The sequence below is a fragment of the Pyrgilauda ruficollis genome, unplaced genomic scaffold (genome assembly GCF_017590135.1).
Source record: "Pyrgilauda ruficollis isolate IOZ18807 unplaced genomic scaffold, ASM1759013v1 scaffold91, whole genome shotgun sequence".
Taxonomy (NCBI): domain Eukaryota; kingdom Metazoa; phylum Chordata; class Aves; order Passeriformes; family Passeridae; genus Pyrgilauda; species Pyrgilauda ruficollis.
The window spans coordinates 653,302-897,094 of record NW_024531155.1 but is presented as its reverse complement, the minus strand read 5'-3'; the positions used below and the strand labels follow the sequence as shown (position 1 = coordinate 897,094).

At 38.0% G+C, this 243,793-nt stretch overlaps 1 protein-coding gene across 1 annotated transcript; it reads right to left on the bottom strand.

The window, feature by feature from the left end:
• Window positions 1-2,223: 2,223 nt before the first annotated feature.
• TTC29 (tetratricopeptide repeat domain 29) lies at window positions 2,224-124,919 on the bottom strand. Its single transcript, XM_041489252.1, has 11 exons — window positions 124,828-124,919; window positions 122,355-122,438; window positions 108,982-109,205; window positions 99,819-100,004; window positions 84,117-84,329; window positions 81,391-81,476; window positions 66,217-66,308; window positions 60,539-60,662; window positions 57,323-57,557; window positions 13,670-13,730; window positions 2,224-2,344 (listed from the first exon to the last, which is right to left on the bottom strand). Exons 1-11 carry the CDS (start codon window positions 124,917-124,919, stop codon window positions 2,224-2,226), a joined length of 1,518 nt encoding a protein of 505 aa, XP_041345186.1.
• Between the last annotated feature and the right edge of the window lie 118,874 nt (window positions 124,920-243,793).

The window sequence follows — 243,793 nt, the reverse complement described above, 5'->3', positions numbered from 1 at the left end:
CGGGGCCCTCCGCGCCCGCGCAGCCCCCGCGCCCCTTCCCGCCCCGGCCCGCTGAGGATGGGGGCGAGTCCTCGTTTTCCCTCCCCGAATGCTCTCTCGGGGGAAACCCCAGCAGTGCCCACTCCTGGGACAGCGCGGCTGGATTGTGATCCCGGCGCGGTGACCCGGGGTGGGGAGGATGGGGGGACAAGGTTCCCCTCCCTCCCTCCTTTACGGTTGTTATTTTGGCAGGTGAGACCCCCGAGCCCTCCCGGAGGAGGGAGCCCTGCGGCGCAGGAGGGGAACCTGTCCGGCGGCTGCGGCTCAGCGCGCCCCGCAAAGGTAAAGGAGGGGCTTGGGGGAAAGACGACACTTCGCAAGGCAGCGGGGCGGCGGGTGGGGGACAGAAAAAGAATCACATCCCACCAGCCAAAAAATCCCCCAGGAAAACCCGCGGTTTCCCCCGGACAGCCGGGACCCCCTCCCCAGGGCAGGGCAGATCCTGACCTGCTGACTCGGCTCCTCCGTGCCGGAGCCTCCCGGAGGCCGGGCAGGGCCGGGGGTGGGCGGGCAGGAGCCGCGGCCGCTGCGCGGGTAGGTCACGCCTTCCCTGGCCCGGGGCCGGGCCCTCAGCTGGCACTTGTTGACAAAACAAGAAAAAAAAAAAAAAATAAAAGCAAGAAATAGAAAGAAACCAACCAAAACCCTATCCCCAAACTGGCCACGACCCTCGAACGAAAACAGCGGAGAGAAAAAAGAGGCGCTCGCAGCGCGCTGGGCGGCAGCTGGGACACCCCTGGAGCGAGTGTGTGTGCGGGATTCGGCTCCGCAGATGGGCCCCCGGCCCTGCCCAGTTCTCCGTGGGGTCAGCGCTGCCCGGCCGGGTCGGTCTGGACCCCTGCGGGCGCTGGGCACTGTGTCCCGCAGCGGCACAGCCGCCCCCTGCCCGCTGCCAGCCCCAGCGGGACGAGCCTTCGGCCTCCTCCTCCTCCCCGGGAAAGCCGGGCGGCCCCGGGGCAGGCGGAGCTGTGCCGCCGTGCGCGGCTGGCGGAGCGGGCTCGGAGCCCCGCGGAGTTTGCGCGGGTGGCGCTGGGCCCGGGGGCTGCGAGCCCCTTCGGGCTGCGGCATCGCTCGGCGGCGCGGCGGGGCTGGGCTGGGCTCGCCTCCCCGTTTATACAGAACAGGGTCATTTACATAAAGTCCTTAAGGCAAATAACTGTTGGGGCTCTAATTTATATCTGATCGAAAATTAGCCGTCATTATGCGCTCCATTAGCAGCGTCTTTAATGTGCTTCTAAGCACCATTTGTCAAGCGGCTTGTTAATATCCTTCAAGTCTTTAAAGTTGAGAGCTCATTAAAGAGTGCGCTCTGTTATTGATGTAATTTAGATGAGTTTGGAGGAGCGAGTGCGCCGCGGACAACCTGGATGAGCGGGGAGAGGCTGGGGCAGCCCGGGGGGCCGGGGAGCAGCACCCCGGGCGCGGTGTCCCCTCACGGTCGCCCCTCACGGCGGCGCCGGGCCCGGGCCGGGCCCGCTCCGTGCCGGGGCCGCGGGAGCCTCTCCGGGCCGAGGCGGAGTAAACCCGGTTAATGGTGTGCAGACGTGACTCCGCCGCCTCTCCTCCACTCCATCGGAAGAGCATAAAGGCCAATAAATTACCTCCGCTGCTTATCTGAAAATCCATCTATCCTGTCGCCTTTTTTTCCCCCCTCCGCTGGAGGAGGTCGCGTTTGTGCAACACGCTGAAGCCACCCCTCGAGGGCGAGCTGTGGGGCAGCGCCCTCCGGCTCCCCCCGGGGGCTCCGGGGCCCGGCTCGGCCCCTCCCCGCCCCAAATCCTGCCGAAACCAGGTGCTTGTGGAGGCAACCCCGGCTGAGCTCCGTGTCCCCCCTCCCCCGGGCAGTGCGGGGGCTGGAGAGGAGGGTCCTCCTCCGCGCCGCCGTCCCCGGGCTTCCCCCGGGCAAAAGCAATAAAGCGGGTAATTAGAGTGCTAAAGACGGATGTAAATAACGGGGAGGAGGCGGCGGTGACAGGCGTGCGACGGGGCCGCTGCCCCCGGGCATGAGGAAAGGAGCCCCGCGGTGCCCGCCCCGAGGCTCTGTGAGGGCTGCGCGCTGCCCCAGCGGCCGGAGGGCACCGGCAATTCAGGAGGGACTCACCGCCCATCACAGTCTCCCTGGCCCCGGGACCCCCAGGGCAGAGGGGCTGCGGTGGGGGGGCTGCTGCAGGTATCAGCAGCCTTTCAAACCCCGCTGCAGCCCGGCAGCCCCAGCGCAGGGGCTCCTTTCACAGAGGCTTCTGTCAAAGGGGTGTCTCCTTCGCCCCACGGCCCCAGGTACACGCGGACACCCCAGGGATTTATCCTAGAAGTGTAAACAGCCACGTGTGTGATCCAGCCCTGCTCAGCTCTCAGGCAGTGAGCCCAGGGGTGCTCCCCATCAGAGCAGGGTGAGGGGCGCATCCAGCCCTCACATGACAGACGGCTGCTCCTGACCAGCTAGGCACATCTTCTGCACTTTGCATGCTCTAGCATGAGGTGTCCTAGTCCTAGAGTCTGGAGATGACATGTCCTAGAGCCACCACTTCTATATTGGTCCCCAGAACTCTCTGCACAGAGGAAGAGAAAAATACCCTCAAGGGAGTGAGGGAAAACACCGCTGTGGGTGGGCAGAAGCATGAGGCACAAGGAGCCACCAGGCAGCCCGAGGGTGATGTGATGAGTTGTCCTTGCAGATGTGCCCTTAGTGATTGTCACCAGGAGCATGCAGGAGCTGCAGCAGAGTGGCACATGGCCCTGAGCTGGCCTCTGTTGGCTGTGTCCATCTGCATGTGGCACCTGGGGACTGGGCACACGTGGGTGGCCTGCTGGATTTGAGGAAGGCTCGCTGCGTGATGGGAAGCCCTTTCTTACTCATCTTTTCACTCACTCGTAGATTTTCTCTTGCCTGTGGCACTACATTATTTTGGGGAGAAAACCATGAACTAGGTAGGATAAACTTTGAGAATGCACAATTTTAGGGAGGACAATTACAGGGAGATACCTTTATCTGTATTGAACAAAGCCATTCCAAACCAGGATGTCAAACACAGACTTTGCCCATGCCAGGTGGGGAGGGAAACCTATGGAAGAGTCTCATGGTATGACCATGCCAACATTTCATAGCAGCAGTGGCTGCAGCTTTTACAAAAGTAAAAAGCAGCTCAGTTTCTTGTGAAATTTTGTGGGCAGAACTTGTGGATGTGCAGCAGCAAATGAACCATGTCCTGTTCTCACCCTGGACACCCTTGTGGGGGGGTTCTGGCAGTAACACATGTGGCAATGCCCGCTGTGCCAAAGAAGGGTGTGATGAGCAGGGCTTGGGCAAACCTCGGCATAATAAAAGCTTCCACCCCACAGGTACACACAAGCATACAGACACAGCAGATGTTAGGTAAAACAAAGCAAAAAGTGTCACCTTTTGAAATAGTTTTTACATCCTGAGTTGCAAAATTTCTTTCCTGATTGCTCTTCTTTTTAGAAATACAGATTCTTTAAGAATAGAGTCTTAAAATGCAGCATCTTTTAAAATGACTGTGAATGGACACATCTGGTGCTTGATACTAACCCTCCCAAATTTCTACTACAAAAAGTGTCTCACCACCCTCTCAGTGAAGCCGAGGGCATGGGAACCTTGGAGGCCTCCCAGTTCAGCCCCGCTGGAGCCTGGGCCAGCAGCACAGGTCAGCAGCTCCGGGCTGTGCCTGCACCAGGGAACGAGGCAGGGCAGGGCACCAGGCTGGCCACAGACAGCTCTGCCTCGGCTGTGCTGGCTGGGGCCGATGAACACCCACCCAAGCAGTGCCTGGCCATGGGCTGGGGACAGGGTCTGCCCCAAGCAGGCTGTTCAGTGGTGCCCACACTGTTCTGGGGAGGCAGGGGAATAGAGGAAGGGAATCAGCTGTCACACAGTGCTGCTTGGCCCCGGGCTGGAGCACAGCTCCCAGCTGGTTCTGCAGACTGGCAGGGATGCAGCCACCAGAGACCACCCACCACTTACCCAAAGCTTTCTCTCTTCTGTAAAGCCTTTTTCTTCCCTGCTGGGAGGTCAGGCTGTGTTTGGCCTGGATATGAAGACCAGAGTTGCTTCCCCCAGCAAGCTGAGCTGCTTTGTCTCCCTGCCCCAGGCAGCAGCACTTCCATCTCGTGGAATAGTCTGGATTAGAGCCAGACAGCTGCTGGGCTCTTGCCCCCACGCAGGTTTGCCAGGCAATGGCACCAGGACTTTGTGAGGTTCTGACCTCTCCAAGGACCCTACTGCCTGTCCTTTGGATGATCCCAGAGCAGCCCTGCATCCCAGTGGCCCCACATGTCTGCTGATGAACAGGGATGGGTCAGGCATGGGATGGGGCCACAGGGCTGCTCTCCCAGGCAGTTCATGGGGATGGAGCATGAAGCAGCCTGGGAAGGTGGGTTTGCCTTCTTTTAGACAGCTGTTAAAATGTTTTCATTTAATCAGCCACAGCACGCACAGCTCAGTAAAACAGCTGGCACGCGGGCTGATGTGCGGGGATGTGTAATTTTGATTCCTACCTTTCTGTTTCAAAGCTGTGTCGTTTTCAGCACTTTGATCCAGAGACTAAACTTATTGTGGCATATTTATGTATATGACATTTTCGTTCGCTCCTTTATTTATTTATTTCTGCAAAACACAACACTGACAAGGTTTCTAGTACCGAGGCAGAGATGCTCTCTGAAGGAAAACACACAGACCAAAACTCCAGCATGTGCTCCAAGAGTCCTGTTTTATATATGTCACAGGCTCCAATGGCAGGAGCAGTGGCAAAGGGTGGAAGAGCTCATGCAGGAAAAGGAAAAACCAGCTCAGCTTGGGGGTGAGTGACAGTGTATTTAATGCTTCATTCCAATGGACTGTGTTTTAGTTTTATAAGGATGCATTTTTCTAGAGTTTTTCAAGTCTTTCAGGGTCATTATGGCAACTCAGTACTTTTACCCTTCCCTGATAGCAGTGTACTGATCCCCACAACATTCCCAGGAAGCAGGGATGTGCTGCTATCCAACCCTACAGCAGAGGAATACAGAGAAGTTCAGGATGGATGAGGAAATGGAAAGAGGTTTCCCAAGTCCTAAGAGGGCTCTTAGAACCAACCCTGCCCCATCTGAAAACACCTCCAAAAGGCTGAACCAATACCTCCCTTCAATATCTCACTCCCAGGACACTGGCAGTATGAGATACATCATGAAATACTCATTTCCCCTAGAAGCACAGCAGTTTTTTTAAAGCTCAGCCTCAGATGCACTGCAGTGGGGAGTGAAAGCTGATTTACCCTGAATTTGGGCCTTTATGTTGGGTTCTCTGGTGTCAAATAAGTCACAAACTCTGGCTGACATTAGAGGATGGAGCATCAATAAATCCTCTTGTGTGGGGATTTCAGTACATATGATTTTCTGCCTTTTCCCTTGTGTGGGACAGACATGGGGTCTGTCACCTCTGCTGCACAAAACCTGTGGGGATAGATCCACAGCTAAACCACTTCCCTGTCTGTTCCATTGGCCTGAAGTGGGCTTAAAACAATTTTAAAACTGGTTTGAGGCTTGGGGAGGTACAAACAGAGGCACAAACAGACAAGGACAGTCGTGTGGAGTGTGGTTCCCCCAGGAAGGGAAGGGGAAGCCAGGAAGCCAGGTCCCATCCATGACTGAGCCACCTGAGGAAGAGATGCTGCTCGTGTGGACATTTCAGCACTTGGGGCACCTCCTTCACCCTTTCCTGCCTCCCAGACAGCTTCTGTTCCAACAATCCTTATCCTCCCAGTGCAGCAGCAGCCTGAATGCAGCTCTGATGGCTGAGGCTGGCATTTTTTACGTGGGTCCTCCTGTCCATGGACACGTGAACACAAACAGCCCTGTTACCTACATGGAAGCAGGACAACTCATTTCTGTAGAAATATTTTGAACATTCTCAGCAACAGTTTCAGAAGGTCTTGGGCTTCACATTAAGAGAGCCCTGACATGTTAAAAATTTAACTGGGAAAACCCAGAAGGTTAAATTAAAAAAAAAATTAAATTACTCCTTGAAAAGCGACAGAGGAATTGCTGGGACTGTTAATTTCTCAACTTTGGAAAAGACTCTTTGACTCATACACCTCCAAACTGAATCCCTGGGCAGTGCTGACACCAACCCTCCCTTCACCCCTCCAAGATCACTTCCCTTCTTTGCCCTATGGATGTTTGTGAGCCAACTCTTCTTCTTTCCTTCTTGCCCAGAGGAAATCACCAGGTGGCTGGGCTGCTTCCTTGGGTTTTGTGTCAGATCTCAGTGAGATCTCAACCATGTGCATGTTTTAGGCATGACAATCTTCGAACTATCCCTGACTGAATAGAGAAAAATCAGAAGCTTTTCTCACATAATGGTACCTTATATCTGAAGGAGGAAAACCACCTGCAATTACAGGAGAAATATAACACTGAATGTGGTTCATTTTCAGTCCAGGCTTTCTAGGAAGATGTTGTTCCACCTTTCCTCTCACTACAAAATTGCCTGCCTTGCCTTGATCTGGGAAAGAACTGTGCTCAGATTACGGGCAAATACGATAAACCAACATCTCAGAACACGTGTAGTTCTTTATTTTGAGGTACCTGTAGGCACTTTTGGCTGGCATTTCATCAGATCTGTCTTCTTTCTACTGAGGCAGAATCACTCTGATACTGTAAAACAACATTGCTTGCTACCTTACACCCTAGGCAGTGAGCTGTAACTAAGATGCACACGTGCAACCTGGTATTTTTTTCTGCCAAACACCTCTGCAAAGCCAGCTGCACGACAGTGTCACATATATAAGTCATTGTATTGCCCTGCTGACACCCCCTGGTTAGAAGTACCCTGCTTTTCTGGAGCTGAAAATCCTCCTGGAGTACAAAATTGCCAGAAGAATAAAAATTGCAATTACAAACCTTAATATGCAGTATTGATGTGTTCATTTCAATATTACATTTCTGTGGCAAGTTTTTCCATCATGTGTTGTTCAGTCATGTTGGGACAATTCCTTAAATAATGTAGAGGCACTTCATCATGGAACAACATCTGAGGTGATTTACAGTTCCATCTTTTAGCAGCACACCTGTAAATTTCTATAAATAATGCTAAGCCCTATTAAAGAGACATCAGGGTGCTTCCAGACAGAGGGAATTAATGGGGAAGCAGTTGTGGATGATCCTGGATAAAAGCACTGCCAGTTGGGGTAGTTCCAGTACACAGGCCTGCACAGTCCACAGCCAGGCCTGAAGGGGAAGTTGTGGGAGGTCCAATCAAGTTGTGGAATGGCAGAGTTTGGAAGGCATTCAGCAACAGGCTGGTGTCCAGAGATCAGTGACATTCCAGGCTTAAGTACCTTTGTTTCTCTTGAGGCTGTAATGGAATTTTTACAGGCAAGATGTTTGCAGCAAAGCTTAATTTGAAAGAGCTCCTCATTTTTACTTCTTACTGTATCACGTCTTCATTCAGCAGCAAGGATAAAATGAAGGAAGGCTGTGAAGCATTGGAAATGTGGAGGCAGAGGAGACTTTGAATGAAGGTGAAGAAGGAAAAAAATGGGTCTAAGGAAAAGTGGGGAAGAAAGAGCAAATGGGGAAAGGATACAGTAGGCTCAAAAAGATCAGATTTACTGTCATTTGTATTTGTGTGTCAACTGAAAACCTTTTATCTGGGGGGTGAGATTGTGACTTAGTTCTGCTATAAATATCCACCTACCTGAAGAAAAATTTATTTCTTTTTAATGATGCAATGCTGTATGTGGAAAATGGTGAGAAAATAGGATCAAGCTCCTAACCAAGGACTGGCCATGGCAAACAAGACAAAATATGGAAAGTATTTACCCCAAATGAGTGATCATCATGCAAGGAGGCAAAAAAAAAAACAGCTAAAGATGGCAGGACCACATCAAACTATGAAATAAACCTTTTTAGCTCATAGTGCTGCTACCAACACCTGCGCTTCAATGGTGCTGAAGATGATTCCCAGGTAGAAATTCAAAAGGCCCCAGTAGAGAGATCAGGAAAGGAAAGATGACCCATAATTCAGGGCTGCCACATGCAGATTTTTACTTCAGCTTGCAATACTTGTGAAGACATTGATGCCTTTGCTTCAGAAGTCAAGAGCTGACCTGTCCTTCTATTACAGGAGAGCTGTCACAGGAAGGAGCTTTAGCACACACTTGGAATGCTCTTCAAAGGCTCAGAAATCAGAGGGAAAAGTATTAGAGCTTCCTCTTATCTTCCTTGAACAACAGCTCTGACCTGTGCCTGAGATTAGACTGAACCAAGCTCACTCTATTTCAGAGGTGCAATAGCCTCTTCCTGGCTCATGTAGTCACCACCACGACAGGCTCAGGAGTCTGGGTTTGGTTCCTCAGTCTTTTAGCTGATGAAGACCACTATATATTTCCAGCACCTTTTTCCTTTGAAAAAATAGTTAACTTCAGTCTCACAGTCCTGAAGATATTTCACTCTTGTCTGATATTAAGACATGTACAACAGGGACTGCAGAAATGAATCACAACATCTGATGGTGAGATTAAACCCAGCAGCTTTCAAGGGAAAGTGCATTGTCTCACTGATGGAAATACCCCAGCTCCCTACAGTGGGATGTGGGATCTGGGAGAAACAGAGAGGGTGACTGAGGCAAGCATACTTCTTGCAAATATATTAGTTTAGTTTTTTTAATATTTTACTTTCCTCACCTTTACAGCTTGTTTTTTTTTTATGTACTTTGTATAAACTATGAAGTTTTGTGGCACAGATAGTTTCAGAAAGTTATTTTCTAGGCAGGTTACACTATCCTGAATTTTGTAGTCAGGAAGAAGGAGATAAAAACCCTAGAGCATGACTGGTGTGAGTGACCCCACCCAGGGACACTGATTGAACATCACCTATTCCAAGGCGGTTTGGTGTGTGTGTGTAGAAGTGCAGTCTTGAGCAGGCGTTCATGTTTCTGCCAAAAGCAGTGCAGAGCCTGAATGTGTCAGTGATGTTGCCCTCCAAGAACAGAGGTTTGTAGAGGCAAAATAAAAGCAAAGCCCTAATTTATAAAAATATTCTAATATCACAGAGCTCCTCTGAGAGTATCAAGGCTCAGCAGATGTGAAAGCTCATTGCAATTCAGAATGTTAAAGGGGTTGTTGTGAGAGAGAAGCAACCAGGAGGTGGAAAGCAAGTAATCCTGAACTTCCCTTACCATAAATAAAATTTGGTTTAATCTGTATTGCAAGCAGCCATCAGTGTCAAGGAAACATTTTTTTCCTGGTACTTGTGTGGAAAGAGAGTGTCCAATTTCCTCAGCCAAGTGACACTGAGGAGCTGGGAGGCAGACAGCTCTTATGAAAGCAAACAGCAAAAAATAACAGTGACCACTGGGCTTCAGGGAGGGCTCTTTGATGTTTTTAAAGGCATTGCTATGGTTAAGTCCAGATTTAAGTCACTACAATTGTAAACTGTGAACCTGTGGCCAGATGGGACAATGTTTTCTGACAGTCCAGGAAGACCAGGAGCAGTGTTGCCAGGGATAGAACAGCTCAGTGCAGGAGGCAGTAGCCTTTCCAAGCTCATTTACCTCTGTGTATGGATAAGTATGTCCCAAATGAGGGGCTGGATGTGCCAGTTAGAAAAGCTACCTCCCAGAAACAAGGGCTACCTCTCATCTGTCTGTCTGGTATAGGTGATCTCAATCCTAGCTGGGTTTGGAGTCGAGTAGGAGTCAGGAGCTACTGCCACTCCCAGACACTCATCTTAGGATGCTCAAGCTCCCAGTCTCTGGCTCATCCATGTGCTACTGAAAATCTGCTGGGCACTGGTTTCCTGTCCCATGTCTCCCATGTTGGGAGACCAAGTTACAGAACTGGGCTGGAGAATGAGCAGCTACTGGGACTATTCGAGTTTTGTCCCCCCCCAGGATCCTCCCCAGCTCCTGGAGACTCCAGGCCGTGTCAAAAGAGGGCTTACACATGGAAATACCCATTAACATGTTTATCTTCAAAGACAGCACACACATTCTATCTACTTGTAAGCATTTGTGTGGCAAATATAGAGGTATTACGAAATTATGTTGTCAAACAAGACACAGGTTAAAAAAAAAAAAAAAAGTCCTCATTTTCTTCTTTGTAGGAGCTGTCTTCAGAAATACCTGCCTGAATCTCAGGATAAAGTCCTTGGTGCATGCCATTTCTGAGGGCTGAGTTCTTACCTTATGAGTAATAGCTGAATCTCATAGAACTACTCAAGATTTTAACCCATTTATTGCATTTTTACATGTATGTTATTGCTTCTTCCAGTTACAATCTACTTTTTCCTAGCAGGAAACTAAGATGTGGCTTTAGTAATACCTATCATCAATCTTATTTATTCCATCTATTTCCAGGTAATTATATATAGAGTATTTCTTAGTCTATATTCGGATGGCCTATTTAGAGATGAATGGATTCCTTCCAGAATGGCAATGACCTTTCTGTGACTCAAACATTAATTTTCTAAATGGCATCACAGGTGAAATACCTTATACATCATCATAATTAACAAGATACACCCTATTAATGCTCAGAAAACATGCTTTTCATAATTATAGACAGAATCCTTTCTGAGATACAACCTTCTTCTCTGCTACAAATTGTTAGTCAATACCACTGGATACATGCACAGCAAAACCTACTAAAGCCCTACTCAAAAAAGCAACCTTAATTGCCAACCTAACATATCCTAGACACCCACAAAATGTAGATTTTAGAGACATTACACTTCAGAACCATTCAGATATTCATCTGCTGTAATATGTTTGACAAGTCTCTGGTTTGAAATGGACTGGCATTACAGGCTAAATTGCTCTGCTTGCTTTCCTAAGTAAAGTCAACTCTGCCTGTGATTTCCGAGAGCAGAGAGAAAGTTGTAAACTGCAATCCGTACTCTCACGAGTCCTCCTTCCTGATTGCAAATGAAGGGTCAGGATATCAGGTGCTTTCTGGTAAAACTTGGAGGAAGGATTGTAAGGACAAAGAAGGAGTCAGGGTGGAGAATAACTGTGTTTCACAAGAGTTCCTTAAAGCAATTAAAGCACCTCTCATGGCAAGAGACAAAAGAAGCTCCATGACACCAATGTGAGCTCTGATCCCCACAGACCTTACAGGCAGGGCTGTGTCTGACGAGACATCAGCAAAGGGAAGTGATGTTGGGAGAGCACTGCTAATTCAGAGTGGTGACTTTTCTTCTGCAGCAGCACTGGGTGGGCACTTCAGCCAAGTGCAGTGAGCACTGTGCTTTCAGCTGGGGTGTGGGAGGTGCTCACCGGGGCTGCCGTGACCCATGCAGCTCTGACTGCTCCCAGCAGCGGAGAGCTTTATTCCAGGATCCTGTCCAAACAATGACGCAGGGAACAACATCCTGCCCAACCTCCTGGCCCCATTAATTTGAAGGGGGAAGTGCCTTCGTTTTGCCACTGAAAAGGTCTGCAAGGGGCTGAACAACACCTGCATTCTGCCAGAATGAGAGTTACTCATCGGACAAATTGTTCCAGGGATGGAAGACAGGTATATTTAGCACAATAAACACAATTTGCTCCCAAAGCTTACTGACTTTCAAGAACAGAACACACATTGCTGTAGGATGATGGATTTCCCCTTATTTTTATTAAAAGCTGCATGATGAAAAAGTGTTAAAAAGTATGGGAGAGTTAATGCTCTAGGGGATTAATTCATGACCATTTTTCACAAGTGTATCAGAGTTATCATGTAGTAACGAGTATAACTGGCAAAAAATAGTGAAAATAATGGATGCTGTTTAACATAACTACACAATAACTTTTGAGACACAAAACCAGAATGTTCAGTTCCTGCAGAAATGTACATGGGGTTAAAAGCCATTAGGAATTTAGAAACTTACCCTTGATAAATTGATAATTGTCTTTTCTAGAATCTTGGCATAGTTTATGTTATGTACTTTTTTTTTTTTTTTTTTTTTTTTTTTTTTTTTTACTATGAAGGTCAAATTCAATTATGTAATTTCTTTTGACAATATTTTGACAAAAAAATTCCAAATATCTAAAATTAGCTGTCATGCTATATTTACAAAGATTAGAAAAGCTTGGAGATTAACAGGATTTTAAGATATTATTTGAAAAATTGTGCTGATTTTAGAATGTTTTTCTTATTTCATATCAATACTACTAAAATATAGGGGGGAAAATTAAGGGGTAAACAATACATATGTTTATATTTAATTTGTAGTCCAGTTTCTCTTTCTGGTTTCCATAAAATGTTTACCTCATTTTAACACTCAGCAAAGAGATTTGTTGCCTTGTGTGTGCATAATTGCACGTGGGAATATTTCTATACAACTTTTCAGCCTTGCAAAAGCCTTCTAAATTAACATTATTATAATAAGGATGGTGTTCAGACAATAAAGACATATAAACAAAAGAATAAAATTATTGAGCTATTTGTATTTAAATTGCATGTATACAGCATTTTGGATCAAAAATAGTCTAATAAGAGCTGGTTAATGATACATTTTTACTATTCTTTAACAGGGAGAAACCCTGTTGTCACATGTCAACCAAATACTCGGATTACAATCCTGAGGAAAACTGTGACTTGAGTTATTACTATGGTAAAAGCTAATGCTTGCTCAAACACCATCATAAAACCTGATTATAGGTCTAATGGACCTCGCTACAAACTCTGAGTCTGGAAACCTCTATTTAAAGAAAGGAATGGTTGGCTATTGGGAGTGATAAAGCTTTCTTTGTTTAGCTTAAAAGAGGGGGTTTTCTAATATGTGAAATTATGAATCATCAATTTTCCTAAATAAAATTCAAAGGTTCCAAATCCTGGTTTTATGTGTATTTTGCAAAGTGATAACTTCCATCTTCTCTCCTCTAACTCTTCTTAATGCCAACAGCGATAGCAGCAGGCTCTGAGGACTCGGTGTTCTCTGAGGACTGTGAAGACCACAGATGTCAGTGGGTCATGTGGGGAACCCACTGTTAGGAGTTTCATCAGCTCAAAGTGGGACACAATTTTTTACACAGACTCCAAAATCAGTGCTTCAGATTATTTACCAGAAAGAACCTAAGCAGAATTTTAGTTTACCTAATGGTGTGAAGCACAGAGTCACAGAATGGGTCAGGTTGGGAGGGGACCACATCTGGTCCCACCTCCAGGCAGGGTTATCCCACAGCACATGGCACTGGATTGCATCCAGATGGATTTTAAACAAACCTGGTCGTGTTTTGAGTCCAACCTGTGATATAGGTTGGATCAAAATTGCAGGTTGCACCATAGTGTCCCACCCAGGCTGGATCTATTCTGTTTCAGCTACAGCTGGACCCCACCATTACAGACATGCTAAATCACTGGTAGCTCTATGAACAAGTTTTTCTGAGAGGGACCACAATCTGGGATTTACAGAAAACTCTCCAGACACATTTGGAGCCTGATCTTACAAGGCATTGAGCATCTTGGATTCCCATTCATGTTTAATATCTTAACAGGAGGATCTTGACACTTTGGAAGACATTAAGAAATGGGGGCACAAAGTAAAAACTTTATATTCTACTACTCTTTGTTATTTTTTAAAAAAAATTATTTAAATGACAGATACTTTTTTGATAAAAAAATTTTAATGACAAAACCTTTACTGAAATTCCTACTTTGTTACACCACTCTTCTTGTACTCATACTTCATCTTCTCTGTCAATAAGCAGGCATCCTCTAGAACAAAAAACAGCAAATAGAAAAATGCTAAAATGTCACAAGTTTATGTATATACATCGGTATCTACATGTTTTATATTTGGGGTTGGCATCTAATTAATCAGATTTGTTTCTGTCTCAAAGGCTTATTTCTGTAAATTAAAAGTAATTACACGATCAAAGGCAATTAAATTCTAAAACTGGGAATATGTGTAAAAAAACTGAGGGAAGTGTGAATTCATTCATTTATGAGCAGGAAAAATATAATTATTTAGACATAGTAATACAGAGATGATGTGTAATTGCCTGTCAAAATCAGGTTAAGTATTGATAGCAATGACATTTTGTAAAAATCAGCACATTGATATAAAGTCTGCAGATTAAGAGCAAATGCTGTACCAGGAAGATCTTGAACTGTCTTGGACAGAGGCTCACAGAGGCTTTGAGGCACTTGTTTCTTCACTAGGTTCTGTTATTAAAAAAAAAAAAAGTGCATGAGTGTTTTAGACTTGCAACACTTTTAATGTTAAAAGGCCTAAATGGTTCAATTGAAAAACATGACCTACTGAAAAAAGTCACAAGAAAAGGAAATCTAAAAAACACAGAGGTGAGTCACATAAGATATAATTCTAGAAACACAGAACTGACAGGGGTTTCTGGTCTCATTTCTTGCCCTCCTGTGCAGCAGTTCTCCAACAGGACAGGTCTGGGTGGGACCAGCTGGGGAGCCAACAAGGGAGATACATTTGGGAGAAGACGATGGCCAAGACAGCGCTGAAAGATGGCAGGCAGGAGGAACACCATGCAGGGGAGGAATTGAGCAGGGCAGGAAGCAAGAGAAGGCTGCGACTTCTCAGTGGGGTCTTCCTCATGGGATGTGATCAGGGAACAGGTGGCTCGGAGGCCATGGCTTGACTCTGCAGTTCTTGACAGCCACAGAGTCCATTTGCTCCAGTGATGCTGTCTCATTCCTTCCTCACTCCGTTTCCACACCAAACTCCCTCCTCCTGGCTGCACTTTCTGCTCTGTTCCCAGGGACTCTCCAGCAACACACTTCCCTCTGCCTTGTTCCACCTACAACATCCCTGGGGCATTGTTCCTTATTTTGGGAACCACTGATCTGCTTCGCCTCCTCAAATGAAGAAAGTGCACATTATATCTAGTCCACCCCTGACATCTATTCTCCAAGGCTTCTGATGAAGGCTGTTTTCCAACATCCCTAATCTCTCTGTTTCAGTGCTTCACAGCCTTATTGCTCTGTTTCTTGCCTAATACTTAAGATAAATATTTATTGCAAATTAAACTGATTTTTCTCTTGTTCTACCTTTTGCAGACACAAAGAGCAATGGAACAGCCCTCTTTCAGAATAACTCCTTAGAGCTTGAGAGACTATTTTCCTTTCTGTAATCTTCTCTTTTGGAGGCTAAGAAAACACAGTCTCTTCAATATTTGAAAGGAATCATGTTTTCTTAACTGGATCCTCCTCAATTTGTCACTACCTCTTTGTACTGTGATGCCTAAAACTGGACTTTAGCTTTCAGTCACAGCAATACCAATGGTGTTTGTTTGGCATCATAGTTTAACTCGTGGCAAAAATAAATAATCCAGTTCTGGTGAGAGTTAAAAATAATGTTCAAAGCAGTGTCTCCGCCAGTACAATGTCTGGAACAGATTAAAACTACTGTACCACTCATGACTCAATAAAATTTCTGTTTTGTCATTTCACGGGCTTTTATTAAGTATAGTTGCTAATTAGGACTTTATCCATAGTTGTATGCAAGTAAGAACAGGATAAGTAAATCTATGAAGAATATCTGAGAATTGGCATTCCCATATGGAATCTCATGTTGTATGAAGGCAATGTGTGTGTTAGTGGTTTATTAACAATGTAGTTATTCCAGGTGACACGTTCTGAAACCAGGCCTAAAGTAAATGAATGGGAATTCCTTTCCTAGCAGACCAAGTCTTAAATGAAAAAAATCTAATGAAACCTGCACAGCTCAGTTTGACTTGGAAACTCAGCCAGTGGCAAGCAGCCCTGAGCCCCAGATGGTCAGAAGTGCTCACTTCTCCAAGGGATCAGAACTGCGCTGTCCCACCCCAGCTTCACACCAATGCAGTGTTGCTGCTCTTTCCAGTGAATGCACTTTGGTGGAAAAGTGGTGTAAAGTGGGTGACTCAAGCCCAAAATGTGGCTGGGTACAGCAACATCTGTATTTCCAGGAAAAAACACAGAAAAGTGTGTCTCTGACAGCTGCAGACACTGACATGTGCAAGAGACAGGGGGGATGTGCACATGACAGATGGGGAGTTACAGCAGAAATTGCTCTTCTTGTGCACCTTTCAGCCTTTTGCCTTCACACTTGGGCACCAAGCTATTATTGGCTGATTAACAGCTCTGCCCTCCCAGCACATATTAAGCATATCAAGGATAACTGATGGAATACTGAGCCATAAATGTTTTCTTGGCATTTGTTTGGCCTATGCTATTTGGAAACAATAAAAGCATCTCATATTCATAATGATAATACATATATACCACCACAGATCACACCATCAAGCATTCTCCTTCCATCTTATTGTGCAAAATGTGGGGATAACATTAATATGTATTAATACAATGTAAATATAATTAATCATAATAGGATGTCCCTGACAGATTACCACTGCTGTTGATAAAATATAATTAAAATTGTCTGGTTGGATTTTCAGTGCAGCTAGAATTGGCATCTCTGTTCCTTCTGTTTCCGTGTGTGTATCTACAGAATGCTATACTTCTAAAAATCCCATTATTTCATGATGGTTTTGTAGAAAACAATGCAGGGCTGCAACTCCTTTACATTATATGATTAGTGAAAAGCCGTAAAAAAGAAAGAAGGCCGCACCCACAAAGACTGAAGCTACAACTAATTCCAGAATGGACAGGAATTTTAGGCTCCATTCTCTCAAAAGATTATAAAGAAAATGAAACAGACAACAGCTGAGACTGCATGCCCGTGTGATGGGAATCCATTAAAATCCAAAGTTTGCATTATTCAAAGACTGTTGGACTTTATTAAACAAGAATTCCACTGAAAGCTCCATAAAGTGATAAAGTCATAAGAGGATTATTGTTTCAGGTATATAGTTTCAGCTGAAACTAGTTTGAAAAAAAAAAAAAAAAGAAATTTTTTTGAGAAGATGACAAAAGTAACAGTGAGTGTAGCAAGCACGAGGTGACCCAGAAATAATTTTTTCACTGTGTTTTTCAAATAAAAAAATGAGGTAGGATCTACTGAAAGTGGGAGGTGGTGGGCTTGGATACAAAGCAAGGGCTTCTTTGTGCACTGCCATCTCATCACTGGAACTCCCTGCTGCAGGATGCTGAGGATGCAGTAGTTTCCTGTGGGCTCAAGAAGTGCCATGGAAAACAAATAGAAGGAAAGCCCACACGCTCTCCTACTCCTCCCTCCACTATAGCTCACCTGCTTAAGCAGAATCCTCCAACAAGATATGGTAACATGCTCTTATGTTCTCACATGGTTTCAAGTGCCTGTACACAAACAAGGCCCTATTTGCACCTCCTGCTGATGAGACTGAACTAGTGTACATACACAAAAGTTGTACTGTACGGCAACACAGCATTTTCATTACATCTATTTTCCTTTAACAGAATTACTTGCATGTATTCAGATCCACCACTAGCCAATACTGCATGTTTTTGTCACCAAAGGGAGAGAAAGCAAGACTATCTCGAGGTATTACCATGTCGGTGATACACAGCTGATGAGATAGAACCCATTATTGTATTTTAAAATTTACTTGCATTTTTAAAGGTCACACAGCTGCTTTGAGTTATATAGTCTGAAGAATGATGTAATGGTGTAGGAATAGAGATAGATCAGAAAATAATACGTCTGCAAACAACATGTTCATCCCATACTTGTAGATGATCTTCCGAAGTATTTTTCTGTCTTGATAAATGAAAACTGATGCAATGCCTTTTAGAAGCATGTTGGGCCTACCTGTTTAACCATGTATCCTGACTTGGTTAACTTGGAAGGGAGGCAGTTGTATTTGGAGGTTTTATTAATATAAAGATTAATGAATTTGTACAATTTGGGCATGCAAACCATTTCTATCAGGCATATTCCATTTAGAATAAGCAGTAAGCCTTATATAAGAGTTGTGTCAAAGTTTACTGAATAGGGCCCTTGGTAGCTAATGTAACATTTCTCCAACAAATCAAAGGTATTGTTCTATGCTCACATGAATATACAGTAGCCATTACCTTAAATTTAAAACTCACTGTGAGCAGCAAACACACTGTGGGGATATGAAGGCCATATTGTATCAGTGGAGTCTGCAGAGATTTTCTTCATATGGCTTTGCCTGGTTGAAATATAAGTTGCAGTTGAAAGCTAAAGGGATTACTTTTGAATAGTCATCACAAAGGTTGATTATATTCGTATATCATTTAGCTGGACCCTGCAGGCTATTATTCCATTAGCTGTGCTGGCCCTGCACTGTCAAAAAGTTGATCGCATAATGTAAAAAGGGTCCATGCTATGTTAAGGTATGTGGAGCAACTTGAAGCAGCAATCTTTTAGAGCAGTACAGCTCTGTACTTGAAGGTAGATTGCATTTAAAATAAATATCCTCAAAATGGAATAAGTACAATAAACCTACCTCTGTTTCCTATTTTTCCTTCTTCAAATAGGCTGTATATAATTTGAGTAAGTTAATTGCACCAGGTGAGATATTGGCTATGGAGTATTTTTTCATGCTCACAGCTAAAGAACTACACCTCAAAATAGCTGTGTCTTTACGTGAAACCGTCATGGAAACGACGTTTCTGGTGAAATAGGCTTGCTGATTATGCTTCCCTTGCACATGCAAACACACACACATTTTCTTCCAGTGCTTAATAAAATGGATCTTCAGATGGTTCCATTATGTGGATGCCTTAATATTATTTTATGCTAAAACATGGACAACGCATTAGATTGAAAGCATCTTACTGTTCCAGGAGGCAGAACAATCATGGACTATCCCTAGATAGCAAATGCTCCCATTGGGGAAACATTGCCAACAACACAGGCTAATGAATCACAGCAGTTATTAATCATGGGCATTTGGAAAAGCCACACATAGCAGAGATGGACTCTCAAGATGAGGAAGGTTAGAAGGTGGGACTGAGAAAAAGACAGAAGATCATCCAATTGCATTTTAGAATAAGTTTATGGATGAATATTTGCTTCAGCACAGTTGTGACCATGCTTGCCTCTGTCTTTCTAAGCAGGTAGAGAAAGAAACAATTAAACTGGCTCAGTTCTCTCAGCTTTCAGATCCTTGAAGGGCAATTTGGCAAAAATAAATAAATAAAGAACACACAAATACAAGACCCTTAGGGCTTATGGCCTAGTGGAAGTGAGACAGTGCTTCTTTTATTAGACAAAGTTGTTTAATTTAGATTGTAAAAGCAAGAGTTGGTTCTCTTTCAGCACACCATATACATTATTCAGGGCAATGAATGAGTCTTTATGAGTAGAAATGGGAATCTTTAATGAACTACAGCATGCACTTGAGCAGGTAGGTTTCTCTGAATAAAGACTTCACAGATGGGCAAGTTTATGAATGAGAAGCAGAATTTATTTTGTAAGCTTTTGAAGAGCCTACTCAGACTATGGCACTATAACGAAAGTGAAAGGTTTTTTTGGTTTGGGTGAGAAAATCTAACAGGAATATAAATTTTTCCCTAACTAATAACTTCCATTGTTTACTAACTCATATTCAACAGTTCTCAGACAATTTAATCTTCCTCTCTTACATAGTTTGGGCATGTTCCAGACATTTGTACAATGCAAATTTCTCTTGATCTTATCTTTTTCACTTCTGTGCATTGTTATGCATTCATCTGTGACATCTTTTGCTCAAACCATTTGTTGAATATCAATTTTAAATAACAGCTCTATCAGGCCAAATTGTTGATGGTAGATAGAAAACCAGGGATTTTTCTCAAGGCCAAAATATGACACTGTGTCTTTTGTGTATCTGGAAGTTAGAGATCACAAAAATTCTAGACAAATATTGGTGACACAGAAAAATCAGCTTTGGAAAACAATCATCAAGAAGATCACTTCAAACATGAAGAAACCTGAACAAAATTGCTGCCAGTTTTTAGCTTATAGTTTTGCCTTTACTGTCAACAAATTCTACATTAAATCCAAACTATTAGCCTAAAATTTCAGTACAGCATTTTGTCTCTGGCTCGATTTCATATTTGCCATTTAGTGTCTTGAAATATTCTCAGTCAAAGGCAAAGTTTTCCAGCAGCAGAAAGCAGCTGAGCGTCTGCCCAGCTGGTTAATCAAAGTTTCCACAGTGCAAAGTAGAATTCCCAAATGGCCTAGAGAAGGGTTTCTTTTCTTTCAGTCCCCATCCAGATGCAGAATGATCACAACTGCAACCTACTTGCTGTCTCCTAAAGACAAGAAAAGTCCTGGGGGGACCTGCTGAGAAAGCAAACTTCTGAGCAAAGGGTGTCTGCTTTCTCTTGTGGTAGAAGCCAAACTTGCTTTTGTCTACCCTGAGGAGCTGGTGAGAACAAGGAGTATAAAAACACTTCTGTTACCTCTATCTTTGCTTATCACTAAAGACTGAGCCTGAAATCTACTCAAAAATCCATATGAAAGGAAACCCTTACCTTGCTCACAGAAGAGACAGTTTATTGTCTCACAGAACACTTACCAGTATTTTTAGAGGCATTCCTATAGACTTTTACAGAAATGTGTCTATCTCAATGATATTGCATCAAAGTTTCAACCCACATCTTTAGAATTATGAATGAAATCTACTTTTTTTTTTTTTTTTTTTTTTTTTTTTTTTGCGAAGGGCAAAGAAGCAGTAAGCGGGCTGGTGTTTCTGACAACTTATTGATCACAACAGAAGCAGCATATTTGTTCCTAAATTGTGTGCAGAACTATCATGGCTACTTCACTTAAAAAAAATGTGAAGTCAGGTATATTGGGTGCTCAGTAAATAAATAAAGTACAGTAGCTGTGAAAACACAGATTTCAGGCACAGTGACAATTCTGATACCAATTCATAACAAAGCCACTACCCTGAAAAATTCTGTTTTCCACCAATTCACTACAGTCTCTACTGTAAATTTAAATACTCTGCTGGAGAATCTACTTTTTGCATTTACTGTGCAACTTTTGTATATGACTACACATAAAGCCTCATCCTTTTTCATTTACTCAGATATAGTGCATTTTGTCTGTTAAATATTTGGTATTAAAACACAATTAAAACCTGCAAGACAGCACAGCAGGACAGTTCATGTGCCTGCCTTTTGTGAACACCACCTTCTACCCACTGAGCAAAACACTGAGCAGAAGAGCTGCTCACTGGCAGCGTGTAATATTTATTTCTGAATATGCAGCTTGACGTGTCTTCAAAGGACCTGGCTGTCACAGAGTGGTTAGCACTCCTTTCTCTGAAATTCAGGTTCCTTAAAGGTGTCCCAGGGGAGGAAAGCTGGGAAACACAGATTACTTAAGCACGTCCTCTTGCTTAACTGTATGCCATCATCATACTGAGGTTCAAATACAGTATCAGACTGCTTAGACTGAAACTATCTCTGAATTTAGTTCTTTCTGCTTTACCTCTGTATTTTGATATAAGCGTCCTGTCTAATTTTGTTGAGAGTTTCTCATTCTGCAGCTCTCATTTCTTATGTTGAGAGTTTGGCTCTGCTGTTTTCTGGTCTCTAAAAGTTTGCCTGCCCTTCTATAATTACACTTGTAAGAGCACTTTTTCATGGCTGAGAGCATCTCCAGTGACGACTCTGCCTGGTGGCTTGCAAACTGTTTGTCATCTAAGGTCTCTATAATGCAGGTTTTTTTTGCCTGGGAAACTGTCTTCCAAGAACTTAGCCAAAGGTATCACCTGGGTACAGAAGCAGAAGCCAGTGAAGCAGAGAAATCCCAGCAATGCATCTGCTACAAGAAAAAAAAAAGGAATGCCATGGAGATTTTTTTCTCCTTACCTGACTTTAGCTTTACATCTTCTAAGGCACCCCAGGCATGAGTGCATTCTCTCTGCCTGAGGAGATGTAGGGAAGTGTCTGGAAGATAATGTTCTTTAAAAAGAAGGTATGGAATCCCTTATGGAAGTATCAATTTTCTTGTGACTAAGCTTGTCTGGGGAGAATATTGCTCCCCTCTAAGACTGAAGAAAAGTGCTCCTACTTATCTTTAAAAAATAACCAACAAAAATAACTGCTGGAAATGAAGGTCCTAGTTTATGCAGGGTCCTTGCAGTGACATGTGCTGACACTGGTGTGCTATAGGACATACCTCTCCCATGGGCACTTGGGAGAATCCTCTTTGTCTCAGCTTTTGTTGCTGATTTTACCAACAGGTTGAGAACACAGAATCAGAAATCAGACCTAATTCTCTTCGCCAGGCATTGGGAACAATACTTTTGCTGGCCACAGCAACACAGGGTGTTTAGTTTCTCCCTCCTAGTTTTTGAATTTATGGCCATGTTCTCCCACACAACGTGTGACAACTTGAAAGACCAAGACTTGTCTTTACAGCTAAGCAGAGAGCTCCAGCTTTCACGCCAGTCACTCGCTTCTTTTGATGAGAAATAGATTCACATGAAAAAAAGATTACACTGAAAAATGGAAATGGATTTTCTGTTTTATTAGCAGTAGCACAAGACTTGTGAGCTACTTTAGAAAGTTATAGAACTACAGAGACTTTTAAGAAAAAGCCAGCAGAAGCTAGAATTTAAAAATAAATGCTCTGGCTAGTCTGGGCCCAATTCTCAACTGATGCAGGCAATGCAGGTTCACTGAAGTTAGCATGGTTATGTCAGCTTTGCCAAATTGCTTCAAAACAGATTTTTTAGAAAACATTTGACTTCAGAAATTTTAAATTCACTTTGAATTATGCCATACCAGTCACACTGTTTTGCTCAAAAAGCAGAGATTAGAAGCATGCAGCAGGAAAGCAAAATGTCTTCATGAAGCAAAAAATGTCACCCTCCCATTCCACTCCTTGACCACAGTCATGAGAGTCACCAGCAGGTACTCCCAGTGTGGCAGACACTTAACAGAGCTGAGGGGAGGCAGGGACTTCTAGGTGCAAGGTAAGGGGAGCAGCAATGGGTGACCTGGCTTCTTTTGGATCTTTTCCACAACCACAATGCAAGGGGAGAAAAGGAAACAGGGTTATTTAGGTGTTGCTGCTCAGTTCTGTCCTTCACAAAGGCACCAGTGGAAGTGCAGGCAGACACCAGCTGCTGCTGGTTTGAAATGCTTTCCTAAGATGAGAGAAATCATGCAAAGAAATCATGCTGAGAAATAAAGAAGGGATTTTCCCCCAGGGCACAAGTCTGATAGGGATTCTAGCAGATTTTATTTTTCTTATAAACTGTTCCCACAATTAAGGAAATCTGATATGAGATTATCTTAGGGTTGAAAATACAATGATTTCCCCAAATTCACAAAGTGAATGGTGAACTTGAGATGATTTCAGGTGTCTGAATCTTTTACAGACCAGGGCACTTGACTGTGCACTTGACTGTGCCATCATGCCCCTCCATGGGAGGATGTGAGAGTCTCTTTGGAAGCTGGATAAATTCCAAGCACTAGGTAGAAGACTCTGGGTACCAGTAATTTGATAATTTAACATCAGTCTGTACTCAGAGGAATGTTTGGTGCTTTGACACCAGGTCTTCCTTATAAAAACAGTAACTGGCATAAAATCCATGCTGGGATCTGTATGTTCTGATCAAACCACAGTCTTACCGCACAACAAAGCTCACAAAGTGTAATAGACAAAATTCATTGCTATAAATTGGAATAAGACAGCCCCACTTGGAGGTCTCAAAGTCTCCAGGTCACAGGTGAGCCTGCCAGGCACGGCAGTGGGGCAATAGCCCTGGGAAGGTTTACTTGCCCCACTACAATTCTCCCTGGTGGAATGTTTGCTGTGGCTCTATTTAATTCTTAATCTCTGCATCTGTGTTTAATTCCTAGCTGCTTTAGAGACCTGTTGTAGCACAGCAGTTAAAAAAAAAATATTCACATGTACTGCCAGGCCTCCCCAAAGAGTACTAACTTGACACGTAGGCCATGACAGCTGGGCTTGGACTACTAAGAAATCTAATCCAGGGTTTCCATCATCTCAGTTGTTGCCTTTCTTTCATTACAGTTTGACTCAGCCCCTAATGGATTCAGCTTTATAAAATCAGAAAAAGAGGAAAAAGCAATTTATTCATGTTTCACTAGAGCTCGCAGAAGACGTGAATTTTCTCTAAAAATGCAAATTATTTTGTGCCACACAAGTGAGACTGGGCAGCTAAAGCTCTTAGAGGAAGGGCCTTTCCCAGGGCTAATGTTTTTATACCCAGTGATTGAATAAATTGATCCCTTTTTTATCACATCTCTTCTGCTCTCCTTTTTCTTCAGAGCAATGTAACCAAAGGTACCAAAGCACCCTTTTTGACTCTAAGAAAACTGATTATGCCTGTTAATTTAGTTTTTAATCCCAGCCATATCAAAATAAACACCATTGGCATGTGGAGCAGAAATCAATATCTCTTAAGCATCAAGTTAGTAAAAACAAGGATTTAGTAAGAATCCAAGATATAAAAGACTAATGTACCAACTAAGCCCTTATTTATGTAATGCATCGTTATACAAGCTCAATATAAACCTGAAGAAACTATTTCAGAAGAGCAGAAATGGTTTGCTTGTACTGCATCAAAAATGACCCCATAAGACCTCCTTTACTGAGCTAGCCCAGATATTTAATGTGAACATATGTTTTTAAAGGATTTCTTGTCTTATGTCCAGTCATTCTTGTTAATTCATGGGATAGCATACTGCAGATGTGCTTTTTTCTATGCTACATAAAGCAAAAATTGCATTTAACAAGTGCAAGGTTGGTCATAAAAAATAAATAAAAATAGACTCTTAAAAGCTGGGAAATCACAAAGTGAAGCTATCAGTCATTCTTATTGAGAAGGGTGAGGACAATGTGAAATAAAACTTGCACATCTATGAAGAGACATTCCTAATATGCCAGCACATGCCTGTTATTTCCCATTCTCTATAGGTTGCTTTCATTGGCCCAATATTTCTTCCTTTAGGGTAAGCTGCAGTGCACGTTTACTCTAGATTCCCTTTGTAGTCATTGACTTAAATTTTAATAGTAATTAAATTAAACACTTTGAACCTATGTGCAGGTTTGCTTACTTGAAAGAAGAGAGAAGTCAGTTTTTGTGTATTCTACTTCTGGGTAAGAACTTCAAACTGCATGTTTGTTTACCAGTAGTGTTATTCGTTAATATAATTGTTTAATATGCTAATAAAATAACTTTCAGATTAGTTTTCAACTACTAATCCAAATCTAAGTATTAATTTATGCACCTTGTCCAAATTTGTGCACCATATGCAAACTAATTAAACCATTGTGATGAGTATTTAGTTCTGTATGGTTTCACTCCTTCCTGAGTGCAGAGGCGAGACACAATACCACTTCAAAAAAAGGAATATTTTCTTCTACTTTTTCCTGACACTAAAGATCTCAATCTTGCATCCATTATTTGTACTTTTCTTTCAAGAGTTGGTATACTATGGCATTCAGAAAGAGGAATCATTCTGTGTTCTAGGACATTGTTAGTTTAGAGATCACCAAGTTCACCTATATCAAAAGTATAGACATCTCAAATACACATTTCTTTTATATATTTACATTCAAATTATTATTTGTAATGGCAAAGTAGCTTCACAATTAACAATTATGTGAAAAGGCAAATTTAGTATGAAATTTGTTTTCTGATTTTATAGGAACAACACGTCACAGATAGAAATAGTTACAACACAACTCCCCAAGAGCTTTTAAGTAATGCTTTAGCAAAACACAATATTTTTTTATAACTTCATTTGAAGTTTAATCTCACACACAAATGATTTACAGTTCAATGCAGACAACAGCTACTGGCATCTTAAAAGTAGTTTTAGTAGAGAAGTTTAAATTATGAAACAAGAGATTTATTTTGAAGAGTTCTGGATTTGTTAATGGACAACTAAATTTAGTAAGACAATGCTAATTCATAGTTTTGTATATAATATATTTGCTAAGGACATATCTATTCACCAAAAATAAGTGTAAACAAATGACCTAATACAAGCCAAAGTACTGGTTCAGGTCTGGATTAAATTCTGACTTTGTAAAATTTCCCAAGTTACTTCATTAACCACAGGGGGTACAATATCAATCAAAGTTTACATTTATACCTAAGTACTTTTATGTATTTTTTAAAATAAATGTAGGTCTTCACTATATATAGAAAGCAAACAGAAAAAACAGCAGTTTTCACACTGTGAAACAAAGGGTTAAAAGTTAAGCTGTTGAAAAAAGGAAATTACTTTTTTGTAATTTTTTTTTGCAGACATTTAAATAAATCATGACATCTTAATTCAAGCATACCTCATACACTTGTGAGAAAATATGACTTGGCAAAAATGTAATATACCAGCTTTGAAGCTAATTTTGAAAAGCTCACACAAGACACCACAGAGCACACATTGCATCTTCTGAAATTTCCAAAACAAGCCAGCAGGCTTAGAACCTTTCAGAACTCCTGTACAAAGTGAAGACCAGGCAAAAATGAACCACAAAGGATCACAAACGGAATTTTTTTTGTTTCTTTCAAATCCCTGTCCCTACTTTTTGGGCTATCAGGTAAAACTTTCAGAAGATACAACTCTTTCCTTCTGAATGCTGGAGCTTTCTACTGTTTCACCACATTTATGCATTCCAAACAATTTCTGTCTCTCCCTTTCTCTCAAGTACCCAAAGCTTCCAGGACACTTTCACTGAACTATTCCCTCCATTTGTTTCCCCAAAGAGGTTTGAATGTTCTTCCAATATCAAATGCTGTGGTATTTGCCTGATTCTGCAGACAAGTTAAAGCAATATCCTTGAATAAACCTCTTTTCCCACTCCCATTTCAATTAGGATGTTATCTCTAAATTCAAATAACAGTCTGCCGCTTTGCTTCCCCAGCTAGCTGATGTTGAGAGTGAGGGGCGGCAGTTTTCCCCCTGGAGCTCCTTGAATCCCAGTTGTCAGTTGTTTCGGCGCAGAATAAAACACAGGCAGCGCACAGGGGTCCCAGGGAAACTTTATTTGATGGTGTTTCTTCCCCTCTTTCTTCCTGGGCCCCAGCTAGGGGGCCAACAAAGACTTATATCTCAGGGGAAAGGCAGGAGCAGACACAACTTCCAACAAATCAGGAGAGTTGGGAGTAAAAACCCAGGCGGAGAATAACGGTAACGAACCAATAAACTTCCAAGGAAGAAAAACAGTCTTAGGAAATGGGTAAAATTTGGAGAAATAGAAACTAGAAACTAGCTGACGACATTTCTGGGAAAAGGGTGGAGACAAAAGAGAGACCAGCACCAAGGAAAACTACTAAATCACAAATCAAACCATAGACCCACTGATAAAACAAAAAGCATGATACAACATAACAGCACTTCACTATCAAATCAAACTTCATCTCTGATCATTTAAGAAGCGCTGTGAGGAGAGAAAAAGGAGTGAAGTCCCTATCAGAAAAGCATTGCAAGGAAAAGATAAAAGAAAATCCTGAAGACAGCAAAAATGTGAAAAGATGATGAAGGAAAAAAGAGTGGAAATAGTCATTAACAATACAGATTTTTTTCCCAAAAAAGTAATGAACAAGACAATGCAGGGAAAACCAGTAAGTGACAAAAAGTTTAGTGACCACATGATATTGTATTCTGACACTGATTACTGGGGAAGCTTCCTTGAACTTTGAAAATGCAAGAAGGTACAGGTGTCTCTACTATATAGCTCTCAATTAAAAGCATCAGGACCTCTGTAGGTTGACATGCCTGTCAGAAATTCCCCTGGATAGCCCAAGAGGTTGCAGCTGTTTTGCAATCACTCTGTGTCCTGCTCATTTGCCACTGACACAGAAAGCTGCTCTCTGCTGTAGCACATGAACATCAACTCGATCCCCTCACTGCACCTAGGAACAGCTGATGACGGCCTGGCTTTAAACTGCACTCCAATGTGAAATTTCATGGTGCCAAGATATCAGAGAGAATTTTTGAAAACACAACAGCTGGAAGTTTTCAGTGTATGGACATAAAAGTACAACTTAACCCAGCGGTTTAATTTATGATGACCACACAAAAACAACAGAGCACTGATATCAAGCATCACATCTCCACAGATTGCATTGTTCTCCTATTTCTATTTGTGTCCCTAAGAATGAAATAGTGGGGAGAAGCACAATTACATTTTTTTTTTCCCCCAGAAAAAAACACACAAAAGCTGAATGAGAACTCATGGAATAGAAGATAACAGCAGAAAGGTGAACTGTATTCTTGGGACAGTCGTCACTAAGGAAGACCTTCAGCAGAGATCAGCATTTTTATTTTCTAGGTAAGAGAGGAACAGTCTCAAACCAAAACATTGTCAGAGTAGGATTAGAACAAGCTGAGAAATCAATCAGGCAAGAAAGTAGTATTTGCTCAAGAGGTTTAAAGGACATGTACAAAGGTATTGCTTAAATCAGCCTCAGTAAAAGAGTGACATGAAGTGCTAAACAAGACATTAATTAAAACCAAGAATGTGCCATGGGAGGAGAGACCAGTAAAAATCTGACTTTCATACCAGGCAAATTAGCTACAACTCTAATAAAGGATATAATGATAGATAAGTAAATTAAAATGTTATAATGAATAAAAGAAATCAAGATCACTTCTGCAGAGGTCTCCTGAGGTTATTTTCTCTTGAGGAATACAAGAGATCTGGATGACTATTACCTGGTTGATTAGAATCCCAGAATGCTTCAGATATCTTCCCTGGATTAAATATAACTATTTAAAGGCAGAAAAGAAAGATAAAAGTGGATGGATTGATTTTCATTATGGAAAAACATCAGTAGTGAATTCAACAGGGATCTAAGGCAGAATTTGTTCTGTAAACATTCAAATAAACCAAACAATTCAAAACGTTGGTGAACAGCAAAGTGACAGAACCTACTGCTGACAAAAAAAATTGTACTGGGTGATCAAAATCAAATCTTTAAAGAACTTCAAAAAGAGTTTATGACTGGGCAATAAAGCATCAGATAAAATTCAGTGTTGATAAATGCAAATTGATGCATGTATGTAAAATGTCTTTTATGCACAAGGAGATTGGAAACTGCAGCTTGATAGAAAGATGACTGATAGCAGGATATAAAGAGATGTATCTATTTTCATGAGTGCCATGAAGAAAAAGAGTGAGAAATTATAACTTACTTTCTTACAGAGCAAAAGTTGAAACAACTGAAGCTGCAAAAAATGGGTTAAGGGCAGATCCAAGGAATCTGCATTTTAGCTGCCAAATTCAATGGGATGCCTTGGCTGCCAGTTATGTAACAGAAATGCACTGGATAAGCTCATGAACAAACACAGGAAAGCCTATTAAATATGATGGGATCTAGATTCAACTTCTTCAAGAAGTCCCTGACTTCTTGCTGAAGATATGGAGCGAATACCACGCAGAGGTCTTCCTTCCAAATTTCCTGGTTTTATATTTTCCCCTAATCTATTACCCACTGCTGGACAGACACCAGGCTAAAGAGGCCTTTGATTCAGCTTACTACAGTCTTTTTTTCCATATATCATGTGAGTATTAGAAAAGCATGATCTTTAATCATGCAGACTAGAGAAGGGTTAGCATAAAAAACCTACAGCGAAACTCTTCCAATTGTTCCATGTAGGAAACAAGACTTAAATGACCTCTGCTAAACACTACCAGGGGTTTTCATCACTCTCTCAATTTCATATTTTTGGTGACTAAAACTCATTCTATCAAACTTGACATTTTCTGAACATTAACAGCTATTTGACTTTCATTCAAAAGCTACTAACAAATGATGGTTTGTGAGTGCTGATCCCTCCAAGATATGATGACTATTTTTTCTCGAGAGAATAACACCAATTTGCCTGTGGTGCTAGCATAAAGGCACTCAGACTGTTTTTTTATGGTTTTAGCAACAATAGAACATATCAGCATTGTCATGGAAAGACTGGATGCTAAACTGTCACCTCCACTCTTTAACCAAGAGCTGGATCTTGTGCTGTATATACTGAAATTGGGAGCACACCAGTTCTTAAAAATCCCAAGGCAAGCACTGATATTACAAATAGGAGCACCGTTTCCTAGAGCGAGAGGAGTTTGCAGACTGGTCTTCAGCTTGCAGATCATCTGCAGCCGCCCTGTGGGAGGACAGTTTTTATAAATAAAATATTTGGGAACAGTGGTAGTTATAGCATTATTACAAAGTCAAAAAAAAGATATCAAAGGGCAGTGTTGCATGTGTTGAACAACAAGTCTGCAGGATTTTTTTTCCCTGAACAGCTCTATACTTCTGTACTGTGCACAGAAAACCAGCATTGTAAAGGTACTTTAAAACAAAATGCAAGACATATTTTTTAAAAACTGGTGGTATTACTTTTGTGTACACATGGAATTAATTTTATCTACACAACTACCTATGGTTGTTACCATTTTTACATATTTTGCTAACATGTCTTAAGGTTTTTTCAGGTAACACAGGAACTGCCTTGACTCCCCACTGATGTGGGAATAAGCCAAATTCCTATGTGTTTATTGCTGAGGTGGGAAGGCTTAGGCAGGTACAGGCTTTATGTTTTCTCTGCTTAGAAAAATAATAACTTTAGGATTTGGGTTGTAATATGGCAATGAAAAACCTTCTTCTGCTATTTGTCATATTGAACAGACTCAATTTACTGTAACTTGTGTTTGAATGAAAATGCTAAACAGTTATTGGTAACAGGTTTATAATACATTTATCATTTACATTGAAAAAAAAAGTAGGATAGATCAGAAACCTGCATAAATGTATGAAAAGAAGTTCATCAAAATACATCACTCAGCCTGAAGAAAATATCAGCAACACAGAGTATCTGGCAGACACAGAGGCAGGAATACAATGAGATACACAGTCTCAGTTCTTTGTAAACAGAACATCACACTGAGCTGATTGATGTGAAAGGCATAGGTGATCCCAGAGCATGATTTGGGGCTAAATATTACTACCAGACCTGCAGATCATTCAGTAAAAACTGGCAGGGGTTTTAATTCTTCAAAGTATTATTACTGCATCACTGTCCAGATTTTCAGTGGGACAAATACAAGTAGCTGGATTATCTTGCTGTTTCTTCCTACACAATATAATTTTCTTCAATCAGAGACTCTAAAATACAGTTGAGCCTCAATTTTGCATGACTGCCAAGCATACGCATGACAGTAAATTATGACAAAATTTTATGGCAATCCCTGAGATTTTTAGGATAAAACACCATGCAAGTAGGAGTTATTGAAAGACAATAGTTTTGTAGGAAGGTTTGAGCCACATTTCTCAAAGAATTTCTGGATTTCATTATGCTATTGGTACCAGTTTTTTTAAAAAAAAACCTCATTTTCTTCTGACATACTAATATGAAAGTGTTTGGTTTGGTTCCTAACAGTTATTGTCCACAACTGACCACAACAGCATTGGTCACAGAAGACTTGGACATTAATCTTTTAAAATTATGTAATTTTATTTATTAACAGGAAATGCCTACAAAGCTCACAAAAAAAGTCTCCCACTGTTTTTTGGATGAATGTGTGTGGGACAAGGCTATCCCTGTGGTTTCAGTGGTGCATTTCTGTAAAACAGAGTCACTGCTCTCTCTGTCCTTCTAGTAATCACAAATTCTTCAGAACTAACCTTTCCAAGCAAGCTTCCACTGCAGATTTTGTTTCCTGCATATATTTCAGAGCTGAAATAGGAGCCATACAGAACATTCCTAGATGATGACAATATCTGAGCTGAGAGTCAAAAACATCTTGTATTGCTTTGGGTAGGGTGTAGGAGTTGGAGAAGACCTTAGGTAGGCATCCTCCCTACAGAGTGTTTTTGTTGTTGTTTATTTTTTAGCAGACTTGTGCCTGTTTTTTTGTATTTCACTTATTCTATCTTTGGTGTAGTATAGTATACATAATTTAAATAACCAGGGAATCTCTCTGGGCTCAAAACCACCTGCTGGCTTATATTAGCTAATTAATGGTGATTTATCCAAGTTACTAATTTGAGTGGAGCTGATTGCCTTTAGGAATTTCGAGAACGTTGTAAGAATTTTGATTATAATTATGCTTATTTGATGGGCAGTCCACTTAAAAAAATATTTGCCTCCCAGCTGATTTTTAACTGTGCCAAATGAATGACTCTGTGTTGTTTTCTGACTCGAGATCATGTATTCAGGTAGTTTGTTTACTCTGATATTCAATTTCATCTTGGTCTGACTCCCTATGATTTTCTCTTTTCTATCAGGGTTTATTTGCCTAGCTTTGAAACAATGACTGCTTGAAAAATAGTCCTGATCTTGAACCTGTGGAGCTTAATCATTTTCACAAAAACTAATATAGCAGATTCATTTTAGCCAAACTTCTCTGTCATGGTGACCTGATTCCCAGGGCCTGAAAGTGTGAATTTAATGGTGGTACAATGTCTGAGGTAAGAATATAATAGAAACCTCTCAGCAGTGTATCTATTGGATCAGTGTAATTTCTTTTTTCTCTACTGGTCTCAATGTCTCTTAAGGCAATCTAGTCTGCAGACAGCAAAGGAGACCAGCCTTCTCTTTTATTGTGATCCCAATGCTACTTATACTAAACAAAGAATCAAGTCCCTCGATAAGGTAGGCAGTAGACATAAGCACATAATCCTAGAGGAAAATTTACTCTATTAAAAAACTTATTATTTTGCTGTGAATTCAAGAGGATGCTACTCGGAGGTCTATCCCGAAGAACGGAAGACAAAGTTATTACAGCTTAGCTGTATTGCTATTGCTTTTTAACATCAGGGATAAGGATATTTTTATCTTAATCATTTTCAGGTATTAAAAGTGAGAATTATACACTATATTCTCTGGTGGTAGATATGTTGCCTTCCAGTACACATTTGTAGATGGAAATTTAACAGAGCTAAAATACTTCCCAAACTGAACCAACTTTTCCAACGTAACTCAAGCATGATAGATTCTACTTCTAGTGGATTTACTGTCATGAAAGTATTCTTATTGTGCAAATTCTTTCCACAGAAACTTCTATGATAAAGGAAACTTAGGATATGACCCAGCATAGCTGTGCTCTCACAGGTTCTTCTTTATACAAAGCATTCTGTCAAAGTCTTGTCTGCTACTGAGGAGGTGGAGGAAATTGTAGACAAGTTTCCTAAAAGTCTCAATTAATTTTATATGAGAACGTATATGAAAAGCTATAATTTATGGAAATTGTCTTTAAAACTGGATTGCTCCATTTAAGCATTTAATTCCACATCTTTGACTGAAATCCAAGAAGTGCAAGATAATAAAGAATGGTCCTGATATAACACTGCTGTTCAGAATCAGAATCAACTGTACCTGAAGCATTTTGGTCAGACAATTTTTTAACATAGACTTTCAAAACTTCCAAAAATCACACACATTTCCTTCTCTCCCTAGGCTTCTTATAAATAAAGTGTATATTTCCATTGGGAGTTCTGGGTAATCAACATCTCAAACTGCTTTAAATATTTAGGTATGGTTTTCACTGTCTAATTATAAATAGCCAGTATTAAAGAGGTATGACCTTAGGTTTCAGTGATCTCTTTCCTGAAAGATTAAGAGAAGAATTAATTAACAGCTGTGCTTTTCTGTGATTATTGAAAAAAACAAGAGAAAAAGGTGCATCAGAGAGAAAAGGTGAGTCAAACATTTGCAAAGCAAATCAGTGGCATGGAGTGAAATAAGTTCCTATCTCATGGTGCACACCCTCAGTGCCTTATCTTCTCCAGACATTATTCTCCATGTGCTTTTCTGGTAGTCTGAGTCCTTCTTGTGGTGACAAATTTTGCTTACTATGAAAGTCAGACTTTTGTCCAATTTATGCTGCTCTTTATTGTTATGCTTTTCCTCCCTGAATAGTGTTCAATAAAATAAAGCAAAGACAGAGTAATTATTTCCCTGTTCACTCATAAAAATTACCTTACTGTTAAGTAAAATGGATTCAAAGGACAGAGGTGTTACAGTTCACTTCTGCACTTGAACTTGTTCAGCCAGATCACAGTAAAAGCTACAAGGCTTTTGTTGTCTTCCACAGCAAAATAAATACAGCTACTGTTGGTTTTTTCACACCAAAAGCACACCTCTTTTGGCAGTGAAGACAAAGCCAACTCTCCCTCCAGTTCCTCTACAGTCTTTGATCTCTTAATTCCCATTTCTCCTTCCCCTTGATGTTCTGGTCTCTCTGATCTCTGTTCATCACTACCATATATGTCCGTATAATCTCCCACTCATAATAACTCTAGGACAACCAGAACCTCATCCTTCATTTTTGGCAGATGTGCATTTCTCTTGAAATAAAAACCTAGGCAATCTTGCAGTTTCATTTGAGACCAGTTCATCAGTGATGTTTTGATTACCACTGCCCAAATTCAGTGAGCAAGTCAGTGAATCATGTCTATGAACACCAGATTTCAAGATTTTATATTAATGAAAAATATGTAAAAGAAAATCTAAGGGACTCTTTGTAATGTTATTTTATATTTAAAGTATTGTCTGATTTAGCTCACTCAATTGCTGGTCATGAACATTTGAGTTTTGCTCAATGTGTTGATAACATTATGCTCCATTTTAATTTCTGAGCAACACTTAGATGTGTTTACCTAATATGTGTCCAAGAAAAGAGACTAACCTTTCAGAAACTAAATGAAGTAGCTAAACTTGAAAAAAAACCCATGATATATAGTGTTTGCCATAACCACATACTAAAAAAACCAAATGGAAGTGTAAATTACATACAATACCCTCAAAATCTGCTGCATCTCACATTCTGAAAAGCAATTGATTGGAAGATACATGGCATTGTGATACCTAGCAAATGCATACCTACTATAATTCCCTATTTTTAAACAAGGAGTTCTCCCAGTTCCTCCACCACAGAAATGAATATGCTGACTAATCAAATTAAATACTGTTTACCTGAAGAGACACTATTGAATTAAATGATCTTCATATTACTTATCCCCTTCTTCACAACTGGTGAAAACAAATAGAGCTCAAATTCAAATCTCTGAGCAAGGGATGAACCAAACTTCCCCTCTGAAGAATGTACTTTGTTTAGGCTCTATTCACATGGAAAACATCTAGGACTGCTTGGTATTTTGAACACACTGTATTTTTCACAAATTAACTGTACAGCTTTGAACTTATTAATCATTATTTTAAAAAATACTTTCTTGCGAAAAAATGCCCTTTAATGCCCTTTACCTCGTAGGTACTGTCTTGTGCAATGTACTTATTAAAAAGAGCACATCCCTGTAGCCCAGAGGGCTGACAGCTCCCTCCAAAGCTGTACTGCTGCTCTGAGCTAACCTCCAGGGGCTACTCGAGAGTGATGCAGCCTTCATCCCCTCCTACAGAGTCTGAACAGATCATGCCTACAACAGCCTCAACCTCAGCTATCCTGAGAAATGCTATTCCTAAGGTGCTTACTGAACTCCCCTTCTCATAGAGAAGCAGTTTGGCTGAGCAGAGAAGGAAAAAAAAATCACCTATCATTTAAAAAAAATTTCAAACAATTTTATGAAAGAATAAGAGCATGGATTCAGTGCAACTGAGGGCTTTTTTCTCCTGCTCAGACACAGGTGACATTTGTTTCCATTATATCACTCATCTGTGACTTTTTATCTCACATGATGAAAATATAACAAAGAAATAAAACTGCCAAACTCTGAGCCTTATGACTGAGACAGGGAATGCTTGCAGACAGCACTGAAGAACAAAAAAGCACTGAACAAATCCAGTTCAAAAAGACTGATCATATCCTGAGGTACAGCTAGGGCTTTTTTGTTGTTGACTGTTAGAAGTGGCACAAAATCTTTAGAGATTTTTTTCCTCCAAAGATGATATTTCTCTAGTTTACTAGATACACTGTTTTGCTTTGCATGAACACCCTCTTTGACATTAAGTTCAGCCTTCAGGCTAGCGTCGCTTATCTCTCTTTCCAAAAATCCTCATATTTGATTGTCACATTTATTAAGTCAGACTCTGAAAAAACTTCCATCAACTGCAGCCCTTTTCTCTTTCTCATCTTCCTCCAAAATGTAAGCAAATAATTTAAATGCTTGTAGGAAACTGCAAAAATTATAGATATAGTTTAGCCATAAGGCATTGCATACAATTCATTTTTTTAAAATAGTTGTCTGAATTTCAAATCTATAAGTATTTTTAATTTCTAGAGGCCAAAAATGGAAAAATACTCAAATATTTAATATGTTACAATATACGCCCTATGAACCAATTTTCTATTTGCTTAGTTTCCCCTTGCAAAGCCCTTTCTTGGGTTACAGATTCCTTAATATTGAGTAGAGGAAGAAAACATTACAGACCCAATAGAATTTCTGTCAAATTCAAATTACTTGTTAGCTACCTATGGCTAACCTTGAGTTTACATGGAAACATATTTAAATTGAAAAAATAAAATTTCATTAACATCATACTATATCAGAGGACTTGGCAGCAAGAGAAGCAATCTTGTGAGCACACACAAAATGCTGAATGAGGAAATGGATCTCTTGGCTGAACCCAGGTATGGGGGAAACAGGCATTTCACTTGCAGCATGTGCTCATCTTTGAATGCTAATTACCAGGGGTTCTAAGACTCCAGCAATGGGAAGAGATGAAATGGTCCTGGGCTGGAAAGTGGAGGTGAAAAAGGCTGGTCTATTATTTTAGCCAGAGAGAGAAGAAACAGGCAATGGAAGGAGTGATGAGTCAAAACTGCGCAATACTTTGCTCCAATAAGTAGTTTTCACACTCAGTCTTCATACCCCTCCCTCACATTAAACCTGAATAGGAAACTGATTCCAGGCTTTCCAACAACCAGCAAAAATGAATATTGTTGCCATCAGAATCAATGGGATAGAAAAAATTGATGCTTTGGTAGTCTTGGAATGATCTCTGCAAAGGAGAAGAGCATGGATAAGAATAAATGAAAGAGCTGGAAAACTTCCAGAAAGGAAAATCTGGAAAACTTCCAGAAAGGAAAAGATGAGGGGATGAACTGAGTAGGTAAGGAATATCTTTCAATATCCTTAAGCCAAGGAGTATTTTGGAAAACTGTTTTACAAAAAATATCAACATATTAAAGCTGACTTCACAGATGGGCACACAGAAATGAAATTTATTACCCACTCTTTTTTAGCAAATGAGTCTTTATTGCCAAATAAAATGCAGTTTTTTGTTCACAGAAAATCATTCCTTTTTATCTTTTCTAGGCCATGAGATCCTGTCACGGGCATTTCACAGGCTTATCTCCTGAATTACAGCATCTGTCTGTATTCTGATATGAATGTCAAATACATATATACATCACTCTCATCATAATGACAATTTATAAACCACTGGAAAAAAAAGTTCCTACAATGTTGTAAAGAGGCTAATCAGAAGCATCCTGCAATTTTTCAGTCCACTACTTTTAGTTCAACCTATCATGGACAAAGAGAAAAATCATTAATTATTTTATGCCCCTCTTCAAGTTCTGCAAAGTTCAGACCTGCGATTTTGTTCTACCCTGAGTCTCTTCTATAGACACAGATGCTCAAATCTACCCTTAAATCAATATTTTCTTTTGGTCATGATTCTTAGCTCATTTTCATCCTTCCTGCACCTTCTCCAGTTGTTCTGCATATTCCATAAAGCATTAAACCCAGCACTGCTATGATACCAAGCTGAGGCCTTACTGGTGTTGAGTAGAGTGGAAGGATTACTTGAGGAGTCATCATTTTTTAATACTCCAGGAAGATGTCTGCACATTTCACAACAGCTTTCACACTGTTCATTCAGGTTCAGCTTGTGATTTACTGCTAGTCCTGATTTTTTCCCACCTCTACAGAACTGCTACTTGCTCCTTTTTTGTAATTCTGCCTTTGATTACTCCTGATTATCTATACTCACACAAACACACATATAAGGCTGAAATCATTACATGTGTTTCTCAATTTGCTAAGATCCTTTAGAATTGCACCACCATGAACAGAACGCTTTATGTTCCTTCCCTAGTTTGTGTTCTCTTCCAAGGTAAAGCATACTTATTATTCCAGTCTCCAGATAAGGAGTAGTACACACTCAGATCCTTGTAGAATAGCAAGCTAAACAGCTTTCCATTTCTAACAACAGGCACAGATAGCTTTTATTTGTCAGAGGTATTTTTAATAATCATTATTCACCCACTTGATAGTAGATTCATGCAGTTTAGGCTTCCTTTCGTGCTTATAAATGTTGCATATAACACTATATCAAAAGCTCCAGACAGATTATATCAGATATATTCTCCTTATTTTAACTTCTTTACCTGGCAGTCCTGTTGCTTGGTAATTATTTTGGCTTCACACAATTAGCATTAGCAAACCCATGTTGGCTGTTGCAGATTTCCTTTTTTTTTTTTCTTCCAGATATCTATTAAACATCTGGTTGTAGGTTCTGGTATTTTTCCAAGACTGGATCTTAATTTGTTCTATCCAAAATTCCATGATGACTCCTCCTTTTTCCCTCTCTAAAAACAGGCATCAGGTTTGCCTTTTTCCATTACTCTGGAACCTGACTTGAACTTCATCAGTTTTCAGAAATGGCTAATGACCTCGAGATTGTTCCAGCCAGTTCTTTAAGGGTTGTAGGATCAAGTTTCTGCAGCCCATCTGATTTGAAGATCTATCTCCTCTAAGTACTCTCTAGCCTACTTTCTCCTGTTCTGGCCTAGGATCTTGCTGATTTTTTTCTTGTTGCACACACAGACTCTGTTTGCCACATGATCCCAGCTGACCTTTTCAGTGAAGACTAAAGCCAAAAAAGCATTAAAGCACACTGGCCTCCCCTAGGTCATCTATTAAGAGTTTCTCCCCTCTGTCATAGAGCAGACTAATACTGTCCTTGATTTTCCAGTGGCTAATAACATGCTAATAGTTTGTTATCATTGATGGTCCTTGTTAACTGTATCTCTAGCACAGCTACTCTTATTTTATATTTTATCAGAACACGAATCTTTTCTCCTCTGCCACATATTCTACTTTCTCCATCCATGTCTTCATTCTGTGCAATTAAAAAATCCCAAACATTGTTATATTGGTATATAAAAGGAGATGTACTTCTTGAATGCACCAAAACACACGTCTGCCTGAAAAATGTCCTGATGTTATGAATTTTTCAGTATTAGCAGGAATAAAGGTGCTATATAAACAATGCTTTAACCATTTATTGATTGATGCTTTAACAACATCTGACTCTGCTAAAATCACAACCAGATATCTAGAAACTCATTGTTTTATTTAAACTCGATGTTGCACCACTGCCAATATCAGAGACTTGAGCTTAGGGATAAAAATTGGTGCTGACAAACAAATTCACTGGAAAGGAAATAATATCAAAATTAAACATATCTCAGCACTGGACTTTTGGCATGCTTCTTAGTACAGCTACTGAGAGGTGGGTATAACAGAAGCAGTTCCCCCAGGGTCTGGCAACAGTGAGGGCACCATCTGGGTTCTGTGGTCTCAGAAAGTGCAAGGGGAAGGGGAGGGAAAACTCAGGAAGGGGGATGAGAGGGAAATATTATGAAGGGAGATGACTGCCATGGCAAGTGAGAATAAGAGAGAGGGAGAGAACAAATGTTTTGCTTCCTTTGGGGGCGTAAGAACTCCTTGTATCTCTGTCTTTCAGATGTGAAATTTATTACTTAAATTCCATAAATTACTTTTTTTTTCTTCTCCAACTTGCATATGAAAGTAAACAACAAGCAAATGAGCACTAATTAAAGGTTAGCTTTTTAAATCTTATTTAAATCTTTAGACTGAGCTATTTCTAAAATAAGGGTCCACACCTGACCCTCACTGCAGTGAAACTATATGGGCAGGGATTACTCATGTGAGTAAGAATCGCAAATGTGTTTACTAATACACTTGCACAAAAAAAAGGGTCCATTTTTCTGCATATTTCATAAATGCAATTTGAAACAATGAAGAAAAGGCTTCAAAAGGGATCTTACTTCTGTTTATCTCAAGTTGGAAAGAAAACAAATTAATAATTTGCAAAGCAACAAGAATTCAACCTTGAAATGCCTCTGGTCATCAATTGTTGCAAGAAAGGAAAAACAAAATGCAAAAGAAACATGGGGATTACATTTAAAAACCAAGAAAAGAACAGCTTCTATACAGAAGAAATGTTTGCTTTATACTCTGCACAGATGCTGTACAAGCAAAATTCCCAGTATATTAATATAAACTGTCTGAAAAAAATTCGACCCGATTCCATAAGACCAGCAAAAACAAAACAAAGGGAAGCATGACGTTTATGGGTTTTTCCTCCAGCACAACCATGCAAGCTGAGCTGTGAAACTGTGATGGAAATATTAGAGCTGTTGTGCCTGAAAAAACGCAGTGATCATTTCATTCTTCCTGTCTTTTAATGCTCCAGGGTTTTGGAGACGAATAGGAGCAATAAGTTCACTTTGCAGAATTAATGCTGTAATTCTTTATCATAAGAGCAGAGCATTACCTCAATCTGATTTTTCTACAAAATGGTTCAAAGTCTATTTTTAATGATGGCCCTAATTTGTTAACACCTTTTAAATTATTAATCGCCTTTATATTCAAGTAGTTATTGCATGTCATAACAATGTATCTATGCAGGGAAATTTAATAGTATTTTCTGCATGTCAAGAAAAGGCTTGTTCTGCAAAATGCTATTAAAACTGATAATGAGCTAAATATTTGCCATAGCAAACACAGAAATTACTATATCAATCAACTTTGGGTTCTCTTATTCAATAAACAAAATTTAACCTATTAACTTTGCCTAATTTTAGGCAGGAAAAAGCTTGTTTTCAGGCATATCTTGCCCTTGACTTCATATCTTTATCATCTGATAACTACATTTTCCTGGCCAATTAAGCCATTGTTTTGAATCAAATGTAGCAATATGAGCCTTTTATTCTGTCTTGAATCCAACTGTATTACTGGATCCTGAATACTATTTTCTCCCAGCAAATTTAGACTACATTTTAAAGCTCACATATATCACAGGGAGATGATAAGCTATGCTCCTGAAGACACCTTTCACATTAAAAAAAAAAAAAAAGATTTATGAGGAAGTCAAAGGATAAAAATAAAATATTGCAAATCTCTTAACTCTTCACATCTCCCCAGATCTGTTTATGTGGCAGGATGCTTGTATTAATATTTTCAGAAAAAACCCTCCAAAAATACAAAAACCTGCACACAAGCATCACCGCTGACAGGCACGCCAAGGAGAGCATCCTCTTTCATGAGCATCTGAAGCATAAATCTGAATGCTGATTGAATATCTAACGCCCCATTCAGTGACAAAAAAGAGGCAGGTTCCATCTCTGGCGGGCACACACGAGCTGGAATGGTTTATTACATAAGCCGGGAGCCTCGCCTCGGCAGTGTGTGCTGCCGGGTGATGCTGCTGCTCATGCATAAGTGGCTGCACTCACCCGCTCGTTGCTTTTGTCACAGCAAATTGTTGTGTGATCAAGAGGGATCAAAGCGCACCCTCTAGAGGCTAAAGACAAGCCCCGGCCCCCGCACGGCACCCACGCTCCCCTGCCCGCATCCGGGGCTCTCTCACCACCTCTTGCAAACAAAATGACCACAGTCAGTAGTCAGAGGGTATTAAAAATATCAGCTTTGCCTTGGTGTCTTGATGTCAAATGCTAGAAGGGAAGGAGTGCTCTTTTGTGAGTGCACCCTGCATGGCATTGCTGTCCAGGACTGTAGAGGCATGGAAATTCATTGAAGAGTGACATTTTTTTTTTACTCCTGCCTACAGTAGAAGGGTCATGCTTTGCTCAGGCTGGACTCCATCATGAAGCTTATCACAACTTCAAGGAAATGTAGAGGAAGTGAAGTGCAGTCAAAAGACACATTCCCCCAGTTTCATGGAAAAGGGTACTAAATTCAATAATCAGAGTCACACAATGGTTTGGGTTGGAGGGGACCTTTAAAGGTCATCCAGTCCAATGAGCAGGGACTTCTCCAACCAGATCAAGTTGCTCAGAGGCCCATCCAGTCTGACCTTGGATGCTTCCAGGGATGGGGCATCCACTACCACTCTGGGCAACCTGTTCCAGAGTTTCACCACTTTTATTATAAAAACCTTCTCATTTATATCCAGTCTAAATCTATGCAATTTCTACTGAAAACCACTGCCACTCATCTCAGCAGGTCCTGCTGAACAGTTTGTCCCCACCTTTCTTAGAGGTTCCCTTCAAGTACTGAAAGACTGCAATGAGGCCTCCAGGAGCCTTCTCTTTTCCAGGCTGAACACATCCAGTTCTCTCAGCCCTTCTCCACAAGAAGTGCTCCAGCCCTCTGATCATGCTTGTGACCATCCTCTGGTCATCCCTCCAACAGGTCCACACCTTCCCTATGCTGAGGATCCCAGAGCTGAAAGCAATAATTAGTGGTCCTTACTGAAAGACAATTTCTTAGTATAGAATATTTCCAATTAAATGATGGAGAGCCATTGCTGAATGGAAATTAACTGTTCTGTAAATGCCATTTAAGTAAGACAAAGGTACTTGTAAAGCCTTATGCTTGTGGACCTTTTTCTTCAGCTTACAATGACATTATTGCTTTTTTTCTCATATTTCATATCCTGCTAAAGCAAGCACCTGTGTCAAAGAATACCAGTTTCATTTAATTGGGGGCAAGAACAGTATTAAGCTATTTTTCTGATATAAATTACTTCAAGAATTCACCTAAAAGCACCAAAATTCCTCTCAGAACAATACTGTTGTGTTAAATCTCTTACACTTTGCTCTCCAACACATAATTCTGTTCATTAAGAAACAATTTTCTATTAAATATCTTACTTTTCATAATGATTAATAAAAATTGTGATTTTCGAAAGGATACCATGGACTGGCTGTAACTAGATGTTGAATTGTTTCATGGTTTCCTCTGGTCATCAAGACAGACCAAATTTTTAGGTTAAAGTTTGCAGTTCCACATGCGTATAACTGCATTGTTGTAAACAAGACTGAGCTTGTGTCACGATTTTGTGTGTAAATGCAGTTAAATGATAACAGCAATTATCCCCCTAGTGAGCATAATAAAGCCGTGAAATTCTGAATTACCTTAAGGTTAAATTGAAAAGAATCTCCCATTTACAGAGAGATTGCTGTTGAAGGTTCAGAAACACTCTCAGTTTCCTTGTAGTGACATGCAATACATAAAAAATTACCATTAGTGGCTGCAGTTTCAGTTAAAACTGATTTAAGGAAGGCACTTTGTAGTATCAAGTATTTCTGCTTACAGCGCTGCTCATATGACAGGAAAACGAGGATAAAGAGTGACTTTGCAACAGGGAAGTGTTGCTCACTTCTGTCTCACACTGTGCCAATAGAGAGAAGCACACACTGGAGTTACACCATGCAGAGATGTGGTGTGTTATATATATTTCCTGCAGTCAGGATGTACAGAGTAGAGCACTCCACCAAAATCAGCCAGTGGAGACAACTCTGGAATAAGGAAAGATCTATGAAGAGCTAGGATTAATAAAACAAAAGAAAAATTGAATTTACTGGGGAGTGTGCCTGTGAATAATCACTTTTAAAGTTAAAACTATTATTTAAAATATTAAATAAAATATAAAGTTTCAGCTAACTCCTGCAGCAACCAAACTTATCAGCTGCAGACACATCAGAATCACAATTAACACAACACTGATGGAGGAAAACTTTTTTATCTGTTTCCAGGAAAACAAGGTAAGAGGTGCTGTAAGAGCACAATCCTTCAGTCTTCTAAGTAATGATTACTTCAAAAGCTCTTAAGCCCTTGCTTTATCCATGGAAACTGAGATTCTCAGGCACACAGGAAACCGCAGTGTAGTAAAATTAAATGCAACAGCCTCCTTAATATCTAGACCACAAAGTTCTGTGTACACAGTGTTCACAAGGTCAGGGGAAAAAAAGTTTTCTTCTTAACTGAGACTGTGTCAAACATGAGCAGATCTCCCACATGCATCCTCAGAGACAAATACTTGAAAATGTTTACAGATGGAAAGGCATTGGAGACTAAATGGTTACGAAAACCTGAACAAGTTTATGGAAATCAGTGATGGAGAACATATTTCATTTTAAGTCTGACAATTTTCTTCTTTTTTTTCCACTAAGAACACACGTCCCCAAACACAATATAACAACCACACCAGTGTGTGCCTCTGCAGTGCACAGGGTACGTGTAAGTAGGAGAGAGAAACATCCCTTTTCTCCAGAGAAGTTCCATTAATCAATCTGGAGATTTCAGAGCACAGTGAGACAACTGAAACTGGTAGAAGAAAATCAAACACACCTCTATTTCACATGGAGTGAAAGAATGTATGGAAGATCAGCTCACTGCCTGGCCATAACTATTTCCACAGGATACACTTTCTGTTCAGCTATGATGAAGTAATTTTTCTGAAGCACAGTCTCCTTGAGCAGAATGTTTGCTGGTTGCAATTTGAGTGGGTTTTATTGATCATTTGATCTAGTTGAAGATTGATGCTTTTTGTACTCTCTTCCCTTACTTATAACTTCTGCAAAAGACAAACACAGCCTCAGATTTTCTTTTCCATGAATGAATCCTAAGCAAACAAGAGCCTTGCCAGCTTCTAACTTAGGCTGAAGTGTCTCTGTAGGAAACTTTTACTAATGAAGGCAGCTTTTGTTAAACCTTAGGATAGAAAAAGGAGCAACATTTAGAAATGAATGTGAGTTGAGAAACTGGAGCAAGGGAGCTATAGCAGATAGTTTTAAAACAGATTCCAAGATGAGAAAAAAACCCAATCTCTTAATTAAATTGCTATGGAATAGGAAAAAAAAAGAATTAACGAAAAGGGAATAAAAGCATTTGACAAGAGCTCAAAAGGTGAGCTATCTGGCTTGTAAATATTTGGATTTTTCATTGCAGAAGACTGGCAAACAGGACTTCGTATAGCTTTATGACAATCCAAAGTTGTGAAGGCACACAGCAGTACTGTAATTTTATTTTTAGAGGATATGGATTGAAATAGTGAACTTGGAAACTAGAGAAAAATCAGTCTATGGTTTTGAAGTATCAAAACATCCAATCCAGAATGGACAAAGAGTCTGTTCAGTTCTCCTATTTGTGTTTATAGAAAAAAAAGTCCTCAATCACAAATAAGGATCTAAAGTATTTTATTTAAGATTAGTTGCATCTCTTGGAAGAGTTGAAGTATGAGTGGGTTAACTTCATAAAATGAATGGAGAAATCTCGCTGCTTTCCTGCTTCAGAAACTTGTGTAAGAAGAGTCCTGAATTATGTAAGAGACTTTGAATAACAAAGCTTCACAGCACTTAGGGAGATCATTTAAGAATATGTAGCAACCCTTCCCTCTGCACTGGTTTATTTCTTGGGCGTGAAGCCCTGGCTCTTCCTGCCCTTTTGGCGGGGATACCAACCTACTGTGCTCAGCTGAGTGATATGGACTAGTCCTACTGGGCATTTTAACTGGAAAATAAACAAAAAGGGAAACAGGACCCTTGTATCTGCTCTCTACCTCCTTCCATCAGTTGTGCTCATAAGGAAGAACTACATTCCATCATATATAATTTATACTTAGACTAAGTAATCCTCATAACCATCCTCTTCAGAAATCACTAGAGAATTTTATTCTAAACACCAGTATGTGCCAGATAATTCCTGTCTCTGATTTTACTGCAAATATGGAAGGGATGAATTTGAAGAACAGACACAGAGTTTCAATTACAGACAACTTTAGACAAGTGAAAAATTTCCTGGTTTATTCCCTTCTTTCTGCTTAATTTTATCCTTTAGAACAGATGCTTGTGGATGCCGTGGAAAATCAATTGCCAGATTTTTCTAAGAACAGACAAGACAAACTTCTCTTGGAAATTACAAAAATACTTTGTATCATTGCTGCTGTATGGGGGATGAAGAAGATGACTTCCTAAAGTCCTTTCCACTACTGTTTTTCTATGAGACTATGCTTATTGTCCTGGCTCATTAAATTCCACAATTTTGGAAAAGACTGGAGATGATGCTGCCAAGGTGATTTGGGCATATTCAAATTAACCCCACAGGCTTTGGCACCAAGAAACACAAAGATGGCCAACTGCTCTCTGCTTTTTCCCTTGCCTGCCTCTGATCCTTCTCACTGGCATCTGGCCAAAGTAAGACTGAACTTGTACACTTCTGTGTTGAAAGGAACCAAAGTCCCAGAATTTACAGAGACACATGTTAGAACCAGATTACTTTAAATAGCAGATGATACCTATATGGAAACTACATGTAGGTTTGATTGTCCTATCCAAGTATCTCTAAGTAAAGACAACCTCTGTCTCCATGTCTTATCATATTCAACTTCTATGTCTGAGGCACTTGCATCTTCACAAGTGGTGAAGATCCCAAATCTCTCCATGAGAAGACAATTATTTCCCCTTTCCAGACTTTATTGAGGACAAATCTCTTTTTAATGGTGCCATTAACATGCATCAAAAGAAGCCCAGGGAGTATACCCAAATAGCATGACTGAGAGGTGCTTTACAATACTGGGAAGCAAATTAGATGAGTTAACATCGATGATAATTTAACTAATAAGCTTGAAATATTACAATACAACTGGAAAGAAGCAATAAAGTAGCAGTTTGTGGTTACCTGGCTGCCGATTTCAAAAGATGCAAAACATTTGTTGTGTCAGCCTTACTGACTTCACTCAGCTTTCACTGTTCTTACTTGGATATAGACAGGCTGTTACATGGTGAGAGCCAGTAGATTTCATGTACATAAAGCCTGACTCGAGGGTTCAAGGCTCAGCTTGGCAAGATAACAGCACATTCCACAATTATGCAGGTAAGAAGCTCTTGAGCAAACAGCATCTGAAGAAATGCCATGCTGAAAATGCCACAGTAACACTATGACAATGAATAGCATCAATAGTGATGGCTGCCTCTTTCTGCAAATATCAGATGTCAGAGCACACAATTTATCTGCATCCAAAAAATGTTTTCAAACTTGCACTGTAAAGAATCTTAGCTCCTGAACTGATACTCAATTCTCTCTGGAATTGAAAGGGATGGAGAGGTGCCATGTCTTGTATTGGAACCTCCTTCTAGCAGTTCCAAAAGACTGACACTGATGTCTTCAGTCCAGCCAAGAAGGAGAGTGACCTGCTGTTTTGATTCTGTGGTAACATAACTGATATGAAGAAAGACTTACTCTGCAGTTTGCACAGTATTACTTTATGCTACAGATTGTGCATGGTATTATCAATTCCAGATGGCTCAGGGAACAAGGGATTTAATTTGAAAGAGACATGTTGCAAGAATCTAAATGCAGAACTTAAATACAAGGTTCTAACTATTGAAATGCAAGGCCTAGATCTACTGCACAAGGTACTATTGTGGACCAAATCGTAAAATTTAAGATGATGTCTAAAAATCATAGGGAGATCTAATGAAATGAAATTATAAAGTAGCCTGAGTAAATGTAGCCTACAAAACTAAAAATAAATACAAATCCAGCAGCTGTAAATATGAGATGTCTTGTTGCATGCACATAATGATATGTGTATCGATACATTTTGTAGGTATAACTGAAGAAGAGAGTTAAAAATGCCCTTAAAAATCTATACACCTGGGTGCAAACCCTCTAGATTTCTTATTCAAATGAGGAGAAAAAACCCCACTTTGAAAATAAACTCTTATTGTCACTTCAATACAAAATGGATCCATTGCTGACTTCATCCATTTGCCAATTGCTGACAGCTGTCAATACAGGGATTTGATTTCTTTATCCAAGCATCAAACATTACATTCATATCTTCAGAAAAAGATCTTGACTGTGAGCTGCAGTTTCACTGCCCCAACTCAATTACTGCATTCTTGAACTGCAATGTATTCATTTGTGGGCAGTGGGGCAGCCAGTGGGAGGGTATTGATTGGAGTATAATGTCATGTGTAGCAGCGAGAGTAAGATGAAAAGTGTTTTCTGCTTAATGGGTTGGTATTAAGTAGGTGGGAATAGCTTCTAATTAGCCAACAATTGCTGTGTTTCTCAGTTTCCCTCCCTTCCCTCCTCCTGTCGGTCACCAGCTGCCAATCTCTCTCTCCTTTTCCTTTTTTGTGTGGAGTTCATTGCTCACTGCAGTGAAAGCCTTTGTTTAAAAAAGAGGGCTCCCAGGGTCTCATCTGCCAGGGTACAGCTTGCTGCCTGCGATGAGTAGCAACTGTCAGTTTATTTTATCTCAACCTTTTCATCATCCTGCTGAAACTGGTCGAGTGAAACCACCTGAGAGACCTGAGGATTCAGTACCTACAAGTCATTAGCCAGGACTGCTCAGTCTCTCCCCACACAGCAAGTCAACTGAACACTGCTTAAAATATAGTCCACTTCTTTAACCCCATATTTTCCTACGACGTATTAGGACTCCTCCTGCATCTTCCACATTTTAGTTGCATGATCATTCCTTAAATATACTACAACTATGATTAGTGAGTAACATATTTTTCAGCATTTCCCAGCAAAAATATTATTTAGAAATATAAAATATAACGTACTAAAATTCAGTTATTAGAATAGCCTCAGTCAGAACCTTCTTCTTATTTAGGTTATGTTCTCCAGCATAAATATCCTACCTAGTAACTCCCCCAATAATTTGAACCTCTGCTTGTCTTGAAGTTTTTGATAATGCAGTTCAAAGGGGAAAAAGCTACTTATAGTTAAAGTTGTGCCACCCTCCTAAAACAGTAAGACTTCATAAAAAAGCAGTATTTGGTCCACAATTTTTAATAGATATGCAACATTCTCCTCTCTTGCCATACAGTTTCTCTCTCTGTAGGTACACATGAATATGTTCATGTACTCCAAATACACATCCATCTTCCAAATGGCAAATGGATTGCAGTACAATAATTAAAAACTTATCAAAGTATGTGAGAGAAAGAAATATTTTATTTTGAACTAAACAAAAATAAAATGTATCTAAATCAAATTCTGTCTCATTAGCCTGAGCTATCTGTTTTTGGTAACCACAGTTAACTTGTTGCAGTCATTACTGACACTTTTAATACAGCAACTGAGGTCTTATTTTTCCTTGTATGAAAAATGAGCCTTTTCAAGATCCATAAGAGATGACAAGAACAAAAATCCATTTATTCTTCAATATACAGTCGATTTCTTAATGTTTGAAATAGTCAATGTTTCATCTCAATTCTCTTCTTACTGCAGCCTAAGTGTGCATACTTGTATGAATATCAACAAAATGAAATTTAATTTTATTTAATATTATTCTCAGAACTGAGCTAAAGGTATCAGTGAGTACAAGCTCACTCTTGGAGAATTTCACATTTCAAGGCACTGTTTGGCAAATTGAAAGGTTCTGGAGTCACAGAACTTGGCTCTATAGCACTCTGAAGTGACATTTCCAGCAGGAGCCTGAAATGTGAGGTAAACAGAGGGCTGCAAGTGCTGCACCCAGGATAAGAAGTCAGTGGATACCATTCCTCTCCCCTCCTGGTTCCTAAAACTGGTTTTCCTTGACACCTAGGTATGGGCTGAAGTTCCTATTGGTCAAATTCCTTGCGTGCCCAACATGAGCTGAGCAAGATTACTCTAGAGCACAGGCATCCTCCAGTTTTCAGCTTGTTTTTTATCAGCAATGATGGAATCATTGGATGATAATCATTGGATGATGGATCAGCAGATGCCCAGTTGGGATGCACAGACCCAGTCAGGCAGCTCCACAACTCTGTTCATGTGACCTATATATACCAGACAGTGAAATCCACCTTCACAAGAAAGACAGGGCTTGAGTATTGGCTTTCATAGACATTGGCATTAGCAGATGAATAAACGTAAGGTTTACTTACTGAGGGGTGTTGGGCACTTGCAGTTCCCATTTCAAAAACTGCTGTGGAAGATTAATCCCTTAGGGGAGCTGACACCAGCCACATTATGTTTGACTAATAACCACAGCAGCTCAACATCCCCAAAATTAAAAATATGCCAGAATTGTAAGGAAAAGGAACTATATTAAACCACTGTAGCAAACATGGAAAAAATATGAAAAAAAGTTTGAACAAGAACCATTTCAAATCACCCTCTCCAAATCAATTACTCTATTGAATACTTATTAATGTCAATATTGTAGGATAGTAGCTCCATGTTCAAAATGATATACCTGTATGACACACCATGAAAAAACTGAGTAATTACTTGGCTCTATGGCAAGACCTGTATCAGGCCTTCCATGGGAATATTCTATATTATAGATAATATTGAATGCTTAACTGAGTGAGTAGGAACGAGTGGATGAGCCTGGAGGCATGGTCATCTACTTAAGCATGCATTTGGATCTTCAAGCTAATTAAACACCCAGTTGTGTACTTAAACTTCATCAGTTCATTCCCACAGGTGATTAAGATCTATTTAAAGGCCATTTTGATACTTCACAACTTTCTATTAACCAACTTGTCAAGATACTCAATAGGAAGTGTGATTCTTTCCACTCCATTCTCTGATCCCAATGTAATAAAAACACTGAGCATGAAGAGCAGTGTGGAAACAGTAGGAAAACAGTGAAAAACCTCTCAAAACTGTCCTATTGATTCTAATACAAGCACAAAAGATACACCTAAGAAGATGTAAGTTGAGATGCCAGCTAGTGGGTATAGAGGAACTGACTTACACTCTTTAAACATTGGCATAAACATATATAAAATTGGAATTCGGAGTGAAGGTGTAAGGCTAAAAAAGGAGAAAGAATAATTTTCAGTATAAAGGTGAAGAACAGGAAAGAAAACACAAGAGAGCAGACAAGGAATGAAGAGAAACAAAAAAATAATACATGTTTCAAAACCAGTTCAAAAAAATCACAAAATATCTCTGGTGATTACAGAAAAAAATAAAGAGATGTGGATTTTTTTGGTGAAAGAAACATGGTTTCATAAATACATAAAATTGTGGAAGTACAACACTTCACTTTTCAAAATAGATTGGCTTATTCTAAATGTAAATAATTTAAATTTTGACTATCTTCAGACCACAGAGTCTTAATAAAAACAGCAATTTGTTACTTATAATAGAAACACAAAAGAATGTATCTAGGCAGGGAAAAGGATCTCAGAAAAAAACTCTCAAGGATGCAGAAAAGAAAGCTAGCTTGGGAAACCCAGGAGAAGGAAGCTGTTTGATACAGTGCCTGTGACTCCTGAGATGACCTAAGGGCTCTGTTACAGAACATATGCACTGAACACAGTTTCTTTGTCTTGGCTTTGATTTTCTGTGTCCAAAGATTGTTGGGGAGCTTTGGGTAAGGATGGGTTTGCAGCAGAGAGCTGTTTTCATGTTGGCCTGAGGTCTAGACTGGTTGGCACTTTTGCAGACAGCACAATAAAAGATTCTTTACGAAGTCTAATGACAACAACCACCTCAATATTAAACAAACCCACAAAAATTTTATCTCTGGCTCTTCATGAGGATCCATTCTCCTTTCTGAGCATAAGCCCACTAGGTACACCTCTGCTCATGTATGCAGCAAAGGAAAGGAAAGGATGGGCACACGGAGAGGCCCTAGGGCCACTTCAGAAGTTTTCAAACTGGCTGTTCCTACTTTGGCCCTGCCACCATCAGGGCACTGCCAGAGCACAACTCCTGCCAGCTGTTTCGTTTTGTGACTCTTCATCAATGCTGCAGCCAAACAAAAAACTTCTAGATGCCTCAAATCAAAGATTTCTCCAGAAGTGGCCTAACAAAGCTGGGAAAGAGATTGAATTTCTTTTGCACCATTGTATAAAATTAAGCAGCACTGAACTTCTACCCTGAGAATTTTTGCTTTTCAAACTGGAAAGGAACTCCACTTATGTAGAAGTACTGACAGTGCAGTGCACAAAACTATGCTAGTTCAGTGCATAAAGCTACACTAAAGGGTCTGACAATATACTGCAGCTTGAACATCACTTCCAACTTTTTTTTTTTCCACAAGAAAGAACAATGCACCTTATTTAGGAAACCATTTTCTGCTGATCTAGGGAGCTTATCTGAGAAAACACAGCTGGATGCCAACAATATTTAGCACAGGATGTGTCTAAAAGAAATGTGTGGCAAGATTTAGATGGTTCCAAATGAAACATCAGATGGCAAAAAGCCTAGATAAGATCCAAATTCTCCTCTGGGTAAAATGTTTTTATATAACTATTGATGACAAGAACACGCACAATCATAGGGTGATAGTGAATTTCTTTAGCCTATAACACCATTTAGTCATAAAAAACTGCCAGCTCTCAGCAAAAACTATGAAGAAACTTCTAATGCATTAATCCATGGTTAAACATGAAAATGTTCCATGAACCCTCCTCTTAAGTATGGTACAGGCAACACACACACCTGACCTAGATCTGATCCTGTCTAGCAATTCCCAATTATTTACACTGGTATTTAAAAGAAATCACAGTAAAACCCCCGGGATATTACATTTGTACAAAGCATGAGAACACTGAATATCAGCACTCCCCTCTTTTCAGACAAACTTCAGCCATCAACAGAAAATAGAACAAGCTACTGCACTCCTGGCAAAACTGACACAGATGTTTATACCGTGTTCTCAGGCTTTTCACTGAGAATCTGGTGCATCCAGCCACTGACCACAATGTGCAGAAAAACCTCCCTGTCACCCTCAGCTCTTCTCTTCACACTTGATTCTTTCTGTAGTCCAAGAAGTAATTAATCTCACTTGCTAAAAATATCAGTGTATCTCTAAGCGCACTTAACACATACTTAAAAAACAAATCCCAGCTAATGATAAATAATATAACATATAAGAACCACTTAAGCTGATTTTCAGACACACACCTGTTCCAAGCCATAAACATCTATATACAAGCATGGTCTATTTCAACACTTAGTTAAGACTGCATTAAGACTTAGTTAAGAATGTTTTAAGAGTGTGTCTAGCATAAATATAAAAAAAATACTGATATTTTTAAAAACAAAAGGTGAGACAAGATAAAATTTAGAAAGCAATGAGTGCTAGGTGATGTGAATAAAGAAAAGGCAGCACAAGTTTACCAAATTTTAAAGAAAAAAAGACAGAATCACCTCTCGACTTTTTGCTTTCCTAATAATTTTCCTAAATGCATATATTAAATATTTTTTAGCCACTGTATTTTTCCAGAAGGGAGAAAATGATTCTGTTTGAGAAACCCCATAAAAAGGTACAGAAGGCATCCTGTGAATTTCAGTAGGGGACTGAAGCATTTGAACTCCTTTCAAAACGGGCTTGTTAAGAAGTGAGCCTTTGTGCCTCTGGCACAGGGACAGCCTTGGAGTCTGTACTTGGTCACACGCCTCCTCTGTACAATTTAAAGTCACAGTTCTTATTTGCCAGTGTGAACAATAATGTCTGCCATTATATACACACTATATATGATGAACAATAGTGTGCATAATTCCCTTCATGTTCAGCTGCATTTTCTGAGAAACCCCAAAATCTGTCTCTAAAATCCTTTCAGTTTCTCCCTATCTCCAAACAAGCACACAGTGCACAGACTGCTGAGAGGGAGGAGGTAACATCAGAAGTTTTCCTGCAATTAGTGTACTTTAGACAAAAGAGACAGTAAAAAAAAGCAGTTTATCACATTATGAAGCAGTCTGTTCTGCTGTTGGACATGATTACCAAAATGGCCCATAAATTACACAGCTCTGGTAAGTTACAGTAGAAAAATGTTAACTAAATTTGTCTAGCATAATCCTTGATCTCACATCTCACTTCTGACTCTCCCATCCTTTATGGATAATCCTTTTATTAACAAATGAAAAAGGTATACACACGTTCAATCTAAAATGCACCTGGTCAGATTGCTGTTTTCCAAAACATTAGAAATTTTGTGCTAGCCCCATCTCTTACAGAAAAAAACATCTTAAAGAGCTTTAAAAAATGTGAATCAGTAGGACAAAAATGTAATTTTTTACACAACACAAAAGGGCACAGTAACACTATGGAATGTACCATTCCTTACATCCATGGAGAAAGAATATCAAAGGACTACATATTTGGCAGTAAGAACAAAAGCTCATTGGATTGTATTTTCCAAGCTATAGGCTTAGATAGTACATGCATTTTAAATTATATTGAAGGTTGCTCAGGTGTGGAAAACTAGAAATATCATGCTGATCATGCTGAAGTTGATGGTACCAGATAATTCCATTGATCATGAGACTTCAGAATTGATAACAATATGCAGTATTTAAAGCTATCATTAAAAAAATCTCCAACAAAATAAAGACAGGAAATCTATAGTAAAATGTGTCAATTTTGCCAAGTTCTCCAAAGTCAAGGAATGTAAATCTAAATTTTTGTCAAAAGCACATACTATTTCTCAAGAAAACAGCTGAAAACTTTGTAGGATGAGGAAAACAATGCATTTTAAGTCTACTCTTGAAAGTGTTCAGATGATTTCAAGCATTCAAGGGCTCTTGCTGAGGCACAGCCCTGCCAGATGCAAAAACCTGGACTGAGAGTTGCCAGATTCACAGAAAACAATTTCTGGTCAGCATTTTATGTAATCAACATGCAAAATCTGATTCAAAAATTTCCTGCCTTCAGCGCCTTTAATTATTCTTCTTTCCTCTAGAAAGGCAGCAAGTCAGGTGATTATTTATTGAAAGACCTGTGAAATGTTTTCTCATCAGACCATGTTAGGCTGTAGGCTCCTTTTTAGGATTTTATGTGGAGTCACAATCCTTTTTACCTACTGATTCTGCTGATAATGTTTTTTATCCACTTTACTAAACATAAAAAGAACAATAAAACCATATTTGTTGTTGCAGTGGCATCTCACAATGATATAAATAACTCTCCTGTAAGTGAAGTCAGGTGACTGAGTCAAAGACAGCAGATAGAAACACATTCTCCTTTGCATTTTTAAACATTGTCTTCTGACAATCCCATCCCTTTTGTCCATGACAACTCTGGTCAAAACATCTATTTTATTAATAAATGTTGAGGTAAATTGAGTAATTAATGGTTCTTCCTGTCTGGTTATTGAAATGATTGATTTAGAAAATAAGTCTTGGTTGAAAGACATAAGGTAATATGGCAGTACTTGAATTTAAATGCAATTGTTCCCCCACTAGCTGAAGTATTTCTGTTGCCTACGAATACAGAAACTACTCTTATTTTTTTGACACAGAAAAATTTTTCAGTCAGAAGAGTTAGAAATAAAAACTTACTGCCTTTCTTCTCCCTTTTATAAAATTTCCCTGCTGATTAAGAACCACCATTGTATCTTGTCTTTCTCTGTTCTATCCTCAAAAAGACTGAGAAAAATCTAGTAGATTATCAACACTGAGCTGTTTGAAAGAGCTAGAAATACTGCTCTATTATCACAGCAGGAATTTCCTAAGTGACGAGTTCATCATAGGATGCACTGACATTCTCCTGGAAGGTAGAATAAAAGCTGTACCTGAAACTCAAAGCCAGCAAATCCTAATCTTGAACTGGTGCCAGGTCATGTTTTGCCAGACAAAGATATTAAAAATGTAATGCCAGTACTAACGAGAGATTTGGCACACGAAACATGAGAAATGTTACAGATTGTGCTGACAGTGTGACACTATGTTTTCCTGGATGTAATCTGGGTATCATGAGAGTAAGCTTGGAGCACTAATGAGAAGAATGATATTGAACTGAAAGAGCTGCTAAATATGCAGTAGCCACAGGGTTCCTGGAGTGAACTGGAACTGAAATGAAAACTGCAATACTGAAAGTAACAGAGGGTAAACTAGGCAGAAATACAGAAGGAAGAGAATCTCAGCAGGCAAAACTTGTTTGTGGTACCACGCTTGCCAGGACATAAAGGGCTTTTCTAATCATACTCTGTTTATCCCTGAAGTACTGTTAAAGAGGAGCAGGATTCTCGAGCTTAAAGGGGAACATATCAGTTCAGGATATAAATGAGTTTCACAACTGACTGGGAAAAGCCATATATAAAAGTTGAACACAAAACCCCTTTAGGTGCAAGAACTAAAATTCATATTGGAGATACAAAGCTCATTCTATGTCTTTGAGGTTCCTGTGTTTTGGGGTTTTTTGCTGTTGCCATTGTTGATTTTTGTTTGCCCCTATTTTTATCAGCTATAGTTAGTAGTCCTTATATATGAGATGTATATAAAATTACTTTATGAGTTATTTTTTTCTGACCATCTTTGTTGGAATCCTCGGCATTTGCACTACAGGTCTAGACAGGAGACATATACCCAAATAACTCTGACAGTCAACAAAATCTCTCAGTGTGCTAGATGTTCACTTACTGAGACACAAATCACAAATAGAGATACGTATAGCCATTGAAAAAAATTGTTACCATCACTAGAACTTTAAACAGAATGCTATCTGATTTATCTCTTCAGCCTCCAAATGTATGCCCTTGTTCCATAATTCTCAGTAGCTCCCAGTGTTGCCTCTGACATCCTGGATCCTCTTAAACTGCTAATATCTTCAATTACCACTTATTTTATACACAAAATTCACCACTGAAGTTATACTTAATTTTCCACTTCTGTGAGAGGGTGAGATACACAAGAAAGCAGCAGCCAGGCAGTTCTTTGTCTTTAGGAGGAGGATATTGAGGGAATAACAAAGTAACCCTGAAGCTCCATATTGCGACTGCCCCAGTTGTCATTTATTTCCACTGCAGTCCAGAGTCACACTCTTCACAGGAATGCAGAGCAGGAAGTTTTAAGGTAGAGTAGACACATACCTCTCCCCTGTCCTCAGTACAACACAGTTTACTACTATCAGTACCTGGAGATAATGCATAATTCAGTTTGTCTTGTATCAATGTATTGTACAAGGGAAAAAGAGCAAAGAAAATTTAACCCATGAAGAAAGAGGGCTACTCCACACAAAGTCCTCCTCTGGTCTTTCTGAGATAAGGAAACATAGTAAAGTAAGCAGACTTGCTTTTATTTTTTTCCCCTTTCTCTCTAATGTCAAGTACAAGGATACCAAAAATAAAGCAGCATGTTTTTCTGGATTCAGAACTATGTCAAGCAGAAATTACTTCTCACTTTTAGTAAGAGGGACCTTATTTTTGGATGCACTTGAAAAGTGTACTGCAAATGGAGATTATTATTATTATCTTTAAAGATTAAAACAATTATGTTTTGACTAAAACATGTAACCGTGATGTTCTGACAAACAGCACTGAAAAAATCTAAGTTACCATCCAGAGCAACTACTACTATCCACTTCTCCCAGTTATATTTTAACTTGTTTAATTCAGCCTCTAAAACAAGTGCATAAAGGAATAAAGCCCAACCTCTGTTCCGTACAAGGATTAAACCCGGGAAATAATTTAATAAAACTCTACAAGAAAAATGACTTAAGTGTTGAGGACAATGCAGCACTAATGTGTTTCATAAGCACTGCCTTACCGGCTGGAAGAGGGTCAGCGCACATGTCACTTCTGTTTTGCTTCCATGCCAGCAGGCACTGCAGGCTGAGGGGATCGGCTGCTGCTGCTACGTGGCTGTTGAACGGCACCATCAGCTGATGAGCCTTGGCGATGCCACAGTAACTCTCTGTTTCAGCCACCAAGGGCAAATTGTTCAAAGCTTTCGCTGCCTCAGAGGCCTGACTGAAATATTCCAGAGCTTCGTTATAGTTCCCCTGGTAAAGAAGAGAGAAAAAAAGAAAATAATGTTAAAAGCTACTTGTAGTCACCTGTATTTTATTTTGACATCAGAGCCTGCTCCTCTGCCACCTCAGAGATGGTGGCAGCCCGTGGAGTGACTCATGGCAGGCATTAAGGAAATCACTCTCCCTTGCAGTTTCCTAACCTCTAAAATCCAAATAACACTGCTCATATATTTGAATTGAACAGTTTTTTGGTTATTTCTGTAGCATTTTGAGCATACAAATCCAAGTATACCAATGTCAAGTATTAATACAGATTGCAGCCAGGCTGTTTAGGAACTATTGTTTCCCTGCATTCAACACATCTGCGTGAGAAAAGGTCCTAATTTATGGTAGTATTAAATCTTAAAAAATAAATCCTAAAAATGGAAAAAAAAGAGGATAATGAAATGACAGACTTAAAGCACAAAAAATAACAGAAATTTAAACTTACTCATTTATGGGGGAAGAAAGGGGTATACAAACCTCAGAGATATTCCTAATCACAAAAGAGAAAAAGTAGAAAAAATATCGTCCAACTGTTGCTGAATTGAAAACTCAAATAACTTACTCTATCCTACCATTGGCATGGAATTCTGCCGCTCTGATGGCAGAAACTTCCTGTCTGAAAACAGTTTCAGGCATTTTCATTTTGTTCTATCCTTTCACTCTCACCTTGATTTAATAAGATTGAAATTCTCTTTTGTATGGAGACTGGGAGCCGAGACTCCAACTGGTACCTGTTTCACTTGCTACCACTTTTTGGGATGAAAACTCCTATAACTGCTAAAATGTGCTTATGATTAAAAAAGGAAAAAAAGAGTAATAGCAATTCTGGTAGTCTTTCAGCTTTGTTTAATACTGCAGAAGAGCCGAATTAGACCTATGAGGACATGGCAATGAATAAAGAATGATAAGCTGTAATATAATAAAAAGCAGAAACACCTACTTACCATACTCATGAGAACTATAGCAGGTTAAGTGACACAATTAGTGAGAGGAATGTAGCAAATCAGACTAAGAAACTCAGAAAAAGTGAAATGAGAAATGACAGAGTTATCATGCAAACTTCAGAGTGTACATATTAAGTAACCAACCTGCTTATCGAACTGGGGGAAATGAGACCTACTACTCCTGCATAACACAAACCCAGGCATGTTGGGAAACAAGAAACATCTGAGTAAAACAATTGTGACTAGAAAGCAAACTGTGTGTACAGCATTAAAGAAAGACAGTGCTGGTGAAGGAATAGTGAGATGAGAGAACTGGAAAAATACAGCAACAGTATGGACAGAGCAAAGTGAATTTGGTCAAAGTGATTTGTGTTTGGAAGAACAGGAAGAGTTATATCCCAGGTTTACTAAAGGTCCCCATGGATAGATGTGGATATAAACAGAAATATCTTTAATTTGATGGACAATACTTCTGCAAATTCTATCACTGGGGGATGTATATAGTTGAATAAAAAGACCCTAATAATGACTTAACCTGGAGAATACTGGTGATGACAACTGACACCAGCAGGCAGTGATCCAAAAGAGGGAATGTTAATTCACACTCAGTTTTGGTAAACACTGCTGACCTTGCAGAAAAAAAATATATAGAAAACAGGGAATTGCAAATTTCAAGATTTTAAATATATGTTTAAACTAAATATTTTATATACATTTATACAATTAAGTTACTGCACTTGTGCCCTTCTACACCTCAAGGCAGAAAATTCTGAACTGAGAAAGAGAATTTGAAGAATAATCAGACAGAGATTAGTTATTAAAATACCAGTTCTATTTAATTGATTATTAGCAATGGTGGAAGAAGAAATGAAATACAGAAGTAGTTAAACAGAATTTATTTAATTATTTTTCAGATTTGGAGGAGAATAATTCAGCACAGTGCCATATGACCTTCTAAGTTTCAGACCATTTTACAGTTACTTCATCAAGTTGTCAAAGAACTTACAACTTAGCTTTCAATGGGAAATTCAGCATTTATATTAAGAACACATGTAAACAGAACACTCTCAGGCTAATTTAGAGATTATAGAGTAAAAAAATTTCTACTGCTTATGAAATAAAAACAGGACAAACAGGACAGCAATTTTGGTAGTGAGAATTCTCTGTAAGAGGAACCCAGGAAACAAAAAAAGGGGTATTTAGGGATAGTGTAAGTGAAAAGGCGAAAGTATTCTGTTCAATATATTACACACACAACTGATGACAAAAAAAATATGCAACAGAAGATAGAAAGGGTATTTCTATTTTTATTTTATTTGTAGTGGAAATGTTTCCTAAGTTCCATATTATCCAGCATACAGAACAAATTCTTTTTATTACTTATTGTATCCAAATAATTTTTTGTAGCAATTCAGATCTAAAAAAGGTGCTAAAGCATGAATCTTCCACTTTTGCAGCAATGTCTTTAACCCTTTTGATTTCAAAACCCAAGTGTCACTGCAGTGCAAGTGGAGGCAAGAGAAAGTCCTTCACTGCTAACAGACCTTTGACAAACTACTTGCTGCTAGAACCCATTTCATAAATTTGGCTGAGAGAATGTAGAGAAAAAATGTAGCTAAGACTGTAAACATCCCATTAATATGCAATGCAGTATACATTCATGTATAGTGCAATAAAATTTCATTTGCATTAACCAATGACTCTTTATGGGCATATATGGTGCCAATGGTGATCTGGATGCAGATTTTTCACAGCATGTAAAGTTTGTCCTGATCTGAATTTGGAGTTTTTTATTCATCTATTTTAGAACAAAACTCTCTGTGTTAAATTTGATGTGAAATTTTCACCTTTCTCAGAAAATTAAGGCACATTTCATTTAGTCACACAGTGACTTCTCCTTGGGTAACTTCTGCAATATGCAAAACCTGGATCAAATCCTCCTCTGTCATCTCATAGGCAAAACCAGATTTTACCAAGAAGTAAATCAAGTTGTTTGAGATCATTACTACAAACAGTACTTACTCTGTCATTGTGAACTTTTCCAAGTAGGACATTTGCATCCACCAGGCTTTGGCTTAGATTAGTGCTCTCAGCATCCTTCATAAACTCTCCCAAATACTTCACAGCCTCATTTGATTTTCCCTGACTGAAGCAAAGGACAGGGACAAAATGAAATATTTAGTCAGATGACTTCTTCAAATGCTGAAGATCTTCCCCCTTGTTCTGAAGCAACTTTATTTTGTGATGACTCATCCATGACTGGATTTTATTTCCAAATGGCCTCCAGCACTACCTGTGCTGAGCCCAGTGAGACTACCTCACACAGAATGTCTGAGGGCAAAACTGGATCCTTTCAGCAAAATAGAACAAAACTTTCAGAATATTGTGCCATATTTTAAGGTCATGAATAAAAACACAGGTGGATGATTTAACAGGGCTTTTGAATCCTCCGTTATTTTATTTTTTCTTTCTACTGAGCTGCAGATAATATTTTCAATTCAGCTGGACCTCACATCCTGACAAAATAGGGGAAGGAGGTATGAAGGTGTTTTTTTCAGTAAGGCTTTCTGTCATTCAGAGCTGCTCTAGAACCTGGTGGTGCAGCAGCAGCTCCATAAAAGTGCTGTATCTCAGTTCTGGGGTGACAGCCTTTCCCTGAACACAATACTGCCCTTTGGCTGCGAGGATCAAAGGTGGCCAAGGTCACACAGGCAAACCTATAAACTATGGATTGCGGGTGCCAGCCCCAAATCCCAGTGAGCTCAGAGCAACCTGAGGTCACAGCTGCATCTAACTTGAAAATTGGCTAACATACTTTGACAATAACATTTGCAGATTTCCTTTTTTCTTTATTATTTTTTTTTTTAATAAAGCCGGTCATATTAACAATATAAGACCTCAGCAGTGTGACTGCAAGATATAAGACAGACATCTGAGTTTCTTGTGAATAAGGCTTGGTGCCCTTTTTCCCTTTAAGGCTGGAGTGTTATTCCAGCTGACCTCAATATTAGCCATGAACTTGAGTCACTAATGTAGGAGTGTAGCATGTTAAATGTCAAGGCACCAAGCAAGACAGAAAATCCAGTCTTAATTAAGAAATTCACAAAAAAAAAGGAGTTTCTGTAAGTGATAAAGAATTGTGATTTATTTTCTCACCATCTTAAACTACCTTCAACTACTATATTCCTGCAGGAAATCATGGCCTGGCATTTATTTACAATACAGTTTTTATTATAAACTATATTAGGGATATGTACTTTCAAAATCTGGCAGAACTCTGAATTTCCCTCTTTTATGCTGTTGGAATAATTATAACAGCCTGCCATGAAACAGGAAACACAGCAAAGCTTAGCTGCAAATTTAAAATATTGCAGTGATTATCTGCATGTGACTAAGAGGGTGAGATTACTACAAAAGGATGCTAAATCACTGCAAACTAACATTCTTGAAATGCTCAAGTATATGCTACTGTAAAGCTTAGAGGTCAATTAGCAGACTTGGATTTACTAAACTTTTCCAAGTTAAGTATTTTATTATCATGAGAATACAAAATATATTGGACTGTAAACATTTGCCAAATGTCAAAAGGCATCTAAATTTTAGAATTAGAAACATATATTTTTTAACTTGGTTTTTTTTTTTTTTCCAAAGAAAAGAAAATCCAACATTTCCCTACAGAAATACAGCATATGATTTATATTAGTTAAAGGACAAGGTTAAAGTGTTAGACAAATATTAATTCCAGTTTTTCTAGTTTTCTATATGCAGTACACAGGTGCAACTTGAAGAGCATATTATATGGTATAATCATTAAATCCATTCAACCAGACCTTTGAGAGTTAAAAACATATATTCTGAAGAAAAGGACTCCTTGGTCCAAGGAATGAGAATGAAACAGTGCAGAATATTTGTGTATCAAGGTGATTCCAGTTTCCAATTGGGAAAACAGGACTGTTAACACCCACATCCCCTGACAACTGTCCAATTATGTATATCACACTTGGCCTACTGTTTGCAGTAGAAGTAATCAATAAAGGATGTGGTTGAGTGAACATAGATTTTGGTTGAACCAATGCATGAAAACTTAATCATTTACTCAGAGTGGAGAAATCAAATAGAGCAGAGATGAAACAGCCACTAAGGGGTTTGTTGATTGTACCACCAAGTTTGTGGGCTAGAGGCTGAAAGTAATAAAGCAAATGGAATCAGTGACAGGAGAAAATGTAAAAAGGTTTTCTTAATTTCATGAATTAATAGAAATGTTTTGATGTATTTTTGGCCATTTTTTACTTTTCACATCAAAACTTCTGCTCCACATATAGAAAACATGAAAACTACTAGGCCATATAACCTCTTTGAGGAAAACAGGAATCAATTTGATACATATCAGAAAGATATTTCTCACTGTTAGGACTTCACTTATGCCAGCTAGAAATCAGTTGGTACAGTTTAACAATTTTTCAAAGGAAGTACTTTCAGAAGCACTACAGCTTGAGATATTTAAAGTATGCTAGAAGGATTACTGAAATACTTTATCCTGCACAAGACCTGATAACATGATAAACAGGTCTTTCCTACTCAAAGGGCTAATATTTTATAGTTCCTTCAAAAATCTACATGTTATTTTATACAGCCATATACTTTCTATCTCCTTAGACATCACCTTCCTAAATGCATAAAATGCAATTTTCTAAAGATATAGTCATTCATGATCCCACAGAACAGTTATGATGACTTCAGCAGAAGAGATTACACATCCACAGCAACTCATTTTCCAGTTTCATGCTAAAATGCCCTATGAGATTTTTACCCCTATTAGACTTTTATGAAAATATGCACCTTTTATAGGATTGCTCATGTGATGGAATTGGATGTATAAATCATGTGTCCACAAGAAGTCATTACCATGGTGGACACTGGCAGAATAAGTCAAGAACATGATGCTATTATGTCAGATTCTTTCCCGTGGAAAATGACATGACTAAATGCACATGATAAAGATTTTCAGTTTCCCATAGTCTCTGGAAACATCTGCAGCAAAGATTTCACAAAATATTCCAAAGCCATAGAGAGGTTCTGAGCCATTCAGGAGGGCTGAGACACTTTCTCCAATCTGTCATGAGGAAATAAGTGCAAATTCTCACAGACATTATGGTTATAATGCATTAGTTTTGGGAGACAGTCATCTTCCTGTGAAGATGTTATCCATCAAATTTAAAATTATTTACACAAATCTAGCCTAGATCAGGTAACAATACAAGTAAAGGAAAATTGAACAAGCTGAATATGGGGATTCTGTCACCAGCAGTAATTATTGGTGCATTTAACCAAAGTGTTCTGTGTCCAGCTCTGGCATCCCCAGCACAGGAGGGATATGGACCTGTTGGAGTGGATGCAGAGGAGGCCACCAAGACGCTCAGAGGGCTGGAGCACCTCTCCTGTGAAGACAGGTGAGAGACCTGGGGTTGTGCAGCCCAGGGAAGTCACCAGGGAGACCTTACAGTATCTAATGTCAACTTATAATAAAGACAGAGACAAACTGTTGAGCAAATGTTGGGCCTGCTGCAACAGGACAAGGGGCAAGGGCTCTAAACTGAAGGAGGGTTGATTTAGATTAGATGTATGGAAGAAATGTTTTACAATGAGAGTGGCAAAACACTGGAACAGGCTGCCCAGAGAGGGGGTTGGTGCCCCATCCCTAGAAATATTCAAGGCAGCCAGGATGGGGCTTTGAACAACTTGATCTAGTTGAAGATGTCCCTACTCACTGCAGGGAATGGACTAGCTGACCTGTAAAGATCCTTTCCAATTTAAACTATTTTATGATTCTATCATTCTATGATTCATAGGTGCCCAGACTTTTCCACATGTAAATTTCGCAAACAACTGAAAGTTGCTGAGAACCATTTTAACATTTTACAGGGTTGAACAGTTAATGCCTATCACATACCCAAAGCTCTTCAGAGCAGGTATATATGTAAGGTGTTTAATTTGGTAAATGCTCTCATGGCATAACTACCAGATGGGTTTTATAAAAAGTAAAACAACAGCCATTTTCCAGAGAAAGGGTTTATGGTTGGGTCTTCACCAAGACTCATTCTACTCTCTAATCTATTCTTCAACAGATTAAATTCCTGATCCTACACATGAGATTGAACTACTCCTTCACCTAAGTTAATCAGAATATTCCTGTTCCAGGAGAATGCCTTAAATACTAAACTGAAGAGTCTTACTGCTCTTAGTATCTGCTTCCATTGCTCCTCATCTGTTTTCCTTCTTTTTAAAATTGCAACAACTGGATAGCACTGGGACTGTCCATTCCTGGGTAGCTAAAGAATGCTCCCAGAAGGTGTGGAATACAGATTTGATACAGAAGAAAATCACTAGCCACTCCGTGTTTAGGTCTGCTTTTAAGAAAAGAATTGCATTGGCATGACCTTTCAGATGAAGGGTTTAGCAAACTAACTTCATAAAGACCTCAAAATCTGAAACTTCTGAGTAAATAAATGCACATGCCTTCATTCCAGAATGCCTAAATCATAGAAAGGAAATTAACATACATGGTTTACCAGGGATGCTTTCTTGACTATCTTAATCCAGCCTCTACCCAGACTGCTGCTTTTTGAGAATATGAGGAGCTCATGAATGCTACTGAGAGCTCAGAAAACTGTGTACTCATTGCAAAGCCACTCATTGCAACAGCTGGTGATTTAGCTACTAAATCTTTCTTGTTTAGGCTTTAAGAGAGTTTTAAAACTGGGACCTGGTATTCTTCGTCTGTTCTGTGTCTTTTTGAATATCTTTTCTCCTGTCCTTATTTAGGATGCTCAAAATACATGTAGACATGAATTATGCATCAGAGAGCTGAAGAAGACTGTGGCTGTGGCTGATCCCTACATGCTTGGATAAGGCCAAGAGACAAGGGATCTGACTCAAAGAGGAGAATTTGTTCTGCACACTGAAATAAACCGAGTGACAAGTCCCTCTCCATAAACAATTGCCAAGCTCTATCATACATCATATACACTGAGGTCTTCAAACATAGGATAAGTCAAGAATAAGCTGCAACCTTCACTTTAATCTCTTTTTTCCCTATCTCATATGATAATTTCATTACATGACTTTATGTCAAAATTATTTGTATCTGAACTATTCACCCAGAGGAAGATTTTAATGCCAGATGCTGAAATAAAAATACTGAACACAAGCATTATATTTGCAACAAATTTGTACCTAGTTACACATGCACAAACCAGAAATGCCTCCACAGAAGAAGTGAGTGCAATAAATGGAAACTTACAGTTCAGAAAATATTACACTGAGACACCTACTGAAGCTTGCTACATTCTTCCAGATTTCCTTTCTTTCTCAACATGGAAAATAGGTCTGTATTTCTATTTTCCAGTAAGGTAAGGTCCTCCACAAACCAAAAAAACACCAAACCAAACACTTTAAAAGCCCTCAAAATGTGGAAGTAAAAGGACGTTATAGTTTACAGGCAAAGAAAAACTAGAACCATACACTTTAAAAAATGTGTAACAGTTTAAAATAACTTTCGATGAAAGGGTCACTTACTGCTAGAAGGGCACTGCTTAAAATTTAAGCAGTCAGTAATGGAAAGCGACAGACCTCTAACAATTGAAGTCTTTCACAGCTGAGTGAATCTGCACTGACAGTCAGACAAGGATGTGCTAACCTACCTTGCCAGGATCTTGGCTACAGCTGCATATGCTCTGCCCAGGCCAGCAGAATCACAAAGGGTTGTGAAGATTTCTACAGAGGTGTTCAAAACCTGTGAAACAGGAAGATAAAAACAGTAAATACCCCAATAGGAATTTCCACTTTTTCTTCCCCTACTAATCTCTCTGCCCACATAGAACACAAAATTAAAGCTTTCCCACTTCTACAACTGTTCTCTAATTAGCCAGGATGGGACTAAGGTTTTGATCATTATTTATAGTTGTTTGAAACTACTCAATAATTACAAATCAAAAGGATGTAACTTGCAATTATATCTCTGTATTTTGGCAATTTGCAGAAAACCAAAGAGGTACTCCCTGATTTGCAGCATAAATTTCCTTATCCATAATTTAAAAGTTTTTAAGAGCCTGTGCTTTTATGAGTTTCTGATAATCAACAACTTAAGATGGTGTCCTTTGCATCCATACTGTTTTAGAATGATATGCTGAAATACAACTCAGTATTATTTTTCTTTCTCTAATCTGTCACAACTTATCTTGGCACAATTCAGATGCCCCAAAACTGAATAAATTACGTTATACTGAATAAATTAGATTATACGTTTAATTTATGTTGGCTTAAAGTACTGTAGATAATGCTGCTATTTTTCTGATTAATTATTCACACATGAGAAGTTTGTTAACATTAGCTTGGAATCTACTCTATTATTATGAACCCTGACATAACTGAAGGCTTACAGCTGCTGCATAAAATCATATGATCTTAATTTAATTTAAAACTGACATCACCTGTATTGCAGAATTTCTCTTTTCATCCATTTTTTTTTTTTTCAATGGCGATGACAGGAGAGTGCATATAAAATTAAATCTTATTCTTTCATCCCTCCTCTTTGTTGCTTGACCCAATCTATTACACACATGAGAAAACAGGAAATCTCCAAAGACTCTCTATGGAAATCCTTTTTGCACATTTCCAAGAAAGGAGTAGTGAATGTCATTTACCAGTTCTGAAGGAGGATGGGAGATGCTCAGGGACATATGCCTATTTATACTGAGGTAAAAGATTGGGCATTTTCTACTCAGAGTGCATCCATGTCACTAGCAAAGTGCATGGTTCAGGAGAAGACAACCTGTGTGTGCTAATGCTGCGGGTGACACCATTTCTGCTGCTGTTTCCACCACTCAGATTTCCTAGTTCTTGAAAGAGTTTTACTCTTTCAAGAGTTTTGTAGCAGCATCCCTGGACATGGCTCTTATTCTTTAGCTACACAAGCTCTGCGTGCACCAAAAGTAGCATTTATTAATGTGCACTGCCCTATTTATCATCCCTCAAGTGCTTTCTTATCAGTAGTGTTCTAATGTTGCATTCTATCCTTGCAGGTCACAGCCAATTGAGTTATCAATGCATTAGGTGTGACAGAAAGAGTACAAAGGCACCTCAGTTAGGAAGTTGTCACATCAGCTCAGAAGCCTCCCTAAACTGAATACATACATGATGTTGTCAGTGCCTGCAGTACATCCTTCTAATAATCCAGGATGGTAGCAGAAACACACAGGTGTCTGAGAAATAATTCCTGGTATTGCATTTAACTCAGGGGACCTACAGCATTTCTTGTAATAATCGTGCCCATATTAGAAAACCTGCTATTAGAGTGTCAGGAGGTGTCACAAATGTTATGTGCTGGCCTGAAATAGTTCCTACTTTAAACTGGCCTCTACAATATTAAACTTGGATACAGGGCCTGCAGTCATTACTATCTGACACAGAAAGGTTACTTAGAAACCTAAGGCTTTGGTTACTGTACATTTTTTTTTCTATTAAAGACATCAAAAGGCCTGAAAAGTACAGATAAACCCAAGGAAAAATCATACAAAGCATAGCTGAAATAAAAAGTTGGTTCATTGCATTGCTGCAACAACTGCAAGAAAGAAGGAAGTAAATAAATAAAGCCCCTTATTCATATTGATGAAAAGTGCTCATTTTGGTCCCAGGTTACTACTGCTCTACACAAATCAGATATTTCATTCTAAATAATGAGGAAATAACATTAATTAAATCATCTCCATGAAAGGGAGGAAATCTTGATACCATAGAAAATGTACTCTTTATGTCTATATTTCAAATGACTCCTCCAGCTTCAGGTAAGACATGGGGACACAGAAAGGGACACAGGGGCTTGATGGAAAGGAGCTGTGCACCCCTGGATGCCACAACTGCCCAGTATCCATTTATATGAAAGAAGTGAAGAGGGCTCTTCTCTTCTGTGATGTACGTCCAACTTCAACACTCAGGCCAGAAACATTTCAGGCCAGAAACATTTCAGGATATAAAAATGAGGAACAGATAGAACAGATTAAAATGATGGTTAAACACGTAAGCATTACAGGATTTCACCCAGAGTCTCTTGAAATTAAATTAAATTAAATTAAAACAAGAAAATTATAAAGTTTCCATGCTGAAAAATCAAGTGGAATCAACACAGTGATGCCTGCCAGAATCTGTAAAAAGCCTAAAACCAACAAATAAGCATGAAAACTTTCCTGATTATTTTTATGAGATAGGAACAACCTATCCACTAATTGGCTTCCTGTGGATACCACACAGGAAAAGACATGCAAGTGGCAGACAGTATTGAGTGGGCAGGGCTCTGCCAGTCATCTATCAGTTCTCTGGGAAGTGGATAAATATTGAGAATACTGATTACCATTTGGATCTAATGGAATTTATATGAAATTAATGAAAAGTGTGCCTTTAGACAGAAGCATAGCTAGAAAACTGTATTTTTTATATATATATATGTACACACACACATATTGGCCATTCTGCACAGGGGAAAATGACATCCAAGAAGAGGTGGAATAATTAATAATTAATGCTGAAAACTCCTACACAAATGTGAAGTTCTACTGGATGGGAAAAATTCAGACAACAAAAGAAAAACCATCTGATTAAGGTAAGATGCTTCTGCTGCAGTATTCTATAGAAAATACTGCATTTGAAAACATCATATTGGTAATATCTTTTGTAATTATTCATTAATAAAATATATAACAATGTGTAAATAGATATTGAATGGAACTATATAAGAATCTATACTGGTAATGTATAATAAAAACTACTTTGGGTATTACACATATTTAGCCAAATTTCCTTCTCAAAAGTTAGACTAAGTTCCCAGAGATTTAGAGTTACTGAAGGAGTAAAATGTCTGTTTTTTCCTTTATATTTTCTTTTGTTTGGTTGGTTTTTTTAGAATTAGCCACGTACAAAGAATTCTGAGGAAGGAAGCTGTTACAATAGACTTGTCTTGATCATGCTAGACTCCATTATAAAATTATAAAATTTTTATATTGTTTCAAAGACGGTTTGATACTCCTAGTAATCTTTTCCTAGTGGGAAAAGATTATATATGAGGTTGTATATGAGGTTGAACAGCTTAGAATAATGTACATCTCTCTCTACCTCTATATAAAAATGCAGCCTAATATTAACAACATAACAATTACAAAAAACACACTGATTCTGGTCACAGATTATTTTTTGGATCAATGCGATAATGCACATTGACTATCTCAAACTTTTTACTTCTGCGGGTCTGTGGAAACACTAGTTTAAAAAACCCAAACAACATGAAAGTCAAAGTCTAATACAGAAATGAGCAGTGGGTTTCAATCACTTTTTCTCCTTTGTGCAGGATGTGGGAAGGTAGAAGTGGAAGGTGGACTTCAGCTTTGTCTTCCACATAACAGACCACAGGATAGCTCCCGTGGGAGCTTCCATTCACAAAATCAACTCTTTTTCAGTGTCTTTGTAAGTCTGTTGTGTCTACAATTACAGTGTAAAAATAAAGTCTTAAGCTCTGCTTAAATCCACAAAGTAGAGCCTATTTGTGGTATGGCTCTTACACTAATGCTCTAGCTAAATTTCATATTAACCTGCTTTTCCAAGAAAAATAGTAGTGAGCTCTCAGACCCAGATTTACTTCTCAGTTATCTCAACATTATGCCAGGCTGACCCTCCAGGGCTTATTCCATTAATATAAAATAGATTAAGGAGCTCCTCCCCCAAGAACCCCCTCCATCCAAAATCCCACCCTTTATTTTTTATTGTTGTCACATCTGTAATTCTTTTATATGAAACAAAAACATGCACACACACCCCATTAGCATACAGAGGACTCAGACAAAAGCACAGAGGCTGTGTTGAACACTGGTACATCTGGGGATAATGGACAAAAGAGAAAATATTGAAAGTATGAATTTATGTTGAATAAAGAACATCTATCCAACTCAACACAAGATTAATGCTACTACCAGCATTTCACTGTTTTGGTAAAATACATTTCTCTGACAAGCACGTCATGAGATAACATTGATTTATAATACTGTAACTTTAAAAAACACAAAAACATAAGTTCTGCTTTCAGCTTTAGATTAGATATTGTTGCCAAACTTTATTGGAAATACATTTATTTTGATTTCTGCAAATCTAGCTGTGTTTAGCCATTTCACAGCTGGTGAGCAGGAAAGATGCTTCTGCCTCATTTACAGATCTTGAACATGAATCAGACAATCAACTGGACCATTAGTCAAAGAGATCAGTAGCTAATGATTCCTGACAGGCACTGCAGTGGCAGGCCAAGGCCCAGCCTGGCTAGCGGCATCTGACAGTATTTTTCTGAAGCCAACAATAGGTGTTGGTAGACAGACAATGCAGTCAAGTGAGAGTACAGGACTCATACCACTTTGTACCTCTTAAATACTTTCAGGAAAAAACATACAGTTCTGATGGTTACTAAATAATCACATTGATATAGTCCAGTGAAAATAAGAGACAATAGAATTGTATGCATAGGCACTCTCCAGTTCAATGAACTCTGACCAGTAGCTGCCCCAGAAATGCATATTTAAAAAGGGCAAAAACGTGCAGTCTTTATTACCATAATTTGAGTGGTTACACACCTGTGGCCATGCCGAGTAAGATCAAAGAAGTTTCACAATACAAACCCAGATGTATTCTTATTTTTTGCCAAAACACAGCATGGGAGAGGTTGGACAGCAAAAGAAAAGGGTATTGTTCATGAAATGTATTGATCACAATGTGCAGAGCTCATTGATCCCAGGAATATTACACATCAGTAACTGAATGGCAGGCCACACTTTGTGCATTGCTAAATGTGCTCAGGCATAGTGAGCATCCAGGGTAGAAGCTGCATGTATTCCATCTGCATGCTCACAGCTCAGGGATACAGAAACTGGGTGCCACACCCAGGAAAGAGACAGCACTCCCTGATTTGACTGAACTGTTACTTCTCCCTCTTTACTCATAACTAAAATTCACCAACTCAGTCCTGTGATTTTTAACTCCCTGCCCTCAGCCATATACATTTACACAGGCTATAGTCTTGGATAATTTACTAGAAATCCACAAATGTTGTCAATCTCCTTACAGAGACAGGAAGAATTCAGCTGGAATTGGTCAAACTGGTCTGTTCCAGAACTCCTATTCCAGGGACTTGATTTGGATAATGCATAAGGACACATCTTGGAGCAAGGGGTAAGGGTCAGGGTCAGGAGAAGGAAGTAGAAGAAACCAGCCAGAAGTCTGTCCAAGCCAAATGTCAAAGGGGAACACCCTTGTTGAAGACTTTCCAGAGCTAGGACACGGCTACCACTGAGATACTGCTTGGCTCCACTCTCCCTGTGGGTAACTAATCCAGCACACACTCCTCCTCCCCTGATCTACTGGGCTATCAAGTGCAGTGTTTACCCTCATGCTCTACAAACACACAGCAATACATGCTTCAGGTTACTTGTGTGTGCATCTGCTTGAAGGATTAAGGGAGGATGGCAAACATTTCACTCCTTCCTTAACAGTCTATCAAGATCAGACCTAAGGCTCTTTGCCTGTATCAATTCTTGTCTGCTTCATATAATACTCAAGGCATGTACATTTTGCTTTGATTCTGAATGGATGATATGTAAATACAAGTAACTAATTGAAAAGGTTCCTTTCCCTAGAGTAATTTCAAACTTCTATTGGCTTCCACAAGGTCAGGAGTTCACCCTGTATGCTTCATTTTGCTGCACAGAAAGCTTAAAGAGATGAAATGTACAAATGATTGAATAAAGGTTAATTTTTGTTTCTGCCTTACTGTCCTTAATTCTGGACTTCTGTGTCACCAAGAATTATATTAATTCTGATTCTTTAAACAACAACTTTGCAGGAATGAAGTAATAATTTTCTTATTTCCTATACCTAATAAAAGGTTTTATTATTCATTCATATTTGAAAAATTTTCAAAATGTCATCCAGGTCCTTCAGAGCAAAAAACTATGCAAACATCAAATCCAAGTATTTTCATTTACTATTATTGTACAATTTGAAATTTCAACTGCAAAAGACATTGCCCTAGTAAAGGTTACTGCAATCTATATTTAGGACAGGAATGTAATGTTTTCCAAGCAAGCCATTGTTGACATATTTCTTCAAAATAAAGCATGGCTTAACAGTCTGGAGTGAAGAAGCTTCATCTGTTACCCTTTAACAGCAATATAAGAGGAAAAAACAGTTTATCTATCTTTTCCATCCTGACAGATGTGACAATAGCTGGAAACACTGTGCCTGCCAAGAGCTTTTATCAAGTATGTTATAACAACTAGTAATAAGTGTAAATAATAAATGGCTATGATCTTATGGGAAACGGTGGCAATACTAAACAATTTTTGGTGCTTGCTGATGGGAGTCTGCTAGTCCTGGAATTCCCTAGCTTCCCAGTAGAGTTTTGGCCTGACAATAAACAACAGTTTAATACTTTATCTAATCCCAGCCAGGAGGTAAGTTCAACAGCAAGCTTTTGCAGATGTTCACATCCAATAATCTATTCATAATTGATGAAACAGGGAGGTCAGATGTAATGGTTGCTACTATTCCAGCAACAAATAAATGGTTATTGACAAAACAAGGCAGTGTGGCACTGAGTGCTGAGCAGTGACAAGCATGAAACAGTGCTGAGACAGAAGTAGTGATGTGAATACAGCCCTTCATCTTGAGAATTCCTCTATGTGATGTGTGGCACCGAGGCCACTCTGACACATAAGCAGATGGAGGTGACTTGTAAAGGAAAAGTGAGATTCTGCGAGCACATAAAAGACAAAGGCAGAGCCGGGGAAAGAAACAAGGAGAAAGGGGTGGACAGGAATGGAAATTGTGGTAAGTGCAATAATGTGAATTGTTAAGAAATGTTTTTGTATAGCAGGACTGTGATCCAGATGTCTGGACTGCTTTTATAAGATTGTTGTGTCTACATGAATGTACCTGGCTGTCAGATCACTCACTGTAACCTGCTAAGCTATTAGTATCATAATATATATACCTGCATGCTTAAATGCCCATTACTTCTTCGACAAAGCACCTATAAATATTCTGCTTCATACTTACTAATATCTTGAACAGATATTTTTAACTACACAAAGTTTTCCTAGCTAAATGCAAGCAAGCAAGCAAACAGTTAAATTTGCACAACAATGCTAAAAACTGCAGAGATAAACTAGGAAAGTATAAAACCAATTTAAACTAGATAAAGTAGTGGGTACTTTTCTGCAAACCAATATAGAAGTTCAAGAAGGGATCTTATTCAGCTGAAAACCTTATATTCTTCAAATTTTAACCCATGTAATGCATTAAAAGGATTAATAGACTGTTCTTATTGACTGAATAAAACTTGAGTTATGTAGATGCAAATAGACACTTGAGATCTTTTGCATCCATTTCAGTGCTAAAAATATAGTATTTCTACAATGTTTACTATGTAATATACTAGTATGAAAAACAGCTGAATGAAATGGGGACCTTTACTGGTATATGCAGTCATAAAAGGATTTCAGACAGAAATATTTTAAATATTAATATTACTAAAATCATTTAAAGCACCAAGGAATGTGAAATCGATTTCTTTCAAAGTACAATTTATTTCACACTTTGCTACCAATTCTTTTGATCAGCTCTGAAATAATACATAAGCTGAAAGCAAAACAGCAAAACAAATTGCTTCTAGCAAGGAGGCATCAAACTCAGTTTTACACAAACATGCCTCAGTGTTTTAACTTCTCAGGTTATTTATCTATCAAATGATAAATTTTAAATTCCTCTAGATCTAATGCCTGAATCAAGACCTACTCTCCAATTTAGCTACTGATGGCTCTGATCAAGCAAAGTTGTTAAGCATTTGTTAATACCTGAATGTATGACTTGTACTCCCAAAGTCATTGAGAATAACTGAATTGAAATTTAAACATATATCTAATAAGTCAATTGCTGTAGCTTGAACTATACCAATTTGAGAAACCAATCTAATTTTAAAAGCCTTACTTTACTGAATTTTTTTTATAATCTGTTCATTAGAATTAACTATACAATGGAAAACAAAACCTCCCAGATTATGAATACATTTGCATTTAAGTACTGAAATTCCTGAATTTGTACAGTGTGGCTACAAATGTTTCTTTTCTCACAACACATTAACAGTCTGTAAGCAGATTATCCAACAAAGTTAGAAAATTTCTCTTGCAGTTCCTCAGCCATTTGCTACAGCCCTGGGTATAGAATGTACAGTTCCACTAATGGAAGTTCACTAATGGGCTGGCAGCTCCTAAGATCTTGTATGTTATTGTTATCAGATGACAAACTATGGACTTAGACATGCTGTAGCTACACCTTTCCCTCAATTATGTACAGCATTTAGATTCTGAGCTAGACCTAAGCTAGAAATCCAATGTGGGAATTAAATGAGGGGAAATTTTACATTGGCAGGTGCTTAAAAAAAAGAAAAAAAAAAAAAAGGAAAAACAGGGTAACAGGAAAAAAAGGAGCATATTTTATTAGCTACTCTAAAAAACATTTCAATAGATTCCAGAGAAAATGCCTAAATCGCATCCTCTAACTGACAGAAGACAGTTATCGGAGTTTCAGAAATCTCAGTCAGGACAAGCTAACTGTAACCTTCTTTCCCAGAAGCAGACCCAGTCTAGCTGTGTCCCCAGTCTGGCTGCCAGCCTGCCTGGGACAGCACAAGGAAGAGCCACCTGCACTGGGCATACCAGTGGAGAGCACGCAGAGGTTACTCCATCCCAGCAGCAACACCAAAAAGGTGAGACCTGAGCTGAGGCTCCATGACTGCCAAGTGCTCTGCCCAACATGCCTAGTGAAAACCAGATGTAAAGATATTCTTATTCCCTAGCAGAGCAGTTTAAGGAATTTTTATGGCTTTGTCCTCAATTTTTCAAGATATTAGAACTGAGCAGACTCCCAGTAAGGGCAGTTTGCTTCTCCTGAGTTCAAACATAACAGTTAGAACAATGTCTCAAAAAAAATTCAGAGTTATGAAAACAATTCTCTTGATCTTAGAATCTCTATTATGATGTAAATATACTTTAACTAGTGCTGCACTGCACTCCCCTCCAATTCTTTTCTATACTCATACAGAAAGTGTGTCTAAGTGCCTGCATGTGTGTGTAAGGCAATAATAAAATAATAAATAAATAATGATAAAATATTACAATTTATCATTTTAAAGTAGAGTCAAAATATTACCAAAAATAGGTTTTGGAGTTTGGGAAACCACATTTGATATGTTAAATAGCAGAACTTCTAAATGCAGGATGTTTAATACATATATTTTAAGTAAGGCTACATAATCTTATAAATATATATAAAGTTTCAGAAGTAGAAACAAACAAAACAAAACAATGTCATCCAGGCATAGCTCTATTTAAAACTGAGATTTTAAACTTTTTGTCACCAACTTGTATTCAGATTCTTGAGAACGCCAGTGGTCTGATAATTCTAACATTCTGAAAAAGTGCTATAGATTTATGTAATGGATTGAGCACTCAAACTTCCAACTCACTGCAGTATTGTTACTCTTTTGGGGTGTACTAATGAATAAATTGAAAACTGCAATGGATGAGATGGAAATCCAGCCATTCATGGTGTTTTGGTAGCTGTTCTTATGGGACATGAGACCCTTGAAGAGTAGGGTCAATATCAACAAGTTGCTAGAACATTCATTGTTGCTGTGGGAAAACATGGAATTGTGATTTTTCTTATCATCAGGTAATAGATTTTTAATGTATTTAATATTTTTTGTTTCTTCTGCTCTATATTTTTTGTGTAACTAGATTACTGCAATTCTGCAGCAGGACTGCATTTATGAGTGTTTTCTTACAGAGGATGTTCTTGTGGCACATTTATCTGGACAAAAATCCACACAACTGAAGGGAGTTTTTGTGCTGCCATTAACCAAGCAAAATTCAATCTGAACCATAGGCTCAAAAGGAAAACATGACACCATGTTTCAAGGCAAGTGTACTGGACACCATAACACCAAGGTGCAAAACTGTGTGGTGTGCAGAGAAGTATTGAAGGAAAGTAGCATTGCTGCTTTTCATAATTAGAAACCTTTTCTTCACAGGTTTTCAAGAAACTGGTTAAGATAGGAAAAAAATCTTATTTACCTTAAATCAACAAAAGAACTCCTTCCTTCACTAAGAGACTGTTAGCTTTCCAAATAAAAAGTTAGAACTGTCCTTCACTTTAAGAATTAAGTGCTAAATTAACAACAACGATTTAGTTGAATGATCAGACATTCATCTCTTTCCTGAAGTTCTAGGTCTTCTTTAATACTGTCAACACAAATAATTTTTAATTTCTTAATTCCCTCAGCATTTGAGTCAGTATATTTCGTCAGGACAAAGCTCCCTCCCAATATCAATTCTCTCACATAATTTTGTTTGTATTATCTTCACCAGCAGTGGGACCCTTCAGGAACATGAAATTTAACCAGTTTCAAAATTGGGCCACTCCTTTCTCTGTACATAATCTATTAGTCTCAAGATCAATCAGAAGTGCCTACCTTCTAAGAAGGCTCAAAGTTTTTGGGTTTTATTCCTCAGATAAGAAAACCACTAAATTCCTATATGAATACAGTTTTTAAAACAGTTTAAAAATCACTTCAATGAAAGTGGAGCCTCTAGGAATGATGAGACTTCTTCTTAAACTGGTATGCTAACATGCTTTTCCAAGCATGTGATGCCATTTGCTAAGCTGAAAACGTTACACTTCATTATTAATGGCTAAAGATCACTTAGACATGAATAAAGGACAATATGTCTGATTTAAAAGAAGGAAGTTTGAAATAATTTCCATTGAGCAGTATCTTTGGATGTGTATTGTAAGTCCGCATTTGAGAGAGTTTTTTTTTTTAGGTAACAATAATGAAAGCTGAAACCCAAATTCAGTGGTCTATTCAGACACCACTGACTTAAAGTTCAGCCTTCTAACTTCACATGCTCATTCTTCTCAACAACCTTACTCAATGTTTGAGAGAAAAGAGAATAATATTCACTCTACTTTTTGGAGTTCTTTTACTTGCTAAGATCCTCCTTGATTTACCAAATCCATCCATCCATCCATATGGGCATAATCCATATAATGAGATATAACAGTTGTAATCAGATAAAATGGACAGTACAAACCAAATTCAGAATATCTGCACCCCTCTCATATTCTCTCCAGCTGCACCACAGGACACAAAACTCCCAGTTGTTTTGACACAGACTTTTTCTGAAATTAAGTTTATGGCCATTAATCACCTCTGATTCCTGTAACAGGGTCATTTTGAATGGGAAGATGTCTATGCAAGTTCATAAATTTTCTTGATAATTTTATGCCTGTGGCTTGTGTATTGTAATTCTGACAATTCATGCAGACAGCATTATGTCATAAATTACCACATTTAGCTTGGCATGAGTCTCAGTACTCATGAACATTGCCTCTATTATTTAAACGTATAACATATCTGAGGCACGGGATTCAATATCCAAAATAAAGGAACACTTAGAAAAAAACCCTAACACTTGGATGAGGAACGAGGACTGGATTTTTCCTAATGATTTGGCATGCAACTTTAATTGAAAGAGAAAAAAATCCATGATACCCTACACTTCGAAGAATTCTTGAAAGCCCAGTCTAAGAAAAAAATCTCACATGAAGCATTAGATTATAATACCTTATGCAATATTTCTAGTGACACAGAAATATTTCACTTAATATTCTGCTTATATAATGAGTCTGAGGAAAAAACAAGTAAACAGCAACTTTTACTTTAAAATTAGCCCAGATGGAGAAGTCTCCATGACAAAATCTATAATGTTTAAGATGAGATCTATATAATGTGAACTATTAATATTTTGTTGTAAACCCATTAGGCTTGATTATAAAATCAGAAACCAGATGATATGAAAAATATTATGAACATACCCCACTGTTATTGAACGTAATTAGTTTTCAGGTTTTTAAACTAGCACACATTTATATTTTTACATCTGAGTAGCTCCACTGAAATCAATCATATATATCAAATCAAATTAAACTTATTATACAGATTATAAACCAAATCAAATCATGTTAAACACCAAGTCCCTAGCAAATAAAAACCTTCTCTAACAAAATCAGCCCATTTGATACAAAGGGACTGCATTTTTTTATAGAATAGGCTGCAGCTTAATCATTTCAGTCTTTAATTACTGCATCAGATAATGACTATTTTGAACATATGCTTCTCTGCCCTGCTAGAAGACACGAATGAGAGAGAAACAAGTTCATATGCATGATCCTGCGTGTGCATGTTGGGGGAGGGAGGCTAAAGAGCAAAAGGAACCAAGTGGCAACAATTGGAGGAAATGATGCCTGTAACAGCTGCTCCTTTCAGATTCCCCTAGAAGGAGACTGCCTGAGGTGGACCACGGCACAAAGGGATAAAGAAGATGAAAACTGATGCAAAGCAGGGAAATAACTGCTGAGACCCCTGAGTCTACATCCGAATAGTCCCAAGCTGTGTGGCAAGACCTCTTTAGCATGCTACAGAAGCTGGTGATGAACTACATATTACCATGAGGCAAACTGGCTCCTAGCAGTATTGTCTGCATGTTATGTGTAATGATAACCAGTGGGCCCCTGGGAACAGGAAGCAATGATTTCATCTCCGTAAGCATCTGAGCTCCCCTTGGATACAGAGACCATTAAACTGAGAACAGAAGGGGAAATTTCAGGCAATGATTTCCAACTGGAGAATGAAGACAACTTCTGCTCAACAGTACTATCAAGCACGGATACTTTACTGCTGTCTGTATTGATCACCGCAAAGGACAAAAGGAGCTAAAACTGTACCCCTTTTTCTTCATCCCAGAGAACACAGTGCATTTTTTGAACAAAAGTGCTTTACAAGTTTTTCATGTAATATTATTGGCAATGCCATTATATTAGAAAATGCCACTGTATTATTACCACTGAAAATATTAGTATTTCCATTACTGTTAAAATAATATTTTATACTTTCAACATAATGTATAACTTGTTTTTGTACTAGAGAGACCATAATGTCCTTGCACATTGCTTTCCTTAACTGTCAGGTGTTTTTGTAGGATTGAAAACATTAGGTACTACCTATTGGTTACATATTTAAAATGAGTATCAGTACATTAAAAAATTCATGGTTTCAGAAGTTTGCTTAAAAAAAAATCTGCATGCAACAAAAAGAAATGCAACTTCCAAATGATTTCTGTAACTTTTTGAGACATGTGAGAACAACGAAGAGAAGGGAATAGCCACAAAACGTAGTCAAAATTGATTCTGAGGAAACAATGCCAGGACAACTAACACTTTTGACATTTTCAAGGGTAGTTTGATCCTTTGTATTTTCTGCAGAGATTAAGATCTTCGTTTAGCACATTTGTTTATCTTGCTAGTCTTCAGAATTCCCAAAGTATATTATGTGAAATTAAAAGTTAAATTAATTTTCTGAGAGTCTGAGAAAAGTTGCTCAAGTAAGAATGCCAGCATGCTTGTCAGGCAAAAAACAATTGCAGGTAAACTGAAGTACAAAATATTCTTGTCTAATCTATCACACTGCCTTCTTGTAAAAGATCAAATACCATATTCTCATTGCTGTTGCAAATATTAGATACAATTTTGTAAAATTATTTGTAGCTTTTTAGTTTTGAAGTATTTTTACATTCAGCTGCAGGTTTAACTGCAATTCACTGAGAACAGGCTCCCCCTTTCCAGCATTCAACTGATTTATGCAGAAGATAGGACTTTCAGCATTGAAGAATAATGCATAAAGGTGGTCAATAACTTCTAAAAAAATCATAACAGAAATGAAATCAGACAGAAATCTAGAACACATCCTACACTGCAAGAGCCAAGCAAGTAATATTGATATACATGGTGAATTCATTCTGGGACTTCTACTGGTCTACTTCTGAGAAAAACAAATGAAACAAAAACCATCACAACAAATATCCACAATGAATGACCTCTATAAAACAAGTTCATTAATAGAATAGTGAGTCATTCTGCAGTTACAAGAACAAACAGAAAGAGAAATTATTCACCTGATTAATTTCAATAATTATGAACAAAATATTCAAATTTATTTTCCACATTTCTAAGAGGATCATGGAGGACTGTGACTGATGACTGGCACAAAAGAATCAAGTTTCTGCTTACCTTTCCTCTCACCCCGACCTATGAGGAAGCAAGGAAACCCTCCTTCTAGATTAGAATTCCACATGCAAAGCTCTCACTGTCTTAGAATTATTAAGGCTCAAGGGAAACATCAGAAGAGGAGTTTGAAATCAAGTATCCACACCAGGAATTACATCAGCATTACAGCTTTTCAAGAGCAATTAATATTTCTTCTAAATTACTGAAGTTCTAACAATCTCAGTATGTGAACTGATATATTTTTCATTGTTTCTCACAAATACTCTGTACCAAACTAATTTGCAAAACTGGTGTTTTAAAAACCTAACAAAAGAGACTGTTTGATATTCACACATATACAAGAAAAGGAAGGCTAGTCACATATAACCTGAACTGTCAATTTATGTTCAATTTCTACAGATCCAAGCATGAAAACCTGAACTCAATCAGTTCTGGAATTTACTGGAACCACAAATGCTAGAGCCACATGGGTCCCTGCCTACAGAACTAGATAAAGTTACAAGGTCCATGAGCCAAGTCTCTCCAAGTTTTTTCCACTCTGCAAATGCTAAACATGCTGAGGAGAGAGAGGAGGACATTGAGAAAGCTAAAGCAAAGAATAAACTTACTGCTAATGCTGTCTCATGTTCTCCAGAAAGATGATACGCTAGACTTAAGCAATAGGCTGCTTCTCCGTGCATCTTTATATCACCTCCTAAAGGAAGGGTAAAAGGCAGAGTTACCAGCATGATCTGCACAAAATGACATCGGTGCAGAAAGCTCTTGCAGGTTCTTAAACAAGACACAGATGTTAAAATGCTGTAGTAAATTTTTCCCTTTCCTTACCCCAACATGTGTCTCTTTCTGAAAACATACAGTAGTAATTAATAATAAAGGTTATGGAGATCACCAAGGAAGTTCAGCAAAGTCAGAGAAAATATGTTCCAGTAATAAAGTACAATCAAATTAACATGTGTAAGGTTCTCTGGCATTAATTGTTTAATCATGGTCCTAGTGTCTTCACATTAGAAAATTATACTAGTCTCTCTATATATACTCCATATAAAATAAAAGTGGGTACAAATAGGTAATAAACCTTAATGTAAAAACACAAAATGTATCTCAATCCACATATTTTGCTAATGTGAATCTTGGTGAAACACCAAGAGAGAACCACCAGTTGATCATTCTCATCTTTCTTATTCTCCTGTTTGTTTTACTAGCTACTGTAGGGTAAAAGAGCTAAAAAAAAAAAAAAAAAAAAAAAAAAGTTAACTTATACTTGCAAGCAGTACTTATAGAAAATCCTGGACAGGCTGTTGCTAAGGTGCATCCCACCTTTCCATGCTGGGCTTTATTTCACTGATACCAGTCTAACAAACACTGCTTGCTGGTTCTTTTGCATGGCTCCTTCAAGAGAAAATCATCTATTTGATACAAAAATAAATATAAGCTAATTATGTAGTTCTTAAATTATCACACTATATCCAAAAATTTCGCTCCAGAACATGAGTAGCCATAAAAAAAAACCCTGTTGATGAAATGATATTAAAAAAAGCCAAAAATCCAATTTCTCTGTTGCTCAATAACCATCTGCTCCAACACAATAAATAGTGAAAAATCAACCTGAAGAATAAATGCATATCAAAGTATTTTGTAAAATGCATAAATAAATACAGTTACAATGAAAAGGGAGATTATCTGCTTACAGTTTTAGCCTTTTCTGTCCAAACACACAGAAGCCTACACCTAGTTCTGAAACTCTCTGAATGACAACAATTACTGAGGACACAGCAGTGCTCTATCTATAGCATTTAATATGTTACTTACAATGATTAAAAGCCTGTAAATCAAAAACCTGATGGTCTTTTCCAATATTCAATATCCCTTAAATGGCATAATAAGAGAAAAGGATACAGAAATACAATTTCACAGAAGAATAGTAGTTAAAAGTTGCTAGGGACATAAAGAACTTTCTTCCTTGCTTAGGAGGATTTGACAGTCCGAAGCAGGTAATACCTGATCCTAATTCCTAAAGTGCATAAACACAGATGATGGTCCAGAAGGACAGGAATGGACATTGCAGATAACATCCAGTAGCCAGTGTGGCTCTGGAATGAGGACTGGAGAACTCCTCAGAAAGAAGTTCCTAAAACTTAAATTTAAAGAGAACAACAGCTCACATATTGCACATGTGCTACATATATTGCATATGTGCTACATGCCTCAGGAAGCTGTGAAAGTGATTGGTTTGAAATTTGAAAAAAGGGAACCAGAACACGTGCCTGGTCAAAAAAAGTTTTGGAAAGATGTAAGATCCATTTTGTCAATCACCTAATATCCAGCAGTTTTCACTAGCATTAAGAAGACATTCATATGTAATTCCATAGCAGTCCTTCTAGTTACTGTACCTAATAGTAAGAGGAGTGTAACTGTAGCAGTAATTTAAGCATATATTATAGAAAATACAAGTAGAAAACACTACAAGCTTGTATTATGACCTATACAGTCACAGTGTTATTTGCCGCAGAACTTATTTTTAAATTTGGAAAGTATTTTCATTTTTTCAGTTCATCTATTCCAACTACTAGTCAAAGACTGGGTCACAGATTATATGTTTGGCATACATTATTAAATTAAAAAAACTAATGGATCTGCTGATAAATATTGAATTAATATGTATTTAAACAAAAACCTTCTTCATTGTGAGGGTGTTTGAACAGTGGTAAATCTTTCCAGAGTAGTTATGGAGGCTCTACTTGTGGAAATACTAAAACCTTACTGGATGTAATCCTGAGCAGCCTGCATATCTATCTATGCATATGATTTCCAGAGGTTTCTCTTCCTACCTCTATTGTTCTGTGATTCTGTAATTTTTTTACTTTATGTTTAAAAGCATTTATGTATATTAAGATAGAAAATTTTGTTTGCTTACGATAAAAACCTGTCTTTTCAAGTATAAAGTAACTACGTAGCATGAAAAGCTTTTCCAGCAGATAATATCAGTCAAAAACTGCCAAATCAACAGTGACTAGCCAATCAAAATCAGTGACCTCAGCTTCCATCAGTGACTTCACTTTCTGATGATGGGTTCAGTGTTTTATATTATAGTTCCCATAAGGTTGTCAGGTTTTTTTTTGGAGATAAAGCTTTGAGGAACCTAAAAGTTTCTTTGTAGTTAGCAAGAAGGCATTTCTGCTTCACAGAGATCTACAAGAGTACAGATAGTGTTTGTCTTTGAGTTTCATAGGAAACAATCACCCATTCAAATCCTTGACAATTTCTACTTTACTCTTGGGAAAATCATGACCTGCACATTGAATCAAGGAATGGGAAAGCACTGTTTTCCACCTACCTTCTTTTGCCATCTTTAAAGCTTTTATTAGCATTTTGATGGCCTCTTGGTGTTGTCTATTTTCCAGCATTTTGTCTGCTAGCAATGTATAAATTCTCCAGAGATGCTGACATGCCAGTGAAGTGTAAGTGCAGCCTGTCTCATCCTTCCATGATGTGCCCTCTGTTAGCTCATAAAATGTTTCAAAATGCTCCGCAGCTTTCGTGACATGACCTGGAAAACATCATTCATAATTAAAATCAGTGCAATCATCAAAAATTGTCAAAGTTTGTAGTCTATAATAATTTTATCATTATAAGTAAGTTGCAGTCAAAGATTCCACAGATTTTTCATGACTCTTCAATACATAACCCACAGATCACTGGAAAATACGATCAAATTTCACAGTACCCAGTAAGGCTCTAATTTAAATTTATCACATTTTTAATTAGCTTTGCTTTGTAAATTCCCAATGTTGAAGGGGTGTGATTCCATGGATGCAATGTCAGGATCTTCTAGAAAATAAATTTATTCTAGATTCATAAAGCCTTTGTGGTTCTCATACATCAAAATTGCATCTATGCATAAATAATCACAACTGAAACCATTCCTCAAGTTTCTTTTTCCATAATGAAAACCTGTGGTGAAAGATTTGAAGTGTGGGGGATAAAGGTATCAGAACTGTGGGGAAAAACTAAAAAACTTCATTCAAACAAATTAATCAATGAAAAAAAGAATTTATCATGCAAAGTAATTTATTCAACAGTTATTGCAAGGCCAACTGGTGATTTTATCTAGTAGATTTACTGCAAGAGCATTAACCATTGATACATCAATTATTGAGCCTGAAGTAATATACTCCAAGGTCTTCAAATGTAAGTTACTCAAACATTTTTAAGACAAAGGAAAGTTTGAAGATAGAATTCAATTAATTTTCACATTCAAGTAGTTTTCCTCTACCTTCAGCTGGATTTACCTCTGTGCATAAAATTCTGTCCAGATTTCCATACCTGCTGGACAATGAAAATTCAAAGCTCTTGGAAAGAACAGAAAAGCTTTTTCTCATACATAATGGGTATTGCTGGGAATCAGGTAAGATAAGACTATTTACAGTAAAAATAATTCTAAAGAAAGCATTCCGGTCACAATATCTTGTTTAGCAAATACTATTCTGTAGTAGGGAGAACTGTGAATGCGACCCTGCCTTCATAAGTTTGTGTGTGATGGAGCAATCTTGTCCCATAGATCATCAATATATTAACTGTATTTCTATTAACAGCTGAAAAAACCCCATAAAATACATTCATTTATATGTTTGTAGCTTTCACCTCTTCTGAGATGTGATTCACAAGGAACTATTACTGTTTTGCTGTCTTTTTTTACAGTGCTGAATTTAAACTGCAAAAAGAAACCAGGAAGGAGAAAAGTTGTTTCCCAGTCATAGGAAAGGAAAGGAAAAAAGCTTGGAGAAGAATCTTCTTTAAGCATTCCTTGAGAAAATGAGGTTATCTCCCCAGGCCTCCAGCCAACCTAGAGGCAGCAGAACAGCTATGACAGATATCTCTTATTAACTCAATTTAGATTTGTCTTTTGCATATGTTACCCCTTTATAACCATGCTTTCAACTTTGCAATATAAAACATAAGTCATCTTTATTAGAATTAAATTTATTTTCATATTAAGTTCCTCTGATGATTAAAACGAGTTCAACTAAAACTGACAAGCAGAAACTCCTCTTTCAAAAATGCAATAAATTAAATGAGTGTCATAGACAAATAATTTTATGGTTCTACAGACTAAAATTCACGTAAGAATCCCACAGGAGACAACAGGTGCTGAAGAGTGCAGTGCCAGGTGAAAGGGGAGTCAGCAGGCTTTATTCAGTTCCATTCTACCTAGGGACAGGTATTGGAGAGATGGCCCAAAACACTGGGAAAACAGGAAAAATTCTATATATTCTTTCCAAAATATCACACGCTTGACATCAGACTGCACAAATAGAAAGGCAAAGGGAAATTATCATAACTAGTACAAGCTGTTAACAGACTCCCTGACAGTAGATGTAACAGAAAATAGACATGTAGATTTGCTAAAGCCAGATGAAAACCCCTGTCCATTCTCAAGAGGCTTCCAATCTAAGTTTATGTCTATCCAGTTCAGCTAACTTCTTAGGGAACAGAATTCCAGCTATCCAAGTCGCTAAAGACAGATTTAGATATTGAAGAAGCTCATGTTGGGTTTGTGACAAATGATTGAAAGTTGACTTAAAATGTAATGTTAATAGGTAGAGCCAGCATTTTGTTCACTTAGTTTCCCATAAGCACATACACTCTTCCTTGGAATTCTCCCCGAAGTTCATTAATAAATGGATTGTTCTTCTGAAAGGGTATTATCATACATTTGAGTTACTGGGATAAAATACATGTATAATAGATTCTTTACTAGAATTTGATCCATGTGTAACTCAAAAACTTTCAGTAAGAATGGGAAGCAGCAAACAAATGAGTGGTATTACCATGAAGCTGAACAGTATCTGAGTTTCTCTGGACACTGTAACATGATAACTTAACAGGACACATTGTTTAGGTAAATAAAACTTGCAATTTTAAGGACTATTGTTCAGGTTGTTAGAACCATCAGGTGTGGTGATTCTTACCCAAGTTCCCTTCTTGCAGTATCTCCTTGAGAAAAGTTGAGAAAGTTTCTACCAGACTAAAAATGGAACTCATACATTCCATACCCCCCTAGTTTTCAGGAGCTGACCTAACCCTAAGAGCCTTGACCCCACACTCCTTATGCCAGATCTCAGTGAAACCTCTTTGGAAACAATCCATCTACATCAAGCTTCAAAATGATAAAGTAATATGATTTTTTTTTTGTAATATTCAAATGGATCTATATTACATCTGGCTTCACTGAATTACCAAGAAAGATTACACAGTAAAATGTAAAACAATCTGTTCACAGAAATACTAAAAAGAAAGTGATGCACAGAAAGCCAAAATACCTGCTCATTTCCTAAACAAGGAAGAGATGGAATTCCTGACATGAAAGCCCTTACATGGCTAGGAATTTGCTTACTGAAGTTTCATTCAAATAAAAAGAGCTATTTGGAGATTTCTCAAATTCATGGAAGGTAAAACATTTAAGACTTTGGAACTTATTCTTCCATGAAAATAAACTGAAATCTTTTGTTGCTGGCAAATGACACATCAGCTTATTTATTTAATCCATAATGCTTCTGTGAAACTCAAATGTTGTGGGAAAATCATATTTTCAGGGGGCTGGTGAGTTTACTCCCTGTCATGCGTCAGTTCAGCTGGAACTGATCAGGCCAGTGCATTCTAATTTTTAAACACTGAACTGCTGCAAGTGTTGGCTACAGACACCATGCGAAAATCTTGAAAAAACATTAAAAGAAAGCAATTAGCCAATTGCAGAACATTTCTGAGAATAAGAGCATTTTTATCTCACTTAGGCAGTGAAAAGGCAGAGTTTTAAATTACTTATATTATGAACTGAAAAAAACCAAAGACCAAAAAAAGAAAAATGAAAAGAAAAAACAATGGAGTAAGAAAATCACTTGAAACAGCTTGCAGAAATGTATTTTCATAGGTCCAGGAATTCAAAGAGAAAAACAAGAAGGTGTTTCTAAGAAATCCATGTTTGAAAAATCTATTTGCAGAATGTTACACAAAGCAGTAAAGCTATTTTCAGTTGGCAACATTAATAGGAATTGCATATTTATTTTCACACTGCCATGCAGAATTGATCTCAGTGGATACCAAATGGACTTGTAGAATCTCTGATGTCTCTCTTCTCTTCTTATAAAAGGAATCAAAAACCAGAAAGGTAACTCTTACTACATATGTACTACCACTACCAAAATTTTACACTTCAATAATTTTTTATAGTTTAATGTAACTCAGGGCATAACAAAGGAAGTCCCATCAGCAACAGCTTAATCTTAAATATGGGAGGCTAACATTGTCACAACATAATTTTGGGAGTAGAAAATCAGTTTTAAATAGTCATATATTAATATAAGAAATTCTGACAGATTTGTGCTACAGTTTTCACTGAATTGCTTCAAATTAAAAAATTAAACCTATTCATTCAAGCAAAATAATTCAATGCAATTTTGTAAATATAGAAATGTTTTAGGTCATCTAAAAGTTAATTTATAATTCTCCTTCTTAAAATCCAATTCAAAAATACAGATTTCTTATAACAAAATAGATACCAAACCAAAAGGGGTATATATGGAGACTACTATTTTGCCTTTTTTTTAAGTAGAAAGATTGACTAGATATTAACACAAATGGGTTTAAATGTGAAGCTGCCATAAAAGCAGGCACATAAATGTAATTCTCCCAGCCGCTATTTTGATGCACATTTTTGATTCCATGAATATTTTATGAAATGGCCCAAACTAAAGCCATATAACATTCCTGCATTACTGATGCTTGCGCCCGTAAGCTACAAACATTAGAGGCATGATTGAGTGCATTAAAATGAACTCATTCAGCAGTGCATTGATTACTTGAAGAAGGAAAAAAAAAGTTACTCCCACTTAAGAAAACAGCACACAAACCTGAAGTTTTCAATACTGAAATTAGAGACTCAAATTTGAATAATGTGGTATTTAACAAATAAAGGCAGTGCAAAAATATCTAGAATTCTATGCATACATTCCTGATTTTAATTAGGTGCGCTGTTAATTAGGTCCACAGATTGCTTCCAGTAGTGTACAGGTAATTTAAAATGTCACAATCTGCAAAATGCAGTGACTGACCTGCTCAAGCTCCATGCCTCAGCAATACTGAGAGCACCTAATGATTTCCTTTTCTATCAGCTCGCGTATTTGCCAATGAAAATAACGCCACAGAAACAACTACACAAGAAAAGTGACAGGTCTGCTAGGTAACCTGCCCCAGCAGCACCACTAGAAGCAGGAAGCACATTTAATTCTAAATTGCAAACAGTTGTTGAGGGCTTCAGAAAATATTCCACTGTAGATTAAAACAACTTAAAGGTAAAATAAACTTCGAGTATAAAGTAGCATATTTTAATCTAGAGCATCTTCTGCCATCAGTTATTTCACTATACAATGAGAACAAAAAATCTAGTTGAAGTGTCAGTTAATGGTAAGGAAAACCAAAAATGCTATTGCCTTTCAAAAGATAAATTCTTAGATTTCAGTCTAACTGCTTGAACTACTTGTATTTAGCTCAGTTTCTATGTTCAATTATGACAGCACTACTCCTGCTGAAATACTTAAGTCTGCCACAGAGATTGTTATAAAAGTGTTTAACAGAGGTGGGTTCACAAGAAACATAAAACAAGGCTCTCATTCAGCAAACACCTCTCATTCACTTGAACCACCTTGGACTCCTGAGGTGAAAAGAAATACAAAGAAGCCACTTGGACAGCTCCTACATTCAATAACCTGAATTCATGTGCCAGCTGAAAAAACAAACTGCAGAAAGGATTTAAGATAAAATTTTGTGGTTTCATAACTCTCCAAGATCCATCTCAAACAAAACCAATCATCAGACAACAATCAAAGTGGGTATTTTTAAGATAATGGGTAAAAACTTATATGAATTTGCTTTAGAGAAGCTGATTTTTAAAATTTTTTAAAGAAAGATTCCACCATGAGCTTTAGCAAAATGACGTAGGCAGTTCATAAGAATATTGCAATGAACATGCTGGCTCATTGGGGCGTATTCTGACCATTCCTCCAGTTTGACAATACACCAGTAGATCTTACCTGGAGTCCAAGTTGCCCAAGGCCAGCTGAAGCCATGCCTGAGAAGTAGAGCACTTGAGGACACAAAGGAGAGAGGAAAAGAGAAAAGGAAAGCTGAGCTTCACACAACCTGAGATGTAGCATTGGTGGACTGACTGCAGTGCAAAAGGACAGTTTTTTATCTTTCCTTCTCTGGGTGAAGGACTGCCAGGCTAGTCTTAGGTACTGCACCTTAGAGGATGATGCATTATTTCTGTTTACATTACTTAAACAAATGTGTGTTGTCTGAAAAGAAAATCATAACTGTAGTAATCCAGTGAGCATTAGAGCATATGTAGTCTTGTCCTCTGAGGACCCATATTACTTGCCTTAAAACTCAAGCACTCAAAATACACCTACACAAACCTAGAGGGCAGTGTAGACTGTAGAACCCGCAGCAGGACAATTCACAGATTCTGTATCACACCACCAGCACACTGGGATATCAAACCTGTTCTAAAAAGGGCTTATTTAAGGGTTCTCCCAGAGACACCTCACAAGGTTAAAAAAATGCTGGCTTTTCTGGCTGCCTGGCTGCTCTCTAATCCTTTCCCCTTCTGCTGCCAGCACTCCTGAGCTGCAAACAGGAGGGTTTTCCCCCAGGCAGCTGAAATGACAGCTGCTTTGGGAATGGTGCACTGCGGACCAGCAAGGGGAAAGGAAAAGACAACCAAACAGGTCCCACATGAAAATTCCACTAACTTGTCAGTCTTACATTCACATTCAAATGAACCAACATGCAAAATTCTGGTTTACAATTAAAATTCCTTTATCTTTTTAGGTTAACACATTTTATGAAAGCAGCATTTGTCACATGCCACCTTCTGACTTTTTTGATTATATATAAATAAACACTTTTTGATATATATCCATTTTAATCTGGAGGACAACATTTCAAACAATGTTGAACATGAGCTGAATGATCACACACCCATTTTAGAGACAACGGAATTCTTGCATCACAATATTATTCAAGCCTTCTTTCACACTTGCAGAGCATCAAAGTGCTTTCAATATGCAAAGGCTACCCAAGATGCAAAACGCATTCAGGAAGCTCACACTGCAAGACTCCAGGCTCTGGATAAGAGCAGGCCCACACTCAGTGGGATGCTCCCATTTCAGGTTTCACAAATATTTCAGTGTCTATGGGTGGATATCTAAATGCAAAAAGGGAAGAGAACAGAAAACTCAGGGATGAATGGCACATACTCTGCAATTCTGTTTTTCAGGGCTTAGGAGGCTTTTAAGTTCAACAGAAATAATGAAAACAAGTTATATTAATTTGCAACCTCAAAGATTAATATGATCATTATCTTTTAAATAGAGAGAGTGACACTGAAGCAGATTAGTTTCACTAAATTAATTTTTTTGCTAAGTTGTGTTAAATGCTTGCCTTGGTTTAAATACTTTTTTTTTTTGTCAGTGTTTACATTTTATTCAGATTCCACCCAGTTCCCTTTACTTTCCATAGCTTCCAATAACAAATTTATTAACAGATGCAGTGCTCCAGCACTGGAGCTATTCTGTGATGCAGATGATTTACTTCAGAAGTGCAGTTGGATTAATGACCTGCTAAGATCCCAGGCAACCTGGAGGATTCTCTGAAGAGCAAGATATATTTTTATTAACAGCTTCGTGTTTGCTTTACCTATTGCTTCTCCAGATTATTGGTAATGGCTGAGGACATGCAACCCTAACAGTTCTCAGTGACACTGGAAAGGCACCTCTGGAAACAGCCTCCTTTGTCAATTACTGAAAGGAAACACTGCCTCCAGGAAAGTTTATGATGACAACTGCTGGTCCAGCTACAGTATTCCAAGACCACTCAAAGCTTTGAAGCAAAGGAAAAAAAATCTCTGTGAGAGGGCAGCTTCATCTCAGTACTAGTCATTAAGCAGTAAATAATTAAAATACCCTGGAAAAGACAGGTAAAATACAAGCAGCAATGTCAGTAATAGACATGAAAGAGAAGAGAGGGGAAAAGAATTTAAAAAAGCAAAGAAATAATTCATTTGAAGTTTTAATAAAGTTTCATTTGCAGTCTTGTTTAAAGATATATCAGACTTTAGGGATGTAACCTAATTACATTTTTATTCTAAGTTCTATTCAAATGTCTTGGACTTTGAATCTTTAACACAGATCAAACACAGTATAATTTACTCATGGCTATCAATACTTTAAAAAGATCTCTTCATTAAATGTCATCATCTTATGAACATGCACATAAAGCAAACAGAACAATATTGGACACCAAAAACATTTAGAATGTGATTCATACAGAAGTACCTATATAAACAGTTCACCTGAGCGTAACACATTATATTCAAGCACACATCAAATATTTTCTAAAATATTCCTGATACATCTTTCATTGTTCAAGTAAACAGCCATAGCTTTTTTACAGTAGTTTTATGACTTGAAAATGAACTTTACAATCACTGAATACCTAGGAATGGAAACTAATTTATGATATTTTTTTCATATGTCAAAACTTTTAATGACAATGCAAATGACAGAATTTAGAATCAGCACCTGTGCACTGCTGTGAATATTTTGAAGAGCTTATTGGAAAGCAAGAATACAGACTGGTGCCCAGGTGTTATAGAAGAACTAAAAGATTCTCCATTTGAAGAGTTAGGCCAGGAAAGTGGGAGTGACCACGAAAGGATTAAAGAAACTTACTTTTTCTTAGTGTAAAGAACATTGTTACTTCCCTGTGCTTAATAATAAACCTTGATTTAAATCAAGTGAAGTAAAATAATGTAGAAAGTATTACATTTTCACAGGATTTCTTTTCAGAAGTAGGATCACTACAGAATTTTTCCTGAGTTCTCTTATTCAAAATACCCTCATTACCAACCAAAACCTTTTAAAAATAAGAACAAAAAAAAATTTTATGAAGAATATTTTTATGAACTTAACAGGCCCCTTTTTCTTTCATGTTGCATGTTCTGAAGCTTTTTTCAGACTTTAAGACTGCTTATTTGAGCTGAAAATATTCCTAATCTCTACAACAGCAATTCAAGACAGTACTTGTTAGTTCAATACCAGTAACAGCCCTGTAATAATAAGATGTCATTTGCTGGGGAACTACTTTGCACACTTGCAGGAGGATGAGCTCAATTATTTAATAAACCTGATCAATCTGTTCTCCCAAGAATCTAGAAGGATTTATGGCTGCTTCTGACTGACAGAGAAAAGCAGAATATCCAAAGAGTAACTCCTAGCAATTTGCTGTGTAAATATTTTAAATTATGCTCTACAATTAAGTTTTTCCCAGCCAACTTATATATTCAATTCTTAAGCAATCAGAAAACAATATAAACACTTAGTGAGACAGAGTAAATGCAGAATAACAAAGGAGAATTAGCTTCAGCTGATATGGTGAAAATCAGTGACTGGAAGTACCTTAAATGGTCAAACTACAGAATTTCATGTCCCATTCTTTCTGCCTTTAAAGTTGCATGATGTGGAGACTCTTTATAACTTAAAATCTAGGAACAGGTTTATGTAGTTAACGACAAAGGATTTGGAAACAAGCGAGTATGTTCCTAGGTCTAAACTATTCCTACATGCCTTTTCCTGAATAAGCGGTTTGGAAAAAAAAAATATAGTCACAACTAGGAATAAATCTGAGAAGTTTATAGTTTGGGACATGCAACCTGGGGCAAGGAGGGAGGAATACCATGACAAACCAACTATATTTTGTTACTACTGGATTTGGTCTGTTATATAAATAGGTATGTTCTCTCCAGACAATGAACACTTTCAGGGTAGTCTCCACAGGGAACAAATCTATATGATCATCCTGTTGTTTAACTACTTTTGGAGTGAGTTTCAACCAAATTTGGTAAGACGTTAATAGGACATTGAGCTCCCACCATGTTTTTAGAAAATTAGTATCTTGAGGATAGACATTGATCCAAACTCCAGATAGACAAAAAGGCAGACAGAACTTGCCACACATGTTGAGACAGAAGAATTCTGCTTGGCCAGGGAGCAGCATGTTCTCATCCAGCTTTAGTTTATCACAGCACACACCAAACCTCACCTAGTACAAGTGCTGTAGAAGCACAGAGGAAAGGGAACTGTACAAATGCAGAACAAACCTGTCTGAAAGGATAGATAATCTCTAAATCTCTAGAACTATGACTCTCTTTTAGGCCACTGTCACGTTTTAACTAGCACACAAGCTTCCTATAAAAAAATTACATAGGAATATATATCTTTGAATATTTTTCCTCTTTTTGGTCCACACAATGACAAATGTAATTATAAAAAGGAGAAAGATAATCAGCGTTATGTTTTATCAAAAATCACAAAGGTAACTGGGTACCAAGACAAGTTGCTTACTGAACAGAATCTCCAACACAGACAAAAGGATAAATGATCATCTAAAAGATAGATTTTCTGAATTGCTTTTGTTCCTGAATGAAGAGATTGGATTCATTTTAGGTTGCCTTCTTGCAGTGTCTAACCTGGGCTTGTGGATACAATGGTAAAGAGATCTCAGCTACTGGCCGTACACCGTATGGGGGAAACATAACACAGTTAAACAGACAGGCTGGATCGTTCAAACACAGCAATTCTGTTATCAATGACAGCTCTGCACTCCACATGTAGTGAGGAAGAATTTAATCTCTCTTCACAAATGCTGTCCCCCTGGTTTGTTTTATTTACCAGCTGTTTGCAATTATGCAATCAGATTGTAAAGCAGAACGTTTCTAGACTACACTATGGAGGATTTGCTATTTAAGGGGGCTTGGCAGACTTGCAGCACAGATAACAACATAAAGCTCTATTAATGTAGAAGGTGTATGTGGGACACCTATCCCACAGATAAATTTCATTCTGGCTATACTTAGGAATCTCTTAAAAAGAAACTATATTTTTATGTAATTAAAATTAAGTTGCAAATTGTGCACACACAAAAGCATATGAAATTTCACAAGCAATTTTAACTTTTGCCTTTTTAAACCTTTTTAGTACTTCATTTTGCAATATTAACATTCTCTTTTTTATATCTGAATATAAATTATTTCTGCCTGAAGGCAAACCAATTGGGGAAATTCTGCTTAAATGTGCATATTTCCTCTGCATAGATACTCATGAATTTATGCTGAGTTTCAACTCAATTATTTATACATTACAGTTTTCAATTAAAATGCATTTGTCATAAACAATTCAAAATACAAAATCAACAATTTCTTAGTAAGAATGGATTCTTAGCAAGAATTTCTTGACTAAGAACAAGAAAATAAACAGTTTAGACATTTTATGTTCCAAAACCAAAGAACGCCATGAACCATCTTTGTTGTTCAGCAAATATATCCAGTAATTAATAGCTAAGCTTCATAACTCAAAGCTATCCTCTGCAACTTGTTTCAGGTGAAACCTGCTTTAGCAGGGCAATTGGACTAGGTGATCTTCAGAGGTTCCTTCCAATCCAGCCATTCTGTGAAATGCCCCTTAAACAATCAGAACCTTTCCATCAATTTCTGCAATTCCTTAATTAAAACTTGCATTTCAACAAAATGGCAAAGTGACAGGGAAAATCCTACACCTCAGTTTTAATCGAGATTGTTAAAATCTGCAAGAATCCTGTGGTGGTTTCTTTCCTAACAAATTAATTAAACTTCTAAGTCCCTCCTGTTCAGTAGGTCTTTCAACCAGAAAAGTTTCTATCAAAAAATTTCTATCAACACATGAAATAGACCATATTTTATCCATGATCACAGATAAAACAATTACACCGTTTCAAATAAATCAGGTGCAACTAATTAATATTTTTGGGCTAGGTGCAAAGTGATCAGAAGTGATAACTCTGCCATAACATTGCTCTGTTTGAAAATCAATCAGATCTTAACATTGTTTATAATCAAGGCAGAGCTGGATTAGGACTGAGCACTTATAAACTCTTCATTAATTTGCAGGATATGGCAGATTTTTGAAATGTTGAAGCTATTTTAGAAAGGACTAAAGGAATTCCTTATTGAGGAAGGCTCTCGTAAGGCTTGCAATCTAAAAAACACACGGACAAAACTGAGCTTCTGGTTTAGGTGTATGTTGTGGGAATCAGCTCTGAGATTCCCAACATTGCTTTGCTCTTGCTCCCTTTCTCTCACTAGTTCTGACTGGCTTTAATCTTTTCAGCCTGTAAAGACTTCAGATGAAGTATTACCTCCACTTTTGTTGATCCTTATGTGCTAGCAGAATATAAATCTGATGACTAATTCAAAGCCACCACTGCCTTGAGAATAATGGCATCATTTCCACACATCTTACAGCTCTCATAGCAGGGGAGATCCAGGTTCTGGAGTGGCACTGACACACATTCGTAATTAATTGTGAAAGTTTTATTCATTGGACTCTACTGTGATACTTATATGTTTTCTCAAGCAGTTATTTAAATGTATCCAGAAATGTTCCCAAAGCACTGCAACTGACAGGCACCCTAATTTCAGATGCTTGGTTGAGCTATGCATTTAAATAATATAGAAATTTATCTGGTTTTGTTGTAACATATTTGAAGCAAAGAGCTCCTACAAGTACAAACTCCTGGTTTTCCCTCATTCTGCTCTTTTTATTGATATAAGTTATTTTAAACTTTGGGATGCATATATTTAAGGTGCATATCACTTCATGTATGATAGGTAGCAAGCATTTAGCACAAAACAGAAAGCACTCAAATATTGCAATGACATAAGCACCTGTACAAAACAATACTAGACATTGTGTTTTTCAGTGGACTCCAACTGTTTCTTCTGCAAGATACAACAGTGTAAACCTCAGGTTCACAATTAACTTCAGCAGAAAGCACAGTAATATCATAATATCATAATAATAATGATTATAACCTTACTCTCTGATATGCTGATATAATGACTGATATTACTTTTGAAAATGCATTGAAAGTACAGGAAGAAAAGTTTGGGTTTTTTTTAAACTTACATTTCTTAAGAGATTCTATCACAAAGCCTGTGCTTACTTGGTCAACAAGTAATTCTGGATTCAACATGAGAACAATGTGTTAGGTCATTGCATTTTCAGTGTCTGGAAAGTAACATCAGCACATTAAAGAGCTATGTGAAAAAATAAGTAATAAATGAGTAAATAAAGTAAAATGATGAGTAACAAAAAGCAATAAAGTGACTTATTATCAGCCCTCTGAGGAAAGACAAACAAGGGGGATAGCACAGCTAATTGAATAGCATCAAAATCTGAACACCCCTCCAATAATCAGTGAATGCTTCAGACCTTATTCTACAGGCAGAGTATTTTAGGGAAGCACTTAAAAATCTCATTCTGTGAAGAAATGCCATTAAAATCATGTTTGCTCCAAGCAGAACATTGCATTTGTTTCTGTAGCAGGCTACTCACTTCTTATTGCTTTCTTTCCCTTACTAGCAGCTACTAATGACCTGCATCCAAATATCATGACTGAAGTCTACACCACCAACACCACAAATATTTAGCTTTGAAGATTAATGAACATCAGGTTATATCCAGCCTCTAGGACAGGGACCAGGCTGAAAGTCAAAGAACTTTAAATTTGATTACACAAAAATTACCCAGAAAATTTATTGATTTTCTTCCAAGGCAAACAGCAATCTTTACAAGTCCATGTTTAACTTTATACTCCCAAGCAATCAGTCCTAAGCATATACAGACAGCTTCCTTTCCCAAGTAATGAAAAATACACTATTGGATAGGAGAACTGAAAATAACTGGGATCAGATGTTTTCATTTATTCCTGTAGATACACCCCCAGAGAAGAGGGAATCTGACTAATTTGGTTCACAAATTAATTATCCAATTATAAATAACTGAACAAAAAAAAAAAAAAGCAGAATTAAAATTTTACTTATAACATCATTAAAACTGATGGAATATTATAGAATGCCAACCCAATATGTCCTCTCACACTTTTTCTCCAATCAGAACTTGCCCTTGAATCAATTTTTCACCCTTGAAAATACAAAGTGCATGGAATACATCTGCTGTCTTTTTTCTCAGTGGTCCCTCAAAGCAAATTCTATGCTTACTTTCTCAGCTTCTTTGTTTTTTTTTTACCTCTCTCTCTCTGGAAATAAAATACTTTCAACAGACAGAGCCCACGATTCAGTGGAGTTTTACCCTGGGCACTGAAAATCCACTTTGCTTTATCTCTCATTAATAAGGTTAATAAGAAGCTTCTCTTCTAAAAGTTTCTAATATTTTTCAGTAGGAAAATAAAATTTCTGCTTCTCTGATCATCTCAGGCTATTTCATAACTTTACTTATGTGCCTTTATAATGGGCCTGGAGATATTTAAGTATTCAACAACTTTTGCTTAAGACATCATAAAGTAGAAAATGTTAATTTTTTTTTTTTTTTGGGCAGTGCTTGGGTAACAGCAGTGAGTCACACTCAGTAAGAGCCTTTGAAGTTACAAGTAGACATGAATGTTTGCTTGTCTGCACCTTCTTAAAATTTTATTTTTAGTAACTAAAGGACCAAGTAAAAAGGTTGCAAAAAAAAAAATTAAAATCCAGCAAATTTTTAGTAATGTTATTCTACTGAGTAAGAGATAGATAACCGACCTAAGCATTTTTCATTCAAAATGAAAATGACTTGGTTGTGACTGGCTGGGCTTTAAGCAACTGCTATTTTATCAACTGGGAACCTGGATGATACCATGTGTAGGAAAAGTAATCCTTCCATTTTACTGATTATTGGTACATGCTCAAATTTTAAAATTGAATCCAGGTCTGGCTGCTGCAGGCAAGAAAGATAAAGCAACAGCTCACAGGAAAACAGTATGAATGACCATCAGTCTAGAAAGATGTGAGGAAATATAAAAAAAGGTGCCATGTGTCAGCTGTAAGAGAGCAAGAGGAAAAATAGGACAACACCCTTTCAATTAAAAAAAAAAAAAAAAAAAAAAAAAGGGTCTGCAGACTTTTTGTTTTATGTCCAGGCTTTTGCTGGGAAATGGGACCATCTTTCAAAGCACACCCATTCCACCAGACATTTAATGGAATTCGACTATTTCCACAAAATATTTTAATTTCTGTCAATTTTTTTTTTAAGAGAAGCCACTTTATATGAGAAACCAGCCACAAGTTGAGTTCAGAGTTGGAATTGTTTCAACCCACAGTGAAATTTAGAAACAAAACCATAGCAGCTACACAAATCACATATTTTAAGCAATAGTTAAGCATGCAGCAGCAGTACACTTACAAATTAGAACTGGAAAACAGGCTTTATTCAATTACTTGGGGCTTACTTATTGCTTGCCCTCCCACACCATGAAAGGATTTTAGGCAGAGGAAAATGCCTTTTTTATACTCAGACTGCTATCCACACACAAACCCCTCTGCCATGAAAGGTAATATCTGCTCTTACATACAGAAACAAGGTTCACCTTGATATAAGAAAGCAATATTGTTTACAGTGAGAACAACTGCTCACTGCAACAGGCTCCCCAGGGATGTGGTAGAGTCCCCATCACTGGAGGTTTTTAAGATGCGATTGACAGGGTGCTAAAAGAATCTCATTTAGGCTCCCTTTCCCAAGAAAAGTGGGATCAGATGATCTGTCAAGGTCCCTCAGAGCATGGGCTGCTCTATGATTCTGGTCACTTCTATTAATATCTTTTGATTTCAGAGACTCACAGTTTAAGGATGTAGATGGAGAAAGGGAGCTGGTGGTGAGGCCTAAGTCTGAAGCAAACACCAATGTGACAGTCAGGAACAAAGAGGGTGTCACTTATGGTCAAGAGAACCAGAAAGTCATTTAAAAAAGAACAAAAATACAGGATGTTTATCTAAGTGTAAACTGGAAGCAGGATTAAACATTACAGAACTACATGTCCCCAGCTCTTTTATTTCAGCCTAGTTTGTGTAACTAGAGATGCCATCCAAAGCAGCTTTGTGATGTCAGTGCCTTACCTTCTTCCTCTTCGATGATGCCCATATTTACATATGCTTGTGCCTTTCTCTTCCCACCATCAATTTCTACTAATTGAGCAGTGTTATAGCTTTGCACGTAAAAGTAGTTACTTAACCATTTGTCCTCAGGGTCATTGAAAAAGCAGGCCAAGCTAAGCTGGTTATCATACACCTTCTCATAGTGCCCTTTAAAAACAAAAAACAAAATAAAAACATTATATTATTATCAGTGTTCAGAAATTTTGCATGTTATAGCAATAATCACAATGAAAATTAAGAGCTATTTCTATTTCCACCATTCAAATACCATCAAGTTCTGCTGTGCGTTCACTCAGAGAAATTGAAGAGGGAAATTATAACCTTACAAATTAGGCACAATTGGAAACATATTTTTGTTCTCCTTTCTGTGTGCAAAACCAGAATTCAGTTCAATAAAACACACAGAACCTGGATAAAATGCTGGCTAGTCAAAAGAGAAGTCAGAGTGAGACCGGAGAAACATTTGTCTGAGCCTCTGGGCCCTGAAAAGGCATAAGAGCTTTCCAAACCTTGTACCTGTGTTGATGGAGATTAAGAACCAAAAAAGAACACTCTGCAAACACAATCCATTAGTTAATATAATTTTACATGTTCAAAGTATGACTTACAAGAGAGGCTTTGAGTTTCCATGTATATTCCCATGTTTAGTACCTTAGCACTCTTAGAAATTAAAGACAAACTGAAATTACACCCATTTCCTTAGGAATCCCCCACCCAGTTCACCAGGAATTTTCTCAGAACAAATGTGGAAAGCAGTGGATTCTAAGTCACAGATTTTCTCCACAGCCTCAAGTTTGGATTCTACTCTTTATCATCTCAGACAGCTGAATGAACACATATTATCCCTAAAATTTACAAAAAACTTGCAAGTCCTAAATCTGAGTAGCAATACAAAATTATCTACAATTTAAAGTTACAGAATAACAACTTATTTCCCTTGGAAAAGCACCTTTAAAAAACACCCTACAAGATATCAGCCTTGAATTATTCCAAAACTTTACTAATTTGGAGAAGAAACCTAAAACTTTCCTGACAAATCTTATCATACTGTTCCACCCTAAAGTGAATTTGAAAGATCTATTTCTTATATGGTGCTGAAAAATCTATGAAATAATAAAGTAGAGCATGAACCTATATGTTTCATGGCTAATATAAATTAATTTCCTGTGCAAACTCTACTCCTGTCAGATGTGAAATTGAATAATTAGCTAAAATTCCATTGCAGTTTTGGTGGGCTACTTCATGTGTTTGTGGCTGTTAAATGAATATGAGCCAAACAGCCAGCTCTACAATGAATATCTTGATAAAGTTCTTCAGTGTGTTGCACAACACAGTAAAGACTTTATTCTTTTGAGAAAAAGGGTTACCCACCTAATCATCTCTGTATTCTTCAAGATGTTCATCTACTACTTGTTTCTCCTCCTTTTTTTCTCCAGCTTGGTAATTTCAAAGAACATTGTCTGAATTCTTCCTGCTTAAAGTTTTTTTGAAATCAAGCTGAAACCTTTACCCCACTCTTGAACACTCTTTTTTATCTTTTGATTTAAAAATTCATTTCTCTAATGGTAAATAATACTTTTTTACTCCTTGTGTTTTTAAATTTATTTATTATTTTGCTTTCTTACCTATTTTCTCAGAATTTTGCCTTCCATGAAGTTGCAACCTCAGATTTCTATCTTTCTAATAATTCCCATTAAAATATATAAAATTATGATTTTGAAGCAATGTGTATTATATAAATTTCTATTTCTAGTATTTTAAAAGAGATTGTGAATCACTCCCTTCCAAGAAATGAGTGATTCACAATCTCTTTAAAATCACCAAAAAAGAAATAGCTCAAAAATTACATTTAGATTATCATCTCATCATTTGCATCTAAGGTTTTAAACCAAAACATCAGCTTAAATTTTGAAATTCATCTTTGAGAGGAATAATTATCAACATACAGACTTCAAGTATTCCTAATCCGAATATTCTTCATGGCTGTCAGTTTTCATGCCTTTTGTTTCTCCTCAGGACTGAAAAAGCACCTCTTGGGTGCCTCTTTTTCAGAATATCCTGGAGTCTGCATTGTATAAAACATATTTATACATTAGAAATTAAGACTATTTTGGTACAATAGCCTCATAAAAATCTCTTCAAATGATTCTGGAATGGAAATAACAAAACTGGGTTTGGCTTAATATACGTATATTTACCTGTGTACACGCACACACACACATACATATACATGCCTGTATTTGTATATGTTTATAACATATATTTATACATCTATGCAACATCATTATCTATCACACACACATATTATACTAAATCCACTGCAGTGTACCAGCTACTAAGAAGAAAATTAATTCTATCCTAGCCAAAACCAGGAAAACATACACAGATAAAGTCAACACCCAGTTGGGATTCAACCAAACTAACCAATTTAGATATGGATAGGAGTTACCTAGGATTCCTTTCCTCTCAGTGAAAAAAGCAGATGCTTCTTGGATAAGATTTATCTCATCCTGACTTGAACAATGCTTGCAGCACAAGGGAATGCTTTTAGAGATTACCTCAGAAGTAGAGGCAGAGCTTCCCACTGTTACAAGCACACGACCACATGAGCAGCAAAATACAACACCTAATTATAACCACTAACATAAAGATAATAATGCACATTAGATCACAGCTAAGTGAAAATGAACTCCAAGACACCAGAGGATGCATAAAAATGGTTGCAATAAGACAGAAAGTGAAGAGATAATTGGATCATCATTGGACACAGACACACTGGATACAGATTTGCTCCTCTGAAATCATTGCTACAAAGTATCAAGGCACTTATGTGACATAAAATTACGCAAATAACTGCAGGTAGTGCCCTACAAATCCCAAGGGATGGAATTGACCTGAGGCAGACTCCAGCTACTGCCACGGCTTTGATTGAATGAACTGTAATGTGACCCTCTGATGAGGATCCTGCCGGTGCATAACAATGAGAAGTGCACAAAGATAACCTTTTCTCTGGCACCGTCTTGGACAGTGGCTGACCGAACACCCATGCCATAAAACAAAGCCCCAAAGCCCAGATTTTTACAACTGATTTAGATTTGCTCCAAAGTCTGAGTTACCAATCAAGAAGTTAACCGATGTTATTCTGACAGTGGCAAAGCTAGTGTGTCAGAATTAGTGAAAGTGAACTTTTACATCCCCAGGAGAGGAATACAGGAATAGGTAAATACTCTCTTCTATAAAATCTCCAAGTAGTTTGGATATTCAAACTTTGAACTCTTTGATTTTGTAGAGTACATACTCTACAACTGATTATAAAATACATGTAGACAAGTCATCTTTAGGTATCTGTTGATCAAAAAAAAAAATGAAAAGCAACTCCCTAATTGAGTGTTTATGTACAAATGGAGAGTTGAGCTATCAAACCTTCCTGAGATCTTTCTGGTAAACAGAAATTAAAGAAAAAACCAACCCTTCAACTTGAGCTTAAACATTAAACACCATATATTAAACACACAGGGTATTCCCTGCTGTGTATCAGGATCTCTTTAGATGCACCTCAGCTGCCAAGCAGCATCTCCTCTTGTGCTCAAGCCATAGACCCTGATCAGCCCACTTCACAATACCTTTGCTCCTGGACTCTTCTCAAGAACTGCAAGGCTGTGCACAGAACAGAGGATCACTCAAATCCATATCTGCATGTTTGCTGTGCTCAGCTAGACCACTACTAAGCAGTGCAATGCAAGGGATAGTGAGGTGCAGTTTGAGAACCCCAACAGGGCTAAAATGAGAGGAAAGAAACACACAGAAAGTCAGCAAGCCATCCTAGTGTGACTCAAGTACAACTTGCTGCCATATCTCTATGATCTCCTTTTGTGACAGGATGCAGTGGAAGAAAGGGAAAGAAGTACAGGAATGGTCTTTAGAAAACAGATGAAAACACCAGGAAGAGCTCCTGGCTTGGTGTTTCCTTTGAAGAATAAAAGAGGCAGGTGTTCCATTTTCTGTTAACAAGAACTTGCACTGATTTTTAAACTACAGGTATCAGAAAGAAATCTTTCAACATCCAGCTACAAGTCCTTATTTCTCACTCAAAAAGCCACCAGTCAGTGCTTTGTTCCTGCCAGACAAAGGCCATATGGAAACTTTTCAACAGGTGTTAACACTCATCATCCAGTTAGTGGTTTAAATTTGTATTACTGGATTATAACTGACCCTTCACTCTTGAAAGCACATAAAGGTGTGGCCTAAGGTCAATTAAGACACTAGGAGTAATTTTTTATGTCAGAACCACACACAGTGCTGGAAGACTAATTTTTCTTTTGCCAGGAAGATTAAAATCAGTGACTTAGTAGCGAGACTGATGCTGTGAAGAATTCACACAGAGAAAGATCCAGGATGGAAGCACATCCGGAAAAGAAGCACAAACTTCAGTTGAATATGGTGCTGCAATCAGTTATTTCCACCTGGATCTATACATGGCAAAGAATCAGTCCCTTTTGCTTGTTCAGAAAAAAGATGCCTCTACATCTATAGGTAGAAGACTCCTCAATCACTCCTTTTTCCAGAGTTTATTCATAAATGGAATTTTTTTTCCCTGAATGTTTAGCTGTAAGTCCACAAAGGAAAAAAGTGAAAATGTGAGTTGTGAGCATGATGACACCAAGTTTCAGGCAGAGACTGTTTCCTAGAGTGTACACAGAGAACACCACTCCCAACACTGCCAGGTATGTATAGGGAAAAGGCTTAATCAATGCACAGTCTATTAAAAAAATGCTAAGGAAATGGTCAGGGTATAATTTTAGGTAAAGGATAAAACCAGCTAATGATAATAATATGAGTCAATTAACTGGTAATCTGGAATGCTAAAAGGGAACTCCAAGCTATTGTACAAAAATGTACTACAGAAATTTTCTAAAAAGTTCTGCTTCTGTTGAAGTCAATGGTATTACTACAAGTGGCTGTATTTTGAGATGGTTTGCTTTCTTTCCTGCACAGAATCACTTCAACTTTTTGTAAGATAACTACAAAAATAATAAAATCCTCCACTGGTCTCCAGCAACTTCTGCATTTTTTCCTGCGATAAAATATTAAGTAGGGAGTAACAAACCTGCTTAAAAAATAAAACAGTGTTCCCTTGTCCAGCCCCTCAAAAGCAAACAAAACTATGCCTCATCCAAACAAATATTAAAAGAGGGTTTGTTATACATTTTTTGTTTTAAGGCATAAGCTATTTCCATTTTTTTTTTTTTCAAAATAGCATGGGCAATATGGTTATTGCAATGTTTCTAGCCCAAGCCTAGGGCATAAGTGGGAAATCTTACAGAAAAGCTTTCTCCTGTAAAATGCTAAACTCTGTTTTCAACCTTGAGTACACTGGACAAAGATTTTCCAGTGCATGCACATCAAATAATCATGCTTTCTTCATACACTTTATGAAAAGACATCTTTTACAACAAAAACTAATGTTAACTCATACTGTCAAAATTTTTCTCTACACTGAAGTGAATGAAAGAAAGCCAAGTTGTCACTTCTTTCTAATTGTGTGAGTCTGGTACTGTCTAGAACAAGGGTCAGCAGCCTACAGCACATGCACAGATTCAGCATTTAGCACACAGCACAGCACAAAGGTTGAGAGGGGTCAGGAACCAGGAGCAGGTGGAACCTCAGAAGGGCAGTAGCTCCCAGGTTTCAACTCCTGGTTTCCAGCAGCTGCTCCAGCGATCAGCTAATAAGCAGTGTCTTGCCCTTCTGAAGGTGTGTTCTTACCCGTGGATTCCATCCTCTGGCTTTGGCACAGTGATCTGCCACTCCAGTGCTGAGTGCCCAACACACGTTGCAGCCACTGAACTGTGGCACTTTCCCTGGTTTATTATATTTAAAGCAGAGTTAACAGCTGGGACAGCTCTTCATTTAATTGTTCTTGAGCTGGAACTTGCTTTGCATTGCTTTCAACATCTACAAGCAAACCAGCTCACTCTATACTGATAGAGTACTATCAGTACTGAAAATACAAAATACAGCTTGCCTTTTGAAGGAACCCCCAGTATTTCCATGTATGTGCCAAGAAATCACTGTATACATCAAATGTTGAGCTATGCAGATCCATTACTCTGGCATTTATCCTGCATTCTTCTGTAAAAAGCCCTACAACTTTGCACATTTAAACAGCTCAACTACCTCCTTTTTTTTTTTTCCTCTAAGCTCCTGAAACCAGAACTAGTAAAAAAAAGAGGCTAGTCCAGGATAAAGGAACATCAAAGAATAATTAAAACTTCCTCAATTTTGAAGTCAGAAGCATTTACTTTACTTGTATAAAGAAGGCAAGATAAAAAATATAGTCAAGCATTGGCAATATTTCTGCCAGTGCTTTTAGAATAATGCTGAACTCAGGGCAAAATAACTCCATCAGTCATTTTTCTGAGAAGCTGCAAGGATTAAGTTCCTTCTCTATTTTTAAAATACTTGGGAGATATTCAAATGCAACAAAATGAGCTTAAGCTGGCCAGAAGAGCTGTTTTCTTTGCACACAGTAAAGTACAGGTAATAGGCAATTAAAAAAAAAAAAAAGACAACTCCTTTATAATTTGAAGTTCAACCAAAATATTCTATTAAAAATGAAAACAGAGAATCTTTACTGATGTGTATAAAGGCAATCAGTGTAATGCTGGTAAACAAAATGTTACTATTTTCAAACCTAGCAGTAAAGAAAGCTATTGCTCTTTGATATCAGCCTGCACATTGTGATGGATGGCTCTGATTCAGTTCCAGCAAATTATTTATGTCCAGAATTGTAGTGTCCTAGAATATAAGCTGTGGAAACCATTACAATATTAACACTTTCCACCAATAAATATGAAAACTGAATGTGTACATAGCTTGCTCTGTACACTATGGTAAGTACCATAAAACTCTAAAATGAGAAGTTCTAAGTTATAGCCAAAATTAAGACAATAATACCCTATTATCCAAAAATAACAGATGAGAAAAATTAAATCACCAATAAGAAAATTATTTACTGACAAAGTGTTTTGTTTTCCATATGCCACTCCAGGTTCAAACCCCAACATTTTGTGAAGTTTCAATTAATAAAAAAAACTTACAAGCAATGAATTTTTTATGGTCATCATTTATAGCTGCTGTCTTTTTCAATACAATTGTTACCAGAAATAGGTAAAATTTCAGCCAACCTAATGTTAGCAACATCAACCACACTATGAAACTCTCACCATTTGCTGACCCAAATATTTCCTTCACCCTTTTAAGCTTGAACTGTGGCAGCTGAAGAGCAAATGCAGGTCAGCTGCTACATCATGGTAAGTTCTAGCTGTGGTGAACTGCTGAATGATTCTTAAATGGTGTCAACTGGAGTTGTCAGGAGATCATAAGCCAGAGCCCCAAGCAATTTGATTAGAATCAGAGAGTAACCGGATTAGCAGAACCACTGAATTAGTGTTTGATGAGCTGCACAATTCATGTGAATCTTCACAGCACCGCTGTCTCTCAGACCTGCAACAGGAATTACCATCCACTCCTTCATGTGCCTGGCAACTCAAACCTCATTTTATACAAACAAGACATTTGTGCGAAGATTTGCAATGAAACTGGTAAAAAAACATCAAAACAAATTATGCTCTGATCCAGCAATTCAGTAACAACACTTGCCAACTCTTAAGTCCTCATTATTTTTTCTTCTTTTTAATCAATGGGCAAAGTTGGGAGATACTCTCTCCTAGAGGCCAGGTGCAATCAGGCAGCTGGTGGTGGTACCTTGCCCCTGGGAGAGGTGAAAGACTTGCAGAGCCCAGCACACAAGAAATGCCAGGTTCAATGAGAGAAGGGCAGGAACTGCACATTTGGGAATGCCTTGCCTCTCATGTTTGCCACCTCTGTTGTCACTCATCAGCCTGTAACACTGAAAAATGTCATTCACTGAAGGCAGGCAAACTGCTCTCCTCAAGTGGCTGCAGGAAGCAGGCCCATTGAGATAAGCCATGTCTAGTACTTTTTGACCATCAGCTATTGGCAGAATGTTTCTGCCAGGCCAGTCCAAGCCCCAGACTTCTCTCTCATATTCTGCAAGATTCAAGGGTGCCTATTCAGGTTTTAGTCATACTCCAATCAAAGCTAAAGATTCCTTCCAATTATGGCTGGCTGGACTTCCTGTCAAGAATTACAGTGAATTAAATAAAGAAACAAAACTTTTGGCTTTCATGGAAAGCATCAAATAAACATTTAAAATTAATATTTTTTAAGTGCCAAAAGGGTTTATTTTGCTATTCCTTTCTTTTGAAATGAAGCTATCTGTTTCTAAATTTCAGTCAAAAAGCTCAGATTCCAGATTCACAAGCTTTACTGTAGGTTTTCATATTTGTAATGATCAAAATGCAACTTGAAACAACACAACTACACTGATATCAACTCAGCTATGACACAAGATTGCAGGTAGAGCTTTGTCTGCCTCCGTCCCTGCAATTATTCCAATGAAAAAGATGGAGTAAGTTATGTTACTATTTATAGTAAAAGGAAATGATAAATGTGAGTGCTTAGTAAATAGTAGGAAATAGAGAAAATACAGTAATTTGGAGTTATGTCTTCACTAATATCTAGTGATTCACAGGTGGCATGTTACATCTGTGTGCTGTATTTTATTTGACATGTTCACAATCCTTTTTAAGTCAGTCACAAATCCAAACACAGTTAGCAGGGTTTTTAATAAAAACACATTTATAAAAGTATTACTGTGTGAAACAGTATTTCACCTATTAAATTTTTCTAATACAAAACCAGCTACTCAAATCAATACAGGAAGAAAAACAATAAATAATGAAACTATGAAGAAATAATTGAGATGTTATCAAAGCTATAAATTCATCAAACATTTCTGATGCTATCAAAATGCACTCTACATGTTTTTCCCTTTTTTTTTTCCTTCCTTCACAAAACCTCTCCTGATATCTGCAGCTCCTAATCATTTATTCTATAAATACAGCTCAGTTGACTAAGGCTGCAATGTGCTAAGATGCAGTAGCGTTTCAAATTCATACATGAAACAATTTGGAAGCTTCCCCCAGGCACTGGCGGCTGCGGCTCCCGCTGCTCCGCTACCCACAATCCCCCCATCTACCTGCTCGCCGGGCTGCCTCAGCCCCGGTCAGGAAGTGGTAAAGCTGATCCAGCTTATCAGGCTGCTCCTCCAGGGACTTCTCATGCCATATGGCTGACCCAGGCCCTGCAGCCTCCCTGAAGGCATTCCACTTCTGGATCAGAGTGAGGAGCTCAGAGAAGGACTTGTGATAACCCCGGCGCAGCATGTCTATGCAGATGTTCTTCTTGTATGAATTCCTGTAACTGGGAATACGAAAGGGAGATTTTAAGCCTTTAAACTTGTATTCTGTTCTCCACCTTACCAAATAAGTGCAGATAGCTACAACAGCTTTCAGGAAGAGACCTCTGCAGTTCAGCAGCAGGGAGTGAGTATTATTTCCCCCACTCAAAAAGAGATCTGCTAAAATCTGCTTGCAAATGCCATACCCTAGGGAAGCAAACATGGCAATAATCAATAAATACCGATATATACATTTTAAACATGGTCAAAAATACACTGGTATTCTTTAGCTGATATTTGGTAGAAAAGGCTGACTGATGGGAACCCCCCCCATGTTTACATTATTAAGACAGTGCACAGGGAAAATTAGGGCTCATGTCAAAACAACATATATGTTGTTATATATAACATTGTTATATTTTATATATATATGTAGTTATATATATACATTGTTATACATATATACATTAAATAGTTTTGCAGTAGGACAGAATGGCTTGGCTTAAAAATGTCAAACAAATGCTATGCTGGAAACATATGCCAGAATCATTAGATATTATTTTCCTTCCATTTAGCATATAACTTCAGCTGGTTTACTGATGCAAAAGTTTGATAATTTCTCCCTAATTTTACAAAGTGATGCAATGATGAATTCGTATTGAATTTAGTGCTTTCATAAACTCTGATAAGATATTCATATCAAAAAGTTGTGGAATCAAATATTCTCAAGTGGTAATACCTTTGGAGGTATTATTTATGGAAATAATCAAAATATTTCTTTTATATGGCATGAAACAATCATATTGTGTCCTATTCTGGAGAAAAATATGAGTCCAATGGGACTGCAACACAAAGGTACAGATGTAAAGGCTTGCAGGGATGGTTGTCCAGTCTGAGAAAACCAACCTTTAACCCAGTTAAATGTCAAGGCCACAGATGTGTTACCTTTATCTTGTATATTCCATGAAGTTACCAAACTGTTTTCAAGACTGTCCTTTTAGATTAAAAATGATTTAAATTCAAATTATCTCAGCTTTAAAATAAATAGCGACTTCTGAAAAATGAGATTTATAGTGTATGTAATAAATTCAGGTGTAATAATAACAGCCCAATGAGACTAATACTTTGATCTTAAAAGAGTTACTGCAATTCTTTAACAATGTTGATAAGATGGAAGTAATGTGAAAAACTTCTTCGCTAGATGCCAATAAAATAGACAGCAATGTAAGATGTTGGAAGCAAATAATCTGCATTATTTCATATTTGACATAATTAAAATAAAATCTCTTACTACACAGATGCACATTAATCCTTAACATGTACTTTTCACATTTCAGTTGCAGAACTGAGCATAAAAATATTAAATAATCCTGATGCAATTTAGACCAGACAGTACTGAATTTGTATTTAATATATAAATAGATGTTTTTTGAGATTGAACATCACACATTTCTCACACAGATAAGGGAAAAGATATAACTATTCTGGACCATAAAAATTTGCAACATTTGTCTTATAAACGTATATGAAAAATATGCTTAAACATTTAAGTTTTCATTTGCTAGGATATGCTACATTTGACATACACCAAAGTAAAATATATAGCTTCAAAATACTGTAAAGATACTATGCTAATACCATGCAATGTATTCACTATTTTTTGTATGGAATACCTTTTTTTTTTTTACTGTTTAAAAATTCTATGTAATTAAAAAACAAAAACCTGAAGAGCATAGGTAAAAAATTCCTACCAACCTCCAAAGGCCTAGGACTGAATCCTACAGTAATCTAACTCAGAGGAATGGAATAACAATCTGCATAGCAGGCACACACATGCCTATTTATTTATACAATGGGATCTATATATGTTTGTGTGTGCATGCATTAGATCAGGAGATGTATTGGAAGTAAACAAGGAAGCAGTGCTAAAAGGTCTCAGCAGTCACTACCCAAAATGTAATTCAGGCAATGTTTAACACTCACTGGGCACAGAACCAGTATTCATACCAATAGAAAAACTGTGTCCATGTTATTGTCTGAAGACTGATGTATTTTATTGAATTCAAAGCACATTTTCCCCACAAGAAAGCATTATTAGCAAACCAGTACAGGAAAACAAAGCATATAGTAAAACATGTAATTTTTAAAAACCAAGAGTGTTTTAATAAATCCAATCCCAATTAATGCAGAAATTGAAATAATGCTGAGGTAATCCTACTGTGCAGAGCACATTTTTTTTCTGAGGAAAAGAGGACTGATTTTAGCACACAAGCAATGAAGCTATCTATTGTAAAACCCTTCAAATTTAGTGGCATAAAAATGAAAGTCATGTCAGTTATTATGCACAAAGCACACAATAATAATACTATTGTTTCCTTAAGTTTCTGTAATAATTAAGCTACAAGTGACTGATCACAAATAAATAATAAAACTGGGCAAGAGATTAATGGTATTATGGGGATAAATGGTATCTGTATCACCTAAGAGATCTTGACAATGAAATCTAAAATAGTTACAGTTATCAGTGTTTCCAGATGAAAATTCCAGGGTCCTTTTTTCCCCCATCAGACATTCCTTTTGAACAGAGGCATAGAGTAGGTGAGAGCAGTAAACTTTTCATGATACCTTGAGATAAACTATAAATCCTCAATCCTCAGTCCTCAAAACGCTTTCCATCCTGCTTTTTACGATGTCATGCAGCATATAAAATCTGAGGTTAAGCAGAACAACTCATGTTTTAGATAACTAAAGATTACTTGATTTCCAATATCAGTGTTAAAACATCATACCTAAGGTTTCTTCCAACTCAGGATAGATTAAGATTCTGTGATTTATTTTATAAAATCCCACCCTTAGCATTAGCGTAGTATGTTTCTACATTGATAAGCAACCTTACACTAAGCACTTTCGAACTTTGCTACCTAATAAATTATGATTCATTGTTAAACAAGCGAGTTTGTTTTTCTGCATTGGTCCACGCTGACTTGAGGTTTCCTTTGAACAATTAAGTTACTTCCAGGAGCGAAATGAGAGAAGACTGCCTGCCCTTTGCAGCGCTCGGAATGGAGCCGTTCTCGGGGTTTAATGGTCTCTGGGGGCATCTACTGGAAATGTGGGAAACTGCAGGCAGGACGCGCGGATCCCGGCGCGGAACAAAGGGCCCGGCCGAGCCCCGGCACAGGGCACAGGGCCAGGGGCCACCACGGCGCTCGCCTGGCGCGCACGGCCGCCCGCAAGGCACGGAATGTGCCGGACCAGAGTGAGCGGACAGCTCCGTCAGGTCAGCCGGGTTTCATTTTGAAACTGAATGTGATGTGACTGCAAACCCAAAGTCCTCCCTCCCCTAGGGTGATCAGGAGATCTTGCCACAGAAAAAGGTTTCAGATGGATTTTTTTAAAAAGCAAACTATTTTAAAATGAAATTTGGAGCACCTCTATGTATTTATGGTTAAAACAAAGATATCAATTAATCAGGTTTTAATTTAAAGCAGAATTGATTTGCTATTCTCATCCAAGTAACTCAAGAGATCAGAACCACACTTACCACAGAGCCAGCTGATTCTAAGAATCCCCCGATCCTCTGCCTGTGCAGTCATTTCTGTCATTGCTGCTACCCCATGATGTTGCTAAATGTTTATTTACACAGGCTGGGCAGGGAGCTCCAGGTGGATCTGATCCTACACCAGCAGTTAAGGTGATGCAGCATTAGAAAGTGCTGAAAAATTCTGTGAGCTTCTGAGAGTCTCTGTGTCGTGATGGAGGTTGTGTGTCACAAAAGTTTTCAGCACCAAATAAATAACCAAAAGTTAAAGTTGCCATTTTAGTGGCACCTTGGTACAGGTGACGATTTTGTGCCATTTAATATCACACGTGTGGAAGGAGCTACTTAAGCAATGTGGATCTGTGAACTTGAAAAGACACTGCTGTTAACACTGTGCTTAATTTAAGTGTACTCAGATATTGCTACAGACATTTAAATTTTTTCCTAAACTATACAGCTACTTCAGTAATTTCTTATATGGATTTCTTTTTGCATTATCATTGCTATTTCAAAACAATCTTGAGTCACACTGAGAAATCACAGAAACCTGATTCTAATCTGTCTTTACCAGTAGAAGAATAATAAATAGCAATGTTCAGTAAGATTAATGAAATTACACTGTTGTTCCAGTCTCGAGGACTTTCCTATATTATGGTATTGCACTTTTACAAGACCCTTAAACAATGCTGGGAGATCAGCACAGCACCTCACACCATTCCCTCCAACTTAACATCCTCCACAATAAGGCTATTTGCATTCTACCCTTTAAACTGAAAGAGAGGATAGAAAAAGGAAATTAAGAGGCCAAGAGGCAGGAACTGGTGTTAGAAATAATCAAAACAGTCAGCATAGCATAACAGAATCATTTATCAGGAGCTTAATTCTTTATGCCTCCTGTCTGATGTGGTCAATACAGACAGGCAAAATAAGTCCAGATGGCAGATTTATATATTTATAAATATATATATTTAATATTGGGATTCATATATTTTGATTTTGTAGGGCTTAATTAGTATTTCCACTTAATTCCAGCTGCTGATTACAATACAAGTAGTTGTATTGTACTGTAAGCAATCCCATTTTGTAAAGAACAAAATGGCACGGATTAAACAACGATAGTATATAAAATATTAAAGTGTACTTCCAGTGTAAAATAATTACTCTACCAATTATTATAATGTTTAAAAACTGTATTCAAATAGGTTTCATCCACTTGGGATTTCCTTCTGCAGTTGGCAAGCCAATGACTGATACAAATACCTTAGATAAGCATCACAAAATTATGAAAAAATAATAAAGATATTTTTGCTTATGTTTATTTAAACAAATTTATTTTACTTCCCCCCTATTTTCTGTCTATAAATCTACAAGAAAATTAAAATTACATAAAGTATGTGAATACTTAGCTACTTTTTGCCTAACCTATATGCAAAAAAACCACATTATAAACATGGGAATATCAAAATTTACTCCTTAAAATTTGAAAAATATATGCATTAAGTAAAAACAAATATAGTACATAAAATACAAAAAAGCCAAATATGCTGTAAGAATTTATAAATTCAGGCTGCTCTGCCTAGGAATTGAAAGAGGAATTATTATTTAATTATAGCTGGACAGCCAAAAACCAAGAACAGTTTTGCAACACGGTTGGTGACCCGTGCCCAAAATGAGCTAAATTTTGTGCAGGGAATTGTTGAACACAGAAAGTGCTCATGCAAACACTTGGCAAATATGGAAGGTGAGGTGCCTTTAGCACCCAGGTTCCAGTGGTGTCAGCCCCTGTACTCACACTGCTGCTGTCTACATTGCCACGTCCCTGGGCTGTAACCCACCAAAGGTGAGCACACAGCTAACTCAAAATACATCCATGTCCTGTGCTATCCCAGTTCTCTGGGAAAATTTACCCACACAAGTATTTTGGTAAGTCAAGCCCTCGTACGGTCCAGGTACTCAGCACATTTCAATACCACATACTGCTACTGATACAAAGCTATTTAACTGCATCAGGGCACAGCCTCTTTAATCCTGCTTTAAAGACTGTCCATTTAAATACTTTTCTTTTAATGAAATATTTACTGCATGGTAATATGTTAAATTGTAGACTATAGTAATCTCATTAAAAAAAGATATGACAGTACAGTAAATGCCATTAAGCAGTAATAGACAGCTTACACTTCAGAATATTTTACTACTAAGGCTGAGTGTTAAATTACATTGGGGTGAGGTGCCTGCTTTTTAATTACAAATTACAGATTTGAAATAGCTAATATCTTATTACAAAAAAGAATAAAATCCACAACCCCCCAAAATGTTACAAAAAGGATTCCCTATTCTAATTATAAATAAAAAATATTGTACAACAATTTGTACACACCATGGGAGGGAAAAACAGCACTTGGAATTGACTTGTAATAATACAGATTTTTTAAAGAAGAAAAGCTTTATGGAGCTATGTATCCAGAACTATTAACAGAAAGATGAAAATAAAGCATATATTAATAAAAAGAGGTTTAGGTACTTTTAACTAAATATATATATATAGGTACAAGAACTTTCAGCTTTAACAATGCAGAGTTTTTCATCTGCTGCCTCAGTCACTGGATTGTTGTCAAACCACACTTTAACCTAAATCATGCAATCAGAGATGCACACCCTGTCAGTAGGATCCTGCAAAGAACACATATATTGAACTCACTTCCTTTTGTTCAAAGCTACATAAAATGAAAAATTAATCAATTATAAACATCAAAGGATGACACAGAAAACGTGTTTTAAAATGAATGTAAGCACTGTAATAATTAAGAATCCTCATTAACCCAGAAAATGGAAATATAAATTTAGGAATGAACTTTTGAAACATTCTATCCCTAAACATAAATGCAAAAACTAAAGATAAAAGTTCTACCCTTTTAAAAATGTTCGTCTTACAAAAGTACACACACCTGTGATTATTTCCAGAATAATCAGAAAAAAACATTATCTCCATTAATCTTTCCGCTTTTCTTTCTAAATTAATAATGTTCCTTAACCAAAAGTAATTCCAACCATATTTTATGGACTACTATTTATCAAAATGAAGTATTTCTCAACTCCATCTTTTATTTCAGAGCTCACCTGACGGTCTGAGAGCTAGAAACATGTGAGTTTGGAATCCTTTCCATTCGACTTGCATGATATCAAAGCAGTTGTTAAATTTCTCTGCAAGTTTTTTTACAGAGAAACATAATTATGTACTTTCTGTATCCTCTCAAGCTGCTGTTATGAAATTTCATAAAACCCCCTACAATGTTCTGCATTTATTGCAGTATTGACATGAACAATTCCCACAGTACTTTTGCTTTTGTTTAGGGGATCTCTTGTTTAAGTCCCCAGCTGAATACTCAGTAGGATAAGGACAAATAGACCACACAGAGACTGAGAAGAAAGGAAAGGTGAGGATTTTACACAATGCAGGATTCATTGTAAAAATTGTTAGGAAGTCATGACTGTACGAAGGCAGATTAGACATTCTTTCTTTGTCTCAGCCTCTTTTTGTGTGTTAAAGATGCTTCACCTTTATGGAGTGTTTTAAAAATAGAAGTCAGTTGTGTACTGCTTGTGTATTATCTTCAGTAGTAAATATTGTTGAACTACTGAGAAATGAAAGCACTAAAAAACTGTAAGACCAAACTTAGTAAAAACAACAAGTTACATAAAAAAAGAAAAACTTCAGCTCTGTGTTCTTCTTTATTAAAGTATGTCATGTATTTTATCTTTGCAAGAGTTTGATGAGTTTTTGCAAGTAAAATTCTGTTTCCTCTATACTTGCTAATAGTCATGAGAATCTGTAGTTTGCACCTTCCCATTAAAAATGTATTGTATTTTTTGAAATTATTCACCCCGCCTTTTATCCAGATCATGTCTTTGAAAGGAGGAAGTAGATAATAAATGGAATAATTCATGATTTCCCATTAAATATGAAACTTTCTTTTGCAGAGTTTAGAAAATGAAGTTCTACATAATGTACAGAAGTTGATTAGAACTTTTTTTAACCTTTTCAAGAAAAATCTTCCACATTACACAAATGCACAGAGAAGTTTCTTTAGGAAAGGCAAACCATTCGCTTCCTACACAGTTCTGTTCTTCAGATCACTGCCTAATTACACTAAATAATATGCTTATCAGGCCCAAAATTCACAGAGATCATTCATTTGACCAAAAAGAATGTGTGCCTCTAAGTTCTAAAATCTCTTTTTGAAAGTTGTTTAATAAACATTGAATCCTGGTCATGGCAAGCGAGATTGTTAGGAATTATTCAGACTGAAAAAAATACATATTTAAATAATATTGTGAAAGGAATTTAAAATTTGTCATCTAGCTCACTAAGTGACTTGTGCCATCTCCCTTTCCACAACCAGCAGGGAGTTTGGGACAGAGTGCCTTAATTTAAAATTTCTTTTACCATGAAAGGATAAATTTCTTTGGTTCTGATTTACCCTCTTCCATAGTTTTTAGTATCTAAAAGTGAAGAAATACCCTCATAAAATGTAAATGAGTTTACACAACATTCCACGAGTTTACAACCAGAGTAATGTGAACAAAGAGGCCATAAGGTCCTTACAGGTCCTGTCCAAAGACTGACATCAGGAAGAACAGCAAAGTCTTGCTAGGACTGAACATGAAAGGGAAAGAAGTTTACTTCTTTCTCTGTTTGCTGCTATGTCCTTGAGCTTGCCTCCCTCCCTCTGTCTCCACAGCATTTTACACAGAAGAAATGGAAGCAGCCCACAGCAGTGCATCATTGGAACCAAATCAATCAGTCCAATCAAGGGCTGAAATACAAGGGAAAAGCAGAATCTGCTCCTATACATTATCTGTCTGCATCTCAAATTGCCTTTTGAAAGCTTGTTAGTAATAGCAGATGCATCTTGTGCTTCCTTGCCTTAATCCCATACCAACAAGATATTTTCCTCACCTTTTTTCTGGTAGTGCTTCTCTTCCTCGAGAGCCTCGTTTACTAACAGAGAAATAGTCAATCTACCCTACAACATAAAACCCCTGTGCCTAGACCAAGCCCCTTCAAATTGGGAAGCCTAGTAAAAATTTCAGGTAGTGAAAAAGACAACATGGCAATATGATGTCAAAGAGGCAAAGGTCCCCATCTATTTTTTGAGCAACCTAAGAAGTCACCTTTTTAATTTATGTAGTAGAGGTGACAGCTACTATAAGTATGGGTTAATCAAATTCCCAATCAGCTATTTGTGTTCAGCTTCCTTAAAGCACTGGTCCTTCAATGCAAAAGACCAGAACACAGACAGATAAAGAAGCACATAAATAAAAACCTGAGTACTGAAACTCTCATGATTGAAATAACTAACAAAGGACAAGGTCAGAAAAATCCCAGTCTAATAGTAAGGCTTCCTAGTCCATCATGGCTATGATGAAAATGCAGAACAAACCTTCATTGTAGGTTTCATTCATTCATTCTCCTCTCCCATCAGCCCACAAATCCCATTTTTCTCCCTTAGTGAACTCTCCAGATCATCCCACCCTCTAGTCAGGTGAGGAAGTTTCTCCCTCTTTAGTCCTGGAGGACAGATAGGGCTCAGTATTTAGAGATCACTGGTAGAAGACAAACGGATGTAGGAAATAATTTATTTCCACAAACACTGCTCTAACACTTAATCCCTCATAAATTTTCCCACATTTTTTTTCCTTAACTCTACCTAGCTAAATGCTGACGCTGAAAAGAGCAGAAACCTGGGGAGGCTAGTAAATAATTTTCAGTCTCTGACTGAAGAATGGAAAAATAATCTTTTATCAGATGGCACCAACAGAAGTTTTAAAATGGATGCCAGGTCACTTCTGTTCTGCAGTTGACATCTTCCTGTAAAAATGCTGCCTCAGGAATCAGTCCCTAACATCTCTACCTCATCCTTTGTACAGCTTTCAAAATTCCACAGTTCTCCAGTGTGGTATTGAGTGGTAAATTACGTGTCTAGCTGATCTGATCACCTTATGATCTCTTTATAAGCAATGTAGAAACAGGTGCTTCAAAAGTCTCAATCACCTTATTCTAAAGCACTTGTTTGGATCCTGAAAGATGGGGCTCAACTAATCACAAGGCTGGTGTTATTAACCTGGATCAGTCAAACTTGGGTGAAAGTCCCTCTGCTCTTTTTTCAGGGAATTTACAGAAGCTGTGCTTCACTGTATTCATCACTCCTCACTGCTAGAGCAGAAATTTCATGTGCCATTTTGCAACCAACAATCTGAAAAGTAGTTTAATGATCCATCTTCCCAGTATTGGCAGAGATGGCCAATAGCTGCTCTGGGGGACACAGCACACCTGAGAATTAAAGCCTTTGCCTTTTTCTAATCCTAAAGTGGGGCAAAAACATCTGACAGAATGCATGTAAAAGAATGTCATCACCTGCCTGAAAAAAATTCATCTCAGAGCCTGTCTTTACTGACACAGATTTATCAAGCAAGCTTTCCACAACACACTGATCCACCACTCATGAGACAGAAAACACAAATTCAAATATTCTGCATACTTAGGTAAGCCTTCACCATCTCTGTATAACAATTTGCATTTCATTTGACTACCAGAGCCTTGAGGACCGCAGAACTCCATCATCCAACTCAAATGTATTTAAAATACAAGTAGTAATATCACTAATGGAATTATTTTTTTTTAGTTACAGCTAAGCAAAGCTATTCCTCTAATCAAATACATTGCAAAGTTTCTCTTTCTAGTCTTCAACTCTTTTCTGATGACATGCTCCTCTTTTGACAACTTTCATTTGTATGAAGAGGAGAGAACTGTTACTTATCTTTCTGGCCCTGACAAAAAGATCAGGAAACAAGAATGACAATATCAAATTCTGGCCCATTTTAGGCTCTAAACTAATTTGAAGATTCAATCCTGAAATCAATCTCTTGATGAAAAATGGTTTATTTCACAGTTCATCGTGAACTTCTTGACTCTTAGTTCAGTCATATGAACTTTTTTTAATTTTTACTGCAATTTGATTTTGAGCTGTTAATGACTTGGTGGAGTCAGGACTAAGAACAGAAGGTATCAAGGGAAGCACACTGAAGGCCACAGGAGTCAGCCAACCTCCGCATACAAAAGCCTGCTTCCTTGGCAAGAAAGCACTCACATTCTGCATTAATGAACTTTTACTTTTTTTTTCCATTTCCAGATCCTTGCACCACAATTACTTCTTATTTAAAGTCTTTCAGAAGGAAGCAAATCAAAATCAATGAAAAAACATAGCAATATCCGGTTTTAATATAATTAAAGTACTATCTTTCTTAAGCACTATTTTTTCTCCCTCATCTATCATATCAGCCTGGGACAAAAAATTATTACAAAGAAAAAGAATGAAAAACATCTCCTCATTTTTCCACAGAAAAAAGATTATATCATAAAGACACTTAATGGAATTATTCTCTTTTGCTGAAGTTTGGAACACAGGACAATATTTTACAATACAAGAATAACTGCAACCTTTTTCCTTCAATAGTTCATCTCAATTTTAAGGAATATTGAGAAGGATAGAATTTTAGGGGAAAATTTTAAAGAATATTGTTTTTTTCTATAAATGTGATACTACCTATACACTCCTTTATTTAGAAGGTAATAAATTTGTTGTTTGCCTAATGTACACTTAAAAGAAGGGTAATTAATATTAAGCAGAAGTGTGGCTACAAGAATTTGTCTTCGTGCAATAATCACTGGCATATAAAGTTAACCTCAATATTAAACAAAAGTACAGATATTTATATGTCAGAGGAAGGTAATTAGGTCCTTTTATAAAGAAGTGTAATAATCTGCTTCTGGAATGGAAACAATATTGAAAAACTACACAGCATATTACAAGCCATCTCTCATATTTTTAAAATAATAATACCCGTTGCCTGCTGAGATATACCAAGCATTACACTGATTTTAGTAAGATCATTTATAGACACGGCATTGCCTTACATAATAAATTTGGTTTAGGTTACATTTGATCCATTTAGCTTTTTCCAACTATATTAGTGTAGTACTAATGTAACTGCAGTTAGTTTGCTACCTTTTGTTTGCTCTCAATTGATTTTATCAAGGTTATGGAAGAGCATTAGTAAATTATACATAGAGAGAGAAATTTTGTAACTGCTGATTTATTATCAAAAGCTAAAATTCCAAGAGAATTAAACGCACAGAACATGAATGTAACCTTTTAAAGTAGGTACTTAAAAATCTCCACAGAAATACACCAGAATACATATGATATTTCAGTTTAATCTTCTAAGAGGCTTTGGTAACTTTGGAAAAATCCTCTTACAAAACTGTAAGAGAACTCCACTTTGTGTAGGTATTGCAGAACAGATGATAAAAGTCTTTCTTCATTGTGGATGTCCTCGCTGGTTTCCTTTTCCACAACGTTCAGACTCAGGGTTCAGATATAAAAACATCACTTAGGAGGATTTTTTGCATTGTTTTTTTGTTTGTTTGTAAAATGCACTTTGAAGTCCCAAGGTCTTCCTAAAATAGCAGTGACCTCTTGTGTATTACCTAAGAGTAATTGTGTGCCTCGTATGGTGTATGGAAATCCACTGGGGCTGAGGACTGAAACAGCTCCCTGGGAAGGCAACTCAGCCTGTGACAATTGTTGGAGTGTAATGAGCAGAGCAGCCAGTTCCAGAGCTGCTGTGGAACCAGGTGGACGGTAAGGGAAGGTGCTCACTTCTGTGCTTGCCCCCTGAGGTCTGATACTTGCATAATTTTCTAGATTTCAATGTGGAAGTTTTTAGGGAAGGTTTGCAGGCATATTCTTAGGCTAAGAAGGAGAAAAGAAGCATGTTTTGCAAGAAACTAGCTGGTGGAATTCCTGTCTGACTGATAGAATGTTTTTATTCTGCAAGGGTGATCTTGCAATATTCATTGTTAAGGTGCCTAGAGCCCTTGTATATGCATCCTTTTATTATTTAAATATTGAAATAAATAAATCAGCTCACTTAAGCAACCAGCAATCCAGTTTGTTAGAATTCTTTCATTAATTTTGATGGTGCTGAACCCCAGATCTGTTAAAAGACTCGGGAAGAATAAGTCAGTCATAGTCTCTTGTAACTTCTAAATGTAAATACCTCAGCTGTAAAAAAATCACAAGTTATCTAGATTTCTTTCATTCACTGGGTTTTTAAATAACTAATGGGGTATTAAATGCTTCACCACAGAATTCAGCACTTGGGCTTGGCTAAATAGTAATTCAAAATTATGAGAAATGTGTATGTCGGTACACTCAGCTCCCACCCCAAAGGAGATATTTCACAAAGGCTCAGAAAAAAAAGAGAAGGAAAAAGGAAAAAAAAAGTCAGCACAATATAATTACTGACACAATCTTAACAATAATGTTACAAATCTGATCTCACTGATAAATATACAAATTAGTAAAACCAAGGAGATAAATGCTTTGATATATGTAACATCAGGAGAAATGAAACATCATTATTTAATATCAACTTCAATTTTTAAATGCCAAGTTCCACTAAAAAGGGTAAGGCCTAGGGAACTTTAAATTTAAATTACTATGATGACTAGAAACAAAGGAAACAATAAACTTATGGATGTTAAAATGCCTCAAAAAAGCCAACTTACACAGCAGCTTCTTGTGTTGACACCCCTTTGATATTCTTCGCCAAATAATCATCTATGGCATCTTTGTCTTTGATCAAATGAATCCTAAATTTAAATGAAAAAAAATTAAAAGAAATACTGTAAGGTGCTAACATAGACTTCTGCAGCATGTATAATATATTATCATTGCCAAGTAGAGCTAAACACTGGAATATTGACAAAGTAATATATCAGACATTCTACAAGCATTCTAAATATCTTTAATTTTTTGGTCAGTAGCTAGTTCAAATCTTCATTTGAAGAAAGAAATCTTCATTGAAAGAAAACAGAGGTGATATAAGCTTTCAGGGGATCTGGTTATCTGATATTTCTGTCTAAACTAGAAGAAATTGTGTATTAGCTAAATCAGTAATAATTGATTAAGCTATCCATATTTAAACTGTTTCCTAAATCAAAACTGTTACATTTTTGTATTATCAGTACGGACCAAAGTGGTCCAATCTATTTCCTATTTAGCTTCTTCAAAATTAAAAAACAAAGACAAATCAAGAAAAGAATTCCCAAATGCAACTCAAAAAGTTTCCTTGGTGCAATGCAATCTTTTAATACTGCTCCTGGGTTCCACAGTTTAAGTAGCATAGTGCAAAAGGTGCTCCACTGAGGGGATAATTTGAAGGTTATCAAAATAAAGAGCAAATTTCAGGATGCATGGATCTAAGTTTAAAATTTGAACTGTGCACCATTTCACCTTTCACTTCAGCCACCATATCTTTGCATCTCCACTCTAATACACACGAGAGGCCTGGAAAGGGCAATATGCACTTACTGGCCATAAGGTGTATATAAATAGAATCTGATGTCCCAACTGTAAAGGATGTTATCTTTATAAAAGTAATGTGAATTTATTTTCATCCTTCTGAGAAAGAGCACAAAGATTGTCTGGTTAATCACTCAAAGATAAAAGAAATTCAGCATTAGTGTTCCACATAAATCCATTACTTCGCTCTTTCTCTGTCTGTATTACACTGCTGTCTTTCATTACAGTGATGGGAGTAAACTCTTTTCATAATGTTAGCTATTATAAGTGTCATGCTCCTTATTGCTCTGAGAATACTGAAGACACTTCACAAAGTTCATTTAAATGAAAACAAAATAGCTAAGCAAAGCAGAGTTATTTTGACATATCTGTATTTAAAACAACGTAACAGTGAAAACTTCCCTCACAAATAGTGCTGTTAAATTTGTTCCAGAAGTTACTGCTGCTGAGTGGCACCATCAGAGGCTTGTGCTTCGAGGCTGCACTTAACACAATCCATGGGAGTGGCTGCTGATGTACACCTTATGGATATTGCCATGAAAATTCACTTATAATCAACAACAAAATGTTTTCAATATCAAAATTTTCACACCAGAATAATCAGCATTTAGGAAGATCTTTGGAAGGAGAGAAAGTCAAAACCCCCAAACAGAAACCGTGAACTACAGCAGCAAATTGCTATCAGCTTACTGCAATTCGATCCACACTGCAGTTAAACATTTCAAAATGAAACAAAGGAAAGCCTGATGCCTTTCCATTGTCTTTACAAAGGTATCTTAATAAATAAATTTTAAAAAATCAGAGGGAAAGCCCTTAGAATCATATACAGTTTAAAATGTCACCTGCCTTCTAGCCAAAGTATTAATTTTTGACTTCTGATTGGTAACACCCTCAAACTTAAAGAAAACTACAGTCAAGGGAAAAAAACCATAAGCAAAAACTTGCAAACTAATTACTGTCTTACAAAGTTCTGTAATAACCTGCATTGGACTGATGCAACTACAAACATGGTCATCCATCATAAAGAGCTGAGCTTACTAGAAAGAACAAATACTCATCTCACCCAGGCTGTTATTCTAGCATAGCAATAACACAGAAAACATGGGCAGGTGATACTTAGGAAAAAATACATGAGGAAATTCCATCAGCTCAAGAAAATCATTATGGCTTCCTATATGCAATGAGAATTAAAAACATTAAAATTAATTAAGTAATTTATCAATGTGAAGAAAAGAGACTGTGACTTCCAATGGACATTGTTTCTTTTTACAGAATTGAGTTGAAGATGGCATTAGCTAAAAGACACCATTTCTTTTCTTCCAGAGGTTGTCACTTTCCTTTTCCAAGCTACTTTATCCTTTTTTCTCTGGTGTTTCCATAATTACTCACAGTACTTCATAAAGTGTACAAAAAGAGTCTACTTCACCTGTAAGTTGGCTCCTATTTAATTTTAAATCACTCAGTTGCTAACAAGAAATTAATTTTAATCCAATGGACACCTTTTTTTTTTTTTTTTTCCTCTTTTAATTGTGGAACTTTCCTAAGAGAGAATTTCCTTGCCTATGATTTTTGTAGTTTTAAATATTGCGAAAAAGCAAACATGATTTCTCACTGTGGCACAGCTGATTGAAGCTGTTCACAGCAAAAATGATGCTTTGAAAAAGAAGAGGTACCTACCTTGCAAACTCTAATGGGGGGCAAAGAGCCTGCTCTATGAACTTGGGATGCTCCCCTGGGCTTTGGAGGACTGCTTGAGGCAACACGTTCATTTTCACTAAAACAAACAAACAAAACCAACATTACTTGAAACAACCCCTTCACAGCAATGTGGTTTCTTTTCCTTCTTGTGCTGCTTCCCGGGCCACTCTCTGTTATTTCCAGTGCATTAAAACCCAACTGCAGTTCCACACAAATTGCAGCATTACTTCAGCAGGACATAGCACTGGAATGGTCATTATTTAATTTTCCATGGATTTCTCTCTTTCACTGAGGTGCTTTTGATTTCCATAGGAATAGCTGATTCAGGAACCAATAACTGCATGGGATTCATTTGAGCTATCTCATTTACTTCCTCAAGCTATCTAGGTCCAAGTAGTGATAATATTTTAAGTTAATACACAACATGGACAGATGATGGAATACACAGAGTGCAAAGCAACAACAGGCACTGTGTTAATGTTCAAAATCCTACATAATCATGCTAGAAACAAGCTTTTGAAGGGAAAAAAATGTAAGTAATGCTATACTTACAACACAGGGTTTTACTTAAAACAAAAGCCAAAAGCCTCACAGTTATTTAGAATCTTCTAGCTTGTCATCTTGAAGTACATAAATGCTAATAGGACTTTTTTGTCATATAGAGCTACTGTGTTTTTTCCCCAAGTATTCAGTCTACACTTCCTACCATTAAAGTTTCAGCTGCCAGTTCCTTCATTTTGCATGTCTGTGATTTGAGGACGTTAGCAGCAGGAGCACCCTTACTTTTAAATTTGGTTTAATGTAGGTATTGCATGCCCTGCTGGTAGGCCTGAAGGCATAAACTTTTAATAGGGATGGAAAAACAGAATATAATAAGAAGAGGGAAAGAATTTAACTATTTGCTACATTTAGTGAAAGGAAATGTATTTTTTGGGAAATAGGTATTAGATATGAATCAATTTGTTACTGAATGATCAGCATCAGACTAGCAGATATTTTATATATTAGCTTTTCTGGGATCAAAAGCCATTTCATTGATGCAGTATTTTGCTGTGGTTATATTGAAGTAATTTTTAAATTTTGTTACTTAGAACTGAATAATAAGGAGAATTATAGTTTGAAAGGATGACAGAATAGGATATTTCTCCTAAGTCATTCTTTTGGGACCTCATACTAATGATAACATTTTTTACTGAAAGAAAATAGATATTATTTATAGATAAACTGATCTGCAATTAGAGGCAGCAAAGCTTAACAGAAGTGTGTCCTAGAAAATAAAAAAAAATCAATAGAACAAAAAACATATGGGTAATTCATCACTATAAAAGATTACACTTCTCACAGAGAACGACAGGTTTGTATACAAAAACTATATAGAAAGGAAAACCCCTTTTTAGGAAGATGCTATTCCGTGAGAAATAGTAACTGGACTTTGGAACAACAATACTGAAGCCCATAGGAGATGCAAAGCTTTCTACAAGCTTCTTTGTTGTGAGGTGTTAAGTGGGAAAATGAACACAGCCATGCCTTAGTGGAGGCTAAGGAATTTGGCAAGCCAGAGGGGCTGACTGCAGCTGTGGGGCAGAAAAGGGGGAGGAAGCAGCTGAAAGGAGACCCCCACAGAGCCACTGCAGCCAAGGAAAGCTATTGACAGGGAGCTGTAACTTAGGGACTGCCACAAAGCACCTGGCTGGAGCACACAACAAGTCCTCGCTGGCACACACGCTCCATGAAATCAACTCTATGGGAAAAGAGGCTATCAGGCACACAGGTCTCACATGAGGCACATATGCAGACATTTTTCTTAGCATGTTTCTGCCTCACAAGGACTAAAATACTGCCCTCGTTCCTATTTCAAAGTCAAAGCTTAGGAGAGGGAAAAAAAACCCCCAAGATGCTTCATAATAATGCAAACTGAACTTTTATTTTAGATGTGGGAGATTGTTTTCAGAGTGAAATGGAGAGTGTATTTCTCTCATTTCCAAGGTAACTAATTCTTACAGGTAAATTACAACCATAGACACATGACAGAAGGTGCCACGTTCTTCTGAAACCCATACTATTTCAGTCGTGTAAATTTCATTGTTGGTCATTTAAAGACTACTTTACATGTTTTTACATCCTTTATGATAAAGTCCAAGCCAAGTCTCATTTACTTAATCAAACACCCACAGAATTCAGTGAAACATGAGGTGGTGCAGTTTGTTTCTAAAGAAGTGCTTCACTGAATCCCACAATGGAGGGAATCTGCCTATGGACTGTAATTGCTCCAAGGTGTACTGAAGGTAAAACAACAGCTGATAGCCCAGAGCAAAGGTGCCTTTCCCGGCACCTTTTGGGAAACCCCTTTGCTCTTCCTACACATTTTCTGAGGTATTAACTGGAGGCTGAGGATTTCCCTCCCCGGGAAGGAGGAGAGGAAGCAGGGATGGATGGATACACCACACGGCTGTCTTTGTGGGCATATGTGCTGCTACTTGGCACCTCGAAAGATAAAGGGACATCAGAATGTGACAGGACAGACTTACTGGCACGCTGCTTTACTACACTGAAAGTAATAGTGTAAATTGATTAAAAAATAAAAACGAAGCATACATTTTTGAAATCTACAGCCAGAGTGATAGATGTTATTTGTTCCAAGTGACCCGGACGAGGTCACGGCCTCAGCCTGACCCGTTTCCTCAATGCCCACGGTCCTTGCGGCGCTGGGAATTCAGCCGCCATCTGCTGCTGCACCCGTCACCAACCACCGCCCAGGGACACCTCAGCATGTGCTTCACCTGCCCCGCTACACCCCTGGCCCTTGACTCCGGTACCGATAAAATGTACCCCCATCAGCCGGAGCTCCCCGGCGGACAGACCTGGGCTCATGGCGCGGCCGCAGGCCGGGCTCTCTCTCCGCGGCCCGGCCCTTAACGGGACGCCGCGGCCTCGCCATGGCGACGGGGGCGGGCGGCGCTGCGGCCGGGCGGCGCTGAGGGCCGGGCTCCCGGAGCTCTCGCGGACCATCCCACCCCTTCCCTGCGGGGCTGGGGAGGCACTTTAGCCCGGTTAGACCCTGGAAAGCGCGGGGGCTGTGAGAAATCGGCACGGCCCGAGGTGTTGGTGTGCTTTCCAGGAGCTCAGGTGAGCTCCGAATGAGCTGCCTCAAACGGGAGCGTCCCTCAAAGCTGAGCGAGTTTCTGAAGCTGGCACGCAAAGAGCCAGGATCGTACGGACACCTAAGGGAGTGTGGGCAGCCTCTCTGATGCTAAAGGGTCACCTGCAGTGAGCAGGTTTTCTTCTTTCACAGAATCAAGAATGGTTAGGGTTGGAAGGGACCACAGTGGTCCTCTGGTCCAACCTCCCTGCTTCAGCAGGGTGGTCCCAGGGCACATAGCACTGGATTGTGCCCAGATGGTCCATGAATATCTCAGTGAGGGAGGCCACAATCTCTCAGAATTATCAGTTCCAGTGCGTGGTCTACACAGCAAAGAAGTTCTTCCTCATATTCATGTGGAACTTCCTGTGCATCATTTTCTGCTGTTGCCTCTTGTCCTATTGCTCAGCAGAGCACCAAGCAGAGCCTGGTCCATCCTCTTGGCATCCCTCCTACAGATACTGACAGACCTTCATGAGATCCCCTCCCAGTTGTATCAAGCCTGAACAAGCTCAGCTCCCTCAGCCTTTACTTGTAAGACAAATTCTCCAGTCTCTGAATCATCTTTGTTGCCCTCCATTCTTTCAGGACCTCTGAACCTTCCTGAAGTCCTTCAGGACTTCTGAGTAAGGGAAAGAGCAAGTAGAAAAAAACACTAGACTGAATCTCTGAGTAAGTGACAACATGAAGGCATTTGGTTTGTGGAAAATGTCCTCACCTTCTGTTGATGAGGGTTTGCTGCTTAATTTAAATTTAATGTTAAAGATGCACATACGGTCACAAAGGAGCTGTTCTAAGGGGCTGGCCTGCTTGGATGTCTGGGGACTGGTCAGAAGTGGAAATACTGAGAAAGGAATCAATGAGCTTTTGCTAAGTGCAAATGAAAACTGTAAGAGAAACCCAATTGGGATGTTACAGAATATAAAGAGCGGAGATTTGTCAGTGACTTCTCTTTGTGTTGGAAACTTGACACTGGCAGGACATCATTTTATTAGCACAGATTTGACCTAGTTTTTATTGCTACAACTGTTCAGAAAACAGGAATGTCAGAATCAATTGCTATAATCTATTTTGGAAGGATCAAGTGGACAGAAAGCACTTAGAAATGGCATTACCTGTTTCTGAGTTGATGGCAATCGGAAACAAAGAATCTTGCATGTTTATGGGTCAATGTTCTAGTGGATAAGTCAGAAGCTGACAGGGTACTTAGCTGATATCAAATCACACTATAGCATGACCTATGCCTTACCCACCTACAACACATAGGGAAAGCACTGCTGTACTGAGTGAATTTCAGTCTGAGTGACATATGCTGAAGGTCTCGTGCTGCCAGTGTTAAAATGTACTTGGAATTTCAAAATATTTAAAATGTCAATTTCCTAATTCTTCAAAAAATGTTGCATCCAACACAGAGGAATTCTATATTAGACCTCAACTTGTCAGATGAAAAGGAATTGATCACAGAACTAAAAATTAGCCATAGCTTAGGTATAACTGATAATGATTTGATCACATTTGATATGTGCAAACAGAATTAAGTCCAAGCCAATAATGCATATACTTAATGCTTTGGAAGTGCTAATTTTATAAAGGTGAATATTATTATAAGGTAAGTCTGTTGGGAGAAGAAATTTAATCTGAAGTAGGAGAATAGTAATTGGAAGGGGTTTAAGGGTGGTAGTGCAGATACCCACTCAGCCAGAATGCCACAACTGAGGAATATGTTTGCTGAAAAGCCAGGGTGGTTTACAAGGCAAACATCTGCAAAACTGGAGAAAGAATGTGGTGTCATTCATGTATGCTGAAAGGCAGGAATTGTAGAAAATTGCTGTGGCAAGTAAAAGGTTATGAGGGAAATATACATATGGTCAACTGAGTTAAAATGAGGAAATTGGAGGGGTTTTGCAAGTATAGGATACAGGTAATTATCTGAATAGCAAGAAGACCATATTAAGACCCAAAGATGAGGGCTTAAACCTTAATCAGTGAGAAACTTCAAACGTTGAAGATACATATACTTGTTCTGTCATTTGGGAAGATGGCAGCTGTTGTAAATATGTTGTTAAATATGTTGAAGAGTTCTTTTCTGTTCAAAGATGAGGGAGAATGGTTCAGTTACTGAAAGAAAACTTCCATTAAAGCTTTTGGAATGAACATGTCTATCAATCATATTCAGAAATTCTTGAAACACTAAGACTTTTTTAAGGACGGTGAAGCTAGTATTGTTCTAATACTTTAAAAGAATAAATGGGATAATAATAGTTTACCAATGTGACATTGATCAGGCAAAATATGGAATAGACAACATTGTTAACTCAGTTAACAAATAATTTCAAAGAAGACAGACATTTCCAATTACTGTGGGCTCCTGCTAAAAAAATCTTTATATCCTGGCGAAAAAATAGAGTCTGGCAATCAGACTTTGCTGTCTTAATGAAGCTGCAGATTTTGCTTATTGATGTAATTTAATTTGACTTTAGTAAAGCATTTGACTTATTATCATTTGGCTTTTTGTATTAAACACTTCAATGACACAATTGTTTGTATCCTGTACATAAACTTACAAAGAAAACTTGTAAAAACTGAAAAGATAAACCAGCAGATTTAAAATTACTCTTAATATTCTGGAATGATATCTGAAGTACTTCACAAGCAGACATTTATGCCATGGCTACATCTCCTGTGTTAAACATATATAATTCATTTTACTTGGAAGCAAAATAAGAATTTTTTTTATGGAGATGTGTTCAAAGGATCCTGCATGCCAAACAATATGTAAGTTAGAGAGAACACTCTTTAGCAGAGAATCAAAGGCAGTCTACATCTCTATAGTAATATAAAGAGGCAGTAGCCTTTCTCTGGTTAAGGATGAAACCAACTCCTATTACAATGCTGCGTTCTAGCACCAATTTAATTTGCCTAGAAATGTTTGGCCTGCAAGTCCTGAAGAGAAAGGATGTTGGTTTATAGAAAAAAAATTCAGTTGCTAGCACTTCTTTGTTCCTATCATTAGAGTAGGTTTTCTCCCAGTTCTGTAAGCAATGATAATGACCAAGGAATGACAGTATTTTATAGCAGATACTCTTTTCAAAAACTGTGTGAAGAATTAATTTGTTTGAAAAAAAAAATGATTTCAGACATTGGCTTATTCAAAAATGTAACCTAGCTAGGCAAAAAGTGCAATGTATTGATTACTATGAGTAGCTGCTACCCTTAGGAAATATGTTTGTGCACCTTTAATGGTTACATGGAAAACAAATTGCTGTGCTTAAATGTGGCAATATCCAGAACTTACCAGGACGTATCTGGATACTCCTGAATACTGAATACTTGAATACTGCTCATTTAAAAAATAAGTGTTTTGATTCCTGCCTACCTGTTCATCTTTGGTCCCTGATAGTTCTGATTTTCCTGTTACTTATCCACCTGTCCAGTACACAAAAATGCCTCAAACCTGAAGTGTCCCCAGTCCTTTTCTTTAGAATGGAGGGAAGAGGGAGAGGCTTGGTGAAAACTAAAGTATCACGGTGAAAAGTATGAATGAAAAAAAAAGGAGGAAAGGCCAAACTGTTAAAAATACAAAACCAGGGAACTGGAGGGTGGCAACACTGAGCATGCTACCAGGTAGCAATCAGTGCACATAGATTTTCTTGGCATTTCCCTGAGAGCACCTAATAAGCTTAGTCGTGAATGTTGGAATTGCAAATAATACAGCTTTGCAAAAGTCATGCTCTTAAGTCTTTATATCATGCCATTGTAAGCTCTATATTGTACATGCATTACAGAGAAAAGTGCCCCAGCATGCACTTTATATGTTATGATAAAATGAAATTTATGCCATCAATATCTCCTCCTGGTTCTGTTTACTTATTTCAGATATTTTATAGGTCTGCATCAGATGGATTTTCACCTACTGAAAAATTTGTTACAGTGCCAACTGACTTGTTTGGCCTTTTGAAAGCTGTCTAGAAAGATTTATATAAAAAGTTAATCAAACTACATCACTGACTCAGCTCATCAGAGCAACTTTTTCATCACCATAACAATATCTTTGTGACATCTAGCTTATCATCATGAATTATGGGGGAAAGGATAAACAACCCATTAAGAAATTAAAGGCCCACAAAGGTGCATTTTGATAAAGGATAAAAAAAACCCACGGGGTATGTATAATAAAATCTCTCTCCCCTGAAGAGTGATTGTTATCTTTCTTTCATGAGCGTCAAAGACCTGGAGCTTCTCAGTGCCTCAGGCAAGTGAGTTTGAAGGTCTCCTTCATGATTGAATGGGAAATTATAATCAGAATTAGGTTATGACTGTTTATCTTATAGAGCATTTAAAAAAATGTTTTATGTGTAGAACTGATATCAGTAACTGAGAGAAAAAGCCACTGTAATCACATTTAGAAAACTCCATTGTATTTTCAGTATTCAGTCTGTGATTATCTGTTTATTCTGGTGTATGTCGGGACAAGGTGTTCCATGAAAAACTAAGCTAAATAGTTCTAATACATTAATTTGTATAGTCTTCATTCTGTAATAAATGGAAGCCTGGGTAAAAGAACAGTGATGTACAGATAAAGATGTCTTTACAACCCCAAGAGAAATAAGTCATTCTTAAATAAGTTTTCATTTCCTGAGACAAAATATGCAGCCAATATTCTTCCTGTCCAGCAATTAATTATGCTTTTCTTTATCCTAATGGAAGACAGCAGTATTTACATCCTTTCACACTCCTCTGAGTGAATTTCATGATGCTGTGCGTGGTATGGCTTGTGGCTGAATGAGAATCTAACTAAATCAAGGGAGGTGCAATCAAAATGAATGACTTAAGCCATGACAGTAGAATTATCCTGTACAGTTCTGTTCCTTGTATGATAAATTATGCTTAAATTGGTGAAAAAAATTATTTGAGATAATAAGAAAGACTGCCAGCAACACATGCTCATATTCAGCTGGCAGATAAATTATTTTTTTCCCCAATAAGCTGAAACTCCAAAGTTTTGCACTTGGTCCCTGAAAATTGTTTGCTCTTAATTGCTGTTAAACTCTTCTTTCATTATCATTTTCTATTTCTGGCCACACCCATTGATTGCATCTCATCTAAAACAGTGATACAGCCAACAGCAATTATTATTGCAGGGAACATCTAAAACACTGATACCGGCAACAGATCCCTTTCTGTGATAGAGCCCAGCCCTGAGACCTGTGTGCATTAGTGCAGTGTAAATGATAACTAACAAATAACAACTTGCTAACTACAGAGAACAGATGTCTTTTGAGGTTGGCAGATCTAAAATTCTCTTTCTAGATGACTTCTGGAGCTGTGTCAGTGACAGCCAGCATTGCCTTTGGCCTGTTCTCTGTTAGCCCATGATTTATAGGATGTGTTAAGATGGGAGAATACCCAGTAGAGCTTCACCTACGTTTTAAAGGCTTACCTACAGAGGTTTATAACTTAAAGTAGCAGGAGTGAAAAGGCATGGAAAGGTCATGTCTAGGAAAATAATGTGTTCTTACACAGTCTAAGGCAACATTTAAGTGTGTCATGCCAGAGATAGTTCCCATCCTTTGGGTTCAGTAGGTCTGGTGATTAATGGATGTTTATGCTCCACTGTGTTAACTCCTTTCTATCCACAAGACTAAGAAATGTTGCTCCTTTTTTGGTAGAGTTGGTGTTTAAATTGAATTTTGGAAACTTTAGGGGTGAAAAACACTTTGTTATGCACTTCCACATCCAGTACCACTGGGTACTTACCTCCAAACTTGAAATTAGGCATTGTGATAAACCTGTCCATTATACTACTGGAACTTTGTCATAGTGTCCCTACCAAATTATTTTGTGGAGGTTTCTCGTACATTAGATTGTTGTTATCAACCAGACACAAAAGTGATACTGAAATTACAGTGGAGGCCATTTTAACATTCCCTATCAGTGACATGAATATAGGCCTCATTTATTAATTGTAGCTGATTAGCCACAAGGCAAACATTTAATTAAACCTTGAAAGACAATAACATTGCACATAAATTATCCATTTAAGAGCACATAGGTCTTTATATTTCATTAAAAATTGTTTAACCAAAAACAACACATCTAAAGTTCATTCTGTATTTGCACAGCATTTGAAGTCAGAGAATTCCCTAGTGCATTTCTGGGTTTTTTTTCAGACATTTATTTCTTTATGTGTTTTGATTTGTATTTACTTACCATTTGTTCATGCTGTTTTCCTGATTAGTCAGACTACCACTCAAATCATGGGTTAACAATTGATTTAAAAATTCCTACCAAATTATTTACTTTTAAAATTATTTCAAAATAGTCTAAAAGATATGTTAGGTGATTATGGGATTCAGAAAAGCAAAAATCCAAACAAATGTGGTGTATTATTGCTATACATTGAAGTCTTCTCTTTGGAATTATATTTGTTCAATGCAGCTATTTTCTGTTCTTCTAGCACTGAGATTTTTTTTCCTGCAAGAATATATGCTTATTGTTTTATATATTTTCCTGAATAGTGGCATATTATATTAAATGTATTTTTAGATTTAAGCAGCAAAATGACTGCTTAAGAAACTGTTATATTAATCTAAAATTCAGTTTTCCACAAAAGCCCCCTACTTTTCATGAGTTTGAGAAGATCATTATCTGCTCTGTGACGTGACTTTAAGAACTGAGAACACCCTTAAAACATTTGTGGTCAACCATAAGCTTTGTGGGCAGGTTAATTTTTTTTTTCCACATATATTTTCTACCTGGAACATTTTCTAAATATTGTAGACTGAGGCAAAGATATCTTAGAAGTAGTCAAGTAAAAAAAACCAAATCTGATAAAAATAAAATAAAAAAAGGTTTATATACTGTAGTGCACTGATTCTTATTTCATACCATTAATAAGATTTAGAGCCCAACCTCAAAGTTATAAGAGCTTGATACTAAATTCTATTTCACTATCCTGTGATAGTTTTTAAGGAGCATAGGGAAGCATGATGTGAGGTATACTTGATTTTCCTTCAGTGTGTTTATATTTACCTAAAAAAATTACAAAAGTATCATACAAATATTTGTGTCTCAGAGATTACAGATATTTTCTGGAAATAAGTCAAAGGATATTTCTATAAAAGTTAATGCCAGCTCATATGCCTGCCACCTTCTTTACCTGGCTTTTATCTCTGTAGGCAATACTAGAGCAGGGATCTTTCTTCTCTGTTTTCAAAGTGTCTTGTTTATAGGAGTACAGGGAAAACAGATCCTGCTTAAATGTGAGATAAAAGCACTTCCGAAAATCAATCTGGTGAGGTATTACCAATGCTTTGCAAATAATTACTTCTTCTGCTAAGACATTGAAACCAGACAAGCTACCTTGTCTTGTAATAGAACTTTTCTTAAAAAATTGCTGAACTTAAGTAAAGGAGCACCACCAAGGGAGCCAATACGATTAAACCTTAGAGATGAGCCCTCTAACATCCCAAGCTGGCCTCTTTCCCTTCAGATTTAGGAACAGGCTCTGTGACTTTCCTAAGCACTTGTTTTTTTTTCTCTTTTCCCATTTTATTTTTTATTTGGAAAGAGAGGATAAAAAAACCCAAAACATCTAGAAATCAACTATCAAATAAAAGCAAGCAGACTAAATAACCACACCAAAACACAAAAGCTGAAATGCAGTAGATTTGCACAACTGCCTGTGAAGTTAAATGTAGGTTACTACATTCATCTACAAAGATACTTAGATGGCAAATGGAAAGTAGCTGCTGTGAAGCACATCACATTCATATATAATTGAAGTACCCGGGAATAAAATACTGAGGCACAATAGGTGACAACTGTTTAAAACAAGAGAAGTATAAAACAGGATACAAAACTCTGGGGAGTACAGGGAATATCTAACATAGGCTGAAGAATCCACAATAACTGTATCAAAATTAACAGATAACACAAAAATAATAACTGAACTGATAAAGCCAGAGAATTCAGTGAAGTGCTGCTGTTGGAATGATACTTTACTGGAATCAGAAACATTTCCCTGATTTTCTTCACTACCATGCAAAGAAGAGGAAGATTGTTAGCTGCCTGCAAGATGTCCAGAACAGGGAAGCAGGAGTTTCCCAGCAAAAGCCACTGGCTTCACTCATTCGTTATGGATCTGCCTCAAAACCAAGTGTTCACAGATGAAGGTGATATTTATTGTCCCTCAGTTTCCAGGGATGTCCAAGTGTAATTCCAGGTAATACTGGTCCAGTCTAGCCTTACCCTTATTTTGCTTGCTTATCTGGTCAAAGTAAAATCTTTTGGAGCATAAAGCGGAAGACAGCAGCTGGAAGTGACAGTTGGGGGCCATAAATCCTGAGAAAAGTATTATCAGTAAGCTATGAGCAGAACTTGGATCTACGTGCATTTGCAGTAGGCTTTGATGTAAATGCCTTTGTTTTGTAGTGGCTGCAAAGCCCAGACTGTTCAGTCACGTTCTCCCCAAAATGTGAAACAGACATTTGAGTCAGTTTGTCATGAATTGGGCTTTGGGAGATCATGTTTATTGAAAACAGATGGTTTTGGCATTCTTCCATGGACAAGCTTCACACTATTGTAATTGTAGTACACGTCTGTCTGGCCTTTTTACACCACAGCTTCCTCACATGCAGAGAATTCAGGCATGTTGTCTATCTTGCTCTATCCTGACCACCATTTTCCACAAATTTACAGGTGCTCTGAATTTTAAATCTCTCAGCTCTGGAAAGGATGATATTAATAGTGGCTTTTCTTGGGACATGACCATGAGCTCAAAACCTTCATAACCTGGAGTACTGACACAGTTTTGGTCCTGCTAACATAAGAAGGACATGGAACTGTTGGAGCAAGTCCAGAGGAAGGACATGATGCTGATAAGAGGGCTGGAGCACCTCTCCCATGGAGGAAGACAGGCTGAGAAAATTTGGGCTGTTCAGTCTGCAGAAGAGAAGGTTGTAGCAACTTTTCAGGCTAAAACAGGGCTACAGGGAAGCCAGAGAGGGACTCTTTGGTGGGAACTGCAGTGGGAGGAAATTTAGAAAATTTAAGGAAATTTAGGTTGGCTCTTAGGAAGAAATTCTTTACTGTGAAGGTAGTGATATGCTGACACAGGTTGCCCAGAGAAGCTGTGAATGCCCCATCCCTGGAAGTGTTCAAGACCAGGCTGGATAAGGCTTTGGGCAACCTGGTCTAGTCCCAGCCCATGGCTGTGGCATGGAACTAGGTGATCTTTAAAGTCCATCCCAAGCCTTAACATTCTATGGTGCTATGATTCTATAACAGCCCATCACCTTTATGTAACAACATCAGTTTCAGCTTTGCCTTAAGTGTTGCCAGATAGATGTTCTTACAGTTTGATTAATGATAATTTCTTTGAACAATGTTATTTAAACAGTTTGAGCTAAGTACACGGGAACAAACTGAAGTGAAATTGTATTTTAGTAACATGGCCCAGCTGGGAGATGAATTATGGCAATAGGAAAGATAATAATTTGAGTTTACTGCTAGACAGATTGGAAACTAATGTCCGTAATGAAATTCAACATTAACTCCTCCTGAATGATACAATGTAATGTCAGCATCCATCTGTCCTTGGTGTTGGATTTGTTGAGAGGAATTTCTGGTCTCCAGAACCTAGTATGGAGGATTCAGCCAAGATACTTTGCAGAACTGTCTTGTCTGCCATAACAATTTACATAAAGTCAGGGTTAAGAATCTTGCATAATGTAGGTTTATAAGGACCTACATTATAATCTTATAATAATCTAATTTTGTAATTTTAACAACTGCCTTCTTGTCCTCCCTGTGAACTTTGCCTCTGAACTCTCCTCAAGGCCTCATAGTGAATCCTTGCCCTCTAACCTGAGCAGAGTTCAGGCACTGCCTTTTGGCCTCTGCACTCAGCCTTAGCGTGCAGTTTCCCTGCACAGTCCCTGACAGCTGGGTCCCTGCTGTCCAACCAGGAAAGACTTTACAAAGACAAGCTCCCCAGGAGCCATCAGGAATTCCTTTCTTTTCTCAGTTGCAAATTAATTGGCAAATGTTCTTACAGTATCATAGCAGAAAAATATGGTGACTGAAGTGTATGAAATACAGGCAGTGTACAGATCTTACCTAGATTTTAACAACATAAAGAGCTGAAAAAATGGTGTGAGATACAGGCAGCTGCCTGGCTTGTTTCTGATGAGCTGGTAATTCTCCTTCCTTGTGCCTTGTGTTTTCCTTCAAGTATTGGTGTTTCTTTCCCTCATTACAGCTAAATTTTTGTTTTTCTAGAACTCATAGCAATATGGACCTTCTCCCTAAAAGAGCAGTCCTTTGTTTTTGCTGTTTATCTTACTATATTTTTCTCAGTATTTATATGGTGTCTTTTGAAGAGGGACATAATTCAGTGTCCATACAGATAGGGAGTAGGCAAATAGGGCAGCACAACATACAGAAACCCTGGCAGGCACGCCCAGAAAAGCAGGTCATACAGCTTATGACACAGTCATATCCACAAGGAAGGTAAGCAAAAATTACATATTTTGTTCTTCCCAGGAAAGATTTAGTCAAGAAACATTCATCTCAGATCCTTTATTCACATACATGAAGACACATCATGACACCACATGTCTAGTAAAAGTAGTGGCAAAGGTAGGATATCAACATAAAATTTTAGATGATTTATAAAATAAAATGAAGGAAGATCCATTAAATAATGAAATAAAATGAAAATCACACATCTGTTCTTTTACAGTCACTGATCACTTAATGGAACAATTTTGATTTAAAATTTTTAAGTCTTTGCAGCGTATCTGTTTCATTTGTAAGTGAAGAAGGTCTAGTCAAATCTGCCACTCACTCTTAAAAGATTCTGTTCATTCAAACAGTTTCTTATCCAAAAAAATTTGTACTTATTTTAAAAGGTAAGATAATCTCTCATTGTTATAATGCCAATAACTGGCAGGTTAGAAAAGCAGTGAAGCAAGTCTTCAGAAAAATTTACTTTCTGTTTATGTCTTCGAAGCTGCCAGCTGTATTTTCAGTAATTGACAATAATATATTGTTGAATAAATAGACATGCATAAAAGTTGAAGCAGAGGATAGACATACCTGATAATTGTATGTATAATTTGAAAGTAAAATTAATTAAGTATTGTTAATTTTCCTGGGGGTTAAAAATGTTTTGGGATTGAAAATCCTATGTTCCTACACAAATCAAGCATTTCTCCTTCTTTAAAAATACTACAGGATATCTGTAGCAATGATTTCAGACACTCTAAGTAATAAGAGCAATAATGCAGTTTGCAGTAATTACTATAGAATACAATATTTTATAAAGGTGGCATTTCATATTTCACCGAGTAAAACTCAGTTATTCATGTCTTAAAATTAATGTGCTGTAAGGTAAACAGGTAAATAATAAAGAAACAGGTAAATAATAAATCTTGTGCAAAGATACAATTATGCAGATAGAGAAACAAGTGTGAAAATCTAGACTTGCCTGTCTATATTTATATAATCTGCATAGAGTTGCATTTCAGTATGTTGTTATTATAAAAGGACGAGGAAGACATCAGATTTTTCTGGATGTGGCTCTTATTACTAAGGCAGAAAGTGCTAGCTAATGCTGCAAAACAGAACTTCACACCAGTAAGAATACGTGGATCTAAAGTGCTAAATGCAACACATCGAGTATTATGGAGTGGCTTTACTCTTTGATAGACATCTGAGTTATAATTTGTAATTAGTGATCATTGGTCTAACTACTTTTACCTGTGTCATTGTTTAACCCCAGCCAGCAACCCAGCCTCTGGCATCCCCTTGCTCACTCCCCCACCAGCAGGACTGGGGAGAGAATTGGAAAGGTAGAAGCTGGAAAAATCATGGGCTGAGATAAAGACAGTTTAACAGAGAAAGCAAAACCCACAAAAAGCAAAGAGCAAACCAAGGAAATAATTTCCTGCTTTCCATGGACAGGCAGGTTCAGTCATCTCCAGGAGAGCAGGGACCCGTCACAGGTGACTTGGGAAGACAAACATCACCTCAAACATCCCCCAATTCCTAATTCCCCCCCCCCCCCCCCCCCCCCCGCCCAGTTTATATACTGAGCATGATGTCCCATGGTCTGGAACACCTCTTTGGTCAGCTGGGGTCACCTGTTCTGGCTGTGTCTCTTCCCACCTTGCCATACACCCTTGCCAGCGTGGCAGGAAAAAACATCTTCGTATTATCAACCCCATGTTCGGCACAAATCCAAAACACAGATCCATAGCAGCAACTGGGAAGAACATAAACTCTGCTGCAGCCAAAGCCAGCACAACCTGGCTCACAAACACAGCAGCACACACAGCTTTCCACTCCGCCCCTGTTATTTCTATTTGCTATTGCCACAATTATTGCAGTATTTGTTGCATTGGTAACAGCCAACTTCACACGGGGATATCTTTTTCAAATGTCATTCTGGGAATAAAATACCCATCCCACTGCATGTTTTCCCTCCCAGGATTAGCTGGTGTCTGTTCAAGCTACATCTTGAAGTGAGAAATATTTATTCTGGTGGTGAGTGGGACTAGGTCATAATCTTTACAGAAGATAAAACACTTGAATGCATTAATACATTTTCATTGTTGTAACTGGTGGCACCTTCAGAGTAAATCAGGCAGTAAAATCTGCAGTGATTCACTTTTGAGTGCACAACATGATTTAAGTTATCATACGACCATAGTTAAGGTTACAGCTGCAAGTTAGTCTAAAATAATGTCCCAGATGTCTTTACATCTAAGAGCTTTCTGTGCTGATAAGAGAATTCTTGAACACATTGCTTGCTTTTGCATAACATTTTTTTGTACTTCAAATGATTCTGCATCTTTCCTGCACATATGGCCATGGTATTTTAGTCCTTATTTTCTTTTCAAGCGTTAGCATCTTAAGTGGAATAAAGAGCTGATGTCAGGTGTCAGTGTGCATCTCCTTTTCTGATTCCAATCTTGCGCTCTGATTCAGGCATTCCCACTGCTTATTCCAGTTGCATCTTTTGAACTTCCTGTTCCCATGTAGATAATTGGGTATCTTGCACAGTCTTTTTCTAGACAGAATAAATGTACTACTTTTGGGTTATAAGTACTATCTATGGTCAGTTTGTATGCAGTATTTATGCACATCTTTCCAGAAAGATTATTTTGATGCTAATTTAGGCCACTGAAGAGCACAGTGAGCCATGAGTGACTAAATTAAAACCTGTAGACAAATCAGATCTATTATTTCATATTTTTCAGAACGATGACAACCAAATGAGGTGTGAATAGCATGTCTATTGCCCTCCCCACCCCCAAGTCCTTCTCAAATCCTGTCAGTGACATAGAAGTTCGCAATTTTTATGGTTTCTTTTCTATGAACTCTCCCAGGGTTCATCTATTTATGAAATGGCAGGTACTTCTGGAAAGTAGGGATTGATGTAATATGCAAGAGTAAAAGGAAAGATCTTGAGACACACAACTTTTCCCACTTCATTTTCCAGAAATCTGCAAACCCAGCTGATAGAAAATCTGAAATATTGATTAAACATATTTTTTGTCCAAGACCACTGTGTATAATGTTTCAAAGTTGCTCCAGCATTAGGGACCAAAATATATTATAAAATAATCTCAGTGGAATAATCAGAACTTGTACATTATACTATTATTGCAGCAATCATAAAAGGAAGTAAACTCCAGCCTTGCAATAGATTTTTGAAGTTCTTTGTTTGCTTTTTAAGTACATCGTTGATACAATAATGCAAATGACTCTGGTAATGTGACTGTGCAAACCTCTCAATTTGTTTTACTTTTTTATAGTTATGCATTATTCAGTTGCATTAGCATGTGTGCTGTTTATTTCCCTAATTGTAACAAGCAATTAATTACACTATAACCTCTCGGATCTATAGGCCAACTGTTGCATCTTTAGTTAATATTTTAAAGTCTCATCCTCTTCCATTTTTCCGTGTGTCTTTGATGTTTTGTTTCTTAGCCTTCTTGTTTGGGTTCTCTGTGGAACAGTCTCAGAATAATTCTGCAGTTCTCTTTTATGGCTGAAACTTTGCATTTTAACAGTTGTCTGGAGATAGTTTCTTCTTTGTGAAATATCAGTTTTAATAACAAGAAAAGGAAAATGCCATAAATCTGCACTAACTACATAAAGCTGAAGTCTCTGAGAGACTGATTAACATTGAGACTCCACACAGGTTTTTCAATAATTAGAGGATGTGCTTGCATGGAGCCATGACTGCTCCGGCCTTGATGCTGTTTCCCAGGGCAGGCAGCAATTATTATAGCCCACAGTAAATTTCCTACACTCGTTGCCTCCAGCCACTGAAGATCTTTTTGGAGTAAAGGTCTCTTAATTTTCTACATTCTTCTCATCAGCTTGGATTAGCAACATCTTCTACTTATTTTCTTTGGTTGTTTTAGAAAAAATTGACAGCTGCTTTTCTGCTGCAGCATTTTCTTTGTGCCTAAGGTTGAAGGGATCTGATCAGAGCTTTTATTATATTAACACAGTCCTGGAGCTTTCGGCAGGGCAGCCAGAACCAAACTGTTATCACTGTCTTTGGGCTCAAGTGAGTAACCCCCATTCAGCACTCCCAAGCTTTGTGGTGCAGATTATGTTTATTTATTGTTCTCAGATTTTTATGGCCTCCATGGCTCACAAATGAATTATTCATTGAGGCAGAAGGCTCCTTCTTCTGTGATGCAGTGTCTTTACCTTGTTCTGTGCTTATTTTGACTAGAATTTTGTTGTATTACAAAACCACAAACTATAAAACTGACTCATCTAATCTTAAAAAACAAAATAGATACTCATGGCTAGTAAATGAAATGTTAAGTGGGGAAATTTAAAGTGGTTATATTGTTCTCTAATTATACAGGTCAGATGCTGCCAGTTATTAGTGAGGAGAAAATGCCCAGATTGCTTTGTGTAAAATAATCTTGGACAGGGTTGTGTAAAATATGAAATCATTGCTGATGCATTTCATAATTTGCCTTTACCTCCACTGTTGTCAGTTCATGCTAAGCTTCTTCACAGTGATGCAGTTAAATACAGTAAAGCAACTTTTAAAGTGAGAAGGGACTTAAAACCCTGGAAAGATCAACTGTAACAAACTGTGTTTTAGTGCAAATTTGTAGACACTCATCCGTCATTGTTTTGAGCTGACCAGAGACTTACCATTAGGAGAACCAAGGATATCACTTTAAGAATTAAAATTTTTTGGGAAAAGGATGTATGTGAAAACTTAGGGTGACTTTTCAGAAAAAGATAAAAATTTAAATAAAGACTGACATTGAGAAAAAACATTGAAAGAGAAGGAGAATAAACTTCTGAAATGTGAATGGTTAGTGAAGAAACACCAGGAAGTGTGGAGGAGGATGAAAGGTTTAGATATTAGTTAGAATGTGAAAATGAAGGATAACTAATATTAGTGGAAAAGAGTAAGTTATTAGAAACCTGTTGAATAAACCTCTGGAGAGAAAAGAGAGGAAAAACACTGAAAGGCTGGTGATTGCATGGGAAAAGGAGAGTGAAAATACAGGTAAATAGAAATGGATATGCAGTGAACCAATCTCAGAGCTGCCAAGTACAGTGCCTGCAGTTATGAAGGGTAGGCGAGATGGCATGGGCAGATATGACATGTCAACAGACTTTCCATGCTCAGCTAGTTTTGGTAGGATAGGTTTGAGCTGCCAGGTGGGAATGTCCTGGTAAAGGAACTATTTTCTTACTGCTTTTTCTATTCCACATGTTAAAGATCATCAGTCAGGTACCATTTAAAGAGAATAACAGTTTTATCTGGCATTTCTCTTAAGGAGGGGAACAAAAAGTATCCTTTTAGCATATTATCTCAGTTGCAAAAAACACATTAGTGTTGACTTTGATTTTTTTGTTTGGGTGCCAGGGAATTGGTGCTGTGTTAGAAGGAGGTGCTGGTCTTTATGTTTTGTTCTTTCCTAAAGAAAAAGGGAGAAAAGCAGCAGACTCTGAAATGGAGAAGCGTGCTCTTCCTAAGCCACTTCTGAAAGAAGAGAAACCAGCACTGCTGCATCCAGCAGAGATAAGAAGAGAGATCCAGTACTAGGTCAAGAGAATGACACACAGTAGTGTTGCTTGGAGCTGGCCTTTTCTGTACAGTATTGCCAGAGCTGAGATAAAGGAGTGACTGATGCTGGAAAAAGGAATCTTTTCTGAGAAGGAAATTCCAGCAGAGCAGGTAGACTTATAGGAGAAGAGAGGATTTATGTTTAAGAATCCCCATAAGATTCTGGTGTGGCAAAAAACTTCATGCTCCCATATAAGTTATTTGCTATAGAATGTGATCAGTTATTGCTGGTAGGGGAATTAGATGAAAAATTTTAAAATTATGACACTGATAAAAAACATTTCAGCAAAACACACAAACCCAGTGGCCAGATTTGAAGCTGAAAAGCAGTCCCTGCTCATCCCAGTTCTTCAGACCTGTTTTGCCAGGGATAAAATCAAAGCTAGCCCTACAAATCCCACACCTTGGTGCGGTACTAACTGCAAGAGCATCAGAGGAAATGGGACAAGACAGCAAATGCAGACGGAGTCTGTTTGTGCCAGGGATGAGATTAGCTAAACTGAAGGTGTCTTAGAAAAATGTAATAATGTGGCACTAATAGAACCCTTTTAGTCCAAGGTCTTGAATGAGATCCCAGTTGCAATCCTGTTTGTGTGGAAAGAAATTGTGCTCTCGTATAACATGCCCTGGACCTAATGGCTCCAAAGTTGTCCCTAAAACTTTACATTCCCATGTACTGCAACTTCCTTCTGCAGGCTGTAGATATTTACTTAACAGTAATTCTGAAAATTGAACCTGCTCAAAAGTTTAACTTGGTCTTGCACAAACATTCTCCATATTTAGTCCTTAAATAGGTTATTTTGTGTTCTGCAGTTTTACATTTTGTGTCACTGAAATCAGTCCAGCCTTCAGTGTGATTTTCATCTCTGCATATTTGGATGCTTCTCTTTGTTTGAAATTTCCTCTCAGCTTTGACTTATTCATTCCCAATTGCCAAGACATTTTTAAAATGTATTACATGTGATTTGTCCCCTCACCACTACTTTATGAACTCTACACATAGCTTCTTAGCTTGACTATTTCAGCCTTCAACACAGTATGGCAGCATCTCCTCTGCAGTGAATTTCCTGAATACTGTCTTTTAAAAATTCCACTGGAAAAAATAACTCCCATGTAGCATTGTACCCGGCTCCATTCTAAAGTGCAGATAAGAAATCGTTTGTGTTTCTTTTGTCTAGAAGGGATATAAATTATCCTTGCAAAAACTAATATTAGGTATTAATCTGACCTTCATTTTTGTAATTACAGGCAGTATGCTTCACAGCTTCTTGTGTGTATATACCAAATTTCATTGGACCTCTTAATTTCTCTTTAAATTAAAAATATGTTTTAAATAGTAAAGGAGTAGTGTTTAGAAATGTGGGGCTAGATTCTCAGCTAGCATAAAGGATCTCTCACTTAGCTATGCCATTTTTCACAAGCTGAGAAGATGGCCTATGACCTTTCACTTATTGTATCATGTGATAGAAATAGAAAAGAAAAATTAAACCAATGAGATTTTCAGAATTATTCTCTAAATAAGAAAAGTCAGGAAAACAGATGTTTCAGAGTTCATACCTGTTAACAAATATTTTTAGGGAATAGAACATCTTTACTTTCAGAATTATTCATAGTGCATTGATTTTTAGTTGTTTTCCTGTTATTGAGATCATAATTAATAATACATTTCCTAAATAAGGGGTGTTCCAAATGGATTAACATATATAAATATATATGTAGTTTTATATGCACATATTAAATCTAGCAGCTCATCAATGTATTGTGCTCCAGATTTGAATAGCACTTTAAAATGCAGCAACATTAGTCAACCAGAAAAAAAAAAAAAGAAGAAAAAAAAGGAAAAAGTTTAGTGCTCAACCATAGAACCATGTCTAGCTTTGAAAGGGGGCAAAGTCTACATAGAATTATTTCCAAGTGTAAACCAGTAGACAGAAGAGTGAGAAGGAAACATCCAGACAGAGAAGACTGTGTCACAATTCTGCACTGTCATATGCCTTTGTATAGGTGAGAGAAAAATTATGATAAAGAGAGGACATCTGTTTCTGCCTTATTTGGCAGGTGTGTTTATCCTCTTGTGAGGATAAATAAGGGATGTTACTTAAACAGTGCAGAAAATGTTTTAGTGAAAAATTATGATACTGCACTGTGTTATTTTGGGATGAAAAAAATCATTAACAAAGTACTTGACCACACTTACAGCTTGTGCTTTTGTTTCAGGACAGTGGATGGGATCTGCAGTGGCAGAGACAGGGAATGAATGAATTAAATACAGTTAGGAAGAAAGAAGTGTCCAGTCTAGAACATTGAATAAGGCCCCCATGAATGAGCAGTTCCTTATTTCCTGTGGTCAGATCAAGGGCTGTGCTGGCTTTGCACAACCAAGTGCAGTGTTTCCAAGGATCCTGGGAAAAGGATCCTCTGCACTCCTGGCCCACAAGGCTCATGCTGCACCCTCCTTTGTTGGGCTATTGTTTCCAGACCTAGCTGGGTTTAGCTAACCAGGGATGCTGACACATGATAATGTAGTTGTGTCTTTAATTTACTAGGTAGACAGCTGCTCTGAAGTTAGGATGTTATGGGATTCCACAAAGTTTATTTTTTTTAAGGCAAAACAGGTAATGATAGAGTTTGATGTTAAAATTGATGAAACAGACTATCTAAATAGACTTGTTCAGAAATATGGGCAGGAAAGGAAACAATACACCAGGGTAAAGCAGCACTCAAGACAGATTGATCAGAGGGAGCAGAAAAAGATATAGTTAGAACTGAAGACTGAATAAATTCTCAAGCTGTTCAGTATTATTCTGGAAAAGTATGGCTGGCTGTGACAAGAAGGTTCTGAAGGCTTAACAGAAGAAAGGGTGATCAAGGTCATATTTGTGACACTAGAAAAATACTACACTGAAAGTCATTGACTTTTTGTCAACAGGAGAAACAGATAAAAAGAAAAACAAGGACGGGGGAGACATAGCAGAGAAACAAGGTATCTATGCTTTTCAAATTTGAGTTAAATTTTGAATTTACCCCAAAATATGCACAGAGAATTTAAAATTTATTAAAGAAAACTTGATGGAAAAGTATGTTAAACTTCTTTTGCACTAAGACATGCCCTCTCTCAAAAATCCAGTGTCTAAGAGCATCGTTTCTGTAGAGGTTTTCTCTTTAACTTCCATACTCTTTGCTCAGTTTACCAGCCCAAATAAGTTTTTGATCTTTTTAACATTGTAGTTCCGGTCTAGCAGATGCAAGGCTGTATTCTTTTGGTTTCAGAAACAGTTTTCAACAATAGAAAACAAAATTGAGATCCAAGAAGGCCTTTTTTTTTTTTTCTCTCTATTCTTTTTTTTTTTTTTTTTTTTTTTTTTTTTAGTGATGCTGCCGAAAGCACAAAGAATGCAGTCAGCCTCTTGAAAGCAGAGTAACTCCCAGGGCACTGCTTGTCAAGACTCTTCAGAGCATTCTCTTCTGTGGATTCTCAGGCATGTAGGACGGGCTGTCTGTTATTGACATTGCTGCCATGGCTGTGGAGCAGAGGAGCTACTGGGGGTGTGCATCACACGCACACCGGGACCTTTGCAACTCCATGTGAGTAACTTCAGTGCCTTCTGCTTTACTTGTTTTTGTGAGCAAAGTTGCCCTCACGATTACGAGCAGCACTTTTGCTGCTCTTCTCAGCAGAAATCACTCTTTATGTCAGACTCTCATAGTCTTTGTAGAACAGAGACTTTTGAAGCACTTTCCTGAGATGTCTAAAATGTCCTGGGCATGTTGCTCGTGATTTGGTACATAAGGGGCAGGTTTTCATTGCTAGTGGTGCCTATTGGTGACTATTTCTCATCATCTGTAGCATATTAGCAAAAGAACTGATTTCTCCTTCCTTAGATATTCTCTCTGTTACTAATTCCTGCAATTGTATTGAGTTTCATTTATGTTTACTTGTTCAATAGACTAAGAATTAAATATAAAATTATCTGAATTTTAAGTTTGACTGATTTTTATTAACTTAAAAATAATTAATTTTCAATTCTCAGCTATATGAAAGGCTTTTGTCTCAGACTCATTTCTTGGTGTTATACAACTGCATGAACTTCACAGCTTGACTCAAGAAAGGGCCTCTAATATTTACATAAATGCTGCTTATTCACAAACAGATGTTTTCTAATCTATTTGAAATTATTTACACAAAGTTATTATATTCTGCCAATAGCTGCTGTGCAATTGTTTTTTTTTCTAGTTTCCAAACTATAAAGACTCTTCCCTCTGTGTGGCCATGCAGGTCACACGTTTCCTTGTCCCCAGGGGGATGAGTTTAATCTCTTGAACCAGTTATCTTCTGTTCTCTGCTCTAAGCTTAAATTGGATTGTTTTTAAGATAGTCAAAAGAATGTTTCTTCTTGCCCTAGGATCCTTTTTGATTTTGGTATAATGAACTTTCTAAACCTTCATTGTTAAAATACAATATGAAGAAAAATCCCTTTAATTACAGTAATTTGTCTGGTTAAAGAAAATTGCACAGAGACTCTGTAATGAGTCAGACTGTGCCTCAGTTTCTGGACCAGCACATTTATGAAACTGCACAGTTTTATATTCCTAAGGCAAGGCTGGACTGGATAGGCATAGTGGGCATTCCTCACTTCTTAGGGGACTAGGACTGTGTATAGAGTTCCCCTGTTCTCCATGACATTCCCCCTGGAGGTCCATTCTTGGATCTGTGCATAATCATTGAGACAATTGAGGGTAGGGAAGAGTTTCTGTAAGAGAAAGGCTGTCATAAACTAAAAGAGTTGATACAAGAGGAGTAACTGGAAGCTGCTATAATCATTGCTATTATGACGAAAGTCATCAAGGAATGATTGCTCATTGTCCCACTTTTCTGAACAAAAATTTGGGAAATAATTTCTTGCAGACATTAGGTGTAATGTAATCTGCTAAAAAGATGGAGAAAATGACTCTCATTCATTTTTTAAATATCACACATTGATGATATTTTGAACTTTCCTTTTTGTCCCCATTGAACTTTCCTTTTTGTCCCCATACAGAAATTTGTTTTGAAAGGATCCCTGAAGATGACCCCTGACAGATTCCGTTGATTTCATCATTGTACGATGTTCCATAGCACAGTACCACCTTAATTTAGGTATTTTTTTAACTACATTATTTGAGTGATAGGAGAATAAAGTGTGCATAAAATCAATACCTGATCATTTTTTCTCTTATAAATCATATATACACCTATAAATATGGTGTACAATTTTTCCCTGCTATTTCTGGACAGCTCTAACTTTATATGAGTTTAATTGCATTATTTAATTATTTGCATTCTATTTTGTTATTTAGTAAGCTTCTAGTTTGGATAAGAAATAATGAGGAGTCTTTCAGAATGCAGATTTTGCAGGATTTTTTTTTCTCTGGCTGACATTTCCTATAGACCGCCTGTACAAATGTCATCTGGGAAAATAATATTTGTCACAAATGTATTAGCATGAGGAGTAAAGTAGAAAAAGATTTTAAACAAAACCAAATTGTGTATTTCTCTGTTTCTTTTTTTTTTTTAATTGGAAGAGCTGTATTTTCATGCCATTTCTAATCCAGAAATCATGGCAGAGATCTCTTCATCACTGACCACCTGGGCAGGATGTGGCCAAAGCTTTGACAGAGCAGGCAGTGCAAAGGGTCACATAACACTATGCTGTTCTGTTTGAGCCTGCAGATTTGAAAGCAGGCTCAGCCATTAAATAGGAGGCACTTTCCCATGATCCATTATCTCACTGAGATTTAAATAAAACATTGGGAAGTGCAACAAGTTGAGAGTTTTTTGGAGAATGACAGGAACAAACCAAGTAAGCAAAGAATCACTGCTTTGGCACCAGCAGGGCACTTGTCTGCCAGTCTTCCTGAGCTAACAACTTCCTGCAAAACAACTGGTAGGGAATACAGTCATCCTAATGACAAAATGCTCTGAAGAAGTAACCTTAAAATGGTTAGTTTGGTAGCTGGCAGTTTGTAAATTACCACAGCACTGTTAAACACAAAAGCCATCAGCTGCAATTTCCTCAAATTCCAACTTCAGTCATCAGCTGTTTCTTCATTATCAGTGTAAGAAAATTGTCTAGAAATCAGTCCAGTCCAACTCTTTCTGTGGAGGCTCTCAGAGATAGGAACTTTTCCTACATAGGATGTCTTCTATTGTCAGCTTAGTGCGAAATGAATGCTGCTGCATTCCAAGTCATAGCAGAACCAGGATTTTACAATGGCTCTAAGATTTCTACAGCTAAAAGAGCAATGCCCCAGCTTCTGGGTGTCTTTGTACTCAACATGAACACCAACTGTTTTATTTTTAACAGAGGTGATCCAAATTGAAGTAAATCTGCTTTCAAAATATTCAAATCAGACAGCACCAAGTCAGCTCTGATGCCAAGAAAGTCCCTTTCTTCTCTCTCATCTCTTTCTCTTGTTTTTAGTCCACTCTCTTCTCCTTCCTCTGCTCAGCTTTTGAACTGAGGTGTCCCTCAGCTCAAATGAACTAGTCTTCAGTTTGATGTTTTGGAACCTTGCCTGGCCTCAGACAAGTGGATATAACAGCCCAGTGCCTTGTAGGGACGAGAGATGAAACAATGTCCAGGGGAGCCCAGATTCCTCCAATCCCCATTCATGCAAACAGAGCACTTAACCTACACCGTCACCTCAATGACGAGGCCCTTTATGTTTAGCACTTTCTCTAGATAGTTTAATATGAAGTAATTCCATTAATGTTTCATACTCTTGTTTCATTAATTTTTTGAAGGAAGAATGTATTATTAAATGTTCAGTCCCCTCTCTCTTATCAGTTCAATTAAAGTATAGGAAAAATGCAGGTTTTCAACCTCCTTTTATATATCACACACAGAGAAAACAAAAAGGCAGTTACTATTTTGTTATTAAAGAACAATGTTTCAGCTTGTAATTGTAAATTGGAAATGTGACATTAGGTGTGCTATTTAAAATAAGTATTTTTCTTGGTTACACTTTCCCAAGTGTATTCAGCCTTTCCTTCTCAAGACGACCTTTGTCTCTACTCTCAAATCATAAGCCCATCTGTCCACTTGCTAGTTTTCTTTCTCCCTTTGTTTCTACACAACTTTGCTAAAATTCCAGGGTTGCTACCTAATTGTTTCAATGTGGTAATTTTTAATGCTGTTTATTACCACTATTTATTTACTTAAGATGGTCTACAACTGCATGAGAGGTGTGTTTCCAATGTGCATCATGTCTGTTTATTTCTAAATATTTGGCTGTGGTATACTTCATTCTACTCTCCATAATTCAGTTGACTTTCTAGTTAGATGACACAGTTAGAATGAGCCCACCTCAGCACAAGGGTGCTGTTTTAAACCACTGATAATTTTGTGAAATTAGTCTAGTCCTTATAATAGCTATGGCATATCCCAAACTACTTGGAATAGGATTCTTTCTGTGGTGGGTGGTAGAGAGACTTGAACTGGAATCTGACAGCAAAAAATGCTCCAGTATCACTTTGATAAAAGCAAGATTCATGAAAAAGCCAGTTTCACTAAGTCTTAACCACATATGATGTGGCTGGGTAATGGCACCAGCTGCTCAAGGGCCTCACACAGGCCATGCAGAAATGGAGCAATTCTGTCCCAACAATTCCTCACTTCAGTGACCTGCACAAAAGCAGCATCCCTTGGGATTCTCCCATCTACAGCCCTTCCCCAAAGCAGTAAGGGAGATTGTCAGAGGTCCCCAGAGCTATTCCTGCTGGGATTCCAGAACCCTCAAATTCTCTCCATTCACCTCCACTTCCCTACATGTTGTTCTTTTCCCTGCCTTTCCTGCATCCTATATAGCACAAGCTAAGATGTACAGTATTTTGGTTTGGATTTTTTTTTTTTTAAATATGCTGTGCCTAATGAGAGCCTATATTCCTGTGTGTATGTTACAGAGTGTTCTGTGTAATGCCAATCATTCCTTTGACTTTGCTGCCATACTTGGGAAAAACTTTCTGATTAATGAGTTTTTTTACCCATGTGAGCAAAAAATGAAGAGATGCCGTTTAAGCCCAGTGAGTTGTGGAGCAGGCAGAGGAATCAGTATAGGGTTGTTTATGGATTTGACTGATTTACAGCTTGTTACACAACTAAAATAGTGAATGAATATTCTTGTTTTACCTTTTAATAGAGCACTGTGCTGTACAATATTTTCATCTACTGAAAATGTTTTTTATAAAGTATGGATAAAGCATGTATTAAAAAAAAATCCCACTTGTGTCAGTACATTAGTGACATAGTTGAAAACACTTTATGAAACAATGTATTAACTCAGTAAAATACAAATGAAAACTGTATATTAATTGCTTTATGTGCCCTCCTATGCTCATGTTTTATTAACTTTTTAATATTATCAAGTATCATGCTAGAGTGTGATACTCCTCCAAATAAGGCACTATTTTTACTCAGTTTATGAAAATAAATGAGCATTTCAGATTAGCATTTTGATTTTGCATGAAAGCACATAATGTTTTTTCTTGTATTCCCTGATTGTTTCAAGGGCATTGTATCATATCATAAAGCTGAAGACTCTTTCATCTTTCTTCAGATAAAGTTGCTAATTACTCCTAATTTTACATGATATTTAAAGACTTTTGCATTTATTATTACCATCAGAAGCAAGCCCTAACATTATTCAGATTAGGAAGACACTAGATAGCATTTTTTTAGTGTTTCTCCTACAAAGTAGTGATGACATACTCCACCACCACCTCATTCCCTTCCCTGACTAGAATTTTATCAGAGTACAAATGTTAGGAAGCTCAATGAAAATACAGTTTAATGCAGCCAGTTAAATTGCCTGAGAGGAAACAGTGCATACAGCTTTTTTAAAGCCTTTCCCCTCAGGCCATTAACTAAGAAACTGGTCACTAACTGCTGGTAACAAACCATTTTGGAGGGATTATTGCTATTACCAGAATTCAGTGGTTTATGGCTACATTTTGTTAAAGACATTAGGAGCTGTAACATGGATGAGCCAAAGTACTGGAAAAATCCTTCTTTTCCCTTGTGATTAACAACAATTTTTCTTCCAACCCAGATGTCTTGAACAGTGGTTTCATTATTTCTTATATCTCTCAAAGCTGTAAAAAAGGTTTTTCATTATGGCCAGGATTCCAATGAAAGGAGTGAAACTACAATACTGACTCCTGGGAAAGTACAGCTCTTGTAGAAACCACCGCAAGCAGACCAGATTTTGACGATTTCCAAGAATTGTATCTGCCACAAAGAACTGGTGGAACAACACAAAGCAGCTTTTCCTTCCCATGGTCAGCCTGATGAAGGCACCACCACTGCTGAACACACCAACAAAGTTTTATGTTCATTTAATATAATTTTGCAGCTTAAATTTTAGGTGTAAGAAAGGAGTTTTGATCAGTATGTTTCTAGCTTTCCTCAGTTAGTTCCATTTCCTAATTACTGCAATTCACATAATCTATAGTGTTAGCAAAGATGGCTCAGCCTCATTGGTAATGGAAAGTACAGAATTCTAGGAAGCTCAGCACTTAATTAGGAAAAGTTCTGTGGCAATCCGAAAATCTTTTTTTTTTTTTTTTTTTTTTTTTTTTTGAGGAACTCCATCTAAGAAGATATTTTGACAGCTGGGTTGTACAAATGATATTGTTGAGTTAGAATGCAGATTACAAATACATTATTTGCATGGCAAATGTGTTTTTCACTCTATTCTATCCCCCTCCATCTTTTAATTTAAAAAAAAAAATCCTAGATCAGAACATATCATTAGCTGTGCTTCTTAGTGAACCTGACTTTTCTCAAGAAATTTACATCTTTCTCTCATTTTCTGTTAAGGTTTCTTACCCTGTTTTCTCACCTAAAGAATTATAATGAGGTAGAGAGAATGAGATCTATGGGGAAAGCAGTGGACCTAGAGACTAAAGGTAAAAGGATGATTGATGGTATGAAATTACCATAAAAGTACAATCAGGATCAGATTTTAAAATGAATTTTTAAGCAGCCTAAGAGATACTCTTTGATTTGTAGTCTGGTGGAATGGATAATGTCTCATTCAGTGGATAAAGTTTCTCACTGTGTGACTTGAGCTTTTTCTGATCTTTCTGACTGGGAGTAAAATGGAACCAAAGCATAAAGTGGTTTTTAATGCTGAAAATATCAAAAGCAATATTCTTAATGTCAAAACCTAGGCGTAGCAGGTGAGAAAAGAAAAATAAATATAAGATAATTATAGTGTTGATATTATTGTATAAAAGACACGATCGTCTTAGCACCCTTTTGGATCTATAATATTTTAAATGAATGTAAGTAAAGGGTCAGATCTTTATGTTGAAATGTAAAACCTCCTGATCTTTAAACACTTTAAATATTTGCGAATTTGTTAAATCAATTTTCAATCCAAGACAAATACTATAATTTATGTCTGAGCAACACATTACTTACATTGCAATCTCTACATAGCTAACAACAAATTACAGTGCAAATGGTGGGTCAGCAAAACTGGAACTTAGTGGGTATTTAAGAATGTAAAATATTCTGTAAAATTCTTAATATATAATTGCATCAAGTATTAAAATAGATTTACAAAAGTTGAAAGTTGAAATTAGGACATTTTTAATTTTCTAATTTAGTGCATTCTCAGGAGGCATTTTGTTGGCTTTGTAGGATTGATGTTAGAAAGCATTGCATTGTCAAAAAGCTTTTTATTTAAAAACCAGAATCCTTTCAATTACAAATTTTTCTTTTTCTCCCTCTGCTCTCTGTGCCATTTATTTAATTTAGAGGATTTAATTCTGACAGTAAATTTAAAAAAAAATTCTTTTTTTTTTTTTTTTTTGGTAAGGTAATTCACTCCTTTCATGTAGAAGAACATTTATGATTAATTTTCTTCCTACTATATATAATATATATATGTATATACCTTTATGTAATAAAGATGCTCATATATACCATTTTTATGTGTAACCTCAAAGGATTTATTTTATTACATGGATCCTTATTATATGGCTGGATATTGTGATATTTAAATTACAGAAAATATTTTAAAATAGTTTAGCATTATAAAAAAAAATCCCAAGATTTCCAACAGTTGCTTCTTATGACAGTTTTCATTTTTTTCCCTCCTCCTGACAGTTCCCATAATGACTTTAATCATATAGTCTGGAAATGGAGCAGGTTACTGAACAGCAACAAACTCACTGGTCAATGTCGGTGTCACTTTTCTGGGAGCAGGACTTTTTGAGCATCAAGGAACTAATTTTAACAGCCTGCTGGAAAAAGTGTTAAGTGCATTAACTCCCTGTCAATCACATTTTTAGCATGCTGGCCAAATTATTATTATTATTTAGCTCAAGACATTCTATTGAAACTTATTTGTATGGTATTCTTATCTGTGTACCTTATGTGACTAATGATGATTGTTTATGGAGAGGTGCCTGTCCAATTATTTTTGAAGGAACACAAGAATGCAGAATGACTGGAAGCATCAGGTTTTTGCCAGAGAATGCCTCAGGTAAGAGGAGAATGGCTAGAGGCTATAAGGAATCACAAGAGACAAGTCAGAGTCGTAAATTGGAAAACTGACATATCTCATCTAATATACTTGCTAACTAGGCCTTTAAAAACCTTGACATTTAACTAAGTTTGTGGAAAAGTTATATATTTTGTCCTTTTCTATTGGCCATAACTCATTAATATGATGAACTGAGGTGTTTATAATCATTATCAGCATTAGCTGACTAGCATATGGGATCATTTAGAGATCCAGTTAAGCACCTAACAACTGCTCAGTTGTTTGTGTAGGTTGTGCCTTTTTCAAAGTCAAGTCAGTCAAAAATGATATTGCAAGTTATTTACCCTTTTGGTACTTCAGTGTGTGAAATAGGATGAAAGAATGCTGGTGTTCAGCTGAGGCATTTAAATAATGCTTTGGAAGTCCTGGCCTGCTTAGAACACACTGCAATCCTTACTGTAAAACAGAAATTTCTGATGGTTTCAAGAAAAAAAGGTAATACAAAAACAAACTTTGCAGTGAATGCTGCCTATTAACTCAAAACAATTTAAATACGTTAGGGGCCTAACTTTTTTCCTGGTGAAAATAAACTTTGTCTTTACCCATTGATGTTCCAAGGATAAGACATTAATGGGTAATTAAATACATACCCTGCCCTGAATCTGAACCTATGTGAACAGATTTTTGTATAGGGGGGAAAAGAAATCTAATTTCTATGTAAAAAAATAAACCAACAAGAATTCAAGCCATGAAATTCTGTGAAATGAGCAACAAAAGGAATTCATTTCAGTATGAAAAGTGGAGATGATCACAAAAAAGCAGAAGGAGGCACTGTAGCTCAATAGCTAGAAAAAACTATGTTTTAATTTCTGAAGAGCTCTCCTCTCTGAAGAATTAAATTAAAACAATATACTTTGCAGACAAGCATTTTTATTCTTAGGGATTGCAGTAATTTTTTTTAAAAAGCAGAGAAAATATGAAGAGAGCTAGTCAATGGAGGGAGGGGGAAGCTATTAAGGACTGTTTTCCCAGGGCAGGAAGCTGAAATTCAGTGGGAAGTGGCATTTTGACAAGCGCTTTGTATTTCCAACCAAAATGGAATCTTGCTCATTTAGTGCAACTGAAAAACAATTAATTGAGGAACACCCCCCCCCCCCCCCGCCCCCATTTTAATCTTACACATGAGAAACTGTATTGACTTTTAGAGGATTTGAGTTAAGTCTACCAGCACTAGGAATTCATTCCTTTACCTAATGTATTTTGGAACATGAATAAATTATACAGCTACATATTACAGTAGGAGAGAAAATGACTACTACTGCTCAGGCTGTGGTGACGTTTGCCATGCTATCCCCATTTTCAGCTCATAACTTTCTGAAAACTTCTGGCTGCTGAGTGAAATTTTTCATAGTTTAGATCTCTGTTGGATGGAAATTATTTTTTGAAAGTTGGAGGGACTTGTTCCATTATTTCTGGATATGTGTGAATAAAAACATATAGCCCATCAGGCAAACAGTCTTGTTTCTAATGCACTGCACTGTCATCCAAATGGAGAATCGAAAGGGGATCATTTTATGGGAATTTGGGGACTGCAAATGAATAATTTCATGTCTGCTCAAAGAGTTGCTTAGTTTGAAAACAATGAAAATCTTAGAGGAATTTCCAGTTTCATCCACTGTGCTGCTGAATTCCCTAAGCTCTTTTGCCTCAGCACGTATTTTCAGATGATAACCACACAAACTTGTCGAACGTAAGTGTTCTTTATCTGGTCACCTATGATCAACAATTACTCGGCAATATTTTGACTGGTCTGAGATCAGTGAAGTATGTGTGCTGGATTATATTTAAGTAAGCCTTCAGATGTAGTGCAATGAAATCTGAAGGGGCTGGAAAACACATGGAACTTTCACATTTTAAATGAAACACTCGCACATGCAATTTCTTGTCTTACTAGGGTGCATGGGAAGAGAACAAGAGTATATCCAGTTCTATGTAAACCTTCCTTAATTCTGTCACAGATGAACATTCAAGGGTGGGTGAGGAAGAGAGAATGAGCAGCCATGGCACCCCTTGTGGCATTGGTCTGCCTTTTCATACTCCATGCACAGGCAGAGCTGTGGGTTGGCATTGCAGCGTGGGAGAACGGAGAGCCAGGGTTGGAAACTGGATTAAGCTCTATGCCTCCCATCCCCATTTCCCAGCAATGCTTCCTTTGTATCACTGAGCTATGTCTTTCAGTAGAAGAGTGCTGTGGAGCCTCAGAGCTGAATCTGGTTCAGAGAGAAGTGTAATAAAGGCACAGGCAGCAGGTTTTAGATGGAACTGGAGCTGAGATGGAGGATGAGAAGTGAAGGCACATAACAAAGCAAGAGACAACTGATAAGTATCTTTCCCCATAGCAAATTTCTGAGAGCTGAGGTCCAGACAGCTTTTGATATGTGATACATAAGTTCTTATTATATAGCTTGACCTTGACTCACTTGAGTCAGTGAACACTTGTGCTCACTTTTGTTCTATGTGTCCAAAACATAAATCAGTATTTCTATTAAGCAGCTAATGCCATATATTTAAAAAAAAATAAAATATTACATTTGTCACCTCATATATGCAGTCCTCGCCTAGGGAACATCAACATGACCCAGGGTCAATAGCACTGAGTTTGGTGGACCCTGTCCCTTAACTTGCAGGACAAACTTACTCTAATCACATAACATTCAGTGTCTTAGTTTCCTCATCTGCAGGACTTGGATAAGAACTCTCATTTTATTTTTAAATACATGAGAAGACTTCAGAGAAATAGATGTTACTATTCTAACTTGAATCAGTTATGCCTGAATCCCAAGGAAACCAAAGGCTAGGTAACACCTTTCAGTGGATGAAAAAGGCCACCAGGCTAGACAGAACATATGAATCTCTGTGAATGGAGCAATTAATGTAATATACTTATTTTTATATTTTTTTCTACCTTCTCCTATGTTGATACACCTGTTCCTGTTGTGCTTGGAAAATCTAGGCTTGGCCATTTGAAGTAACTATTTTGCATATATTTGTTTATAAATAACACACACACAAACATCTCTGCAGTATCCAAGACAAGAAACACCCAACTCCCCTCATTCTGTTTTGGTCACTTCCTAGTCTCAGTGCATTCTTGGCACATGTGCAAGTAATCTGTCTGGTTTACAAGAGAGTGCATCATCTGGTATTATTGGTGAAAACAGTTTAATAGTCTTCCTTTCTGAAAATAGCTCTGAAAGCCTGATATTAGATTAATGTCCATTATACTGAGCTGATCTTTTTCCAAAAGCCTGTAAAATTTTCCTTTTTCTTGTTCAGGTATTGCTAATAAAGCAGTGCCAAGAGTGACTTTATCTGTGTCCATAATCTTTAGTTGCATCAACAGTGTTATTCAGATATGCCATTTTATTTTTATCAACAGTTAAGTGAATCTTTAAAAGGCAATTGTTTTATCTTCAAACTTTCTGTCAGTGTTTCTATCTGCAGTCTTTGGGATACAATTGTCCAATGCTCAGTATGCCTGGCTGTAGGAGACTGCATTTATTTTCACTATTTCATAAGAATAAATTATTTCTCAGAAAATAATTCCAAGGAGCATACATCGCTTTTCACCAGCAGGAATTGCTTGCAGCAGTATCAAGGAAAGGGTATCATTTACTATCTTTAAAAATTGCTTATCCATTGCAAGTTTAACTGCAACAACCTTCTAGTAAGTGAAACCTTCTCTTATAGCTAAGCTAATCTGAATTCAGATAGGTTAGAACAATATGTAGTTGATATTAAAAGGCACAGATTAATTTTAGGAAAGCAGCTGGTGTCAGTTTCCTTTAAGCAATTATATTTACCATTCACTCTTTAATAATTATTTTTTTTATAAGTCTTACTTGCAGCTTAGAAATTCCTCTGCCCCCAGTTCACATTTTTTTTCTAAAACTCTCTCAAAAAGTTTTAAAAAACAAAAGAAACCACTTATTAACCCTTTCTCAGAATGATTAACACCAGCAAAGAAGTGAGATGTTTCTTAAAGCACCTGCTTTGAGCTTCTATCAATACATTTTCACCAACATCTGTTTTATGTGAAATGCAGTATTATTCCCATTTATTGATAAAGAACTGAAGTAGAAGACAATTTACTCCACTTCATATCGAGGAGTTATGATAAGACTATGAGAAAGGTTGAATTCCCCAATCTTGAGAGAAGGTTTAAACAACATATCACACAAAATTATTGACCAAAGAGAGATGACCTTGGCTATGGAATTAATAATGCTTCTACAACTGTGAAGATAAAAAGAACAATCTGTCTTATTTTAATTTTACATTTCTGGTTTATGTCTTAAAAGTCTCCTTCAAACTGCATCTTTTCGGGTGTCTCTATTGAGGTAGATTTTTGGAAAGACTGCTTCTGGAATACATAGGGACTGATGGAAGAAAAATTTTCAACTCAACAGCTTTGAGAGTGGCAGGTGTCATTGCATCTCTGCTTTTATGGCATGTTTGCAGCTATCAGTAAGGGTTGGTAGACCTATTGAAAAGATGGAGATGAATAAATAATGTTTGATGACTGTGAAGCAATTTTTGTCGGATTATTTGTGGATATAAAGAAGCTTCTCTTACCTAGTGCTGTTAGTGAATCACTAGAGGAGATTGTGACCAATTAAAATAACAAACAGGTAGTCATTAAAAACCAAACAAAATAATCAAGCTAAGTCTACAGAAGCACAGCCTGACTGCAAAGTGGTAATTTTAGGGAATTAAAGTGTTGCCATAATCATTACAGTTTACAATAATATTTACATGTTTATACATTTCTTTTATTAGTTCACTGGCATGTTTGTCCTCCCAGGCAAAATTTTACACCTTTGTAAGAAACATGTTTTTGACTCAAGTCTTCAAATTATCATCCAGGTTTTCCTATTGACCATTAAACTGCTGATGCATTGCCTGTGGTAAACATAAACAAAGTTGGTGAAAAATAAATTTCACCATGTTTTTTGGTGAAAGGTATCTGTCAGATTAAGGGGACATCACTATTATTGTTTCAGTGGAGGGCAAAAATGCTTGAGTCAATATTTTGCCAGGACTTTTGGGCTGAATTCTCTTGTATCTCTACTGAGAAGTAGAGGAGCACTGTAACACACCTGTGATGAGAACCAAGCCATCAACTCTTGCTGGTCTGGATTTTATATTGTGTGATTTCTGTATCATCCAAGATGTTTGAATTGTTAGACAGGGACACTTGGAGTAGATCTTTGGGTTGGTTTTTAGAAAGATGCAAACAACTTTCACTCAAAGCATTTTTGAGTGACTGATTGAGCTCTTCTGTGTTTTTCTGGCTTCTCAATGTGAAAAGCGTTTTTGAGGGTAGTGGAGAAAAGCCACTGGCAGCAGCAGATTCTTTCATCATGTTGGGCTTTCTGTGCCCTGACAGGGTTGACAGTCAGCAACTGAATATGCAATGGCTATAAATCTTGCAAAATGATTAGCCAAAAGCTATCATAATTCATACGCTCCTGAAGATTGAGAAGTGTTCTACCTAGTTGTGGTGCCTTTCCAGATTTAATTCACATTACTCTTTGAGTTAGCCTAATTGAAACAGAACAGCCACTTTGCAAATGAAAAAAACCAAAACACCCACCATAATATATGTCTTTTTAAAAAAAATCTTCATAGGACTATAACTACTGAAAACTTGACTTTGAAGATCACAGGGATCAAATATAAAAATATATCACCCTCATAATAAATGTTAAAAAAAAATAGAGAAAAAGTGAACTGCAACTCCCATGTTCCCTACTGCTTCTGCTCAATCTAAATATGTTGTTTTCTTGTCTTTGTAGACCTGCAAAATTATTAAAAAGCTGCAGCAAGGTTTTTTTTTTTTTTTCCCCCACTAAAATGGAGCAGTTAGCAACAGGTAACTAAAATCAAATGCCCTTAGCATGCTCTTTACAGTTAAAAGAGAGACAATAAATAACTTCTAAAAGCCATGTATACTGCTATGCAGCTTTGGTACGTAACTGTTTGCTTTTTCTATCTGATTTATGAGGTACTTATAGATTTTACTGGTGCTCAGTGCCAGAAGACTGCACACACTGAGAATTTCTATGCAGAATCAACACAATGTTTTAGCATTACACAGCAAGAGAGTCAAGTTAACACACCTGCTTTGTGCATCCAAAAGCCATAATACCAACCAAGTGTAGACTGAGACTCTTCAGAGCATATTTTTTTTTTCTCCCTTGCACTGAAGTAAAACAAGCATTTCCCTGAATTAGTGTGTGAGACTTCCCCCACGGGGTTTTTTATACATGTAAGGTAATTTGGGGAAAGAGAAGGAAGACAGCTGGGACTTCAGTTAAGCTCACCTGCAGCTTTGCTGGTGAATAGTTCTATTGACAACCAATGTGTTCACTGGAATTCGGGCAAATATCTTTCTGACAGCTATTTGGATGTGCACACACAGGTTCCCCCCTCAAATGAAATATAGAAATTTGTGATTAGATAATATTTAAGAAATTGAATGAAAATGAAAAATGAAAATGAAAACTCACAAAATGAAATGAATGTAAATTATATGATTTAAAGATTATTTTGCCTAAGTTACCTGTCATCCTCCCACCAATTTTCATCTGATGGATCCTGGGGAAAGGCAAGGAGGAAGGAGCTATATACTGGCAGAGTGGGCGCTCTGATAGTCCCAGAGTAGTTCAGCCCCGTGCCCCATGAGGCTGTGGTGACCTGAGATCAGAAGCATCATTTCAAATCCTCAGGCACAGGTAGGTGAGTGTCACTAGGCCAGATCCAGTTCAGGAATCATTTTACAGCAGTAAGTGAACAGACAAGAATAGGGAATATTGATACTTAATTGTACTTTACGCTTGATTGCAATTAACATTTTTTCACATGATTGAGTAATATTTTTACTGTGAAGAGGTTATTTTGTAATCCCATTTTTATTTCATACTTATCCCACATGCTATTTGGTTCTTTTAAATCATGTTAATATTCTTTTTAACAGCTTTAAATACAACAGAACATCTCCCTTTTGATTTATAAAATATGCTTATGAGATTAAAATCATGTATGGTATTAAAATACATTAGACTAGTGGAGCCACTGCCAATTAAAAGACTGCTCCAAAACTGCAGGTTTTGGTCTCAACATAGTCTCTTCTAAAAATCAGCCCTTGAAGCTTCTAGGGGAAAAATCTGGGGCTTTTTCAGTCACCAGGGAGCTGAACTCTGAGCTCTCACTGCTCAGCACAATTCACAGCTGCCTAAATACCTTTATAATTCAAGAATTTCATCTCACCTGAACTGTCAAAGTAGAATACAAATAGAGAAGTGACCTTTAATCAGTAACTCAGACCATAAAACTCCTGTGTTTGGCAACAATCTGGAAGCAACTGCAACCTTCCCTGTGAGCAATCCCACCACAGCAAGCAGGCATGCACATCCTGTGACATGAAGAGACATCAGGTTTAGCTCAGCTTGAATGCAAAACAGTGTGGAGATGAATCTCCAAAAGGAGAATTTGTGTTTCTCTTTGCCAAATGAATGAAGGAACAAAGCACTCTTGGCTCCAATATTACTATTAGTCCATTAAAAAATAGGGAAATTAATATTTTGCATAGATTTCAAACAAAAATATGTCTTTTCCATCAGGTGTATTTCATTAGATGCCATTTCCTTATAATAAAAAGCAAAACTCTAGCAACCATTGGAGCCTCCCTAAAATGCACTTAACAGCAATAGTTGTAACGTGGGTTTTCTTGATTTTCATTTAAATAAAAAAATTTATTTAAATAAAATTTTTGAAAAAGAAGAAAGGAAATTCTTTTAGTGAAAAGACTGAAAAAGATCCTATTTGACTAATGCCACAATAACTAATTCAAAATTCTAACAACAAGAGAAAATTTTGTATTAATTTTTTAGGCAGAGTTCTCACAAACCAGATGTACACAAAATAATCCCTTGTCGGTGCTGCTTAAAGATAGCCCTTGAAAATCTCTGTATGGTGGACCAAAGTATGCATGCAATATCTGATGGCTTTATTATGTGTATAAAGAAAAAACTACAGAAGGATATGCAGTGTAGTATGACTGGGAGAAAAGACATTTTTAGATTTCTCCACATTTTCTCTGTGAGGCTGTGTTGGCAGCACTCAATTTAATTTTGTGACTGTGTCTCTTCAGTAAATATTCAGTCCTGCCATAACAGATTATTTGGGATTTCGTTGGTAGAAGGAGCTCCAGCTTTCATTTCTTTTACATTCTTCTGTTGGTCATTTCAGGCAGCATTCAAGGAATGTGCATATGAAAAGAAAAGGCACTTCAAGCTTCTCCCTGCTGTAAGAGGGGCGCTTTCATTTACATCACTGGAATGCAGAAGTAGTCGAAGAAGAGTCGGATGAGGCCCATGAGGACTCAAGTTCTCGCAGGCTCACAGCAGCACCGAGTTATTCATCAGTGCAACGCGTTCTGTGTGCACAGAGAGCCTCGGAGAGGCCACCCTGCCACCCTGCAGAGCGGGGAAAAGGCAGCCTGATGGGACTCACATCCTGACAGGAGGACTCATATCCTGAGAGGAAGGAGGCAAGAAATAAAAAGAGCTGATCTCCATCTCCGTTTGGATGTTTCTAAATGGGCACAATGTTCAGTGAGCATCTTTTGAGTAGTGGATACTTTTGTTCAGGGAAATGAAGCCCGTGTGCTGCAAGAACAACTGCTGGTGTTATCTACACCTGTGGACAAACAGCCCCTGCCTGCTGCCTCTGAGTACCAGGAATGCTCCTGGCCATAAGTGCTGCCCACAAGACCCAGAGTCACCAAGGTGTACTTGAGAAAGATTACACAGCTTGAGCACAGGTTAATGTCAGCATTTGGTGAATGAGAAGAGGCTTAAATATTTACCCAAGAGAAAATTTTGTCATTTCTGAATTTCTGCCTCAAAGCAGAACAAGTAGGCAGCATTTCCGAATTTCCTCCTAATTTCCCACAAACCTCAGGGAGATAAGATTTTGAACCATTCAACCTAATGTAATAATACACAGCCATACATGAAGCTGTCTGCGTAAATAAAATGTGACATGCAAATAATAAACACTAGCTTTTATTTTAGGTATCCACAGTTTAAAGGTAATTACTGGAATACTGAATATACTAACATCCAGAAGAGCTGTGTAATTCTGAGAAAAGGGAGGTAGAGATTTATCTGAGTTAACACCCAATCCTGTAAGTGGAAGAAGCGACAAAGTAGAACTCATCATTACATTATGACATTTCTTTTAATGTTAGGTAAATGGAGGAGACTCCAAAGTTTCTCCATGGATTTTCTGCTGCCAATACACAAACACACACACATGTACCACTTACAAAAATCAATACTAAAAATGAAGGAACCAATGATAAAAGATCCCTACAAAAACCATGGATGCCTGTTCCACATTTTATTGCATGGTAAACTGCTGCTACATTTTCTCAGCAGGAATCATCAATATAGACCCAAGAGACCAAATGACATCTTAGTGAGTGGCTATTTATCTCTATCTCACTTATGTCAGGAAAATTTGTATTAAAAGCATAACAAATGATTCTTGAATTTGTAATATCTAATTCATGTGATATAACTAACTGCTCAGTGATATATTAATGTCAATCTCAGTTAAACTGGCCCAATTTTGTTTCAGTTGCTACCAGAAATGAATGTCACCCTTACAAACTGTATTCATTTTGAATTCATTGAGTATAATGCAGTGCAGTGTTACCTTCCAAAACCAATTTACAAGGGTTTTAGTATAGATATGTGTTAGCATGTTAACCTGTAGCAGCCCTTTAGCCAGTGAGGAATTAAAGCACGAAGATTAGCAAAACCAGACTGTAAAAGCTTTTCTCTTCACCTGTATCAGCATAAGAACAGAGGATGAAGCTGTAAAGGGGCAGTTGCCAAGACAGTGCAGTAAAACAGAGGAAAACAATACAGTTTGAGAAAGGAAGGAGATGGCCATATTGCTGCTGGCCCTGCCTTGCCATTCTGGTTCATATGTGTTTACAGAGATGTGTCTAAAAATGAATAAAGAATAAATACTTGGAAGAGTAAAGTCATTTTCTGAGGGAAAGGCAAGGGAAACGTATCCTGTGCAGGAGGTGCAAGTGAAATATATGTAGGCAAGGAATGAGGAATGCCTGCAGAGAAGAAAGTGGGAGCCATGAAGTAGAACTCAAAGGCTTGAAAACAGACTGTAAGACATGTAGCATGAAAGCAGGGAAAAAGGAAACTTACAGGGAGAGGTCAGGCCAAAGACTAAGAAGGAAGAACATGGTTTAGAATAAGAAGAAATGAAGCATAGCCAAAGGCTCTTTCGGTCTTATGAAATCGAGAATGAAAATAGATTATAAAGAGGATGAGTGAAACTTACAATAATATTAACATTCAACAATTCTAAATAAAAGAATTTCCCAGTCTTGAAGTTGCGAAATTACAGATATAAATGAAGCAAAATGTTATCTTTTTTATGAGGCTGAGAAGCTGCAAGACAATTTCTATAACATTTTGGATTTGCTTTGGTTTGCAGACAGATGGAAACCACTAAACTGCAGTCTTAATTTTGAAAAAAGGACTGAGATGTTTTCAAGCTTTTAAGCAAATTGAACTAATAATACTGAGGTATATGAGCTCTCCTTGCATATCTGGGGCAGATAGATACTAAGATACTTCTAAGACTCCTTTGATGCTTCAAATACATGCATGACATTTCATAACTGAGCCTTTAGCTGAAAGATCAAGTTAAACACATATCCGAGAGAGTGGGCCTCAGTGATGAGTTTAGGACTAGGTAAACCGAGGACTGTTAAGAGCTGTCAAGATTTTCTGGAGTCCATAAAGAAAAGTTCAGTGCTTCTTTAATGTCAAAATCATCTCCACCCCTTCCAAAAAACAAGACATTTCCCAATTGTGTTACAATTTTCTATGACTCAGAGGGATTGTTGATATCTAGTAGGCTCAATGTGGCTTTTAGGATAAAAGGAACTAGCCACTTTTGAAAATGGTTTGTCATTGTTTCACCAATTCTTTCCTCTATGAAAGACCAACTGGTTTCAGGTAGAACGCCAAGATATGAAAAGAACGTTAAATCTCTGTCTTAAAATTAATATGCTGAGAAGCAACAAATGCTCTCTGCCCTCTGCAGCCTTAGTTTCTCTGCAGTTACCATCTCTTCTGTCTCTTGAACTTACCGCCATGGCTTTTTTGTACAACTCACTCGCACAGTTGCTGGTCGAATGTGTGCCCTTCCTCAATATCTCAGTTTGTGAGGGATCATTTACTGAACAAGGTTCCCACGGTTGTTGATCACAGTGTGCAAATGTTTACAGTCAATGAGGGCATACAAATACAAAGCATTGCCACCATTTATTAAGTGAATTCTAGAATAATCAGATCAAGCACATTTTTCTCTATGAACACGATGCAGCAACGAGCATTTCCCCTATCCCACCAACTGCAGAGAAGCTAATTTTGTTTTCCATTTTATATTACATTTCAGGGAGCTTATGGTGACTAAATTTCTTTCATAGCTTGTGCTAAATGTTTATCTCATGAAGGTTTACAGAGAGTAAGAAACAAGCAGCTCTGTGGCTGCTCTAGCAAAAGTGTCAGAGCAAGCAAAGAAACCTTGACTGTCCCCCAATCAAACTTACATTTTTTGCAGACTTGTCCCCTCAGACCATAGGTTTGCCACTAAACTTTGCACACCAGTCTTGGACGTTTCCATTCTTGGCTTACATTCATGCAGCAGAATTATTTAGATGAACTCCAATTTTCCCAGTTTGGAATGGGAGGGAAAATGTATGGCACTGCCAGGCAGAAGATTATATCTTCGTTTTGGTGGAGGTTTCAGGCTCTTCAGAGAGCCTCTGGTTGTGGCTGTCACTCTCTGCCACACTCAGAGGCTTTTTTTATTGTCCCTGTCAGTTAGCAGCCCAAGGTTACTGCCAGCTCTCTGTCAGTGCTTTGATTTTTGTCAGCTATGGCCAGGTCCTTTTAGTTATCTGCTATCTTTTCAGCTTTGTTCAGCCTGAGCTCTACTTGTCTACTAATTAGCTCTTTGGAGATTTCCCTTTTAAAACTCACTATCACAGAGGACAGGAACTGTTCAAAAGTTTTGTGCTTCATAGAAATTCCATATTCATCCACATCCCATACAGCCATCTTTTTAAAATTAAAAGTGGCAGGTCAGGCCAATTTAAGGTATATAAGCAGCACAGCCTGTAAAAAGATACCTTTAGGTTCTTGATCAGGTATGTAGATGAATGACAGAAAAAGAAAAAAATGGTTTCCACTGAAAGGACCAAGGTGTACAAATAAAAAAGAAAGTATCATTCTGTGTAACATATTCACATTTTCTTTATCTTCTGGTGTGCAAATATTGTGCTAGCTGAATATAAAAGTAGCACAACTTTAGGGTACAAAAAAAAAAAAAACCACACTGTAACAACATCAAGAGTGGTCTTACATCAAGGAGGGCCCTGAGGATGTCTTTGTTGTCAACTTCAGAAGAAAAGAGAGGAACAGAAGAGGAAACTGGCAGAAGGAATAGATGCCAAAGAGAACTCAAAGGATTAGGTCCGGGTGAGGTGATCGGTATTCGAAAACAGTCTGCCTTCTGGCTCTGATCTAAGGGAATAGGCTGGCAGCAAAGCCAGAGGGCATAACAGCACAAACACACCTTCAGCGCACTGCTGGAGGCTTGCCTCAGTGCCTTAAAAATTGTGGTAGCAATTAGAAATAAATGTATATAGGAGCAATAGGCGAAAGTGCTCTATTTATGAATAAAAGTCCTCTTTTTACATAATACTCAGTCAGCTTGTATCTTCTTTTCCTTCTTTTCTGACACTTAGTACGTTTTTCTTGTGGTATCTCATCGATGCTGTAAGTTGCGCCTACATTGCACTTACATAGTGTTAATGCCTGGAAGATGAAAGTAAAAACCTTTGAATATATTAATGCTATAACACAGATGTCTTACTTTTTATACTCCTTTTTTAGAAATATGGTGTGGTTAATAATGATGCAGATTGTGCTGGATGGATGAGCAGATGAAACAGGGGAATACAGATTAAATAAAAATTTCTTCAAAGCTTACGTTTGCTTCATAATTTAACTTCTGTACTTGTCATGATAGTAGTAGCTAGGTGCAACTATGCATAATCACATTGTTCTAAAATATCCTGGTGAAACAGAGCAAACCTAATCTAAACAGCACTGCCACACTGGTTCACATAACTGGGGGAAAAAAATGTAATTAGGAGATGTCAGCTTGGCTCCATGGATGATGATAATTACAAATCTACAGTTAAAATAAAATATACACAAATAGTTTTACTGTGGAGAACCAAACATTTCTTACACAAGACAAGGCTGCAAAGAGACAGTGGAATAATCTGTCCAGATCTCCTTTTTAGATACAACGCCTCATGCACTTTGTGCTTGATTTTGGTTTTTTTTCTGCTCTGATATTTGTCTTATGCATTGGACACCTGAAAGAAACACAGATTTGGCAGCTTTTGTTTGGTAATGGGAAAACTCCCTTCTCTGGTCATTGTTAACCTGGGTGATGGCATCATGTGCTGACTCCAGAGCACTCACAATTCTATCTGAGAGCTGTTTTTGTTTTTCAGAGATCAGGTTTTCAATGGTCTGGGTTACCAGGAGTTACCAGGATAATTCTTATTTTTTGAACTTACTGTGTACATGGGGTCCTTTGCTCCCAATGTTTGGCCAGACTGACAGATCGACAAATATTTAGTTGTTTTTTGTTCTCATCTTTGGATATTTCCAGCTACTTTAAAAACTGTCTGTTGATAGATTTGGAGACTTTACACATGTTTTTTATTTCTTGCAGGTTGAACATTTTTGACATATTTTACTACAATTTTGTAAGTCTGCTGTTTTCTAGGTTCAACCATAATCTTTACCTTGTTCAACTAATTTAAATTTGGGCATAAAAATAATGTAGCTGCATGCATTGAAAACATTTTGATGTCACCTCCTCCTGATTTTAAGAAAAGTTCTGACTAGTCACACTTATTTTCAAACTGAATTGCAATTATCAAATGGCAAAATTGAACGGACCAAATTTTGTATTAAAAAAGCCAATTCATTACTTTCATTATTTGCATGCTGTTAATAGCAGCAGTTTTTATATGAAAGCTGCCTGGTGTCCTTTTTGGAGCAACATTGCTCCAGACACTTTCTCGTTGGCTTCACATCTTTTGTCTGTCCCTACCTTCTGAATCCTGCATTTGTGCATAGAACAGCCAGTCACCTGCTCCAGGGTGACACACAGTGTGCACCAAGATGAAGCAGTTGTGTCTACATTGCATCTTTGTTCCACTGACACCTTAAACGCTTGGGAACAATTTAGTTCCGAAAATTTATGGATATTAAAAGTCTCTTAGCCTGCCCTTCCTCACTAGGAGGAAGGCATACTTCAGCTATGTGTGGCTGTCATGCCCCTTTAGCCTTTCCATGTTTAGAGAACCCTCATGGCAGAGGGCAAGTGACCCCTGTATAACACTGCTGGCAGTATGGCTTCTCTTGTTTTTCCCTTACTTTAGTTATGCTTCCTTAGCTTGCTCGTAGAAGCAAAAGGATGTTGCAGACATGAACTACCTTGAGTTTCTGCTAACTTCAAATTTCTAGACCTGAGCATGCTGATCACCAGGAGATTTATCTCATGGAATCTTCTTAGCACATTTGGCTGACAGCATTAATATTCTTCTACAGAAAATTTAATCCACATTGTCTCTCAGCCTTCCATTTGCAGTGTGGTGATTAAGGTTGCTTGCTTAATACAAAATTTCCTGGTTGTGAGACAGCCTGTGCTGCTCCAGTCAATTCAGATATGATTTTCTCAATTGCAGGCATCTGGTACTCAGCTTATCTCAGTACCATCCTATTTAATGAATTTCTCTACACAAATGGATTTTGGCATTTTTTCACCAGATACTGCTTATCATGCTGCTTATCCAAATCAAGGGCTGTGTCTCTTCACTGAGTTTTTCCACTTGCTTATACTGATAAATGTAATGCATCAGGTGAACAATTTAATTTATTTAGTTTTATTTAGTTCTAGCACAATCATTTTATTTAGTTCTAGTACTCATTTTCTTAGTTCAGTACAACTGATGGACATTACAGTCCTTGAAGTACCTCTCAGTAATGTCTCAGTTTGTTCCAAGGTGAGTAATTAACTTTGACCAATTGTATTTCTTCTTCTGTTTTTGTTTGTTTGTTTGTTTGTATCTTTTGTTTGTTTGACCAGTTGTTTTTCTTCTTCTGTTTTTGTTTGTTTTATGGATTGTTTGTCATATATCATAATTGAGGAAATGTCATATTATAATAATCGAGGTAATGCATACCCTGCACTTGAATAGTGATTCAGCTGGTCAAAACCAGGGTGAGGATGCATTGCCAGTGAATTTGTAGCATGCTTGGGAATCTTCTGAGAAATACCTCATTTACTGGGCACTGTTGGACTGGCGGTACTGGGCAGCAAGAGAAAGAAGAGAGCACCCCAAGGGGAACAATCACTAGAAACACATTATTGTCTACTTTAAATGAATCCGTTCATAGTGAAATGTGTTCCTAGGAAAGGAGAATACCAATAGTATTAATTATTTAAAAAGACACCCTTTTCTCCTCCAAAAACAGAAATCATTTACTATAATCTTGAGACTGTCTAAAGGTCAAGACCAGTAAAAGAAAACATGCAATGGAAATTTAATTGACTGAAACTGATGTCAGAAATAAGATTTAACTAATAGTCAAAACGATGATGGGTGCTCTATGCTGCTCCTTTCCCATATCCATCCTACCTTCCCTGCACAGAGTAGCTCCTGAGGATGGATACACCAGGAATTGTGGCTATAGGAACAACTAGAGGCCTGTACCTCCCAATTAAGGTTCATGAAAAGTTCATCAAGCTCAACAGAATTACACTTTTGCTGAAATAAAATTCTTCTAACACTCCTGGTCATAAAGAAAAATTCCAGAATATGATGTAAGTACAAATAAAGTCATGGATACCTGCCTACATTTGCAGAGAGCTGTGTTAATATTTGTGTGTGAGAAGCTCCCAAAGGCAATATTTCATGCTGTTTTCCTACCTGCCGCATTTCACGTGCAAGATGGAACTTTTGCTAGGGACAGGAATATCTCTCTAGAAAAAAGAAAGGCAAACAGAATCATGTTAACACTAAACTTTCTTCCCAAGAACTTAATTAAGGAGACAAGATTTCTTCAGGACTTGAACAAATACTAAAATTCCTAAAATTCCTAAAATCAGTTTTTGAGCGATGTAGCTATTAACATCCTTTCTTTACAGGGAAGAAAAACCAAGACAGAAGTTTTGCCTAAACATTTTTTTTAAGTCTTCATTTTAGGCCCCTTGCATTTTGGATGTCCAGGTCCATATTTTCTCCTTCTGTTCTCCTCCTGTGCCCCTTTGTCTATAAGATATTGGCTTCTCCCAGCTGCAGCTAAGAAGAGTTGTGTCAATGCTCATTGTCACAGAATACTAAACTCAAACTATATCAGGTAGAAGTCCAAGTGTTAAAAGTTGCAGTGCAAGAAACTGGATTCTCAGCATCTTATTGAGGTCTTTGAGATTTGATTTCCTCTAGCTCAGCACTCCTGCACCAGAAATTCACAGTGCTGCCACCAGGTATCTATGTGAGTGCAAAAAAATCTTTTCCAAGAAAGGCCAAAGGCCAAATAGCTGCTGCATAAATACTTTGGAAGTGGTGAGTTGTTGTTTTGGCAGTGGTGAGTTGTTATGGGGATATCTATAGTCTCTCAAACAGACAAGAACCCACTTTGTTCATTCTCTGGGCTTTCCAGGCATGGATCACTCCAAGCTGAAATTCTGCAGCCATGGCGAGTGCTTTGATGAACCTGGGGCAGTGGGCCCTGCAGTGAGCACCAGCATTACAGTAATGGAATTATTTGGCTTCAGCTGCCCAGGCTGCAGCAGAGCCTCAGGACATCCAGTTACAAACACTTAATAGACTTATCATAAACATCACCTGTTGCCTTCCTCTCTCAGAAATAAAAGAATATAATGATAAGAAGTTTCATCTTCCGCCTCTCATGGCTGGTTTAACATATTTTTGCTCCCTACAAAATAATTTTTATGCCTTTTTTTTTTCTCTAAAAATTATTATTTTACTTTTTCTAAGAATGAAGGCACTCTACAAGACAAAGAGTGCTGTGGACAGAAGGCAGAGCAGCAGTTTAGGAAGATTAGGAGTTTTCAACGTGACCATTTTTTTACTAGCTGTGAGTGCAATGAAGTAATTGAGCTCCATGTGATTAATAAAATAGGAAACTTACGTAACATCTGACTCTCTGTATGCTGTGACACATTAAAATTGGTAATTCTCCTGATTTTTACCAGGTACTGCTAAGATAAAGTGACAGCTTTCCTTCTTTTGGGCAGCTAAAAGAAGTCCCTCAGTAAATACAGTCTATTTAGTTCAGTGGCTTTTAATTTCCCTGATCATCCAAACCCCACTCACATGGCACTACATGGCAGCCAATGTTTGCATGATTGTGTTTTTGCTGGCTTGGTAAATAAGGAAGGGAGTCTCTCTGTATTTTTGGAACAGCAGCAGGAATGAAAAGATTTACAGAGGCCTTTGTGTCGAGACTCAAAGACATAACAAAACCTGAAGCTGAGACTCCACATTCTTTTCCTTCTAGACCTGTTTTAAAAGTCTTTGAAAAAGAAAAAGTTTTTATGCTGTTACAGAGAGCCTGACAGACAACGGTGAGGTTAGTGGAGACCTGTGGTTACTTATAGAAGTTGCCTATATGTGTACACAGGTGGTCTGAAGATTTTGTCATCCCTTTCTTGTTATCTCAGTCTTCTCTCCTTTCGAGAGAGGGCTGGCAGATCCCTAAAAATGCTATCTCATTTTTTAACAATTGAACTAATTTAACGGAATTGACAATTGAACTAATTTTGTCCTGACAGGACAAAAATCCTGTGATTTCTGGCAAATCTAGCGATATCTGGCAAAGCCATGGGGATAATATAGCTGCCTGTAGATGGTTGTGTAGAAGGGTTTTAAGTCCAGAGGAAGTGAGAAGAGGAAAACAAGTTAACAGGAGATAATACCAAACTAAATGGAAACAATTAATGGAAGTTGCAAGGAGAGAAAAGAAAGGAAAAAGTCAAAAATGAAGAAATGTAAGAACATCCATCTGTTTTAATTTAGGGATGTTATACCTGTGTTATACTGCTGCTCTAAAGGACTGAGCTTGTTCTCAGCCCTGCAGGACTGGTGCATTTCCCTGTCAGCTTGGGGTAGGTGAGCAGCAGGGCTGTGGGCAGTCAGGGCTGTTGGCAGTGTGGGATGGGGTTTAACTCCAGCCTCTGCCAGACCCGGAAATGAACAGGAAGTATTCTCCAAAATGCAGGTCTGAAATGTATTGCTTGAAACAAGACCAGAAATACTCCATTCCCTACTCTATTTGTGATTTAACCTTCCTGTGTCCCGCTTCTAGACCAACAGGTAAGTGGCATGTAATACCCTCAGCCTAATGCTAATTCAAAATTAAACACCGTCCAGCCCACAGCTCTGCCAGAGAAATTTAACATGCATTTTGAAGGCGGAAGAGAACACACCACTTATGTTGATTAAAAAAACATACAGGGATTTGTGTGTTTGGAGGGATCAAAAAAAAAATCCTACAGAGTAGGAAAGTGAGCAGGGCACAATCAAATGATGCATAGTTTTGTCAGGAAACTATATGTGAGGAATATACAAACTAATAACCAACATGATATTTAACTGTTCTTGTGCCAGCTCCTTAATCCTCACCTCATTCAGGAAGAAAGGGATTTTTGAAAGAGGAAGTGGTCCGATTATTTTTCAAACTAGAAAATAAAGAGAACCTAAACACTTTGAAACTAATCTAGAAAATTGATCACTTCCCATGCATTCCAGCTGCATGTCCTGTTAGTGACAGAGATTTACCTTCCTGGACATAACAGCCACATGCACAAGATGGTAGAGGAGATCTCAAGACTCAGATTCACAGAATACAGGTATTTAATATCTTCCATATTCAGTTCAATTGGTTTACAACTTTAAAAGAATGTCTCTCAAACAATGTAGTGGTAGATGAGAGGGGTGAAGAGTATAATTAATAACAAGTAGGATATGTAAAAACACAACTTCTCTGTGCCAGAGAAGCGTTGAGTTTCCACCTGGTCCCTTTTGGGCTAAGCTGTTTGATCAGCTTCCCTCAGTCTCTGTGGATGTCCTTATACCACTTTAATTGAAGGACCCCTGTTCTCTTTTTATTTTTGCTCTATGAAAAATGCATTGGAGATGTCTTATAATGAACTTTGATATGGTGAAATGATAATAATGTCCTAATTATATATAAAAATGTAATTACACTTGCTACTATTATAGAAAAACTCCCTTTATAATGAAGTGTTATGTTAGAAAAAAAGATTTCATTATAGCTGGATTCCTTTACTTGTTAATTTGGCCAGTGATTCATCGCTTTAATATTAAAAAAATTCTAAGTTACTTTTGATGTTTCTCATTTATGGTTCATTTCTCTGCTCTGGCACCTTAAGATGCCAAAAATTACAAACTTATTTAAGATGTACTTAAAAATGCACTAGTTCTTTAAAAGGAAAATTGGAAAAAAAGGAATAAGGTTACTTATTCTGGTGAGAATATTTTATAACAGAACATGGAACCAGGTTAAATACCATGGCCATGTTCTCACTGACCAATTGCCTTATTATTAAAACTTTCTTTCTCAGCATATTAAACGTAGTATCAAATAGTGAATATTGCTAAGGAAAGGAAGAATAAAATTAAAATAGATCATTTGGAAAGTTCATTGAAAGAAGCATCCAGTCATTTCTGAAAGTTGCCATCAAGTGACAGTCCTGAGCAAAAGTTGAAAAAAAAAGAAACAGAGAGACTGAACATAATGTGATCTCAGGTCTAATATAACAAGATTGAGAATGGGTTCAGAATATTTTCCCTCTTGAGTACTCCACGTGTTTTTGCGTGCCAGCAAGTTTGCCCCTGCATTATAAGGTAGTTTGCAACCAATCAGTTGGTGAAAAGCCAGAGGGGGAAGGTGTCTAAGGCAGTGATTTGTTAATGATTGGAAAAGAGAACAGTCATTTTCTGAGGCAGGAAACATCATGTCTCAAACCAAAACAACATGATTTTGAGGTGATAGAACAACGAATTACACTAAACTACACAGCTACTGTAAACAAAGATCTCCTAGGATTTTTAAAACGTTTTAAATGTAAATGATTTTTAATAAAGTTTGCATCCTGGCATTTATCAGCTTTCCAAGAGCTTTAGTTTCCTTTTGCATGGAAGACTCCTGATCCTGTCCATTTGCTGTTTCCACCTCTTGGTGGGTGAAAGGTGGCCTCACCAGAGGAGGATGCTCCCCACTAGCCACCAGCTCTCAGGGCTCCGGCCCTTGCTGCAGTGGGTATAGAAGTATGTTATAGAAGTATGTTAAAGAAGTATGAGGAAGAGATCCATGCACCTGAAAGCTGCTCTGTATGGAAGATTTCTTTTTCCTAAAGCCTTGCCTCATTTCTGTCTTTAGACCATTAGTGCTGTAACACCACTGATGATAAAATCCACGTATCTATAGTCAGAGCCAATGTATTCTGTATGATATTTATATTGCATCAAGCCCTCGACCCCTGCTCCCTTGACAAAACCTGTGTGGAAATGGCTTCCTGCTCTCTCTACATCCATATATTTCTGCTGCTCAGCAAACCAAGGCTGATAGACTCTGAAGGTCTGTTTCCTTATGGGTGCAGTAGTGTCTGGCATGTTTTCCTCACATTACACTCTTGCAAAGCTGCACAAGGTAAGATCTTCGTTCCTGTAAAAGTTGCTACACAGAAGATCTAGGTACTAAGAATTATAGTCCACATAACTTCCTTGCTTCATTTTGCTTACTTGAATAAAACAAGTTTAACAAATATGGGGAAAAAAGTGAATTTGAACATAAATATAACTTAATTGAGACTATAACTTTCTATCTACGTGGTTTTATCTGCATTGGTCAGGAGTCATGATACAAGAGTAGGTAGCTCTTCCAGAGCAACCTTTCAAAACACCCTCCCCATGCGTTCTTACAGCAGGACTGCATAACACTCTTAGTGATTAATTTCTTTAGCCAGCAAATCAGATTCTCATCTTACTGTGCATTTCAGCTTCTACAATTCAGTCCATGGAAATAATTTAAATGAGGCCTGGAAGGCTGAGAGAGGAAGAGAGGAAGGGATCAAGACCATAAGAATGAATCAACAGTTGGACCAGGACACAGGCAGATTAGCAACAGGCTGAGTTTTACTTCCACCTGTAGTAGTGTAACAGCTTAGTCCTTTTCCATTTAAAAGCCCCTCAGCCAGTTAGTCAACCTATTTGAAAAATCAGCACATTTGTTTGCATGACTAATAGTGCAAATTTTGAGGATATTTTTTGTTTTGGAGTTGGAGAGTCCAGACAATTAAAGAAAAATTAGATCAAATTAAGACGCAGCACTGAATATATGCATTCCTAACCTACTGCATCCTGTAGCACTAGTCTCTCTTCAGAGAGAAACAAAAGTAATAAAATCAGCATGGGTGTGAGGAAGGGCAGGATAGAAACTTTTAAAATGGATAAGCAACTGTAGTCTCCAACAGGGCAGCAAGTGTCAACGAGGAGATGCAATCTCATGCACTGCCACAATGCAGAATTCCCACCAATTTTTTTCTCCTCTGTCAAAGAAGCACTTACAAGAGTAACAGCAGATGAAGCAAAATTGGTTTTGTAGAGGAAAACTAGTTACAATTTTAACCACAGAAGAAGTTTGAATTAATAAAAAGGCATATTTTACTCTGTTCCCTTTTCAGCCTTTTGCGAACAGTGTGTTGGGATTCCTCTGATGTTTTGGTAGAGATTTTTAGAGTGTTGTCTCTGATGATACTAAAGCAATTGGAAAGTGAAGACTTTACTTTCTGCTTGGTTAAGAACACAGGGAAACATTTTAAGAAATGTCTAGTTCAGACTTAATTATGGTGCAGCCTATGGAATTTCTGATTCCAAACAGATATTCAATATTGGACAGAATCTTGTCTGCCAGCTGTGCTTTCTCCCAAACCCTTGCAGCACCTACACCAACATATCGTCTGGTGGCTGCACTGATGGAGCCCTGGAAGGACTACAGAGCTCAATGGCCATTAAAACTCATTTCCTGACAGCACTTCTCTGGCATTCAGACATGCTAATGTTGACGTAGCAGGCAAGCACTTCTCCTGTTAGCAAAGCCTCACACAGCAGAGCAATCACAGCCATTTTTGACAGAAAGCACAGCTTTGAAGGCTTTAAGATCATTGCAGCCTTTAAAAATTTCATTCTAAGCTAGCCAGTTGCAAGATATTTCAAAAGCTTAAGCTTCTCATGATCAAAGGCACTCCTGAATCACACTATTATGTTCTCCTCCTTAAATCCTGTCTGCTTGGCAGTGTTGGTGAGGAATTCGGCAATTTATTGCTGCTACTCGTGCAGCATATTGAAACATGCAAACTGCATGCACAGAGCTCCTCCACAGTGTCACATATTCTGTTGATGTCTCAGGATGTGACAACACATAGCAGTATTTTGAGAAAACCAGATTGCTGTTTATCCCACCACTTAATTTAGAAAGCAGAAAAGTGATCAATGTTTAGTAATAACATTGTAGGCAAGAAAAACATGTATGTGCCACTTTGTAGTCATATACCTTGAAAGTAACATCTATTTGAAAATAAAATTTGGGACGAAATTTTCAGTCTTTGACTTGAAAATTTCTCGCCATTTTTTTCTTTGCTTTCCTGTCTGCAAAGGCAGGATGTATCCAGACAGCTCTGTGCAGGTGCAGCTGGTTCACCATAAATGATAGTTGGCTATACAGCTCCTTACGTGTGTTTCATACATCTGGATTTATTAGCATAAAGTAAAGACATTCAGTTCTAAACTGTTTTATCTCTCTGTTTGACCAACATAGCTGAATATCACTAAATGTCCAAATTGTCCATGGAACCTACATGATTACTTAGCCTTGCCATTATGACAAACACAACTTTTCTTCTTGCCAGGAGGGGAGAAAGAGGTTGGGATAAAAAATAGGTATATTGCAGCCTACTAATGGGCTTTAATTCCTATCTGTTGGCTGAAGTTTGAAGAGAAAGGACAGGAAGGCAACAGCTGTTCCCACAAAGAAAATGAGCTCTGAGAAAGACACCAGCTAACTCCCTTTCTTACATGGGTCTGTGACCTACTGTTACCTGGTTGTATTCTCTTGTAGCCTAAATCCTGATCTTGGCTTTTAAATACTTGACTTTTGTAAACTAAAAAAAAAATTTGAAAAATCAAATTACAAAATATTAGCACCTGTGGCCACCTCCAAAAGATTTGAATCAGACTCCCCATATTCTACATGCAAAATGAACATTCAAGCAAATATATACGAATTAGTATTCTCATCTGCCAATATCTTTAATTTTTCCAGATACCTACATAATACAAATACTCATCTGTTTCTGGTTTTACATATATCTGTTCATGAGAAGTTTTGACATTTTTTAATCCTTATCTTATCTGAAGTCACAGGGAACATGCACCATTTTTAGAAGCACCAGTAATCTCCACTAAGCAAAATTGAGAAAGAGACATCTAGGATATTCCAGCAGGCCAATGCTCTGGCATTTCATGCTTATCCCAAAACTAGCAAGCAGGATAAAGAGATTTTTAAGCTGCAGAAGAAATTACACCCTCTAGCAATAATGTTTAATCAGAAAACTGGTCTGTTGTAAAACAGGTTTTTGTCTAAGCAACAAAAAAAACCCCAACTTCAGTAAAAGCTTTTATTGCTTCTCCTTTGAGTACAAAGTGCAGGAGTTTTATCTAGCAGAAGCAATTGCATTTTTTGGGGCAGAAGGAAGAGTAATATTGCAATGGCAGCTGCACAAGGGAGCCCAGATAATTTTCTGAGTCCTGGCAAATCTGAACTTTATGAATGCATGAAGACAACCAAACAATTGGGAAGCCATAAGTAGAAGCTTGGCAGTGCAGCAGAGAAAGTCACACACACTCCTGGCTCTTCCACCTAAAGCTTTGTGCTCAGTGCTGGAAAGTCACAAGACATTTTCACTGGCTGTGACACAGAGGAAGCACACCACAGCAACACTAGTGAATATGATGTAATTTTAAGTTACTCAGGGTTAAGTTCCTCAAAGATAATCACTTGCTTTTTGAAAGAGCCTACCATAGCTCACTTGAAATTATTAAGGCTGTTCATGAAGTGAAGCTTAACTTGATTAAGTGCAGCAAAATATCCAGTGAAGTTTGCAAACAGGTCAGGTAGCTAAGTGGTAACTCTCTGACAGCTGGGAAAATTGTGCAAATAATATAATTTCAAAATTAAAAAAAAAAAACCCAAAACATATTTGGGGGAGAAAAACATCTTGACTCAAGCCCAGGGAATGAATGGGAAGGTTCTTTTAATGTTGCGTCTTGAAAAGAAGAAACAGCACCAATCACCAGGATATGTACTATAAACACAGGAGCTCCTGCATTTCATCATAAACTGCAATGCTACAGCAGAGCAAACTGCTGTTGATAGCAAACCAAGAAGCCCACAAAGTCTGCATAGAAGCTTTGCTGACTTTTGAGGGTTTATTAATTTTTAACGGGTTATTCAATTTCAAATATTTCACTTGAAGAGTCTTCATTTGAAAATGCTGCATTTATATCCATGATGAAGGTAGGAATTGTGGAGGGTCTCAAACACATACTAATACATTTATTATGAGAGAGAGTATTGACTGAGAATCTCTATTGCAAGTAATCTCTGGTAGATTTTCTTTGTTGCAAATAAAACTATTGATACACCCTTAATAAACTGGAATGTCAATTATTCTTAGCCACAGAAATGTCACACAAGGCAGACATTCTGCCTCAGGAGCTGTACAAGCTGCAGACTGAGTCACTACACAGCAAGCAGCAATATTTAGCTAAAGCACTGATCCTGCCATTTAAAAAATTCTCTTGATTTCTTGTACTGCCAAAAACTTCTTATTCAGAATTATGGCAGCTTGAATCCCAGTCTTTGGGGAATATCTGCAAGACATTTCAGTGTCTGATTCTTCAAGTAGCTCATTAGGGTGATGAAAAGCCACATGATGAAGGGGCAGTGCCATCCATGAAGAGCTAGGGGTTCCTGTTGTCTTGAAATATTAACAAGTCAATATTTAGTGGACTGTTCCTGCCTGCCTGCCTACAGCAGGTGGTACCCCACTGCCTTTCACTTGGAAAGCATCTGCTTGCTCTGAGCCTCCCCAGAGCTTGCTACAGTCATTTGTTCGATTTAAGACAGACACTGTCATTATTCCATGCAGCACTTCACAGAAATATTTCCTACTAAATGCTTGAACCATCTGAGCAGCACTAGGCAGGCTGCAGGCTTCATTAATAATGCATCCCTGCTTATCAATAGATTTAGACAACTGGTATTTAGAAGCTTCTTCAGAAGGAGTGGATTTTTTTCACACCAGTTAGCTTCATTCTGTCAGTTCCTTGATGTAGACATTACATCCAACTGAGTTCTGAAAGGCAGAGGTGCTAAAATTGTATTTGAGCTGCTCCCTTGCTTTGGAGAACCATTTGACTGATGTAACTCTTCAGATCAACTCCTCTGTTATTTTATTCTTTGCTGGTTTCAGGATTTGGGGGGAGGGGTGGAGGGCAAGGTTACATTTACATTAAAATGGAAATCTACCTTTATCTTATTTGAAATACAGGGAAACATTGGTTTCACATTCTCTAGTTTCCACTAGAGCTTCTCTGGACTCAGGTCACAAATGAGGGGGGAGGATTCAGTATTAGATACCACATGATTTGCAGAGGAGTGTCAAGCACTTTTGGAAACACTCAGGATGCTAAATACAGATTAAAAAACATTGAAGTGCTGATCCATACTGGATCAAAAGCAGTGTGAAAAAAGTACTTCATTTAGGGAAAGGAAGGAATTTAACACAGGGAAAGGGAAAATAAAGATACAACTCCATTTTGGAAAAAAAATGAAATAAAAAGAAAGCATCTTTGAATGTGTCATGATTATAGAGAAGAAGTGTTCAGATCCATTTCGATACTCCTTCCTTCTGGATCAGGTTTCTCTTCCATCACCCCCTTGCTGAAGCCACAGCATTCAGACAGATTTCAGGAATTTTCTCGTTTGCTGGACTGGCTCTATATGATATCCAGGAACCGGGTTATTTTTGGTTTGGTTTCAGTTTTTACAAAACATTCAAACAAATGGTTAGAAATATGCACAGATCTCCCAGATATTATCATATTTATTTATGATTTATAGAAATCTCTTTCAGCTTTGTTACCTCCATCCCTGCAAGTGAAAAAGCTGCTCTTTCCTGCAGTTCCTGCCTATTTGTCCCTAGAGATGCTAATTTCTAGCTGATGTGCACCATCCACTCAGCAAGTTCATATTTTTTGGTAGACCTGGAATGCTCCAGTGCTTTCACATCCCCCTTGTCTCTGACTTGCATGGGGAAACCATCTACACAGCTTGATTTCTTTTCTTTCTCTCTCTCTCTCTTTCTTTCTTTCTTTCTTTCTTTCTTTCTTTCTTTCTTTCTTTCTTTCTTTCTTTCTTTCTTTCTTTCTTTCTTTTCTCTTTCTTTTTAATGATAGGAAATAATCTAAGTTTTTCTTTTTCTTCAATTGCAGGAATTAACTAAGAGACATCAGCAGAAAGTATGAAAATATTGAGGTACAATAGAAATGGACAAAATATGCTATCAGGCTAATTGCAGATCACTTTTGCTACAGATTGATTTCAACACAGAATTGCTGGTTGCTGCTCCTAGGATAGAATTAAGATATGGGCAATAAAGCCAGAGTTTAAAAAAATAAATAGTTTGTTCGGAGAATTTTGTGCAACTATAAGAGAAATGAAATTATTTTGATCACAACTCTTCTAACTCCTTTGAGTTCCACAGTGGGTGAGGCTTTTCATAATGACACTCATTACAGGGGATTGAACTGAAAGGACCTCTTTGGAAGTAGTTTGCATTCTACCCCTGTCCTGCAACTAGGTCACACATGATTTCTCCAAAGATGTAAGAGCATATTTCAGAAGGATGACTTTTGGATCAAAAGGCAGTTCAATCTCTTTGCCTTTAATTCCACAGCCTAGCTAAGAGGTGCCAGTGGTAACTAATTCACAGCTCTGTCCACCAGTAACTATTTAACTATTTTTAAAAACTTGCTTATTAAATTAGGAATGATTACTTATGGCAGAGATACTGTAAGGTATAGAGAGGCAATGTATTAATCAGGTTTTTTAATGTTTTGTTTTCTCTTTTAAAGGATAAATTCCCTGATGCCATCATTAGGAGCCTGCAAGAAAGATTGAGAGGGACAATTCACAAGAGCAGGTAGTGGCAGGACAAGAGACACGGGCTTCACTGACAGGGTATAGGTTTAAATTAAATATTAGAAGAAATTCTGTACTGTGAGGGTGGTGAGGCACTGAAACAGGCTGCCCAGAGAACCTGTGGATGCCCAGTCCTGGAAGTGTTCAAAACCAGGCTGGATGGGGCCCTGAGCAAGTGAAAGATGTCCCTGCCCATGGCAGGGGGGGTGGAACTGGATGGTCTCTAAGGTCTCTTCCAACCCAAACCATTCTGTGATTTGACAATATCCCTCTAACAGGGTAAAATTCATTAGCCGTGAACAAAGTTAATTAACAAATTTTTCTTCCCCATCAATATACAATCTTGATCTTGATACTTCCCATCTTTAGTGGCCAGAAAAGTGTAGTAGATGAAAGGAATGTGCAAAAGCAGTGAAGGAGCAAAGAAGCAAAAGCAGCAGCTCTTCCTGAAACTGAAGCAATAGAGCAGCACAGAGCTTCCTACTTTGTCTTGGAGATGGACAACACCTTCTAATTCAGCCTGTTCTTCACCAGACAGCGTGATTCCTCTGTACCACCACAGGAAATTATTTCACCCTCAAGCTAATCTGATTTTTTGACTGCCATCCAATCAGAATTTAAAAAACAAGAAAAAAAGAGAAATAAAAAAGGAAACCACTAGAACTGGTTTAATAATTTTCAAAGAGATTTTAAATGGTACTCACTTTATCAAGCTGATGAAAATGACAGTAGTGTCAGAGGGTAACAGGTTGCTAATAAATACAATAGTTTAGGAAAGTGCTATTCTTTTCATGGAAAAATATATTTGAGAAAAATAATACCACTGTAATTCATTTTTGAGAGCCATAGAGACATCTTAGATGAGGAATGCAGTTATTAAAGGCAAAAGTACACAATATGTTGTAATGAAATGGTTGTGCTACACACTTCATTAAATGTTTTGTGAGGCACCTGGGAAATTCCAGCTCTCCCCCCTCAGAAGGAAGTGTTTGACACGGCTGGATCACTAGAGGAAGCACACAGAGCTAGGCTGAAACAAAAAACACGCTGCCTGCCTTGGTGACTCCAGCCCAAAAGCAAAGCTGATTGTGAGCAAAGATTAACCAAGGGGCAGCACGAATCTTCATTTATTCTTCCAATGCAAAAATTATGGTTCCAGAACTCATTGAGAAAGACCTGAACACTCCCAGTGTTCAAAAAGAAGTTGATGCAAGCAAAGCTGAGGTTTGTTGTGAGCAACAGCGCTGGGAAAAATCCGACAGACTGTGCTGTGCATGTGTCCATTGGAAACAAACACACTTGTCATATGAGAGGCTGAAAGGCTTAAAAATTCAGAGAGCACAGTAGGGAGTCTTCCAGGAAGATTCAAAGGAAGATGTTTTGAATCTGTTGAGTGTTTTATTTACAATATTTAAGGGTAGAAAATAAAGGGGAAAAAAACCAGTCAAATTTTATATGGATCTCAGAGAAACAGGAGCTCAGGAAGGGCAGATATGCTGGAATATCTATGATATTTGCATGATCATTTCAGAAGCTCATCCTTTTTATAAAAAAAAAACAAACAAAAAAAAACCCCAAAAAACCAAAAAACCTAAAACACAGAAAAACAAACCCCTAATCCTGTACTTTAACATTATGAGCAGCATTGCTGAAATGATGCTGTTTACAAAGCACGTTTTATAGTTCTAGTATAATATATATATAACTTTAATCCACTATTCTTTCAGACATGCAGAAAGAGCACATTACAGACAAGAACGAGGGCAGAAGAAACTGTGCTTATACCACAGAAGCCAGGGAGCTGCTGAAGTGCTGGTCCTTAAGAATATTTACAATCATGCTGGAAACTTGAGGACACACCCAGCAGAACGAACAAGAGCAAGATGAAGATCTTGTTGCACAATGTTATAGAAATAATATGCAATATCAATAGTGGTAGCTTCTCTTTTTGCTCATCGTTTATCAAAACTTGCAGTCTACTAATCTGTTTTCCCTTAACTAGGATTTACAATATAATTTGAAAACTCTTAAGAGAAAATACAGGATAAAATTTTAAATTAATACTTTCAGTGACAAAGCTTTTATTAGTATCTTAGAGCAACTGCAATAGCAATTAATTCTGCTCATACCCATAGATTCATTCTGAGATAGCATCTATGCGTATGAAGTCAGGGTGTGTCACCTGGCACACGTGTAAAACAGTCTTTCAGTCTCAAATTCTCTCCTTAAAACAGCAAGGCCACATGCAAGTCCTGTGCAGCCTAACTCCCTGATTGGCAAGCCAGAGGGCTTGTGTTCAGATTTGTTTGTTGATACTCTAGCAAATAAAATAAGCCCCCTGAAGAGGTTCTTCCAAAATATTCGGTGGTGCAGATTCTGGCAAAGGGAGAAAGCACAAGGAAGTATTGGGACAGTAGCCCCTTTTTTAGCACTTCTCAATACCAAGAAATGTGCTCTCAGGAGTGTGAGGTGTTGTTTAAAGCCACCAACACATCTCTCTATTCAGTGTTAGCATGCTCCTTGGAAAAGACATAGGATGAGAATTTTTCCTCCTTGTTCAATTTTTGTTTGCAAAGCTGAAGAGCTCTGCAGGGAACTGAAATGAAATTAATAGTAAAGTCTGGTTTAACACAGCTTTTGGCCATTCCTGTTTCAGTTCTGTATCTTTTAACCTCCAGGGCATAGTTCTTCCTCCTAATCAATCCCCTTTTCCATTCCTTTTGGGTTTTCTTCTTATTTTTACCACACAGCTTAAGATGACTCTCATTCCAGGGAGAGCTGTACTCCTTCCTAATAGTATCATCTTGATTGCCGCTAAAACTTATTTTGATTCAGAGTTATTATATATCTCTCCCCCCATTCAAATATGTAAGCTTCCCAGCACTCACTAAACAGCCTCTGCTTTTCAATTTGCCTTTCTAAAGCCCCAGAACCATGGATTTATCTTTCACATTTCTCAGAGAGAAACTTGGACAAAAATGGAACATGGTCTATGTATAGTTCTTATGTCCAGACCCTTTAGGTCTTGCTGTTCAGTGAAACTATGCCTTACGCATGATTATATTTTGCTAGTTCACTGATCATTTGGTTAAAAAAAAACCAAACAAACAAAAAAAAAAACAAAACAAAAAAAAAAACCAAAAAAACAAAACCCAAAAAACAAACCCAAAAAACACAACAAATCTACCTTAGTTTACTTCAGAGAAAATCCAAGACCTGACTTTGTCGGAAAATAAATTTGGGAAAAGAAGTTGCGGTATTCATATGTAGGGTTTTTCAGTGGACATTTTTTGTTCTTTGGGTAAGTTCAAGACTTCCATGACCACATAAATTCCACTACCACTTCCTGCCCTTAATTCCCACCCCACCTCACAAAATGGATATTACCCAGTTCCAAACCTTGGATATTTCTCAACATGCTTGTTCCTGGTGGTCCCATTTTTCATTTCACTAACAGACAATGCCAGTACAGTTCCACTGGCCTCTGTCTGTTTGCATTTTGCTTCAGGAAACTGAGATCAGAGAAGTGCAGAAGAGAGCAGCAAGGACACAGGGAGAATATATTATTCTTCTCAGTTTGTCCAGAAGTTTAAAGTGTCCTGACAGCAATTAAATGCAGTTAATACAAATAAACTGCCTGGTGGTACAGTACATTCAGAAAGTAAAATCTCACCCAACATAGCATCAGCTGCTTTGCTCCCACATCTAACCTTCCACTCTTCCCAGGAGAGATATCCTTCTCAGGAGTATCTTTTAACAGGATTAAGAAAATAATATGAATTAATTTCACGCTTAAGGGTTGAGTATTAAACGCAGCTGTAAAAGGAAATTTAATGCAGCTTCAAATTAAGAAACAGTAACACACTTTTGTTGAATGTTTTAAGTAAAAAGTCAAGATTTTTACCAGGCAAAGCTAGCTTCTTTCTGTGTAGAATCCACAGTTTGAACTGCTTAGATAAAAAATGTGTGCAGTTCCATGAAACCTGAAAGCTCTCTGTGGTATTTGCATCTTCATTGCTCTTTTCCTAAAAGCATTTTTCCTGACATGCCTTACTGCTGGTGCCACCAAACACTCGCAGGCAAGAGGGCACAGTCTGGGCCTTCTTATGCTGACATGTGAAAAATCAATTGAATCCCCATCAGATGGAATCACTGGTGCAGAAAGTGACTAAACACTGAAAGTTATTCTGTGATCCCAAAGTCTTGAAGGAGGATACTGCAAACACAGTCTACAAGCTAAAATATAGTGTGATTATATTTATAATAACTCTCTGCATGGCATTGTTATTCGGGGCCTCTGCACTTCTACAGGTATGCTACTACTCATGGCTCAAGTAATTTTCTCTCCAATATAACACATATATATATAATATCACATGCTATGACACACACTGATATGTCACATCACGATAGTGAAACATACAGAATATTTCCATTCCATTACCAGTATGCACTAAAGACTGGGTAGACTGACAGCAGAGTCTACATACTATGATAGAAAACATGATTTTTATTTCTGTTTCAAATTTGGGTGATTCTAGGCTCTTTGTCCTTATTTTACTAAATAAAATCTAATTATTATATACTGCATATTGTATCTATAATAGATAATTTAGCCCTGAGTATAAATAAATACAACCTTACTCATCTTTCTTCATATTTTTTCTCCCTTTTTTTTCTCTCCTGTCATTTTTTATGTTTTCTGCTGATTTTTCCAGCATCTTCTCTAGCCAGTTCTTTGTTTCTCTCTTAAACTTCACATACTGCCTTATTTATCTCTGGTAGCATCCAGCTGAGCTGCAGGAAGGAATTTTTTTTAGTGTACTCTCTGTTTGTGTCAGTCCTTTCATAACATACTCAGGATGATAAATTACACTTGAAAACTTCTAGCACAGATATAAAGAAGTCATATTATCTATTCCCAAAAGAATGTTAATCAAAACTATTTAATCATAATGCTGATCATACACATATTTGGAAACCCAAGCATTTTATGTTTGAGCACAGGAATAGATATAAAAAGATAGATGTTGTCTTGGCTTTTGCACGGTCTTGTGGTCTCAAGGAAACAATCTGATTTTCTTTTCTAGCTTGGTTTACTTGTCAAAATATATGAATAATATTGGCCTTCTTGATTGGGTAACGCTTGATTCAGGCAATGCTTATAAAGGCTTTGAAAACACAGACTATGCCTGGCTAAAGAGGTGCCAATTATTATTAGCTGTCAATAATGCTTTATAGAAAACACCACGGCTGAACACTCATCAAATTGGTAAATTAATAGAAAGAAGAAAAATAAAGAAAAAGAGGGAAACTACAGCTTCGGAACCGAAAAAATCAAAGCCCAAGTGTGATGCAAAGAAACAAACTTTTGCATGAAATGTGCGCAGCTGCTCCTCACATGAAATGTGAAACCAGTGTAGACACAGACTGGTCAAAATGAAACTCTCCAGTTTTATGTATAAACTCTGCACTTTAGGTACACTGATGCTAATGCCGCGAGGTCAATTAACTCTGATCTATAACGACAAGAGTACTAGCTCCCTAATTTATTGGAAAAAAAAAAAAAACTTTCAGCAGCCCTGACCCCTCCCCGTGCTGCCCGGCGTGTGCTCCTGATCAGAGCTGTAGCTGAGCACACTCTAGCGGCGCCGGGCGCGCCAGAACGCCGCGCACACAAAGCACAGGCAGGCAGAGCCCACGGCTCCACACATCCGTCTGTGCAGTGTGACACACAGCCTCAGCTGTGGGCAGCTCTCCCGGAGTTTCAGAACCCCTGGCCTAAAGACAGATGACGTTGGATATTTGCAGTTTCTACTTTCTGTACCTCGCTTCTCGTTGAGATTGCATAATGCTTTAGAAGGTGGCTGGGGTAATTTATGGGGAAAAAATTGCATGTCATTAGATTAACCAGTTTGAGATCACAATTTATCTTTAATGGCCTTTCTTTGACATGAAGAAAACAAAAGAAAATTAAAGCTGATAGGGCTGTTCTAGTAATGTCAAAAGTTGGCATTCTTTATCACTCTTTAACTTAAAAGCAGTCCTTGTCATATTAATGATAAAGGCATCATCGAAATTTTGCTTTTCATCTGTCTGACATATAAATCAATGATCCAAAAACCAAATCATTATATATGTATTTTTTTTAAAGTGAATATAAAACAAGCCCGCTTGTCTACATTCTTAATTCATCCATGACAGAGTCAGTTATACCATTTCTCTGAGAACTCACTCACAGCTGAAGCTGCTCCCCCCTCCCAGTTATAACACTGACCCCGTTTAGAGAGCACATCTCAAACAGAGGCACTGGAATCAGTAGCCTTTTCCAGGGTGTGAGCTGACATAATGGGCAGTTTTACTTCCTCTGGGGAGCAAGCACTCTCTTTATCACTAGGACAAATGACCTGGAGGAGAGCTATCCAAGGCCAGCTGCTCTATTTCCTTATAAATGCCAGATCAGATCATAACACATTACTGTGACTCACTCTGTTAATGACCAGGCACTTCCATTTGCAGGGAAAGCACGAGGGTGCATCCAGCTGAATCCAAGCTCTGGCTATCTCAGGGTACACTTTCTAAGCAGGAATGCTACTTTTAGAACTTCCCCTTCTCTTCCAGAACACATCTTTGAAATTCGTAGTTACAAACAGACCAAAGCATTGCCTAATTAACAACAAGTAAACAAATGTTACTGATAAAAAAAGGTTTACCTTCCAGCATGGCTGACCCACTAGAAGCAGCGTAAATGATGTGTCTTTCACATCAGGGGAGGGTGATTTTCAGCTCTCAAGGGGCTCCTCCAGGATCCTTCACTTTGGATTTTTCTTTACTTTTTTATTTTTGGAGTGCAAGACCTTGTTCCTCATAGCAAACGCCAGCAAACTTTTTTGTACATCTTTACACAGAAGTACAAGACTCCACCTTGTCCCTCTATAATGTGAAAGCTGAGCCTAAAAAATAAATGACCAAAACAAAATTATTTTTCAGGCTTGAATTAATAAAAGAACAGAAATAGAGCTATCCCATATTTTGGAGGAACAAAAAAAAAAAAAAATCACACCCTACTATGGGAACAATTACAGATAAATTAAGAAAGATAAGAAGTAGAAAAGGAAAACAAAGATTAGATGACAGAATATAGACAAGAAGACAATCAAAACCACAGAACTAGAAAAAATAAAAAAAGTGTACAGTAATAAAATAGAAATTCTAGAACTAAAAGTATTTACTTTGATGTATCTGTTAAGTTTAACATAAGTCTGGGGAAAAAAAGAAAATGTTATGCACCCACAGTGAATTAAAAAGCTCCCTGAAGGAAAAAACCCAACCAACTAACAAACCAAAAAAAACAAAAAAACCCCAACCAAACAAAAAACCCCCAAACAAACAAACAAACAAAAAAACTAAACAACAACAAAAAAAAAACCCACCCAAACACCCCCCCCGCCAAAAAAAAACCCAAACCAACACCACAAAAAAACCAAACCAAAACAAAACAAACAAACAAACAAAAAAAAAAACCAACAACAAAAAACCCCAAACAAACCAGAATAAATCTAGGAAATCAGAATGAGAGTGCATGGAGGGAAGGAAAAATATAAAGGTATAAAGGTATAAAATAAGGACATAGCCTTCACATTGTTCCCCAATTCAGTTGCCCTGCAGTCACAGAGAGTCATATGATGGAATCCAAGATCAGAATTCCCCACCAAATAATCAATTTATGTCAGACAATGAACCACATAGCAAGTGTTTTAATTTAAAAAAAAACATGATTACTGAACCAAAATACAGTATCTGAGGCAGAGAGCAAAGTTGAATGTGTATCATAGGGCCCACAAAAGAGGTGTTTTAGTTTAAAATGCTCAGAAACTGTACTGCCATGCTTTACAGGAAAGTTAGGAACACATTTATTCCTGTGGCCTTTACTGATACTGACCTGCCATGCAAAGATATATTAAAGCAGAGGATACTGGACACTTCAATTCAAACTCCTTAGATAACACAACCCTTAGGATGCATCATTTCTCTCAGTGAAGGTATTCCCAAATTGTATGTATTCCCCAGTGTATTCAAACACATCCTTAGAGGTAGGAAATGTATTTTGAAATTAGGAGTATAAGCATGAGTGCTCATTTCTGTTCAGATAGGGAAGGTGGAGTTCCCTTCCCTGCTATTCCCTTCCAGGTCTGAGAAATCTGTGAGAAATCTTTGAGCTCTTACTCCTACACTGGTTTCAGAAACTTGCCTGAACTATTCTAAAAACAGTATTCAGGCTGAAGTACTTATTGCAATGAAAAGCTGCTGGCAATGGACCATGCAGAGTGTCTGTCTCCTTCCTCTGCCAAGATCCCTGCTTACTGTGCTTTTATCTGTGTTTATCCTCTAAACTAAGCTCAAAGTTAGCAGCACTTGGATGTCTGTGTCAGAAGGATTAAGAAGTTTGAGTTTTATATATATAGATGCACTCAGACATATACATAAATATATATCTGTACAGGCTCCGTGGTTCTGCAAAGAGAACTTGGGTTTAGGAAAAAAATATATTTCTCTTTCTATACAATACCAACCACGTGGCTGGTTTTGAGCAACACAATTACTCTTCCCCAGAGCCATCAGGAAATGGATTCAGTAACACCATCTGAAGAGAACAGAATATAGATCAGTCCTTGTTAAGTTTATATTTGATATGAGTGTCATGTTAGAGAAAATGCACAAGCACAAATTCTCCAGACAGTAGATTGCCATGATTAGCTTTTCCCCAAGCAACTACCTGACACCTGTTTTCAGTACCTTCAATTACATTAAAGAGTGAGACAGAAGCACACCGGTCAGAGTAAAAGAAATATCTATAGGTTGGATCCTTCATCCCTGAAAAACCCCAAATGACTTACTCTTACTCTTCTTACCCTTGGTAAACTACCAAATTCTGCTAATTTTGAAGGGTTTTCTTTCACTCTAAATTTCTGCATCTGTTGTGCTTTCCTTTTTACCTCTGTATAATGATTACCGTTTCCCATCTTACAGCAGCATGCTACATTTGATTGAGCATGATTCTGACACTTATATGGGTAATAATATTTTGCAGTAATTTCTTAGTTTAAAAAAATTATTTATTAGAATTTTTTTAAAGATTATTTTTTGAAGAGGCAAGTGCCAGGTAAGTGCCTGGTTTTAATTTCAGAAACGTTAATGTTGATATCATTTACTAGAAATATAATAATTAGATAAATTTTAAAAATAGCGTAGTTAAACCAGGATTTTTATCCAAGCAAGAAACCCCAAATTGTTAAGCTTGTTATATTTTAAATATCTGTTAATTATGCCAGTCTTTTTTTTTTTTTTTTTTTAAAGTCTTTTTGGAAGGGATATTTATGCAGAGACACTGTAATAAATAGGTAAATGCTGGAATTTCCAATCCTAGGGATGCTTTGTTGATGCAAACTGAGTACAAATGGGTTGCAATCACATTTTTCCTCCTGGTTCTGTATACATTTGGAGCATGCAAAACTTCCTGCTGGCAATTTGCGCATGTAAGGCTGCACATACACACACGTTGCCCAGAGTGAATCATAGCAGAAAATTAGACTTTCAAAGTTTCCTTTTCAGCAGTACCAGAGAGTGCCCTGAATTACATAGGCTGGACACCCATGATACTCAGCTGTATGTAAAAAAGACAGTTTTTCAACTAATGAAACCATCCATCTTTTGTTCAGTCTACAGGATGACATAAAGGTGATCCTTTGAATTAAACTTACATAAAGCAGGAGTCACAGTGGCTAAGCTGAGTGGGGCCAAGCATCCACATGAACCTATAGGAATGAATGTTTCATAGCTGTGGACAAAGATAATGGTATGCAAGGAACGCTGCTCCAGAAAACTATGTTGCCTTTCATCCTTAATAACCAAATAAAAAATGGGAAGTCAGTACTTGGGAGCTACTCCAGCAAGCAGATCTCCAGGAAACAAGGTTCCCCACAGACTCTTCCTTGATCTTAAAGCTTAACGTGAAACATTTATATGCATGTAGCACCTGGCCACAAGACGTGGGAAGGCACTTTTATCACACTGGCTGTATTTCTTCCTTAAATAATAGATCTCCTCTTTTTTTTTTTTTTTTTTTCTTTCCCTCTCCTGGAAATGGAGTACATCCTCAAAAATGTTTCTGTACCTTTTTTTTTTTTTTTTCTTTAAACATTTTAAGAACCAGGCAATCTTGAAAAACATAACATCACACAACTTTAAGAAAAATTAATACCCTCAAACTGTCTGAGGCTGAATTTCATCCAAGTTTTTAAAAGCAAAATTATCCAGTCAAAATAAATAGAACATTATTTAGATGAAGAAGTGGTTTTTGTTGTTTTTTTTTTTTTTTTAATGTGTTAATTGACTGCTAATCTCCCACTCGCATTTCTCTGTACCTCCAAGCACATGGATAAACTGTGCACAGACTAAGTCCAACTTAAACTACACAAAAGTCAGTTGAATTATACACAGAATTTTCCCAAAGGCACTCCAGAGGAATTAAGAACAGCAGCCTGTGAGCCTTAAATTTCTGCTCCAAAACTAGTGCTAGCTTTGCAATGATTCACTCACACGTGCCTTAAGCAGGAGTTAAAATATCAAACCTGCAAAACACATATATTATGTGTGCTTCTCTCTCAGATAATGTAGCTGCATCTCTGTCTTCTTCAAACTACTCTTGTTTTTATTTACATCTCTAGTGTAGCTTGCAGTCTATAGGTGCACCCCTCCACTATAACAACATAAAGCAACCTTGATGCTTCCACTGAAACAAACAGCCCTGGAATCAATGCTTATTTGCCTCTGATTACATGAAAAATTCAAAATTTTCTTGACCAGTAGGAAATCCCAAACTCTGTTTTCCATTAAGACCAATGTCTGTTCAGAGCACAGGCACAGAAAATAAAGCCATTTTTGTTTGTGCAAAACAACTCTTCAAATTTTTCACAAACAAAAAGTTTTCATTTTACTTCAGCTTTGTCCATGTCCTGCATTTTGGCTGAGAGCAAACCAGAAAAAACCCCAAACAAAACCTAAAACCCTACAAAAAGGACCCAAACCCAGAATACTCAAATGTGAAAATTAGGCCATTTGGTCATTTGAGCTCCTGCTTGTGAATCCATTTCTACTGTGACACAAAGACATTTTTCCACAGTTTAAATGTGAGAGAAAATACATTTCAAGAAACACTGTGAAAGTTTTTACCCTGATTACTTCTGTGGTCTGGGACATGCAGAGTTTTGACAAGAAATTTTAGCCTTAAAAAGCCCCTTGTAACTGCATCTCAACTTTTGTCCCTTTTGTAGTATTCCTAGGGACTTCAAAAATAAACATTAAAGAGATCACAGCTACACAGGAGAAAAAACAGCTGTAGAGTCTGCACACAACTCAGGCAGTAACAAATGCAATCGGATCCAGAAAAAGCAAATGAGGAAATACTGGAAAATTTCACCATCATTTTCACTTCTCACTACATCAGAAATCTTTGCTGTAGAGACTGAATTAGATTTGCATCACATAAGATTAGGGTTTGAAACAAGGAAAAAGCAGCAACTCTCTTCCGCTGCAACAGAAAAAGAACATGAAATACCTAAAAACATTTTGTGTTAGTACAGTTATTTTAACAGCACTCATTTCTCCAGATGATTTTTTTTCTAGATTTCTATATGTGTGGGAGAATAATAAACATTCCTCTTCTCTCCCTTCCCCTGCATAAGGTACATTGTTTCCAGTTCACATTTTGGAATCTGAGGCATGGAAAATTCTCTGCACAAGACACAAATGCTTGGTAATATGGTCCTCCCTGTGAAGTGCTGCTGTGTTCCTAAAGCTGATGTGTGGAGAAATGTAGATTCTCTGAATGGAGATTCAATAAAAACAGCCCAGCTTAATAAGCAGGAATACCATTGCATTTTGTGGCAATTAAAGGGAAATGAGCACAGTCCTAACCCAGACAGTGAGAGCTTGGCAACTAAAACATTTCTTCTGGGACACAGGACACATTTAGTCACAGCACACCCAAGCTTTCCTGGGCAAATATCAGAAGCACTGAGCAGCTGTAGCAGCATTTTCTACCCACTCTCATGTATTTTACAGAGTCCACTTTAAGAAATACAGAAAGCAGAGAACATGAGCTGGGACAGGCAGAGAAACCCCAACTTCGTGTGTAGTGAGAATCCTTAAGGATGCTGCAAAGATGTAAACTTTGAACAGAGGCAGTCCAAAGGGCAGGCACCTCTGTGAAGAGTGAGTCCCTGATGAGAATTTACACTTGAAACCATCACTGCTGAAGTTTGCTTATTTGGTTTGCTAAATGCACTTGTGAGGATAGATGCTTAGCATGAGGCTGTTTTCCACCCTTATTAAGGGCTTAGAGAATAAGTTAATTGCAAAGTCCTGCTCCAGCACATTTACATGAGCCCAAAGGTTGGGACTTGGTGCATCCTTTACAGGTGGAGACAAGACAGATTGCTTCATAGCAGTATAACTTCCTCACAGGGAACTAAAGAGGAGCTGGCAATCGTATGCAGCCTTTGCACAGCTCAGTTTGTTAACTGTGAGACACTGCAAGAGAAAGGCCAGGCTTATGGTCAAGCTCAGTCTAAATCTTGGTACTAACTCAACTTCCTATGTGACACCAGGCAAGTTGCCTATCAGTCTCCATTATCCAGCTATTAAGTGGGAATTCAGGGCACCTCCATATTTCCTCACCATCTGCCATGTCTATTTTCATTGCAAGCACTGGGCAGCAAAAGCCTTCTATTATTCATAGGTTAAGGCCAGGTGGGACTAGAACACTTTGTCTGACCTTCTGCATACCTGTGGCTGTTCCGTAGGTATGTAATATTCACTGGGCAGCCATCACAAATGGGGTCTCCAGGTGTTCTTTCAAAAGAGAAAAAATAATATTAACTCAAACACAGTCATCACCTTCCTCTGTCCATCTAATGTGCTGGACCTATTTAGGATTTGGATGTAAATTTTGTTGTTCTTACAAAGCCAGCAAACCTCTGTGTGTTTCTTCTTTATTTGAAAGTTGTTTCAGAAGAGGATTTTTCAAAATGAAAGTTCATAATGAGTTCATAAATGCAAGGATATTCAAAAGAGTTCATAAATGTAAGGATATTTCAAAGGCAAAAAGTACTTGAACATTCCAGATCCTGAACTGATAATGGCGTCTAACAATGCACTCAGAACTCATGAAATCATTTCTGAATTAAACATGATACAGCTTTAAGAGAACACAAATTCTGGAAATCTGTTAGACTGCTGTTCTAGATGCATAAAACCATAAAAATCTAAAGAGCTCTTTAGATTAACTTACCTCACTCATCAATGTCTAAATATTATAAGGTTTTTCCAAGTAAAATACCCATATTCTCAGTGTTAAGTTGACATAAACTGAGTAACTTAGGTTTAACCAAACCACAATCCTTAACTTTTATGCATTTTCAGGGAATGTCCTCAGTGGCATTATTTGCTTTCTGCAGGTTTATAATCAAGTATTTAAATTGCAATCTACTTAGGAGAGGATCAAATAAAATTCAGCTTAATGAGAATAAATTTTGTTCCTCACTTCTGGTTGTATAAAAAAAGAAAACTGCACAACTACTCAAAGTATTAGTATAATTTTCATGTTTTATATTTTTGATTAAGTGGAATAAAATAGAAGAAAATAGTGGAAAAAAAGCACTGCAACAAGAAATGTGACAGAAAGCATCAGGCACATGCTATGACATCACATGCTTAATCTGCTCATGACTGTATTATACACTGCCATCATGTCAGCTCCCAGAAAAACACCATCCATATTGCAAAGGCAGTGATTCACACTGTTTCTCAGTGTTTATCCTCAGGCTTTCCAATCCTTGTCTAAGGAACTATGATCATCTGAGTGTCAAAACTCAATTTATCAGCTTCAATATATACGAAGGGAGTGAAATATAGAGGCTAGCAGCATGTGAGAGTTAAAGAAGATGATCTGATCATCCCCTCTGGCCTTACTGTGACACCTAGCACTGAAGGCAAGGAGCTGGAAGATGTGCTGTCCCCTGTCTCCTTTTAATATGACCAAGCTGATTTAACTACAAAATTTGAGACAGAATCTAAGTCAGTCCTCAGCTAAGCTCCCTTCTCACTCATACAGTTCTGAAGGTGTCTTCTGTGAGAACTGCTTCTAGGAAAGAATACACTGAAGAAGATGTAAAGTTTTTCAGAACTGAAGATAAAATTTTAACTTAAACACAGGCTGGAAAATAACTTGGCTTGCAGGGAAGGCCCTAATCAGGAAAATGCCCTGTGGTCCAAGACATAGAATGGACCCTGTTGTGCAGGATGGGGTGAGAGAAACAGATACTGGAGCTAGAGGAAATGAAATTAAAATGGCAAGCACAAGGCAAAGAGTGCTACCAGCTGGGGTAAGAACCTGACATCAGGAGTAACCAGGAGGTAACAGGAAACTGGTAGGTTTGAGAGGGAAATCAACTAATCTAATTTAATCCTGGAGAGGGCTGGGCTCAGAATACAGCAACCCAGGGAGAGCTGAACCAAAAGAGAACCAGAGAGGGCACCAAGGTAGCAACAAATGATAAAGAGAAATGAGAAGAAGGACACAGGGAAGAATACTGGGACAAAATACGGTTGCAGGAAAGAGGATGAGATGGAAGGCTGAAACAGGGAAAGGAGGAGTAGTTGACAGAAAGGTTCAGTCTTTGAGGATCCAGTCCACCAGCCAGAAAGTTTCCTTCCCAGAAACTTGGATGGGAAAATTTCTCCACATGGGGGAAGAGGTTAGGGCATCCACAGGATGCACACCCTTTCTTCCTTTCTACTGACAGGCAGCACAAAATTAACTCCCAGCTACTGCTGTCAGTGACACTGTTAGCTCAAGTAGCAGATGGCTGTCAGATGCATCCAGAGATTGCCATCTTGCTGATGACCCCTGTGGGGGGTGTTATGATTCCATAAAATCTAGTTCAATATTTTCACTTTGCTTTTCTAAAAACCTAGGGAATTATACAAAGTATTAAAAACAATATTATGCTTGCAAGTAAAGAATGTATTAAGATAAGCAGTATCAAGATTAGAAATGCCTGCTCTTTTTGTAGTGTGCTCTCTTTCCATGTTTCATGTGATGTACATTGCTCTGCCAGGGTAACAAATGCTACTGTCCTTACAATTTTGTCTCATTTCTTTTTCTGTTGTTTTTGCTGTTGTTTTTCTTTGTTTTTAATAATGCAGAAGACGGGTGGCAAATCAGGAGATCACTATAGCAAAAATAAAAAAGTGTATTCTTAGGGTCAAGACAGTTGAATGCTGCCTAAAAAAAATGAGATTCCATATCTGCTTCTGTACATAACACAAGGCAGAACTAAGCAGAAACCTTAACTAACCTGATGACCACAAACTCTCTAAATTCTTACACATCCCATGTGAAACATCTGGCCAGGTTTGCTGAGTACTCACAGTTTCAACCAAAGTTTCATTTATTATAGTAGTTTTCTGAATACCTAATATAGCATAAAAAATGCAGAATACTTTGAAAAGCTTTTTCAAGATGTCTCACTATGATCACCAGAATTAACAGCTGTTTGATAACTTTAAACTGTCTCACAACACTGTCCATTTTGCTCAGTAACATTGCCTGATTTTGTATGGATATTGTGAAGTATTACAGAAGTGTCTACAATAAATTACTAATTCAGTCAGCATAACAGAATATGAATCTCATATGTCATATTTTTCAATGAAGATAGAACAAAGCGTTGAATGCTGATGAGGTAAAGACCATCCCTGGTGAAGAAGAAAACACACTGACATGGCAAAAATAAACAGTGTGTGTTTGTATACACGGGCACTGTAATTTCCATTTCTGTACAAAGGAGAAAACATGGGATGCACAGACAACTGTGCTTGATTTTTCAGCTTCAACAATGCTTTGTTAATCCAGATTTTTGGATGCAATATGCTATATACTCATCTACATAGTATTCAGAATTTATAGGAGAGATGAAGGCTCAAAATTTGAATCAAAGTGTAACTCATTTTTCCTGCTTATGGCAGGGGGTATGGATTAGGTCATCTTTAAAAATTGCTTGCAGCCTAAACAATTCTATGATTCTGTACCAGTTTGGGAACTGTAACCTGACATGTTACTTTAGAACAAATGGCAGCATAAAGTTCTGTCAAAGAGAAACCTAGTTACGTGATATTGACTAATTTTCTGGCACTGAGACAATCATAATTAATTCCAGTAAGAACAGAATCAAGCAATTCTGTTTCCACTTTGTTTTTCAGGCATAGTGAACTCTGTGGAAGATGTGGATTTTGGATGTTTTATCCATTGGAAGAAGCACAACCCCCAAAGCATTACAATTCTAGATAAAATCAACCAAAACTGGGAAACCTACCCCACGCACGGGTGCTTGTGTCAGACACGCCTGGAGCTGGGGGGACCTTCGCTCCTCGGGTGTGTTTTGTGGCCAGCAGGACCAGGGCCACGATCATCCCTTGTACTTGGAACAGGTGAGGCCGCGCCTCAAATCCTGGGTTCAGTTCCGGGCCCCTCGCTACAGGAAGGACATTGAGGGGCTGGAGTGAGTCCAGACAAGGGTGACTGAGCTGGGGAAGGGCCTGGAGAATAAATCCTGTGGAGAGTGGCTGAGGGAGCTGGGGATGTTCAGCCTGGAGAGAAGGAGGCTCGGGAGCCCTTCCTGATCTCTACATCTCCCTGAAAGGAGGATGCAGCCAGGAGGGGATGGCTCTCTTCTCCGAGAGAACAAGCAACAAGACGAGGAAACGGAGTCAAGATGCACCAGGGGAGTCTTAAGTTTGGACATTTGGGGAAATTTCTTCACTGAAGGAGTCAGGCATTGGGGCAGGCTGCCCAGGGCAGTGTTCGGGTCCCCACCGCTGAAGGTATTTAAAAGACACGTAGATACGGCACTTGGGGACACGGTTTAGTGATGGACCTGGCTGTGCTGGGTGAGCGGGTGGGCTCGGCGGTCTCACAGGTCCTTTCCTGAAGACCCTGGGATTCCATGGAACACCCTGGAATTCCGTTCCCTGGAAATGCGCGCTGAGGGCGCCGAAAATCCGGCGAAGAGCAACGGCGACATCTAGCGGCGGGACGGGGCGCCTCACACGCCGGGCCCGCCACGGGAAGCACCGCGGGAAGGGCGATCCAGGGAAATCTGTGTCCCCGGGAGATCTGTGTCCCCGGGGGATGTGTGTCCCCGGGGGATGTGTGTCCCCAGGGAGGATCTGTGTCCCCAGGGAGATATGCCTTCCTGGGGAGGATCTGTGTCCCCTGGGAGATATGTGTCCCCGGGGAGGATCTGTGTCCCCGGGGGTGGATCTGTGTCCCCAGGGAGATGTGTCCCCCGGGGACAGCGTCATGCCTCACGGGCAGGCAGGGTTGTCACAGGGTCAGAGGCACAGAATGGGCTGCTGGGTCGGAAAAGACATTTGAAACTCATCCAGTCCATCCCCCTGCAATGAGCAGGGACATCTTCAATTAGCTCATGTTGCTCGGAGTCCTGTCCCTGGCCTTGAATGTTTCCAGGGATGGGGTATCTGCCACCTCTCATAGCATGTTACAGATTTTCATCACCCCTACTCCTCATATCTAGTCTAAATCAATCCTCCTTCGACTCAGAACTACTGTCCCCTGTCCTACCCCAACGGGCCCTGCTACACAGTCCATCCCCAGCTGTCTTGTAGATCCTTTAGCTATTGTAGGTGCTATAAGGTCTCCCTGGAGCCTTCTCCATGCTGAACAACCCCAGCTCTCTCAGCTGTCCTCGCAGGAGAGGTGCTCCAGTGCTCTTATCATCTTCATGGTCTCCTCCATACCCATTCTAACAGGTCCATGTCCTTCCTGTGCTGGGGACCCCAGAGCTGGATGCAGCACTGCAGGTAGAGTCTCACCAGAGCAGAGGAGCAGAATCACCTACCTTGACCTGTTGGCCATGCTGCTTTGGTTTCTTGTTTGCTTGTGTTTTTGTTTTTTGTTTTGGTTTTTTTTTCCTTTATGTTAAAATTGGCTTTCTGGGCTGCGGTTCCTGTTCCTGGCTCACGTCCAGCCTCTCATCCACCAGCATCTCCAAGCTCTTCTCTGCAGGGATGCTCTCAATCCCTTCCTCCCCCAGCCTGTACTAATACCAGGGGTTGTCCCAACTCAGGTGCAGCAGCTTGCACTTGACCTTGTCGAACCTCATAAGGTTCCCACAGGATCTCTTCTTGAGCTTGTCCAGATCCCTCTAGGTAATATCCCTCAGGCATTTCAAAGTAGCCTCTCTTTTGTCCATACATGCCAACTTAATATGACAAACTCTAAAAAAGGCTCCAGTCAGGATACACAGTTAGCTGCTTTTTCAGAAAAAAAACAAACCAAACCAAAATGAAAAAATCCTCAGTACACCTTGTGCCAGATAAACAAACAAACAAGCAAATAAATAAATATCAAGAACCACTTACTGAAGACACTATGAGTTATTTTTTGGCCACATTGGCAAAATGCATTTCTCCACCTTTCTATCTTAGAAAGCTGAGTCATTTTTGCTGTTTCTGGAAAGCTTCATTCAGCCTAATAGTGACACTTACTGGGAAAACATGCCACAGAAACACCAAGGCCAAATGGTTTAAAGCTGGCATGTCATAATCAGTTGAAACAAGAGCCGTACAAATGGGAGTGCTGAGCAAATACGGGCAAAATGTGGTCATTTTTGTTCTAGTCTAGAACTTATACAGGCTACGCAAGGAAATCAAATTAAATATGAACTGTTTTGCAGCCCAAGTGTTTTATTACACCCGTGTAAGTTGACCCAAAATTTCTAAGAAGGAATGAAATGTCACTTGCTGGAGCTGTCCTTGAAATATAGGAAATGTTAAGTACATGACAAAAACCTTTTGAAGATTCATCCATATAATGCCTCCATGAGCACATGGGATCAATTTCTCCAGAAGTGTGACTCAGGAAGTTTCTTTAGCCAGAAACTAAACTTTTGTGAGCCCTGTGTTTAGTTGTCATCCACACAGCCATTGAGGCGTCTGCTTCTTTTTGGTTTTGTACCAGAACAAAGGTCAGGAGGCTTATCCTGTCACAGGCTTCAGCACAAGGCAAATAGAGCTGTGATGGTTTAAGCTGTAGCCACACATCTCTACCAGCCTCAGCTTGCTTTCCAAACCCCAAATCTGATTTACAAGAAGGAAATACACTCTTTTTCCTGTTTAAAGCTAAAATGCTTCACATTACAATAGCTGAGACTCCAAGCATTTCCTTGACTCAACTCAGAGGCAGAAACCTCCAGCAGAGACACAGCAGAGACCTGCAGATTGAGGAGACAGTTTAAGATACCATATCAAGATTCACCAGAAATTGTCTGTTAAATCTCCAAATCAAAAAGACTCAGTGAAATTTTTACAGACATCCATAGAAATTTGCTGTATCCTACAAGATGGCAAGGAGGGGGATTAGGCTTAGCATGTATATCACAGGAAGTAGTAGTTTCCTGACTACACAACCGCTTTTGCCGAAAAGAGTACATATATCCTTAATGCGCTGCCAAAAACTCCTGCACTCCAAGGAGGCCCAGATGAAGTATTTTCAAATACTTCCTGGGTGCCCCTGACTGAAATTATTCTTGCTTGGTTCAAGTAGCAGATTTCTTATACACAGCATACAGAGAACCTTCTTACACACACATCACACTCCTGTGCAGATGTGGAGACAGAAGCTGTGAAAAGGACACATGAAAACCAGAAATGACCATAACAGTGAAACCTTTCCTTCTCCTAAAAACTAATAACAAACCTACAGTACACGCTGGGTAGCAGCGGTTTGCCCATGTGCCAGAAGAAAACAAATAAAATAAAACTTAATTAAAAAAAAAAAATTTAAAAACATCTAAAGAGTTACACAAGCCAAGCCCTCTGAGAGAAAAAGCAGCCCTCTGAATAACCAAACATTGGGTCCTGGCATTAGTTTTTAGAGCTGTTATTCTTCTCTTATATGACTACAGCAACTCTGAAGGTCTATTTATCCTTCTGAGGTCTGTGGAAGGATCTATTTATAGTTGTGGGATACCAGTGCTAGTGCATCATGACACTGGCCTCTGTTACTGGAAATGATCCTGGCCGATTTGCAGGCAACAGGAGGAGTGACTGACACATCCTATCAGAACAAGAAGTATGATTCTAGAGAGGAAGTACCAAAAAGAAAAGAGAAGCCTCGAGATACATGGGAAGGTACTCAAAACAAAACAAAAAAGATGAAAAAGTCTCCTTTTGAATACAATGGCCCTCATTTACAGACAAGCAAATGGAGTAAAGAACAAGCCAAAGTATAATTTCTGTTACATGAACTCTTGGATGTTCTCATCAAGACAACAAAGGTCGTAATTCATCAAAGATGAACGATGATGACAAAAACAAAAGCCAAGGGTACCAGCCCTGATATGCACTTAAAAACAAGCCTAGTTCACCTCACTCAGACTGTTCATCACCACAAAACCACTAGAATAAAACTCCTAGAACTGATTTTGCTGGAAGTTAGAGAGTTATTCTCCTCTGCAACCCATGAAGACATTATCCCCACCGAACCAGAAAAAAAAAAGCCTTACTGAGATATCAGCTGACACATTTTTGCATCTTCCACCACTTTCTCTTTTCCATTCCCTAGAGTGCTATATCAGTCAACACTTCACAACATCCACATTCCCTTATCAACAATCAGACATGAGCGTTCATGACACTCCCTTGCCATGGATAGGCAAGTTTGACACATGACTTATTTGTTTTGGAGATTTGAGAAACTGTGATTCTTGGCTCTTGGCATTTCTAAGTTTGGGAACGACTTTATTTATCACCAACTCTGAATTAAGGCTGTAAAACTGCTATGAAAACATGTAGATGGTCCCTTAAAAGAGAGCTGTGCAACACTGCCAGTGAAACACTGGTTAAACACAATGTCTGGTTATTAATAAAAGGAACTGAGCTGCATGCTAAGGGGTAAAGCCACAGCAGTGCTGATATCACTGGAGTGTTTGCCGTGCTTTGGGATAACAGGACTCTATTTATATGCACTGGTGCACAGACCAGGCACTCTGTGCTAAGCACAGGTGAGGGTAAGAATACACAACTGTGAGCTGTCTTCTCCCTTGGAAATTGCATTCTCGAGTTATGCAAATAAACCACTTGCAAGGTGTTCTTCCTAGAGTTTAAGGGAAAACTACGTTGCCACAGCTGTAAATGTTTGTGGGTGTTCACATGTCACCTGGTGGGAAAGCTGCTTCGCACAGTGTCAGCTGGAAACTCCTATTAGGCTTTCCGAAGGGTATCCCCACATCTCAGACAATGCATGGAGAAAGATGGTATTCCTTCATGTATAGCACTGCCTGCTACCTCACCTCAGCACTGTTCATGTAGCACTTGGAACCGGTTATTGCAGAGGAAGCTACTATTTCATGTAGTAGAAATGAGCGATTTGCCTTAACAGGGGTCATTGTTCCATGACAAAGGAGTCTGTTGCTTGGACAGGGCAGAGTATCACTATAAATATCAGCTTCTTACAGTTATTTATCTTCCTGGTAGTGGTTGATATCTGGAGTGTCAGATCAAAGAATAATGTGGTAACTGTGCCCTGTACTGTAAAATCAATAAGTCAACAACTCTCCTTGGATCCTTTATTCTAAGGCAAAGTCTGTATTGTCTGCACTCTTGGCTACAGTAGAAGATACTTAACCGTGAAGTTGATACTGCAGGAGTCAACAGCAGTCTGGAAAATGTTTTGCCTCAGTTTGAAGATGAGGTATGTTCATAAAATAGTAATTTCTCTCTGAGAAAAACTGGAAGATCTGTTTAAGTCAAGGTAGCCAGCCCTAAAGATGGTGCTAGTGCTTTTTTCAGCCATGATGTGAAGGTTATACCCTACCATTGCATAGGAGATTCAGGACTTCTCACACTAAAGAGGAAAACTTGAAGTTTCATTAAATCATTAAACAATACATTTAATCATAGGGAATGAGTTGCACCTTCTGTTCTGACAGGGTTATTTTGAGTTTGTTTGGGTTCTTCTGTCTTCTTGCATTGTTCAAGGTGCCAAATTTGCATCAATAATAAGAAAACTTTTGCTTCAATGTCTCCTTCCCCCAGGTGAATGGGATACCCAGTACCTTGGAAGGGGAGCTGCACCTTTGTTTCCCTTCTGAGTTTTGATCAGATGTGCACTTGGCCTAGAAGGTGCAATTCAGCAGATGCACGTCCACATTGCCAGAAGATCAGTCAGAAAACATTTAGCTCATTTCTTCATTCTGCCTTCCAAGAACTCTTAGCAAGAGAGTGTTTTCACACAGGTATGGAAAGACTAACATCAGGAGGAGTTTTAGAAAGATTGAATGTTTCAGGATGTAGCAGTAGGATGCAGAAGAGCTGATGCTATCTGGGAGGATCAACACCCCACTTTGATGAATCTTTAGTCAGGTTTGGGCTTATGTACTTGCTTCCTAGGCACCAAAGACATCAATTTTCAGGCCATATACTGGACAGTTCCTGAGCATTAAAGAGTTACCTCAGGAAAGCCCTGCCCAGCACCACATGCTTCCACATGCAGAGCCCATACAGAGAGGCAATGTCCCCACTTGTCTATAACCTACACTGACACTACAGGGCAGACAGAATCCCCATGTCAGCACAAGGACTGAGCTATGAGCTCCAGCAGAATTTGATTCCCAACAGGTGCAGTGCCCCAGCAAGTTTGTTGGGATCAAAGAAACCTTTCTGAAGGCTGTCCTCTTTGCCCAGCTCCAAGCCATGTTTCCCATGTAAGACCCATGACAACCCATCAGTGCTCAGCCAGCATCATAACTGTAGCCAAAATATTTTTGTTTCTCTACAGGGTGCCCCTTGAGGAACTCAAGCCAATTTTTCTCTGAGCTGCTAAAAACCCTGAAACCTTCAATGGCAGACCCTTACCTTTGCCCAGTGTGTAATGCCAGATTTAAGGAGAACTGTTTCCTCTCTTTTTCCAAAAAGAAAATACAAATATCTTGCTGATTTCTCCCTACTGCTACGACACTTACGTTACTATGCCATCCCTTAGTTGATTTGCCACTTTCACATCATTCATAGAGGATTCAGTGGAAGAACCCAGAAAGACCTGGAAGGTCTTGGGAAGGTCTTGCAAGGAAGGCATTGGGAATGATATTGAACAGCACATTGGGACATTACAATGCTTGTTGTCCTTGAAGGCAGCACACTTTGCACTTTCCTAAACCTACACTGCTCTGGAGTTTCCCATTTCAGTACATGACTGAAATACAGGGCTCTTTGTGGGGCAGCCTCAAGATTCTCTCTGTTCCAGTCATAATTTTCATCCATGCCTCTTACTGCCAACCCATGCTAGAGCAGAGCCTAACCAAACAACCTTAAAGGTGATGTTTTGAAAGTTTTCACAGGCAGTTGTCTGTCCTGGTGAAAGACCTCTAAGTACTCGTTGATTTTCTTTCATCTAGTTTAATAAGGTCCAGCTTACAGGGATTATTTTTGTTTTCCATTTTTGTCTTTTTTATTTCTGACTGCCCACAGTTTAACTAAATCTTGACTAAACTAATGATGCAATTAATCATAACTAAATAGATACATTTTAAATGCACTACTACTGGTAACTGATGTGATGCTTTTCTATTTATGAAGAAATAAACCAGATTGTCAGTATCAACTCAGTTTCTAAGGAGTCACAGCAGCATATTTTTCCCCAAAGTGACCCAGAGAACACACAAAACATCTGTCCTCAACAGTTTTAAACTGTCCTTTGGCATTAGCTTGGCTTTCTCTCCATGTTATTCTTTTTTTAACTCAGAACAACTTTTTCCAGTCATCCAGAAGAATCTCCAGTAAAAACAGACAAGTCATGAGTTGATGTTCTTGATATTTTTAAGGTTAAATAAGCATTTTTATTTTGAGTAAATCAACAAAAGTTCCTACAGATTGCAGTGGAAACTACTGATTGGACAGAAACTTTGTCTCATTTGCTTTATGAGGCTGTATATACATCTCAGTAAAAAGGAAAAGAAGGGCACAAGCCTTATTTTTCTTTGAATTACAGAAATAGTTTAATTCTATCTATGCATTCAATAATACTCTCTTCTGCATCACAGTTTATCCCAGGATTTACACCCTCATGTAAAAAGATCCCACATTTTCATGGATATACATGAGAGTGAAAGTTTTAGAACGTCCACATGGGAGCAGACTCGGTGCCAGTGAACACAGACATTGCCAAGGAAGGGGTCAAGTATCAAGAGGGAATGGTCAGCAGTGGTTTAATGGATTACCATGTGGTCAAGTGAATTGAATCAAGCAAGAATTCCTTCCCCAGTTGGGCTGACCTGCTCTTGAAGTGAGACAGGTTTAATGTTGTCTACAGCAAGAACTAATTTTTTACTCCACTGTTCCTTCTTCCATCTGCTGAATCAATTAGGGCCCCAGATAATATACTTTCAAAAATAATTTTACTTGAAGAATGACAGACTTGCATTGGGCTGTTTTTTCTGACTTCTGTTAGTCTTAAGTCAGATCCAAATACACGAAAGAAGTCTGGAGCAAGAGTTCCTGGAAATGAAAACATTAATTTCCCCCAATGAGCCTGAGAATTTAAAGAGAAAGAAAGGGTAGTCTAATGAAAAAAAACCACTTCTTTTACTATTCTTCCCACAATTAGGAGGAACCTAACAGCTGCAACCATTTACCATTTAGTAAAAAAATGCCCTTTTTGAAGGCAAATTTATTATTTTTTTAAACTGTTGCTTAATCCCTCTCCAATAAATTTGCAGAGATCATGTGTTAATATAGGATCATGAATTTCATGTGTTGTGCAGATTAACTGTAGGCACAGAATTTTTCTCCCCCTAGCAGCAAGCTGCTTGCCAGTAATATTGTAAATGAACACATTGGATTTCCAGTGTGGAATAACTCTCAATGTATTTTATGCTTTCTTTTAGGACTAGTGTTTTTATATGTGGCAGCAGAATGTTTCTGCACAAGTAAGTCTTTGATAACTGATCTGATAAACCCATTTCATCCATCCCACCAAGAAAAAACTAATGAAGGAGATTAAATTAATTTGTTTATCCTAATAAACCAGAACTTGGATGACAGGACATAAGTCTTAGTAAGTTCTAGGAACAGAGAAGAACTACATGTGCTAAAGGAATAGGGTGGTACAAGGACACAGACAAGTTATCCAAAAAAAGATGCAAAGCTGGAAATTGTTTAAAAAAAAAGGGTTGTAATAATGAAAACAATTATGAACTGAAGCAAAAATCCCTAACCATTTAAAGAGAAAAACCTGGGCGAGGTAATGGAACAAAGCAATGGAAGCAGATGAAGAATACATGCAAGCCAGGGAGAGCTAAGACAATTTTCTGTGGATATTTTTCAATTCTCCAAAAGGAGCATGAAGGCAAGACAAAACAGCGAGGATCAAGTGATGACTCAAGGGCTGGTGTCAAAGGTAAGTTCAGGGATGTTCCACAAATGGAAAAGTTCAAGAAAAGGAGGAACTATCTTTGAAGGACAGCCTTTCTCTGGATCCCTTAAAAAAATAACCAAACCACCTTGTTGGATCAAATCTAGCACAACCAGTGAGAGAAAAAATTGACAGGAGAAATACATCATATAAATAACAGAGCCTCTGACTGTCTAGTCCTGTTCCACAGGACTGGAGCAAATGTGACCACTTACCATCCAATACCTTTTTCAAGGCATAAGAATCTGTCAAGTTACCTTGGTGTTTTCTCCCTGAGCCATGTTTAATTTATGGAAATATTTCTTGGTTTCCAGCACGTTACACAGTGTTCCAACAGTGGCTGAAATAACACCAAACACAGTTATGTTTATCACTTTTTTCTTAGAATTTCTACTGCTTATTATGCACATTTGTTCTGAGTACTCCTGGAACTTCAGCAAAGCTGATTGAGGAAGGCCTGGACTGTATGATACATAAAATTACTGCTTATGAGGAGAAATTTCATATAGAAATTCAGCCAACAATCTTAGCTCCTAAATATCTGTTTTGTTGTATGAAATATCTTTTGGTTGCTCAGACCAAGGCAATCCTAATAATTTCCTGTTCCCATTTCCTGATCCATTTCCATCTGTTTCCTTACTTATAAGTTCCCATTATTTTACTCGTTATTTTAATTTTTATCTTTTAGTTGCTTTTAAATATTAAATAACTAAGAAAAAGAATAAGCTCCCACAGGGTCCTCTAGAAGAACTCCTGACTGATGAGTGCTTTTTCTCTACAAAGAAGACAGGGAGGTGTATTTAAAGAAGGTTATATTTTTTTTTTTTTTTTCATTCCTAAGAAGAAACCTGCTAGGTTTGGGTTTTTCTTTGTTTGACAGAAAACAGGCCATGAACAGATTTACTGACTTAACTGGACTGGCCACAAGGTTGGAATTATGTATGTGCTTCAGTATCTTGCCAGATGAGTAAAAGAAGTGTTACTATCCTAAAGAATTTTTAGTACCACTGTACTAAAAATTCAACTGAAGTGGGTAATTTTAACTACAATGCACTTGCATGCATGTGCCTTTACCTGCCAATGGAGCTTTGCCAAAAAATTCAGTGTCCTGCATTGGTTTAGGTGTTTTGAGACCCCTCTGCTACAAAGAAAACACATGTTCAGGCTAATTTTTTTATTATATAGCTTACTTATTTTCTAAAATAAATAGCTGTAACTACTGAGGTCTTACAAGAATTGTAGCTCAACTAACATTGGTTATAGACCTTACTTTTGCTCTCTGAGGCCTCTTCAGTGATCTAATCCAAGGGTTAGGACGTGAAATTCCTCCCCTAGCATACTTGGCTGCCAGCTGGCAGGCTGCCATACCTATTTGGATGGCAGGTGTCTTCTTAGATTCCTCTACTCTCTTATTAAAAGTACTTTTTTGATCCATTTCCTATATTTACTTATTTGGAAGAAGACCATCACCCTTCCTGAAGAACCAAAGATGGAAGTTAAGAGGAGATTGTAAAACTCTGGGAACAGCTGAAAATACCACCTGGAAAATCTTTGAATAATGATTCTGTATCTTAGCAAAGACAAGATAACAATCTTCAACAGCAGACAAGCTGCTGCAAAGAATAAAATGATTAATTTGTTGACTGCGCCCATGGCAGACGGAAAAGAAATAGTGAACTTACAGAGGCATATAGGAGAAAAAACCCCAAAACAACAGACCTTTGTAATGGCATGGTTAGTGAAGGCCTGGAAAAGATTACCTGAAAAGTCATAACATCTGTGGCATCAAAAACCTTCAAAAAAAGATGAGGGAAGTGTTTTCAGCAATGCCACAGCACAGCCTGCCTTGCCTGTGATCTCATGAGGTCTACTTTTAGTCCATTTTACAGTAAATCTTTTCTTTTTTTTTGGTCTGTATATATATGCAAATGATGTCTTAATAAAAATGCCTGCCTGCCCAAGCACAGACTGAGGCTTGTATCAAAATTCACACAACTTGCAATTCAACAAACTTTCAGCACAATGTTTAAGTATGTTCCTAGAATCAAGCACACATCCTTGAATGAGACTGATGACTAAGGAGGAATTGATTTAGGCATGTGTTTTCTATAAGGCAAGTTTGCAAAATCTCCTGTGGAAGAAAAACCCAAACACTAAAATTTCAACAAGAAATCCCAACAAACAGTCCAGAACATTTTTTATGTCTTACAGTCTCTGCCTCCACGTTGGGAAAGGAAATGAAAGCTGTAGCAAGTAAAGGAAATTATAGCTTTTTCTTTGTCCCTCCTACACATGCATTAAAAGAAGGGATGTGTGGGAGGAACATCAACATCTTACATTCCCTTTGCTCCATTTTTTCCATCCAAAAATCAAACAGAGCTCAAACGAAACACAAGAAGCTTTAGTCCAAAAGCAGAAAATCTCAAAAAGTGTCAGAGATTGTTATGGGAATGAGGACAAAGGCCTTCCAGATTGCATCAGTTACATTACAAATTACATTCACAAATTAATTACCTTACCTGCCCTGAACTTTAACTATGCACATATGTGAAATCTCTAGTGATTAAAACTTAGTGACATGCTGTAAACTGGTTGTGTCCTCTGCGCACACTTATCAGGAGTCTCACTTAAACAGGAAAAGGTTGCATACTCTAAGTCAGTTTTGTCACTACTTAAGTATGAAGTTGAGACACTCCAGTATTTGTTTACAGACAAAACATTAAATCTAACTGCAAACAGTATGCAAAAGTGTCTGATTCAGCACATCTTTGACAACACTTCTAATGTATGAGCAGTTTTTATACATAGTTTTATATATAGTTTTTATACTTAGTATTTTCCTATGATGCTATTGGGTGTCAGAATTATTCCCTGCAATCACAACAGATACAGAGCTTATCCAAGGAAAAAACGAACAACTTGGGTTGCCATCCACAAAAAAAAAGTTAAAATCTAGTAGAAAGCTTTGATGTTACTATGACCACCATAACTTAAAGTGCAAACAATGCACTTTATCAAGCCCATCTTCAGCTATTTGCTGTGAAACTGAATACTTATTGTACAGTATAAATCAAATATTTGTTTATAATAGTTATTTTTAAAATTTCTAATTAAATTACATTTCCTTTTTTTGGAAATAATTCTTCTAAGTTCTTTTTAAAACAAAGTGTTCATTTTGAACTATGATAGCTAAAGTAGAAGTCTCTGACACAAACGTAGCTTTCTAGCCTTTGGGCAAAATATAAAACTGTTGTTGAATTGAAATGAACCAGAAAATATATGGTGAAACTCATTTGTAGAAACTTTTGCTAATAACAAACATTTGTCCAGTGACACAAATTCTAAGTAGAAACACATGACAAGGTGTGTCCTGCAGTGGTACAGCAGCAGGATTCAGGAGCATTTTGCTGAGTGAGTCTGAAGACCGAATAATTGTGGTACTAAACCTTGTAGATGTTACAACATCAAATACCACACTCCACTATATATATATATATATTATCAGCATCATTTCAATGTCATGAATAAAATAGAAAGTTTTGTAAGCTTCTAATGTTAATTTCATTGTTGTTGTTTTTTTTTTTTAATCTAATTTTTATACCATCTGCTTTATTGCACTGGCTGTCTGAACCTAAATTGGCCAAATTGTTTTTGAAACTGCCTGGCACTGTAACTAAATACCTTTTACTGATGCTGCAGGAACAAATCTGACAATTTTATTTCCAGTTACAATAAATTTGTCAATAAATCTAAGCTTACTGCAAATAAATAAAACTGCAAAGAAGTCATCATATTGATCAAACATTTAAGGAGGTGCTTCCATTTCCAGGCAGAATACTCTCATCCCTTCTGTCTTTGTTCTTTACTACGTGCCCCAATGTTAAAAAATTTGTATTCCTTGGGCAAGATATAAAGGAATGTGTACATAATATTTTAGTTAGCTTATGTTCAACCCTATCTCAAATATTAACCTGAAATGCAATCTAAACAAACTTTTTTAAAGTTCAAGAAGGTAACAAATCCCCATGCTTCTTGATTTTAAAAGGACACAAAGTTCTTATCTGGAAAAGGTGGTGTATTTCTAATTAGAGAGAGATTGATAGCACAGAAAATCAAAGCATTTATAAAATTACCATATAAAAAGTAAAGCCAGGATAGGGATGCCACTAAATGCGAGGTAAGGCTCACTACTAAATGCAATCCAAGGCTAGGTATTTAAGTATGCCGGACTAATTTTGAGTGTCATGGAAAGGTGAGGAGATGACAACTTCTGTTCAGGTAAGTAGTCAAATATCTTCCCCAACAGGAAAAAACAGCAGCAGTTTTAAGCGTGCTTTTACTTACACTGCTGCACAGAAAAGTCTGAGGTGTCACTGCAGCTTGGGTAACGTGATGAACACCCATTTCTCCATATCTTGAATTGTACTAGATAAATTAATTGCACAAATATCAAAACAGTCAGCTGATGATGAGATTTTGAGCAGTCTTCGTTGTCCCTAGTTGCCCTCAAGCACTGAATATGGCATAAACTTCTTTCCAGTTAATAAATTAATCAGCTAAAATAAAGCTACAGTGCTCTGAAGACATCACATTGAGCAAAAGGATATTACCTTAGCTCTGTAAACTCTTGCATAGGTTGAGAAGATATTGTGAATGGTGCCTGAACCCACAGGACTGAGTATACTGAAAATGCTTACTTCTACGTCTGCCAGCATTTCTTCAACAAACCAAAAAAACACCCCTCAAACACCAAAACAAAACCCCAAACAAATAAAACCCAAACCATAACAAAACCAGCAAACATACACACACAAATGGCTATAAGACCACCAATTGCATTCTTAACTGATCCCCACATTGAATTCATCAGTAGTCCCAATTTTTCAGAATGAAGTATTTTTCTTGGAGACATGATTCCTTCTAGGCTCCTAAGAAAAAAATTGGGTGTTAGAAATCAGGACTCTTGTTACAGTGAGAAGCTTTTGCTTCAATTTTTTTTCAAGATGATTTATGCAGTAGAGTTTAAAGAAGTATTAGTGTTTAGTTCAGAAATTTGTAATTTTGCTCCTTTTTCCAGCCCACAGTTTCAACAGAAACAGCAAACACCCTGTTCCATCTAGCACTAAGCGCAGCCATGCCTTCTGAAAGTGTTTCATGTCAAACAACATATTCAGGGTTACTGTTCATCTTTGTCCAAGATGTGGCAGTCAGCTCCCATCCAACATTTAAGAGCATCATGACAAATAGCTGTTTCTTGAAGTGTTTACTCAACACAGTTGAAAGGCTTTTTTCAGCCCTGGCTCAATGGGATTTCAGCCTTGAGCCAGAAACACTGTGATCTTTGGGGGCTCACAAAGTGTGAGTGGCCTTGCAAAATCTAGGCAGTTTGCCAAAGGCTCTTTTTTTTTTTAAACTTTGTTGAACTATGGTGGAAGGTTAAATAATTCACACAGTTTTGATTCTCACTACCCCCAATTTGCCTTGTACTTAATGTCTTCTTGTCAAGAAGTAAAGTGTCTCCATAATGGGATGGATGGAACCATTTCAGCTATTACACAGCAGTGATGGTATTGCAGGAAATCTGAAACAAATGTTAACTTCAGTCCTTTTCAGCTTAAAAGAAAGAAGTATACTTACCACGCTGAGGAGTTTTTACATCACATGGGATCAATTTTCTTATGGTTCATTTGAAATAATAGAAAAAAAAAAAATCCAACCCCAGCTTTATGCTGAGAACTGGTGAGCAGGAAGTGAACTGCTCATGTCAAGGGGCAAACCTCGGAAATTTGACTCCAGGAAAAGAATGCCTTGTTTCCAAAAGCACTAATGCACACATCAGACGGTGTAAGCATGTTTTCACACATGCATTTTAATTTATGCATGTTTTGTGGCAGAAAATGTCGATTATGAATCAACAGAAAGAAAAAAATATGCAACCTATTGAAAATTAATATTTGAAAGTCTTGGGTCATTCTGCATTTGCTTTTTGAGATTAGAAACAGATGTCTCTAAATTGTTCACAACAGTATATTACCTCAGAAAACCCTCTACTGGACACAGATTTCATGTCCTATTGTGAGCCACAGAAATATTGTAAATCAACATTTCAATGAGCAAATATACTAGGAAAAAAACCACAGCAAACTAACCAAACAGACTATTATGCAACAAAATGTATTTTTGTTAATTTTGACAAGTGTTGTTTTATTCCTGATCCCACTTTCAAATGCTCTCATGAAGTCCCTTTAATAGGCTATAAAGTTCAGCTACTAAATTTGTAGATAAATCTAGGCTGACATTTCCAATATGCAAATTTTGAAATCCTAGTAGTGGAAAAAATATAGATATATCTATACTTCTTAGAAATTAATATAAAGAAAGGGAACCTGACATTTCTCCCTTTTAAAAAATCTAAAAAAATGTAATTTCAGGAACAGTTTTCCCACTTTATGTCTCTTCTTCACCTTCAGAAGGGCTCTGCCTGTAGCCCAGCTGTGAGCAGCAGCATTAGCAGACAGACATTCACTTTTCTGGTTTGAAAGTAAGAATAAATAGAATAACGTGATGCAGATTGCATCTGTCATCATTCCCAGCGTACACCAACATGGGAATGTACCCTACCAATTTCTGCTGCTAAAAAAAAAAAAAACACTGTGTAAAGTAAAGGCCCACATTCTTGCCAGGATTTCAGCGGAACAGCAGTGGGTGGGTGCCCACATGAACAGGCCCACTGGCAATTATGGTGAACTACATTAATATTTTTACCTCCATGCGCAAGCCCTCTAAGGTCCTGCCTGATATGTTTTCTGAATTGTTGCCAAATATCAATACATATTACTAAAAATTCCTCCAAAAATATTTTTATTTCTCTTCCCAAATTTCTTTATTTCATCTTTTGATAGCATTGGTCTATAAATATTCAGTCACTGAGGGCATGCTTTGGCATTTTTGCTCAACAGTGGCATTTTTGTTTATCTTAGCAGGAGGTTATGGGACTGCACATGGAATGTTTGCTGTGAGCTCCATGAGCTCCATGGGGTGGACAGCAGAGGCAAACACATTTCTGCTGGGTGAGTGATTGAGGAATCTGGCTTAAACATGTGTCACAAAAAGTTTATTTCTCTCTCTGGCTGATCTACAGAGAGGATCCAAATCTTCATGAAATCTCCATGAAATAAATACTCTGAGGATGGGCTATTCCTTGGACAGAATAAACAACATTGTCAGTACTTTTCTTAATAGTATTTTGTATTACTTCAATATTTTCCTTTGGCTATCCACCATGAAGGTCTTCCAGTTTAGTTGACTTGTTTAATATTGACAAATATAGCAGAAGTACATTGTGAAGTCACCTATTCTTTATACTTTAATCTTCACTGTCCTACTTATTGCATAACTTGGTATCTTGTTCCTGACGCAGCATCCCATATGATTGTCTATGTATTTTGCCAGGAATAATATTCATAAATAATTTACAGCTCAGACTTGCCAAACAGTGTTTTGAAGGAAATGTGTTGTTTACCCCAACAGAAGCCCTTGTGGTAGTTGTATAAAATAAAACACAATTGGTACAATACAAACTGTGAGCTGTTCCCTCATTCAGTTCCTGATATAATTTATATAAATAGGTACATTTTGCTTTAAAAAAACACTAGGCAGCTTTCAGCTAACAGAAAAAACCTCAACATTATTTTCTCAGTTTATTGAGACTTACTTCTGAATCTTTATTGCAGAGAAAATGATCATAATTTCAAAATTTAAAACTACTGATAGAGAGAATCAAAGCAAGCACATGGAGCAACTGCATTAAAATGCCATTTGTCATTTAACAGTATATTGGAGAGGTGGGAAAGGGAATAAGCAATTTGTGAGAGAGTCTAAGCTGTCGCATAGTGGTTAGCAGGTCTCTGCTAGCCCTGCATAGAAGCAAATGCAAAAAGCTGGACATTTATGCTAATGAAAACTACTTAGTCTCTTGCCAGGAAAATCTAACTGTATAATACTCAGCTAATATCATTGATAAGTGAATAAATCCATATAGCACACAAACAATTGACCCAAATGTTTTGTGCTGTGTACTTAGGACCAAACTCACCTTTGTTTGCTCTGGACATCCCCACTGGGCTGGCAGCAATCATTGCACAGGCATAAATAGGGAGGAGATTGGTTATTGTCACTATGAGAGCTTGACAGCAGCAGCAAATTTCTGTTTCTGCCCATAGATGCACAACCCCAGTAATATCCAACCAAAATTTTGGTGCACACAGCAGTCAGATGTGGAAGCAGAATGGTGCTTGAGTTCCCAGCAGGCTGCACCACTCACTGTGCACAGGCCACAGCTAAACCAGACACCAACAGGATCACTTTAACCCTGGGAAGGGCCAGAGCATCACCCAGAGAACAGGTGGGTGCTGAGAAGGCTCCACCCAAAAGCTGGAGATGCAAAGCCAGCCTTGCCCTCAATCCAAAGGAGTCCCAAGCCACCTTCTAGAAAGCGTCTCTGAAGATGAGTCACAGAGTACAGAAGACACATGGGACACCCAGAGCCTTGTGCTCATTCTGACATGGATGTCAGGCAGACATCACACCACAGTGTCTGTAAGAGTGGCTTTAACCTGGGGAGCAAGGAGAATGCTCAGTGCTGTTCTCTGGCCATCCTAAATTCAGTACAGTTTGTAGCTGATCTTACCTCTTATCACAACTACTATCAAAGTTCTTATTTGACAGTTCTTATTTACGTTGACAGAAAAAGACTGTTCTTTTCAAGAAGCCTAACTAAAGAAATGGGCAAAAAGTAGTACAATATCACTTTTTTTTTTTTTTTTTTTTTTTTTTTGAGAATGAAACTAAACTGAAGTCCTTTAATCACAGTTAAGTATGCATTTAATGCAGACTACCCAGTCACATTAGTACATCTATTAGACCACTTACCTTAATCAGCCCTCAGGGAAACACCACTGCATAATATTCTATTCCTGCACTTTTCAGCTTTCTATTTTCCCCACAGTACTATTCTAATTACAACACAATGGAAAAAAAAGGCAACATAAACCCAGTCTTCTTTGAGAGACTGAGCAACCAAATACCACACTCATAGAGAGATGTTGATCTGAGGACTTGAAGAAGGAATAAGCCTCAACTGTTCAAACAAAGCAAAAAATCCCTAGTAAGCCTATGCTATATTTCAATTTGCAGTGAATTCTGCAGGACATAATGCATGACACATGCCTATCTCAGCCCTTTGATAGCACACATATCTTGGTCTCATTGAAGAGAATTTGGGAGACTAGTATTTATTCCTATTTTTAGCTTACATTTCACTTTTGGCACTCCTTTTTAGGAATAAAAATATAGAACACTTTTGCCTTTCCTCAATATCATCTGTTTATATGTTCAAAGGACAAAAGAGGATTGCATCAGTAGCTCATTTAAACAGAACAAACTGAATTTAAAAGAAAAAAAATAGCCTTCGAAAGTACCATTTCTAGGTGGTTAGCAGATCTACATGAGGAAAAGATCTGTTAACTCCAGCAAGAAGCAAAGAACCACAACCCAACCACAGAAAAACTTCATCAAGAGATATTTTTCCTTCATCTTCCTCAGTAGGTATTCCTTTGTATTTTCCTCTTACATGAGAGGAGCAAGAATATATTATGACCCTATTGGCCCATTTTCTCTCTTTTTGTGTATCTGTACTGAACTAAGCTGTGAACATAAACTGTACTCAGGGGACATCTGCTTCAAGTGGGTAGAAAAAGTCATTAATAAAGCCTTTTTTTGAAAGTCAATTTGGCTTATCCATTCGTAGAGGCAGTCTAGACCAACCCAACAAGGGAATTTTCCTTTAAGTCCCAGGTGACAAGTTCTGCTGTGACACCTGTCAGAGGCTTTCAGTGTCACACATTTCTACATTCACCTGAGAAGCAGGATCATGATTTCTCTCATGGCACTTCTACTGGAGCCAGTGCTGCAAAGTTTTTTGTATTTTCTCTCAAGAGCCACCTCACAGCTTCCATCAGGGACAGAATTAACCAGAACCATTACATGACAAGGGACAAGCTGTGGTGTTTCAGCCTGACAGGTAAGATGCTGTATATCATGGTAGTTTTCTTATTCTGACACAAGAATTTGTCTTGGACATCTGCTATTTCTCATTCCTTCCTCATCCCAAGGGTGGGACACACTTTCATGTGTCTAATACATGCTGTCTCTAGGCCTTATCACAATATAAACATCCAATGAGTGCAGCAAACGCTGCTAAAAGTAAGAAGTGTTACATAACTCATAGCTCAGAGTGCTAATATATATCACTTCCACCTACATGGGCCTCCCACAATACTATTTACTAAGAAAAGAGAACAAGCCTTGAGGGTTTAGAGATCTTGAGTTGGTCTTTGAAACCTCTGTATTTTACTTTTGGGGTAAATGATTCATTCTCCTTTTACTAGAAATGTTTGAGGGATGTCATGAGTGCTGCTGACCTGTTCATGATTTCAGACATCTGTGATTTTAGTAATCAACCAACTTGTGATTGGCTTCCCCCACACCACTACATGAATGTAGCCATTTAAAGAGGGATATGGGAAGTCTCCAAATTCAAAACATGCTAAAAAAAAAAATCCACTAAGCCCTGCAATTTGGGCATTCCAAGGTTATGCTTCTGGTTTTGCAGGATTTCTGTGGTGCAGTTAGATGCCTAAGTGGCCATCAGTAACCTGACAACTTACCTGGTCATTAGGTACACATTCAAATTTAGGATAATATTATATATGCAGTTGTGTGGACCCAAACTTCCAGAACTGTGTCCTTTAACCCACCTCAGCAAGCAGAATGATACAAATCCAACACTGTATTTGTGCAGTGGAGCACTGCTAGGAATTCTCATGTGTTACCCCATTAGTTAAGGCCACCATCTTACCAGGAACTCTGCCTGGGAAAACTGCAGTTCCACTTCTACCACTGTTGATAGTGGATCCCCTTTGGTATTGTTAAGATTTTCAAAACTTGTCCTTTCAAGCAGCTGGTTATAAATTTTGAAGGGAAATCAATCAACGTTCTATAGTTGGCAGTCAAAATGAGTTGAGAGCCAGTGAAAATAAATACTTCCAGATTACATTTCACCTAGGAGTCAATTTTATTCCCTTTAATATCCTTAAAATGCAAGGAGAAATAACCACACTCCTTATATTTTGTCTCTTACATGCTGGAGTGCTGTGTTGATCCCCCCTTAAGTGCAGCACTGCTTAAATCTGTGAGTCACCAACTAACCTGTCCATTTTCATCCTTGTTTAGGAGAATTTTTAAAGTTATAAATAAGACACTTGCAGGAACCAAGTTTTAGGCAAGTTTCAGATCTCTTTGCACTGGTTAGTAGCTCTGGTTTGTGCTATGTGTAGCCTGTTAATCAAGAAATGCAAGGGAAGTCTAGGTATGCAACTTCAGGAATTTATCTTCTAAGCACTGAGCCAAAACTGCCAGCCCTAATTTTCTTGATGCCAAAGAACTTCACAGAAGTCTATTGCTAGCATAATGTCAAGAGTACACCAAGGTTTTTCCAGGTATTCTCACACAGAATAGTGAAAAGAACCCTCTTGTTCCCCATAATTTTGTACAAAAAACAACAACACAAACAGTGCTCTTGGCCCTGGAGAAAGGGGGAGAAAAAATGAAACCCAACCATCCTCACCCTGCAATACCTATGGGCAATTCTGGCTGACATCAGACATCATCACATACCTACAAATCAGCCTGTCAGATTAGAAGTCCCCTCCTTAACCTCATCCACATGGTTCCCATTTAGAACAGCCACACTGCCCTTGCAGCACTAAGCAATGAGGAAAAAGCTTGTTTATGTTCAGAGTCAAAGCCACAGTCCCCACACCGACCATTTAACAACTAACTTATCTTTTGAATTTGAGCTGCTTTCCCTCTTTATGCCAGAACAGACCAGGCCAGTTTTCAGGGTGATGAAGACAATTTAAAATTAATCAGTCACACACAGGTCCTTGAGGATTTAACTGCATGGTTTCCTTTAGACACGCTGCCCTCCCCTTGGTGTTATTCACACAGGTTAGATTAAAAAGCAGACTTAGATTTTTCTTCCTGATATACAGCAGTTAAACTTATGTATTCCAACATGCATTCATAACTTCTAGACTACAAATTACAGTTACAGGGCAAACCCTTCCGGAAGCAGAGGGACTGATTTGAGAGTAAGGACTGCTATATCTGTAAAGAAAGAGAGCACAATGAGAGTTTTTCTTGATGTGACATTTTAATTCTGCTTGGTCTTTCCCTGTGAGTATCAGCTAGAGCCTGCTCTGCCTTGTCTGTATCTCCTCATTAGGAAGCAGAAAACAACAGTAAGGGGCACCATTGGCCCCATCCCCTAGAATACATAAAAGGGTTTCTCTGAAAGTATAAAGGAAAACTCTAAATGTGTTCCAAAATGGAAACAGCAATGCAAAGCTGATGGAATTAACTTAGCCAGTCAAAAATCACTCTTTGTTTTGTTAACTAGAAAAAAAAGTAAGTTATCATGTCTGAGCAATAGCAGCATATGCTGTAGGAGATGAGAACCAGCAGGGTGCTGTGCAGAGGGTTTGTTAGCAGACAGAGATCGTATCAATGTGATCGAGTGACTGCACTGAATAATTTGGTTTATTGCAAACATTCTCTTGGTATAATCTCAGTATCACATTCCTTATCTTGACAGAGCTTTGAAGTTCATGCCTAGCCAGATCAGATAAAGGATGATGCCACCTTATCTCAAAAATAAACCCCCCAAAACCACCAAAAAACCAACCCACCTGACATCCTAATTTAAAGCCTTTTTTAAACAGTTCATTTTTCTCTCTTAAGTGTGCTCCTAAAGGCAGAAGAATGTTACTGAGTCTCATAAGTGAGAGACAGCAGCTGGAACATGGTTTACTAGAGGCACAGCTCGGTAAGGATATTTAAAGCCCCCTGCCTAACTTTAATCAAGGGAGTGTCCTTGTGAAGCTGTAAGACTTAACTCTTATGTCTGAGATAGGCAAATACTTCAAATGTTTTATTAAGACCTTATGAACTGCAGCACCTTGCATCTACTCATAGACTTTTTGAAATAGAAATACTGGAAGTGCAGTGGGGATCAAATTTTATGACTGATTAAAGTCAGGAAAATATGCCCTTCAGAAATTGTTTAAATTTTTAAATTAAATAAGCATCTTTAAATACTTAGAACAGAACTAGACACTGGAATCTCCACATCTAAAAGAAAACTCTGATTTCAATTCAGTTTGATACAGTAAATTATTAGAAATGTCACAAATCAGAAAAGGTGCCCAAGTCAATCCTACAGCAAATTTTGCCCTGAAACTCTAAAGGTAATGATGAGGTTTTTGCCATGAACAAAACAATTGTATGTGAACAGCTGTTCAGGACACTTTCTGATTTTTAAGATTTTATTCTTTCAGAAGAGATTATCTTTTCTTTATTGCCCTCACCTCTGAAGATATCTCTAAGATGTTCATACGAGTCTGTACTCCATTCTTACTACCATAAAAGAGAAAGTCCCACAAACCTTCCTGTGAATATTGATCTTGACGAAGTGATTCTGTCAAAAATCATCCTCTGATTTTGCTCCAGGTCTTTAGACAAGTTCCACCTTCCTGTTAATCCTGCTTCTGAACATTTTCTGACCCCTTCATTCCTTACCTTAAGTCACACTTTTTTTGCAGAGCCATGGCTGAGAGCCACGGCTGAGAGCCACATCGCTGGGAATACAGGAAAGCACAGAATTCATTTTGTCCATTCCTTTGTTCTGTTTTCTAAACAACCTCCTCAAAAATGGCTTAAGCAATATGATGTCAATTACGGACTAGTAGGAACTGAGAGTGAATATCAAGCTTTTAAATACCTCAATTTTACTCCTCAAATGCTGTATATTTTGCCAGATGTCTGTTAATATATTGTGGTAATAGGCAAACACACCCTCCGAAAACTGTGGAATAGTCTCTAGAGAAATATTATTGACTTCTCCTAAGCAAATATAAAGTGGAAACGTGGGACACAGATAAAAGCTCATATTTGTAAACCATCAAATCTAATACAAAAAAGCAAGGCAAAAAGCAAGCAAGCAAACAAAAAATCCATAGACTATATCTAACTTTTTCTCATCTATCATGAAGCTAATGAATGAATATTAAGGTACGCCTGAGGAAAGATATTGGTAGAGAATCCTGACAGAATTTTTTTTTTTTGTGGACACCTGTTCTCAATTTATTTAAATATTTATTTAAAGTGCATTGCATGAAAACACTTAGTTTGGCATAATTAGTTCCATTACAGTCTGAACAGGAAGCAGAATCCAGATTTAGCCGCCAGCAAATAAAGTTCATTCTAGTCATGGAAGAAAGCCATAAGGGATGCATTAAAAAATTACCAGTGTAATTTTTCTACAGTTCACAGCTACATTTCAGAAGAAAAGCCTTGTCTATATTGTGTCTGCTCCCATCACTGGAAGAATTTTGCAGATTACATGAACTTGCTACAAGTTCATATATTCTCATCCTGCCCCTAGAAGCTGCTTGCTAGGGCTCAGTACTGTGTAACTTCATCCACAACATTTCTGGTTTGCTCAAAGCACAGACAGCTTCTTCCTCTGTCCCAGAAACAGCCTTGTTACCTCCCACCTCAACACTTCAGTACCGTAAGAGTTTGAGTCAGGAGAAGTCTGTTTAAGGAACACCAATGGAAATTTCATGTACTCATGTTATCTTGATCAAAAATATAACAATTCTGCCTGGAGCTGTGAAGGTATAGAAAATTGGGAATGTCTGAGAAAAACAGATCTAAGCAGGCTGGAAGGCAAAATATGTTGCAGGTTGTGTTTTTCAGCTATGTATGCATAAAAAAGGTCAGAGCCTTGTTATGGTTTTGGAACTCTGGTGAAAAAGAAAAAATCTACTTATTTTCAGATTTTTAGTCTCCTACACTTTTAGGAAGGGCAAGAAAAAGAAAACAAGGAAACCTTTTTTTTTTTTTTTTTTTTTTTTTTTTTTAATTAGAAGCAATAAATAAGATCCTCACAAGACAGAATCCTCCACAAGACAGAAATGGGAAGTGGGAAAACAGTCTGTTGGCTTCTTAAGATCCCATGGTGAGTCTCAGGAGCACTAAACAGCAAGTGGCACCCTTTTACAGTCAAGTTAATAGGCCATGCCCAGCACTTGCTTCCTAGGGAGGGAACATGCCTTCCTTTCCTTTTCTTCCCCCTGCAGACAGGCATCATCAAGGCTTCATGACCAACAGAAGGCAACTTTAAACACAAAACACATTCCCACCCATTCATATGGCTGATATTTGTCCAGTGGCTGTGCTGATAATGGTCTGATTTTCCAGAGCACAATGGTTGCTTAGCAATAAAACACACAAAGTAAACATCACATTACAGCTGATAAATCTGCAGTTGTAGGCTTGGAGAACCATCCAAGTTTCAATCCTTCATAGATGTTTGGGTCTCTCCAAAGAACAGTCCTTTTATACATAGATTTGATTTTATTCCAAATTCTTTATAATCATTAACACTAGCCAGTACACAGCAGAGCTGAAAATTCCCTCTCAGCCATTTAATTATGATTACTGGTTTAAGGAACACATCCTACTAACACTGGATTTCAAAATACACAGTCTTGTCTCACTCATTTTTCACTCTGAAGGTTAATTTCATGTGATCATTTTCTGTGGCCTGCTGCAGTGATGAGTTGCTACAGAAAGCAAGTTCTTGAGTCATCCTTGCTATGGAACATTTCTGTCGTGAATATTGTCACTAGGATGCATCTACACCAGGAAAAAAATTGACAGTGCTCCTGCTCATCTCCCGTCTTGGACAGTCCCAGTCTTGTGTTTTATCTCTTATCTTCAAGGCTCTCTCAGAGATCATCTTTCTGTTACTTGCACAGCAAGGATTGACTAACCAATTTTTAGAGATTTCTATGGACAAGAAACCTCCACTTTTTCTACTTGCTCTGCAGTTTTTCCTTCTGTATCCCTCTGGGTACATTCATAGTGCAAATGTGATCCTCCAGGCTGGGTGACAGAAGCAGTAGGGAGAGTTTACATCACCAATTTTTAGCTGCCTCTAGTACAGCTGTGTCTGTGTGAGCCCTGAAAAAGGTAAGCTTGCATTTCTCTCCATTGTCCAGAACTCACACATATTCATCCTTACACAAAGAGTATTTTTCACTTGATTCACATCTGTTTAACATGTGGCTTTACAAGCATCCATGCCAGGGACAGTCTGGGAGTAGGAAAGAGCTGGGAACCAGATGGACTCAAGTACTTTATAAACCACTCTTGCCTTGAAAGAAATGCATTTGAATTGAGGCCAGTTTCAATGAGAAATTTGCCAGCCAGCAATATCAGCTGGAGCTGCTCTTGCCCTGTCCATCCCACTTTCTCCTCTTCCCAACTGACTTCCAAAACCACCAGTTAGAACTGGATATCTTTAGGGTGAGCATTTTATCAGCTGGTTTGGAGAGCTGATCTGGTTCAGTAAAAATACATAACATCTCCGCCTTTCCACTCCCCTATAAATCTTACTTTAAAATGAATTCTCTTCCCTGACTTGGTTCACAGCACAGCCACACTGGCAGAACTGACAGGATTACAGAAAGATAGGAAAAACAACCAGCTTGACAATAGCTGCTCCCCCTCAAGTTCATTGCTTTAATTCCAGAATGGCATAGTCAAAACCTTGTCTTTTTCCTCCATTACTCAGTTCTTCCACATAGCTCTGGAAAAAAAAAAAAAAAAACAAAAAACTTAGTACTCCAGTCTACAAGTATTTCCTCACTCTCATAAACCCAGAATAAACCTACTCAGACCTGAAGTCTCTCTAGAGGTTTCATTTCAGTGAAAACTGGTTCACAAATATTAGCTAAAAATGGTTAATTTTTGTGCCATGAGAAGACACTTTATAAGGAGTCACTAAAGACTGAGTAAAAATCATGCAACTTGTCCCTCCATCCATGCCATTTTATCAATATCTATGGATATTGCTAATGCTTCAGCTGCATGCCAGAACATTTGAGTCCAGTCAAATATACTCCAGATAGGATTTGGGACATTTGAGCAGGTCCTGAGGTACGTGCAATGTAAGAAGCTCACATCTGAGCTGGTGACACTGGTTCCTTCCAGAGCCAACAGAAGCAACAGGCAATGCTAATGTGGGGTCCCAACCCATCCCAAAACAACACCCAGCCCATACTAACAAGCTTGTCCTGCTCACAGCCCTGGTGCTCACAGAACTTGCCCGTCCAGAGAACCTCAAGGGCAGGCCATGGGCAGACAATAACAAGATCCTGGGATTTTACTCTTCACATTCAGAGTAAAGGTGGCAAAGAGTGATCTAATAGAGCAGAACTTGATAATGGTGTTTGGGCAGGTCCCCACTATTCACCTGTCCATCTCATTCCACTCATTTTTATCTTTCCAATTTCTTTCTAATCCACTTCTTTGACCGAGCCTTACAGCTTTGCTAATGGCTTTCCCAGAGCACACAGTCTTACCACCTTAACGACCAACTCCTTGAGATTCATTAAATACTGAATATACATTTTGGTTCCTTTTTTTTTTTTTTTCATCGAAAAACAACATACATTTTGCAACTTAATTTCAATTTAGCTTCTCCTGCCCTGGCTTTAACAGCCTTAGGATGCCAAATTGTACTGAGAGACACTGAAACAATGTTGTATTCCCTCTCCGGCAGTGCTGTTTACATTGTGATACAATACAGAGATAATCATTAAAGAATACAAGATTTCCATTGCCCTTGTATTTCCTTTCGTTGCCCTTGTATTTCCTCCCTTTTCCTGCTCTTTGCCCCATCTGATATTTCCCTTTAAAAGGGTGGTTTGTCCTGCCAGGACCATCACTCCTGCCCCAGGACATTCAGTCCATGTATCAATTTGCCACATTTCTTTTCCAGCACACCCAGAACAACCCACACTTCTGCCTTTGGCCTTACACTGCCTCCTCTCCATTGCATTTTTCCCCCTCTTCTTTGGCAATGTTTCCTTTTTTCCATTTCAAGAGAGAGGGCAAATGAGCAGTGACCTCTGTAGCTGGCACCAGGACCTCTCCTGTGGCTAGAGAGGAGCCAGCCCCTGCAGGAGAGGCAGCCAAGTCCCTTTCCCAGGAGAGGACTGTCACCTCCCCACAGCAGTTCCTGTCTGCTGAGAAGCAGAACAGAGTCAAGTCAAATTTAGATATTGATTAATCCTCTGTTTTTCTATTTTCTTCCATGGCCTAAATTCTCTCTGGAGAATGCGGTCACAATAATAGAGGGAGCCTTATCCACATTTTTATCCCTAAGTACAAACTACTTCTAGAAGACATACAAATTTCTGCTTATCAGATTTATTTTTTTAATTGCAATTTTTAAAATTTTAAGTGCCTAGGTTCCAGCAGAGATGTATTAGAAGTACCATAATAGTACAGATGGGAAGTTAATACCTGGAAAATAGTGTTTTCTGGATGATTTGCTGCTTTCAGAGAACAGGGTTTCAAATACGCATGTTTCTGCTTTCCAGCTAGCTTGTCCTTATGCTATTTATAAACCCAGGAAAAGCAGGAAACACCCTAAATATATATTTATATGTAATGGGATAATTTTTTCTTGTCATTAAGTTTCAATATTAAAATTGAAAGAGTTCAAGTGTGACTTGCATAGGTTTTGTTCAAACTATTTGTGAAACCCCTGTCACCGTCCTGCATGTACTCCTCTGCCCTACAAGTTCCACATCAGCCTTTGTGAGGGGCATTTGCCTCTGAGGCACTCGGGCTGGGTGCTCACCGGCCCTTGCAGGGCCCCAGTACCTGCCCCAGACAAGAGTGGCCATTGCCATTTACATTGTCTGTGCCTTTAGAAAGTGCAAATTCAGCACAGCATGAATGGAAAGGGAGATGCAGATCTCCTCCTGTGCCCAAGTTTCCTAATGCTAAAAAAGAATAAATACGTAAAATAATCATACATTACTTGCATTTTCAGTTTGGCTTTCAGAGTCTGTATCACTCACAGGGCACCAGTTGTGATTACAAACCTAATCACCTTCAAATTCACTTTTTAAGTAAGTAGGAAACAGAGACAATGACTGTCCTTCAAATCTCCAGGCTCTCCAGGTTTGTTTTTGGTTTTAACATGCTGCAGGACCTTCTGTTTCAAGGTCATTTTGGCTTCACCAAGTGGAAACAGGTCACAGTGACACGCAGTGCTAGAGCTGTCCATCTGCACACACACTAATTCTAGTTATTTCTGCATTATCCCAGCCCTGTTTTGCCTCTTTCACTGCAGAGTGTCATAACAAAACTGATTAGCACACAATAAATTCAGCAGCTATGAGGCCAAACAACTGTGAGGGCTCAGCATGTCAGGCGCTTGTCCAAAATCGATGTTGGTTGATAGACCCAGGAATGCCACTTCTATCCTAAGGAAGGAGAGTGATGAAAGGCACGTCTGAAGTGCCCAGTGCTGGTTCCCTGCCCCAGGAATGCCACACTTCCCTCACTGGGACTGTGATAAGCCCAGCTATGTTTAGCAGCTCTGGCCAGCGGGCTGCAGATGGGAGCAGCCAGAGCTGCTGCTGTTTGACACAGCGGGTGTCCTGTCAGCACACAGGGCTTTCAGCTGGTCTTGCACATACTCCTAATGTTAGAGTACACACAAACCTGGGTGGTGAGGTGGGACAAAAATCACTGTGAATTAAACAAGGAATTTGGTTGGGAGAGTTGAGGCACATAGATCTCACTGCAGTACTTTGGTAATGAGAAATCAAGTCTGAGCTTTTGCTGCTGTTGCTGTAAAGTCCTGTGGGACTCACAGCTTCCAGTTGTGGGAAATGAACTTTATCAGAACAGAGAACCCTGAAAACCAAACTTAAAAGACAAAACAAGACAAACACAGTTTTCTCTTCAGCAAAGATGTCCTAGAAGAGTAAATTTTGCACTATTAGTCACAAAAACAAAACCATTTGAAACAAGAGTGCCCTGAAACATCCAAAATAGATTTTCTTTAAAGCTGTATGCTCTGACACATAAACACAATTGGGACATTATCTGAAAGTCAAGGATGATTCGCACTCAGAAATATTCATACCTCTAGATGTGTTAGATGTTGAGATCATGTTATCAAGGTCAGTAACTTAAATTTTAAAAAAATACACACACACACATTTATATATATCTCCACAGCAGGAACTAAGATAGAACTGCAGTTATTTTTTAGTTTATTTCTTGTGTTAGAAGAACTGCAGTTTTAAAAAAATAAATTTAAATAAAATCCTATTTTTATGACCTAGACTAATTTTCAGAGTGCTTTGTTCTGACACTCATAGAGATTAGGTTTTTAAAACTTTAAATAAACCCTATTAAATTAAAATAAATTTTGGTAGAGACTGAACAAGTATTAAGTGATCTGAAAACTTTTCCCCCCAGATTCTGTTTCCAAAACTTTGGAAAAAGAAAAAAGAAAACTGAAAAACTTTCTTTGCAATGATCAGCTTCTAAATATTGGGAAGCATGAAGAAACCTAAGAACTTGAGAATTTCATCTGAGGGAGAGAATATGCAAGAATAAGCAAAGGGACAATAAACCTTTATCTTTCTAATTTTATCATTCTTTCTGTGGTAGAAAAACCAGAATACAGTGCCAGTTTAGTAGATTGCCACTGGCATATGAATTAGAAATGTTAATATTAAAAGCAAAATCCAGAATAAATTCAACAGTAGTATTTAGGGCTGCTCAGAGAGAATCAAAGACTTAAAACTGAATCACAACTGGTAGAGAAGATGCAGGTGTAGATTAAGATGGTCTCAAATATAATTTATCCTCCATTAAGTTTTAAGAGAAGGATGCCCACAAAATCAGCAGAAGGGCTCCCATCCAGGTGTCAGAAGAAAACTGATAAATATTATGGGGAAAATGGTGATGCAAGAAGGTGCATCCAAAGCATTTCTTCAGCAAGATGGAGAAAAGGTCACCAAGAAAAGCAAACTTAAATTTTCATGACAGCAAAGTTACACTACTCAAATCAGCACCTGTGGGACTTTGCCCAAGAAGACAGCAGAGCCATGGCAGGTCAAAATCCAATTGCCCAGGCAAGCCAGTAAGGCCAAGGATGTGGGCTGTACAAGGGGCATTTATAGTGAAAGGCTGTGCAAGTTAGCAAGAGAGGTACAGAACTAAAACCAGCAGCAAGGTAGACAAAGGCACAGCCTTCCCCTCATCCACCAGACAGGTGACCTGGTCATAACAGGAGATCAGGTTGGTCAAGCAGGACCTGCCTTGCCTAAACCCATGTTGAGGTCTGACCCTTTGGCTGTCCTGATAATCTGTTCAATAACCTCCCCTAGCCCTGAGGTCAGGCTGACCAGTCTGTCGTCCCCTGGATCCTCCTTCCAGCCTTTCTTGTGGCTGGGTGTCACACTGGCCAACCTCTAGTTGTCTGGGACCCGCCCGGTGAGCCAGGACTAAAGACAAATGATGGAATGGCTTGGTGACCTCTTCCACCAGCTGTCTCAATATCCTTGGATGAATTCCATCCAGCCCCACTTGGACACTTGAGTGTCCAAGTGCCAGCAAATCACTGACTAATTCCTCCTGGATTGCAGGGGATCTATTTTGACCCTGTCCCTATCTACCAGCTTCCCTCAGGATAACCATTCTTTCTGTTAAAGACTGAGGCAAAGAAGGCATCAAGTACATTAGCTTTTCATTCACCCTTGGTCACAATGTTCCCCTCCACCTCTGAAACAGGATGGATATTTTCCTTGGCCCTCCTTTTGTTGATGCTGTATTTATAAAAACACTTTTTATTAGATTTTACTTGGATGGTCAGATGGACACCGTCTGATTTTCTTTCCATATCACCTAACAACATCCTTGTTCCTGAGTTGCCCGCTCCTTCTTCCAAAGGTTGTAAAGCCTCTTTTTTAACCCTGTACAGCCAAGCTGGTCTTCTTCCTCACCAGCTCCTCTTTCAGCACATAGGGATGTCATGCTTCTGCACCTTAAAGATCTCTTTCTTAAAGTGTGCCCAGCCTTTTGTAATAAAGGACTGCTTCCCAAGCAACCCTCCAAACCAGTGACCTAAACAGCCCATAGTCCCTCCTCTGGAAGTCCAAGATGTTTTATCGACCTCCCTCCTTACTTCACAAAGAGGCAAAAACTCTATCCTTTCGTGGTTTTGTTGTTGGAAGATGTTCAACACAGAAATAAAGAAAGTTTAAGGATGCATGGCAGCCACTCCTAAAACTACAATCTAAAGCACAGGGAAGGCTTTGCATCTTGGATCAGTAATGGAACTGCTGTTCAGGATTGCCAGAGCTCACAGGGAGAGGGAAGGTTTGGGTTGTGCTCCTATGGAGATACAAAAAAATTGCTTCTGGAGCGAAGCATCAGGCAGTAATAGAAGAACCACCAGGATAGAGAGAGACACATTTGAAACACCATGTTTGTGAAGCCCATTTTATTAACAGCTCTAGTATTATTTGACAAGCTCCCCCCAGTCTCCATCAGTGCGTTAGCCTCAAAAATATTTCCACTAAGATTTTAAAATAAATACAAGCTCTGTATTCTGACACACAGAATTTGCCAAGGGTGCTTTAGCAAAGAAACTCACAATGTTACTGCATGACAATTAAATTAACAAACAATTGGGAAAAAACCCAAAAAAAAGAAATCAAAAACCTAAAGAGCACTACAGAGCCAAATGTGTTGCTCCATTTCTTCTTTAACTGCAGTTTTTGGATTTTTGCCACTGAAACCAAAGAGGACCAGAACTCAGCCATTTGACTTCTGAACAATCTACCTTAAGATTACCATCATTTCCTTCTCAATTCCAGTGCAGATGATAAACATCTCTCAAATCAGCACTAGATGCTTCTCTTAAATCATACATAAATTAAATTCTTGCAAGGTGTATGCTTTTCCCCCAAAATCACTGAATTTACTTTGTTTCTTTTTTTCCTTCTCTTTCTTCTTAATCTTTTTCTTTCATGCTCCCAAACCAACAGGCTGACTTGTCCCCACGGGCTATTGATGGCATTAAAGTGGACTGTTCAGCAGCTGTGCCCTACTGCCCGCCCTATTGATTGGTTTCTCACATGGCTCTTAATAGGTTTATTGATATTTTGGATTCATTTTGCCCTGATTTTTGCCAATCTTCACATTTTCACAGTCAGGTTTCATTTTGCTTGAGGAATGTATGCAATTAGTCCAGCTCTCAAAAGGCACATTCTTTCACTAATGATTTATTCAGCGGATTTATCTACCCATTTCTTTGCCTTTTCCAGTGTTTCTTTGTTTTGAGGTTTTTTTGCTCTCATTTTGTTTTGGTTCATGTATTTAGGTAGGATCTGTGTATTATCTGCTGTTTTCTGAATGCAAACTATCTCCAAATCAATTTTAAATCTTTCTATAGACCCAAGTCTGCCATTATTGTCTGACCATATTTTAAAACTATTCTTACATTTGTAATACATTTTAATATCCATAAATGTTGAAATATTTTGCTGGCATTAACTGGCATAGGATGAATGTTGTTGCAAGGTAGAAGTGCTTTACTTCAGACAAAGATTTGATTATTTGCCTTTAGGAAGAAAGGCTAATAAACAAATGCATTCAAGTCTGAACTGTTACTCATTTAAGTCTTACTGAAGAGTAGAAAACAGATCCAATGAAAATATTTGTTCCTAAGATTTCAGGAACTATGGAAATTGTGCAGCTTCTGGAACCTCTTCAAAAGACAGAGTACTAAGTGAGTTTACTGATTGCTGACAAATATTATGCCACCAAATGTTTCCATTTTTCTCATATGCTGATTATTTCACTTGATTTTGTCTAATTTTACTATTGAGATGGTGTTCTGTTTGGCCTGATTTGAAAGAATTAAGATATCATTTATCTCCAAGTTGTTGTCTCTATCCCAAGAATCAATCTCATTTTTAAGACTTATTTTCAGTTATTTTTATGCTCTTTTCCCAGGATGCTCCTTCAAGTACTATATTGGTTTACATTTTTCATACAACCTTGCTGTTTTGGTTTTATCTGGTTATACCTACTGTTCATTTACAAATCCATGGTGACAAGGTGCCTTGCAATATCAATGATTTTAAATCAGTAGGAATGTTACTTATAGATTAAAGCAAAACAAAACCAACTGTACCCTTCTACTAAATTAAATGCAGAGAACAGGATATGTTACTTTAAATCCTCCCAGGGAACTGGGGAAACCACAGCAGTGCACTACCAATGTGTAACCAAGATACAAGAAGAATTTTGTCATGTTCTTAACGCAATTTGTAACCAAATCTCATGGAAAGAGGATAACCTGCCTCACTGTGGGCTTTGTGATTCCCTTGGTACTTCACAGACAGGTTAATTGCAAAAAAGGAAGCCTTATTTTCTCACAGAAGAACAAAAAATCTCAGTGTGACTTTTGTAGCTACAAATACAGCTGAGGAAAATCCCCCATGAAGTCAAATTTCCATTAACTTCTGACTTGGTCAGATTTTCACCCCACTATCTGCAATATTTAAGGGTTGGAGGAAGAACCAAGAATTTTGGAATTAAAAATCATCTCGAAGAAACTAAAGGCTTTATAATTTGCGTCATAAAGTCATTAAACACATTTTTAAAAGCCCTATATTTAAACAAACTATGGAAAGCATCAGCCTTTAGAATATCACACGGGTTTTTGCTTGAAAATAAGAACTTAAAATTGCCTATGTGCTCATAGCATGGATTAATGCTCGGATGCCTCTTACATCAGGCTAGACCACAACAAACAAACCAGAGATTTAGTAATGTCAACATTTTTATGTGGGGGCTTTTGTTTATTTTTGTTTCTTCATTTTAAGTCTTGCAGATTTTACCAATATGACTTCATTTCAAGTAAGTGTTTATGCCCATAATCCCATTATTTCACTATCATGCTCTGAGTTTCATTGACAAACCTTCATCTGTTTTAAAAGTAAACAAATTCTTCACCATAGGCACTGCTCAGCAACATCTGGCATAATTAAACCCTAATTTTGAGGCCTCTGCACTCTCCTTCAACACAAATTTAAATGCATTTGAGAAAGTAATATTTTTCAGGTGTTTCTCAAACAGCAGAGAACCTTAATACAATTCCTTTGAAATAACATATATGTTTCTGGAAAATAGGTCTCTCTCTAAGTTATACTTACACATTGGGTTTCCTCAATTTTTAGCTGAGTTGGAAGCAAGACTGTGTCTGCCTTTTGTTTACACAGGAGGATTAGAACAGGAGGATAAATGAGGGGTTCTTGGCTGGCTGATGATTATAGAAATAACTGAAAGACCTCATAAAACCAGATAGCATCCTGCTTCAGATTTGCAGCTCCAAAAAGCTAAAGTTTGGCAGGCACACACTGTGGTTAAAGCTTCCTTATTTGGGAAGAAAAGAGCAGTAATACTAAAAAGGTTGAGAGAGAAGCAGTGTTCTCTGAGAAGACTTAAATTCAGATAAGCTAAAGCAGGCACATATTAACTGGGCAAGCATCAAACTGATGGTCTGATAACCACTTCTTCCAGTGGAAGAGTTTGGAGTTTGGCTCTCTGAAACGTGTTTCCAGTCAATTTTTATTAGACAGCAATATTTAATATCCAAATACAGAGTGTTCCAGCTTCCTTTCCCTTTGAAGCCTGGAGTGCTACGGCTGCTCAAAGCAGGGAATCAGAGAACCTCCTGTTGCCTTTGGTCAGCAGCATCTCCCTCAGAAGCCAGGAAGAAGGCAGTGCCAGCTGCTGGTTAATAAGCAGATACATTTTCCTGGAAAGCTCCAGGCTGTAAACCACACCAAATTGCCAACAACAAGGGTCAGTGTTCAGTCTGTGCCATGCTGGAAAACTACCTGCTATGGGAAAGGTTGGATGGGACCCCTGGAGGTCACCTAGTCCAACCTCCCTGCTCAAGCAGCCTTCCCTAGAGCACTTCACTCAGGATTGTGTCCAGATGGCTTTTGAAGATCTTCAGAGAAAGAGAATATTGACATTTAGTACAATCAGGTCCTCCAAGAAACTATGGGGTTGAAAAGAGCCTCTAAACAGCCATCTGGGCTGTTTCTCTGGCACAAGTACCCCTTATGGAACTACAGCTACACCTTCCTGACCAACAGTTGCTTAATTTGTTCTCAGAAGCCCTTCCCATGGCAGACAGTTTGTGGGGCTCCAGTGAGTCACCTTCCTGTTAGGTTTCCTAAAGCCTAATCCAGGCTGTCTTTGTGGCAGCTTCAGCTCACAGAATTTACTGTCCTCCTACCCCACCCAAACATGGGGGGAAAGTAACCATCTGTGATTGTGGCTTTTTATTAGACACTGACTAAGTGGTGGCCTCAGAATTCTCTAGACTAAGCAGTAGACTGACTTTTTTTTTGGAACTCATGGTTTCTAGACTTGGGACCATTTTTGTTGTCCTCATCTGTAACCCCTTTAGTGGGCCAACTTCTGCTTGAGTTGCAAACTCACAAACCTGAGACATTGTTCTAGTTAAGATGCTACCACACTTAGCACTACTGGGATAGCTCTCCTGTCTTGTGTGATCTATGCTTGCTGTTGTGGCCCAGCAAGAAAAGTCCCTTTTTGCCACATCAAAATAATATTCACACAAACCAATCCTTTTTAGACAAAAGGAACGACACAGGAACTCAGTCATCTGTATACAAACATAGGTCCTGCATTATCGTACCACCAAGAGACACCTGCAGCAAGACTCTTCCCTTTTCTGACACAAGTCCTCCAGAAGTCACAAATCACATCTGTCAGCCAGCTGCAAGGATTCCCCCATGGGATCTGATCCACTCTATTCTCTTACTAGCTCAAATAATGTAAAAACCACACAGCATTACAACAAAGACTTCTTGCATATGGAAGCCAACATTTTGGGGCACAACACATCTTCTGCATTATCATATATTTATGAACAGGACATCTTGGGTCAACTCAACATTCTACATTTAAAATCTCTGAGTTCCAGGTGGATTTTGTAAAATTCTTATCAGATGATTAAAAAAATTCCAAACTGAGTACGTAATTTCTGGCTAGATCATATTAAACCTTAAACCTGAATTCTAATAGAAATTAAAGATATTCCTGAAAATCCTCCTGACTGCAAATATCTGTGTATCTTCATAGAAGTTGTGGAACATAGGAATCTTGCTGACAAAGACAGTATATCACATGTGGACTGGGTTCTGTTGCACTAAGGAGGATCTACAGGGATGCCTACACTTCTCAGATCTCAATACATTGCAAAATATTTCAACTTGACTATATAACCCTTGGCTTCTTATCTCAATATTTGCCTGCTGCAGCCCCACTAACTCTTATTTGGTGTCTTCAAAAGATACAGGGAGGCTGAAAAGTATCTCAGCAAAGCTCTGGAAAATCTCTGGAGCTGGGAGACTGGGTAAGGCAGATAATTTTTCTTATAGCAGATTATTTATGTAAGTTTGGCTGCTGGGACCAGCTTGCACACACACAAAACATGACCAGCAGTGACTTAAGGCCTGGCTAGTTTTATACTCACACAGTGTTCAAGACAAGTTAGAACTGAAAGGCTGATCTCCTGTAAAGGTAAACAGGCCGTGCATGGAGCGTCCCCTTTGGAGTTCACAGACCTCTTGGTTAAGCTGGGTGTAGCTGGTAGAGAAATGAACCAGTTAAATCTGCCCCTAAATTCCAGTTAACTCAAACCAGGGGTTTGGCTCAGCAAAAAAACCCTCTGACCCTCTATTGCAGAAAACTGCAGCAACAGAGGAGAAATTTGGAACAGATTTTTTCAAGTGTTTCTAATGCATCCAACCTTCTCTCCCATAAAATCAGTAAGCACGTCCCTTACACACAGGGGAAGCAAGCATATATGTATGAAAGTTTATGTGTAACTTGAAGGAGAAAAGGAATCCATTGTTCCCTAACTGCTTTCAAAAGCCACAAATGTTCCTAAATTTCTTTATAAACACATCTGACTGAATGTCTTCACAAGGAAAAAGTTCAGTTGTGTACCCTTGAGCTAATTTACTGTGTTGTAAGACTCGAGATCAAAAGTATTTAAAATGACATAAGCAGAAGATTAGAAAAAATAGTAAGAGCTACAACTCATGATAAAGGATATAGTAATGCACCAAATGGAAGAGTCCAGCCTTTATTTATTTCCAAAGAGCCTGGAAGCAATTATTAAAGCTGAAGAGCTGAGGGTTTAATGAATGTGGAATATTATTACATGTCAAAAAGATCCTAGTCTGTGATTTAAAGGATGCAAATTAAATCAGTCATTTGATTAGAATTGCTTTAAGCAAAAACCTATTTAAGAAATATTTGAGAAAAGCAAAAGTAGAATCTGTAAATTAAAAAAAAAAAAAAAAAAGACAGAGAAAGATACAAAAAGGAATTAAAGTACTTGCACTGTGAAACATGCCTTACTAACAAGCAAGTAAAACAGTAGAGGTCTGGAGAAGCTCCCAGCAGAGAGTTACATCATTTACTGCAATGCTTGACTAAATTTCAAATAGACTTGGAGTGCAGAACATTCTCTGTATAACACTAGCAGGCCAATTGTGGGCCCCAAATAAAAGGAAAGGATTCATCATTTACCATCCCTTCTGCAGCTTTCTTTTCATTACAACAAAAGGCTGTTTCAATTAGAGCTGCACAGATTCTCTGTGATGAATTCAGTTCAAAGTGTTCTTATGCAGTGCCAGCATCTCCGGGGATCAGCCTCCCTGACCATCAGGGGCCAAGCTGGCCCAGTGCTGGGACTGACATTTGTTTGGGTCAAGCTCTGCTTGCCATCTCTCCCTCAGCTCTCTGCAGAGTGCTGGTTCTCAGAGAAGGGCCTGATCCAACCTCTTTCCAGCAAGTTCAACTCTGCTGCCTCACACCCTTTGGGCTGGATCTCGAGGCTACTGCAGGGCACCAGGAAAGCTTCCCCTTGGCAGCTCTCCTCACCCCAATAATGCCAGAGATCTACATGGAATTGCCATCCCCCAGTCCTAATAGAAGCCTTAAAGGGATTCTAACAGGTTCTCCGCTAAAGACACAAGGACTCCCATGGACCCAGCCCGTTTAGAAAAGCACACATAACACTCAAAGCTTTGTGCACCTAATGATAGCTCCTGCAGCACTGAAAAACTCAGTCATGCAATGGGCTGCAAGGCATCTGCAAGCTGGAAGCAAATCCATACAGATTTGAAGCAATGACACTGCATTTGACAATCCTAATTTTTAGAATTAATTCAATACACTTGTATCGGCCTACAAACTAAAATATGACACCAAAAATATATTGCATTTCCTGACAGCTAGAAAGCACAAAATACTTTCAACAAATGGATTTCATCTCTGAGTCTCATTTACATTAAGTAATCTATAGCTGAGTGGTAAAAAAGAAACAGGATCCAGCTTAGAAGTGCAAATGCCTGTAAACGGCTAAGTACTCAGAGAAAAATAACATAGCAATTGTGTCTATTACTATTTAAATGAAATAAACACAGCTGAAGGGAACACAGCAACACAACTATTGAGTAGGCTCTGACCATTCCTGTTCAATACTGTGAATAACAGGAGCATCTCCAGTCACAATTTCCAAAAAAACTGAACTCTTTTGCCCTCAGTATGTTGGTCTGCAAATATAACAGTGTGAAGTGTTCTGACATGCCTATGAGATTATGTCAGATGCCAACAGCAGATGCTGATTGGCTGCAAGAGCAAATATTGTTTATATTTTTGTATATAATACTCTTTCCACCAAACCCAAACTTTCTTCACTTCCTATTGTTAATAAGTTGAAGTATTTAGCAAGCTTTTGGCCAGCACCAAACCCCAAACCAGTGCACTCAAAAGTACATTCTATTGTATAACACTACTAATTCCTTTTTTCCACTTATTTTGGGATCTCATAGCACAGTCCCATATTTAAGCTAGATTTTTGAGTCTTAAAACGTCCTCTGACCTTTGCCTGAGAATATCCAACATTATTTTCATTAAACACTTGAAATTGTCTGTAAAGGATACACAGAAGTCCCGCTTTTTGGAAGTGAGTGATATGGCCAAAAAACTTTCCCCTGCCACATCCATTCCACAGAAAAATACTGGTAATATCTCAAAAGAAAAAGATGGCCCTAACTATGGGAAGGAGTTTGACTCACACCACTTCTGGGACAGCAGCTGCACTCAAGAATGCCAAGGAAATGTTCTTTTACCTTTTTTTTTTTCCTATTCTAAAATAAAAAGTAGCTCTAAGAGAGTTTCTAAAAATAATTTTCACTGCCTAGTGGGTTAAACCAGACACTGGGAAATAGTAACTTTACAATTATCTATATGTCATTATATCAAGATGCTATGACCCTTTCTGATTAGAGGACCATGCATAAATTTTCTCTGCAACAAGTTTTTTCATAGGGAGAGTAGGACTGTGTAGAGTGGCCCAACGATATGGCAAGGGCAAGTCTGGATTTGGAACTTCTGAACTTTTGAGGACTTGATTTGCAAACCAAGTACTAATAAAAAAATATTCCCCACTGCTGCTGATTTACAGTTTAGAGTATAATTGTAGTAACATCTGTGCTATTCCATTGGTGCAAAATTCTGTGGAAAGGAGGGCATAACTATTAATTCTACCTCACATAATTAAAGACCATGGTTGATATTTATATGACCTCATGACTGAACTCATGTAGCATTATCCTGATGTAAATGCTCTTTTCCCCAAAAATGGGTCTTACTACTTAAAACAATGGATGGCAATGCCCAATGGTTGGCAGTGTGGGGCACCTTTTGTTAACAGTGTTTGACATGGGAAATATTCATGAATAAGATTACCACAGTTCTTTTGTCAGTCTGCTTTAGATACAGAAACATATTAGTTTATCCTTCTTGCTTGTATAGCTTTGGTCTCATCAGGCATGATGGGAACTGTGGTGCTCATTCTGTGTGTATCAGCTGGAAGTGGAATATACCTTGGATGAAATGGGAAATTAGCATGAAACTCTACCCTCAGCAAATCATCCTGTTTACCTCAGTACTTCTTTCTAGGCAGAACAAGGAGGTTGCAAACAAAAGGGGCCCATTGCAGGACAGACACAGACAGAGGAAATACATGACTGTTAATAAAAGGAGTTGTTATAATGAAAAAGGAGTGACGCCTTTACAAACACTAAAACTAACATACAGATGCTTTTACACATAACACAGAATGACAACACAGAGAAACCTATTCCCATTGGATCTAAATGCTGCAGACAAAATATTAAATAGAGCATTAGAGAAAAACAGTGACTACAGCATGAAGAGAAATTATTTATGTCAGAGTTTTGCAATGGAAAAATATCCTGAAGAAAGAGAGCTGAATTGAAAGAAAAAATGAAGAGTTTAGAATGACACTTAAACATGCTCAATCCCAACTCTTCTCAATTATATTCAAAAATGAAAAAGAATCACAACCCATACTCACTCCAAACTAAAGATAACTGGAAGTATCCCATTCCCCCTTTTCTGGAAAATGACCAAGTCTTTCTCTTTAAAGAAGTAATGACATTTCAGGACGAGACAGTCCTTCTTACACCAAAGTCCTAATTGAAAGAACATGGCATGACCTGAAGCAAAATGTTAATTAAAACCATTCTGCATTTCTTTTCCAAGCAAAGTCCTTTTGTCTGACTTTTATAGATTAATTTGACACACTCCCTTCCCTTGCCTGGAAAGTTCTGGGGTTTTTTGTTTATTCTGTACAAAGCATGAAATTATTGTCCCTAATGCTTTGTTCTTTCCTATTGCATGAAATTTAGCAACATTTTCAAACATATTTGTAAGATGATGAAGGCCAGAGCTAACATATGAAAAACACATGAGTGTGCCCATTTATATGGAGAAAATCCATACTCAGTATACATGAAAACCAGCACTTTAGTAGCTAATTATTTTTTTGTCCTCAAAGCACTAAACTACCAATTAACTCAACACACCTCCATGTTTCTGATGGAAAATCAATTGCAGAAACAGTGCTGTTATAAACCCTTGCATCATCATCCAACAGAAATACATTTATCTATTTGCGTGTACAAGAAAGCTCACTTGATTTAGAAAGGAAAGAAAGAAAATGCACTCTATTTTTCTAATACTACTCCTTTCTGTTCAAGGTTATATAGCCTCTTTTCTCTCCTTTCCAATTAAAAATGGTAAGATTCTTACCCCAACTGGCAACACAACTGAAAATGAGAGTCCTTCTAATTGTGTTCTAAATTCTCAGGTTCTAGCAGCAGATGGACATTGTTTAGAGCACTGAACATTATCCCTTTACTTTCTGCCCTCCAGAAAGCTCTCCTGTGTCTAATGTCAAGGACACTTTTAAACACACCAGCAGTAAAATCAACCAAGTTGCATAAAGTGCAAAGAGATTTTGTTTTTCCTGGAGGCCAACAACATAGTGGGACTCAGGAAGACCATTTCATACTCAGTAACACTTCTATTGCCTTTTAATACATTGCCCACCAAAACAAGAACAGGCAGAAAACACCAAGAAATTGAAGAATTAAACCCAGATTTTCAGAAATACATCAAAAACAATAAAAAAACCCTACAAAACAAATTATAAATATTAATTACATACCATGGAGAAAAATCAGATGGCTTAAGAAAGAGGTACCACCTTGTTGCTCCTGTCCTTGCAGGAGGGGAGGGAAGGAAATTAAGTGCTTTTCCCGTGGTGCATCCTGAGCCCAGGTGACAGCAGTTACCTCCCAGGCAGTGCCTTCAACTGAGCTGGGGAGGGCAGGAGCAGAAGGAAGAATCTGATAGTAAATAATATGGTTCTCAGTGGGGAAAAGTAAAAAGGGGTTGAGGGGACGTTAAGAAATGGCCATCTAGGAAAATCTTTGCTTGGAGAGTTTAATTTTTGCCACATGGATTCTCTTTGAAAGACTCGTATATACTTCAATAGCCTTTAAACTGAAAGCTGCAAAATTCTTATTGTGCTCACTCTGCTGGCCTAGAAATTGTATTAGCTTGCATATTTTGAATAAAATTACATGGATTGTTATCTCTGAGGAATTAATTTCTCAGACATAATCTAAACAAGTTAAAGTGGAAAAAATAACTAAACTACTTGTGAATGTTTTGTTCCACCAGTCACCATGAATTCTGGTTCATCTGTATTTCACAGCCAAAAGGAATCCAGGATAAAGCATTTTCTGGGACTATCTTGTGTTTCAAATTTCAGCTGAGAAAAGTAAATGGAAGTTTAATTGAGCACATCCCCTACAATTTCTCTCTTCATAACAATTTGAAAATCAATCATAAAAATTCCACTTCAAATAGCATCCTGAATTGCAGGTATGTAAGCAATATGTAGTTGAGATCTAAATTAAAAGTGGAAACAATTTGAAGTTTACAAATTACATATAATTAAAAAAGAGTAAAGAACACTTGTAATTTTTTTCTTTTCAGACACAATAATTGCCAAGACCTAAATAGAATTTCTTACCATATTTACTTTCAGGTATTCCTTTCTTAAATATGCCACATACATTTTAATTAAGAGATACCATTATTCTGGTTAAATTGTGATTTATCCTGGGCAAAATTTTTGGAGGCCTAATTTTTGGAGACAGCTAATATACAGAACACCTGTTGTAGTTGTGAGAGAAATGTTTCACCACAACCTGTGATAAGTCTAATTAATTTTTGGCCAGAGTGATGGTGACTATTAGGAAAACAGATTTTATATGAATGATTTAACTTGGGGTGACCAAAAATAGTGAAAGCAAAAGCTTTATTGATTATAGGACCACTAGCAATCTGCTTTTGGCTGAACTTCATCTATGTTTTGCTGGGTCAACTACTGCAACAGCTTCTTCTCTGTGCCATCACTCACAATATGTAGCACCAGGTCACTTCTTTACCTGTCTCCTGCCTTTTTCTTTGCAAGGAAGGAGGGAGCTGGAGGAACAACCTATTCTTGTTCTGCAGTTGATCTCTTACACCCCTCCTACCACAGGTTGCCAAGAAGTAAAAAAGTAACAAAAAATTATAAATATAAACATAATTTTAAAGTGAGATACTGTTACAAAAAGAGAGAATAAATATAAATTATTTGCCAAACTATTAGTATCATTATCTAACATCAAATTGGAACAGTCTTTTTACAAAACAAATCCACAAGCTGTGCTGTTTTTCAGTAATTTATTACATCTAAACCATACGCAGATTTTTTTGTTCTGAGTCAGTGAAATAGCTGGAAAAACACTTTAATTTTCAGAGAGAAAACTTATCTTCTAAAATTAAAGAGTTAATGTATATTTTGGGGGCATGGCAATAATAATACGACATAGGGTGATTTCCATGCGACATGGAAGGTTACATAGGAGAATAAATAAGCAATCTAACCAGTTGCACTCAGCAAGTATAAGTGCAACAGAGAGGTGCCAGACTGTACAGGAAGGTAACCCAGGGGTCAGCAAGCAGCTCCCTGGAAGCCCTTTCAATCCTGTTAAATATCTCAGCTGAGCTCTGTCTGCAGCTCAGGAACCTTCAAAATGGCCTTCTCCCTTCTTCCCTAAAGCTCCTGAACCTTAACACTGTGCAAGGACAAAACATGGGCTCCAAAAAATCTCATCCTAAGAGTACATGAATGGCAGGTCAAGAGTGCACCTCACCCAGTACAACCTCTCAGCCTCCAATCAGGAGCCATTTAGGGCATTTTCCAAGCTTCCTGGGGCTTTCCTTCTCAGTTACCCCCATAGGTATCTCTTCCAACTACCTGTTCAGTTTCGCTTTAAATCCTTATTGTGGAAATCAAAGGCATACAGTTTTTGACAACAAATCCCACGGGTCTGCAAGCTGCTTGCTTTATCTAGCCAAGCATTTGTACAAAGCACAGCAATCTCTTCAAAGTAGGGCTCAATACAGTACCTTGTCTCCAGGGCTGGAAGGCCAACAAAGGTCTTTACCTTCACCTTGTGAACATCAGTGACTTAAAA

Coding starts and splice junctions, on each gene's coding strand:
- TTC29 (XM_041489252.1), bottom strand. CDS start 124,919: ATGAACGTGTTGCCTCAAGCAGTCCTCCAAAGCCCAGGGGAGCATCCC. Junction 84,330..99,818: donor CATCATCGAAGAGGAAGAAG/GTAAGGCACTGA, acceptor GATGTTTTCCAG/GTCATGTCACGAAAGCTGCG. Junction 2,345..13,669: donor AAGAAGAGTGGTGTAACAAA/GTAGGAATTTCA, acceptor TTACACTTCTAG/GATAAATCCCTGGGGTGTCC.